Source organism: Squalius cephalus (genome assembly GCF_949319135.1).
Source record: "Squalius cephalus genome assembly, chromosome: 24".
NCBI classification, from domain to species: domain Eukaryota; kingdom Metazoa; phylum Chordata; class Actinopteri; order Cypriniformes; family Leuciscidae; genus Squalius; species Squalius cephalus.
In genome coordinates this window covers 20,944,475-21,232,832 of record NC_137145.1, presented here as the reverse complement: position 1 = coordinate 21,232,832, position 288,358 = coordinate 20,944,475, and the positions used below count along the sequence as shown (strand labels likewise).

General features: G+C 38.3%; 13 protein-coding genes and 1 long non-coding RNA gene across 25 annotated transcripts; 10 read left to right on the top strand and 4 right to left on the bottom strand.

Annotated features, from left to right (window-relative positions):
- Window positions 1–31,483: 31,483 nt before the first annotated feature.
- Window positions 31,484–33,913, bottom strand: LOC307153004 (fish-egg lectin-like). The gene is made up of 6 exons (XM_079862059.1): window positions 33,821–33,913; window positions 33,662–33,723; window positions 33,278–33,505; window positions 32,947–33,158; window positions 32,609–32,733; window positions 31,484–32,511 (listed from the first exon to the last, which is right to left on the bottom strand). Exons 2-6 carry the CDS (start codon window positions 33,717–33,719, stop codon window positions 32,367–32,369), a joined length of 768 nt encoding a protein of 255 aa, XP_079718185.1. The 5' UTR covers window positions 33,720–33,723; window positions 33,821–33,913; the 3' UTR covers window positions 31,484–32,366.
- Window positions 33,914–77,184: 43,271 nt separating this feature from the next.
- Window positions 77,185–79,729, bottom strand: LOC307153100. The gene is made up of 4 exons (XR_013820103.1): window positions 79,662–79,729; window positions 79,377–79,489; window positions 77,878–78,013; window positions 77,185–77,615 (listed from the first exon to the last, which is right to left on the bottom strand). It is a non-coding gene; the product is annotated as an uncharacterized lncRNA (long non-coding RNA).
- A 9,854-nt stretch (window positions 79,730–89,583) lies between these two features.
- Window positions 89,584–91,649, top strand: LOC307152799 (fish-egg lectin-like). The gene is made up of 6 exons (XM_079861728.1): window positions 89,584–89,706; window positions 90,068–90,153; window positions 90,291–90,518; window positions 90,707–90,918; window positions 91,138–91,262; window positions 91,377–91,649. The coding sequence occupies exons 2-6, from the start codon at window positions 90,096–90,098 to the stop codon at window positions 91,519–91,521; spliced, it is 768 nt and encodes a 255-aa protein (XP_079717854.1). The 5' UTR covers window positions 89,584–89,706; window positions 90,068–90,095; the 3' UTR covers window positions 91,522–91,649.
- A 2,064-nt stretch (window positions 91,650–93,713) lies between these two features.
- nfkbil1 (nuclear factor of kappa light polypeptide gene enhancer in B-cells inhibitor-like 1) lies at window positions 93,714–96,794 on the top strand. The gene is made up of 4 exons (XM_079861715.1): window positions 93,714–94,133; window positions 94,212–94,324; window positions 94,449–94,557; window positions 95,756–96,794. The coding sequence occupies exons 1-4, from the start codon at window positions 93,860–93,862 to the stop codon at window positions 96,343–96,345; spliced, it is 1,086 nt and encodes a 361-aa protein (XP_079717841.1). The 5' UTR covers window positions 93,714–93,859; the 3' UTR covers window positions 96,346–96,794.
- Window positions 96,795–98,308: 1,514 nt separating this feature from the next.
- atp6v0a2a (ATPase H+ transporting V0 subunit a2a) lies at window positions 98,309–116,843 on the top strand. Of its 2 annotated transcripts, none has more exons than XM_079862357.1 (20): window positions 98,309–98,999; window positions 101,132–101,210; window positions 101,621–101,718; window positions 103,199–103,336; window positions 104,503–104,600; window positions 104,730–104,856; window positions 105,086–105,168; window positions 107,973–108,066; window positions 108,256–108,468; window positions 108,604–108,754; window positions 110,717–110,856; window positions 110,988–111,145; window positions 111,487–111,577; window positions 111,715–111,833; window positions 112,987–113,197; window positions 113,309–113,428; window positions 113,816–113,914; window positions 115,366–115,483; window positions 115,606–115,777; window positions 115,973–116,843. In XM_079862357.1, exons 1-20 carry the CDS (start codon window positions 98,883–98,885, stop codon window positions 116,073–116,075), a joined length of 2,529 nt encoding a protein of 842 aa, XP_079718483.1. In that variant the 5' UTR covers window positions 98,309–98,882; the 3' UTR covers window positions 116,076–116,843. The 2 variants fall into 2 exon arrangements, with proteins under 2 accessions (XP_079718483.1, XP_079718482.1); XM_079862356.1 differs by having other exon boundaries at window positions 113,309–113,446; window positions 115,973–116,833.
- A 324-nt stretch (window positions 116,844–117,167) lies between these two features.
- On the top strand, window positions 117,168–125,655 carry ewsr1a (EWS RNA-binding protein 1a). Of its 3 annotated transcripts, none has more exons than XM_079862130.1 (16): window positions 117,168–117,227; window positions 118,065–118,101; window positions 118,612–118,666; window positions 118,746–118,884; window positions 118,988–119,201; window positions 119,286–119,596; window positions 119,672–119,864; window positions 122,902–122,939; window positions 123,578–123,589; window positions 123,677–123,792; window positions 123,933–124,062; window positions 124,155–124,274; window positions 124,351–124,489; window positions 124,574–124,671; window positions 124,779–125,016; window positions 125,101–125,655. In XM_079862130.1, the coding sequence occupies exons 1-16, from the start codon at window positions 117,212–117,214 to the stop codon at window positions 125,138–125,140; spliced, it is 1,896 nt and encodes a 631-aa protein (XP_079718256.1). In that variant the 5' UTR covers window positions 117,168–117,211; the 3' UTR covers window positions 125,141–125,655. The 3 variants fall into 3 exon arrangements, with proteins under 3 accessions (XP_079718256.1, XP_079718255.1, XP_079718254.1); XM_079862129.1 differs by having other exon boundaries at window positions 117,169–117,233; window positions 119,289–119,596; XM_079862128.1 differs by having other exon boundaries at window positions 117,169–117,233.
- A 509-nt stretch (window positions 125,656–126,164) lies between these two features.
- Window positions 126,165–148,182, top strand: osbp2a (oxysterol binding protein 2a). 2 transcript variants are annotated; one of them, XM_079861990.1, is made up of 14 exons: window positions 126,165–126,526; window positions 129,983–130,188; window positions 136,267–136,517; window positions 136,595–136,763; window positions 138,714–138,837; window positions 139,383–139,449; window positions 141,644–141,772; window positions 141,863–142,108; window positions 142,702–142,822; window positions 143,204–143,307; window positions 144,133–144,228; window positions 144,309–144,493; window positions 146,280–146,500; window positions 146,617–148,182. In XM_079861990.1, exons 1-14 carry the CDS (start codon window positions 126,369–126,371, stop codon window positions 146,757–146,759), a joined length of 2,220 nt encoding a protein of 739 aa, XP_079718116.1. In that variant the 5' UTR covers window positions 126,165–126,368; the 3' UTR covers window positions 146,760–148,182. The 2 variants fall into 2 exon arrangements, with proteins under 2 accessions (XP_079718116.1, XP_079718117.1); XM_079861991.1 differs by lacking the exon at window positions 126,165–126,526 and adding an exon at window positions 126,546–126,619.
- A 1,209-nt stretch (window positions 148,183–149,391) lies between these two features.
- Window positions 149,392–162,185, top strand: slc35e4 (solute carrier family 35 member E4). 3 transcript variants are annotated; one of them, XM_079861388.1, is made up of 4 exons: window positions 149,574–149,638; window positions 152,297–152,332; window positions 152,893–153,509; window positions 156,236–162,185. In XM_079861388.1, the coding sequence occupies exons 3-4, from the start codon at window positions 152,912–152,914 to the stop codon at window positions 156,784–156,786; spliced, it is 1,149 nt and encodes a 382-aa protein (XP_079717514.1). In that variant the 5' UTR covers window positions 149,574–149,638; window positions 152,297–152,332; window positions 152,893–152,911; the 3' UTR covers window positions 156,787–162,185. The 3 variants fall into 3 exon arrangements, with proteins under 3 accessions (XP_079717513.1, XP_079717514.1, XP_079717512.1); XM_079861387.1 differs by lacking the exon at window positions 152,297–152,332 and having other exon boundaries at window positions 149,392–149,582; XM_079861386.1 differs by lacking the exons at window positions 149,574–149,638; window positions 152,297–152,332 and adding an exon at window positions 152,530–152,789.
- Window positions 162,186–162,733: 548 nt separating this feature from the next.
- Window positions 162,734–174,314, top strand: smtna (smoothelin a). The gene is made up of 9 exons (XM_079861389.1): window positions 162,734–163,031; window positions 163,267–163,420; window positions 165,856–165,990; window positions 166,097–166,172; window positions 169,260–169,394; window positions 169,507–169,570; window positions 169,648–169,774; window positions 172,095–172,246; window positions 172,518–174,314. The coding sequence occupies exons 3-9, from the start codon at window positions 165,868–165,870 to the stop codon at window positions 172,666–172,668; spliced, it is 828 nt and encodes a 275-aa protein (XP_079717515.1). The 5' UTR covers window positions 162,734–163,031; window positions 163,267–163,420; window positions 165,856–165,867; the 3' UTR covers window positions 172,669–174,314.
- A 2,702-nt stretch (window positions 174,315–177,016) lies between these two features.
- inpp5ja (inositol polyphosphate-5-phosphatase Ja) lies at window positions 177,017–194,892 on the top strand. 4 transcript variants are annotated; one of them, XM_079861382.1, is made up of 14 exons: window positions 177,017–177,161; window positions 179,277–179,484; window positions 181,095–181,757; window positions 183,550–183,657; window positions 183,880–183,988; window positions 184,695–184,811; window positions 187,319–187,494; window positions 188,227–188,338; window positions 189,309–189,418; window positions 189,499–189,709; window positions 190,007–190,144; window positions 191,036–191,101; window positions 191,366–191,470; window positions 193,811–194,892. In XM_079861382.1, the coding sequence occupies exons 3-14, from the start codon at window positions 181,099–181,101 to the stop codon at window positions 194,285–194,287; spliced, it is 2,388 nt and encodes a 795-aa protein (XP_079717508.1). In that variant the 5' UTR covers window positions 177,017–177,161; window positions 179,277–179,484; window positions 181,095–181,098; the 3' UTR covers window positions 194,288–194,892. The 4 variants fall into 4 exon arrangements, with proteins under 4 accessions (XP_079717508.1, XP_079717509.1, XP_079717510.1 ...); XM_079861383.1 differs by having other exon boundaries at window positions 179,274–179,484; XM_079861384.1 differs by lacking the exon at window positions 179,277–179,484.
- A 7,819-nt stretch (window positions 194,893–202,711) lies between these two features.
- Window positions 202,712–213,011, top strand: mat2aa (methionine adenosyltransferase 2Aa; the record flags this gene model as incomplete). 2 transcript variants are annotated; one of them, XM_079860624.1, is made up of 9 exons in its annotated part: window positions 202,712–203,005; window positions 208,739–208,816; window positions 208,913–209,035; window positions 209,218–209,330; window positions 209,425–209,568; window positions 210,251–210,469; window positions 210,807–210,989; window positions 211,074–211,207; window positions 211,404–213,011. In XM_079860624.1, the coding sequence occupies exons 1-9, from the start codon at window positions 202,915–202,917 to the stop codon at window positions 211,504–211,506; spliced, it is 1,188 nt and encodes a 395-aa protein (XP_079716750.1). In that variant the 5' UTR covers window positions 202,712–202,914. The 2 variants fall into 2 exon arrangements, with proteins under 2 accessions (XP_079716750.1, XP_079716751.1); XM_079860625.1 differs by lacking the exon at window positions 211,404–213,011 and having other exon boundaries at window positions 202,717–203,005; window positions 211,074–211,211.
- A 7,335-nt stretch (window positions 213,012–220,346) lies between these two features.
- Window positions 220,347–229,234, bottom strand: sftpba (surfactant protein Ba). Of its 2 annotated transcripts, XM_079860526.1 has the most exons (11): window positions 229,012–229,234; window positions 228,572–228,636; window positions 227,927–228,001; window positions 224,912–225,034; window positions 224,634–224,747; window positions 224,475–224,555; window positions 222,540–222,720; window positions 222,067–222,209; window positions 221,877–221,957; window positions 220,675–220,782; window positions 220,347–220,545 (listed from the first exon to the last, which is right to left on the bottom strand). In XM_079860526.1, exons 1-11 carry the CDS (start codon window positions 229,061–229,063, stop codon window positions 220,510–220,512), a joined length of 1,059 nt encoding a protein of 352 aa, XP_079716652.1. In that variant the 5' UTR covers window positions 229,064–229,234; the 3' UTR covers window positions 220,347–220,509. The 2 variants fall into 2 exon arrangements, with proteins under 2 accessions (XP_079716652.1, XP_079716653.1); XM_079860527.1 differs by lacking the exon at window positions 224,475–224,555 and having other exon boundaries at window positions 220,348–220,545; window positions 229,012–229,140.
- Window positions 229,235–243,636: 14,402 nt separating this feature from the next.
- Window positions 243,637–275,795, bottom strand: LOC307152660 (myeloperoxidase-like; the record flags this gene model as incomplete). The annotated part of the gene is made up of 14 exons (XM_079861484.1): window positions 243,637–243,815; window positions 244,009–244,044; window positions 244,690–244,886; window positions 245,116–245,353; window positions 245,509–245,679; window positions 245,772–246,030; window positions 246,130–246,290; window positions 246,432–246,789; window positions 246,883–247,089; window positions 247,190–247,319; window positions 247,405–247,537; window positions 247,638–247,813; window positions 247,905–247,998; window positions 275,723–275,795. 14 exons carry the CDS (start codon window positions 275,793–275,795, stop codon window positions 243,637–243,639), a joined length of 2,412 nt encoding a protein of 803 aa, XP_079717610.1.
- A 2,397-nt stretch (window positions 275,796–278,192) lies between these two features.
- LOC307152653 (uncharacterized protein) lies at window positions 278,193–280,690 on the top strand. The gene is made up of 3 exons (XM_079861480.1): window positions 278,193–278,923; window positions 279,052–279,131; window positions 279,519–280,690. The coding sequence occupies exons 1-3, from the start codon at window positions 278,921–278,923 to the stop codon at window positions 280,381–280,383; spliced, it is 948 nt and encodes a 315-aa protein (XP_079717606.1). The 5' UTR covers window positions 278,193–278,920; the 3' UTR covers window positions 280,384–280,690.
- Window positions 280,691–288,358: the final 7,668 nt, after the last annotated feature.

Sequence of the window (288,358 nt, the reverse complement as noted above, 5' to 3'; positions counted from 1 at the left end):
TTCTACACAACACAGCCTAAAGCTAAGGAAAGTAGACTATTGAGTGAGATTGAACTCCACAGCTGAACGAGCCAATGGTCACTTAGAACGTAGTGGTGGTAACATGGAGAACATGAGTGCAGAAGTAGCCATGATGTTCATATGAAACTGCCCTGACCCAGAACTGTCCAGCATGTTTGAATGTAAGCCTACGAGCAAATGGTCAGTCGAAGAGATACAGGAGGCTATTGATGAACATCAGAGGGAAAGTCAGTCTTGCAGAGTTCCCAGTACAGTTATGCCTCGCACCTTTCAAGTATCTACAGCTACCGCAGTCCCTAGTGTTGAAGTCGTGGAAAGTGAAATCACTGCTATCAATGCCACAGCATGCACTCCAAGTAGCCATCCAAAGACAGGTGATGCAGTCAATCCTGATGCACTAGAATGTGTCCTCAGCATGTTAGAGTGAGTGCTTAAACAAACTAGTCGGCTGACACAAAGTCCTTCAAGGCCCTTCCAAACACAAGGGGCTCTCATTCTTTCTTGTCGCATCTGTGGGGACACAGCACACTCCACTCACTCACACTGCATGCGAGAAAAGTGGTGCCTTATCTGCATGAAGGTTGGACACCAGCGTAAAGACTGTCCTAGCGTTACAGAACCAGCTTCCCAGCCGAACATGGTGTCTCACACTCAGGAAAACGTCTCAGGTTACGACTGTAACCCTAGTTCCCTGAGTAGGGAACGAGACGATGCGTCAATGGCACTTTGGGAACGCCTCTGTGTGATTGCATCTGAAGCACGTATGTCAACTAGTCCAATGGCGATAGTGAGCGTCATGGGCGGATGACGTCACGACCAGGAAAGGATAAAAGCACATCCGGTCTTTAGCTTCGAAGTAGCCGAAGCAAGTCGATCACAGGGATGCAGGAATTATGGCAGGGCGACGCATCGTCTCGTTCCCTACTCAGAGAACTAGGGTTACAGTCATAACCTGAGACGTTCCCTTTCAAGGGAACTCGCGATGCGTCGATGAAGCTTTGGGAATGAGAATACCCAAAAAGCCATACTTACAATTGCCTGATAAAACTGTAAAACTGTCGGCAATCTAAGAAAGAAGCACCTGAGACCCTGGAGTAGCGTCCTGGTCCAGGCTATAAAACCTCACAAATGTGAGCGGCGAGGACCACCCCGCCGCATCACAAACCTCTTGAAGGGAAACCCCTGATAATAAGGCTTTAGAGGCTGCCATACTCCTAGTAGAATGAGCTCTGACCACCAAAGGGCATGGATGGCCAGAGGACTCATAGGCAAGAGAGACAGCCTCAACTATCCACTTGCTGATTGTCTGCTTGGAGGCTGGAAGACCCTTTTTAGGTGACCCAAAGCAGACAAACAACTGATCTGATTTTCTCCAATGGGCAGCTCTGTGGACATAAGTATCCAGTGCTCACACTGAACACAAGAGATTCAGTCTTTCCTGGTCCGAAGAAGTAAACGGAGGAGGACAGAAAGCCTGCAGCACAATAGGCCTCGGAATGTTGGTCGGCACCTTAGGGTTGTATCCCTGTTTGGGGTATAAGAATGCCTTGAACATCCCGGGTGCAAACTCAAGGCAGGTGGGAGAAACCGAAAGGGCCTGAAGGTCTCCGACTCTCTTGAGGGATGAAATAGCAAGAAGAAAAACGGTCTTAAAGGTCAGAAATTTTTCTGAGACAGAATCTAGGGGTTCAAACGTAGCCCCTGACAGCCCTTCCAAAACTATAGCAAGGTCCCAAGCCGGAACCCTAGTGCGAGTTGCAGGCCTCAGTCTCAAGGTGCTACGAAGGAAATGTATGATCAGGGGGTGACGACCCAAAGATGTACTACCCACAGGGGCGTGGAAAGCCGCAATGGCCGCCACGTAGACCTTTAACCCCCTGAGGTCGGCAATCACGCCGGCATGATCTGCTCGCTTTTTTCCTTATCAGTGCAAAAGAGACTCAAAATACTCTTTTGATTTTGATCTTACATACTTGTGTTATACATCAATCGATCCTGTTAGGTGTGTTTTTTTTGTGTGTGTATACTCACAATAAAAACAAAGTGTTTTTGCCAAAATAAAGAAAAATAAACACGAAGCGAGTTCTGCCTTCTCTCTGTCAGTTAATTCCATTCTGAAACGCGTCCGGAAATGAACTATAACTCAGTGAATACTCAGTCAAACAGGCATACAGACACACAGGCATGAAGCTTGAATTTTTTATAAAAAACCAATATTCTCAGTTTATGAAATATGTATGAAAAGAGAGAGATGTCAGTCATTCTCATCTCAGCTCATTATGTTTTAATGTGACCCCGCCCACGGAGAGCGTGCGCTATTCAAACGCAAATAATCCGAGGCGATCCATGCAAACGCCCACATCAGCTGGATAACACACACCTCGAGTTCACTTTCAGACTCATGTACTTTACGACACTGTGAGGAATAATACTATCTTGATAATAATCCTGGAAAATTTACCTCAGAAGTGCTGGAAGTTTCATTTCGAGGAGCAACAGATCCAGCTGAGGAATAGGTCAGTTCTATATTTGCTTTGTTCTAATCGCAAGTGTCTGTACACGCAAAAATACTGTTTAAATATGATTCACGTTTCTGTTTGTGAATGAATGAACAGCTTTTAGCAAACTCTATTGCTATACTGAGATGAGTAAACATCGACTACAAAAATCGGATAGATTATAAAGTTTTTACTGTAAAATACTGCCACATCAAATAAGCTTATGCCCATTTCTGCTCATATGTTATATATATATATATATATATATATATATCAGTGGGGATTTCTTTAAGACTGCAAGGGAAGCTCGGCTTCCCCTATAATGTCAAAAAAATTAATGGTCAAATATGTACTATTGTGTTAACATTTTATTGACTAAAAATGTGTTAGAAAACGTTAATCTCAAAGACGAGTTCGTTCAGAATCAGCTACATACAGCAGGTCGGCTGACTCGATCTCCTTCTCATACATTCCCGTAGCGTCACAGACAGTGCATTTCCCTGTTGAAGCCCAGCGTCCATTGACTTCAATGGGGCTGCTCTGAACAGTTTTTTTCAGCGCTTCGAAACTAGACGGTCATTGGATAAATGCTGCGATTATGTCCCGCCCACGGACGCTCAGCGTCTCTGGGGGTGAATGAGGAGTGGGCTGGCCCGGACTCCGGGCTTCCGCGTGATGATTGGAGGGGCTGCATCTCCTTTTGATTGACAGCGATTTCATACAATAAAAAGTCGCTGCCGCTGAAGCTATTCGAGCTCAGTTCCATCGCGGATTTTTCAAGTGATAGTCAAAAGATAAACTGCTGCTACCTCTTTCTTGGTATTTGCTTGTCGAAATTGCTAGCCATTTTTCATAATACATTTCACACAATTATACATTTATACCTTTATTATATTATTACTTATCCTATTATATTTTTTATAATATTATTAGTAATAATTAAAACAATAATTATTAAAATAATTAAAAATAGCCTATATATTATTAGTAGTATTATTATTATACTTTATTATATTGTTATTTATACCTTTATTATATTATTACATTTATACAATTATACCTAACTCTGCTGGCCATTGAGAGGACACACTGGTCAAGTCACTGGAAAAGACATCTAGTTGGAACGATATAGGGTCACAGAGCATTTTCTTGAAAAGGAACATTGGGCAGAATTTACGTATAAATAAATGGACAATTTTTATGATGTAGGCCGAAAATGAGCTTCCCCTCTTTGAAAGACCAGCAGCCGCCACTGATATATATATATATATATATATATATATTCAAACACACATAAACTAAATTTATTATACATTACTACGTTTTTACAGTGTTTACCACTCGTTTATTGCACAGTATCTGGTATGAAGGTTTTAGCCGTGATCAGGGACGGATTATGACTTGTAAAGGCCCTGGGGCCAGTTATCTCCAAAGGCCCCCCCAGCCCCCCCTCAGTTCGATAATAAAATAGTTTTTTGATAAATATAATGCACAATGTTGTTGGTGAAGACAGGGCTGCCAAATCGCACGCATCGTGTTGACACTGTTCTCCGTTTTTTCACGCAATGAAAAATCCCGAAGCAAAGAGGCCACTGACAGCAACAGACAAGACAAGGCAGGTTACTTTTGATCAGACGCTTTTGCGGGGGAAACCGGACAATAGCCTGCTATGTAAACCCCTGAAATCATAAGTTGTTATTTCATTGAGCTCAGGGCCAGATTAAGAATTTCCTGTGCCCTGGGCAACAAGACTCAAGGCCCCGGCGTAGTTAGGGGTGTTCGGGGGCATGCTCCCCCGAGAAAATTTGAATTTCTCTGATCTACATATGTGCAATTTATGACTTTTGAAGGCCAAAAAATTATAAGAAATAGGCTAGCTTTAAAACCTTGTCATTAGATTATTTGTCAATACCTACTCTCTCCTCATCTTCATACTGTATTTCTTTTTCTCTCAGTCTTCTTATCCTGGCCTATTTCTTCCCCTCCTGAAGCTGAAATTTTTAGTCTTTTCATTTTCGTCTGTGTCAGTGATGAAAGTAAACATAGGCTCAACTGATATTCATACGTTTTATGAATCATTTTCTTAGACAAGTTAATTCACTCAAGGCTACCAGGAAAGCTGTAGCCTAAGTCAGTATTGCCATTAGGAACCTTCTGCAAGCTTTGGAATTTGAAAACGTCTATTTTTAAATGTTAAAAGTAATTTTAAATAATACACATTATATAGACTACGTTTACAGCAGTTGGTGGAATTGGCAGACGTTCCCTTAAGCATCGTGCGCTGTGGAAACGCGTCAAAGCATTCTCGGGTATAATTATGCAGCATTAATGCACAAATGATTTTGAATGAATATTTTCATCATGTCTATATGCAATGGTCACATAATGTTAAAACTAATCTTGCTATTGATATCTTTGTTAGACTACCAATCTGACTCATTTAACTTGCAATAGAGAGAACAGGACTGGCACGAATCTCTTGCTGGAAACTTTGATTAACAGCTGATAGCAGATCTTATACACATTCTTAAATTTGTAACTCCACAGGGCCTTCATATTCACATAGGGCCCAACAGTAAGTTCCAGGGAGCCCTCATAGTCCAAGTGCCTTGTTTAAGAGGCCTTGTGTAGGCTATGGGACACATATATTCCAGAATTAATAAACATTTGTTTTCATTGTTAATGGGTTTTCTGAACCAAACTGGATTGCATGACCTTAAACCCCAGGGCCCCCCCGGGCTTCTGGTAGGCAAGGGCCCCTGGGCACTGGCCCCATAGGCCCGGTCAGTAATCCACCCCTGGCCGTGATGCTAACTACAGTACGTTGATATAATGAACAAATGGAAATTATTGACTTATTGTCTTAGATTGATTTAGTCATTCAATTCAACATATTCTGTACAACTGTGTCTTCAAATTGCTGATATAGCCTAACTAATTTATTTCGTCATTGGCGTTTGTTATGAATAACAAAAGCAGCTTAATATAGTTTGGTCTGTTTTTGTTTAGCCTAACTTTACTTACTTCAGGTACCCTCATTCTCTCAAATACCATTTTAAAGCCATTTACTGGTCAATAAATATTATGTTGTGAATAATCAGCTTTGTTCTTTTGTTTCCCCAGAACTACCAGTACATTTCTTGAACAATCTGAACATTTCAGTGGCAACATTGAATTACAGTAAGTTACCTGCACCACATGCAATTACTTTATTACAACTTTCTCTGTGTGAAATTGTATTGTTTGACTGTGTACTTGTGTTTTTTAATCAGTTATTCTCTGAAAATCTTCCCTCATGCTCTAAAATCTCATTCATGTTACTCAGAAAAATAATATCACAGGTTTGGCGCCAATAATGCTATGCATTTTTTCTTATATCTTTATCACTTGCATTTGAATATAAGACATTTTAACTCTGAATTATAACTTCAAGTTTAGTCTTTTTCGACAAAAAAAAAAGGAAAAAGCTATTATATGGCTTCAGAAGACTTACAACACAACCCATAACACATGAGTTGTGAACTCATTGATTATTTTTAGGATCTTTTCTGGGACATTTTTGGAGCTTAACCATTTTTACATAAATTGTTGCATTGAATTGAACTAGACAAGTGTACATAAGAATGGTTGGTAACACTTTATATTACGACCCGCAAACAACTGCGTAAGTAAACCGAAACTACGGTGTACGTTTCTGTAATTATAGTGTACTTCCGTGTAGGTATAAGGGAACAATATGTTACGTTTTGGATAATAAAGGGGTAACAACAGATATACAACCTGCAAAGAACTTCGTAAGTAAACCGAAATTACGGTGTACGTTTCTGTAATTATAGTGTACCTCCGTGTAGGTATAAGGGAACAATATGTTAAGTTTTGGGTAATAAAGGGGTACAACCAGATATACAAGCAAATTATTTATAATGTAATTATTTTAAAACTAACAGGTACCTATTCTGTATATATTCCAGGCAAAAATTGTACGTCTGTTGTATATAAAAGTTTTTATCACATTTCTGGAAAAATATGTTCTTGTATAATGTAGTTACAGGGTAGTTTTGACATCTGTGGGTTGTAAATTAAATATATATATATATATATATATATATATATATATATATATGGCTGTATGTAAGCACAGTATGATAAAAATTTAATCTGAAACAATTTTATAAACAGCTGATTTCGAAAAACATTGGCAATGCTATTTATTGGCTTTTCTTACTAAACTACTTAACGTTTAGCCCCAAAAAAATTTTTTTTCTGCTATGACTTTAATTTAGAACGTACCATGTAGTACTTATACATACCTTATCACATTGTATTGCAATGACACTTAAATGTCAGGGCAAATATACTGTGTAATTAAAAGTTTTTTTAATTTTGTTTTATAAGAGTACCTTTCTCTGTAATTACCGTGCAAATAGTGTTGTTTCGTATTGTTACATAGTAAGTAGTGTTTGTTACCCGTTTCAACTGTGAATTTACAGGGTAAGTGTAACTCCTGCGGGCTGTAAATTAAAGTGGCGCTTGTTACCCCCTTGTTCTGTGTTTTTACAGGGCAAGTGTAACTCCTGTGGGCTGTAAATTAAAGTGGCGCTTGTTACCCCCTTGTTCTGTGTAGTTACAGGGTAAGTGTAACTCTTGCGGGCTGTAAATTAAAGTGGCGCTTGTTACCCCCTTGTTCTGTGTAGTTACAAGGTAAGTGTAACTCCTGCGGGCTGTAAATTAAAGTGGCGCTTGTTACCCCCTTGTTCTGTGTAGTTACAGGGTAAGTGTAACACTTGCGGGCTGTAAATTAAAGTGGCGCTTGTTACCCCCTTGTTCTGTGTAGTTACAGGGTAAGTGTAACACTTGCGGGCTGTAAATTAAAGTGGTGCTTGTTACCCCCTTGTTCTGTGTAGTTACAGGGTAAGTGTAACTCCTGCGGGCTGTAAATTAAAGTGGCGCTTGTTACCCCCTTGTTCTGTGTAGTTACAGGGTAAGTGTAACTCGTGCGGGCTGTAAATTAAAGTGGCGCTTGTTACCCCCTTGTTCTGTGTAGTTACAGGGTAAGTGTAACTCCTGCGGGCTGTAAATTAAAGTGGCGCTTGTTACCCCCTTGTTCTGTGTAGTTACAGGGTAAGTGTAACTCGTGCGGGCTGTAAATTAAAGTGGCGCTTGTTACCCCCTTGTTCTGTGTAGTTACAGGGTAAGTGTAACTCGTGCGGGCTGTAAATTAAAGTGGCGCTTGTTACCCCCTTGTTCTGTGTAGTTACAGGGTAAGTGTAACTCCTGCGGGCTGTAAATTAAAGTGGCGCTTGTTACCCCCTTGTTCTGTGTAGTTACAGGGTAAGTGTAACTCGTGCGGGCTGTAAATTAAAGTGGCGCTTGTTACCCCCTTGTTCTGTGTAGTTACAGGGTAAGTGTAACTCGTGCGGGCTGTAAATTAAAGTGGCGCTTGTTACCCCCTTGTTCTGTGTAGTTACAGGGTAAGTGTAACTCCTGCGGGCTGTAAATTAAAGTGGCGCTTGTTACCCCCTTGTTCTGTGTAGTTACAGGGTAAGTGTAACTCCTGCGGGCTGTAAATTAAAGTGGCGCTTGTTACCCCCTTGTTCTGTGTAGTTACAGGGTAAGTGTAACTCTTGCGGGCTGTAAATTAAAGTGGCACTTGTTACCCCCTTGTTCTGTGTAGTTACAGGGTAAGTGTAACTCCTGCGGGCTGTAAATTAAAGTGGCGCTTGTTACCCCCTTGTTCTGTGTAGTTACAGGGTAAGTGTAACTCTTGCGGGCTGTAAATTAAAGTGGCGCTTGTTACCCCCTTGTTCTGTGTAGTTACAGGGTAAGTGTAACTCCTGCGGGCTGTAAATTAAAGTGGCGCTTGTTACCCCCTTATTCTGTGTAGTTACAGGGTAAGTGTAACTCCTGCGGGCTGTAAATTAAAGTGGCGCTTGTTACCCCCTTGTTCTGTGTTTTTACAGGGCAAGTGTAACTCCTGTGGGCTGTAAATTAAAGTGGCGCTTGTTACCCCCTTGTTCTGTGTAGTTACAGGGTAAGTGTAACTCGTGCGGGCTGTAAATTAAAGTGGCGCTTGTTACCCCCTTGTTCTGTGTAGTTACAGGGTAAGTGTAACTCCTGCGGGCTGTAAATTAAAGTGGCGCTTGTTACCCCCTTGTTCTGTGTAGTTACAGGGTAAGTGTAACTCTTGCGGGCTGTAAATTAAAGTGGCGCTTGTTACCCCCTTGTTCTGTGTAGTTACAGGGTAAGTGTAACTCCTGCGGGCTGTAAATTAAAGTGGCGCTTGTTACCCCCTTGTTCTGTGTAGTTACAGGGTAAGTGTAACTCTTGCGGGCTGTAAATTAAAGTGGCGCTTGTTACCCCCTTGTTCTGTGTAGTTACAGGGTAAGTGTAACTCCTGCGGGCTGTAAATTAAAGTGGCGCTTGTTACCCCCTTATTCTGTGTAGTTACAGGGTAAGTGTAACTCCTGCGGGCTGTAAATTAAAGTGGCGCTTGTTACCCCCTTGTTCTGTGTTTTTACAGGGCAAGTGTAACTCCTGTGGGCTGTAAATTAAAGTGGCGCTTGTTACCCCCTTGTTCTGTGTAGTTACAGGGTAAGTGTAACTCGTGCGGGCTGTAAATTAAAGTGGCGCTTGTTACCCCCTTGTTCTGTGTAGTTACAGGGTAAGTGTAACTCCTGCGGGCTGTAAATTAAAGTGGCGCTTGTTACCCCCTTGTTCTGTGTAGTTACAGGGTAAGTGTAACTCCTGCGGGCTGTAAATTAAAGTGGCGCTTGTTACCCCCTTGTTCTGTGTAGTTACAGGGTAAGTGAAACTCTTGCGGGCTGTAAATTAAAGTGGCGCTTGTTACCCCCTTGTTCTGTGTAGTTACAGGGTAAGTGCAGTAAATATACAATAAAGGATCCAATTTAATTTCTGACTTTTATTTTACAAAGACATTTCAAAACACTTTTTCATCTTAATAAAACATTATCTTTTCTACAGTATACTCAAACAACAAAGTAACACATTATACCCCCCCCCCCCCCCCCCTTTTTGCTTTTCTTGCTCTTCTTTTTCTTAACTTCCACTGGGGACTCTGAAGTTGAGGAGTTGATGGAGTCCCATTGGTCTTGCTGCACTGCAAAAATATGAATATATATACATGCTCTTAGCAAGCTACACCTTCAATTTTAAGTTGTCGAACAATCCTCCACTCTAAAACATTTTGTGCCACCTGATATTACTGTAGTAACTGTAATTTTGAAGAAAACACATTTTGGTGAAGTTTGAGGCAGATCATGGGGGGGTTGTGATATTTTATAGTGATAATGACTGTAGTGCAGCAGAAAATGTTTTTAAAAAAGGCATAGTTGTTCTGACAGCAACAACAACAAAAAAAATATATAATGTATAATGTATATAGTGTTACTTTGTTGTTTGAGTATACTGTAGAAAAGATAATGTTTTATTAAGATAATAAAGTGTTTTGACATTTTTTTGTAAAATAAAAGTCAGAAATTAAATTGGATCCTTTATTGTATATTTACTGCACTTACCCTGTAACTACACAGAACAAGGGGGTAACAAGCGCCACTTTAATTTACAGCCCGCAGGAGTTACACTTACCCTGTAACTACACAGTTGAAACGGGTAACAAACACTACTTACTATGTAACAATACGAAACAACACTATTTGCACAGTAATTACAGAGAAAGGTACTCTTATTAAAAAAACAAAACAAAAAAACTTTTAATTACACAGTATATTTGCCCTGACATTTAAGTGTCATTGCAATACAATGTGATAAGGTAAGTATAAGTACTACATGGTACGTTTTAAATTAAAATCATAGCAAAAACTTTTTTTTTTTTTGGCTTAACGTTAAGTAGTTTAGTAAGAAAAGCCAATAAATAGCATTGCCAAAAAGTTTAATTTACAACCCACAGATGTCAAAATTACCCTGTAACTACATTGCACAAGAACATATTTTGCCAGAAATGTGATAAAAACTTTTATATACAACAGACGTACAATTTTTGCCTGGAATATATACAGAATAGGTACCTGTTAGTTTTAAAATAATTACATTATAAATAATTTGCTTGTATATCTGGTTGTACCCCTTTATTACCCAAAACTTAACATATTGTTCCCTTATACCTACACGGAGGTACACTATAATTACAGAAATGTACACCGTAATTTCGGTTTACTTACGAAGTTCTTTGCAGGTTGTATATCTGTTGTTACCCCTTTATTACCCAAAACTTAACATATTGTTCCCTTATACCTACACGGAAGTACACTATAATTACAGAAATGTACACCGTAATTTCGGTTTACTTACGCAGTTGTTTGCGGGTCGTAATATAAAGTGTTACCGAATGGTTTAATGAATGATTTACACAATTTTTTTCTGCTTGTGTTTCATGCAGTGAAAGCGGACGGTGACTGGGGTTGCATTATGCCTGAGATCTGCTTTTGGGTTCCACAGACAGAAAGTCAAACAGGTTTGGAACGTCACAAGGCTGAGGATTATTTAAATTCCACAACTATCAACCTTACTAACAGTAAATTTTGTACTTTGCAGGGATCTCGGTAAGCTGAAATACAAGTTTGAACAAGAATAAAAATCCTCCTGTAGACCTGAAAATCACTGAAGTGCCTGGACCATCCACAAGAAAAGAGGAAAAACGAACAGAAAACGAATCTGCTGTACCTTTTCACTTTTCTAACTCGTTAAGTACCTCACATGTCCCTTGTGAAGATTTTATTATTGATTGCATTTTATGTTGCAGCGAGTAAAGGTGCGATCACATTTTTGAATTTTGTGAAATTACACAGGCAAAAAAGTCCATTGACCATTGTCAGCAGTGTAGTGATGTAATGTATGAAGCACAGCTCACACTGGAGTCACTTTCACACAGCTTTCTGTTGGTCAAATCCAGCGAATTCCAGTGACCAACTTGGTCCCATAGTGACATTTTTGACCACAAACGAAATTGTTGATCGTGTGGATTCTTATTGAAATGACTGTAATTGACCAGTGAACATTCACAGAACAACAGATCATTTTACTGCACATTAATACTGTTTCCGGGTCGAAGCCTCTACTTCCTCTATCTTGTTTCATGAGAATACTCAACAACCATTTATGAACACTGTTGATTCAAGTCACACATTTAAGCTTTTCAAAAGCCATAGTGTACATTACAGTCTCCAGTCTAACGGCATCCCAGACTTCAACATTTTATGATTCAAAATAGCTGAATAACTAACCATCAGAGATTTCAGTATAGAGATAAAGGTTAGGATCATAATTTTCAGGAATATTACAGCACAATGAGTGCATATTAGCACTGTTTGTTTGTTTTTGGCATCTGATAGAGCTTTTGGACTTGGAAACAGTGATGTCAGACTTACCATCGGACTGAAACACAAATGTTTTAAAGTTAAGTGAAGATGGACATTTTTAATTAGTCAATTTAATTTTTCTACATTGATTTATTTCGTGGAACATATGTGTTTCCATGCATTTTGTTGAGATGTCTTTTCTTGTGTAGCCTATTGTATATACATGTTTGATTATTCATGTTGCTTATGTATTATACTATTTTTGTGTGTATTCATTGATATTAATCTATAGTTAGCTTTTTTTTCCATGTGCAGGGAAGTGTATGTATAAAAATGAATATAAAATATGTAATAAACAATTCTTATTTTGTATTTGGTTCAATTTGTTTATTATAATAGAAGTCAAAGGTAACCATAGTAACAACATGAAATTAAATATTTAAAAAAAATGACATGTGGTTCCTGGAGGCACCAAAAGTGGTTCCACACAGTGCTTCATATAAGAGTTCCTCAGGAAACTTGTGTGGTTCTTCAGAGAACCGCCCCTTTTTAAAGGGTGCCTAGAGGATCTACAGACGGTTCCGCCGGTGTGGCAAAGTGAAGAACCCCAAAAGGTTCCTCCAGGCACCTTTTATTTTTACAGTGTACACCCCAAAAAGAGAGGTGGGCAAAGTACCCTTTTTACCATTGGCCACAGGAGACCCGAGCGCTTACATTAATTACAAATAACAGAAAGAAAAGAAAACTTTATAAATGAACAGTTGCTTGTTCTTCAGTAGACTTCCTCAATGGGAAGCACTGTCTACAAAATACAAATTATATAAACAAAGAAAGAAAATCAAAAAATCACACAGATTATAACAATTACTAATAAAAGAAAATACCACAAAACAAGAACATTAATGAAAATAAAACATTCAAAATGGAAACAAAACAGCAGCGTAATCCGGGGCCGTGCGTCTTGCCATTAAAGAGAAGCTTACACCGCTTAGAGCTGGAAGCAAGCCTGTTATGCACGTTCCTTCCGACTGCGTTCACAATGATTCTAACACGACTGTACAGGTTCTCACCGCACTCAAATTGTGTAGTGACTGATCAAACAATGAGCAGAATAAATGCCCTGAACCACACGACTCCACTAGGAACAGGCAACCAGGATGCAAAAAGTAACACATCCCCAGCCATATGAAGGATGCATTTTTATTTAGAGCGCAATCATGGTAATTAGTCACCAGCCGGTTACCTGACACCACTAACTCTACTGGGCAAATAATTCAGTTCTCCACCAGGGGGAGGAACGAAGGGAAATACCCAATCTGCTACACTATTATTACTGTAAAGCTGCTTTGTTGATAACAATCTATGTTGTTAATAGCACTATATAAATGAAGGTGACTATAAATGCGCTGTTTGGAATTATTATCTCTTACTGAATATAGAAGTGGCTCTTAAAAGAGCCTTTGTTTTCACATTGATGTTGGATGTATTGTGTCTTCAGATGGTAGATTGTGAATTAAGACATAGCTGCATGCTGCCAGGACACTTCACCAGCAGAGGAGGAGAAATAGGTAGCAAATTTCTCTCTCACAGCCAGTGCTTCTGTGGAGGCATTGTTGCTTCCAAACTGGGTGATATCCTGCATCCCAGTTGATGGCTCAGTGCACAAGGCTGTGGTGCTTGTGTCCTCTTCATCAGCAGAGTGCCAGCAAATGAAGTTGTGCAAAATGCATGTTGCCTTCACCACAACTTCAGCAACTTCAGGTGACACTCCAAGGACTCGTCTGTACAGTTGCCACTGTGAAGCCAGGGTACCGAATGCACACTCCACCATCCTCCGGGCTCGAAACAGGCGGTAATTAAAGACCCTCTGCTCGGGTGTCAAGTTGTGCCCAGGAAATGTCCTTATCATGTTCCTCCGCAGAGGAAATGTCTCATCTGCCACGAAAACAAAGGTCATGGCTCCTCAGCTCCTGGAAGAGGTGCATCTGGTGGGAGGTTGACGGCGTCATGACGGAGTGCATGACCAAAGGCCGATGAGGAAAGCGTACCTTCATCACTGCTCTTGCCATATGCTTCCACATCAATCATCCTGAAGCCATATCTGGCATCCACTATAGCCAGCAGGACAATGGAGAAGGAGTCTTTGTAATTGTGGAAATGAAAGCTTTAGCATAAGTTCTGCTGGGAAGACTCAATTACTACGTCACTTATTGCCTTCACTTCTATCCAATCATATTCTTATGCTCACTGTATAAAAGCACGGTACTTACACATGTTTGAGTTCGCAGATACTGAAGCGACGATTACCCCCATCCTCCCCACCACCACCAGGATGGTCCCGTCCATACCTCCCAGGGGGGGTCGGCTGCGCCCCTGCCTTCATCTTTAGGCAGGAATTGCAGATCCGATACTCTCGGATTATGCACTACGGACGGGGCCTACGCCAAATGACTTTGTAGTTTATCAGCTTGCTGAGCTGTCAATAAATGTATGGTTTATTGAAATAACTCTCCCGAGTCTTTCTGGTAGAACTGGGAGCCACTATTTGTTGGGGCTTGGATTGTGACATGTTTCCCATCAATTGCTTCAACACAATTTGGAAAATTCCACAATTTCTGGAAGTCCTTCCACACCTCCATTTCAGGAAATGGCTTGTATTCTCCGACCAGACATGACCAGATTGCCTCACACACATCTTTCACAATGCCAACCACAGTAGAGAATCCAACCCTATAGCTGAACGCAATTGTTGTGTACGAATCTCCAGTGGCTAGAAATCTGTAATATAAAAGGGAGTTATAGTTACAGTGGGTAGTGCAAGAGCCTAGACTTTATTTAAAAAATGTCCAGGTATATTCTCATACACAGCTCCAGCCCTGGGTAGAATAATTGCCCATTTGAGTTGCAGACTCAGTCATCTAGCCTTGACGTCTAGGTGAATGTGCATAATTTCAGACGTAAATATTGTGCTTTTTACTTTTCCTAAATTTGTCTAACACTTCTAACTAGTTACTTTACAGATTTTGAGCACCAGTGGCGGCTGCTGGTCTTTCAAAGAGGGGAAGCTCATTTTCGGCCTACATCATAAAAATTGTCCATTTATTTATACGTAAATTCTGCCCTACGTTCCTTTTCAAGAAAATGCTCTGTGACCCTGTCGTACCGTTGTACTAAGCATCTTTTCCAGTGACTTGACCAGTGTCCTCTCAATGGCCAGCAGAGTTAGGTATAATTGTATAAATGTAATAATATTATAAAGGTATAAATAATAATATAATAAAGTATAGTAATACTACTACAAATAATATTTTTTTTGTTATTTTAATAATTATTTTTTAATTATTACTAATAATAATATAAAACATATAAGTAATAATATAATAAAGTTATAAATGTATAATTGTGTGAAATGTATTATGAAAATTGGCTAGCAATTTCGACAAGCAAATACCAAGAAATAGGTTGCTGCAGTTTGTCTTTTCGACTACACTTGCAAAATCCACGATGGGACTGAGCTTGAATAGCGTCAGCGACTTTTTATTATATGAAATAGCTGTCAATCAAAAGGATATGCAGCCTTTGAACAGATCCTCCAATCATCACGCAGGAGCCCAGAGTCCAGGCCAGCCCATTCCTCCATTTACCCCCAGAGACACTGAGAGTCCGTGTGCGGGACATAATCGCAGCATTTATTCAATGACCGTCTAGTTTCGAAGCACTGAAAAAAACTGTTCAAAGCAGCCCCATTGAAGTCAATGGACGCTGGGCCTCAACAGGGAAATGCACTGTGACACTACGGGAATGTATGAGAAGGAAATCGAGTTAGCCAACCTGCTATATGTAACTGATTCTGAACGAACTCGTCTTTGAGATGAACGTGTTCTAACGCATTTTTAGTCAATAAAATGTTACTACAATAGTACATTTTTGACCATTACTTTTTTGACATTGTTGAGCTGAATCTCAGAAATGAATCTCAAAGAACTACACTTCCCAGAATGCACCAGCAGCAGCAAACCGGCTGCTTGTCACCTGATCAGTCATTGTCACTGATTTGGAGCACCTGTGAAGACATGGAGGTAGTGGTGGGCAGATCGAGGCTTCGTGAAACATTGAAACAGTTGAAGCAAATGTGCCATATTGTGTCGAGGCTTCGAAACAATCTGACATCTGTCTCAACGGTGACACCTAGTGGTCACTTGCAGGTGTTGATCTGAAACAACCTTGACAACGAGCCATTAAAAATTTGTTGTTTTTTTATTATTGCATTTTTCTAATATGTGAAGCTTGTAACATGTAGGCTCCTCACTGTGCATTATGTTATTTTGGACATGAAAAATGAATATTAATAAAAGAAATCAAGCCACAATGTCTCACTTTTTTGTAGATTTTTATTCAAAAATATTAATTTTTCTGCTGTGGAAGGACTTAGCCTACTTTTTTTTTTTTTTACAGATAATTTCTCCAGCCTTTGAAAAAATCCTCTCACAAGGGATACTTGTTGCTGGCATGCAAAGATATTTTTTAGTAAGGACATACAAATTATTATATTTCAAACAATGCATACCTTGTGTCATGAAATGCTCTGAGACACGAAGGTAGAGGATCCAAATGCAGTTTATTAAAAGGGTTATCCAGAATCGTAATCCAACACAAGCAGAGGGTCAAGCACAGGAAGGCAGTCCAAACAAACAAACAAACAAACCAGGGGTCAGAGGCACAAGAGTAATCCACGGAACAGGCAAGAAATCCAAAAAACCAAGAGACATGAAAACCAGGGAAAACGCTCAGAAGTGCAGTGCAACAACATACAAAAATTCACAGTGAGTGATGGGGTGAACCAGGCTATATGGGGTGAACTAACAAGATAATGAGATACAGGTGAATGTGATAATGAGTGCTGATGAGTCCAGACAGAGAATGATGGGAGATGTAGTCTGTGAGTGAACATGATAGTCTGGTGTGGAGTGTCCTCTGGTGGCTCTCAAGGGCACTCCAGCTAGTGACCGTTACATAGCCCCCCCTCAAAGGAGCGGCTTCCAGATGCTCTAAAATAGTCCAGGAGGGAGGTGGAGTGGAGGCGGACCCGGGGGCGGGATGGAGGGCCAGGCCCGTGGAGCGGAAGAGGACCTGGAGACTGCGGCAAGACGGGAGGCCAGGGTGGAGCAGGCAGTGCAGGCGACCAGGGCGGAGCAGGCAGTGCAGGTGACCAGGGCAGAGACGTCCCTTCAGGCGGCCAGGGAGGAGATGACCCTTCAGGCGGCCAGGGCGGAGACAACCCTTCAGGAGGCCAGGGAGGAGACGACCCTTCAGGCGGCCAGGGAGGAGACGACCCTTCAGGCGGCCAGGGCGGAGCAGACGGTTCAGGGGGACCTGACGGTTCAGGGGGACCAGACAGTTCAGGAGACCATGGCGACTCAGCCTACAGGGGCAGCAATGGGATTATGAGCAGGAACAGACACCGGCTCAGGAACAGACACCGTGGCGGCGGCCATCTCTGCTGAGGGCTCAGGTTCAGGCGTGTCGGCGGCCATCTTGTCCGGAGACACTGGCTCGGCGGCGGCCATCTTGTCCGGAGACACTGGCTCGGCGGTGGCCATCTTGTCTGGAGACACTGGCTCGGCGGCAGCCATCTTGTACCGAGACACTGGCTCGGCGGCAGACGTGGCATGAAGAGACTCAGACTTGGCAGGCATGACGTGAACAGTCTCTGGATCGGCAGACGTGACGTGAACAGCCTCTGGATCGGCAAATGTGACGTTAACAGTCTCTGGATCGGCAGACGTGACGTGAAGCGTCTCTGGATCGGCAGGACTGATGTGGAGCGCAGGCTCGGCAGGGCTGACATGAAGAAGCTCAGGCTTAGAGGATGCTGTGAGATTGTGGGACCCCTCATCCACAACGCCCACAGTAAAGAACACGCAACTTATCTGAAGGGCGATGTCAATATATTGGCTTAAGGTCCATTGAGGGGTGTTATCAGGCATGAGGTAATCAAGAATGTCGGTAAGCCCATAGCGGAACATGTCCTTTAAGACACCCTCATTAAAGTCCACCCCATGGCAGAGCTCACAAAATTCCTCCACATACTTCTCAATAGGGCGGTCACCTTGGCTGAGACGCATAAGTCTCACTGCTGGATCCATGTTGTCAAAGTTTTCTGTCATGAACTGCTCCGAGACACGAAGGTAGAGGATCCAAATGCAGTTTATTAAAAGGGTTATCCAGAATCGTAATGCAACACAAGCAGAGGGTCAAGCACAGGAAGGCAGTAGTGATGTTACGTATGACACTGAAGCTTCGATGTGCGTATCACACAAGCGACACAATTTCTAGTGAAGCCCCGTATCAGGGCGTGTATCGGTTTACTAGAGTCACGTGATCGATGACAAACGAAGCCTCACTTTCTGTCAAATCACGTGCGCGTTTCGCTTTGGGTGTCAGAAGGCTCGAACTCCAGATCTTATTTAACGAGTCACTGTTGCCTCAGTCTGGTTGATGTGTTTGTGAGGAGAGTGCTGTACTTTGAAAGTGAATCAATATATTACATTTAAATAAGCAACATTTATTTTTCACTACTTAGGCTATTATTTTTTGTTGTTTTTGTGTCTTTTTGTTTTTGTAAAATCTTTGCATTTTTTGGTGATTTTAGGTAATTTGGTGTTGGTATTTGGGTTTAAGGTGGGATTAGGGGGGAAGGGATAGGGTGTTGGTGTTTGGTGAAGGGTTTGTATTTAGAGCAATGGCAACAGCCAAAAATAATAAATATAATTAAAAACTTTATCACCTTTCTGTCATTCCTACAGTTAAGCACTATCAGTAACAAGTGTCATAAGCACATTTAATAACAGATGATCCAATCAGACAATGTCCTTATTCATTTTGTGTGTGTGTGTGTGTGTATGTGTGTGTGTGTGTGTGTGTGTGGAGAGAGAGAGAGAGAGAGAGAGAGAGAGAGAGAGAGAGAGAGAGAGAGAGAGAGAGAGTAGGCCTACATTAAATCTTGTTGAATCATATAAGCTTATATTATATTTTATTGTCACACTTTAATGGGAAAATGAATTTATTTAATGAAAAAATCAAACACAAACATATAAGGCGTTTATTTGTACACATAACATTGAAACTATGGAGTGTGTTGTGGTTGCTTTTATTTGTACAACATTGAAACTATGGAGTGTGTTGTGGTTGCTTCATCTGCCAGAGCTTCTAAAACAGGCTTCTGGCTGCTTTATTTTAAATAAGCACCAGATGGCGCTGTTCTCGACCAGTTCTCGACACTCTCGAAGCTTTGAATCTTTTCCCGGAACAGTCAGGGGAAAGCCTCAGTGATTCATGATGCTTAATTTCCCCATCCCTAGAAGGCAGTACAAACAAACAAACAAACAAAACAAAACAAAACAAAACAAAACAAAACAAAACAAAACAAAACAGGCAGGGGTCAGAGGCACAAGAGTAATCCACGGAACAGGCAAGAAATCCAAAAAACCAAGAGACATGAAAACCAGGGAAAACACTCAGAAGTGAAGAGTGATGGGGTGAACCAGGCTATATGGGGTGAACTAAACAAGATAATGAGATACAGGTGAATGCAGTGGTGGAAAGTAACTAATTACAAATACTTTCGTTACAGTAGCCTACTTGAGTAGATTTTTAGATTCTTTCTACCTTCTTGAGTATAATTAAATTGTGGTACTTTTACTTTTACTTGAGTAGAATTAAAATAAAGTATTCAACTTCGCTACATTTATTTTTCACCAAAAGTACAGAGTACTTTGACAAAGGTGCCGACAGAGCAACAGAGTGAGCTTACAAACACTTTTCAAACGACTGCATGCGGTGGAGGCTGAGCCCTCAGCCCTGCGCTAGCGCTTCAGCCAATAACAGACAGGTCTGACTCGGGTGCAAAACCAATCAAAACTTCCAGTTCAGCTGGGGGGCGGGGCGTTCAAACCGCGCTTTGACATTCAATCACTGGTGCTCGTGTTTAGAATCCGTATTGCTAACGTTTCAATATTTTATTGAATATAAGTGAGCTATGCTCATATTCTGATTTTAAAATGTAATTGTGGCAACTCCTGAAATGGGTCATCCCATTGATATTACCAGAGCATTGAGCAATTGAGGTAAATAAAAAACTCGGCTCATAACATGGACACCGTTATTGCTTGGACGGAGCAAGAACAATGTAAGTGTCTTGAAAACATTAACACAGTTCAACTGAAAGGTAAAGCTCGCCCTCTTTAACAATACAGTTAAACTAAATGTACGAAACAAACTTTGTACAAAGCTGAAAAACCCTCAACAACAGTGAGATCGCATGATTTGTCTGTCAATCAGATGCATGTAAAAGCAATAGTAGGCTCCCAGCACATTTTCGGTAGAACGAAAAAAGAGCATTTAATTTAACGTTAACCATACCCCACTTAATTTATTTTTATTTTTATTTTTTTTACTGGCACTTTTTTATTCATACTACATCTCTCTTTTTTATCGGACCTTTCACTTAAAGGAGAACTCGGCAACTCTAGCGAACTCTAGTCACTTCTTCGCTGATTTTCCCTTTTGTTGTCGCGTGTTTTCCCCACGAGCTCCCCCTACAGCTGTGGGGGGGGGGGGGGGGGGGGTATATTTCACAACACGGTCGTAAAAAACTCACTTGCGGCGGCCTCCTCCCCCTCTCTACCGCTGCTCATGTGCGTTTGTTTTGATCGGAGCAAGCCAACTGTATTGTGTGGAGCTATGTCTACCGAGGTGGGTAATACATCATACATGCGTGTGTGTTTATGTCGAATTGCCGTAAAGCAATTCGTGTTTCGCGCTCGTTCTCGTTCTCGTTCTCGCTTCTCACGAGACTTCCAATTTCTATCTTGCCGGGACGGTAGTCCCCAAGTTGCAAGGTTGGTTTTCCGCCTGGGAACGCTGGGGGGAGCGGGGAAAGTCACCAATATCACCAGAAAAGGTTGTTTAACCATTCAAATGAATTCTAGACAGTTTTATTTAGTTAAAAAAGTTACCAAGTTCTCCTTTAACCTTCTTTCAAATATGAAATTATTCAAATAAAAACATTCAAATGATCTTACCTGTACTTACTTTTAAAGATTAGTAATAAAACATTTTCTCTTGACAACAGGGAAAGCTAGTATGTTTGCTTAGCATACCGTCAAAAACTACAATTTATGAGTTTAATATCATGTTTTGCTTCAAAATCAAAATTACTTGAAATTACTTTTGTGGTTTCATGTGTGAGAATATATTATTTTATTAAATTCTATAATACAGGCTATGTTGATTAGCATTGCATTAATGGGTTTAGACATGTGCCGGTATTCGGTAATGCGATAAATCGCGGTAATGAATATGCACGATATTGTTATCGCGGGCACTTCAAAATACCGTGAAAAATAATAGATCAGAATTTATATTTATAGAACGCGCATTAGCTTATTTTCCATCAACGGCTTAAACAAACACTGCGTGTATGCTGCACGAAACACGTGCGCACTCTGATGTAAACAATCCCCACATACAGCACTGTGTGCATGCGGCGCAGTGCGCGCTCTAGTCTAATGTAAACAATCCTCACAAGGAGAAGAAACACGGCGGAAGGAGGAATGCTGCCGACGATTTATCCATAGACAGTAAAATAAAGGATTAATCCCCCGTCTAAAAGCAGGGCTGCCAACTCTACGCATTCAGCGTGAGACTCACGCAATTTACACTTTTCACACGCTCTCGCGCCACACATCCATTTTCTCACGCAGAGAAAAATCACGGAGCAAAGAGGACACTGACACCCGACAGACTAGACAGAGCAGGTTACTTTTGATATGAAACAAATTCTCAGCTATCAGGTTCTGTCCATTTTATTACGAAATTCAGACAATAAATACCGTTTTAGTGCTTGTAAATGTGATGTACGTGACCGATCGCTCAGTTCAAGTAAACCGATCATCTGTTACTTTTTATTTAAAGATACAGTATAACTTACCGAAAGGTATTTATGCCTCATAGCCTACATAATATCGATCAATCAGTGTTTTTCACCCACGAAAAGAGGTTAGTAAAACTGCAGATGAACAATTAGGCTATGTCACAGAACGTTAACATTTACCTCAGGAAAGCCATTTAATGACCAACATGTTAGTTGACTAGAAAAAAATAGCTATAGAGAGGAGTATTTTGCTAAATATGTGCACTATATTACATTTGTATTAGCCTATATTTTTACTTGTGTCATAATTGTTATTATAATGAAAACCAAATTATATTTAATTTAATTTGTTAATTTTTAACCTTTAATAATACCAGCTGACAGGGCTCTCTGTATGTTTACAGCATTATGTGAGAAAAATTAACATGTAGGCTTATCTACTGTAGCCTACCTAATATTTATCCAAAGAGTCAATATTGAATCAAGATTGAAATCAAATCCCAAGAATTGAATTGAAATCGTGAAAATTGTGTAAAATTCTGTTTAGTTACCAAATGTTTTGGCAATCACAATTACACCTATTGTGATGCAAGTTGTTTTTTTTTTCTACATCCCCTCCCAATCCATCCGTTTCTCTTGAGCAATTAAAATATCGTGATAATACCGTATACCGTGATAAAAGCTCAATCAATTAATCACAGCATGAAAATTTAATACCGGCACATGCCCAAATGGGTTAGTTCACCCAAAAATGAAAATTAGCCCATGATTTACTCACACATAATTAAATGTCCTGGCTCCTCCAAGTTTTATAATGGCAGTGAATGGCTGGAAAAAATTTAAAACCCAAAAAAGTGCATCCATTCATGATAAAAACAAAAATACTCCACATTGCTCCAGTGGGTTAATAAAGGCCTTCGGAAGCGAAGCCATGGGTTTTTGAAAAATACCCATATTTATAACTTTATAATCTAAAATAACTAGCTTCCGCCAGACGATCGTACGCATACTAAGCAAATTGACTTGCGCCACAAGAGTAACCTGTGACACATGCATGATGTAGAATGTAGAAGTATTGTAAGGTTAGACGCCTCTCGTGGTTTAAACAAATAGGGCTGTGCAACAAACTGAAGCTCCTCTTCTATAATATATACGTTGTGCGTATATAACATATATAATATAACATATAATATACGTATATAAGCTGAAGCTAGTTATTTTAGATTATAAAGTTATAAATATGGGTATTTTCCTTACACAAACACATGGCTTCACTTCAGAAGGCCTTTATTAACCCCCTGGAGTAAAAGTGGAGCACTTTTATCATGGATGGGTGCACTTTTTTGGGCTTCAAATTCAAGAAAGGCCCCATTTTCAAAATGGCGGCCGTCAGGACCCTTAAAATGACCATTACTCCTTTGTATTCCTCCTAGACCAGGAATACTGGTGCCAGATACATGTTTGGGCCATGTAATTTTCTAATTAACATATTTGCATAATAGATAAGTGATTACAGTACAATTATATATTAAAGCAATTGGTTACAAGCATATTTATGCAAAAAATAAGTAAAATTTCCCTTAAGGCGATACACTACAGGTGAATAGGGTAATTTTTTTAACTAGCAGATATCACCATGAAACTTTCCCAGTTGATTGTCTACATTAAGATGAGAAAAAAAATGTATTACAAGTTTTCTGTAATTTAATGTTTAAATATGCAAATTAGGCATTATCTAATTAAATATGCACTTATTTGCATATATATATATATATATATATATATATATATATATATATATATATATATATATAACGAAATCTGAGTATTGGATAAAGCCAGGTTCAAAATAATTTGTTCATTGTGTTCACATATTAGATGGGAAAAAAAATTACGGTGTATGTGATGACAGGGTGCTCCAGCAATCGCAGAGCAGCGGGATGATTTAGAACGCCAACTTTTGTTGAATTTATGAGAAATCTACAGACGCAAACAGACAAAGTGTAGTAAAATAAAGACCTAAATGTGTATTTCAGACTCTTTTTCGCCACAAGTCTGAAAGAAGACATGTTATTGAAGACAAATATCCCAAAATCTCAAAATTGACCAGTGAAAAAAAAAACGATGCTTATGCTTATTAAGTAATTGCATATTTCTCCTTTCTCATATCGTTTTGCCTAGTGTTTGTGGTTTCTGTGGTTTATAACCATTCTTTTGATTCCAATAAAGAATAAATTCATTAGAACTGTGTGGTACTGTCAAATTAGTCAAAACAGGGCTGCCACGTGAAGGCATGTGCTGATTGTCTGAACCCGTATAGAATCACACCAATTCATTGGCTGATGGCGCGGGCGCCTCCTCAGTGGCGCAACTTGAGAGCGGAATGACGTGGACAAAACTTTGGTGACATAACCAGGTCTAGGCCATAGAAACACCTTCACAAGACCTGGGGCAAACTCCATACAAGGCTCACTCACAGAAAGAGCCTGCAGATCCCCCACGCGTTTGAGAGAGGCCAACGCTAACAAAAGTGCCACCTTGAAAGTAAGAATCTGGTCTGGAGCTGACTCCAAGGGTTCAAAGGAAGGCTCTAATAGCCCCTCCAGAACAACTGATAAATCCCAGGTGGGGACACTAATAGGATGTGCAAGCCTCGAGTGTCTAACTCCACGCTTAAACGAGGAGACCAGACAGTGTTTTCCTAAGGGGACCTCATTAGTGTTGTATGTCTCGAGACCGGTCTTGGTCTCGAGACCACTTTTACGTGGTCTCGGTCTTGTCACGGCCTCGTCGGTCTTTGGTCTTGGTCTCGGATCTCTCGGTCTTGTCCCTGTTTACACGAGAACGCTCGCGGGTGAAAACGTAAAAATATTTTATCAGATGTGCCTTTCGTTTAGACGGCGACGGCGTTTTTGGGGCTTAAAAACGCAAAAAAAGTGAAACCACCCTCCAGAGTGGAAATCTTAAAAACGTTCCACCGCCGCGTTCCCGTCTAAAGAGTAAAAACGCAAAAGTCTGCTAGACAGTGAAGGCGCCGATCACCGGTCCATTGCCACCTAGCCGCCTGGAGTGCATACTACATCGAATTTCACACACTTTTGCGTCACCATATGCACACAGATTTCCTCACCATAATGCTCATCTAAACGCAGAATACAAAAGTGATAACGCACCGCCACTTTTCGTTTTCTCTTCAGATCGTTTCCATGTAAACATAGTCTCGCTCAACTGTGTCGGATACGGATACGGGTGTGGGCCGGACACGGGAGAAACACAGGTCTAAACACGGGTTTAAAACAATCACATGCGAACGTAAAAATATATGCATATTTTTAGGAACACATCTACAAAAATATGCCTGTATTTCAACTTGATAAAATAATTTAATATCCACATCTGTTCATTTGTGCCCACGCGCCACACCCTCCCAGGATCTATAACGTTACCAAGGCTACTTTAAGTTTTAAAAATTCATCATAACCGTGCGCGCGATCTGCTTGCAGTCGTCGAGATGGATGCTGAGGAGTTGAAGAAAAGAATAGCCAGTGGAGATTGTAAAGTTGTCAACAATACGTCATCAAAAATCAAGTCCAGTCTGTGGGAGAAATTTGGAGTTATCTGAAGAAAATATTGTGAAAGGCTTACTGGATGCATTTTCGTGTTGGATAACCGCAAATGTGGAACTTCATCGCTGAGGAAGCACGCAGATAACTGTGGTAACAAAGCAGTTCTATTGAACAGTATTTTTCAAATTTAACACTGTTAAGTATGTGTGGTGTGCAGGGCGTGTTTGAACCCAAAATTGTCAGATGTAGGCTAGACGAAATTGCTAGTTTATAACCCTATATGCTGCTGTTCTTGAATTCATACAAGTTATTGCGTAGTTTCAACACTAGTCTGTTTTTTTCCCCTCCGGTCTCGACTTGGTCTCGGTCTTGGTCTCGTCTTGGTCTTGGTCTTGACTTGGTCTGTCTTGGTCTTGGTCTTGGTCTTGGTCTTGTCTTGGTCTCGATACCCTCTGTCTTGGTAGTGTCTTGGTCTCGGTTTAGTCGGTCTTGACTACAAGTCTAGACCTCGTCTGACTCCCGATAGGCAGCGATAGCTGACATAAACTCTCAAGGTAGTTGCAGCCACTCCAGCCACAAATTTATCCAGCAGGAATTCCAGCACTGAACCGACCGGGCAGCTGACAGGGTCCACTGCATGAGCCGAACACCAAGACTCAAAAACCTTGCACTTAGAGAAATACAGCAGTCTAGTAGAAGGCGCACAAGCGTTATCAATGGTCTCCTAAACATCAGTGGGAAGACCAGACGCCACTGTCGCTAGCGATTGCCTCTTATCGCCCACAGCCTCCATATCTTGGGTCAAGGATGCCAATTCCTGCCCTGGAGCTGAGACAGCAGATCTCTCCTGATAGGAATCTGCCAAGCGGACTTCTCCACCAGGGAGCTCAGTTCCGAGAACCACGTCTGGGATGGCCAGAATAGGGCTACCAGAAGGAGGCGGATCCCACACTCCCTCATTCTGCAAAGGACTGCAGGGATTCACTTGACCGAAGGGAATACATACAGTCTCAACTCCAGCCACGGATGAGTGAGGGCATCTATCCACAGAGGTGTCGGATGAGCTGAGACAGGGAAAACCATAGGGGGCACTGTGTCGAGCTCTGCGACGTAAAGAGGTCCGCCTCGCCAAACATGCTCCAAATTAGAGCCACTGTTTAGCAGTGCAACATCCACTCCCCCGACTTGAGCTTCTGTCTCGACAGAAAGTCCGCTGCGATGTTCAGGTCCCCTTGAACGTGAACTGCTCTCAGCGAAATAAACCTGTCTTGAGACCAAAGGAGGAGGCGGTGCGCATGCCTGTCGAGGGTGCGCAACCACAAGCCCCCCTGGCGATTTACATGGGACACCACTGCCATGTAGTCCGTCCTTACAATGACATGAGTCCATCAGGGCCGGGAGAAATTGATCCAGGGCCAGAGAGACAGCTTGCAACTTGAGGAGGAGCCTCAAGGGGGCCAGAGCTGCATCCATGCACTTGGAGAATGTCCGCGGAGCCAAAGCTGAACCAAATGGAAGGACCCGATACTGATACGCCTTTCCCCCAAAGGCGTATCTAACCTGAGGTTTAGTATAATGCCACCTTTATACTCAAAAACATCTATATAGTCCAGTCTTTTTAAGCCAAAATGGGGGTCAACCTTGAACAAATTGCAATAGAAGCAAACTCAACTGATTTTGTATCCTCAATTGTCCCTTTTCCACCAAGGCAGAGCTGGTGCTGGTTCGGAGCCAGAGCCTAGTTTCAAATCGGTTCTTTGTTTTTCCACCGCCAAAGCACCAGCTCCGAACCAGTAAAACTGGTTCTTAAGTAGCACCAAATCATTGCAGGGTCTAGAATGGAGCCAAGAAAGAACCGCTTGCGTCAGGGGCTGGGGGCGGGGTTACCGTGACCAACAAGACGAATAGAAACTTGTGACCGCCATTTTTAAATAGCAGCTAGTCGAGCTAATAGCAGCTCGATTATAATATCCGTCTATGTAAGTTACGGCGAGCTGCACGAACGCGTTGGATTCCGATGTATTTTTGCAAACCCATGAGCATCCATAGTATTGCAACGTCCGTTATTGTTGATGGCTTGTTCGAGATGCATCGGAGCGGCGAGGACCGATCGGAGCTCCGGGAGTGTTTGGATAGCATGTACGACTCCTTGTGCTTTTAGATCGCTATCGCTGTGCTTTGATGTCATGCGGCGATCGATCTGCGAGAAGCCGATGCATCTCGAACAAGCCTGGCGTGTTTGTGTTTGGCGCTACCGCACTAGCGGTTGCTGGGCAACATGAGACGTATACAGTGACGTAAGATCTGGCTCTGTTGTGTCTCTTTCTAGCCGGTGGAAAGGCAAACCGGTTCTTAGTAAGCTCGTCAGTCCAACCAACTCTGAACCAGCTTTGGCTCTGGCTCTGAACCAGCACCCGGTTCTTGTTGGTGGAAAAGGGGTAAATATGTCCTGAGTAAGGGAAAAAAGTCCAGAAGAATCCCATTAGGGGAAATTTTCGAAATAGACCCAAATATAGCCTATTCATACGCCTATTCATTCTTTTTCTTATGTGAATAGGGTAAAAATTTTAACCTTTAGATATCACCATGAAAATTACTGAGTTGATTACTTGCATCAAGACAAACAAAAAATGTATTACAAGTTTTTTAAAATTGTTTGTTAACATGGACAAACAGTGCATCTTTGTCAAATAATGAAGGAGTTTGACATTTTAAGGGCTTCCTGCCCATCTTGGACGCCATCTTGAAAATTACACCTTTCTAGTGGTCAAACTTTTAGTATGTTATTAAGGACACCTAATACTACAAAAAACAGCTTCGAAACCTTTTGTTAGAATTTTTTTAGGGTTAGGTGTTAGTTTTTTTTTCCATATATGCAGCCACCTATAATCTATCTATGTATCTATATATGTATCTATCTATTAATCTATCGATCTATGTATCTATATATGTATCTATCTATGTAATCTATGTCTATATATATTTCTATCTATGCATCTATTAATGTGTCACTATATGTACAGGTATACTCTGTCTGTCTCTAGCCTACCCCCCCCCCCCCCCAAACTACTACAGTGGAGCCTACACCAAACACTGATCCCTAAACCTACCCGTCATTGTAACCTTAATACTTGTGTTTTTATTTTGTATATTCACTATTGTTTTATACGTTTTATTTATCAGCAATGATTCATTCACACATACATTATGGACGCTGCAGTGGAATCTGAAAATCAAATCCATGACAGATCTCTTCATGATCAAAATTGAACGACCATGGGTCGTTAACCCTCAATAATAAAAACGCATCCTGAAAAAACATTCACATCCTTGTCACACAAGCAGTTTGTCATAAACACACAACCATAAATACACCGAAATGTCACAAATCACCTGTTGGTCATAAAACCCCCATAAATGGTCATATCCTGTCATAAAACCATAAATAATTGTTGACACAAGCTCTCCTATATAGACTACTATAAATATAACGTTTGGCCATTAACTTTTCAATGCATCACTATTCATTTATATGAGGAGAGTTCTCTGCATGAAAGACCCGCGACTGCAGATCATTCAACGTGCTACTGTATTTCTCTCTGATATGGTAAATGAAGAAATAATGGAGGGTTTTATCTTTGACAAGAGGATTGACAGGCCAGTTTACTGTGACAGGATGCGTCAGAGAGCAACTCTAAAGATTTTAAAGACGCAATTGTATGACGTGATAGTACGTCCCAAAGCTTGTCTACTTTTCTGCTATACACTCAAATGTACTTTTTCTTCACAAAAAGAGTATATACTTTTAGGGCGTAGTAGTAGGCGAATTGAGAAGCAGCATCACTTTCAGCTGCTTCTTCTCCTGTGTTTTGATCCAGAGATTCTTTACTCTTTCAGAAGTTGTGTAATAGCGCTCCCTACCGTATAACAGTGAAAACACTGATAGACTGAAAATTCAGTCAGTGGTCGGGAAAGAGTAAAGTATTGTAGATTTGAAGTAAATCCAAATGCCTAACATTAAGAGTCTTTATGGAGTAAAGATTTTGTAAAAGGTTATCATATTAGATAACATTTGTAAAGGCTGTAAAAAATTGTTGAACGCATCACTAAATAAATGAATCAATTAAACTATTGGATTATTTGTTTTAATTTTTGTTTGATATTCATTTTAGGATAATTGAACTTAATAGTTTTGGACAAAATTAAGAATGTTAACCTGATTCTACTAAATGGCATTGAATTAATCTTATGTAATAAACTTAAGTTTACTGAAATAAACAATGTTAATTAAATGCGACATAACCCACTTACGTAGAACCTGTTGACATAAAAAGTTAAGCAAATCCAACATATATTTTGGATTTTCCAACAAAATTTTGATTAAACATTACAAGGTCAAAACATATGCACGGGTGAATTGTTCGCAAAGAACATGCATTTAGAAAGGATAGATAGGATGGAATTTCTTTTTGTGCAGACTTTAAGTTAACTCTTACCAAAGATTAAAATGTTAAAGTTCAGTCCCTGAAGCGTTTATTAGTGAAATTAAAACACAATGTACCGATTGTATATAACCCTACATGCAGTCTTTAAATAAATGCACAAATATAAAAAATCATTAAGCTGTCATTTATGTGTATTCATAAAGTCAAAGGGTGTTCTAATAATGTGTTCTTAAATGTTAGAAAAAGAAATCTGATCTTCAAAAGGCGTCAGAATTGAGGTGTAATTTTGGGGTGCCTATTTCTTTCACACTTTCTCCAAGAACAACAGGATGGGGACAGCTCCCCCAGGAAGGAAGGACGATTTAACTTATCATAACAATGAATGGATAAGAGTAGGCTATATAAAATGTAACTTGGCCATTTTGTTTTGACCCCTGACTTTTTCCTGAAGACACAGGTATAAACATCTAATTATATTGATCTTACAGCCTGGTCCATGTGAAGTGTCAAAATGGTCACATTTTGGGGTCTCCCTGCAAGACAGGAAGGCTTCAGATAGGAGATTTTATGATAGGAGACAGTCGTGGTCTTTGATTGTAAAACACCAGGTGACCGGCCTATCTTTTAATTGCTTGATGTTTCCTGAAACAAACTGCAAATGCTAATACATAGCAACTACACAGAGAGGAAGGGGAGGGCCTGTGCCCCTGCCATGATGAAAACAATCTTCATTCTCAATTTAGCAAACGGAGAGCAAACATCTCCTCTGCTCAGAAATTCAAGGATCCATGATTTTAACCAGAGACAAAAAGACCTCCTAATTTCACCGATGGTAAGTTCACTTCAACACATGTTTAAAACTACCTTTAAAATACTTGATAATTTAACGTCTTATCCCAAGCAATATGAACTATTATTCACTATTTATCTATGCAAGTCAGGATATTGTGGCATCCACATGAAGATCCTATATCACTGATGTATTAGATTAAAATGCTTCTACTTGATAATTTAACATCTTATTTTGTTTATTTTATATGTTTTATTTACCTGTGTAAGACCCGTGACTGTGTAATCTGAAAACAATTCACTCTGACATATTTCTCAGTTTGAGCTGTGGAGTTCACTTCGAGTCCGGTTTAAAAAACTTAAACTTAACTTTTAAATAATTAATAATTGTATTCTTATCTCATATATATTTTATATGTTTTTATTTTATTTAACAATAGCCCAGTGGATTTATTTCTTAAACTCATTGAGGAAAAAGTTCATTTCAACATGGTGTTTAAAAGATTAACTTTAGAAATGTCACAGTCATCGTCTGCACCATTCTGTCTTCGTCTTCACTACAGTTCCCAGAATCCTCCTTCATCACCTGCACCTGCTGTTCATCATCATTATCATCATCTCCTTCACCTGTGTTCCAGTTATTATCATCATCTGCATCACCTGTCTTGTTCATCTGTGTGTGTATTTAAGTTCCTGGTCTTCACTTGTCTTTTGCCGGTTATTGTTTGTGCACTTGCACACTGTTTCGTGTTTGTTCTAGTTTTTGCCTATGTAAATAAATATTGAGTATTTTGTATCTTCGCCTACCTTCATCTTCTTCATCAACCCGTTGACGATACAATAAATAGTTGTCCTTAAATAAATTTAATCTTCATTTTTTTTATGTGTTTTATTTGTCAATGCTATTTCTTAAACTCATTCCACTGTTTTTATTCTCTCCCACAGACATTATGGACGCTGCAGTGAAATCTAAAAATAAAATCCATGACAGATCTCTTCATGTTCATAATTTCATTGTTCTGAGGACATTATCCTGCTATAATAAAAACACCCCTGAAAAACATTCACATCATTGTCACACCAAGCAGATTGCAGTCATAAACACACATCCATAAACCCCACGGAACCACACAGGGTCAAATGTCACATGCCAAATGTCTTAAAACCCCCATATATGGCATATATCCTGTCATAAAACCATAAATCATTTTTTTGACACAAGCTACAACATATAGACTACTAATCGTTCATTCTGTGCCACTTCAGAATCAACTACAGAGCACCCGTGACAGTTTAAAAATTGGTGCTGGAATGACTGCATCAGAGTGATAATGTCTCTAATCTAATGTCTGATAATGCTACATTATTGTATATAGAAAATAATGTGACAGATATAGAAACAACATAAATGAAGTTAAACTGATGAATGCTTGCTCTGTTGAAGCTGCACAAACACAAGTTGCTAGTTTGAATCCTTATCCTTCACTAATAACTTCCTGCAACTTTTAAAAGTGTGACGACAACTATTAACAAAAACTAATCAGACATTAGAAATTAAACATAAAACTTTTTTTTTTTTTTTCCAGTTGGAGAACCACTGAACAAAATGATACACAAAAGAAAAAACAATGATAAGATGCTATCATAATGCTTTATTGATTCAACAGAAGAGAGGAGAAGAGAGATTAATCAAACTTTTAGATTTGTTAATAATGACTGATTACTTTGAGGTTTCTGTTAATGATTGAGCTCCTGTTACTGCAGTGAATCATAACAGACTATAAAGTACATTTACGGATGGAGCCGTCAACACAGACGACCCACAGAAATCCCAGGTCAAAGCTCACATGCTTGTGGCCATTGGGACAGGCAACCATCGAGATCCAGTCTGTGCCAGCGGGGTTGGATCGAGTGACACCAGTTCTGCAAAATCATCAATTCTTTAATGTAGCATTTATATCAGAAAATTAATAATCACTTTTGTTCATACAATGTCTAATATGATGAAGGTTCTGTTCACCTTTGGTATAAGTTCCCTTGAGAGTTGACACCAAAGACACTGCCATCAGTTGCTACTTCAATCATGGACAGAAGTCCAGGAATATTCACAAAGCCGGACCCGGAACAGGCATTACTAGACACATCCTGCAAGAGACCCAAAGAGACACAAACCAGTCAACCATAATAAAGTCACATAAAATAACTAAGTTTGCTGCTTTCACACCAGTTTCTTTATTTCTTTTGTTATGTCAGAAAATCAAACATGTGCATGTCTACTTTATGTCTACTTTATTTTTAAAAACCTGGTGTATCTAAACTTGAACTCATGCCCTTGTATTTAACATTATATTATATCACCTTCAAGATGTAGATTTGGTCAGCGCTGTTCACTCCCCAACAGCTGTACGGGCCACAGCTGAAATACTTCAGCTTTCCATTAATTGAAACCCAAGGAATAGTGCTGGATGGTGATTTGTTGTTAGCATCCATATTTAAGCAGTAGATGTTATCATTCACATTGACACCTGAAATGATCTGATCACCTCCAGCATCCACCTGTTTGAGAAGGCCTAACAGTACAATCAACAGGTTGGATGAAAGATTAATTTAAGAATAACAATAAGATAATGTCTTTAAAAAAATAATGACTGATTAAGCATGTATTGATTTTTGTAACTTCTCTTTTCACCTCCAATCTGCACAAAGCTGCCACCCTGCAACTTGAAGATCTTGTCAGCTGCATCCACCCCAAGCAGACCAGCAGGACCAACACTGAAGTGCTTTAGAGACGTGCAAATCTTTGTGAAGGCATTAATATTTAGGACAAACGCTTCATTTTGATCGTTCACTCCAACCACTGAACCAGATCCAGCGTCTATCTGCTTCAGGGAGCCACTCATCACTTCACAGTTTAAAGCTGCAAACACACGGTGCAAAATGAGTACAAATAGACACTTTCACAAAATACATTACATACTGTTATATATAAAAAACTAGCAAAAAATATTTATTTTAAAATGGATTTTTAATATAATGTATATATTTATGTTACCAAATCACATTAGTAGCTTACCCAGAGTGGGAAGGAACTGGCAGCTGAAGAGTAGCAGGACGCTCTGAAAAACCTTCATTGCTCTGTTCATAATCATAAATCATTTATATAAGTGAGTTCAATATGAGTAAGGATAAAACATAATGAATATTAAAATAACATTAATTAAATGAAGACAACCTTCTCTTGATAGATCAGAATTCAGCAGTCAGTGTGGATTCTTCTCTTCTGCGATACAGGTACTAGAAATTTGCATCCAATGTTGGCAAATGCTGTTGAGGGGTCATTTAAATAGCCGAAATATGTTTTGGGGTGGGGCTTCTACAAGGAAAACATCCAAACGAATTGTAGATACAGGCAAATACAGTCTTTATCTATACATCAAACATTTGTTTGGGTGTGATATTTTAGAGACGAGGAAAGTCAATATAGACATTTTAACCAGTCACGATAACTTGCTAATTTATTTTCCCGTGTCTACAAATCTTCATTCCATTGGATAATTTCCTGTTTAATAATTTCCTGGATAAATTTCCTCTATCGGGTCACGGGTGAAGGTGAAGTATGTAGCTTCTGTGACAGTAGTGGCACCTGCCTAAAAAATAAAAATAAAAAATGGAATAATTTTTTTTTAAAGCAACTGTCACGGTTGTGTTCTGTTGACTTTTATTTTGACATTCTGTTTTGTTTCCTATAGTTCCTGTTTCTCCGCTCTGTTTAGTTTTAGTTTCCTTGGTTACTGATTATGCCCTCAGTTGTTTCTATAGTTACATATTGCAGTCACCTGCACCTAGTTTATTTCCTTTGTTTGCCCAGTGTATTTATACCCCCAGCTTAGTTCAATCTCTTGTAGGTTCTAGTTTGGACATCATCCTTCACTTTCTGTGAGGGAGGCAGAAGAGGAAAAAGACATCTGCCCCGTGCCAGCCACGGACCCCAGGCCAGAGCACACTCCCGCTATGGAGTCAGAGCCAGCCACCATGTCCATCCCGGAGCCTGAGCCAGTCACCATTTCCGTCCCCTGGCTAGAGCCTACTGCCAGATCCATCCTGGAGTCAGTGCTTGTGGCCCAGTCCATCCCAGAGCCAGGAACGGATTACTGTCTGATTGATTTGTAGTCTGCAGATCCATAGCTCACTCTTTTCTTTACCCTCGAAATCTCTCCTTCTCTGCCGGTACTGTCCGACTATATGGACTATCCGGTTCCGCCCAGAGTCCTTCCTCCTCCAGTGGTTAAGCTCTCCAGCTCTCCGGCTCCACCTCAGGCTTCTCCACTAAGTCGTCAAGTCACCTTTATTTATATAGTGCTTTATACAATACAGACTGTTTCAAAGAAGCTTTACAGGGATAAACAGGAAAATAATGATTCAATGATGCAAACAGAGTTCAATTCTGCTGTAAATAAGCTCTAAAAAGAAAATATATCATTGTTCAACTGAGGTCAGCTCAGTGTTGATTCAGTTCTGTTCAATAACTGTGTAAACATAATTAAATATGAAATGAGTTATATTAAAGGGATACTTCAGCATTTAGCATTAAGCTTTGTATCAGCAGAAAACCTGTAGTATTTTCGAATTACCATGCTTCTCTCCCTCATATCCCCCTGAGACAAGAGATTTATGTATTTTTTGTCTGGAAAAAATCCTCCGACGACGCAAAAATCGTCATTTTGCGTCATTTGAGAATTTTTTGGCCAGAGGCTAGAGACTACAGCCAGTAGTAGGCGCTGTTCCGCATGTTTCGTCACGGAGACTCACGATAAAACGGCATCTTTTCAGTTTCAAGTCAACTAGTAGCTGCCCTCTGTAACCAGTAGGCGTGGCTTGGAAGTGGCCTCGTAGGGCAGCGAAGCAATTCTGGGAGTTGTTGTCTTTCATCCACATGAGCCAAAAATATTTTTTTTGGCTTTTCTCAGTCTAGAAGGCTCCAAATTCAAAAATAATTTCACATTTCTACTACATAAATGACCCAATTTAAATACACATTCATCTTTCAAGAGGTGAAGTATCCCTTTAAGCAGCTCTGGAGAACACAGTGATGGCATCGTCCAACTTCATTTCTAATCGGATAATGTCAGTACAATCAAATCCCCAACTAAGCCAGCCAGAGGTGACAGTAGCTAGGAACCTAAACTCCATCTGTGACAGAAATGGAGAAAAAAACCATGGGAAAAACCAGGCTCAGTTTGGAGGCCAGTTCTCCTCTGGCCAAACAAACCAACATGGTGTGGTTATGATCACAAGTCCGATTGTGGATTGGTCATTCAGAGTATTGACTTGTCTTTTTCTTGTGTTTTTTTGCTGAGGATATGTATTGCTAAGCAGCTGGACAGGGGAGCGGAGGCAAGCGGCGAATACAAGAGATTCGTCACTGTGAACAAGGAGGCGACCAGACTGTGCGTGCCTAAGATGGAGAAAGTCAGAACCTCCCTGCGATCAAAACACCCAGAGGTCATAGCAGCACGTGGGATGGTGGAGGAAACCCGCCTCAACTTTGAGCGGGAACCAACTGCGGAGAGGCGCAGCGAGCTGAACGAAGCCAAACAGTTTCTTTTCAGAACCTATGATGCCATCAAAGGGGAAGAACTGATGGAAAGAGTGCGGAGGGTGCAGGCGGCGCAAGGGGAACAGCAGTATGGGGAGGCCTGGAGGGTCATCAATGAAATGACGGGGCGGAAGAGGACCAAGGAGGGACAGGTGAAGGGACACAGCCCGGAGGAGAGGGTGATGACCTGGTCAAGCCACTTCAAAAGGCTGCTGGGAGAAACAGCAGATGCAGCTGAGGAAGAGGAAATACCATCAGACCTCCCAAACCTGAACGTCAACGATGGTCCCTTCACACTCGGTGAGCTCGTCAGGGCAAAAGCCACAGTAAGAGTGGGAAAAAGCGCTGGTCCGGATGGCATACCCCCAGAGGTGCTGAAGAACTGTGATTTTGATGACATCATTCTAGAGTTCTGCAACCTTGCTCTGCTGCACAATCGGCTGCCTGATATGTGGTCTCTATCAAACATCGTGCCAGTGCCCAAATCCGGAGACCTCTCGAAGCCGGACAACTACCGAGGCATCAGCCTGACCTGTAGTACTGCGAAAATCTACAACCGCATGATTCTAAACAGGGTCCGGCAAGCAATCGACCCTCACCTGAGAGTAAATCAGAACGGCTTTCGAGAAGGGCGAACTGCTACAGCCCAGATCTTGGCACTCAGGAGATTGATAGAGGAGGTGAGGAAGGACAACCTGACTGCAGTCCTATGTTTCATAGACTTCAAAAAGGCATTTGATTCGATTCACCGAGGCACGATGGTGAAGATCCTGAAGGCATACAGAATTCCTCCGAACCTACTCCGGGCAATAGAGTCCATGTACTCAGGAACAAGGGCCAGGGTGGTGACCCCAGATGGCAACAGCGAGGAGTTTGACATCCTGGCTGGAGTTATGCAAGGGGATACACTAGCCCCCTTCCTCTTCATCATAGTCCTTGATTATGCGCTCAAGAAGGCAATCAGTGGGCGAGAGCAGGAACTTGGCTTCACGCTGACACCAAGGAAGTCAAGTCGACACCCGACAGTAGTCTTGACAGACCTTGACTATGCGGATGACATCAGTCTGCTCTCCGACAACATGGAACAAGCACAGGAACTACTACACAGGGTAGAGCTAGAGTGCACCAAGGTTGGCCTTAGGGTAAATGCAAAGAAAACTGAGGTCATTACCTACAACGTTCCACCAGAACATCAACCTCTGATAACAGCAGGAGACACTGTGCTGAAAGAAGTTGAGGACTTCAAATACCTGGGCGCATGGGTCAACTCAACTGAGCAAGATCTAAAAGTGAGGAAGGCACTTGCATGGAGGGCCCTGAACGGCATGAACAGTGTATGGAACTCCAACCTTTCCCGCCAAATCAAACTTAGCTTCTTCTACGCGACGGTAGAGTCCGTTCTCCTCTATGGCAGTGAATGCTGGACCCTGAATCCAACTCTAGAGAAGTCCCTGGACGGGTGCTACACCAGGATGCTGCGTGCAGTGCTTAACATCAGCAAGAGTGCGCATGTAACCAACAAAATCCTGTATGAGGGAGTACCAAGAGTGAGCAACAAGATTGCTGTGAGGAGAATGAGACTTGCAGGACATTGCCGAAGGCATCGAGAGCTGCCAGCCAGCAAGCTGGTGCTATGGGAACCAACACATGGCCATCGGTCAAGAGGACGTCCCACGCTAACATACGTGGACATACTCAAGAGGGATGCAGGAGCCCAGAGCACCAACGAACTGGCCAGATGCATGGAGAATCGGGATGACTGGAGGCAACGATGGAAGGCTCGTCTGAGGAAGACCTAGAGAGATATGTGCTGCTGATAACTGTTGTGTTGGCGAGGTCTTCACAGGGGATCTGTCTCCATGACTCTGCTGACATTCAGGGCTGTTGTGGTCGTCTCTATGTGCAGGTTGTTGTGTTCATGCATGAATTATATTGTGACTTCTACTTTGAATTGATGTAAAGCATTATATGTGTGAGAACGGAAGTGATGGGTAAACAAGATGGATGAAGTTTGTCACTCCCGTCTTGTGTTTCTCTGCTTACTAACTGCTCTCCAGAAGCTTGCATTCTGCAAGTGAACAGTGCCTTGTAGTACCATCCCAAAGAGGCACAAAATCACTTTCATGGACCTTTACCTGAACTGTTTCCTGCTGGTGGAATGACCTGCCTAACTTAACCTGAGCTTCTGAGTATTTTCAAGAAACGGCTGAAGATGTCTATGAAGACATGTCTATGCATGACAAAGGACTCCAAGCAGTCTTACAAAGACTATAAACCACTGGCTTGCAGCTCAATAAAGATGAGTGCTGCTTCCGGCAAACCTCTGCAACTCTGAACATACATACAACAGCCATGTGCCGTTTAGCTAATAGCTAAGCTTACTTTACTTTCTGTCTTCTTTCTCTCATACCTTTACACACAAATACACATTTAATATTTAATAAAATGTTATAATAATGTTTAAAAATTTCAATAAATTCCAGGTCTTTAAAACAGATTACTATGATTTTAGTCCGAATAAAGTGTGCAAAAAGTAGAATAATTGCTTTTTGAATCTGATTGTAATCAATATTTTGATAATTGCTATCGTCATCATTTCAATATGGGGTAGATTCGCTAATGTTGATCCAGGACCATCATGATCATTTCAATATGGGGTAGATTCGCTAATGTTGATCCAGGACCATCATGATCATTTCAATATGGGGTAGATTCACTAATGTTGATCCAGGACCATCATGACCATTTCAATATGGGGTAGATTTGCTAATGTTGATCCAGGACAATCATTATTATTTCAATATTGGGTAGATTCACTAATGTTGATCCAGGACCATCATGACCATTTCAATATGGGGTAGATTCACTAATGTTGATCCAGGACCATCATGATCATTTCAATACAGGGTAGATTCACTAATGTTGATCCAGGACAATCATGATCATTTCAATATGGGGTAGATTCACTACTGTTGATCCAGGACCATCATGACCATTTCAATATGGGGTAGATTCGCTAATGTTGATCCAGGACAATCATGACCAATTCAATATGGGGTAGATTCGCTAATGTTGATCCAGGACCATCATGACCATTTCAATACGGGGTAGATTCACTAATGTTGATCCAGGACCATCATGATCATTTCAATATGGGGTAGATTCAGTAATGTTGATCCAGGACCATCATGACCATTTCAATATGGGGTAGATTCACTAATGTTGATCCAGGACCATCATGATCATTTCAATATGGGGTAGATTCACTAATGTTGATCCAGGACCATCAGGACCATCTCAATATGGGGTAGATTCACTAATGTTGATCCAGGACCATCATGACCATTTCAGTATGGGGTAGATTTGCTAATGTTGATCCAGGACCATCATGACCATTTCAATATGGGGTAGATTCGCTAATGTTGATCCAGGACCATCATGACCATTTCAATATGGGGTAGATTCACTAATGTTAATCCAGGACCATCATGGCCATTTCAGTATGGGGTAGATTTGCTAATGTTGATCCAGGACCATCATGACCATTTCAATATGGGGTAGATTCGCTAATGTTAATCCAGGACCATCATGACCATTTCAATATGGGGTAGATTTGCTAATGTTGATCCAGGACCATCATGACCATTTCAATACGGGGTAGATTTGCTAATGTTGATCCAGGACAATCATTATTATTTCAATATTGGGTAGATTCACTAATGTTGATCCAGGACCATCATGACCATTTCAATATGGGGTAGATTCACTAATGTTGATCCAGGACCATCATGACCATTTCAATATGGGGTAGATTCACTAATGTTGATCCAGGACCATCATGATCTTTTCAATACGGGGTAGATTCACTAATGTTGATCCAGGACCATCATGACCATTTCAATATGGGGTAGATTCACTACTGTTGATCCAGGACCATCATGACCATTTCAATATGGGGTAGATTCGCTAATGTTGATCCAGGACAATCATGATCATTTCAATATGGGGTAGATTCACTAATGTTGATCCAGGACCATCATGACCATTTCAATATGGGGTAGATTCGCTAATGTTGAACCAGGACAATCATGATCATTTCAATATGGGGTAGATTCACTAATGTTGATCCAGGACCATCATGACCATTTCAATAAGGGGTAGATTCACTAATGTTGATCCAGGACCATCATGACCATTTCAATACGGGGCAGATTCACTAATGTTGATCCAGGACAATCATGATCATTTCAATACGGGGTAGATTCAGTAATGTTGATCCAGGACCATCATGACCGTTTCAATATGGGGTAGATTCGCCAATGTTGATCCAGGACCATCATGATCATTTCAATATGGGGTAGACTCACTAATGTTGATCCAGGACCATCAGGACCTTTGCAACTACGTCAACTAACTCTCATTAGGGTATTAGTATACTGTAGTAGACTGTCAGTAGACTGTTATGTTATGGTTAGGTGTTAGGGTTCGGGTTAGTAGAATACATTGACTTGTAGTTGCCAAGTTACTTATAGTGAAGAAGAATTTCTTTTGGGGGACCATCAAAATAAAGTGTTAGCAGATATTAAGCATACAGTGTACTAATACTCTAATGACGGTTAGTTGACATGTAGTTGACATGTAGTTGCAAAGTTACTTATTGTTAGTAGAATGTCTAAAAGGTTAGAGAGAAACTAAAGCACCATGGTACAGCAGTGCTACGCATGTTATCAAGAGAGAAACCCGTAATTTAGAGCGTAAATGGAAACAAACTAATTTAGAGGTCTTTAGAATCGCGTGGAAAGACAGTGTGTCACGTTATAAAAAGGCACTAAAAGCAGCCAGGGCTGAGCATCTCCGCAAACTAATAGAAAATAACCCAAATAATCCAAGGTTTTTATTTAACACCGTGGCTAGACTAACAAATAAACAGACATCACCTGAGCAAAATATCCCGTTACAGTGTGGTAGTAATGATTTTATGAATTTCTTCACTGAGAAAATAGAAAGCATCAGAAACACAATTGTAATTGTACAATCTTTAATGGTGTCTTATGATTCAGCCTCAATTATCGCCCCTCAAGAACAACTACACCGCTTTACAACTATAGGACAGGAAGAGCTAAATAAACGTATTGCATCTAAACCAAAAACATGTTTATTAGATCCAATACCCACTAAACTACTGAAAGAAGTATTACCTGTAGTGGAAGAGCATCTTCTCAATATTATTAACTTGTCTTTATCTTTAGGTCATGTGCCAACTTGAATATTCTTGGAACTTATAAAATCTCTCATTAAGAAACCACAATTAGATCATAATAACCTAGCAAATTACAGACCCATTTCAAATCTTCCATTGACGTCTAAAATACTAGAAAAAGTTGTGTCCGCTCAATTGTGCTCTTTCTTGCAAGAAAATGATCTATGATCTATGAAAAATTTCAGTCTGGATTCAGGCCGCATCATAGCACAGAAACTGCGCTCGTTAAAATTACAAATGATTTACTTCTAGCTTCTGACCAAGGCTGTATCTCAATACTAGTTTTACTCGATCTTAGCGCTGTGTTCGACACTATAGTATTAGTATAGTATATTATTCACAAAATACTCTTAGATCGACTACAAAATTACACTGGTGGTCAGGGACAGGCATTAAACTGGTTTAGATTGTACCTATCAGACCGCTACCATTTTGTCTGTTTAAATGGGGAAAAATCGAAGATAACGTCAGTAACCTATGGAGTGCCGCAAGGATCTGTGTTAGGCCCTCTGCTATTCTCAATATATATGCTGCCACTTGGTAATATTATAAGAAAACATGGAATTAGTTTCCACTGTTATGCTGATGACACTCAATTATATATTTCTTCACGACCAGATGAAAACGCTAAATTATCTAAATTGACAAAGTGTGTTAAAGATATAAAATACTGGATGATGTGTAATTTTCTACTATTAAATTCAGATAAAACGGAGGTATTACTTATTGGTCCAAAAAACTGCCCACAAAACCTCTTGCAATACAACTTTAATTTAGAAGGATGTCCTGTTACTTTATCCACTACAGTAAAAGACCTGGGTGTTATACTAGACCGCAACTTGTCTTTCGAAAATCATATTTCACATGTTACAAGAACAGCCTTTTTCCACCTTAGAAATATTGCTAAGCTACGTAACATGCTATCTGTTTCTGATGCAGAAAAGTTAGTTCATGCATTCATGACCTCGAGACTAGATTACTGTAATGCTTTATTAGCTGGTTGTCCTGCATCCTCAATAAACAAGCTACAGTTAGTCCAAAATGCAGCTGCTAGAGTTCTTACTAGGTCAAGAAAATATGATCATATAACACCAATTCTATCATCTCTACACTGGTTACCTATTACGTTCCGTATCAATTACAAAGTATTGCTACTGACCTATAAAGCCCTAAATGGTTTAGCTCCTGGGTATTTAACGGATCTTCTATCGCCCTACAATCCATCGCTCTCTTTAAGATCACTAAATTTGAGGCTTCTGGTCCATTCCTAGGATATCTAAGTCCACTAAAGGAGGGAGGGCGTTTTCACATTTAGCTCCTAAACTCTGGAATAGTCTTCCTGATATTGTTCGAGGCTCAGACTCGCTGTCCCAGTTTAAAACTAGATTAAAGACACATCTCTTTAGCCAAGCATTCACATAATATTTACCTTTTATACTACAGTTGAATCAGATCGAATGCATTAATATTATGAACAGCAGCTATGCTAATTATTTCCCATCTGCTTTTCTGTTGTCATCTCGGGACGCTAGTCCTGAGGTAAATAGAGTTCGTCAGTTCCAGTTTGTATCCAGCCTCTCATGGAGACTTCAGATGCCCCAACACCCGTGAAGAGACGACTGTGAAGAGACGACTCGAAGCCTGTGAAGAGATGACACAATGCCAGCGATGTTATGCCCTAAATTAATACATGATTAACTAACTTTATTTTTCTATATACATTTCTGAAATGCACTTTCTGTAAAGCTGCTTTGAAACAATATGTATTGTGAAAAGCGCTATACAAATAAATTTGAATTGAATTTGAATTGAATTAAAGTGGACTATCAAAATAAAGTGTTACATAAAGGTAAAATAAGACCCTAGTGAATTTAAATTGATTTCTGCTTTACAGCCTTTAATATCATTCACTGTCGTTGCAACTTTTCCACATATAATTATGAACTTGTTTTGGCACTATAAATTGTTTTTCTTTTATTCAGGTTCTTCTATTGACTGAAATACCAATTCTTATCTGGGATAAGAAATCAGCGTTTGGATGTCTTGCTTGACGTCCTGCTTTGCAAGACAGAGACTTACTTTCAGGTGATAAAACACTTGCAATCAGCAGGAAGAATGGCAAACTGTGTTGCCATAAAGTTGGAGGAAACATTTAACAAAGCAACAAGAAACAAAAACACAAGTTCAGACTTCCAGAGACTAGAAGATGTTCTTGAAATTGTCAAAAGATCTCTATGTTAATGTGCAACAAGAAGACAGAAGTCTTTTGTCAAAAAGTCATTGTACCAATGACACTTCAAGGAAGATACAGCCACTCTTCCCATGCAATGCAAAAAAACAGAAAAAAGACTTCCAAGGTTTCCAAGAAAACCTGCATTTCTGACACAAATTCCGTAGAGACAACCCTAAAAAAGTAAGAAAATGAAAGAAAACGTGAATACAGGATTGGGTGCAGAATATCTTGTATGAAATTTTGGGATCAAATGAAGAGCTGATTTTAGTGTGGCCAAATGTTTTGTTTAACTTGATGTTAATTTCAAAATAATACTGTTTTCGGAAGAATCTGCAAAGCTGGGGCACGTTCAAGTTCAAAACGGTGCGCAACGTTTTGCTACGGTTTCCGGGTTGAACGTCATGTTTCCTGGAAACGGCATGCACCGGTGTGCAACGGGGTTTGAGATACGTTTTCTCTTGTTTGGTGGGTGTGTCAGAACTGCAGTCCAATCAGCAGCAACATGTATATAAAGCACGTGGTATTAAAGTGAACTCGCACAATTGGTTCAAGGAAAGTAATTTACAAATGTGTTCGATGCAGCTCGGTATACGCAACAACTGAGGATATTAGAAGACATGTTTGTCGTAAGTTTTATTGTAAAAATATAGGATATCAACATAATGATGTAGTTGTTTATATTTTTAGCTTCATTGCAAGTGTATGGCATTTGGTATAGAAATAAACAATGGTAATTAAGTACTTTTCCTAAAAAATGAGAAAGAAAATACAGGGTATTAAAACAGTATGAACTACAAATAAAGTCAGTATGTGAGGCTAAATAGATGTGTTTTAGTCTGAATTAGGTAAGATGTGTGCTTCCATTACAGTTTCCACAAATCCCTTCACTCGATTGGGATGTTCTCTTTTGTTCTGGGCGGCAAGTGCAGTAACTGTAACATCGGGCATATTTTGTAGTATTAAACACATATTTATACCGACTTCATCAGGCTCCGAAAATTCTTCACAAAGAACACAAAGAATGGCCTTCTCAGTTCTCTGCCATAGTTGCAACTCTTGCGTCATCAGAACAGTGTGTTCAACGCATCACTGTTTCTGTTTAAAAAACGTTGTGCAACGTTTTGTCGGGGCCTGTTTTCAATGTGATGTAATTTGTGTGCTGAAAAGAGATTTTGTCAATGTAAATTTGATATTTTAGATCTATTATTAATTATTACCGTTACAGTACCATTGCAATGTGGCTAGATAGATGGTATGTTTCTGCTTGTGTTCATAAGAAGGAATCATACGCCTACATCAAATAAAACATTTTTAATTATTCCACATATTAAAGATGTAAGAAACTTATTTTACACTGAGAATATTGATATTAAAAGAGAGGTATGCTTTACACCCGACAGCTCTGTGACTTCTTTCATATACATTTCCAGATCTTCTGCAATGAAAAATATAATATCCTCTTCTTTTATCTTTTAAACTGGAACAATTTGTGGTCCTGAATGATTTTGCGTGCTCTTTGTTAATTATTTCTGTGATAAAGTTCTCTTCTTTATCATCTGGTTTAAGAACATGCATCTTGAGTTTAATGTTTTTCTCTTATTTTTCTCCTTTCTTCATTTTCCACAGACTTTTTGATAAACTCCTCCATCATGGAACATTTCTGAAATGTATACACACAAAAATGATACTTAGTTAATTCATTTTCAATCAGCATCACCAAACACATTTACTAACTTTAAATGGGGAAACACTAACAAATAGCTGATAAGTTGAAAGATTACATTTTAAAACATTTTAAAGCTCTCCACATGAATGTAAAGGGATCGGTGATTCATTTATTCTGAATAAATGATGGTCCTGAATCAACATAAGTGCATCTAACGCATATTGAACTGATTGTGAATCTATCCCATACTGAAATGATCATGATGGTCCTGGATCAACATTAGCGAATCTACCCCATATTGAAATGATCATGATGGTCCTGGATCAACATTAGCGAATCTACCCCATATTGAAATAATAATGATTGTCCTGGATCAACATTAGCGAATCTACCCCATATTGAAATGGTCATGATGGTCCTGGATCAACATTAGTGAATCTACCCCATATTGAAATGGTCATGATGGTCCTGGATCAACATAAGTGAATCTACCCCATATTGAAATGGTCATGATTGTCTTGGATCAACATTAGCGAATCTACCCCATATTGAAATGGTCATGATGGTCCTGGATCAACATTAGTGAATCTACCCCATATTGAAATGGTCATGATGGCCCTGGATCAACATTAGTGAATCTACCCCATATTGAAATGGTCATGATGGTCCTGGATCAACATTAGTGAATCTACCCCATATTGAAATGGTCATGATGGTCCTGGATCAACATTAGCGAATCTACCCCATATTGAAATGATCATGATGGTCCTGGATCAACATTAGTGAATCTACCCCATATTGAAATGGTCATGATGGCCCTGGATCAACATTAGTGAATCTACCCTGTATTGAAATGATCATGATGGTCCTGGATCAACATTAGTGAATCTACCCCATATTGAAATGATCATGATGGTGTTACCGGCCTCAGACCTAGGGGAATCTGGGCAGGTACAAAACCACAGGCTGGATAGCACTGTGGGTTGGAAAGAAGTGGAGATACAAAAATTATGTCTTTCTCAAGCGCTGGATGTTTATTTCTGAGCGCTTGAGCTACCGTCTCCACGGCAACCCAACTGAAACAGTGTAACGGCTTTTTTTTTTAAAAAGTAACAAAACAGGAGAAGGTTTTTTTTTAAATTAAACTCATATATGTGGTCATTTTCTCTACCCATTACACTCTCCCCTACTTTAAGAGATGTCTCCCGACATCCAGTACTAAACTGAACTACTGGCTACAGTGGTACTCTCAAACTATCGGTCAGGACCTCAGGTAAGTATGGTCTTCAGGAGTCATCAGTCTGAACAGGAAGTAAGCCTGCAGTATGTCAATCACAGATAAGTAGTATGAAGGTAAGATTGTATGTCGATATCAATGTCTTTCATGTCCTGGTCCATGTCAGTTCTACTGTATGTCCATACAGCAGGGGGAGGATAGTAGCATCTCTCATGAAACACTGGGTAGGTCAGCATGGAAGAAGGGGTACAGTACATGGCATTAGTTCCCATTCTCCAGGGTTGGTAGGAAGGTTCTCCTGGCTGGTCATACATGAAGATGTTTCTGGATTTGACTGGTCGAGTGGACCTCCGCAGTTGCTGATCTACCTCTCTTACTGGCTGAGGAACAGGCACAGCATCTATCTCAGGATCCTGAGGGCTTTCACTCTCCATAGCATCATCCCTGTGTTGATCCGGTCCTTCCACAGCAGGGGACGGATCTACCCCTCTTGCTACCGGCATTGGCTCTGCTGTCACCAAAGGGTCAGCTGGTCCTGGCTGCCATACATTCTCAGACTCAGGTGCACGGCTCAACGGTTGATATTCGGGAGCCCCAGCCCTTAGCTCACTGTGTAGCTCGGGTTGATGTGGGTGGTATCTGACAGCCCTCCTCTCATACACAGGCAAGGGTCTAAGGTTGTAGGAGCACTCCCCCTCATCATCTGAGGTGCCAACATCAGACTTAGTTGCTTCTCTGGTTGGCATATGACGTCTCTGTCCTTGGGGCTTTCGCTCCACACCAGTGTCACGTTCCTCATGGTTGACTGGCAAGTCACTGACAGGCAAGAGGAGGTTGCGGTGGAGCACCCGGAGAGTCTGGTCACCTGTTTCAGCTTGGATTCGATATACAGGTCCATCTCCCAGCCTCTCTATGACACGGTGGATCTTCTTTTCCCAGTAAGATCGAAGTTTGCCTGGGCCACCTCTCTCCGACAGGTTCTTGACAAGCACACGATCACCTGGTTGCAGCAAGGCTCCTCTGGCACCTCGGTCGTAGTGCCTTTTCCCTTTCTCAGAAGACTTCTTGCTGTTCTCAGAGGCAATCCGGTATGCATCCTGCATCCGGGAAGCCCAGGTCTGTGCATACTCCTGCCGTGTCTGTACCAGCCGATCTGAGTCGAGATTGAATATAAGGTCAATGGGCAGCAGTGGATGTCTTCCAAAGAGGAGGAAGAATGGTGAGTAGCCTGTAGACTAATGCTTCGTGCAGTTGTAGGCATGTACTATGCTGGGGAGATGGTCTTTCCACTCTGCCTTCTTTTCCTCATGGAGTGTTCTGAGCATCTGGAGGAGTGTCCTGTTCAGGCGTTCAACAGGATTCCCCTGTGGATGGTAAGGAGTAGTTCGGGAGTGAGATATTCCTGCCAGCTGCTGAAGTCTCTGGAACAGGGTGTTCTCGAATTCCCGACCCTGGTCATGGTGGAGCTTTTGAGGGTACCCGAAGCGTGGAATGAAGTCGTAGAAGATCTTTTCGGCCGCTGTTTTGCCAGACTTGTTTCGAGTTGCATAGGCCTGAGCAAAACGGGTGAAGTGATCTACTACCACAAGGATGTACTCGTAGCCTCCTTTACTGGGATCAAGGTGAAGGTAATCAACAGAGAGCAGTTCAAAAGGTGCGCTAGTTGTGATTGAGCCCATTGGTGCTTTCTCATGGACAGCAGGTCGTTTTTGTTTGATGCATGGGCATTGACGGATGACATAGTCTTCGATGTCGCGCTGCATAAAAGGCCAGTAGAACCGTTGCCTTGCGAGGTGGGTGACTTTATCAGCGCCAACATGTCCCATGTCATCGTGCAGGTGTTTGAGCACGGTTGACTTGAGTACTTTGGGGAGGACCAGTTGTTGATTTTGTCCTGCATGCCTGTACAGAATACCATTATCCAGTTTGAGCCTGTTCCACTCATGTATAAGTCGTCGTGTTCCTGGTTGGATTGGACTCCAGTCTTTGTCTCTCGGATTCCATCCGCTCCCTTTCAACCGAATCACCTCGGAAATGGGCTCATCTCCTTTCTGGGCGGCTCTGATGTCTTCTGGGGTGAACATGGGCGCACTCATCGGGGGAGAGTCGTCATCAAAGGCAGAGATCTGAAGGGCGGCAGCCCAGGACACATCCTCATCTCTCTGAGCTTTATTCCCCTGCCAGATGGCAGATACAACCTCAGGTGGCATTGTCTCGGTGTACTCCTTCAGGTTGTCTTGGAGTTTCACTGGAAACCTGGACAGGGTATCTGCATCCACATTCACCTTGCCTGGCCTGTACTTGATGTTGAAGTGGAAGTCGGCTAATTCACCAACCCAGCGATGTCCAACAGCGTTCAACTTGGCTGTGCTCAGGACGTAGGTGAGGGGATTGTTATCTGTATATACAGTGAATGTTGTTGCGTAATACAGATAATCACGGAATTTATCGCATATGGCCCACTTCAGAGCGAGAAACTCAAGCTTACTGGAATGGAGGTGGTAATTCTTTTCAGCAGGCGTGAGTGACCTGGACCCATAAGCAATAACCCGGAGTTTGCTGTTCTGTTCCTGGTAGAGCACCGCCCCCAACCCTTCATTGGATGCATCAGTGTGTAGGATGAATGGCAAATCGAAGTCGGGGTAGGCCAAGATGGGGGGTTTGATCAGCATGTCCACAAGGCGGGACACAACAGCACTGTGTTCGGGGGACCACTGAACTGGTGTCCGGGATGGTAACTGACCACTGCTCTGGCCTTTTTGGGTGGACTTGGCTGCAACCGGGCTCTTGTTGGACAAGGCAGGATGTTCTTGAAGCTTAAACAGTGGCCGGGCTATTCTGGAAAAGTCCTGGATGAAAGAGCGATAGTAGCCCAGGAAACCAAGTAGAGCTCGGACCTCTCCAACGTTCTTTGGCTCTCTCTCCTTCATCTGCAACACAGCTTCTAGGTCTTTGGGATCTACCTGAACACCCTCACTTGTGACCAGGCGTCCAACATATCTCACTTGGCGTTTGAACAGCTCACATTTTTTCGGGCGCAGCTTCACACCATGTTCCCTTAAGCGACACAGAACTTGTCTTAAGTCCTCAACATGGCCCTGGAAAGTCTTGGAAAAGCAGAGCACATCATCCAGGTAAGGAGAACAGCATTCATCTCTTAGACCGGCCAGCACTCCCTCCATGCAGCGTTGGAATGCTGCCGGAGCGTTGGTGAGGCCAAATGGGAGGCGTATCCACTCGTAAAACCCCCAGGGTGTGCTAAAAGCTGTCAGGTGCCGGCAGCTCTCTTCAACAAAGCCTTGGTGGTAAGCACTGCCCTGGTCAAGTATGGAAAACCATGAGTTGCCTCCTAAATTGTCAAGCAGGTCCTGGATGCGTGGAAGGGGGTGGCGGTCCTGGATGGTTTTGCTGTTCAGCCCCCGGAAGTCAACACAGAGACGTAGGCTTTTGTCCTTTTTTCTCACACAGACCACAGGAGAAGAGTATGATGAGGTGGATTTTCTGATCCAACCACGGTCAAGCAAGTTCTGAACATAGTCTTTTACCTCTTTATACAAGGGCTTTGGGATGGAATTGTAAGACTTTTGGACAGGTGTTTCATCTGTAAGATTGACTCTAAGTTGGAGGTCAGGAATACAACCAATGTCAGCATCGTCTTTGGCAAACACCTCAGACTGCTCGAACAACATTTCCTTAACTAACCTCTGTTCATCCTCAGCTAGATGTGATACGTCAACAGGAGGGTGCCACTTGTCTTTAGCTTTAGACCTGATCTGTCTGTCCTGCTCGTTGTTCATGTAAGCCGTTGGATCTGTACTTAATTGAGCTGAAAAGGTTTGGACAACGTCATTCGGCATGTGCTCAAGACTCGGGACAGGTTTAACATCAGCCACTTCCTCAAGAGTGCCGAGAGTGATTCTTGGGGTCAAATAAATGGCATGTCGGGTTGCATTTTGTATAGGAATTTTAATGCATTTTGAGGGTCCACAAGGAATGTCAACTAATGCAGGAAACAGTTCAAGGCCCTCAGGGCAGGTGTTTTCTATAAGAGGCTGGAACAGTACTGTACAATTCCCTGGCAACCCCCTAACCCGGCACCTGACTTCATAGACTCTACCAGCAGGGATAGTGACACCTTTCTTGCCTGTGTGTACAGTACACAGGGCTGTCTCGACAGTGGTAGTTATCTGAAGGGCAGAGACCAAAGCCTCAACTGTGTTCTCAGGGACACTTAAAGCGTCGGTCAGAATAGCAGTCACATTCACAGTGTTGTCATGCTCTTTGATGATCTCAGCTATGACGTTACTCCCTAACAGGGGACACTGACAAGTCTGACTGACCAGTAGGGGCACTCCAATTGTCACTGACCCATGGCGCTCACTACAAATTTGCAGGTCAACCTCTGCCCATCCATCAAGGGGAACTTGTGTACCATTTGCTGCTGATACTTCAAGAGGCTGATCGGCAAAGAGGGATTGAAGTGGTTGGATTTTGACATGGGGTGCTGCTCTGTCTATCCAGGTTTTGCTGACCATCGTCACCTGAGCCCCTGAGTCTAAAAGCATTTCAATTGGCACACCATTGATGTTGCAAGAGACGGTACAACGTTTTCCTATGAGCTGGGCGATGCGTTTTTTTGGACCTGCTTGGCATGGTATGGGTAGCGGTTTGATCTTAACAGTGGGCTGAATGCTGTTCACAGTCACTGGCTGCCCTGCTCCAGCGACTTCCTCCCGTTTCCCGACGACTTCCTCTGTAAACAGCCAATAGCTCGGTGTCCTGCCTGGCCACAGACAAAACAATGGGGACAGCTCATGGTTCCTTACACTACGCAGTCGTGGCATCTACCCTTTTTGTCAGCTGACAGTGTCCGTGGAAGACTAACAGATGTGCTAGGGCAACCAGACTGTACACGTTCTGCAGACTTTTCAACAAGTGTCATGTGCCTTGTCAGTGAGGACACTTGGGCAGTCAGCTCTCTGATAGCGTCACGGTTAGCCTGTAACTCAGCGTCAACTGAACTCGGTTTGATTGCATCAGTCTGTCCGTCATGGTCATATCGGGCACTGCTTACAGTCACCGGTCTATACTTAGCTACAGCACCCAGGCGTTTTAACCTCCCCTCTTCCTCAGTCAGGGACTTGGTCATCTGTTCTAACAGAAAGTCATCGCTAGCCTGCATGTCAGAAAGGAAAGGTTTGATGTCATGTCTAACATAAGTGTTTCTCTCATTTAGACCTTGGTAGAGTGTGTGTAGAAAAGTACCCTGTACAAGCCTTCTGTCATAACTGAACTCTACGCCAGGTTGCTGTGACTCAAAAATGACTCTCTGCTTTAACCCCATAAGCCTGTAGAGAAACTGCTGTGGACTCTCTCTGTCATGCTGTCTAGCATTACTGAGCTCTTGAAAGAGCTCGGTTACACTTTTATCCCTGATGTGAGAGCGGAGAAACCTTTTTAACCCCTTCACTGTTAAATCATCATGGTTAGTGAGCATTTCCCTGAATGTACCTGGCTTAGTTATCTTAAGTACAGCTCTAATAGTTTCAGCCTCGCTAAACCCCTCTTGTAAAGCAGCATCAATCTGCTTACAAAGACCATTAAAGGATATGTCAGAACCCATGTCAGATACCTGACCACCGTGTATTTTACACTCTCTACGTGGAAGCAGAGCAGTAACATCAGACAGTCTTACTACCTGGTCTGTTACAGTTGAGGACAGGCTTGTCCTACCATGGTGGGCATCACGGGTGCCAGTGACGCTCGGCTGGGCTTGCCTCCCCGTAGTAACAGGTACATGAATGTCTCTGTCCATGAGTGACGTGTGTGTGTGCATGTCCATGGATGGTGTGTGGATATCTCTTGTGGAGGGAGGTAAGAGTTGATGTGTAGGCGTCAGTGTGCCGTCCATGTGAACATTGGAAACACAGACCTCACTAGACCCGGAGTCGGTCGATGTCAGTTCCTGCAGCAGATCCTGGAGGGAGAGGAGTTGAGCCATGCCTTCATCTTCCATCGCCTTCAACCTCTCGCTCCTGATGTAGTCGATGATGAAGTCATAGAGCTCTGGTTCACTGAGGCCCTCAGTGCTTTCACTGCCATCTTCAATTGACCTGGCAACCAACTGCAGTTGGCTTAAACTCATCGCTGGAAGCTGTTTGATGATCTGGAAGATCAACATTCGCCGTGGGGCTACTGTAGTCATCGTGACGTCTCACCGGTGACTGTTGCTCTGTGGATGACGCTCAACTTAGCAGCCTTCCCTGAAGCTTGAACCCCTGGTCTCACCGTTGCAATGACTGCTCACCTCGCTTTTAACTCAACGGATCCCGGACGAGCCCCCAATTGTTACCGGCCTCAGACCTAGGGGAATCTGGGCAGGTACAAAACCACAGGCTGGATAGCACTGTGGGTTGGAAAGAAGTGGAGATACAAAAATTATGTCTTTCTCAAGCGCTGGATGTTTATTTCTGAGCGCTTGAGCTACCGTCTCCACGGCAACCCAACTGAAACAGTGTAACGGCTTTTTTTTTTTAAAAGTAACAAAACAGGAGAAGGTTTTTTTTTTAATTAAACTCATATATGTGGTCATTTTTCTCTACCCATTACAATGGTCCTGGATCAACATTAGTGAATCTACCCCATATTGAAATGGTCATGATGGTCCTGGATCAACATTAGCGAATCTACCCCATATTGAAATGATCATGATGGTCCTGGATCAACATTAGTGAATCTACCCCATATTGAAATGGTCATGATTGTCCTGGATCAACATTAGCAAATCTACCCCATACTGAAATGGTCATGATTGTCCTGGATCAACATTAGCGAATCTACCCCATATTGAAATGGTCATGATGGTCCTGGATCAACATTAGTGAATCTACCCCATATTGAAATGGTCATGATTGTCCTGGATCAACATTAGCAAATCTACCCCATATTGAAATGGTCATGATGGTCCTGGATCAACATTTGTGAATCTACCCCATATTGAAATGGTCATGATGGTCCTGGATCAACATTAGTGAATCTACCCCATATTGAAATGGTCATGATTGTCCTGGATCAACATTAGTGAATCTACCCCAGGTCATGATGGTCCTGGATCAACATTAGTGAATCTACCCCATATTGAAATGGGCATGATGGTCCTGGATCAACATTAGTGAATCTACCCCATATTGAAATGGTCATGATTGTCCTGGATCAACATTAGTGAATCTACCCCATATTGAAATGGTCATGATGGTCCTGGATCAACATTAGTGAATCTACCCCATATTGAAATGGTCATGATTGTCCTGGATCAACATTAGTGAATCTACCCCATATTGAAATGGTCATGATTGTCCTGGATCAACATTAGTGAATCTACCCCAGGTCATGATGGTCCTGGATCAACATTAGTGAATCTACCCCATATTGAAATGGGCATGATGGTCCTGGATCAACATTAGTGAATCTACCCCATATTGAAATGATCATGATGGTCCTGGATCAACATTAGTGAATCTACCCCATATTGAAATGGTCATGATTGTCCTGGATCAACAATAGCGAATCTACCCCATGTTGAAATGGTCATGATGGTCCTGGATTAACATTAGCGAATCTACCCCATATTGAAATGATGACAATAGCAATTATCAAAATATTGATTACAATCAGATTCAAAAAGCAATTATTCTACTGTTTTTTTTAAATGTCATATATTTTCTGCACACTTTATTCGGACTAAAATCATAGTGATCTGTTTTAAAGACCTGAAATTTATTGAAATTTTTAAACATTATTATAACATAAAATATTAAATGTGTATTTGTGAGTAAAGGTATGAGAGAAAGAAGACTTTTAGGGTTATGGAGTAAAGTAAGCTTAGCTATTAGCTAAACGGCACATGGCTGTTGTATGTATGTTCAGAGTTGCATTACATTATGCAATTTAAGTGTTCTATTTCAGGATTTTTTAGTGAATAAATGCATTTACAAAGTCAGATTTTTAGTTGCAGAGAGGGTCAAAGAAAGAGGACAGACAAAATAACTTACCTTTTGTCAATCAGCCGAGGGAAGAGAGGAGGGAACGTTCAAAATGGACTGATATGATTTGGTCGGCACACACTGATGACATCAGAGGCTTGTGATTGGTTGATTAAATGTTGATCCAGGATCAACAAAATTTGTTGATCCAGGAACACATCTTACTTGGCAAAATCACGGTGACCTGCTGTTGCTCCAGCTCCTGTTGATGATGTTGATGAGGAGTTTATTGGTTTTCTATCTGCCTCCTGTAATATTCTGTCTGGTGCTGATGTTGATGCTGCATGTGTTTCTTGCCCTGCTCTAACCAAACTTTGCACACAGATTTCAAATGGTTAGCCTCCTTCACCCAAAGGACTGGACGTTATGTTGCTGCCATATAATAAAATGTGTCTAACTGTATGTTAAGGACAACTTCATCTTCTGAGGCTCACGGCTGACTGCACCTGCTGCTCGCCGATCTGTGCTGGTCTCTATATAGGCACAAAGGACATCAGGGAGAGGTGAGAACCAAACAACGACTTTGATTTCTATTGATATACTCCTACTCCTCTCCAGCCAGTGGTGCTGCCAGATAGACAATGGCAGAACGTGGCTGTGGACATAGTTGGGCCATTTGACACTTCTAAATCCGACTGCAGGTTTGCTATAACATTAACAGATTATTACAGCATATGGCCTGAGGTCTCCTTTACTCACACTGGCCCTCATTTATCATTCTTGCATAGAAACGTGCGTATATGTTGGCGTAAGATTATGCTTACACTCCTCTCACCGCCTGATTTATGAAGCTGTGCGTACCTTTGAAATCCAGGTGTACGCAATACCTGCCCTTGATAAATGCAGCGGCTGAAAACGATCGTCATTAGAATAACACGCCCCTATATATTCAAGTCTCCGCTTCCCCCACGCCCTCATTTTACGCCATGGACACACGGAAGACGGCAAAGAAGAGAAACTTCTCCGACGTGGAGATCGAGACCATCACCAGGGAAGTGGAAAGAAACTAAATTGATTTCTAGATTTTTATTATTAATGACGCTTATTGTTATTTAGAAGAATAATGTCGTTATTATTATTATTTGTATTATTATTATTATTATTATTATTATTTAACCCTCTGGGGTCTAAGGTGTTTTTGGGGCCCTTGGGATGTTTTGACATGCCCTGACATTTGTGCTTTTTTCAGTTATTTATAAACATGTTAATGGCAAAGGTGTAAATTCACTCTATATAGCACAAACAGGGCAACCATAATATGCGGGCAACATGTATGTAGATGTTTGTATTTTTAAGAGAATAATGTTTATGCGTGGTTATTGAAAAAAATAAAAATGAAAGTTGCTGAAATAAAACCACAAAACTCATACTAAATATGTGTCCACAAGACTTTTGACTAATGGATGTTGTCGCTTCGAGTTCTGACTTCAAAATTATGTGAAAATAGTCTTGCTTTATCATTCACGTAAAACAATACATTGATTTAAATGGTGTAAAACAGGTTTTGCTTGGAAAGCCAATATGCGAGGGGGGCGTGAAGGAGGAGTAGTTTACACCTGAGAATACAATGTCCCACCCATTATGCTTAATGACTCTGTATAATGAGCCATTCATTCAGGTGTGACACTGACTGAGCCAAGAATGAATGCAAGGACAAAAGATATATTTAGAAGAAGACTTATATTGACCATTTAAGATTTTGCTTACATCTATCTTGTAAATATGTTTTGCTATTTTATTAAAAAGGTTACAATTACAACAATAATTACAATTTCAACAGTATTTCAAGTGTACACGTTCTTTGTAAAAAAAAATGATTATAGGCCTACATTTTATCATATGTATTCATTAGTTTGAATATAGCCAACATTGGAACATCTAACATCTTAGTTTATGACTTTATTTTTGACAAAAATAGTATTATATATATATATATATATATATATATATATATATAGAGAGAGAGAGAGAGAGAGAGAACATATGAGCAGAAATTGCTAAACAAAAGCTTATTTGATGTGGCAGTATATTCTACAGTAAAAACTGTACCCAAATCTAGTCAACAAAATGTTGTCTTTCATATTTCGCCTGACTGTAACGTTGTTTTTATGAAATATTAGAGCATATAAATGTTAATTTGCAGTTTAATACGTTGCTTATACAAAGACATTTTATCTCAACATATTTTTTTTATTTTTTTATTATCCTTTATTTTTCCAGGAAGGTCCCATTGAGATTAAAGAAATCTCTTCCTCCAGGGAGTCCTGGCCAAGATGGCCATACTACAAGTCACACATTTACAACCATATGACACATATAAAACATTCTAGACAGTCAAAGTACAACATTCATCATAAATCAATAAATTAAGTAAAACAGCAGCATGATTCATTCATTTTAGACTGCAGTAAATTTTTAAATATATTCAAAGGAGGAATTGTTTCTAGTGGAACAATAGCTTGAAATTCATTCCACAGCCATGGGGCATAGTAAGCGAAAGATGATTTTCCATGCTCTGAATGTACCCTAGGTACTACTAATTTAATCCCATTAGATGATCTGGTGCTATAGTTCTTTCTACATAAACATAGAAGACTAGTGATGTAGTTTGGAAGCATACCCATCAATGTCTTTACAATAAATACTAACATATGTGATTTCCTCCTTTGAAATAAAGAGGACCAACCCAAACAGTTGTACAACAAACAATGATGAGTACGTGAACAAGAATTGGTTATAAAACGCAATGCAGCATGATAAACACCATCCAGTCTTTTCAATAAATATGTAGAAGCGTGCATATAAACAATATCACCATAATCTAAAATAGGTAACAAAGTACTCTGTATAATTCTCTTTCTAGCTGTAAAGGAAAAACATTTTTTTCCCGAAAAAGAAAACCCAATCTTGGTTTAAGCCTTTTCACCAAGTAATTAATATGAACATCAAAGGCTAACTTCTCATCAAGCCATATTCCTAAATATTTATAAGTTGGTACTCTTTCTATATGTAAGTCTTCAATAGTCAGAATAGGCGGGACAGTGGACATAGAACGGCTGCGTGTAAAAATAATATACTTTGTTTTATTTACATTTAAGACTAATTTCAATTTTAGCAAAGCAAGCTGAAAAGTATAAAAAGAATCCTTAAGAATTTCAATAGCCTGAGACACAGAGGATGCAGTGGAATAAATAATTGTATCGTCAGCATAAAAATGTAGCTTTGCCGATTGTATTCCCTGCCCCAATTCATTAATAAAAATAGAAAAAAGAAGTGGTGCCAGTAAAGAACTGGCATATTTCAGTCGATTTTTACTCATCTCAGTATAGCAAAGCATTTTAGTTGATTAAAGCGGTTTATTCTTTCACACACAGACACGCGATTCATATTTAGGCTAAACAGTCTTTACAAATATGTACTCTTCATTCATCTCACAGAAACGCGATTCATATTATAGAAACGCGATTCATCTTTTTGCGGTTTACATAGGCCTACACTAACGTTATTCCATAACGTTATTCTACATTAACACATGAGAAAAGATAACTTAGCCTACCTCACTCCTCAGCGGGATCTATTGCTCCTCATATCAGCACTGTTCTGAGGAAACTTTTCTCCAGGATTATTAGGTAGGCTATATTATGCCTCACTCGCGGCGCGCTGTTTACAGCTGATGTGGGTGTTTCACAGGTCTGAAATGGTTCTCAGAATTTGCGTTTGAATAGCGCGCTCTCCGGGGCGTGGTCACATTACATTTGAATGAGCTCTAATGAGCTTGACTGGAATCGCTCTCTTTTAATACAGATTTCACAAGATGAGAATATTTGTTTTTTATATAAATTACTTCATTTAAAAGAAGAGAATTCAAGCTTCATGCCTGTGCGTCTGTATGCCTGTTTGACTGAGTATTCGCTGAGTTACAGATCATTTTCGGACGCATTTCAGAATGGACTTAACTGACAGAGAGAAGGCAGAACTCACATCATGTTTATTTTTCTTTATTTGGCAAAAAGCACAACACTTTGTTTTTATTGTGAGTATACACAAAAATAATACACATTTAACAGAATTGATTGATGTATGAAACGTGTTTGTAATATCAAAGTCAACAGAGCAAAATTAATTTCTTTTGAACTGATAAGAAAAAAAGCGAGCTGGTATCGCCGACCCCAGGGGGTTAAAAGAAGAATGTCATTTTTATTATTTTGTCAGTCTGAATAATTTTTTGGTCATTGAAAGCCTTTCATTAGGCCGGTGACACACTGGCTGAGCGTGGCGTTTCTGTTGCGTGTCAACTGCGTGGCGTTTTCTATGTCTTTGCACTCCAGAAACGTGTCTACGCGGTGCTGCTGCTGCTGCTATAGGTGACAGCATGTCAAATATATGTCAAATATATCACCAATGAGGCTTATCATATATATGATAAGCCTCACTGGTGATATATTTGACATATGGGGAGAGAGTTGTGGAAGGCCTATACTTCATGTTAAACATAAATATATAGCAGCAAAGACAACGTCGGCAGTACTGACACAAAATAGGCTACAGAATATTTCGTTCTGTATTGACAGGTGCAATATTTGAAAATCGATATTATTTTTTTTAATTACATTTATATCTGCATTTATGTCAAAACCTAGAGACTTTCAAACATCAAAATGTTATTTATTAATATGTATTCGTGTCAAAATGACATATAAACATATTTTCCTATTCTATTTTGCCTGGAAACGCTACCAACACGCTTGCGTGTCGCGTGAAAAATAGGCGTCGGTTCTATTTCTAGCATGCACGCGTTTTCCGCACGGCTCAAGCAGGCAGTGTGCAAGCTTTTTTACAGTGGGTAATAATATATCATATCTTTTAGTTTGTCAGTGTGTTTTGTGGTGTTAGGAATGGTTTTTCTGCGCATTTCCGCACTAACTCAAAACGTGCATACATGTACACCACCTCCTGAGCTGGCGTAGGATTTGAGCGTGCCGTACGCCAACGTCCATATTGATAAATCTCAAAGTCACCGTGGTTTTGGGTGTACGCCAGGTGTTCGCTGGGAATTTGGTGTACGCACTTTTGATAAATGAGGGCCACTGTCACTACAGATTCTGTGGTTTCGTTTCTGTCATCAGTCTTCAGCCGCCATGGAAATCCATTGAGTATAGTAACTGATAATGGTGTTTCTTTTTTCTGCTCTCGCTGCTTTTCTAGATGTAAAGTGAAGTGACGTGAATACTACCCATACTCGGAATTTGTCCCCTGCATTTAACCCCATCCACCCACACATTGCAAATCGTGAACACACACCAGGAGCAGTGGGCAACCATTCACTGTGGCTCCGGGGGGAGCAATTGGGAGTTAAGTGCCTTGCTCAAGGGCACCTCAGTCGTTACCGTCATTGGGAATCGAACCTGCGACCTTCGGGTTATAAGTCTGACTCTCTAACCTTTAGGCCGAATATTCGTCACCATCGTTCTTCTCTCTACAACCCGGCAGCTAATGATGCTGTAGAGAGGTTCAACCATGTTCTCAAACACACTGTCCAAATGGCCATCCAGCGACATAAGCCATGGAAATCTGTGGTAACTGACTTCAAGCATGTGGACCAAGCCACTAATGCTGCAACTAAAAGCTCCTCTATGGCAGGCAAATGCACACAAAGCTGTCTATTTTGCCATCTGCTCCTGTGCACCCACCCACTGACATGATTGTTTGACAAAGGTTTTCGCGGCTGCAACACAAAATGAAAAAAGTACACTGATGCTAAGAGCACTCTAAAAAAAGATGGTTCTTTACACGTTGTATCAGTTCTATTTAGAACTCTATCGGCCTGATGAACCCTTTATATGCTGAAATGGTTCTTTGTGTTCGATTTTGTCAGGATTCCATCACCATCTCCTTCCACTCATTCCCTCACTCCGCCCACTCAGTCATTCACACGCTCATTGTCACCTGATCACTAATCACCGTCACCTGGACCTCCTCATCAGTTCACCCATATATACCTGCTACGAACATTCAGTCATTGTCTGATCTTGTCTAAACATGATCTAGACCCTCTGTTATACTTACCTTCGATCCCGATCTTCTCAGCCAGTCTTCATTCCGTCTGCTCAGGAGCTCCGTCATCGTCATCTGCAAAATAAAGAGAGAGAGAGACTTGGTTACACTTCAGTTAAGCTATCATCTGATATTCAACTTACTGTTTACTCACCTGTTACGCTGTACCGATCCATTCTGCAAATTAAAGCATTTAACTTACCTTCTGTCTGCTTCATCTATGCCAAACCTGACAGATTTTAGGGTTCTTTATTCCCGTCTTTTTGTTTTTCAAATCTGTAACTGTCAGTCACCTCATTACTGATGTTCTGGAGGTCGGGTACAACTACACAGACTGTTAACATACCGTACTCTCAACAAGTAAATTATTTCTTTCTTAAAATTCTCCATTCTCAAATATTTTGATAGAAATTTCACAAATATAAATATAGTCGATTTAACCATATTACTGGCACTCAGCTTCAAGAAATAGTAGAGCACCTTAGGCCTTCAGGCTCTTCTGCTGATGTTATTCCTCCATTTTTTCTTAAACAAGTATTTGATGATGTTCGTTCTTTTCTTCTGGTCATGTTAAATCGTTGTTTAGAAACTGGTATTATACCTGAACCACTAAAACATGCATCAGTCTACCCCTTACTTAAAAAACAGAACCTGGATTCCCACAGTGTTAGCCAATTTTAGACCAATCTCCAACTTTTCATTTATGACTAAAATTTTGGAGAAAATAGTCCTGCAACAATTACAAAGCTTCCTAAATGATAATGCGATTTTTGAAACTTTTCAGTCTGGGTTTGGAAAACATCATTCGACAGAGACTACATTGCTGAAGGTTTTTAATGATGTACTAATAACCTGTGACTCTGGCGACTATGCAGTTCTTGTACTTTTAGATCTAACTGCTGCATTTGATACAGTAGATCACTCTGTACTTATTGCCCGATTGGAACAGTGTGCAGGCATCACTGGCAGTGCACTGGACTGGTTTATATCTTATTTTACAAACAGAAGCTTCTCAGTGAAGATTGGAGAATATTCCTCTAGTAAGGCTTGTGTTATCGTGTGGGGTTCCTCAAGGGTCGATTTTGGCCCTCATTCTTTTTTTCTTTATACATGCTTCCACTAGGTTCTATTATTAGAAAACACGGGTTGTCATTCCATTTTTACGCGGATGACACTCAAATTTATCTGCCCTTAAAATGCTCATCAGATAATCTGGAAACTCTTATGGCCTGTTTGACCGAAGTAAAGACTTGGTTGTCTTCAAACTTTCTGAATTTTAATGAGAGCAAAACGGAAATTATTTTATTTAGACCTTCAGACTTCTCCACCATTCCTAAAGTAAATTTTGGTGGTCTGTCTTCTTGTGTGAAGCCGTGGGTGAGAAATTTGGGTGTAGTATTTGATGAAACTTTGAAATGATAATAACAAATAAATTTAGTTGTGAAATCCTGCTTTTTTCAGCTAAGACTATTATCAAAAGTAAAGACATTTCTTTCTTTTAAAAATTTCGAAAAAGTAATACATGTATTTATTTCTTCAAGGCTGGATTACTGCAATTCTCTCTATGTTGGGATTAGTCATTCAGCAATGTCGCGATTACAATTAGTACAAAATGCGGCAACTAGGCTTTTGATGGGTGCAAAAAAACCAGAATCATATCACGCCAATCTTACGTTCTTTACACTGGTTGCCATGTGCATTATAGAGTGGAGTTTAAACTTTCACTTTTTGTTACAAATCTTTATATGGTCTGGCTCCACCCTACTTGTCTGCTCTATTGACTGAGCATCATCCAAGTAGATCACTCCGGTCATCAAATCAGAGACTCCTGTCTATCCCGAAGTCAAAACTGAAGTGTAGGGGGGACCGTGCCTTCTCTGTAGTTGCCCCTATTATGGAATGACTTGCCCATTTCAATTCGAGTGGCCTCATCGTTATTTGTTTTCAAATACAAGTTAAAAACATTTTTGTTTGATAAGGCATTTTAACACATGCTGACGCACCATTCCATTGTATCTCATTATTATTTTAAATTGGTGAAGCACTTATTTTATGATATTCTATTCAAATCTATATTCGTACTGTTGTTTTATTGTTGTTAGTTTTTATGATTTTTATTAATACTGTAAAGCACATTGGACAATGTAAATTGTATTTAATTGTGCTATATAAATACATTGCCATTGCCATTGCCATAAAGTTTATTTTAAATAAATAATTGGTTGGTCAAATACTAAATTATTCTAGTGAAAACAACTTATATATAACTGTAAATTTTAGAGAAAATTAACTGTTGGATTTTTAGTAAATTATTTTGGTATGTTCAACTCAAACCATCAAGTAAATGATATTCAGAGATTTTATTAAGTTAGTAAAGTTAATTATTATTAATGACATTTACTAAGCAACTGAATAATTTTGAGGGGTCAACTCCATATTAAACCCTACGGTTTAAGAATAGGGTGTCATTAAAGTTCATGTGTGTAGCCGATCAATTCAGACATTTGAGTTTAATTTGATATATTTTTTATGTGTAAAGATAAATGTTGAATAAACTCAATTCAATGTTCTATTTTCAATGATTCCGATCGGGAGTTCCTATCAATTGTTGTATATGAGGCCTTAATTACTGGGACACCGAAGGAAAATATATTGCGTTCGCGCTCAGACGCATGGTGTATGCAGACGGGGAAGCAGAGGAATGAGAGAGTAGGCCTTCTGATGTCTATATACTAATCCTGCCTCACTATTCTGTTAAAGGTGAATAAATTTCACATGTCCCAACCCGCTGAACGCTGACGACCATCATTTCTGTGCAAGGTGACCCGACACTCGTCAGCGTTGCTGGAGAAGGCGAGGTGAGCGATACGCTGAGGTCAACATGGTCCCCAGGGTTAGCTTTGGTGGAGGAGGTGTAACAGTCTGAGCAGGCATCACCAGTCAGCGCAAAACTGATTTGGTTATTGTAAATGGCTCAGTCACTGCACGTTCTTACCTCAGAGACATCATAGAACCCATCATCATCATCATTTATGTTTGGACAGGCAAAGCTCATAATCTAAAAATCAAGGAAGAACAGAATAGAAAATAGGTGTGGTCAAGAGATTACATCTTTATTTAAAGCTTTATTTAGATAAAGGATCCTTCTTAGCCTTACCCCAGAATTCATTGCGCACCAGAGATGAAATTACCAGATTACACTTTTAAATGTAAGTATTGGGTTTTAATTTAATCAAGTAATCTAATGTATCTAATGATAAAAATGAAAAATACAATAAAGTTTCAAATGTTGACTTATATGTTACCAGTATGTGATTTTACATGTAGGCTAGCTTATACTCTTTAGACTTTATTATGCACATAACTTGACCATGGTGAACATTTGTAGGTTTTCAACCCCATATTGTTTTTAGGCAGTTATATATTATATAAAGTTATACAGTTATATATTAAAGTTTTATATATAAAATTCAGTACAAATGTTACTGCCACTCGTCACAATGGCTGTCACAGTTCCTAGACAAAACCAGACCATCCCATTGAACAAATCAAGGGACACAGCTAGCAACAATTTGTTAATGTGACAATACGTTTTGTTAGTTTCATTTTCCAAATAACCAGGGGTGGAATGTAACGACATACATTTACATAACATAACATAACATAAACATACATTACATAAATCTGATGTTATACTTTTTATGAAAACGTACTTGGTTACTTAAGTAACCTCGGTTCCCTTAGAGATTAGGGAATGAGTACTGCGTTGCAAACGCTGTGGGAAAACTCCTTTTCTCAAAAATTTTGAAGCATTTATTCTAAAACGCATTGCAGCTGCACAGCGAGAGCATTTTGGACGCGTCAGGAGAGTATAAATTCAGAGAAAACTAGCCATATGACAGGTCTATATCGACTGAAGCGAAACACCTGATATGAGCGAAATAGCACGGCAAGGCAACGCAGTACTCGTTCCCTTATCTCTAACAGAGTAGTCTGATTATCACAGACCAGAACTTCGAGTCTAATATGATATGCAAGTATGTAGTGAAGCACAAAGGTGTAGCGGATGGACAATCTCACAATGACTTGGAGCTTTTAACCCTTAAACTCATGAATTTAAATTACAGTCAAGTCGAGTCATTCAAGTTTATTTATACAGCGCTTTTCACAACATAGGTTGTATCAAAGCAGCTTCACAGTATTAAATTAAAACAATACATCAATGTTTGTTTCTAGTGGAATGTCCACGTTTGGTAATGCTGATCAATAGTATCGTTGATTGATTAATTAAATTAAATATCCCCAAATATCCCCAACTGAGCAAGCCAAAGGCAACATGGTCCCCAGGGCATGGCGCCATGAGCGCCATGAGTCTGGACTGAATTGATCTCTTTTGACACGTTTGTTACCGAGTGATGCTAAACAGAAACATCTCAAAACTCATGGAGATGGTTTCAAAGGGATTCTTATCTACTCGCACCTCTCTCTCTCCAAGCCAGAAACCCAGGTGGCCAGGAGACCTCCACACACACACACACACACACACGCACACGCGCGCGCACACACACACACACACACACACACACGCGCACGCACGCACACACACACACACACACACACACACACACACACACACACACACACACACAAACACTCCTCGCATTTAATTCCGAATATAAGTGGCTCAAAATCTGTATATGATGTATTAGAGTATGCATGTTTGATTAACCCTTTTAATCCTATAGTTATGATTTTCTAGTGTGTAGCTTTGAAGTGTATTTTTAAAGAATGTTTCCCCAATAGAATCATTGTCCTTGTTACGACCACAAGGAATTTGTAAAAAGCTGCAACAGCTTATCCAGTTTCTCTTTGAGGATTCTATCTAAACCATGTAATTCTATATATTCTATACCACTTGAGAAATATGTATGTATCTAATCTTCTAATTTTAATGGCTTACCTGCTATGTGATGTTGCCTGTGTATTCTTGTGAACTTTTGTAATAAGGTTAGACAAATCATGTGTGTACCGTGTTTAGACTCTATAAATCCAGTTTTCCTTCCCCATTTGTTAATGTACATCACAGTTTTGGTGACTTTATGACGAAGTTATGTTATTTGGCTTGTTAGTTGAACTTTTAAGCTTATTTTACCGAATAAGAATGTATCTCTTCCCAAACATATCAAATTTGGTATCCACGTATACCTCTCTGTGTGCTTCGGCTATATATATGCATTAGGATATGATAAAATGTATTCTACTGTGTTTACCATTGTTTAGAGTAGAATAGACCAAATCCTAACACTGCCATAAAACATGCAAATTAACCTGGGAACTAAGACAAAGGAAGTTTTTCCCGCTCGGAATGTCGCGTTCCAATTGGCCTAAAACTCCACAGAGGGAGTGTATTTGGAAACCCTTCAAAAAGCGGACACACACAGTGTTCTTCGCTTTTTGTCTTCGCTTTCTTGTTCCTGCTTTTAGCCTTGTCGTCCTCGTATTAGTCCCATCTCTTCGTTTTGTTTTACTTTCCTTTGTTTTTGTATTAGTCGTACCTCCGACTTCTTGTTTTAGTTAGTCTCGTGTTTATCCAGATTTTCTGTGAACGTGCCCGTCTCTTCAGCATCGAAGCATCATTTTCTTTTCCTTGGTTGTTTTGGACCTCCTAGCTCTGGTTGTTAACTGACGAATTGGAAGCTTGTTAGTAGATGCTCTCTCCGCCATCACGCTTCGTAGAATCCAACACACCTGCGAACTTCAGGCATGTGCTTGTGATATTGTAACGTGCGTGAGAGGGGAGGGGGATCTGTGGCGTGTGCACGAACTGTGATTGACAGTCGGATCTCACACAGCCCTGTGCTGATTGGACCAGAAGAACTGGGAGCGGTGGATTTTTGCAAAACAAATAACAGGCTCCAGGTGGAGGTAGAAGTGCAGGTTTTTTTCTAAAACCGGGTGATTTATGTTGTTCTGTCGGAGCATAGTGTCAGTTTCAGTGAATATGATAAAAAAAAGCTTTAAATTATCTAATTCAAAACAAAAACAAATATTCTCTGTTTATCTAATCTGTATGAAAAGATAGAGATGTCAGTCGTTCTCATATGGCAACTCATCTGCGCCTACAGAGAGCGCGCGCTATTGAAACGAGTCTCAGGTGCACGCCCCCCCGCTCAGTCCCGCCCTCTGTTCGTCCCCTCTATCTCTGCTGGGCTCTGCCCACTTTTCCAGCATTTTTCAAATATTGCCAGTGAGTGGAGTCAGGCTCTGACCAGGGGTTGAGTTACCCTTTAATATGTTTAAGATTTTTTAAATGAAAATGAAAAGAGGCAGAGTGGTGTTTTATAACATATTTCGTTTTATTGTTGCCTAAAATATACATAACGAGATAACCAGAGTAGCCAGAGCGAGCTGAGTGACACTATCAAGTACGCTGCTGTTCCATTTGCAGAATTACCGGACTTGCGTCCTCCCGTCCTCAGGAGTTCGTTCTCCTGAGTCGAACTTGGTACATCCGAAAGACCAAGGACGCAAGTCCGAAGCTTGCGGCCACAGTCATGTCACTGTCTTGTCATGTGATTCCCTGTTCTAGTCTTGTGATCCTGCCATGTGTCCTGTCTTGTCATTTAATTGTCTTGATCATGTTCACAGGTGTCCCTCGTCTTGTCATTTAGCCTCGTGCATTTAAACCCTCATGTTTGCCTGGTACCTTGTCAAGTATTGTTTCCTGTTCTCGTGTATTGTTAAGTATTGCTCTTGTGTATTGTTAAGTATTGCTCTTGTGTATTGTTAAGTATTACTCTCGTATATTGTTAAGTATTGCTCTCATGTATTGTTAAGTATTGCTCTCGTATTCTCGCATATTTTGAATAAAGCTGCACTTGGGTTCTCCAAGCTTGCCTCCAGTGGACGTGGATTACAATAACAAACAGGTACGATTAAAAAAGAGTTTCATCTCAAATCAATATCTCTTATCTCTATAATTATTTATGTGGTGAAATGCTGTGTAATAATTTGCATGACTGTACCATATCTCTTAAATGTCTGTCTAGTTTGAACTTGCCATGCTAGCAACTGCTCTCTCTGTGGAAGCTTTGTGTTTAAAGAGCTTATAAAATATTTCGAATCGGATAAATATTTTGTCGGGCCGCAAAGGATCCATCTGTTCCTTCATTTCAGGGGAAATGGAGGATGCATTTGAAGGAGCCTACGAATTGGGAATATGAGCCTTCGTCATGCCGCTGTGACGCAATCAGCCTTCGAATGCAGCCTTCGAAGGATGCCACCTCTGAATTGGGATGCAACTTCTGAATGGGTCATTGAATCATTAACTCAAATTATTTGTTTAAAAACAGATTCATATAAAGTGAATATAGAGCTCACTATTTGGAATTCTTATAGCTCTGTCATTATACTTCTAAAAAATATATTTTGAAGAATGTCAGTAACCAAACAGTTGATGTACCCCATTGACTTCCATTGTATTGTTTTCCTAATATGGTAGTCAGTGGGGTACATCAACTGTCTGGTTACTGACACTCTTCAAAATATCTTCCTTTGTGTTCAACAGAAGAAAGAAACTCAAACAGGTTTGAAACAACTTGAGGGTGAGTAAATGATGACATAATTTTCATTTTGAAGTGAACTATTCCTTTAAGTAAAACTAAAACCTATTATTTTAAGTTAAGTGAACACCATTGATTCTAGTTAGTTGTACGTTGGGTTTTACTTGTTTTAATCAAGTGGAATCACTGTCCATGATCAGCCAAAGAGCTATTTTTTAGAGTTTAAAGCACTTCAGTGTTGGTCCTGCTGGTTAGTTCCGGGTGAATACAATAAACATCATCTTCTAATTGCAGCTTTGTGCAGTTTCCAGGTGAAGAGATGGACTATAATAAAACATGTTTAATCTGTCATTATTGGACATGATTCTAGTCCTTGTTTAAGCCACATTCCCAAGACATCACCTTATGGTTTTCTTCCCATTAAACTAACTATCTTTTATCCAACCTGTTGATTGTACTGTTAGGGCTTCTCAAACAGGTGGATGCTGGAGGTGATCAGATCATTGCAGGTGTCAATATGAATGATGACATATTCCCTCGGTTTCACAGACAAGGCTTAAACTAGTCCCTGACTAAAATGCATGTGTGAGCTGTTTTAACTTAAAGCAACATGCTCTGACATCTTAAAATATGTCAGTGCCATGTTTTGTCTCAAGAGGGGTTTTTTTTCATTTTTTTTTTTTCATATAAAAGCTTTCTTAATTGAACTAAGGTCTAACCCTGGCTTAATCTAAGGCCTGTCTGTGAAACCAGGCTATAATATGGATGCTAATAACAAAACTGAACAGACTGAATCTCAATGGTTGTCTGTCTCATTGGCCACAAGCATGTGAGCTTTGACTTGGGGTTTCTGTGGGTCATCTGTGTTGACGGCTCCATCTGTAGATTAACTTTATAGTCTGTCATGAGTCACTGCAGCAACAGAGGCGCTAAACTCATTGTAAATAGAAATATAAACCTGTGACTGTACTTCCTCTTCTCTTGTTTGCTGAAGAATTACTAAAGCGTCAAGATGGCATCTATTTTCAGTAATTATTTGTTTAGTGGTTCTTAATGGGTTTTTTATTAATATTTGCTTCGTTTTTGTTTGAACACTCAGGACATGGTGCCATTTGCATTTGTCCTTAAGAGTAAGACATGCTGTCGAGAGAAGAGACCTGATGCACTTGCTCATATTAGTTATCTCTATAAAAGCTGACCAGATTATACAGGGGATACTGGCCATGAGATCTAATAATTATGTGTTTGAAAGGTACACTGTGTGTGGATATGTTTACTGATTAATGATTAATAAATTCTTTATTAATTTATATATTCATTCATGCTTTTATTTATTCTCACACACACACACGCACACACACACACACACACACACACACACACAGAGAGACTCTTAGGAGGAAGGCCAGTGTTTCTTTCACCTTCACCATCTGACCATCGACTGAGAGACAGTTTTGCTTTGCTGGATCTGGACTTCACTGAATTCAGAGAACACACTCAAGTCAAACTCTCAGACACACACAACACAAACAATTACGTTCAAGAGCTCAAAGATGAACTCAGGCAGCTGAAGAAAGACACCAACTCCTCCATCATTGAACTCACAAGAGCTCTCAGAGAACTGCAAGAACAAAACCAAACTATCCGCATACAGAAATGCAAACTAGAGGAGGACGAATAGAAAAAAGAAGAGAATTTCTCCAGACAGCTGCAAAAAATGAGAGAGCAGTTACAGAAAAACACAAAAGACAATACACTTCACTACAGTACAGCTCCTATTTTGGACTAATTAAACTATGCAAATACAGACACCTGCAGAAACACAGTCCTCGCCTGCCCACACTCCAGAACCTGATCCAGATATTCTCCTCCTCATGGACTCTAATGGAACGTTCTTGGACTCACAGAAACTCTAAAAAGTCACTGCAAAACGATGCAGCACAACGGGCCACCAGATAATTGTAAATTGTTTGCCATATGTTGCACGTTATTTTCTCCCTGTCTTACCTAATAACACTAATGTGTTCCTTTCATATGCTTTGTTGGAATATTCAGAGTGTTCATTCTTCGACATTTGGATCTTATAGCACAGACCCAGAATTTCTAAAATATTTCAAAAATGCTGATATTTTCATTCTCACTGAAACCTGGTGTCAAAAGGATGCGCTTTCCTACTGTCCCTCAGGCTGCTATGAAGAAATGAACATATTAAGCTCTCAGTTAAATACAGTCCATCGTGGATGAGACGGGAATAATTTTGGTGTGGTACAGGAATTGGCCAAACAAATTTCTATTATTACACTTGAAAAATGTCATTGCTGGTTAAAACTAAACAACAAAATTGGCATTTCAACTACATACACGTATCTCTGTGCCATCTACATACCCCCAGTGAAATCCCGGTGTGCTCACTTAAATTTGGTATGCTCACTGCTCATTCTGCGTCTCTCTTGCAGATCCGTGACAGAACTAGTTAACATTGGACCCAGCAGAATAAGCATAAGGGTAATTCCTCCTGCTACTGCCCAGGAGAGAAGGGATCTCCAGTGGGGGCTGGGATCTCTTTGCCAGCAGGGACGGGATGTCCGGTCCTTCATCCAGTTCTTTTGGACGATGGCCAAGGGCCTTGTGTATCATGATGCGGCCCTTAAAGACACGTTTAACCTCAGTTTGGATAACCCCCTGCCACAGTGGGAAATGGAGCAACCAAGAACTCTGGATTTCTGGAACTTCTCCAACTATCTGCACCACCGCAAGGTTTGGCAGATACTTGCACCACCAGAATCTGCCTGCAGTGACCACCTTACCCTCCCTTCCTCGTGGAGTAAAGTTCATGATCCTCTTCTGACTCCAACGTTAAAGCCTAGACTAAGAAGGAAGAGGGCGACCCAGACTGCTGTATCCGTCTCTGAGACTGCAGAGTCAGCTGCAGTCACTGTAGAGGCAGTCAAGCTAACCTCAGTCACTCCTGAGTCGGCCAAGACAGTTACCTCAGAGGTGGTTAAGGTTGAGGCAGTCATTGCAGAAGTTCCATAGTCTGTTCCTGTCATTTCAGAGTCAGTCAAGCCCACTCCAGTGATTTCAGAGTCAGTCAAGCCCGCTCCAGTCATTTCGAAGTTAACAGCAGTCACCCCTAAGGCGGTCACTTTAAATGTAGTCACTTCAGAGGCCGCCACATCCACTGGATTCAGTAGGGGTGTAACGATACGCGTATTCGTATCGAACCGTTCGGTACGAGGCTTTCGGTTTGGTTTTCGTTACGCATTACGTACCGAACGGTTCGTTGGACCATTTTTTCTGCCGACAAAAATTCCGTTATTTCAAATGAAGGCGCGTCGCCATTGGCAAGCGCGGCGCGACCACAACATCAACTGGCAAATGCAATGTAAGGAACGACACTGAGCTACTCTTATTGTGTTTGTGTGGACCGTTTATCAGTTTTGACCTGTGAAGTGGGACTCGCGAGCCCTATGCGCGAGCCTGATCAAGCAACACTACCAAACGGCGCTAAGAGATCCAGACCAGTAAAGAAAGCATTTGAATTTCAAATGCTTTTTGAATTCGCCACAGAAGTAATAACATCGCTGCGAGATCTAGTGAGAAACATGCACATTTCTCTGTTATTAACGGATCAAACAGCGCTGACGTGGAAACCAGGAAGAAACATCGTGCCATGAATGAACTGGCCGGTGTCCACAGATCAGCAATATTCACCGTGGAATGGATTTACTGTAGTAACACTAACTGCAAGGTATGGAAGTTTGTCAGGAATAGTGGGCTATAATGCTTTCAAGTAACATTACGTCGGTTTTATTTTGACATTATGAATACAATTATTGCTGCCCTCAAATGTTAATCTGAACTAAAATAAACCTTTGTTTATAACTAGCCTACTACTACAATATTACATTTCATTTTGTCCAAGGAGCTGTTTTGTTTTATATGCTCATAAGTAGAGTCAAGTATAGCTCCATTATTGTTCAGTAAAAAAAGTAACAAAAAAAATAAATAAAAAAAATCATACTTTATGATGTTAGTTTCATTAAATAAAATAATAATAATAAAAAAAAAAATTCAAGGAAATTTCTCTGGCATTTATTTATTTTTGCTGTATGGAAAACGTACCGAACCGAACCGTACCGAACCGTGACACAAGTGTATCGTATCGAACCGAACCGTGAATTTTGTGAACCGTTACACCCCTAGGATTCAGTCCAGAAATGGCCGATCGCACATTATTGTGCCCCCGGAAGCAGAAGCGAAGGAGAGCCCATGTCGTGCAATTCAATTTTAATTTTCAGGAGGCCCCAAGTCCATTGGTCCAGGAGGACCCAAATCAGGAGGTCCCAAGTCCGTTGCAGTCTCCTGACAATGCCCTTGAATAAGCTTTAATCAGCCATGTTCTCATAACAATTAAAGAGAATCTCAGCAGCAAAGAAGAATACAACGGTTTATATAGTGAAAGACACATAGCAAATTAAAAATAACATGACATATTACTCATTATTCAATTCAATTCAATTTATTAATGGATAGCCCCTTGAGATGCAACTTCTCATTTTCAAGAGAGTCTAAATACACATATTCATAATACAACAGAAAAAACAAAAACAAACAAACAAACAACCAAAAACAAATGCTCAAAACAATTGAGATTATCATCACATCATTCTTACGAAAAATGTTACAATTCTTAGCAACTCTTACGAAAAATAAGTTAATTCAAGTGCGCTATTAGTATACTTCTTTTAAACTAAAAATAAGAAAATATACTTTCAGTCTACTTTTAACTTCTTAGAAATATACTGAAAATTGCACTTAAGAAGGCTATACTTGACTTATAATGACAGAAAAGTCTAATTTGGCCTTAACATGTATTCAGTCTTTTGATCGAGATATAGTTAAAAGTATTATTAAGTATTCTAAGTATACTTGGCTTGTATTTAATCTTTTAATTGAGTAGCCTATTAAATACTTTTTTTCCACATAGTTTTACATACAGTCTTATAAACTCACACTGTTTGAAAATATTGATTTATAAAGAAAACAGATATGTTCCTATTCTGAGTATCTGATTTTTGTGTAGGCTAGTCCACTTGTAGTGTACATAGGATTTTACTTCAAATCTACAGTACTTAACTCTTTCCTGACCACTGACTGAATTTTAAGTCTATCAGTGTTTTACACAACTTATTACACTATATTACACAACTTCTGAAAGAGTACAGAATCTCTGGATCAAAACTCGGGAGAAGAAGAAGCTGAAAGTGATGCTGCTTCTCAATTCGCCCTTAAAAGTATACTCTTTTTGTGAAGAAAAAGTACATAGGTTTGAGTGTGTAGCAGAAGAGTAGACAGGCTTTTGGACATTCTATCACGTCATACAATTGCGTCTTTAATGGTTGCTCTCTGACGCATCCTGTCACAGTAAACTGGCCTGTCAATCCTCTTGTCAGAGATAAAACCCTCCATATTTCTTCATTTAATTTTCTACCGTATCAGAGAGAAATGCAGTAGCACATTGAATGATCTTGCAGTCGCGGGTCTTTCATGCAGAGAACTCTCCTCATATAAATGCATAATGATGCATTGAAAAGTTAATGGCCAAATGGATCTTTATAAAAGTCCACATTGCAGATGAAATAATACATGGATAACATTAAATAAATGTTTTTTTATATCAGGTTAAACTTTGACTAGTCACTCAAACCTTTATCTAAACCTCTCACTGTCGGTCGCACATATCCGTCATGTTTTGTAGTTTAACACTTTTTACTCATGTTTGTAGTCAACACAGTCTCACCCCCAAACGTCACATACTGACACGTCTTGACCAAACGGCAATATACGACGAAAAGGGTACCCCTAAAACGTCCGTATGTGACTATTCGGGTTATGGGTAGGTTTAGGTATGCGTTAGGGTACCGCTAAGAGGCGCTGCTGGTGCGCTTATGTCTTCGTCTCATATGGACGTTTTAGGGGTACCCTTTTCGTCGTATATTGCCGTTTGGTCAAGACGCGTCAGTATGTGACGTTTTGGGGTGAGACCGGGCTGTTGTAGTTCCTCCTGCAAAGAGCAATGGGTTGTGGACACTATTATCCTTTAGAGTGAGCATGGATACATACTTCAAAAATCCACCAGAAATAGTAGACCATCCGGGGCCTTCTGGCATACTCTTTTCAACAAACTATGCTTTTCGGTACACTTATTTTAACCTCACATACTGTTTAGGATGGATAGTATGGACATTGAGACTCAGGGATGATAGAAGATTCCTCATGCAAATGTAAAATAATGTGAATCATCAAACATTAAACGGCATGTAAATCAAAACTGCCTAACATTACTGAATGAAATGTAGACCCAGGACAAGCTACAGGACTGTGAAGTTTTGGTGGTGTTGATAGACTCGATCTACTCCATCTGAATCCCATCGGGACGAAGTCTTTGACAAAAATGAAATTTCCTAAGCTTTTTGTTTAAAATGTTGCCTTTTTTATGAAACTTACCCACATTCAAGTGTTGATAAAAAAGGATGCATGAAGATAGAATATATATTTTTTAATTAGTTAAAGTACAGCTAAAGGTATATTTCAAGTATATTAAAAAAATCCCTAAATAGGAACATAGTAGTATATACTGAAAGGGCAAAAATAATATATAAATAGTAAACTATAAGAATGATGTTATGTTCACTTAAAGAAAACTTACAAGTATACTTGCAGTATAAAACCACTAAACTAGTAGTTTACTGAGAGTACTACACTTCAAAGTGTATAAACTAAAAAATGTCAAATGTACTAAAAATGTACTACTAGTATTAAAATAGTAAACTACTAGTATACTAATAAGTTCACTTGTAGTACAGATGCAGTACAAATGAGAAAAATTGGTTGAACTATAGTACTGGCAACTAAAGTATTTTAGTAGTACTCATAGTACTGGCATATATTTAGAGGAACTAAGAAAATTTTTGAGGTAGGTCTCATTGACTTTTGTGGAGAGGTTATACCCAGTGCCCCTGTATCTCCTGTTTCTCCAGAATACCCGCCCAGTCTCCCTCTCCCACCTTTTCAATAAGACAGTTCCTCAGCCCGCCTCCGCTGAAGTCCTTCATCCCCTCTGCAGTTTCCATTGGCATTGAGAACCTGCCAAGTGTCTACAGGCCATCAGCTCTACCCAACACTGAGGATCCCGTCTCCGCCTCCGGGCCCATCGCTCCACCTCGGCCTGTCAACACTCTCGCGGCGCCGCCTTGGCTAAATAAATGAAAAAAATAAGTATAAGATGTATAATGAGGGATATTTTAAGTCAGACCAGACTCAGAAGTTCTTTTTCAAAAAACATTTCAATTATGTGGAGCCTGTGCAGGTGTATTTAGGCAGTGATGTATCAGGTAAAGAGCGCTATTGTCAGTAGATACCAGTGAAAGAAACTCTGAAGGCATTTCTGAAAAATGGATCTATTAAAGAGCAGTATGACAAGGCCAAGGGGCAAACATCACAAAATCCCCATATACTTCAGGATATAAGGGATGGGAGAAATTTTAAAGAAAACACATTCTTTTTAAAGAGTCTTCATCAGTTGTGTCTCTGATTTGATTTTATATCAAGATGCAATTGAGGTAGTTAATCCCGTTGGCTCTGGATAAAAAAAAAAAAAAAAAAAACACAAACTAGTTGCTGTGTACATGACACTTTCAGACATAGATAGATCATCTATTGATCCTATGCAATTGGTCATGCTTTGTAGAAAGGAAGATTTAAAAAATTTTGGCCAGCAACAAGTTTTCACACCTCTTTTGAGTGATCTCAAGGACATTTGGAATTGTAGAGAGACAGTGAGGGGAGCAGTGATTGCCATTGTTGGAGATAACTTGGGGTCACATAACATCTGAAAATTTCAGTAAGAGTAGACATTATTGTCTTATAAATAGATACATGTTTGAAAGCAAAGGCACAGAGTTAGGTCCAACAAGAACAAAACAGAATTACCAAAATAGTGTGGCAATGTCTGAAGGACAAGAAGTCTGTGATAGTGTCAAGTTTGACTGTGTTCAGTATTCTAAAACACTTCCATGTTTGGCACATGATTTTTTTTGAGGGATTTGTTTCAACAGATCTGGCTTTATACATAAAACAGCTTGTCACTGTAGGAAAACACTTCAGCTATGTTCAGATGAACAGAAACATACCTTCAAGTACTGAGGAAGTGACATGAATAATAAGCCATTTGAAATAAAACCAGATAGTGGAAAGTTGACAGGACATGCAGCTCAGAACTGGTGTCTGCTTTGATCGCTCCCAATAGCAATCGGGGATCGAATAAAAAAAGTCCACTTGATGATGAAATTTGGCCATTGTGCTTAAAGTTGAGGGAGCTTGTTTAAGTGATATGTGCACCGAAAATGATCAAGTAGCCTTCATGAAATGTCATTATTTACTTCACTACCCTGAACTCACACTTAAATTTGGACCACTGATTAGACTATGTAGCCTACTTAGTAAGTAACCACACATATTTTAAACAGTGTGAAAGAAAATCAAAAACCTATGGGAGCACAAAAGCTGAACGACATCAGCTATTGCAAGCCTATTTGAGTGCTGGCTCCATCTTTCCTCCAAATGTGCAAGTAGGTGAAGTTTCACAGTCACTCATATAACACCCGTATTCAAGAAGCTGTAAGGATGCAAGGCATTCATGACTCCTGACATGTAACACATTTGTTACATTAACTGCTACATACAAAGGAACCAGGTACCAGACATCAATGGTTGTTGTGGAAGATCACACTGATGCTCTATACACATTCAGGAAAAATTTAAATGATTCTGATTGTAATGATTCCACTGGTGGCAAGTTTGAAGAACCCAAGTGTAGTATTTATTTAAATACAAACATGAACAAACTCAAAATAAACAAAGCCTTGGCTTGACATGGAACTTTAACATTAACTCAACAAACAGTGGTTGCACCAACAATACTAGATAAGGACGAATGGCAAACACGAGGGCTTAAATACACAAGGACTAGTGTCTAAACATAACAGGTTCTTTTTCATTAATCAATGACAACATGACACAAGAGACTAGGGAAGCGCATGACAGGATCACATGAGTGCAAAGAATCACTTGACAAGACAGGAGACATGACTGTAACATGAAACCAAAACAAACTATACATTGCACTGATACACTTCTCAAAATTATTATTTGTTGTTGAAAAGTGTAAATTAGTCCAAGTTGTTGATCTGGGTCTACACTTTCTGCAACATGATTTTGAGGCGGATGAGGACGAAAAGGGCCATCATTGCAGCCTGTGCATATGCATCAGATACTGTGTGCGAGAGAGATCTCAGGACTGGTGGGAGCATATTCTGCTAGATAGTGTAAATGAGGCCTTATTCATCTCTTCAAGAGTAGAGATTAGTCATTCGTATATATGTGATATACAGTTGATAAAAAAACAGCTTATTTGGGTTTTAAGCCATATTCATGATCAATGAAGTAGAAATATGTACATTTGTCAAATGATTAATTTACTGTTATTAAATACTTTGTCACGTTTCTACAGTACATCTGTTAATTTAGATTTTTATGTTCAATATTTAATTTAGATAATAAAAATGTTGTAGTTACTCAGCCAAGCAACTGTCCCAACTCTTCAACATTCGCAGTATCATGGATCCAGTCCATTTACAAATCAAATCAAGAGTCCTACATCCATTCCAGTCCCAGTTCAAAGTGCAGCATGAGTGTCAGATTTTCAAAAACCCTGGGGTAAGATGACACCAAATGTAAGAACCTGTCTTGCACAAGGAAAGCAACCTGAAGCCTCAGATAGGAGACACATGGTTAGGGTGATTGTGGATTCCATTAAAGAGGTTAAATCCAACCAAGCGGCAATGTTCAGAAATTGCACAGTCAATCATCCAGAAGTATCTAAACAGATTTAGTGACAAAACAGAGGAAGGAGAGTTAATTGGATGTGGTCACTACTCTTTGTTGTGTCAGTTGAAGACAAGGGTGGAACATCTTAACCGGAACAAAACAATGGCTCGACATACAAAACCTAAACGAACAAGAGACAAAGTGGATGATTGCCAATCCTCAACATCTAAATCCGCTAAACTGGATAGATATGGTTGTGTGAATTGGAACATTACTGAACTTCCTGAAGGGGAAACATTTGAGACTTTATAGATAAAGAGAAAGGAGATGCTTAGTCTATTTCACAAAGAAGGACCTTATTGCTCAGCGTCATAGCATTAATGCCAGCCCTCCACCCAGTATCTCAGATCTTCAGGCAAGGTGGCCTTTTCTCTTCATTAAGAGATTCTTATGCACTCATTTTGATGAACTGACTGGGATTGATCCTGACATCAGATTAAAGGAATACCAAAGGAAAAAGTATTATCTACTTCTTCAAAAATCTAAATTCCAGGTGGAAAAAAAAAGTTAGAACAGTCCTCAAAGACATCGACAGAGAGGGCAGAGATGTTGACCCAGGCCTTGCAGCTGTCCTGTTGATAATGGCCCACTTGAAAGAAAAGGATGAATCACTGTTCCTTTTAGCCAATGTGAGGAGTTTTCATTTATATAATTGATAAATTGATGTAACTGACAGTTAGAAAAACTGTGTGTGTGTGTGTGTGTGTGTGTGTGTGTGTGTGTGTGTGTGTGTGTGTGTGTGTGTGTGTTGGTCACAACAACTTCGACAGATGCAAAGACCAGACTTTCACTTCCTTCTACTTCAAGGCTGATCATGCTTGATAAGATCCTTTAATGCAGTGGTTCTCAACCTGCGGCCCGTCGAAACTGCAAATGCGGCACACAATATGCTGACCACATTTAAAAAAGTTTCCAGTTTTACAATTTATTTATTTTTTAAATTAAATTAAAATGGTTTAAACAAATATAAGTTTGAACTGATTTTATTTATTTTTTTTGTCATATAAAATAATTTTGGTGATCACATATTATTTTCAGACATGCGCAGACCTACTATGTACTGACGCAACGCAGTTAACGAACACTTACAAGTGCACACTGGCAGAATTCCAATAGTATCAGTAGCCACTATTTTTGTTAATGGACAAATGTATTATTAGAGGAGAAAAGCGTAATGAGGAACATACCAATGAAGGAGCACATGCTAACAAGAAGAGTCGTAGCAGTAAAGGTAGGAGAGTACTGGAAGAATGGAAGAATCAGTTTGCTGTCAATGAGCGAGATGGGAAGCCTGTTTTCTCTGTAGTAAAGTGGCATATGCAAAACATACAATGTCAAACGACATGTGAATTTGATGTGTTTGTTTCATATAGTTGTGTCATAATCCTCAGTCAGCATGCATGTCACCCCTGCAGTACATTTCCCATCATCCTCTCTGGCTACCACCTGTTCACACTCAACAATCACCACACCTGTCTGCATCAGCCTCATCATTTCCTCCATAAAAGCCAGCACCAAACACATTTCTCTTCACTACCTGAAACAAGACTTTCATTCACATGCCAGTATCACCAGGACTATCTGCAATCAAGAGACTCACCTGCTAATCACGTGTGTCATTCAATAAACTAAAAAAAAAAAAAAACACAAACTAGTTGCTGTGTACATGACACTTTCAGACATAGATAGATCATCTATTGATCCTATGCAATTGGTCATGCTTTGTAGAAAGGAAGATTTAAAAAATTTTGGCCAGCAACAAGTTTTCACACCTCTTTTGAGTGATCTCAAGGACATTTGGAATTGTAGAGAGACAGTGAGGGGAGCAGTGATTGCCATTGTTGGAGATAACTTGGGGTCACATAACATCTGAAAATTTCAGTAAGAGTAGACATTATTGTCTTATAAATAGATACATGTTTGAAAGCAAAGGCACAGAGTTAGGTCCAACAAGAACAAAACAGAGTTACCAAAATAGTGTGGCAATGTCTGAAGGACAAGAAGTCTGTGATAGTGTCAAGTTTGACTGTGTTCAGTATTCTAAAACACTTCCATGTTTGGCACATGATTTTTTTTGAGGGATTTGTTTCAACAGATCTGGCTTTATACATAAAACAGCTTGTCACTGTAGGAAAACACTTCAGCTATGTTCAGATGAACAGAAACATACCTTCAAGTACTGAGGAAGTGACATGAATAATAAGCCATTTGAAATAAAACCAGATAGTGGAAAGTTGACAGGACATGCAGCTCAGAACTGGTGTCTGCTTTGATCGCTCCCAATAGCAATCGGGGATCGAATAAAAAAAGTCCACTTGATGATGAAATTTGGCCATTGTGCTTAAAGTTGAGGGAGCTTGTTTAAGTGATATGTGCACCGAAAATGATCAAGTAGCCTTCATGAAATGTCATTATTTACTTCACTACCCTGAACTCACACTTAAATTTGGACCACTGATTAGACTATGTAGCCTACTTAGTAAGTAACCACACATATTTTAAACAGTGTGAAAGAAAATCAAAAACCTATGGGAGCACAAAAGCTGAACGACATCAGCTATTGCAAGCCTATTTGAGTGCTGGCTCCATCTTTCCTCCAAATGTGCAAGTAGGTGAAGTTTCACAGTCACTCATATAACACCCGTATTCAAGAAGCTGTAAGGATGCAAGGCATTCATGACTCCTGACATGTAACACATTTGTTACATTAACTGCTACATACAAAGGAACCAGGTACCAGACATCAATGGTTGTTGTGGAAGATCACACTGATGCTCTATACACATTCAGGAAAAATTTAAATGATTCTGATTGTAATGATTCCACTGGTGGCAAGTTTGAAGAACCCAAGTGTAGTATTTATTTAAATACAAACATGAACAAACTCAAAATAAACAAAGCCTTGGCTTGACATGGAACTTTAACATTAACTCAACAAACAGTGGTTGCACCAACAATACTAGATAAGGACGAATGGCAAACACGAGGGCTTAAATACACAAGGACTAGTGTCTAAACATAACAGGTTCTTTTTCATTAATCAATGACAACATGACACAAGAGACTAGGGAAGCGCATGACAGGATCACATGAGTGAACTGCTAACGCAGTTAACGAACACTTACAAGTGCACACTGGCAGAATTCCAATAGTATCAGTAGCCACTATTTTTGTTAATGGACAAATGTATTATTAGAGGAGAAAAGCGTAATGAGGAACATACCAATGAAGGAGCACATGCTAACAAGAAGAGTCGTAGCAGTAAAGGTAGGAGAGTACTGGAAGAATGGAAGAATCAGTTTGCTGTCAATGAGCGAGATGGGAAGCCTGTTTTCTCTGTAGTAAAGTGGCATATGCAAAACATACAATGTCAAACGACATGTGAATTTGATGTGTTTGTTTCATATAGTTGTGTCATAATCCTCAGTCAGCATGCATGTCACCCCTGCAGTACATTTCCCATCATCCTCTCTGGCTACCACCTGTTCACACTCAACAATCACCACACCTGTCTGCATCAGCCTCATCATTTCCTCCATAAAAGCCAGCACCAAACACATTTCTCTTCACTACCTGAAACAAGACTTTCATTCACATGCCAGTATCACCAGGACTATCTGCAATCAAGAGACTCACCTGCTAATCACGTGTGTCATTCAATAAACTCCATTCATAGTTTACCTGTGTTTGCAATCTTCTGTTCCTTGACAACTTGTATTTTAATGGCCGCGGGAATGCGGCCAACTCTCGGCCGTGCTAGCAGATTCTGTGCGAGATTCAGAGATGGTCTTATATTAGGGAGATGAGAGGGCCTATACCTCTTACCATTGGAGAAAGCGTAATGGCTACTTGGATCACATGAGGCACCTCAGCCTATCATGTAATGGCAGTGACGTCAGTGGAAGCTGTTCAAATTTTTATGTAACCATTGAAACAATGTTGAGTCAGTGTTGATGCGTCAACGCTGATTACATTGAAATGACATTAGAAAGTGATGTTGCTTTACCATCACTCTTGCACCCTCGGTTAATATTGAAATAATGTTCAGATTTCAATCACAAATCAGTGGTGTTAATATTGCTTCAACATTACAAAGTGATGTTTCAATGTCACTTTTGCACCCTCAGTTAATATTGAAATAATGTTCAGATTTCAACCACAAATCAATAGTGTTAATATTGCTTCAACATTACAAAGTGATGTTGTTTCAACGTCACTTTTGCACCCTCGGTTAAAATTGAAATAATTTTCAGATTTCAATCACAAATCAGTGGTGTTAATATTGCTTCGACATTACAAAGTGATGTTGTTTTTGCATCACTCTTGCACCCTCAGTTAATGGTGAAGCAATGTTGAGATTTCAACCAAAAATCAACGGTAATAGTATTGATTCAACATTACAAAGTGATATTTTATCAACATCACTTTTGCACCCTCAGTTAATGTTGAAACTGATTACACTACATCACCGATGCTGAATCAATACTGAAATTAACCAAAATAATCAATGGTAGTATTGAATCAACGTTACACTAAGATGTTGAATCTACATCACTGCTGTTGAATCAACTCTGAAATTAACTAAAATAATCTTTGGTAATATGGTTTGATCAATGTTACAATGTGATGTTGATTCTAAATACATTTTGTTAAAACACTGAAAATACAACTGAAAAGGAATGTCAAACAATGTTGCCATCTGATGTAGCAAGTTAATGTTGAAACATTAATATTTCAACTACACTTCAATGGTACGTCAACAAATTCCTGACCATTTAAAAATTTGACAAAAACCTTTTAAAATATAAATGACACCTTTCCAGCAGTTGAGTCAATTTATTTTATTCAATCAATCAATGACAAAAATATATTAAAATATCATTCTTTAAAAAAGAAAGGGGGAGAAATAGGACAAAAGCATTTCAACCTTTAAAAATAAAATTGGCTTCAGAAGTCTGATGTCATAACTACAGGTGGTCCAACGGTTCAGGTTTTTAAAAATCTGTCTTACATCAGACTACTGCCTCTTTTCCTTTGGGTTCTCTGAAATCTGAAAAAGAAAGCATGATGTTACTCAAGAGCAAGTCAATTCAGTTGCCACATTCAAGAATGTTAATATACTAGTAAACACAATATGATTCACTTTTTAAAAAAGTTGCTAATATTCTTTACACATAATATTCTAACGATGCTTAAAGTATCGTTAAATTCTGTTAATTTAATTTATTTTTCTAAAATCTATTAATGCTTCAATATCAAAAGAAAGCACTATGGCAGGGGGGTCCGATTTTATCTCCAGCCCTAATTAAACACACCTGAGGCAGCTAATCAAGCTAATCAAGGTCATTAGGATCAATGAAAACTTCCAGGCAGGTGTTGGAGCTAAACTCTTTATGAAGAGGAACAAACACCTATGAGCTATAGCCATTAACTATATCTCAGTTCATTTTCTGTGAAACTACATAACATTCAAGAAACAAGTTTATTTTGTAGAATAAAAGAACTTAGGTTTTTTCAATGACAATTTCTTTAAAGGGATGGTTCAGCCCGAAATGAAAATTCTGTCATCACTTATTCACCCTCAAGTTGTTCCAAACCTGTATGAGTTTCTTTCTTCTGTTGAACACAAAAGAAGATATTTTAAAGAATGTTGGTAACCAGAAAGTTGACGGTGGCCATTGATTTCCAGTAGAAAATAAATACCATGGAAGTCAATGGCTACCATCAACTGTCTGGATGCCAACATTCTTCACTCTCTTCTTTTATGTGCAGTAGAAGAAAGAAATTCATACAGGTTTGGAACAACTTGAGGGTGAATAAATGATGACAGAATTTTCATTTCGGGCTGAACTATCCCTTTGAAGCTGCAGATTCACCTTATGTAGACCTTAATCTCTTTAAATATCACAAAATAGCCATGTCAGTCACTTTCTTAATAAACACAAGATGTTTTTTGTTATTGTGTTTCAGTGGAAACAAGCTAAACTGAATGGAAATCAGTTACATTTCTCAAATTTAATACAGATTCAGGAATATGAATGATTACCTGATTAAGCAGTGATAAGTCCCAGGTCAGGTGATTATGCTGTCGACAACAACTCAGTGTATAATCAATGTCAGCATTATCAGGAGGGTGCTTCTTTTTTTTTTTTATTGCCCATCTTCGTCGGCCTTCATTCCTAAAGGAGCAATGTGCTCTGCATGCAAGCACTGATGGATGCAAGACATGGGCTATGTTTGCAGTGTAAATTTCTTGCTCATGTTCATGTTTGTAATAAACTTTACTAAAGCAATGTGCATTTTTTAAGTGTGTAGATGCACCATTGTTTGAAACTGTGCTAGAGAAGTCATGTAAGTATGTCAGGTGCTTCAACAAACAAGACTTCTGTACAGGATGCACCTATGTTTTCTCTCTAATGAGGAAGCATAATGGTGCGTTCTATTATGTCAACGAACCGACTCGGACCTCGGATATGACGTCACTTCCATACTTCAAGCGTTCTGGTATGTTTTGCTCGTCCGAGTGGGAGAAAAACATGGACGCCACCCGGAAATCTGTTGCTATGGTAGCACTGGCCGAGTACCAGGCGCTCCAAAATAAGTATGTGCTTACTAGTTTACCTTCTGTTAGCAACGCTAGCCACGTTAGTAACACCCGTTTGAAACAAGGCTTCATTCAATATTGCACTCACAGCAAGACCGATTCCCATACCCACAGGCAGTGATACGGACGCAGTAAGGTATTGCAGTAATACGACGAGTGATTAAAATTTAAACAACGTCATTTAAACAACCAAAGCGGTACAAAAACAATGAAAACAAGTAACACAGGGCGCAGCCATCTTGGATTCCGTATCGGAATTCTTGCTCGGTGTCCTCATGGTTCTCCAAACTTCCGAGCAGCAAAATCCGAGGAAAGGGGGCGTGTTGGTGCGTGTTGCTAGGCAACGTCTGTCTTCCTAGTCAGAACTCCGACACGGATAAATAATAGAACGCAGCATCAGACTACTGAGAAGTGTGCATGCAAAACCAAAATGGGCGTTTACCAATCAGAGGCCAATTTCAAACTACAATAAATGTTTTTCAACCATTTTTCAATAGACTTGCTAAACCACCCCACCCCTAAAGACCTGATACACCACCCTAGACGGATTGATCGATCTGGCGATCCGAGTTGATGCTAGATTGCAATGTCGAGATCAACGAGTCTTGCAGAGCCCGATTGCTAATACTGAAGATCAATTGTCTGCCGCTTCCAGCGACACGGCCGGTCACGTTCGATCCTGAGCCCATGCAGGTGGGCAGAACACGTCTTTCCCAGGAGGAGAAAGAGAGATGCAGGACCCAGGGACTGTGTTTTGTAATAAATTGTAGTCTGCCTCGACCCAGATTCCACTCCAAAATATATTTGAGAATGAGCTCATCCCCAAAATTTCTCGGTTACCATAGAGATGAAGGAAGTCACCATTTGGGTTGATTACATCCTGAGAAAATGGTCCCCAATTGTAGAATGGGAATGGGTGTGGGACACAGAGAACCATCTCAGACAATGGGATTCTCAGCCTGAAGGTAGATTATACTAGCTTTCCGCGCCAGAAAGGGAGGCCTTGTAGAAAAATATTTCTGATTCTCTTGCAGCCAAACTCATCCGCCCTTCTTCCCTTGCAGGCGTGGGTTTCTTTTTTGTGGAAAAGATGGTTTCCTGCGTCCCTGTATTTACTGCTGAACAGCATCACGGTAAAGAATACTTATGCTTTGCCGCTGATGTCTTCAGCTTTCGAACGACTGCAGGGTGCTTTCTTTTTCACAAAGTTGTATCTCCGCAACGCCTATCCTTTGGTTCGTATAAGGGAGGGGGATGAGTGGAAGACCACTTTTAATACCCCCAGGGGGCATTTTGAATATCTTGTTATGTCGTTTGGGCTGTCCAACGCTCCCGTGGTCTTCCAGGCACTGGTCAATAAAGTGCTGAGAGACATGGTCGACCAGCTCATATATATCTACCTGGATGCCATATTGATTTTGGAACATGAACATGAACTCCAGGAACATGTTCAGCACGTCAGACGAGTGCTTCAAGAGGTTGCTAGAGAATGGGCTTTATGTCAAGGCGGAGAAATGTGTTTTTCATGCCCAGTCAGTTCCCTTTTTGGAATATATTGTGTCGTCTAAGAAGTGTGCATGGATCCCGAAAAGGTTCAGGCTGTGATTGAAAATTGGCCAACTCCAGATTCCGTAAGGCCCTGCAGAGGTTTCTGGGCTTTGACAATTTTTACAGACGTTTTATTCATAATTACAGCCAGCTAGTGGCCCTTTTGACTGCCTTGACCTCCACCAAAACGACATTCAGGTGGTCCAGCATGGTTGATGCTGCATTCTCCAAACTGAAAAGCTGCTTTGTTTCAGCTCCAATTCTTATTGCCCCTGATTCTTCTCGTCAGTTTGTGGTGGAGGCCAATGTGTCATAGGTTGGGGTTGGCACAGTTCTTTCCCAGTGCTCTTTCACAGACAGCAAGATGCATCCCTGCGCATATTTTTCTCATCCTTTATCACCCACCGAACGCAATTATGACATTGGTAATAAAGAGTTGCTGGCTGTCAAGCTCGTCTTGGAGGAATGGCGTCATATGTTGACAGGTTTTGGGGGTATCTTTTATCATCTGAAATGACCATAAGAACCTTGAGTATGTCAGATCTGCCAAAAGGTTGAACTCTAGGCAGGCTCGGTGGGCTTTATTTTTCGGTCATTTTGATTTGATTTGGCCGTAAGGATACCCACTAGGTTGTTTGTTTGTGTCTGAGTTTATGGTTCAACGTCATCCGTTGGGGTCATTGTTCCAAGGTGGCTTATCATCCGGGGGTTAGTTGTACTACGTTTCTCATCAAGCAACGGTTCTGGTGGCAATCGATGGCCTGTGACATATTACTTTTTATTTTGGCCTGCTCAGTCTGTGCCACTGCTAAGACTTCCAATTGACCTCCTGCTGGACTCCTTCAACCGCTGTCAGTTCATTTGAGACACTGGTTCACTAGATTTTGTTACGGGTCTCCAGCCCTCACAGGGTAACACAGTAGTTTTGACCGTGATGGACCGGTCCTCGAAGGCAACTCATTTATCCCTCTGCCCAAAATCATCCAGAGAAAACAGCGGTTGCTGTCACTGATCACGTTTTTCCGCATTCATGGCTTCCCGATGGACGTGGTCTCTGACAGGGGGCCTCAGTTTGTCTCCAAATTTTGGAAGGAATTTTGTCATTAGTTGGGGGCGAGTGTTAGTCTTTCTTCTGGGTTTCATCCTCAGAGTAATGGTCAAATGGAGAGGGCCAACCAAGATCTTGAACGTTTGTTGCAGTGTTTGGTGTCTCCGAACCCATCATCTTGGAGTCAGCATCTTTAATGGGTTGAGTACGCGCATAACTTATTACCAGTGTCGTCTACAGGCCTGTCTCTGTTTGAGTGTAGCTTAGGTTGCCAGCCAATTATTTTCCAGATTCTGGAATCCGAAGTCGTGGTCCAGAGGTGCCGCCGCACTTGGAGGAGAGCCAGACAGAATCTCCTCCAGGTGGGTTCACAAACCAAGGCCCAGGCTGATCACCTCCGGTCAAAGCCTCTAGTCTATGTTGTTGGTCAAAAAGTGTGGCTTTCATCCAAGAATATTCCTCCTCGCATCGTCTGTAATAAACTTACCCCTAAATTCATTGGCCCATTTCCTGTCACCAAGATTATTAGTCCAGTTGCATTCAGCCTCAAACTTCCTCCAGCGTACAGGAAAATTCATCCCGTCTTCCATGTTTCCAAATTAAAACCAGTTTCATTCCACCATTAATCCGCCTGCCCTGGTTCCCCCACCGCCGTGACTCATAGATGGGGAATATTTGCATATTTGGTAAACGTATTCTGGACTCTAGGCAAAGGGGACGTAGATTTCAGTACTTGGTGGACTGGGAAGGTTACGGCCTGGAGTAGAGGAGTTTGAGGAGTAGAGGAGACAAATTGGATCAGTCTCTTATCGATGATTACAATCGCCAGGTAAGCTCCCCTGAAAGCGCCAGGAAGTGCTCTTAGGGGAGGGATACTGTCACGGTTCATTGTTCTGTGTGTTCATCTCTGCATGTCTGTCTGTCGCTGTCGCTGGTGTGATTGCTTGTTAGCGTTGCCTAGCAACCTCTGTGCTGACGAGTTAATCACCTATATCTGCCTCACATTTTGCTATGTTTGTTGTCAGATCGTTGTTTGCTTATGTCCTGTCATTGTTCTCACCAGTGTATCTTTTGTTCTCTGTTCCTTGTGTCTGCATCCAGCCATTGTGTGGATTTACTTGCCTGGTGTGGATTACTTCAGCCCATTGCAGTCTCCGTGCTATTAGGGACTGCTTCAGCTGCATGACAACTTCTGAACATTTGTTTTGCTTTATTTTTCTACACTATAAATTAAACTTTTGTTGCACTCGCAATTCACCCTTCGCCAGGAGTATGATTGACAGGCCATTTGACCATCCGCCGAATCCGCCATTTTGTCCGACAAAGCAGTCAGGAGAGTAAGTAGATTAACGTCGGTGGACTTGAACTTGAAAAATAGTGTGTACTGACATCTTTCCGCAGTTGAAACAACATTCCTTCTGATGTTTATTTATGTTTATTTGATGCTATAAATTAACTAGAAGGAAAAGTTGATTGGTTCATGAGCAGCTTTAACTGAGGCTCAACAGCGATCTGTCACGACACATTAAAGAGCCACAAAGCGGTATTTATTGTTACAAAAAAAGAAAAGAAAATTTAAATAACAAAATTTTAAAGTTGAGATTTTAGTAACCTGGTCTGTCCTGTCTGTTGGCACGTTGTCAGCGTCCTCTTTGCTCCTCAATGTATTTTTCACTACGTGAGAACATGATGTGTGGCGTGAGAGCGCTATGGCTTGTCGGACGCAGCAACAGTAACTAAAGGGACAGGTCTTTGCGGATGGTTAACTGGACCTTGAGTTTCTTTTCTGACAATAAATGCAGTCCTGATGATCTGGTAATGAGGTGCAGGTGCGGTGATTAGAACTCTGGTGAGTGCGCACACTGTGTGAGGGTGTGTTAATATTTTCTTATTGCTTAGACTTCACTTTTGACTGTTCTTGTGTAAGACACTGTCTGTATGTAACTTCTTCTTTCAATAATGTTACGTGCACATCGACACATCTAGACAAAACAAGAACTAGACCTTGGACAAACTGGTAAACTCAAGACGCGCACATACATTTTCTCACACACATCTCTTGTTACTATAGCCTATTTCTTAATATGCCAAATATGGTGAGAATTTACTCACTGTGATTGGACACCCAGGACATCCTTGATCTTATTGCCTGATCGTGTGTGTATAAAACCGACCCATCTTCCTTAATAAAGTTGAGAATGTTATGGTATTACACTGGCTCTGTGTCTGCTTGATCATTCTCCAGAGATATCTTGTGCTGCTGCTGCCATACATCACAGGGGTTGTTGAGGTTTTCAGAAGGTCAACAGATCAGAAGGTACGGAGAATCTGGTGTAGCAGTGACAGTCCACATGTACTGCTGTCAGTATATCATATATCATGTAACGTTATGTCTGTGTTTAATTCGTTGAAAGGTATGGAAGCTTTTTTTCCGCCATGCAGGTAATTAAAAACTAAACAAGGTAATTGCGAGTTTATATCTCAGTTCAGAGAGGGAAAAAAGATCAAAATTGTGGGATATGAACTCGCAATTCTGACTCCCCCCATGGCGGAAATGAGCGTCCGAAAGGACTACTGATCAAATAGGGTATATGTTTATTGGTTTTGATATTGATCATGTTTTATCCTTGCTTATGGTCTGTTGAATTTACTTCTAAATGATTGCTGCTTATGAACAGGTCCAAGCAACAAACTTGTTGTGGAGCAATGAAGGTTTATCAGAGCATCCTGCTTCTCTTCAGCTGCCAGTTCCTTCACACTCTGGGTAAGCTACTAATGTGATTTGGGAACTTAAATGTATAGGCTATATATAGGCATATCCTTTTTCCCCAATTTCTGTTTTTTTAAATTCATACTAAAAGTATCTATATTTATCTCTTATTTTGCACCGTGTGTTCATAGCTTTAAACTGTGAAGTGATGAGTGGCACACTGAAGCAGATTGATGCTGGATCTGGTTCAGTGGTTGGAGTGAATGATCAAAATGAAGTGTTTGTCCTAAATAATAATGTCTTCACAAAGATTGGCATTTCTCTAAAGCACTTCAGTGTTGGCCCTGCTGGTCAGCTCGGGGTGAGTGCAACAAACAGGATCTTCAAGTTGCTGGGTGGCAGCTTTGTGCAGATTGGAGGTAAGAGACTGACTTTGTAGAGCGTAAAATTACAGAATTCAAAAGATATGTTTAATCTGTTATTAATGTTTGTGATTTTAGTTTGGAGTCATTGTTTTAAAACCACAGTCCCAATAACCTTATTGTTATTCTTCCAGTTAAACTAATCTTGACTAATCTTTCATCCAACCTGTTGATTGTACTGTTAGGCCTTCTCAAACAGGTGGATGCTGGAGGTGATCAGATCATTGCAGGTGTCAATATGAATGATAACATCTTCTGCTTAAATATGGATGCTAATAACAATTGGCAATCCAGCACTATTCCTTGGGTTTCAATTAATGGAAAGCTGAAGTATTTCAGCTGTGGCCCGTACAGCTGTTGGGGAGTGAACAGCGCTGACCAAATCTACATCTTGAAAGTAATGTCACAATGTTAAATACAAGGGCTTGAGTTCAAGTTCAAATAAACCAGGTTCTTAAAAGTAAAAACCAGTGTGAATAAAGTAGACTTCATGCTAAAGATTTTTCTTCTGACATAACTAAATAAATAAATAAACTGGTGTGGAAGCAGCAAATGCAGTTACTTGATGTAACTTTATTATGGTTGACTGGTTTGTGTCTCTTTGGGTCTGGTGCAGGATGTGTCTAGTAATGCCTGTTCCGGGTCCGGCTTTGTGAATATTCCTGGACTTCTGTCCATGATTGAAGTAGCAACTGATGGCAGTGTCTTTGGTGTCAACTATCAAGGGTCCTTATTCCAAAGGTGAGTTGACCCTTCATCATATTCAGTGTGGCATTAACAAAAGTGATTAACTTCAAGAATGATCTTCTGACGTAAATGAAACGCTGCTCAAGAAACCATTTTCGTCTGTTGCAGAACTGGTGTCACTCGAGCCAACCCCGCTGGCACAGACTGGATCTCAATGGTTGTCTGTCCTAATGGCCACAAGCATGTGAGCTTTGACCTGGGATTTCTGTGGGTCGTCTGTGTTGACGGCTCCATCCGTAGATGTACTTTATAGTCTGTCAGCAACAGAAGAACTTGTTAATGTTTTCAAAATAGAAATCTAAACGCTAATCTTAGTTGTACTGTCAACTGTACTTTCTCTTCTCCGGTTTGCTGTTGAATCAATAAAGCATTAATTATAGCATTCATTTTATCAGTAATTATTTGGTTTAGTGGTTCACAAAGTGAAGAGCGGGATATGTGCAGCGCTACCGTGGAAATTCACACCATTTAAAATTAAAATATCATTCAAGTTGTTTTATTTCTTAGGCCTGATAATTAATATGTTTATGCATCTTTTAAAATCTATCAAAAATGTAAAGCCGTGTGGGGAGGTACGGGGTGTTAATATCAGAGGTGTGAAATACTTTTACTGTAGCTTACTTAAGATTTTGGGGGATTTGAACTTCACTCAAGAACAATTTAAACTGACTACTTGAACTTTTACTTGAAGAAAAAAAACAGTACTTTTTACTTGAAAAGTACTAATAAATTTTTACATTTTTTTCTTCCATGTTATGCACTTTAATGGTAAACAGAAACTCAGACGTGTGCGCTTGACGTGCGAGAACCAATTATCATTATTTTTGTGCATCAAGCAAACATGTTTTAGCTTCAGTTATAACTTTTATCAGGGAAATATCTGGCTTCAGAGGTTCGCCATCAAATCTGAGGAAGCCTATTGAGGTAGCCAAGTTTGATATAGCTGTTAGCTGTCCATGTAGTATATTGGCTGAATGCTCAAGATTGAGTGCAAAGTAAATCATTGATGAGAATTTAAATTCAATTAATATTTTTGTTGAACATGATTGCTTTTTTTATATATATTAAATGTAGCAGGGAGTGGATAAGTAATATTATTATTATTTATTGAGTAACAATTAGGACTGTTAATGAATTATTTTTTAAATCAAAATAATTATATGATTTGCTAATTAATTAAGCTAATTAAGCTAATCGCAAATAATAACATATCAATATTTGCTGAGAAAATTGTAAATGCGGCAAATAAACAATTAAAATATTAATTATTGTTACAAACAGGGGTGTTGAATGAACAACACAAAAAGTGGTCAATAATAAGACAATATTATATGTCAGTCATCATTTATTCAACACAAGTTCATTTATTCTGTCTGCATGTTTCTGGCCTCTGCATCACATCTTGCTTTTTAAAGGAATACTCCACCCAAAAAGTAAAATTTCCTCATCTTTTACTCACCCTCATGCCGTCCCAGATGTAGGCTATATATGACTTTCCTTTTTCAGATGAACACAAAGAAAGATTTTTAGTTTTTTAGATTTTTACATTTTAGATTTTTTTAAAGTTGAAAAAGGAAAAAAGCACAGGACCCCTTTAAGTACAATTTAAAGTTGTACCCTTTATTTATTTATTTATTTTACATTTACTCAAGCATGTTTTTGGCCAGACACTTGAGTACAATTTTCACTGAGTATCAGTACTTTCACTTAAGTATAATTTTTACTTTAATAACTTTTCACACTCCTGGTTAATAATACCACATATGTTTAATACCCAATGCTGTGTTAGATCCAGCTGACAGGTGATGAATGTTTGCTCCAGTTCAGCTGATCTGTCAAGATCATGTCAAAACCAGTTCAAGTTTTGTCTGATATCCAAACAAGTAATGAACGGTAATGAAAATTAATTTGAGCATATATTCCTGATCCCGACCATTTAGCAGTGAAATATACTGGTGAAACTTGAAAAACTTTGAATATTGTGCAAAAGTTAATTTATTTCATTAATTCAACTTAAAAGATGAAACTAATATATTATATGGACTCATGCAAAGTGAGATATTTCAAGCCTTTATTTGTTATAATTTTGATGATTATGGCTTACAGTTTATGAAAACCCCATATTCAAACTTAGAATATTACATGAAATCAATAATAAAAAAAAGGATTTTAAATACAGAAATGTCGGCCCTCTGAAAAGTATAATCATGCATATATACTCAGTACTTGGTTTGGGTCTCTTTTGCATGAATTAATGCCTCAATGCGGCGTGGCATGGATGCTATCAGCAAAATATTCTAGTTTTTCGAGTTTCATCCTATTTTTTTCAGTCTATGGTTTCATCTGTATACTAAGATTTGTTGTGAAACAGCGACACCTGCTGGTCACCATGCAAACCTTCGTGTCCAACACGGAACTATTGGAACTGTTGGGTTCCTCCGGAATGATTTCGCAGACGTACTGCAGTGGTGTCGTGTAACGTTTGTTGATGTCCGTCAGACAGGACTTCTCATGATCAAATGTGGTATTACATATATACATAGTTCATAGTGATAATTTTATCCAGATTTTAATATCTGCATGTAGTCTCGATGTTGAAAAGAAAGCAGAGAAGAGTTTTGCGCTATGTGGAAGAGGGGAGTTTGATGAAGTTAAAGTCATTCCTTCGTAAACACAAAGATCTGGAGCTGAACTTCATCCAGGGAAAGAAGCACAGAGGTCCTTTACACATTGTCTGTTCTCACGGGGATGATGCAATTCTCAGACTGCTGCTGAAACATGGAGCAGATCCCCTGCAAACCGACCGGAATGGAGAAACACCGCTACATCTGGCCGCAAAAAGAGCCCTCAAACATGGCAAAAGAGGTATGAGACTGTGCTCTGTAATATCAAGAACCTCTTTTTCTTATCTGTGTTTAATGCTGTTCACATTATCAATGGCAGCTTATGATGATCTGGTGGTGCCATTACGAAAAAACTGCCCAGAAGCCATGGATACTCCCAATAAAGCAGGAGTGACTCCTCAGGACCTGCTCCAGTGGATGAAGCCCGAGCAGGTGCTGTGAAAATATAGACTCTCGAAACTAATGAACGAATGGTTTAGGAATATTTAGAATAGATTGTGCTGTCATGTTGAGTTGCAAGTGCATAATATGTTCCATATTCATTTAACTGAAACAGGAGAATGTCAAAAATGAATCCTCAAATGTTGATCCAGAGCAACAATGGAGAGAGAAGCTGTTAGGCGAATGCCAGGAAGAGTTTTTTGAGACATATGGACAGTATGACGGTAAGCTGTTTGTTCTTGTACACCCTGCACTAATACATTATATTGTTTGAAGTGGCTGGTTATCCTACATATCACAGTTATTTATAAAATAATACATAGATGTGTCACTTAAAGAAAATGAAAAGTGTTATACAAATTTATTTTCAGACATGAGTCAATTCATGTTGGTTGAAAATGGTTTTGAATTTTTATTTTTTTTTTAAGAAAATTTTCAATTAAATGACTAAAAATGTAATTTGGTATTACCATCAATCTATAAAATAATAACACATTCTCCTTATACCTTCAATACATGTATAATTGTTAGTGTACACATCGTAATCATTAGATACAATACATTAGTTTTAGGATATAATAAAAGTATTTAGAAAAGTGCTATTTAACAAATAATATAATTTGTTATTATTATTAATTCATAAATATTTCTGTGGAGTCGCACAGCTTGACACTTCGCAGCCTGCTGAAATGATCTGATCTGAACTTATTGATCTTGACACACAGTCATGAAGGTCTACAGGTGTTTTCTCTATGACACCATTTCCTATTTTTAGACAGTTTGTGTGCACCACATGACTTTCATTTTGTGGACATATTTTAAAATATTAATAAGCAGTTGTTTTTTCTAAGAAATGGTTCTTAACAATTATGCCAAACTACTTAACATTTTCTTGTTAATAATTTTTTTCTATTAGTGAGACTTTTTTTTCTTCATTATGCCTCTTCACTTTGATATTTTTACCTTTACGCCCCCCCCCCCCCAAAAAAATACATACAAGTCAATACATGAATGCATTGCATATTTAATGTACTTTTGAATAAAATTAGCAATAATGTTAATTAATAAATATTTGTTAATTACTTTAATTTAATAAAAAATGAGCAACATCAATTGATTCTCATATGCTAGATGTAAAGTTTTGTGAAGGAGGGCCACTGGTATGGAGGCTTTGAGCTGTGTTTATGATCACTATGATATAGTGGTTTCCATTTGCATAACTGACTGTAAAATTTGAGATTTTGGAATATGGTAATTGGGCTCCTTTTGATTGGCCATTAGGCTAGTTTTGTTATGCAAACCTGGCAACTCTGCCTTACAGTAAGTAGTCTCATGTACATGAAGTGAGCAATATGAATCAGACAGTCAGTGAACGGATTGGGCTGATGAAATATTGTATGAATATCTCCCTGTTCCCTCCAGGTGATTTCTTATGGGATGACAAAGAGGATGAAGACTTCGGGGGCTGGGCGGATCGGATCAGGCGAGAGTATTTTACTAAGCAACGGGCCAGAGAACAGAGAGAAGCGGCTTCCGTAGGACACAAGAGCAAGAGGTCAAAGGGGCGTAAGGAGACGGAGGAAGATGAGAAGAGCCGTAAGGATCTGCAAGCCCGTCTGGAGCGCGAGCACGAGGAGTACCTGCAGCGGGCCGCTCGCAAGGAGGAGGAGACGCGGCAGGGGAGGAAGAGGCGCTATGAGGAGCGCTGTGCCGCCACGTTCAACAGCTCCTCCAGCAAGGCACCCGAGGGACTGCTGGGATATGAGGACATCCCGTGGCCCGCTCCTCGCGGGTCGCTGGAGGACATGGTGGGCGTTATGTTGCACGGTGCTGACCGGTCCGATTTATCCACTTTCCGGAAGGTGCTCCGTCGGCAGCAGGCCCTCTGGCACCCGGATAAGTTTTTCCAGCGCTGTGGAAGCCGTCTGGTGGACTCTGATAGGAAAAAGATCCTGGACACAGTCACTGGCCTCTCACAGGAGCTCAACAGACTCGCACAAAACCTCAGATGACGTCGATTCACCGCTTCCAATCAGTTTCATTTTCGAGCGTGCATGTGATTAAGACACCTTTTGAACCAATGAAAAATAAATTCAGTTCTGTACTAGTTGCTTTATTGAAGTAAGAGTGGCTGAGCGAGGAGGGATGTTTTCTACTGTAATTCATTACTTGAAAAATAATATTTCAAACAGATATTGTGAGAATATCATGCAAGATCGGTAAACTAAATTCATCATGGTTTAAAATCTCACCAAAAAATCTTGAAATTTCAATATTAAACCTATTCATTTTCATAATTTTAGTTTTTTTATAAAGCAAATACAATGGAAATTTTTCTAAATATTTACTGATCATGATTCGTCTCGAGATTGGTATAAATTAAAAATAAATTTAATAATTTAAAAACCTTTGTTAATTGAAATAAAGCCAAAATATAAATAAATAAATATGTATAAATATGGATATGTTTGTTTTTTCTAAGAAATGGTTCCTAACAATTATGCCAAACTACTTAACATTTTCTTGTTAATAATTTTATTCTATTAGTGAGACTTTTTTTTCTTCATTATGCCTCTTCACTTTGAGATTTTTACCTTTACCCCCCCCCCCCCCCCCCCCAAATAAAATAAAATGTATTTTATATATATTAAATATGTATTAAATTTAATAGAAAAATTAAATTACAAAAACATATAATGGAATTATTAAAAATTAAGCTACAATTAACAGAGCTAAGAATATTAATCTATTAATCTACACTTGAGAGGTTCTTTACCTGGTTTGTAATATGAACCGGTTTGACCTAAATAGATGCTGATACTTTATGCTCTTTTGTAAAATATAATTTCTATAGTTTTTTTCTTATATTTATTATATGATAGAAAGTAATGAGGGTTGCACCATATTTCAAACTAATAATGTCAGTAGGCTACAAGTTGCATGTATTATGAAACTATTATTACTGTATGCTAACTATCAGCTAATACCACTTCTAGCATTTTCCTGTGATAAATATTAGAACAATTAGTGGAACATAAGAGAGTAAGTAAATTTGTGGTGTAGGCTACTACATGGTGCAAGTATTTACTATGAGGTGGAGTCGGGTGGAGTACAGTGGACTGAATGACGTTACTGTCACGTCAGGACCTTTACAATCTCAACGCATCTTTAACTTGTTCATCATAGGGTTTATTACTTGAGAACTTTAAACAAGGGTTTGTTTTGCCCTATAAATCTTCTCATTTTCAGGCATTTAAACAAAGGACTGGCAGATGGCGTGCCTTTGGTCAAGAATACGCCACAGAATATATTAAATGATAATGTGGTTGCCAGATTGCAGAAAAACCCTAACCTGCTTGCCAAACAATAAATATATTAGAAGATATGAAGTGCACAATTTAGGATATATTATTAATAGATCTGTCACATACATTTTTTTTTTTTTAAATAATAATAAATAAAAAAAACAGCCAGTGCAACACACAAAAAATTACTGAGTGGCCCTTTAAACAGATAAAATCAAGCCATGGGATCACTGGGAGAATAAATTGAACAACTGTTCACGTTTTTAAATATTCAATAGCCTACAGTGTCATTTCATAATTAAGTCATTATAATTTTATTAAATATAGTTACACTTGATGAAAGCTAGACACATCATGGAATGTTGCAATAATTAAAGTACAATTAAATTAGCATTAATAAGGTGTGAAATACAGGTATTTTAATATATATATTCATTGAATTTATATTAATTAATTTAATTCAGTCCGTTAAATCACACCATAGTATTCTTATCTATACCGTACATTTTAAAGACCGGTTTTTGAAAGAGAACAGTTTTCTAAATAATATAGTAATATATAACTATATATTTATGCTATGTTTCTATTTTTCAAAACAAGAAATAATTCGTTTTCCAAGTTTAAAATGTTTTCGTAAATCGAAGGAGGGGGATTTGCTAACGAAGTATCTGGCAACCCATGGGCGCAATCTGTAACACCGGCAGGGTTTGTGCTTTACCGGAGTGATCTTTTTATAATGCGATTTATTTCAACATCAAGGCTTCCTTGCATTCGTACATTTTAAATCTAGATAGTGTTTAGTTGTTTGTATGTCGACACTCCTTCATTAGCCTTAAATCTCTCACGCTATTTCTGTCGTTTCAATGGCAAGACGACAATTAAAGGTACAGACGCCTATCGATTATTATTGTCCAGCCAGCTAGGTAAGACACTTTGTGAATATTATTTACGTCTGCGGTTTAATTTGTAGTGTATGCACACTTTTCATGAGAATGCCGAGAATCTTCACTAGGTTGCTAAAAAATAGTATTTATAGGTTAATCATTTTAGGTACAATTTAATCCCATCCCGGCTCGGTCAGACATAAAATCTTCAGTTATTCAGAATGCGTGCTTAGCAAGTCAATTTAGTCAGATTTATTGGGATTGAATGCGATTTGAGTTGAACAGTTGACGGTCGTAAAGTGAATCGCAAAGGCCAGAGGCGGATTGAGTGCTCAAGGTGGCCGAGAGAGGAGAGAGAAGATGGGCTCGGGCTTTCGCAGTGAGGAGATGTGCTTGGCGCAGCTGTTCCTGCAGTCCGGCTCGGCGTACGACTGCATCAGCGAACTGGGAGAAATGGGACTGGTCGAATTTCGAGATGTAAGTTTGGACTCAGCACCTGTGTGTCAAAACCTAGTGAGCTGGATTCCAAAAATGCTGTCTAGGTAGGCTCTGTGAGCCACAACCTTTATTCTCAGAGCAGACAGATTTGAGTGAATGGTCAGACAGAGGCCGATGTGTGTCAGCCAGGTTAAATGGTTAGTTCACCCCAAATGTCATCATTTACTCACCCTCATGTTGTCCCAAACCTGTTTGAATTTCTTCTGCTGAACACAAAAGAAGATATTTTGAAGAGCGTCTGTAACCAAACAGGTAGGCCTAGCCATTGAGTTTTTTCTTCATACTATGTAAGTCAATGGCTACTGTCAACTGTCTGGTTACCAACATTCTTCAAAATATCTTCTTTTGTGTTCAACAGAGGAAAGAAACTCATACAGGTTTGGAACAACATGAGGGTGAGTAAATGATGACAGGATTTTCATTTTTGGGTGAACTATCCCTTTAATGTCCTGGTTACAGCTGATGAGCTGGATCAATTACTTGCTAAAAAACAGAGCAAGTCTGGTTATAAAAGCCTGTGTTTTCTATTCAGCCCGAGGGTGTTTGACACTCATTAACAACTTCATGTAGGCTGTGTTTTGGTCATGTATGTGTGTGACCTACTGTTTTGTTGGCAACAGTCAGGGTAGTCCACATAAAATAATTTTAAGATTTTTTTGCTCTATTTTGTTTTAAATAAAATTGTGGTAATTCTTTAATTATGCGTTCAGCTTATATATTTGTTACATTTAAAATTAAGTGTGTTGTTGCTGTTAACTAAAACTATTAAAAATAATTTTCAATAATTTAAATAAAGCTAAAATAAAATATAAATATTAGTCGAAAAATACATAATAGAAATATTGCCTTGGCACCTATAACTGAAATAAGATAACTTGAAGTACTAAATTTGCCTAAACTAAAATTGAAATATAGTTAGGAATATTAAAGGCACATAACAATAATTGGAGTTACTTCCCCCTAAAATGAAAAATCTGTCATCATCACTCACTCAAGTTGTTCCAAAGCCATAAGGCCTTCGTTCATCTTCGGATCACAAATGAGAGATTTCTGTCCCTCCATTGACAGCTACACAACTACCACTTTGACGCTTCAAAAAGTTCATAAAGAGATCGTAAAACTAATCCATATGAATTGAGAGGCTTAGTCCAAATTTTCTGAAGAGACTCGATCTCTTTATATGATGAACAGGCTTTTACTAAACTTAAACAATAATTAAAATGAAAATATAAAAATGAAACCTAATTAAAATGATTAATAAATATTATAATATTATATAAATAATACTAAAATATCACTAGTTCCGAGACATTCTTGTATGCAGTTGTATGAATTTTAATCTAAAATGTGGATGTTGATAGTCCAAGAACTTATGAAATTAGTTGTTTTTAGTGTTTTCATCCTTAAACGTAATTTTTTACTCATCATCTTTATGTTGTTCCAAAATCATATGAGTTATTTTCTTCTGTAATACAAAAAATTTGTATTATTTTTTAATCATTTTTCAATAAAAATGAGAGAGGATGGGGGCTGTAAAGCGCCAAAATGACAATAAATAAATAAATGAATCATTCAAAAGTACACATTCTTTTCCAAGTCTTCTGATAGCTTTCTGTGAGGAACAAACCATGTAAGATATAATTTTATCTAATATCAGCTAATATGTGAATGAATCAATTCCTTTGAATCAGAACTACTCAGTGAATCGATCGATCCAACTCATAACCGATCTGATTGATTCATTCACAAATCTCACTGATTCAGTGGATCTGGTTGGTTACCAGCTCACTAGAGTGTAACACAAAACAATCATATGTCTTCAGAAGACTTGAAATATAGTTCATGAGTTGTATAAACCACATTCATGATGATTTTATGTTGATTTTCTGTCCTTTCTGAAAATCTCCAATCCTCAATCCATCGCAATGAAGCTGTCAGTCAATTTAACTCCTGTTAATCTGCATATGGGACCTGATTATCACCCAATGCTGCAATCTCTAAATGACCAAATATCATTTGATTAATGTAATGCTCACAGCCTTGTCTTGTTGCCTCTAGATTGTAATATTTTGTAATGTCAAACACATAAATTATAATCTGACCTGTTCCAGCTCAACCCCAGCGTCAGCTCCTTCCAGCGCCGCTTCGTCAGTGAGATCAAGAGATGTGAGGAGATGGAGAGGATTCTGGGTAAGGGATCTTTATTGAGTACATTTTAGATCAAGCCTCAACCTCTCATGCAGAGGATCTTTGAACTTCAAAATATATCTGTTAGAGTGCTAACAAATAGGCTACAATTACTTTCCTTTATTTTGCGATACATTTCCTTCCATCTTAGCCTTAATAGTGTGTTGCTCAAACCCATAAAGTTACCCAAAAATAGTGTAATTACACTGCAGTTCTGCTGGAGTAAGACAAGAAACAGACACAGAACAGACTATTTTTGTACATTAGAACAGACTTTGTTCTGAATTTAGCTTTTTTGATCTGAATTGTGCTCCTATAAAAATGGTAAATGTTTTGGTGTGCTTTTTTGTTGTTGTTGTAACAGAATGCGATGTGTGTTTAAAACACCATTTCTTTGTTTCCGTCGCCTATAGGATATCTGCTGAGAGAAATTAGGAAGGCTAATATTGCAGTGCCAGAGGCTGAAGTCCCTCCTGTTGCTCCTGCACCCAAAAATGTCTTGGAGATCATGGTAGGTGCTGAGATATACAGATATTGACTGTTTTAGTAGACAAGGTGAATGTGCCAAACAGGCCTTTTCTATTTCATAAATATTATCTTGGGTCTGAGTTCAGTTAATACCGTTAAGTTGAATTTTCACTGGCGAAATCCAGGAATTTCGCATGAGGACGAAAGGTTTCCCCATGCAGATTTTGCAACGGCCAGATTTCGTCACGTTCACCAACAGAAAGCTGTTTGGTTTGAAAGTGACTTCTGTGTGAGCAGTGCTTCATACATCAATACACTACTGACAGTAGACAGTTGGCGTTTTTTAAGAGTTGATAAAAGATTGTGATCTCCATTCAAACATCAACATGATCTTATTCCTAAATGACAACAATTCTATTAAACCTTTGAAAATAATCACACCGGAACATTCAAATCTGTGTTGGTGCTGTGTTGGTATCATTCATGTAGGTATGAAACAGCTTCACAAGTCTTTTCAACCACTCAGTATCATTATTTCTGTGTTACAAATATTCATATTATCACAGAAGAACTGGGATAAAAGTTTATAGTTCAGATATAAGCATTGATATTTACGGTAGCTATTAAAATAGACTAGAGCAAATCACCTTTTGAAAGTAACTTGGTGCATCTAATAATGATTGTATCGATTATATCATTACACCAGTAGGTGGCGACAAGTGACTATTAAAAAATGTATTTGTCATTGAATCGTTCATTCAAGAGATTAATTCAAAAACAGATTCGTCCAGTGATGAAACAAGTGGGCTGTGTCTGAAATCGCCCCCGAAATTTCAGTCATTTGAAATGGTGTCCAAAACCATAGTGGACGTTGTTGAGTGCACTCATTCAATCCCATAATGAAACGCAATAACGAGTATACAACTGATGTACACTCAACGGCTAGAGAATACCCATAATGCACTTTGATGGTCGCGCCGAATGAATTCCAGCGTCTGACGTGAGTGTAAATTTCGCTATTGTGATGCTGCTTGAAAAATCATATAAATATTGCATCATATATCACAATGTTTAAGGCATTTAAGGTTATAGACCCCTAAAAAGGAAGGACATTTTTTTCCATACAGTTTTGTTGAATTATAGAGCGTATCATTTTGGTTAAATGGCCATGTGGTCAGTGGTTTGTAGTAATTGATTGTATATGAGAGCATCAAGACCCAGTGCTGGTAATTGACCGTGTCAAGTTGCCAAGAGTGATTGATTGTGTGCGATGTGTTGAGAGAAAGCTTCCGGTGAATGGAGGGAATTGATTATGCATGGCAGATTCATCAGTGTTTATTTATAGTAATATACCCATGACTTTTTATAATGGCCTGTTTAGTGCGCTAAGTATTGTTTTGGGTAGTATTATGTGCTGAGTTTTATTGATTTCTGTCTTGTTTTTCGGAGACCTTTATAAATATTGATTGTGCAAGCATGATGTGTTTTAACATGACTGATGGAGAGTCATTGGCTGTTGTTAGGAGCAACTGCAGCGGCTGGAGGTGGAGCTCAGCGAGGTGGCCAAGAATAAAGAGAAGCTCCAGAGGAACCTGCTGGAGCTGACGGAGTACACACACATGCTGAGGATCACACACACGTTCATGCACAGCCGCTCCAGGGTGCGTCCCGTTCACTCGTTTAACACTCACTAATGTGGCCTATTCGACATGTTCAGTGACTTAAAGTCCTGTTGTTGTGAGTATACGGTGAGCAGACACAGCCTGAGAGTCACGTGATGTTTGGATATGTTGGAAAAACATATTACAAGCCCATATATACAGGTGTATATATATATATATATATATATACACATTGATAGCAAATGAGGTGCTTAAAAATATATTTTTTACACAGTTTTAATTGGTATAATACAATTAAATTAATTAATACGCTGCTGAAATTGAAAAATATATTTTTATTATTATTTTAATAACATTATTTTACACAATATGTTTTATATTTTGCAGAATTCTCTAAAATGTGATATAATAATTTAAAAACAAATAAGTTTCTATTATTTTCATATTATTTTACAAAATATTTTCTTTTGTAGTTTACAGAATTCATTAAAATGTGATATGATACAATTGAAAAGCTAATAAGTTGAAAAAATTGCTGAACATTTGAAAATAAAATATAAATACTTTTTTTTTAAAATAAATACTTTCATTATTTTAATGTAGAATACAGTTTATTAAAAGCAAATGAGATTACTTGATGCATTTTAATAAGCAATTAAAAATGACTTGTTTTACAATATTTTCTGTAATATTTTAAAGAAATAAAATAAAATATGATATAATATAATTAAAGTACAACTTAAAAGCATGAGTTATTTGAGATATTTTAATTTATATATGTATAAATTAGTGGTCAAATTGATTAATCACATCTAACATAACAGTTTGTAAATATATATATATATATATATACAAACTGTTATGTTAGATGTGATTAATCAATTTATATATAGGTTTTTACAAACTTTGATTAATAGATTTGACAGCACTAGTATAAATAAATATAAACATTTAAAATCATTTGCATGGCTGTACATTTTGAGATAAAACACAATCCTGTTAATAAGTCAAGTGGACACATTTATCAAGCAATACTAATAATTTTTTAATGGCCATATTTTGGCTGATTAATTGGTTTAACTAATATATATTGGTCGATCACAATTTAAATAATATTACAATAAACCTTTTATTTGAGAAAGATGATGATTATCTGTAGCTGTCAGATTTGAATTGAATGTGTGAATGTGCATGTGTGTGTTTAGCATGAAGCCCTGGGCCCGCAGTATGAAGAGTTCCCGTCTCTGGACACTGAATCAGTGACAGGCTGCACCGGTATGCAGAGACTGGGCGCCAAACTCGGGTGAGTCACAAAAAGCGTCTCACTCGTCATAGTACACACTCTTAAATCTTTGAAAAAGATCATTGTGTCTCCGTTTAGATCCACACAGCTGCCTGTGTTTTACGTGTGTGTGATGTTTGTGTGCTGCAGGTTTATCTCAGGACTGATTCAGCGGGTGAAGGTGGAGGCGTTTGAGCGCATGCTCTGGCGGGTCTGCAAAGGTTACACCATCCTCAGCTACGCAGAGGTGGACGAGAGCCTGGTTGATCTTGACACGGTATGCAAACTTAGAACGCTGAGGTCCACCAACAAAGTGCATCTGAATGGCTGTAGTTATATCCAAATGATTTGATTTAACAGAATATGCTGCATGGTGCAAACGTGCCTCTGTGTTTGTTTCACAGTTTTAGATCATACCCGTCTGCCACAGCCAAAGCGTGCTAATGTATTCAGAGTGATGAAGCAGTTTGTTTACGGAGGCTCTGTCTGGTGTTTACATGTTTCAGGGGGAGATCAATAAGAATGTAGTGTTCCTCATCTCCTTTTGGGGCGACCAGATTGGGCAGAAGGTTCAAAAAATTTGCGACTGGTAAGTGAAGGCCCAGATGGAGACTTCTTATTTCATTCACACAAGGCACGTTCTTGCATATCATCTGCACTATCTGTTAGTTGTTGGTCTTTGGACACATACGTCAGACAGTATGTAAGTTTGAATGCAACGAATGCACTTTTTGCGACTTTTTAGGTCTTTTTATTATTCACCCTTTATATTTAATTTATTATTAATGTTAGGGCTGTCAATTAAACAATTAACTTTAATTTATTTTAAGTAATTTAAGTAATTATTTCAACAAAAAAAATTAAAATTAAAGCATTGTCTCCTGAACTCTTTTTCTAAACTCTAAAATTAAACTCATACATTAAAATTAAACTCATACAAAAAAAAAAAAAAAATTAAACTCATACAAAATTAAACTCATACAAAAAATTTAAATTAAACTCATACAAAAATTAAACTCATACAAAATTAAACTCATACAAACTCATACAAAATTAAACTCAAACTCATCTGTCATGTTTTAATTTCTGAATTAAAATTCATTTTGATTTTTTTTTTTTTTTTTTTTTTTTGTGGCATAAAGCCTCACATTTCAGGGTGATACAACCATTCTGAAATTATAATGCCTCATTAAAAGGATGAAATTTTTAAAGAAAACCTTAAGTAGTTTGGCATCATCTTTTATGATTATTTCTTTGTAAGAAATATTTTACCAAATGTGCTTTGTTTATTTATATTTGAAAAAAATTTGTCTGCCAAATCATCGTCATGTGGTGCGACTAACATCCTGAAAAAAATAAGTCAATAAGTCGCTTAAAATATAAGATCATTTTTATGACAAGGCAAGATTAGTTCAGGTTATAAAATATCCTTTCACGCCCAAAAAACTTTAATTGTAATTATTAGTAATAAAAAAATCATGATATTTGTTAAAAAAAAAAAAAAAAGGGGAAGAAAAAGGTTTTACCTGGATAAATTGGGTAAAAATTATGTTTGAATGAATGATTCAATGACTCACTCATAAAGATTTCACTTGTTTTGTTACTGGATGAATCAGTGTTTTTGAAGAAATATCTTGAGTGATTCAAGGACAAATACATTTTTTAACACACTTGTCGCCACCTACTGGTGTAACAATGTAATGATACAATCTTGTCAAGTTATGTTCAAAAGGTGATTTGCTCTATTTTGATCACGACCATAGGCATCAGTGTTTATATTTGAACTATAACGTTTTATCCCAGTACGTGTGTGGTAATATGAATTACTGTAACAAAAATAAGTTTGTGAAGCTGTTTCATACATAACTGCTTTTAGTGGCAGCGGCGACGCAGATTTGAATGTTGTGATCGTACCTTTCAAAGGTTTAATAGACAGAGCCGAATTGTTGTCATTTAGGAATAAGATTGCATAATTGTTTGAATCAAGATTAAGATCGTTTATATATTTATATATATACAGTACCAGTCAAAAGTTTGGAAACACTACTATTTTTAATGCTTTTGAAAGAAGTCTCTTATGCTCATCAAGCCTGCAGTTAAAAAAAACAAAACAAAAAAAACCCGTAATATTATGAAATATTATTACAATTTAAAATAATGGTTCTCTTTTTTAATATACTTTAAAATGTAATTTATTTTTGTGATGCAAAGCTGAATTTTCATCAGCAAGTACTCCAGTCTTTGGTGTCTTATGATCCTTCAGAAATCATTCTAATATGCTGATTTATGATCAATGTTGGAAACAGTTGTGCTGCTTAATATTTTTTTATAACCTGAGATACTTTTTTCAGGATTATTTGATGAATAAAAAGTTAAAAAGAACTGTATTTATTTAGAATAGAAATCTTTTGTAACAATATACACTACCGTTCAAAAGTTTGGGAACAATAACTATTTTTTTTTAAAGAAATTAGTACTTTAATTCAACAAGAATGCGTTAAATTGATAAAAGGTGATGGTAACGATTTATATTGTTAGAAATGTTTTTATTTTGAATAAATGCTGTTTTTATGAATAAATGCTGTTAACGTTTTACTCATCAATGAATCCTGAAAAAAGTATTCCAAAAAAATATATTAAGCAGCACAACTGTTTCCATCATTGATAATAACTGAGTATCAAATTATCATATTAGAATGATTTCTGAAGGATCATAAGACACCAAAGACTGGAGTACTTGCTGATGAAAATTCAGCTTTGCATCACAAAAATAAATTACATTTTAAAGTATATTAAAAAAGAGAACCATTATTTTAAATTGTAATAATATTTCATAATATTACTGTTTTTTTTTGTTTTTTTGTTTTTTTTAACTGCAGGCTTGATGAGCATAAGAGACTTCTTGCAAAAGCATTAAAAATAGTAGTGTTTCCAAACTTTTGACTGGTACTGTATATATATATGGAAATATGTACTTTTTATTTTACATTTTTAGGGTTATTTTTCAGTCATTTTCTTCATGGGAAAAAAAACATAAAACGATCATAAATACAATTAGTACATTTCCAAGAACTTGGCACATGTGTTTTTAGATTTTTCAAAGATTTATTCAAGATCTTTTCTGCGTCATGAACACTGACCCAATTTGTCACTGACCTAAAAATGGAACTGTTTTTAACTTGACCTACCATCCTTAAACGTGGCGCTTGTGGTGCGAAACCCTGAAAACAGTGAGACACTACACAATAGTTAAAGACATCCATTTGAAGTGTGTCTGACCATTAGTGAAAAAATGAAAGTATTTTTGCAGATGGTATAATAGCGCATGTTGTGCTCTTAAGCCTGCCACCGTCCTGTTGGATTTTACTGTATGATTTTGCTTGTGTACACCAGTTACCACTGCCATCTCTACCCCCACCCTGAAACGGACGAGGAAAGAGCCGATGTGATGGACAGCTTGAGGACACGCATCCAAGACTTACAAAACGTACGTCTTCTGCATTACCAAGTACCTTCAGTGTCTCCTTGGGGGGAGGGTTGATTATTGCATGCTGTTATTGGTTTGTCCTCTGCAAAATAATGCTGACGTTATCTGTTCCACCAGAGGATTAGCGTAATTATATTTAACCTGGGATTTCATAAATGAAAATTTAATGAAGCGATCTTTGCTCATTAGGTTTTGCACCGCACCGAGGATTACTTGAAGCAGGTCTTGCATAAGGCGTCTGAGTCAGCGCACTCATGGGTGCTGCAAGTGAAGAAGATGAAAGCAATCTATCACATCCTCAACCTCTGCAGCTTTGACGTCACCAACAAGTGTCTCATCGCTGAGGTGTGGTGTCCGGTCAGTGACCTGGCGAACCTGAGGCGGGCGCTGGAAGAGGGCTCAGTGAGTACAATTGTTCTCATGTGACGGTAGTCTGATTCTATCCAACCTATTGATGTACGAGAAGTGTTAATGTCGCTTCTAGACAATTCTACTGATAAGTGCTGTAACTGCAGCCTCTGTTAACTTTCTTAATAGAGAAAAGGTGACGCCACTGTCCCATCTTTCGTGAACCGTATCCCAAGCAGCGACACTCCGCCGACACTTTTGAGGAGCAACAAGTTTACCTCGGGATTCCAGAGTATAGTGGAAGCTTATGGAGTGGGCGACTACAGGGAGGCAAGCCCGGGTAAGTGCAGACCATCTACTGTTATTCATCAGCTTGATTGAGAAGGCTTACACTAGGAATTAAAGCAATACTTCACCCTAAAATAAAAATGTATTTACTCACCCTCATGTTGAAGATATTTTTTTTAAGAATGTTCATGAAAGCATGTAGTGACAAGTGGCTGTCAGGATCCATAAAAATGGTCCATATTGTTTGTCATTAGCCATACTACCAGTAATATTTTTGAAATATTTTAAAACGTAATTTATTCCTTTGATCAAAGCTGAATTTTCAGCATCATCACTCCAGTCTTCAGTGTCTCATGATCCTTCAGAAATCATTATAATATGCTGATTTGATGCTCAAGAATATTGTGAATATTATCAATGTTGAAAACAATTGTGCTGTGCAATATCTTTGTGGAAACTGTGATACATTTTTTCAGGATTAGGCCTATTTGATGAATAGAAAGTTCAAAAGAACATTTATTTGAGATAGAAATCTTTTGTAACATTATAAAAGTCTTTACTGTCCATTTAATCAATTTACAGGGGACTTATTATGCAAAATTCACTTTTATAAGGTGTTTGAACACAGATGTGTGTCCGCAGTGTGTGTAAACAACCAGCCTATAATGGTAAAAATCCACCCACTTTTTTTTTATAATCCCATAAATCATAAACAGTCTCTCCAAACGAGCGGTTCCAGATTTCCCCCTAATCTTACATAAGAGTATGTGGAAGCCCCGCCCCTGACTGGTGACGATCTGCCCTTTTAGCATAGATCCCGCCCTGAGTGAGCTACAGCAGTCGCTGTATCAGCTAGAGATTCACAATGTCTGTGGCACAAAAAAAAAAAAAAAAAAAACTCATTACAAATGTTCTGTTATTGGATGTACCAACAAACATAAGAGTCTCCATAGACTCCTGCCATCTGAGCCACTGAGGACACCCTGGTTGAATTTCATTTATGAAAGAAATGTGCCGAAGAAAGTTGTTAACGTGTTATATATTTGCGCAAATCATTTTACGCCAGACTGCTTCACCTACGAGGGTCAGTTCAACACTGGATTTGCACAAAACAAAATTCTGAAATATTTTTAGATTAACATGATGGTACATGCTAGTCGATTAGTTGAATCAACTTAACTCCACAACAACTACATAAATGTATCCAATAACCATTCAGAAACGTCCATTTGCATTCTAAAAGTTGTAACTTCTTCCTGAGTCTCTCCGTCAGTGTCTGACTCTGGTTCTAACATGCACAGCTACTGACAATTTCTGATATTTTGGCTGCGTGACATTCTCCAGATTTGCTGTTGCGGAGTATCTGAAGCACGAGCTGTAAATGCTCTGTCCTCTTCTAGAAAGGGGGCTTGGAGCAGCCGCTCATTTGCATTTTAAGGGACATACACAAAAACGGCGTGTTTTTGCTCACACCCAAATAGGGGCAAATTTGACAAGCTATAATAAAAGATCTGTGGGTATTTTGAGCTGAAAGTTCACAGACACATTCCAGAGACATCAGAGACTTTTAAAGCTTGTGAAAAGGGGCATAATAGGTCCCCTTTAATGCATCCTTGCTGAATAAGTGTTAAATTCTCAAAAAAAAAAATGTAAAAAAAGAAACTGGTAGTGTGCATTGTCTTTGTGTCCGGAACAGACCAACATTTTTCATACACTCTTAAAAATAAATGTTCCAAAAGGGGGGTTTCGCAGTGATGTAATAGAAGAACAATTTTGGGTTTCCCAAAGAACCTTTCAATGAGCAGTTTTTAAAATAACCACTTTTTTCTTAGCGTGAAGAATATTTTAATATTCTGAAAACCCTTTTTCCAATATAAAGAAACGTCTGTGTAATGGAAAGGTTCTATGGGTGTTAAAGGTCCTTCATGGAACCATCAATGCCAATTAAGAACCTTTATTTTTAAGAGTCTAGTGTTATAGTTCAGTTTTTTTATTTCTTCTCTTTTCTTCACAGCTCCTTATACCATTATCACCTTTCCTTTTCTGTTTGCGGTGATGTTTGGAGATGTTGGTCATGGTGCAGTCATGACACTTTGTGCTTTGTGGATGGTGTTGACTGAGAAGGACCACACACGGAGACGACCAGGAAATGAGGTCAGAGTTGTAACTAAATTTAATTAAACTAATTGCAATTAGCCTTGGTGTAGCTCAACATGCATTGAGCTGTTGTGATTATGCATTGGCAGTACAAATGTGTTTTTGAATACATTTTTGTCTTTATTCAGATCTGGATGACTTTTTTTGATGGGCGGTACATCATACTGATGATGGGATTATTCTCCTTATACACTGGACTCATTTATAATGACTGTTTCTCCAAATCCCTCAACATCTTTGGCTCAGCCTGGAGCGTCAAGGCCATGTTCACGGAACAGGAGTGGTCGTAAGACACAAAATACACAAATCTTATAAGAAACCGTTTTGTTTGTTTGCAAAGCATGACTTTAATGTAATTCTGCTGACTTTTTAGGATCCAAGCACTGAAAGTCATAGCGTCAACAGGAAGTGTGGCAATTACAACAGACTTTGGAATAATCCTCTTATATTTACTTGCTTAAATGCATGTGCATAGTTTTCCTAGAGCCTCCATGTGCAGTGACACCATAGTGCTTGGGCCTGTCATTGCTGCTTGCAGATAAATTTGCATTTCTATTTTATTTAGGTTCCAAAATAATCATATATATCATTGGATGCTATTGTTTTCCTCCTTTTACTCTGGAATAGAAATGAAACTCTACAAATGAATACTTTACTCACCTTGAATCCCAACGTTTCCGGTGTTTTCTCTGGGCCATATCCACTGGGCATTGATCCAGTGAGTACACACTCTCTGATTTATGAAGCACTCTTCTGTGGGTGGCAGCCACATCCTGAAATAGTACATTATAGCTCAGAGTAATTCGCTGATATTGTTTGCAGAGCTCTGATTTATCATGTTCTATTGACCTGTAGATTTGGAACATGGCCGTGAATCGCCTGTCCTTCCTCAACTCCTACAAGATGAAGATGTCTGTGATCATTGGAGTCATCCACATGAGCTTTGGGGTGGTGCTCAGTGTCTTTAACCACTTGTGAGTGAGCAATTTATTTTATAAATGTGTTTGTGTTTGTAATGGTAAAGGTTCTGTAACTAATTATTATACGAATAAGTCATTTAGCGCAGGGGTTTACAAGCTGGGGTCTGGGGAATCCAAGGCAGTGTTTTATTATCATTAAGATACTCTCATTGTTTGTTAAGTACTTCACTGCAAGTATTTCAATAAAAAAAAAATTAAAAAAGTGTGCAAGTACCTGACATTAATAAGTGTGCGAGTACTTGACTTTAATAAGTGTGCGAATACTTGACTTTAATAAGTGTGCGAATACTTGACTTTAAAAACTGTATTTCACTTTAAAAAGTGAACGAGTACTTGACTAAAAAGTGTGCGAGTACTTCACTTCAAAAAATGTGTGAGTATTTGACTTTAAAAATGTTCTAGTACTTCTTCAAAAAGTATGTGAGTACTTGACTTCAAAAAGTGTGCAAGTACTTGACTTTAAAAACTGTGAGTACTTCATTTTAAAAGTGCGAGTACTTGACTTCAAAAAGTGTGCGAGAACTTGATTTCGAAAAGTGTGCGAGTTCTTGACTTCAAAACGTGTCCGAGTACTTGATTTAAAAAAAAAATTATGTGAGTGCTTTAAAAAGTATGTGAGTACTTGACTTCAAAAAGTGTGCAAGTACTTCACTTTAAAAACTGCGAGTTCTTGACTTCAAAAAGTGAGCGAGTACTTTAAAACGTGTGTGAGTACTTCATGCAGATTTCATCTGCAAGTTTTGAAAGTGACTTCTGTGTGATCTGTGCTTTATACATTGCTACACTATTGACAATAGACAATGAACCTTTTTTTGTTTTTTCAGGTAATTGTTTTTAAATAATTTGCTTTGGCTTCAGTACAGCATGAAAATGTATTCATTTTGCCAAGTATTTCATGTTGGAAACAATTTTATGATTTCATATTTATATTTTTCTTCCACAATATAAATGTATACATGAAAATATATAGTTGCTTACATATTTTCGGAAAAGGTCCTAATCAAAAGGTTCTGTGAGACATCATATAAAAAATGATGAGAAGCACATACAACATCAGTTGTTAATCTATTTTTTTCTGCATTAACTCTCTATGCTCTTATACTCTATAAATTCTGTCTTTGCTCTTTTCCTCTCTGTGTATTCACAGGCACTTCCGACAGAAGTTTAAGATCTATCTTGTCTTTCTTCCTGAGCTGCTCTTTCTACTTTGTCTCTTTGGGTATTTGGTCTTCATGATCTTTTACAAATGGCTGGCATTCTCAGTGCAAGACTCACGGCTGGCTCCAAGCATTCTCATCCACTTTATCGACATGTTCCTAATGCAGGGGAATGCCTCTACACCGCTTTATCCCGGGCAGGTGTGTGTGTGTGTGTGTGTGTGTGTGTGTGTGTGTGTGTGTGTGTGTGTGTGTGTGGAGGACTAGTCAGTCTGCTTGATATCTGCATTTGTGTTAATCCTCTTGTAACAGATGGGACTGCAGGTGTTTCTAGTCGTGGTTGCTCTGCTGTCTGTGCCAGTGTTGCTGCTCGGGAAACCTCTTTACCTCTACTGGCTGCATCATGGCGGGAAGAGACTGGGGGTCCACAGGGTTTGTCTGTGTTCTTGTGTATGTATGTGTTCGTATCTGATGTCAAGATATCACATGGTACATTCATAAATTATTTGGGCTGTGGATCGCTCTAAAAAACCTAATTAATCTCACAACTTTACGTGAATATAGAAAATCACAATGAAAAATATAACTTAATCCTGAAATAGGCTTTATTTTCTTTATTCATTTTTTTGTTGTTGTTATTATTATTATTATTATCATGTGAAATGTCACCCACATTTTTGTGAGATTTGACCCAAATGTGGTCTTCAAATGTATGTTCTTATGTGTGTAATAGAATTTGTATCCTGATATTGATGTATATTGATATATATATATTGATGCATGATGACCTGGTTAAAGAGGCTATTGCTTTGTGTGTAGGGCTACGAGAGAGTTCGGCGTGTGAGTGAAGAAGATCTGTCACCATCTGTAGTCCATGATGAAGAGGATGGACTAAGTGACTCAGGAAAGCCTCAGGAGGTTAAAGTTGACCTATCTCACCTAAAATCACCATTAAAACACAGTGGGTCTCATCGACTAATAATTGCGTGGATTTTGTATTTGTACACACAGTAGAGCTTCTTACAAAAAATGTCACTTAATTCACAACATTGAGTGACTACGTGCCTGAGGTTAGTCGTTTGCATAAAACAGTCCCAAACCATCTCCATATAAGGGCTTTCCGCACAAGCTTTTGTCACTCTTAGAATACATGACGCAAAAAATCGCGCATCCTCAAAGATCCTCGAGTTATAAAAAGTGTGCCATCCTCAAAACCAGTTCAAACACTTTTAATACAAACTCAGCTTTAGCTACATACAAATATTTGTGTTTTTATGCAGCGGAACCTCGCAACTCAAGCTTTTCTTACTCTTTTATATTTATTTATATACAGTGTATACAATACACAGTACCGGTCAAACGTTTGAAATCATTAAGGTTTTTTAATGTTTTTGAAAGTATACAGTCTCTTAATCTCACCAAGGCTGCATTTATTTGATCAAAAATACAGTAAAAAAAACTTTGAAATATTCTTACAATTTAACTGGTTTCTGTTCAGCATCATTACTCCAGTCTTCAGTGTCACATGATCCTTCAGAAATCATTCTAATATGCTGATTTGATGCTCAAGAAACATTTCTTCTTATTATTAATGTTAGACACAGTTGTGCTGCTTAATATTTTTGTGGATTCTTTGATGAATAGAAAGTTCAAAAGAACAAATGTCTTTGCTCTTTTTTTCCCCTTCAATTTATTGTGCCTTTGCTAAATAAAAGTATTAATTAATTTTTTCTCTCTCTTTAGAGAGAAAAAAAAACTTACCCCAAACTTTTGAATGGCAGCGTATCATGATTTAGACAATGGTTCAACATTGATAATAATTAGAAATGATCTTAGAATGATTTCTGAAAGATCATGTGACACTGAAGACTGGACTACTGATGCTGAAAATTCAGCTTTGATCACAGGAATAAATTACATTTTAAAATGTATTAGAACAGAAACCAATTCATTTTAATTGTAATAATATTTCAAAGTATTACTGTTTTTACTGTATTTTTGATCAAATAAATGCAGCCTTGGTGAGATTAAGAGATGACTTACAAAAATTAAAAAACCTTAATGTTTCCAAACTTTTGACCAGTACTGCGTATGTATATAAATGTTTAAAAAAAATATCTTAACACTAATTTAAGGCCACCCAGAGCCTGATTTTTGTGTATGTACGTGTGGCTTCGGATTAGGGTTTACATATTTTGTAAATTTAGAATACATTTTAATATGAAACTTGCTTGTGAAAAATGGTCACACACAGATTTCATGCACAAAAATGTGTTCATACGCACACTCAGAATCAGACTGAATCAGATCCAATGATTTTGCGTATTCATTGTATAAATGTCGCTAACAGCTTTTTTGTTTACTGGCAGTTTGATTTCGGAGATGTATTCCTGCATCAAGCAATTCACACCATAGAGTACTGTTTGGGCTGCATTTCCAACACAGCCTCCTACTTGCGTCTCTGGGCCCTGAGTCTCGCCCACGCCCGTGAGTGTCTGGTTGTTCATTCAGAAAACACACTGAAAAACCTGCATGTTTCATTGCATCATGGGCATATGAATATCTTTTCTAGACTGTTTGTGCATATATTGCATTTGTCTATATATTAGAGCTGTCAGAGGTACTGTGGGCGATGGTGATGCGTCTGGGTCTGAGGATGAGCTCCAGACTGGGCGTGCTTTTCCTTGTGCCTGTGTTCAGTGTCTTCGCTCTGCTCACTGTCTCCATTCTCCTGATCATGGAGGGTCTGTCCGCTTTCCTCCATGCTCTGCGTCTTCACTGGTGAGTGCACGGCCTCAGATATGGGCAGGTTTAATTATCAGAAATGGTTTGTGGGATTAAAAAATCTTCTAGGGTTTTCCATAATTTTTTCAATCCATAATTCTTTTTAATATTAAATATTTTGTTACATTTAAAAGTCAAACTAAATATTTGAAAATATTACATTATAATTTCTTTCTTTTTTTTTTTTTGCAGGGTGGAATTTCAGAACAAATTCTACAGTGGAACAGGAGTCAAATTTGCCCCCTTTGACTTCTCTCTGTTACCTTCTGCTTTTGAGCAAGATGGGTTACTCTGACTGTAACCTACTACGACTCTTTGAACAGGACACTGTAGCTTATCATGACCTACTGAACTTGGGGCACCGGATAGCGATCCAGCAGTTGTAAAAGAAAAAACATGCTTTCTTGCTAAACGTGGTCACGGTCAGATCAGCAGGCTAACCTGACAGCCCTGTTTGCACCAGTTGATATCAGATGTTTCTGGTGCGGGATGATCAGCTTTGGTTCTGTCATGTACTGTCATTCAAAGAGTGTCAACAAAGTCCTGTTATTATATTTATCTTAAGAGATATGACTTGTATTTGGTATTGCACCCTCATAAGCATTTGCTGTCATATCGCTTTTCAAAGTGCCATAACTATTTTTCAATGTACAGTTTTGTATGCTACACTAAATTGTACTTTTGCTTGCAAATAGCTAGGTCTTTACACATAGAAAAAACTTTGCAGGTAAATCATGGTGTAGGTAATGCTATGCTGTGCAATGAACAATGCCAAATAACAGTTATAATTTCCAATGTGATATTAAAACATAATTTACAGCATTTGGTGTGTAAAGCAGTTTTCCAAAGTAGCATTTTGGGTTAAAAATTAATGATAAGACAATGCTTTATTCATATATTTCAAATGAAATATTTTTAACATGTGTTTATGGTTTAGGAACTGACAAACCAACAGCTGTACATGGGAATACAGTTTTGTTTGCAATGTTTTTCATCAGCATTCCTGTAAATATACATTTGTGTTTCAGTCACTTATAAACGAACTTTTATTATACGAATAGTGCAGAGTTGTGCTTATAGTGATGCAGTTTAAGAACATTTCATACATTGATACATCATACATGACGTCCCCGTTATGCAGGATTTATTGAGATGAAATCTTTTAAGTAGGTCATTCCGTAGACCCTTAGAACGAATCCATTGACAGCAACATTTAATTTCGCTATATTTAGCTTCTTTCCTTCATGATGTGCTTAAACAAACAAACTGCATCAAAATAACGTTAAGACATATTAATATAGCATTTAATACCAACTAATCGCGAAATTATAACGTTTGTAATAAATGTCCACCCCCGCTTGATTAATTGGTAGCGCCTGAAGAGTGTCATCCACGCATGCGCAGTTCGCGTCGCGACAGAAGACACACGAAATGGCGTCTGCTGCAGGTAAGGGTAATGTGAAACCTTTTGTACTCTTTCATAGAATAGAGATTTTAGAAAATACCAGTGTGGATATGTCTTTTTGTCTGGAGTTATCGTTAAGCATGGCATGTGTTTCATAAAACGCCTTGAATCCATAAAATATTCATTGTATCATGTTTGCCGGTGTGGTTCGAGCCGGTTTGCTCTGTCTGCGTTGGAAATGGGGGAGGGGATGGGAAAACTGCGGCATTTTACTTTTTGTTTTGCTTCAAACACATACAAATAATTTCTTTAACTGATGCCACACAATTTTACCTTGGTTATATTATATGCAGCTTATTTTTTAGCCCCAATTTACACGTGTCGGTCTGTTGCTTGGCAACGCTTGAGCTGAGAAGCGGGCTAATTGTTATTAGCTCGTATGTCTGTGTTAAGTGGTGCTCAGGTGTGTCTTATCTAAATAATCCACTGCTATTCTAAATCCTTTAAATATTAATCACAAAATGCATCCGTTTCAACATCTGTTACACAATGTGAATGAAGAGAACCATTCATTTATTATTTTTCTCGTGTTCATTTGAACGTGGTGGTGAAACCTAGGCTAACGTTAACGTTACCCCCCATTCTCTGAAATATCTAACGTTACTGGATAAACCTTTTTTTCTTTTTTTTTGGACGATTTTTAAATACCCATTTAACCGTTTTGTCCCTTAGATTATTAATCTGTGTTATTAATGAATCACTATAAGCAAAGTGTATATGACCTTACCTTTCTTTGAATATGTGACCCATTTCCACAGCTTTGTTCTTGCTTTGATATATTTGATATTCTAAATGAGTGTTCATTTTGTTTTCTCGCAGATTACAACAGTTACGGACAGGCTGGAGGCCAACAGGGGTATGTGTTTAGTATACTTTTTTCTAGTTATACTGTGCAGTCTCTATAACGTTTGTTTTATCTTAAAGGGATAGTTCACCCAATAATTAAAGTTCAGCCGTCATTTACTCACCCTCATGTTGTTTTAAACCAGTATGAATTTCTTTCTAGTGCTGAACACATAAGATGATATTTTGAAGCATGTCAGTAACCAAAGAGTTGATGGACCCCTTTGACTTCCATAGTATTGTTTTCCGCCATACTGTTGTTGATGGGGTCCATCAACTGTTTGGCTACCCATATTCTTCAAAATATCATATTTTGTGTTCAGCAGAAGAAAGTCATACAAGTTCGGGATAACTTGAGGGTGAGTAAATGACAGAAATTTTGGCTGAACTGTCCCTTTAATTTGCTAATCATGAACAACTGAAAATCTATGTATAATCATGGAAGTGTGTACACATTCCTGTATAATAAATTTTGTCATTCATCAGTAATAAAATGAGGAAATAATTCATCTTCTGTTATCAGGTACAGCTCCTATGCGGCCCAGCCCTCACAACAGGGTTATGCTCAGGGCACTCAGGTAAACCGTCACTTTAAATTCTTTTCTGCATGCTTTTTTTCTGGATAAGTGACTTACTGTATGTGCTCTTTTCGTCTAGCAATCCTATGGTCAACAGCAAGGCTACAGTTCATACAGCCAACCGGCTGACTCGACCTACTCTCAGACCAGTGGATCCTCCAGCAGTTACAGTCAGCAGCCGTATGGATCATCCTACGGACAGCAACCACCAGCCAGCGGTGTGTTATTTTTGTGTTTATTCGAACAGCACTGAATTTTTCCAATATCTGCAAGCGATGTGTGTTTATTCAATTTTTTTTTTTTTTTTTATACCTTTTGTAGCTGGTTATAATGCTGCTACAGCTGCTCCGCAGGGCTACAGTCAGCCTGTGCAGGGTTATGGAAGCAGCAGCTACGATTCCTCCACTGCTGCTGTCGCCGCCGCTGCTTCAACCACCAGCAGTAACCAGACCTCTTATGCTGGGCAGACCAGCTACGGTGCCCAGTCTACATATCCGGGATATGGGCAACAGCCTGCTTCTGCTGCACCACCAAGGTATTGGGTTTATTCTGCATAGTCCCCAAAGTTTGTCAATGTGTTTGTGATGGTCACTGATTGCAAATTTAAAATTTTCTTCAGCAGTTACAGTTCTAGCAGCCAGCAGCCCTCTGCATATGAGCAGAGCTCGTATTCCCAGCAGCCTCAGCAAAGTTCCTATTCAGGGCAGCAGGGAGGATACCAGGGCCAACAAGGAGGCTACGGACAGCAGAGCTCCTATAGTCAACAGGGAGGATATCAACAAACTCCTGCCCAGCAGCAACAAGCTCCGCCTTCCAGCTACACCGCAGCTTCTGGGTCCTATGGACAGCCCCCTGCTAGTCAGTACGGACAGCAGGGCAGTACTGGAGGAAGCTATGGCCAGTCCGACTACAAACCACCCAACCAGTATGGTAAGTCTTCTGGTAGTAGCTTGGTAGAGACTGTCACTGGAGTTTTTCCTGTTGATTAACAGTTTTCCTTCACAGGCAATTACAGACAAGACCATCAGAACGGCATGGGCGGAGGTGGCTACTCGGGCCCTGAATCCGGAGGATATGGGGGCCCTGGAGAGGGCCGAGGCATGGGAGGGGGGGAGAGCCGCGGGCGTGGCCGGGGTGGGTTTGACCGGGGCATGATGCGAGGAGGTGGTGGCATGCGAGGGGGCCGTGGAGGCATGGGGTAAGTGTGCGTTTGTGCAGTCTCACCTCACCACTTATCTTTCCCTCAGACAGGAGCTGAAAGAGGCAATACAGGGCTGAGAGCCGTGCTAGATTCAGAAATTGGCAGAAATGTAACTGTTTTTTGGAGCCAAATCTTGAATTATATGCTGTAATTTTTTTTAAGTTAATTTGATAGTCACACAGTTGTTTTGACAAGATGCAAAAATGGTTTCAGTGCTGCTGCTCTCAGCTCTGCCTCACTAGGGTAGGGTTGTAACGGTATGAGATTTTCACGGTATGATAACATCACAGAAAATGTCACGGTATACAGTATTAATCAATTATAATTATCACTAGTTACAGTGACCCTTAAATGACAAATGTGAAACCATTTGTTAGTTTTATTTAATCAAAAGCACATAAAATCAAGTAAATTTGATTAGATTAACAACTTATTTATCATGTATTACAATTAAGTAGGCTGTAATAGTCCAATGAAATGTATGCTATTCAGAAATTCTGGTTTGTCTTAATTTTTGTGGATTCTGTGTTTTATATTTGAATACAAATAGATTATCAAAAGGGGTGATAATCAGATGAATGCATAAACTTTTAAAGCTTTAACTTAATGTTTTAAATAATTATTATTTTTGCTGAAATTATTATAATTGAAGTACATCTATTATATACAGGAGTTCTGTGATCATTTCAAGTTAACCCAAACTTTTATTTTGATGGGTTGTAGTGAAGACCTTTGAGGTTCAGTGTATATTTGACAATGGGTTTTCTCAAATAAAATGTTGAAAGGTTCATTAAGCTTTCTCTCAGAGCAGTTCCAGTGGTATTCGTGTCCTAAAATATCATGACGTCCGGCGTACTTGTCTATGTAGTAGACGAAGCAATCAAGACGATTATATATTTAAATAGCTGTTTTTTTTTAATATTGAATATTCAGACACTAGGCCTTTTCACGATTTGATTTATTGTACATCTGCGTGAGACTGTAAATTCCATTTTCATGACTGGATGCCGGGATTCATTCTGCATCACGGAAATCATACGCCTTAAGTTATAAACGGGGCATACCTTTATCTGCACGGAGGGTTGCGTCCACTTTTTTTTTTTTTTTTTTTGCAAATTGGATATCTATTCTCGGACAACCCCGAGGTACCATCCCCCCCCCCCCCCCCCCCCCCCCAAAAAATGCGCATGATTTGATAATCCTTTGCATTCATACCGTGATATTCCGTCATACCGGTATACACTACAACCCTACATTATGGCCTAAGCAGGTAAGATGATAGAGAATGTGCTTTGGGAAAAAATATAATAATTTCAGTCTCATTAACTATTATTAAATACATTTTGTGGGATCTTAATTTACTAGAAGAACTTAATATGTTAGAAAAGGGAACAAGATGATTAAACATCAAGAAAGCACAATACAAAAGATTTCAAAAGATCTGTGCTCCAAGTGGTCGTCAATGCAGAGTGTGATCCTTTAGGATAAATAAGGTGTATTAGTTACTCTAAATGGTATTCTGTAGATCTACCTGCAAATCACAGGCTTGCAGGTACATAAGTTTCAAACTAATTTAAATTAAATAAACTTTATTTAATCTTACTCTCAACTTACTCTTCACGGTAAGTGAAATTTAGGGGTATTTTTGGAAAGACGAAGGTGTTTAAATGGGTGATATTTACTAGCATCCAGGATCAAATTCCAGTTTACTCTGCAGAGTTTGAAAATGATTTTAAATAGGTCTGGTTTTCATAAAATGAACAGTGTTTTATAATTAAGAATATTGGTTCCCAAAGACTTCTTAGACTGCTGCCAAAAGCAAGAAGCTAGCGCAAAAGAAATATGAAAGTGAATGCAGTGATGCTCAAAACAAAACTGTTACTACAGAATGTCTTTGTCCCTTCTTCATTATCCTTGAGCGTGTCCCCTGCTAGGTGTTTTTAAAAAATATATATTTGATCCATTCATAGATTTATTTTACAGTGAGCTTGTTCAATACTACTTTTAAAGTAAGCTATATTTTGGTTATGAAGGTGAAAATACACTGCATTCATTTTCCTTCTTAAAAGGTATGTTTTCTTTATCTGTCACACATTTGGATTGCAATTGTCTTGTGCATTATGAAAAGTTTTCTTTAACATGCTTTGTCGCATTTATACGCTACAGGTAACAAAGTGAGAGCCATGTAAACACATCAATACTTTTACAGTACCACTACTCAGTTCTGAGTCTGGGCCGGCAGCCTTTTGAAATGGGGACTTAAAGTTGGTGGTGTCGAGAGGTGTTCCAAATGTGTATTTCCAACAGGAATGAGAGAATCATGTTTTGCAACCAAAGAATTTTCTTAATAATTATCTGAACATACAAGTTTACTTTTTTTTTTTTTACAACTTTTTTGTGTTGTGTAATATTAGAAACTTTTATGTAAAGATGAAAAATGGTGTTATGGTTTATCTGCTTTTTCTTTTTTCTTTGACTAAAATGCATGTACCAGCTTTATGTAAGCAGATTGTTTCAAATGCAGCCACAAACGGGCTACTCCCGCATTTTGGTGCACTTGCACCAAGCTTTAGCTCCTTCGTGAGGATCAATTGTCGTATAATATTTTCAAGAGTTGATTTGGGTGTTTTAAATATTGCATGACCTCATTAATTTTCACTTAAAGTTCGTAGCAAGGCTGCATCTGAAACAATTACATCCCAATTTCAGTGTACAAATTTCTGGGTTTTTCCACTTATAATAGTAATAAAGATCAACCCTTACTTCTGCTTAATACAACCCCAATACTGTTCAGCCACTAATGTCATTAAACTGTAAATCGAGCAAGTCAGACTAAGGGCAGGGACATTGTAATGCTACAGCACCCTAACTGAGTGTTCCCCTCAGAAATACTGTGTTTTTATAAGGGGGGCTTAAGAGTTTTTATGAGAGTTTAGAGTCATAACTGTGCAAATACCCCCATTACCCCTTTTGTGGTACCGAAGTGGCTGTTTTAAGGGATATCGCCTTCATATCTTCGCTTATTCCCCCCCAGCATCGCTGGAGACAGAGGTGGCTTCATTAAGCCTGGTGGTAAGTTTAATGAGAATCACAAGACCATACACTAGAATTCTCCACCTTTTATGGGTGTTTTTCAGAAGGGAAATAATTAATGCCTTGCAAAACTATACTGCCGGCTAAAATTAAGAGCTCAGCTTTTGCCATTGGTCATATAGGAATGGTTCAGTCCTATTTTTATTGGTTAAAAATCCTGAGTGTGGACTCCAACGAAAGGTTATTTTTGCTCTCATATTTAGGAGTTAATGGTAAATGGCCGACCCAGCCATGTAGAGTATCACCATTTCAGCGTTTACTACTTTTTCAATTTTATATATCAGGTATGGAGTCCAATTTGGGTCCTTGGTTTTTCAAGGGTTTTGCAAATATACATTCTTTTTTTTATTTAAGGCACACTGGAGTAAAAACTAGGTAGCTCTTGACTAGTTTCCTCTTAATACTTTTTTGACAATAATCAGACCTTTCTTGGGTCAGCAGCACCATGGTATTTTGTCTTTTTATGTCTTTGAATGGTCAGAGCAAGTGTGCCGGGGCAGTCTTGACCAGAAAATGGTAGCATAATGTTATCAGGTGCTTGAAGCTCAGCTTGTTAACTAACTTGTTTCTCGCTGTCTTTTTCTCTTGGTGTCCTGCTTAATGAACCTCCGGAACAGATGGTGACATGGGTAGGTTTGGATTTGGGGTTTTTATTGGTCCTTTTCTGTCCATTTTTATCAATTTCTTCTGCTTTTAACACCCTGTGTGTTCTGCAGGACGGCCAGAGGAGCAAGATGACTCTGAAAACAGCACTATCTATATCACTGGGCTGACTGAGAACGCTACATTGGATGAAGTTGCTGACTTTTTCAAGCACAGTGGAATCATTAGGGTACTTGATACTCTTTTTCAATACGATGAAATGGCTTGAGAAAGATGGAAGGCTTTTTTTTTTCATGCATAATTTTTACATGTGTTTTATTGGATTTCTTGAAGCTTATGATTAAATATTGTTTCATTCATCTTTCTAAGATAAACAAACGGACGGGCCTGCCTGCTGTCAACATATACACAGATAAAGACAGCGGGAAGCCTAAAGGCGATGCCACCTTATCCTACGAGGAGCCTCCATCTGCTAAAGCAGCTGTTGAGTGGTTTGATGGTATGTTGATCTTTACTGAAATCAGTCCTGAATGTCTTTCCATGCAACATGAGTCCTCTAGATAAACTGAAATTATTGTTTTTCCTCATTAGGAAAAGATTTCCAGGGGAAGAAGCTGAAGGTGTCCATGGCCCGACGCAAGCCCATGATGGGAATGATGCGTGGAGGCATGCCAATGAGAGGAGACCGAGGTGGCATGATGGGACGAGGAGGTACGTCGTTTAATTGCTGTTTTAGAAGCAATTGAAACCTGCATTTTAAGTTGAAATTGGATTTTTTTTCCGGTAGGAATGATGGGTCGTGGAATGGGCAGAGGTGGGGATCGAGGAGGGTTCATGCCACGTGGGGGTCCTAGAGGAATGGGCCGTGGAGGACCTACTGGAGGAAACATGCAGCAGAGGGCAGGAGACTGGCAGTGTCCAAACGCGTACGTATTTCAGTAGTGGTGCAGTGATGCTCAGTGATCCATGTATTCCATTCAGCCTCTGATTTTGAGTCTTTGATTTTCTAGGGGATGTGGAAACCAAAACTTTGCCTGGAGAATGGAGTGTAACCAGTGCAAGGCACCCAAACCTGAAGGCTTTGGCCCTCCTCCCTTCCCTCCTCCAGGTTACTGTCTTTCATATTCACGTCTTGTGTTAGCTTTCAGAACCGCTAACATTGTGGCTTCAGATGTTTGCATTGTTAATATTCACTAGGTGTCTTTTGGGTTTCAGGTGGTGACCGGGGTCGTGGTGGACCAGGTGGGATGCGTGGTGGCCGTGGAATGGACCGTGGAGGGCCAGGGGGACCTGGCGGCTTCCGTGGGGGCAGAGGTGTGGACCGTGGAGGCTTCAGAGGAGGGCGTGGTATGGACAGAGGCGGTTTTGGAGGAAGAGGTCGTGGTGGGCCCCCTATGGATGACATGGGAAGAAGGGGGCGAGGAATGGGACCACCTGGCAAAATGGATATGAAGTGAGTATGAAGAAACTTGTCTCTGTGGACCTGTGAAGGTTTTGTAGTCACAAAACAGAACAGTAATGTTGTTGTTTTTTGCAGGGGAGACCATCGCCAGGACCGGAGAGAGAGACCATATTGAGAGACCATACCTCGCTGGTCAACATCAACCCTGTTCGTTTTCAAATGATTTTAAAGTTGCATTTCCATATTTATAAATGGTTAGTATGGAATTTATTACTGCATTGCTGTTAGTCCTCAGTGAATGTTTTATTTTTTTTTAAACTTTCTTTTGTGTTTTGTGCTCGCTTTTCTGGTTAAGATCTGTCATTGAAACCAGATGCACATGTAAATGCAGGGTGTTCAGTGTGCCATTTGGATATGTCAGAAATGTATTTGTGGTACTTTGAGGTTTTTTTTTTGTTTTTTTTATTCCCAATACCCCACATTTTTTGCTCTCCATGTGTGGAAATGTTGAATAAAAAACATTTAAACCATTTTTTTAAATGCATGGCTAAAAAAAACCTAGGCCATGTACTTCACCTGAACAGTGTGGCATCTTCTGTGTAACTGAATAATGTAAATAACTGATGCTTTTCAGCCCCCATGTAATTTCAAACAGTGTTTAAGAGTTCACCTCAAAAAAATAAAATTCTGAAAAAAAAAAAGATATTGCCTTTTTTCTTAAACCATATATGATGTTATTTTTTCCCTTGCGTTTAACAAAATCCAAAATTATAGTTATACGAAAAAGAGCCGCGTGAAGATCCTTGATTCGCTTTTTGTGCTCCAGGAAAAAAAAAAGTTTTGGAACATGAATGCGAGTAAATATTAAAGACACTGTAAGAGGTAAAGTATTCATTGTAGCGCCACCTTGCGGATATATAGAGAACTGCGTCCAAGATCAATTCAGTAAGGCAATATTAAACAGGAAAAACACCGCATGACTTTGCAACACCAAATGCCTTAATGCAAGGATCAAGAATCTAATCGATATCGGATGCAGCCCTGCATTGTCAAGCTTATCCCGGGATGCATAGCCTATGCTTGAGCTTTTAAAAGCCTGTGCATCCTCGCATCCGCTCTCCTCACTAATGTCTTTACGTCATATGGCAGATTCTGAGCGGTCTGTGCGTCCGCGAGGCATCTACGTCATCCACTGTGTTGGTTCCCCCAGTAGCATCAGTTTTCCATCATCATATCTCAGAAGCGCCGCCTCTCCTCGCAGTGACCGCAAATTTGACTCCTCGCTCATGCCCTAAACGTGTTGCATACATGCGAAGGCAGGTGAGGTGTCTGGCGCGCGATCCGCAGCGGTGAGAGAGAGACAGCAGCAGCGCGCGCGCGTATCCCCGCGGACAACGCTCAATATGACCGAACTGGTGGTGCGGACCCTTCCGTCTCCTTCAGGTGTGCAGGGTCCCGGCCCGGACACTTATAAAGGATGGCTTTTTAAATGGACCAACTACCTGAAGGGCTACCAGCGCCGGTGGTTCGTCCTGAGTAACGGCCTCCTGTCTTATTACAGGTACGTGCACTGCGTTTCAGTTGATGCGCACGAGGAGCGCTCGAGACTCTCGGCGCGCGTGACTTTGCTGTGTCACCCCTTTCACCGGCCACGGTACGTACATTATCTGACTTTTAACTGAGGTAGAGTTGCGCAGAAGTTTGAATTAAAAGGCCTCTTACCTGTGGGCACCGCAGGGTACAGCCACAGCACAAGCCATTTCTTAGCTGTCCATCCATGCTGCAACAATGCCTCTCCTGTTTATAATTAGTAATGGGGACATCTGAAGCAACTAGCCTAGATCAAGTTTCCACGCTTCTGCAAGGGCCTAACAGAAAAACACTATTTAATACACATTATACAGTGTATTTATATGCAGTGGGGTCTTAGAACACTAGTGATAATACCTCTGTTTTCTCATTTACAAAATTGTGCTTTAAAAATATTATCAGTGTATCCATTTAAGTAAAAGAAAAAGGGTTATGAATTTCAGAATAGCTTTGTATTTGGTGTCTCTTTTAAGAGGCATGAACTCCTCAAGTTTGTGTAGAACCCGATTATCATGTGCTCCAGCATGATATGAGAATGTTTCAAAGAACAAATTGTGCTTCATTGGGACATCTGTCCATCTCTACAGCAGTGAAATGCTCAATTCAAGTACATTTGCCTTAAAGCTGCAGTCCGTAACTTTTTTGGGTTAATACATTTTTGAGCAAGTACATAACCAGCCAGTGTTCAAAACTATCTGCTTGCCTTAGCCAGAAAACGGTAAGCTTGTAATAATGTTTTTAACTCCAGTTGTACTATTTCAGCAGGAAATTCGAGCATGTCTTTGTGTCATTACGTCACATCTGTACACATAAAGAAGGAGTCTCGACTAGTAGGCTATATTGCATTTGAGGATGTTGGAGGTGGAGATTTTTAGCCTTTTCTCACAGCACTTGATATAATTAAACTTATCAATTTGATGGCAGATTCAAAAAGGTTCAAAACACAATCACCAGTGACAACTGGAGATTCACCCGTTGTAAAACGCAAAAGACTTTCGGAGTGGCTACAAAAAAAGAGACTGCAACCGGGCCCATGCGAAAACACGGATAATATCGGAAGGGCATTAAATGTAGTCATGCAATGCTAATGTTGTTAACATTAACAATTTGAGAACAAAGTATAATTTCCACGGTTTGACGTGATATGATAAGCGATCGTTAGATCGTTTTTTCCCCTTAGTTGGTCAGAACAAAAGTGGATGTTACTTGTTCAGACGACATTTTCCAGTGAAAATCCTTATGTTGGTCATACCTCCAAAAAGTAGAATCTGTGATTCCCAATGCCAGGATCCTCACCGGCAAGGCAACGGACAGACCCACATTCTCCTCAAAACATTAATTAATCCGCGCTGTGCCGTGCCGTGCCGTGCCGAGGCACAACCCACGTAAAGTTGATCATTCCGCGAGTAACTGCAATTGCAGATTTCGAACAGAGATGGCGACAAAGAGGAAAAACTACGGACTGCAGCTTTAATTTCATTACAGACCTTTGGGACATTCTGTTATCCTGAATTAAAAATGTGTGGTGTTTTGCATATTGTATTTTTAACGCTATTAACATTATTATCCTCATTATGATAATTGCTTTTGTACCCTTCAGCTTGTACTCAAGTGTGACTGTAAATGCAGCAGTAAATGATGTCTTGCTACTGCAGTGCATTTGAAGAGTTCAGATGCAAAAGCATCTAAGTGCCATCTGAAATTTTCTTCTAGAATTATAATTTTTATCAAGCTCGTATATTTAAGTTCAGTAATTTCACTTAAAAATGGCAATGAAAATTACCTATTAACTGACATTTAAGTGAAATTACTGAACTTAAATATACGAGCTTGATAAAAATGATAATTCTAGAAGAAAATTTCAGATGGCACTTAGAGGCTTTTGCATCTGAACTCTTCTGGATTTGATATTATCGAGGCTCTGATTCTGCATTTATGGACTCAGAAATCCTGCAGTTATTTATTGCAGCCAGCATGTAATATCTGTCTGTCAGTCTGGAACTTTCAGTGTCTAACGGCAATGCTGATGTGATGTGAATACAAAATACAATGTAATAGCAAATGAGATAAAAAAAAAAATACTGCAATACAATACCTAATACAAATAAGAAATACAATACAATAAGTAAATAAAGTAAAATACAATTTTGTATGATTTTACACAATAATAATATATTCACTCATAATAACAAAATAATAAATCTACATTATTGTTTTTTACACAATAATTACCCACAATAATAAATTCCCCTATAATAAAAGTAAATGTTTATGTTTGCACAATAATTACTCACAATAATAAATTCACCAATAATAATAAAATAATAACAAATAAATAATTGTTTTACTCAGTAATTACTCACAATATTAAATTCACTAATTATAATAAAATGATTAAAAAATATATTATTTTACTCAAAAATTACTCAAAATAATAAATTCACCAATAATAATAAAATAATAAAAATAAATTGTTTTTCAACATAATTACTCACAATAATAAATTCACTCATAATAATAAAATCATAAAAATAAATAATTGTTTTACTCAGTAATTACTCACAATAATAAATTCACTAATTATAATAAAATTATTAAAAAATATATTATTTTACTCAAAAATTACTCAAAATAATAAATTCACCAATAATAATAAAATAATAAAATAAATAGTTTTTCAACATAATTAATCATAATAATAAATTCACTTATAATAATAAAATAATAAAACTAAGTTATTATTTTTTACATAATAATTACCCACAATAATAAATTCCCCAATAATAATAAAAGTAAATGATAATGTTTACACAATAATTACTCACAATAATAAATTCACTCATAATAATGAAATAATAAAACTAAATTATGTTTTACAGCATATGCACTCACAATAATACATTCACTTATAATAATAATAAAATAAATAAAAATAAATTATTTTTACACAATAATTACCCTCAAAAATAATTTCTCCAATAATAAAAGTAAATGATTATTTTTATCGCATAATTATCCACAATAATAAATTCCCCAATAAAAGTCAATTATGTTTTACTACAGCATAATTACTCAAAATAATAAGTTCACTCATAATAATACAATAATAAAAGTCAATTCTTATTTTTACACAATAATTACTTACAATAATAAATTCTCCCAAAATAATACAATTAAAAAAATATATTTTACACAATAATTACTCAAGTATAAATGAATTCATAATTATTTGCATAGAAATGCACATGAACGATTGACAAGGCTGCTGGTAGATGTTGGAACTGACACTGTTATGTTAGTTAATCAGTCTGGCTGATATATCAGTCTATCACTAGTATATGGGTGTGTTTGTGATGGTGTGACTCTGTCAAATTACTTTCAGCTAGTTGCTCCTTTAACCCATGTCATTGTGTGAATTTGTCTTTAGGACTCAAGCAGAAATGGCACACACCTGCCGAGGCACGATTACCTTGGCGACGGTGCACATAGAGATGGGCGACACCTATCACTTCGTGTTGACAAGTGGAGGGCGGAGCTACCACCTGAAGGCCTATACAGAGGGGGAGTGTCAGCGCTGGGTTTCTGCTCTGCAACAGGCCAAAGCAAACGCCACTCAAATGATGCCCCACTCAGGTGAGTCCTGTCACAGTGCCAATGAAAAGCATCCCAGGATGCACTTCATAAGGCCAATTCACACTGACCGACGCCGTCAGTCACCAGATTACTGCACATCACTTCTCAGACACTCCAAGAACAATATTCAATCATGTTCAGTCGACGGAAAAGAGAGCCGGCAGACGGCGACTGGTAACACACAGATCCGCCGAATTAGCTTATAAAGGCCCATTCACACCAAGGACGATAACTAACGTTAACGATAAAGATGTAGTTCTAAAAATCTTTCTTTATATAAAAGAAAGCAGTTCACACCACACCTATAACAATAACGGTACAAAGAAACAATGTCACTGGAATCACTTTCAGAACTCTTTTTTCCAGCTGATGATAAAAACATTGAGAGCCAATCAGAATCCATCCTGCTTTAAAGAGCTCGAGCATTTAAAGGGATAGTTCACCCAAAAATTTAGATTATCCCATAATATACTCATCCTCAAGCCGTCCTAGGTGTATATGACTCTCTTCTTTCAGCCAAACACTATCAGAGTTATATTAAAAAATATCCTGGCTCTTCCATGCTTTATGATATGAGTGAATGGTCACTTGAGATTTTGAAGCCCAAAAAAGTGCATCCATCCATCATAAAAGTAATCCGTACGGCTCCAGGGGGTTAATAAAGGAATCCCCTGAAACGAAGCGATGCGATTTTTTAAGACAAATATCCATATTTATAACTTTATAAGCTAAAACCACTGGCTTCAGCCGTACACAAGTCTAGTTCCGGTGGAAGAGTGACCTCTGAGCCGACGCATGACGTAGGATGTAGGAGTAGCGTAAGCTTGGGTGGGAAACAAACTCAAGCTCCTCCAACATTTCTCTTTAAAAATTCTAATTTTAGACTTCTAATTCATGACGGGTGTTTTGTTTTGCTCTGTCCTCTGCGCTTCCACTTTCATCACTACGTCATGCGTCAGGTCAGGGGTCACTCTTTCCAACAGAACTACACTCGTGTACGGCGGTTACCGGAAGCCCGTGAATACAGTTTATAAAGTTATAAATATGGCTATTTTTCTTACATATTTGTCTTACATTTCTTATATTAAAAAAATTGTAAAATAGTCATAATAAAGAATGAGGAGTGTGCACATATTCGATTGTTATTGTTTCAATACTCTTTCTTGTTGTTCAAGCTTTAAATAATACATCAATCTCAGCCATATACATTATTTTTAAACAGGACTGCATTCTTATCTTCTCATAACCTTTAAGGCCCGTTCAGTTATAACGATAACAATAATGATATAGTTAAATGACCATAAAGGCACAGAGAAACGATGTCCTTGTAATCACTTTCAGAAAGATTGTTTCCAGCTGATGAACGATAAAAACATTGACAGCCAATCATAATCCATCCTGCTTTAAAGAGCTCGAGCAGATGGCAGAACTGCTTATGATAAACAGAATATTGTTGTCCGCTGGTGTCGTATATATTAGAACTAAACATGAATTTCATTTTTCATTTTAACAGTGCAAGTTCTGTAGAAATGATTTATTGCAGATCTCACATGTAAAGGCTGTGAACATGAATGCACAGTCAAATTATTTCCTACAGAAAACATTCTCATTTAAATTATCTCCTCTCCTATATCCCCAAAAAAAAAAAAAAAAAAAATCTTGTATAATAAACACCTTGTTTATCCCCTTTACCATTTAAGGCAAAACTTTTCTATTATTTATTTATTTTATATCTTTTTTAGCCAAATGCCACTAGGGGGTAGCATTGTTCATGATTTTTTAAGTTTGTTTTTCCTTTCATATTTAAAGTAATTATTATTCTGTTTTAAATGTGTTTTTATGTGTGTGTTACATTTAATTGACAGGTTTCATTTGAAATTAAATAATGCAGTGCACATCTTACTTTTTTTTATGTCTATCCTCAGAATTCAGTTTTTTTTTTTTCTCAACAAAACTTAATACTCACAGCCTGAGAAAAGTAAATGTCTTAGATATTTTAAATGCACAGATCATTTTGACTGTTTTCGACTCCTGCATTATTGCTTTTACACGAGCCTCTTTTATCCCCAAATGTGATTAATATGCATGCTGCAACACCTTCCCGTTTGGACCATCTCATCTGCTACTGAATGAAGTGAGGAGCATGTTAGCTCCGCCCACTGTGCAGGATGGAGAATGTGAGGGGAAAGAGGGAGGGCGAGAAGGAAAACAGGAGCGCGAGGGATGGGAGGGAAGCTTGGAAGGTGACCGAGAGGGAACGCTGCTTCACGCTTCCATTCAAAAACATTTGATCATCTTCACTGCATAAGCATTTGCTCCTTATTTATCAGCGATTCCATCCAGTCGAGAAAAGGTAGGACAAATTATGAATACATATGCTTGAATGGCATTAATGCAAAAACATGTCTTTTGTTTAGTGGAAAATAAATCCCGAGTTCATAGATGTTTTTTAGCCAGTGTTTTATTCGAGTACTACTTAAAATTTGATGGAATGGTCTGTTTTACATCTTTATTCAGCCTTGATTTTTTTAAAGTTAAAAATGCAGTAGCTTTTTATGATCAGTTACGGGAATGAGTCTATTTTTATAGATGCTCTGAAGCACATTGTGGCTACTGTATCAGTCAATTCCTATCAGTCAACTTGATGTTCGCATGTGTTCGCTTGCTCTTTCGTGGGCCAAATACATTTAGCGCTTACAGCTAAATCTCAGGATTTGCATTGGGAACCAATTGAGCCAATGTTTGACTTCACAACAGCATGATATGTGGTATAGCCTGCATTTACAACTACATTTTTACATTTTCTGAATAAAATGTGCAGTGTTGTGTTTGTCAGGGCGTTGCTAGCATGTTCTTGGTGTCAAAACTCCTAAGTTACTTTAAGTCTGGTTTGTCAGCTCCTCATTACTGTACACTACTGTGAGAAACTTACAACACAACTGTGCAAATCAGATTATCTGTGATGCAAAGTATGCAGGCTGATGGGCCAAACTGGATAGTCAGACAACCAGTGAACTTTTCGAAGATCGTTCTAGGCTTTCCTTTGCTGCGCCTCCATTGATGTTGGTCCACACTTTGAATCTTCCCTGTTAGGTGTGGTTAGTCAGGGATGAGTCACTCGTCTCTCTCCAGCAGGCCACGGGAAGGTGATCTTTGTTTTATTCTCCAGCGCTGGTGCTTTTCCTCTTACGCCCACCGAGGCTGAGCGAGCCTCTCTCACTCGCTCTATTTTAATTCCCCCGAATCCCTCCTTCAGGTCTCGCTCTGATGGCAGGCAGGAGTCATCATCTGTATGTGTCTCAACAGACTGGAGGAGTTCTTGCTCTCTCCTCTTTCATTCTGCTCTCTAGACATCCACACTAATCCACTTTTCCCCATTGTTTTCTTGGCAAGCATAAAATTGCAATATTTTGCTTGGATTGGGTTTAAGATGCTTTGGCTTAGATGCAGTTTGGATGGAAAGATTGAATCACATAATCTTTGCAGCTGCGATTCGGCACTGTAAAAAAAATCCAACTTGCAAAAAGTTCTAACAAATGTAAAAAAAAAAAAAAAAAAAGTTGCATGAACAAAGAACAAAGAGAGTCAGCTTATTATTTAGTGTGAACTCAACAAGAATACTAATAAATAAAAGTATTTGTAACAAAAGTTGCTTTGCTTTGTTGACCTCTATTTGTTCAAAACAGGAGTATAGGAATAGTAATATAGTTTTTGAAATTGGAAATAAAACAAAGTTTATTGGAGTATGTTTTACAAGAAAATACAATTTCAGCCTTCCTACTTAAAAATTACGTTTAATTCAATACTTGCCATTTCTTCGTTACTATTTGTGAAATTTACTGAAAAGTGAAAAGTGTTTTAAAGTAAATCCTACACCAGTTTTTTATTGTATGTTGCAAGGACATGCATTAATATATTGTTATTTTATAATTTTTTTTATAGATTTTTTTTTTTTCAAAGATAAGGCCGATACAGATTGTTTTCAGTACCTAGTAATTATCGTTTTATTTTAATTTCTTGCTTTTATATAAAACTAATTAATCATAGATAATACTAATACTATATAATAATACTACAATGAAAAACAAAAACAAAACATTGATATTCATGATTATTACTATTTTTATTATTGCAATAATATTAAAAGTTGCTATGTAAATGGTTGGAAATTTATTTTTTGTGTTTATTTTAGAGCTGTTAAGCTTACAAATAGATTATTATTAATATGTTATTAATTATACAATATTTGTATGCTTTTTTAAAATGTTTTCCAAGGCTGCATTTATTTGAATTTAGTTTTCTATTTGAATTATGTTAAAACATAATTTATTCCTGTGATCAAAGCTGAACTTCAGAAATCCTTCTGATATGATGATTTGATGCTCAAGAAACATTTCTGATTATTATCAGTGTTGAAACAGTTGTGCTGCTTAATATTTTTGTGGAAACTGTGATAAAAAAATAAATAAAAAAACCCTCTGGATTCTTTGGTGAATAGAAAGGTCACAAGAACAGCATTTATTTGAAATAAAAAATTAAAAAAACATTATAAATGTCTTTACTGTCAGTTTTGTTTTAATGTGTCACACTTCTACCCAACTGATCTCCATTCACTGATGTACAGATTCAGTGAACAGTGTGCCGGCATGTAATTGCTCATCTCTGTGTATCTGCCTCAGGCTCCTACAAGCAAGTACTTCCAAAAATGTCTTGCGTCACACAAGACAAGAGGTGATTTACAGCCTGCCCTCGTCTGTTTGCCAGTGAGTGATGGCCATGTTGTGCGAGAGAGTAGGCAAAGCGAGACGCATTAGCCCCTTTGGGTTTTTCATTCTCTTTATAGCTTCTAAAAATAGCCGTCACCTAGTTTCCATGGTAACCATGTTCATTCACAGAAATCTGGTGTTTGAATGGGTTGTTGGTAATTATGACGCCTCTCTTTCACACTCGCTCATTCCATCACCAACTGCCCACATTCAATTGTGATATCCTTCAACTCTCCAATGACATCTAAATCTGGATATTTCTCCCTCTGATTGCATCTTTGTTGCTTTCTTTCTGTTTGAACATGTTGTCTTTCTCTCTTTCTTGCTGTCTCCGACGGCCATCTCCTCGGTCCATCTCTGTGGTCATTTCTCAGCATCCATTTAAAGCTTAGCTGAAAAATACGCTTGTAATTGAAAAGACCTCCACAAAAGGACTGTGTAAATTCTCAGCTGTCACATCAGACCCCTCCAGCGCCACGTCTGTGCTATTTATAAACTTATTTTAGTTCAGCCTGTAGTACTGCAGTAAATTTGATCATCTCTGTTGGCTGCAGAACACCATAACACACAATAACTTCACTTATTTAAAGGAATGTCTCATACTTTCGATTACCACAAGAAGACATTTTGAATCATCCCTTAATTTGCAAAAAAAGAATATAGAAAAGTGGATGCAGAAATTCACTTACAATGGAAATCCAGAGGTTTGTTGAATGCCAAGGACCCCCAAATATGATGATCCCATGACAAGGAACCCATTTCTAAAATTTAAAAGCTGCAATATATTTTAAGACTCATTTTTACTCTGTGAGGAAAATAGTATAAGACTATGTTTTTTATACATACTTTATACAATATATGTAGTATTTCTTATTTCTAGAGCTTAACGTTTTTCAGGTAGGTCTATATCAATTTAATTCATTTATCACTGTTTACTTGTCTTTAGTAATCTTGAAAGTTATTTTTTATACTTGGGCTGGTAGTTTTTTTGCGATATTGAAATTGGTCACAAGAATCATGGTTTTTCAATGGTATAAAAAATGTAGATGTCATAAAAACCTAATTTAAAGCTAAAATAACTATATTGCGATATATATTGTTATCCTGAAATAAAATTACTCATGATATATAGATTTTGTTCATATCGGCCACCCCTTTTAGGCATGCCTGCACATCCTCTGCTGTCAATGGACATCCGCCTGCAAATTGTAAATTGACGCAAATGAAAATGAGGCTGCGAATAGCTTTACTTCACTTATAACATCTTCTCATTCATTTTCCGTCTATCTCTCCATTTATCTCTTTTCTGCAGATGACTCTGGTGACGAGGGTCCACTAGCCCAGCCGGATCGGGCTCTGATCCAGGGGGCGCTCAAGACTCTGGCCAGCAAGCTTGAAGACCTCAGCACCTGCAATGAGCTCATAGGGAAGCACGGTGCCGCCCTCCAGCGCTCCCTCAGCGAACTAGAGGACCTGCGAACCCCCACCGACGGCGCCGATAAACTGAAGACCGTGAACGAGCGAGCCACTCTCTTCCGCATCACTTCCAATGCTATGATCAATGTGAGTCTTACAGTTGACTCTGCATACTAAACGAAATTAAATGAATGATGAATCTAAATGATTGGTTTTTGGATCAGGCCTGCCAAGACTTTGTGGATCTAGCGGAGACTCACAGCCGGCGGTGGCAGCGTGCGCTGCAGTATGAAAGGGAACAGCGCCACCACCTGGAGGAGACCATCGAGCAGCTAGCCAAACAACACAACAATCTGGAGAGAGCCTGGAGGGAAGCGCCCAGTACACACAATAGTGAGACTTTTTGACTTTTTTCTTCCATCGAGCACAAAAGGAGTTGTTTTGCAGAATGTCCAAGCTACCTTTTCTCTATAATGAATGGCCGCCATGCTCCAAAAAGTACAAATAGTGGTGGTCAGAATTGATGGCACCCCTGATAAATATGATAAAATTGGCTGTAAAAAAATAAATCTGCATTGTTTATCCTTTTGATCTTTCATTCAAAAAATTCACAAAAATCTAACCTTTCATTGAAGTAAAAGAACTGAAAGTGGGGGTAAATCACATTATAAAATAAATGTTTTTCTCCAAAACACGCTGGCCATAATTGTTGGCACCCTGTTATTAAATACTTTTTGCAACCTCCTTTTTTTCAAGATAACAGATCTGAGTTTTCTTCTATAATGCCTGATGAGTTTGGAGAACACCTGACAAGAGATCAGAGACCATTCCTCCATGCAGAATCTCTCCAGATCCTTCAGATTCACAAGTTCATGTTGGTGCTTCTCCTCTTCAGTTCAGCCCACTCATTTTCTATATGGTTCAGTTTAGGGGACTGGGACGGTCATGGCTGAAGCTTCATTTTCATTTTGTGCTCAGTTACCCATTTTTGTGTTGATTTTGATGTTTGTTTTGGACCGTTGTCCTGATGGAAGATCCAACCACGGCCCATTATAAGATTTCTAGCAGAGGCCGTCAGGTTTTGATTTTTTGTCTGTTGATATTTGCTAGAATCCATAATATGTATCTGAACAAGATGTCCAGGACCTCCAGCAAATAAATAGACCCACAACATATAAGATCCAGCAGTGTATTTAAACGTAGGCATGGGGTACTTTTTATCCCTGTTTGCACCAAACACATCTGCTGGGTTTGCTGCCAAAAAGCCCTTTTTTTTGTTTCATCTGACCACAGAATCCGGTCCCTTTTGAAGATCCAGCCGTGTCTGACAACTGAATATGCTGGAGTTTGTTCTTGGAGGAGCGAGGAGCATTCTTCTTGAAACCCTCCTAAACAACATGTGGGGATGTAGGGGTTGTTTGATGATTTTTTTTTTAGGTTTTCTGACCCCCAAGACTCAACTAATCCCTGCAATTCTCCATCTGTGATCCTTGGAGATTCTTTGGCCACTCAAACTATCCTCCTCACCATCCATTAAGACAATATAGACACACGTCCTCTTCCAGGCAGATTCATAACATCTTTAGTTGATTATAACTTCTTAATTATTTCCCTGATGGTCAAAATGGGGATTTTCAATTCTTTAGCTATTGTCTTACAGCCACTTTCTATTTTGTGATGCTCAACAATCTTTTGCTGCACATCAGAACTATATTCTTTGGTTTTACTCATTGTGATGGATGATTTTGGCCTTTGTGTTTCCTCATATTTAAACTCCTGTGAAAAAAGAAGTCATAGGCATAGCTGGACAATTTCATGTTCCTAGTCACCCTGGTGTGCTAAAAAAGGTAAATATTAATGAGAATATACTTCAGAGATATTTTTCTCATAAAAAATTCTAGGGGTGCCAATAATTGTGGCCGACGTGTTTTGGAGAAAAACATTTATTTTATAATGTGATTTACCCCCCAATTTCAATTCTTTTACTTCAATGAAAGGTTAGATTTTTGCGATTTTTTTGAATGAAAGATCAAAAGGATAAACAATGCAGGTTTATTTTTTACAGCCATTTTTGTTCATATTTATCAGGGGTGCCATCAATTCTGACCACCACTGTAGAAAACAGTTATTTTAAATTGCAATAATATTTCACAATACTACTGTTTTTACTGTATTTTTGCTCAAATAACTGCAGTCTTGGTGAACGTTTTTCCAAAACATTAAAAATCTTAATGACCCAAACTTTTGAATGGTAGTGTAAATATTTCTATCTTTATTATAAAACTACATTTGTAATAATGCTGACCTAGCACTAAGTGAGATTGTCCATGTGTTGCTCTTCAGAAGGGGCGGAGCGAACACCGGAGGGGGAATCCAGTGAAGAGAATGAAGACATAGAGTTCTTTGATGCCATGGAAGATTCTCCAGCCTTCATCACAGTGCCTGCAGAGGATCACTCACAGCACAGGTTCATATGTAGATCATATAGTTGATGGCTTTTACTCACTGAACCAGACACACACCCACAATCAAATCACTGACCATCTGATGCATATAAAAGGAAAAGAGCTTGATAAAATAACAAGATCAGATTTGATTGGCTGACTGTTTGCAATTTCTGGAAGTCAGAGTGCCCAGGTTTTACTAGCTCACTTAGAATAATCTTCACAATTTACAGAATTGTTTTAGCTTTTTCAGATAATTATCATTTGTGCACTGAAACTGCTGCACTATTATTTGAATATTTTTTAGGTGTCATCAATTTCAGATGTAGATGCCCCTAAGTGGCGTGTAAAAACAAAATGAATTGTGGTTTTTCATGTCAGTTAGATGGCCTTTCCCTGTATAAATGGGCAGTTCTTTGCCAAAATAAATGAATGCTATTTGGTATAATAATGCTATTAAGAAGCAAATTGTTTTTCAGCATTTATGTGTTATCTATTCAGCACTAATGTGCCTGAATAATGATCTTCTGTTTCATCCTTCTCTTGTGTTTCTCTGTGTGTCTCTCAGACACTTGAGCAGTAACCAGAGCGTGACAAGTGGAAGCTTATCCAGTAATTGGAGCCAGGGCGACAATGTAGGTTTGGGCTTTTGTTTAATCATAACATATCCAAACTAAACCATACATGCCAAATAATGTTAAATATCTTAATTAAAGGGTTAGTTTACCCAAAATGAAAATTCGGTTATCGTTTACTTACCCTCATGTCATTCCAAACCCATAAGCCTTTTGTTCATCTTCGAATCGAAACACAAAAGAAGACATTTTTAATGAAATCAGATATCTTTCTGTCCCTCCATTGACAGTGTACACAACTACCACTTTGATGCTCTAAAAACTTCATAGAGAATAAAAGCCTAAATTCAATCTGCTCATCATATAAAGCGATTGTCTCTTCAGAAAATTTGGACTAAACTGCTCAATTCATATGGATTTTTTAAATGATCTCTTTATGAACGGTTTGAAGTGTCAAAGTGGGTGAATAGGTTTTCAGTGGAAGGACAGTTCATAAGATTATATTGAATATAATAATATTAATAATAATACTTTATACATAAGAAATTAATACTTTTATTGCATTTATCAAAAGCAACAGTAAAGATATTTACAGTTGTAATCAAACAAATGTTTGTAGTTGTTTGTAATGAACAAATCAAACAAAAGTAATTGAAATAGCTCAACACAACAAATGTTTCAACTGGTTTCCCCAAATTCAGCTGAAAATGCAACTTTTATTGACTTCTGCAGTCTCAAAATTATTCAACCCCCTGAATTGAATCCCTCACAACAGCACAAATCTGCAAAACAGGTGTTGTCTCAAGCACATCTGATGCAACTAATCAAGGGCTTCTTTAGTTTCACCAGGTGTGCTTGAGCTAGAACACATGAAATATCTGAACTGGCTAGGCTTGTTGAGTATCACGTTTGACTGCATGTTAGAAATATGGTCAAAAATAAGTCAAAAGAATGGTCCAAAAAGTTAGAAGATATCATCGCCCTTCACAAACAAGGAATAGGATACAAAAAGATAGCGAAGGCACTAAATGTACTAAACGCATGCCAGAACTCCAAGACATACACCACTACTGACCCAAAAGCACAAGAAAAGTTTGCTCAAAATGACGTAAATAAGCCACAGAAGTTTGGGGATTCTGTTCTGTGGAGCGTTAAAGCAAAACTAGAATTTTTCAGCCCTATGGATCAGTGGTATGTCTGGAGGAAGAATGAAGCATATGCCGAAAACACATTCTGTCTTCCGGAAGGCAAGATGGATTCATTAAAGTATTAGAAAATCCTAGGAGAAAACGTCATGCCGTCAGTGAGGAAGCTGAAGCTTGGAGGACGTCATTGGACCTTCCAACAGGACAATGATCCCAAGCATTCCTCAAATTCCACCAAGGCTTGGTTGCAGAAGAATCCTGGAAGATTCTACAGTGGCCATCACAGTCACCTGACTTGAACCCCATAGAACATCTCTGGTGGGATTTGAAGAAGGCGGTTGCAACACACAAACCCAATAATATTACTGAACTGGAGGCCATTGCTCATGAGGAATGGGCTAAGATTCCTCAGAAGCGCTGCCAGAAGCTGGTCTGGTTATACATCTCGTTTGCAGCAGGTCATGACAGTCAAAGGGTGTTCTACCAAGTACTAAAGATGCTTGCCAAGAAGGGGTTGAATAATTTTGAGACTGCAGAAGTCAACAAAAGTTGCATTTTCAGCTGAATTTGGGGAAAGCACTTGAAACATTTGTTGTGTTAAACTATTTCAATTACTTTTGTTTGATTTGTTCATTGCAAACAGCTGAAAGTCTGTACATTTTGCCAATAAACCTGATTTGCTGTGGGGGTTGAATAATTTTGATTACAACTGTATAATGTCACAAAATATTTTTATTTCATCGAAGAATCCTGAAAAAATTGAAAAAATTAATATTGGTTTCCACAAAAATATGAAGCAGTACAACTGTTTTCAACATTGATAATTCAAAGAAATGTTTTTTGAGCATCAAATCTCTGCATATTAGAATGATTTCTGAAGGATCATGTGACACTGGATTTATATCTCAATTTCTTGGTGAAGATGATTTCAACGGAGAGACAGATATCTCAGATTTAATTAAAAAATATCTTCATTTGTGTTCTTAAGAAAGAAAGCCTTATGAGTTTGGAACGGCAAAAACGATGATGATGTAAATGATGACAGAATTTTCATTTTTGGGTGAACTGTCCCTTGTGTTTGCTCACTAGAGTGTTTTCTCTGTTTACAGGACAGTTCTGGTAGCTACTTGCGCAGGGGTAGACGTTGTCGCATCCCAGATAAGCCCAACTACTCCCTGAACCTGTGGAGCATCATGAAGAACTGCATTGGCAAGGAGCTCTCCAAGATCCCCATGCCTGTAAGAGGAGTCTCAGATCTGGTGTGTTGTGTAGCTGTTGATATCTGAATCTTCACAGGGATTTGCGTGCGTCTGAATCCTCACTTCCAGGTGAACTTCAACGAGCCGCTGTCGATGCTGCAGCGTTTGACGGAGGATCTTGAATACAGCGAGCTCCTGGACCGGGCGGCACGCTGCGACTCCTCTCTGGAGCAGATGTGTCTGGTTTCCGCCTTCTCCGTCTCGTCCTATTCAACCACCATCCACCGCACAGGGAAACCCTTCAACCCTCTGCTGGGAGAGACCTATGAGCTGGACCGCGTGGAGGAGTACGGATACCGCTCCATTTGTGAACAGGTCCGAAACCACACTTATAATGCACAAATGTTCATTTGATTATTAACTGAATAAATCAGAAATGAGGATAATAATAATATTATTGATAATACTTTGTAAACAAATCCTTATTATGCACCTTAGTTCAGTAGATAAGTAGGCTTTTTTTTTTTTTTTTATTAATACTTTTATTCAGCAAGGATACATTAAATTGATAACTGAACGTGACAGTAAAGACATTTATAATTTTACAAAAGATTTCTATTTCAAATAAACGCTGTTCTTTTGAACTTTCTATTTGATCAAAGTTTCCACAAAAATATTAAGCAGCACAACTGTTTTCAACATTAATTGTAAATGTTTCTTGAGCATTTCTGAAGCAATGATTTCTGAAGGATCATGTGACACTGAAGACTGGAGTAATGATGCTGAAAATTCAGCTTTGATCACAGGAATAAATTACATTTTAAAATATATTACAATATAAAACAGTTATTTTAAATTGTAATATTTCCCAGTATTGTCAGTGATTCCACACAGACTGATTCTCTCTCTCTCTCTCTCTCTCTCTCTCTCTCTCTCTCTCTCTCTCTCTCTCTCTCTCTCTCTCTCAGATAAGTCATCACCCACCGGCGGCTGCCCATCATGTGATATCGCAGCGAGGCTGGACCTTGTGGCAGGAGATCACCATTGACAGCAAATTTCGTGGCAAATACATCTCCATCATGCCGCTAGGTGATCCATCATGAGCTATGTGTCGCCTCTCAAGGACATTCACATCATCACACAACCCTGATTACCTTGAGGGAATATAAAGCAGAACAAAACAGTAATAACATGTAAACTCTATAAACGTTTTAAAAGTGATCACATTACATTTTTTTATTAAAATACTTGTTACCTAGATTCACTTTGTGCACATGCAAATGTATATATAGATGTGCTGCTTCCCGGTAAACGTTACTTCAAAGGATAATTTGATTTGTGGAATGGTTTCTATTTTTACTGCTCCGAACTGTTTTTAGAGCGAATCGACCTTGTTGACTTTTATTTCCAGGTACATTTCTCCTTCTCATGCTATAATTTGCTCATAATGCCTCTGTTTGCTCTCTGCAGGCAACATTCACCTTAAGTTCCACGCCAGTGGGAATCACTATGTGTGGAGCAAGGTGACCTCCACTGTGCACAACATCATCGTGGGCAAACTATGGATTGACCAAGTACGTGATCGGTGTTCTCTTATTTTTTCAGAATTTGTTATGTGTACGTATTACTCTTCTGTGTTACTCCTGAATGTATTACGCTCACTTTAATGTAGTTCCAAATCCAAAATCACCATGAAAGTATCATTAAAGTAATCCATATACTGTATATGTATCAGTATTATTAATATGCAATTACAGTACTTCTTTTTATTATATTTATATATATTTTTTTACTTCAAGTTTCAGTATTTTATTGTGCTTTTGTCATTTTTGTTTATATATATATATATATATATATATATATATATATATATAATATGTATGTGTTAATTTAGCTTTATTTCAATTAATGAAAAGACATTTCAGTAGTCTTAGTTAACAATATCAATGCCATATTCCAAGTCTTCTGAAGCTGTGCAATGAATTTATTTCAGAATCAGATTTAAATTCAATAAAAATCTTTTTTGTTGCTCTCAAATCCAACATGGCACCATTTTATGTTATATCAGGTTTAATGGAAGAAAGAGGTAATTGGTTTGCAGCAACATAAGGGTGATTCAATTATGATTTTTCATTTTTGAGTAATATTTATGGTTTGAGTCCTCCCACGTGGTGTGGCATTACTCATCTTCGACACTATCTGTTGGAGAAAAGTCACCATTGACACTGTTCTCCTCCATCTGTCTTCCACCCCATCATTCCCACTCCAGAGGAAACAGGAAGCTATTACATATATATATATATATATATATATATATATATATATTCTAATGCAAACAACTGCTCTCATCACTGCAGCTCTGTCATTATTATTAATGTATACTCTTTGTCCCGATGCAGTCTGGGGACATTATAATAGTGAACCACAAGAGCAAGGACACGTGCCACCTCAAATTCTCCCCTTACAGCTATTTTTCCAGGGATGTTCCCCGCAAGGTCAGTGTGTGCATCCTCTGTTCAGTCTGTGTGCTACTGCCCTCTGCAGGGTATTGAGTGTGTCTGTGTCCTGTCACCAGGTAACAGGCGTTGTGACGGATGGTGAAGGCAGCGCACACTACATTCTCTCTGGAACGTGGGATGATAAAATGGAAAGTGCAAAGATCATAGAGAGCAGCCACGGCTGGGGAGGATCTGAGGGAAAGCAGAAAACTGTCTATCAGACTCGACCACCACAACTATTGTGGAAAAAATACTCTCTCCCGTAAGAATCAAACTATAACTGTCTGTCTGTCTATCTATTTGTCTGTCTGTAATATATCTGGCTATCTTTTTAGATTTTTATTACTTATAATGTGTAAATTATATACTTCTTTTAAATATTTTGTTTAGTAAACGTATCTTTATATACTCTCGTTTTGTCTGCTGTAATTCCAGCGAGATCTATCTCTGTCTGTCTGTCTGTCTGTTTTTCTTGCTATCTGTTTTTCTGTCTATCTATCTATCTATCTATCTATCTATCTATCTATCTATCTATCTATCTATCTATCTATCTATCTATCTATCTATCTATCTATCTATCTATCTATCTACAGCGGGGGAAATAAGTATTGAACATGTCACCATTTTTCTCAGTAAATATATTTCCAAAGGTGCTATTGACATGAAATTTTCACCAGATGTTGATAACAACCCAAGGAATCAGTACATACAAAGATAGAAACCAAAACAAATAAGCTCAGAAATTAAGTTATGTGTAATAATGTGAAATAACACAGGGAAAAAGTATTGAACACATGAAGAAAGGGAGGTGCAAAAAGGCATGGAAAGCCAAGACAACTGCTGAAAACTTACAGTAATTAAAAAGCAATCCAGCCCCCTGTCAGTGGAAATTAATAACAGCTGGTTCAGTCCCAAATGATGGCCTACAAAAAGGTCTCATTGCCAAGGTGTCACACAAGACACATCTCATGATGCAAAGAGCTGTCTCAAGACCTTCACAACCTAATAGTTCCAACACATAATGATGGCATTGGACAACTCTTCTGATTATTCTTTTCACTCCTCTATCAGAAATCTTGCGAGGAGCACTGGTCGAGGCAAATTTATGGTGAAATGATTGTCTTTCCACTTCCGTATTATGGCCCCAACAGTGCTCACTGGACCATTCAGAAGCTTAGAATGGCGCCTATAACCAATGCCATCATTATGTTTTGGAACAATTAGGTTGCGAAGGTCTTAGACAGCTCTTTGCTTTTACCCATCATGAGATGTGTCTTGTGTGACACCTTGGCAATGAGACCTTTTTGTAGGCCATCATTTGGGACTGAACCAGCTGTTATTAATTTCCACTGACAGGGGGCTGGATTGCTTTTCAATTACTGTAAGTTTTCAGCAGTTGTCTTGGCTTTCCATGCCTTTTTGCACCTCCCTTTCTTCATGTGTTCAATACTTTTCCCCTGTGTCATTTCACATTATTACACATAACTTAATTTCTGAGCTTATTTGTTATGGTTTCTTTGTATGTACTGATTCCTTGGGTTGTTATCAACATCTGGTGAAAATTTCATGTCAATAGCACCTTTGGAAATATATTTAATGAGAAAAATGGTGACGTGTTCAATACTTATTTCCCCCGCTCTATCTATCTATCTATCTATCTATCTATCTATCTATCTATCTATCTATCTGTCTATCTGTCTGTCTGTCTGTCTGTCTGTTTTTCTTGCTATCTGTTTTTCTTTCTATCTATCTATTTATCTATCTGGATATCTGTTTTTCTATCTATCTATCTATCTGGATATCTGTTTTTCTGTCTATCTATATATCTATCTTTTTTCTTTATATCTATCATCTGTTTTTCTATCTCTGTTTTTTTTTCTATCTATCTATCTATCTATCTATCTATCTATCTATTTGTCTGTCTGTATATATCTGGCTATATTTTTATATTTTTATTATTTATAATGTGTAAATTATATATTTCTTTTAAATATTTTGTTTAGTAAACGTATCTTTGTATACTCTCGTTTCGTCTGCTGTAATTCCAGCGAGAATGCCGAGAACATGCATTTCTTCTCTTCTCTGGCCTTGACTCTGAATGAGCCTGAGGATGGAGTGGCTCCTACAGACAGCCGTCTACGGCCCGACCAGCGGCTGATGGAGGCGGGTTTGTGGGACGAAGCTAACGCTGAGAAACAGCGTCTGGAGGAGCGTCAGAGACTGGAGAGGAGGAAGAGAGAGGCGCAGGCCAACCTCGCACTAGAAGAAGGCAAGACAGAACCACAAACACTCATATCGTTTCAATATACAGTACATACAGTGCAGTAAAGCTGTAGGCTAGTATACTATTATCTCAATAAAGATGTTTTGTCCTGGATTTGACAGGTAAAGAAGCGGAGAGGTACCAGCCAATGTGGTTTGAGAAAAGGACTGACACAGAGACAGGTGAGAGCAGCTACGTGTACAGAGGAGGCTACTGGGAAGCCAAAGACAGACAAGACTGGAATCAGTGCTCTGCCATCTTTTGAGGCCTCTCTTCCACCAGGACCAGCCTGCCATTCCGAATCATCTTTCCCATTCCAAGGAGTTTCAAAGATGTGGAATATACTGATTCTGTTCAGTCTCTACATGTATATAAATGTATATCTTAATTTGGAGTGTATTCATGGGGGCATTGGGACACCTGTATCGTAGCAGGGAAAATTCACATAGCATGGGGGAAAAAAACAAAACATTTTAAGCACAAGAGATGGAGGCACTTTATAAATGTCACAGTGAAAGACACTAATAACATTAATGATCTGGGGAATGTAACACTTCACCAGGGATAAGATTCTTCCTCAGAGCTTTTGCTGATCGCTTCAGGTTAACTGTATGATAGCCATGATGAATTATCCACCGGTGTGTGATAAAAGACATTCAGAGCACATGCTACTCTTGAAGTATGGAGACCGAATGCCCTCAAGACTGTGTTCCTCCATTGAGCTGTAGAATAGATTAAGTGCTGTGTGGTTTCAACAGTGCAAACATGCTCCATTAGCAACCTAGATACAATCCAGATCAGTGCATTGATGTTGCTTTTACAAAATAACAATTATCAAAGCTAATTTATTAGATGCGAGAATTTCTTTTTAGCTGCCTGTTTGGTTATTTAGCACAAGCGTAATGTAAATGTCATTGTGTAGGTGATGAATTACGGCTTGATTGAGATTCTCCATTTAGAGTCATGGTTAGATGTGTGCAAACATGCTAAAACATCCAGCTACAATTCAACTGCGCATTGATTTAGTTAAGTAGATGAATTAATAATACATTGCACATCGTGAAGTATTACTCATCTGCATGCAGTGCAGATTTTTGGAAATAATTATGCAAAATTAAGCATGCACTTCAGATTGCACAGATTTCTTCACATATTTGTCTAACACAGTATCAGATCACATTTTAGGGTGTTTGCAAACTTTTGGCCTTGACTATATATTGTCAATAACTAACATTTTGTGGTGGCAATACTTTCTAGTTTTCAGTATTAGCAGCTGAAGCACACTAACACTAAATACACCCTTCTTGCTGCAAGGAAAAGTGGTCTGGAATACTGACCGTAAACTGTAACCAAAACGAAGATGAAGGAAACTCATATTTAGGCATTAAAAACTTTCAGAATATGAGCAGAGCAGTGTTGTATGTACTTTTCAAATGAGAGTATACCATGTCAGGAACTGTGTTTAGTACATTGTGAAAAAATGTAAAGGACTGATTGAATATTTACTGTCTGTGTTTGAGTTTTTCAACCAAAAGCAAGTGTCTTCAAAGAATTCCTTGAGATCATCAGCACCATAACGACTGCAAAAACTACACTTTCCATGTACGCAGTATTTTCCAGATATATAAATAACCTTAAGCTGATTATTATAACTATATAAATTGATTAAAAATGATGCTGGTATGGTGATGTTGAATGTGTTGGACATTCCAAGGACTCTTATTGAAGTTCATCTCTCTAAAATGTGCACTGTAGATAATAATCTGAATATATAAGTAGGCTAATAGATTCAAACGAATGCTAAGAAAAATAATTATCTGATTAATATTTCAAAGGTTATCAATGGTTTGTTTTCAGTTTTCATCACGGCCAGTAGTTGGCGCCAACGTACTTGGAATAGCGCTGGAGCATAATTTGGTAAAATTATGCAACACAATATTGTTTTAATCTTCTAGAAGCAATTTAGCCTCCTGGCAACAATATATCCTGAAATCTACAGGGTGAATATAAATGAATTTATCTCATGAACAGGCAAGACCGAATTTTCTGCTGTAGATGCATTGAACATTGATAAAATGTCTGAATGTGTTATTCCACATTGATACTGTGAAGTGAATATGATGGGTGGCAACATTGCTCAGTTAATCACCTTTATATTGTAGCACATCACTGACTCACGTTAATGGAAGATCCTGATCCACTGGTTCAGAACGGCAACATACTGATTTACTCATCATTTACTCACCCTCAGGTTGTACCAAACCTGTATTTCTTTCTTCTGCTGAACAGATGTGAAGATAATATTTTGAAGAATGTTGGTAACCAAACTGTTGACTTCCAAAATATGGGAGAAAAAATCCTATGGAAGTCAATGGTGCCCAAAACCTTTTGATTACAAACTTTCTTAAAAATAATTTCTTTTGTGTTCAACAGAAGACAGAAACTCGTACAGGGTTGGAACAAGTTGAGGGTGAGAAAATGATGACAAGAGTTTTCATTTTTAGGTGAACTATCCCTTTAACCACGTTAAACCTGCCATCTAAAATAACCATTATCTAATCAGTCAAGCGTATCTTGCATACTGTATGTGTATAACATTGTAAAATGTAGCCTATAGTGATGCGAGTGACATTTTTAACATTGTCATGAAAATCTAAAGGCTTTACTGGAAGTATTGTTAAACTTTTTTCAATTTGAGGTAAAGCAATAGCCTACATAACGTGATTATAAAATAAAATGATGTGTAAATAAAAGGGACATGTTAAAAATAACCAAAAATATAGCCTATAAATAGAAAGCGATAAAATTGTCAATCAAAATGTCTGTTAACGAAATGAATGAATGAATAAATACACAAACACGCATTTGTTGAGATGCTCGAGGCTCTTCTTCTCCTGAAGCGGGCTGTCCTCGGCACGCGACGGGTCGGTCACCTCTCAGCAGCGGGCGCAGCGAATCAATAGACGGGTGACGTATAGCACAGCTGATCTGGCAACAACTGGAGCTGAGCTCACAGAAAGAGCAGAATGTGTGTGTGTCCGCGCAGGACATTATTAAACACATCTAGCTTCAGCAGTGCGGGGGAACGGTAAGTGACGACGCATTTGATCATACTGGACACGGTGCTGCGGATGAGTTGTGATGGTATTATACGCTACTCTGTTGATGCGGACCGGTTAGCTGTTTATTTCCTCTGTGAGGGTCTTGCTAGTGTCATTTATCAAACGTTTTGCTTCCACGCTTCACTGGACGTGACAATTAGCGTACGATGTGGCGATCAAGACAAGTGCATCCTTGATATAATCCGACAGTCGCATTACCAAGCGAATATATTAATATAACAAGGAATATATGACACGTTTAGGCTTGAACAACCTCCATGGAAACTATAAGGGACATAACATATACCGATGCTGCGGTGAATATAACGTTACCGACCAGCGTCATTTGTACACATGTACGGCCTTGTTGTTTTGTTATGCAGCGCATTGAACGTCTCATGTTATTGTTTAAACTCATAACTAAGTAATTGTTGGTATATGTGGCTAGGCTGTATACGTTAGTCGTCGCAGTTTCAGGCACCCCATCACGGGATCCCGGATGAAATAAGCCTCTGGACCACACGGTGCGACCATTTGCTGCGCTGTCAATCTAAAAGCCACCGACAGCAGTGAAGTCAGCGACAAACACATTCAGCGACTCACTATCCCGACTGTTTAATTACCATAGCCACTAATTTGTTTAGGATTTGGTTATACTGAACCATTTTCATAGAGTATTTTGAATAAACAGGGCCCTCCAATCCAAAACAGGCAGCGCAACACGAGCCGATTTCTGATTGGTAGACTCGATGGTTTAATTTCCCTGCGCGCCCCCGGTGTCGTGAGAAAACTGGTCCTCCCTGTCTCTATATGTACACACTAGTAACAACATCAAAATATGTTTATAACTGCGTACTAAATAGAGCACAAGAAAACCAATCAGACATAATGTAGGCTAATATATTTCACTTGATAAACTTAATAAATAATAGCCTAATAATAATAAACATACAATTGAACATTATTATCATTCTTTTAGTAACTGAAATATTTGGATGTTTTACATGATAATTAGCCTACATTAAAGATTGTTGTGATACACGTAGGGGTAAATGCAAATGCAAGATAAGCAATCAGGCTAATCAGGTTTGTATGCTATGCTAGACTAGTACATTCATAACAGACATTAATGGTCATTATAACATAACAACAAACAATATCATAATGTTATTTTGTGGGAATTGTAATCAGGCGCTAAAAATAGAAACTATTACAAGTTCTTTGAGCCAATGGAATCGCTTGGTGACCCGATTTGACACTGGCCTGCGGAGTATCTGAAATTTGAATCTGAACTTACTTCAGACAGTTACAAAAGTATGTTCTTTGTAGTATGAGTGTGTAGAATGAATTCATGTAATCCGGATGTACTAGATCTGCCATGTTGTCATTATCATGTGACCTACCAGTGCGTCGCTTCACTGTCATTCATAAATCGTCTCCCGTGGCCTCATGGGATAGTAAAGTGTTCATCGTATGCACACTTCAGATTCTCTCCGGAAGTAGTAGGTCATCCGGCTACTTTTGGCCCTGTCCCAAATGGCACACTCCGGACTTGTGGACTTCCTCAGAGTCCACACTTTGGTGACGTCATGTAGTGCACACCTATAGGGCCCTTGGCGCGAGTCCACGAGGGCGCATTGAGAGGTATTTTTGGGACAGACTCGATCGTCACGCCGGAAATAACGGTCTGGTTGTTGTTGGACATATCTCCATGTCAACTACACATCCTAATTTTACAGTTCTATATTTTGATATTGTGCATGCCACCTGGGCATTAGACAATAGATATATCATGCTTATTTAAATTATGTATACAGCTGTACATAATAACACATAATGTTCCATTTGAACTAAGATTACAATTTTAACACATAATGAAAATGTGCATGAGTTTCAGATGAATTTACAGGTGTCAATATTCATTCTATGTTTATATATGACTCAGTAAACCCTGACATTCGGTTCTATTTATTTAATGAATCATAATGTGATCGTATTATCCAACGCACTATTATTATGTTTGAGACATCAACCACTGGTCGATGACCATAATGTTTGTATAAACTGTAGGTAACAACTGGTAAAATGTACATCTAGGTCATAAAAAACGTAATATTTTCTTCTCAGCCATGTCAACAATTATCAGTGAGCGAAATCTCCTCCCATCCGTTGTCTGATTGGCCTTTCGCAAGGATTCCTGGGTAGTTAAAGTGTGTGGTGTCTGCATCTATGCGGGCTTCGCGGAAGACGGCTTCAAGGGTACAAAGGGGGCGCTGCTGAGCACACTTCAGAGCGTTAAAAAGCTGAATGGGACGGCCTACGGACTCGTAGACTCGGCGAGCACGCGCAATTTAAGTCCACGAGACCGAAAGTCCACATGAAGTGCGCCATTTGGGACAGGGCCTTTGCATACAGTTTTTCAAATATGTATTCGGACTTCTCTATTGGCATACAGTTTTTCGCATTATATTGGGATGTAGGGATTTTGGACCCAGCACTGATCATTACAGTAACTCGAATCATTCGCCGATTCATTAGGTGAGCCTTTGGCTAAATTCCGTAAAGCATAGGCCTATTACTCTTTCCATTCTTGCAATATAAAGATTGAAATATTGTTAGAAATAATGTTATTGTTTTTTCCCCCATACTGGAAAACTGTTTGGTTACCCATATTCTCCAAAATATCTTATTTTGTGTTCAGCAGAAGAAACTCATACAGTTTTGGAACAACTTGAGGGTGAGTAAATGACAGAATTTTCATTTTTGGGTGAACTATCCCTTTAAGAGGGCACATGAATAATTATGTGCATGGTTAAATCTTTTATAATAAATGCTACAATATTCCATAAAAAAAAAAAAAAGGATTGTCAATTTTGATCTTACGGTGACTTTAAGTAGGCAAGTGATGAAGTGAAAAGACCGCAAGTGTAGGTATTATTGGAACAGGCCCTAGGAGTAGTATGCTATTTCGAGTCATAAGAGTCGGGAATCGGGATTCATTCAAAAGAACCGTTTGGTTCCCGAATGAAACAAATGCCTGAAACAAACGCCCGTGCCTTACGTCACCAACCAGACCCACGTAACACGTGTAGACATGACGGGATGTTGTTTCTGTCTGCTTCCAAAACACACGGTTGCTATAGCGGGTTAACACACACACACACACACACACGGCTTCAGTCCTTCAACAGAGAGTGAATACAACTGACTCATTGCTACTACCTGCTTTTTTTATTTGACGAGACGAATTATTCATTTACGTTGCAATCTTAGTAACGTTATGTGTTTCCCCTGCAGGTGCGAAGATGAAACGAACATGATCAGTACCGATGGCCCCTCCACCACCAAGCGCGCGGAGACCCGGGACACCGGGAAGAGAGAGAGGACACCGCCAGAAATGCTGCACCTCATGTTCGCGGTCTCCGTGTGGCTGGTGACGGGCACCACCATATCCAGCCTCAACAAATGGATATTCACCGTGTACAATTTCAGATACCCGCTGCTCCTGTCAGCCCTCCACATGCTGACGGCGATAGTGGTGGACTACGGGCTGATCAAATGCAGGGTTATCCGGCACAGGGGCATCGGCGAGCAGGATTTAACCGCCAACGCCAAATTCAAAGTGTTCCTGCTGAGTTTGACATTCTGCTCCAGTATCGCGTTTGGAAACGTGGGACTGAATTATGTGCAGCTTTCGTTCGCACAGATGATCTACACAACAACGCCGCTGTTTACTCTGGCGATTTCCACGCTGATTCTCGGAAAGCAGCACCACATCCTGAAGTACACCGCGATGATGCCCATCTGTCTCGGGGCGTCGTTCAGCATCATGGGCGAGGTCCAGTTCGACCAGATCGGCTGCCTGTTTGTGTTCGCCGCCACCATGTTAAGAGGCGTAAAAACCATTCAACAAAGTAAGTAATAATGTGTGTAGTGTTGGGGATTCGATTCTTTTAAGTGGACCGATTCATTCGATTCATTTTAGGAAACTGATATCACTCAAATCTGTGTAACCATAAGTTACATTTTTGCAGTCTACATATATGATTGTTTTAGATTTAGTTGTACAGATTCAGGGTTTTCAATGTCATTTAAAACCTGGAAGTATTAGGGAATTTTAACAGCCTCATTGATAGATTTATTAAAGATTTTATTAAAGATTTTTAACGTCTTCTTCGCTACAGCGACATGTCTTATGTTAGTTCGACCAAAAATGAAAATTATTCCATAATTTACTAACCCTCAAATGCCTCAAGCCATCCTTTTCATGGATGGATGTTTTTTTGGGCTTCAAAATCTAAGGTACGTTACCATTCACTCCCATTATAAAGCTTGGAAGAGCCAGCATATTTTTTAATATAACTCCGATTGTGTTTAGCTGAAAGAAGAAAGTCATATACACCTAGGATGGCTTGAGAGTGAGTGAGTCAACTGGGATAAATATTATTATTATTATTTTTTTTTATTTTTTTTTTTGGTGAACTATCCCTTTAAGCTTTAAGATACTTCATTTTATAAACAAGTTTTTGTAAGGGCAATGCCTAGGCCTATATGGTGTTTTTTTTTTTAAATCCATACTGATCTGTAAAAGTCAAAGTAGAGTCAGAGAAATTAATAGGTCAAGTTAAGGAAAGTAGATTTTGCGTTATTCCTAGACAAGTTAAATGGTTCATAACGCCTTTCGAATCGTTTCGATCGAATCATTAAAAAGAATCGGCTCACAAGAACGATTCGTTTGCGAGTCGGATGACTAGTGATCTTTCTCATAACCCTCTTCTGAACTGCAGAGCTTTTTCTTGTTCAGTTTGACAATATAACGTGTTCAAATTTTTAGAAAGGTATTTGATGCTGTATTTAAATTCAATGTCACAATTTAAAAGGTCACTGGCTATTTTATTGACATGGAAATATTCTTAACCAAATGTTCCTGACAGCAGAGCCTATTTTTGTCTCAATAAGGCTAGTTCTTGGTCATTATGTTCCACACTTCTGTAATTTCCTAGTGTTTGAGTCAGAGCAGGACGTCCTGTCCCAGAGTCCTACGAGCGACTACATGCTGCTGTTGTTCTAACCCAATCTCCCAAGTAGCAAATGAACTCACAGTAACAGATGGGGATTATCTACTTGACTGTTTTTGATTACTTAAAATGAGTGTCAGTTGATCTCCATTACACTAAGTGACCTCCTCCCTAGAATAACTATGTAGGCGTCAGGCTCTGAGAACATCAAGGAGTGAGAGCGGACTGAGGGCAAGAGTCTGCGCTTTAGTTTACTGGGAGAACCGGTTTTGGTTTTAGTCTTTTTATGACTTTCTAACTTTTCACAAACAGCTGCAACCATACATGCTGATGATATTCAATGCAAAGTATGTCAAAGAAAATGTTTTAGTTATTGTACTGTTGCATAACATAACCTACAGCTTCCATACAAGCTAAATGGGCAGTGCCTTGTTTTTAACAAATTGAACTTTGCTTGTAGTGTATACAAGAAAAACTATGATGTGTAAATATTAGGAAACCAAGAATTAACAGAGGCTAAGTATTTCCCTAATTGAAAAATCTGGTTCTTCTTCTTCTTATTATTATTATTATTATTATTAACATTATTAATAATCAATATATTGTAATGATTAACATCTCATAGAAAACTGGGAAATAGGGAATTAAATGTTTTTTCATAAGTTGTAATTGAATCAGCTACTTTGCTTTCTTGGTTCCAGAGGAGATACTCCATGTAGACTTATCTTGCTCCTCTGTTGGTGTTATGTTTCAGTGCACTATTTTAGTTTTATGACAGAGGTTAAAGTTGTTTACTATATGGATTACACCATAGCTCAACATGCGCTTTCGTAAATGACAATCCAGATGGCCAAAAAATATGTGTCAGTAAGTATAGAGTGCAACAGCTGGGTTACGGAAGTAAAAATCCATTCAATTTCCCTATAGGGAACCCTATAGTATAACCCTATACTTATAAACCTTTGAAGACAGTCTTACTGTGAACAACAACATTACCCATGATGCTGTACAAAAAAAGCCACTAGTCCTATGTTCTCTAAAATACTTAAATATTTGACTATATATATATGTGTATATTCATATATATTAGGGGTTTAACGGTACACAAACATGACGGTTCGGTATTGAAGTCACGGTTCAGTACGGGTTCGGTACAGCAGGAACACACAACTTTTTTTAAATTAAACCTTTTTTTAACAAATGTGTTTATGTGTTTAAATAGATTCTATCATAATTAAAAACTATCTTAGCTAATGCTTTAAACAATATATGGGGAGCCCTTAATTACACATTACTATAATATTAAAGGTTATAATTAACAAGAGAGCCCAAATGATTAAATTCAGTTGCTATTTATTTTTAGATCTAATAATCAACACAAGTACAAAACATGTACTGTAAATTGCACATAAGGCAGGTTTTGCATTAACTTCTAAATCTAATTATAAAGTTAATTTTCTACTCCAATTCATTTTTGAAATATAATAATTTACACAGTGGCTGTCATCACTTGTTTTCATGGAATGGAAAAAATACTTCCAGAACCAAAGCTGCTGAAAAACTGTTGCACTCGATAATGGCTAAATTGCACCGCTTTGTCTTTGCATATTTGTAATTGTCAGGCATCTTGCTCCAGGAGGAGAAGATCAACTCTATCTTCCTGCTGTATCTGATGTCCATCCCCAGCTTCTGCATCCTGGCCATAGCCGCTCTGGTTCTGGAGAACTGGGCAGCGATGCAGTCCCCTCTCCAGTATGACCGTCACCTCTGGGGTTTCATCTTGCTCAGCTGTCTGGGTTCAGTGCTCTACAACCTGGCCAGCTGCTGTGTCATCACCCTGACCTCCGCTGTCACGCTGCACATCCTGGGAAACCTGAATGTGGTGGGGAACCTGCTGCTCTCCCAGCTGCTGTTTGGCCACCAGCTGACGGCCCTCAGCTGTGCTGGAGCGGCCCTCACCCTCTCGGGCATGATCATCTACCAGAACTCGGAGATCATTGTAGCTTTCTTCGACGCTCGTAAGGCCAGGACACCAACCAGTGACAGTGGAGAGGAGGATGACTCCACTGCAGAACCAGCTCCACAACCTCCAGAAGAAGAAGAATCCTCTCCGGAACCGGCTCAAGAACCTAGCGAGAGGACAGAGGATCCGATTCATGAGAAAACTGACTGAAGAGACTCAACAACGGCTGTGTTCCAAAACCTAGCGAGTTGCAGTGCTGTCTGTCGTCAAACTCATAGAGCACAAAAGGAGTATAATAAAAGGTGACCACAGATTTCTCTGGTTCCCAACCACTTTCATTAGATGGAAAAGAGCAGCTTGGACCAGAGTTAGAATAGGTAACTAAAGCAGAAACTAAAACTAAAATCATTGAAAAAAAGTCATCGTTATTTCTGGCGTTAAAAAAGAAAGAAAAAAAAAACGTTAACTGGAATAAAATACAAATGTTTAAAAAACCTAAACTTTTTTTTTTTATTTCTCATTTTAATTTTATTTGATGTGCTGAAATAAAATGAATAAAAACTACATAGACACTTTAAATATATATATATATATAGATATTTTTTACACAAACAACAAAATTAAAACCTTATCTAAACTTTAACATTTAACTAAAACTTTTAATACAATTAAAGTGCCCCAATTATGCTTTTTTTTGGGATATTACCTTTCATGCAGTGTGTAATATAGCTGTTATTGAAAGTAAAAGTTCTGCAAAGTTTTAAATATCAAAGTGCACGAAAAATTTGTTATTGTCCCCTAAAAGAAAGAATCTATTCTGAGCAATCGTCAGCAATTCCAGTCTCACTTCCTGTTACATACCTATGTAACATTGGCACAAAATTACATAATGTCAGCCCTCAAACACTGTAGTTGTAGCTGAGGCCTGGAAGGATTGGGTTCGGGTTGTTGACATGTTTTCTGATGTTACAATAACCCTGGTTTGGATGTTCTGTTAAATATCTCTTAAGATTGTCACACAGGTTTCTCACCTCATAAGGGTGAGAAAATAATGAAAGTAGTTCATTTTGTGTGAACTATTCTTTTAACGGAAATTGGCCCTCATAAGTGACCAATTTGGAACTCTTTACGAAGACAAAACCTTTGCGTGTCATACAGATATTGCTCCTCACTCACAGGAAACTCACCTCACAAGTGATTTTAAATTATACTTCAGTTTTGACGTGAGCGCTAGTGTACGCGTATAGCCAAACGCATGGCCCTACAAATTATACTTTTGTTTGATACTGTGCGCCAACAGAGGCGCTCAACACGCACACTAGAAAGTGTACTGTACGTATAACCTAGCATACACATAAAAACCGAAGTATACTTTGGGTTTAGAAAGAATTTGATGTTAGCATGTTGCTAAGCTAACACAGCGATTCTCTAATGAGCATAAAAATACACACAAATATCGGATAAAATAGTCTATTATAATGAGACTGAACTATTTTATTGATACTTTTCACTACTGAATGAATTAGGAGTATTTTTCTAAAAAAAATTTGTTTGAATATCGACAATTCACTAGGTTTTGGAACTGAAGACTGAGCGTTATCTGGTTGAATATGGAGTCTGATAAGATACGAGGTATCCTGGTCGGCGATGATGAAGATGAAGATGATTTTGGAGGTGTAGTTTTCCCCAGTACCTCCTCACTGTGCCAATACTTTTATTTCAGTCATTCTTCCAATGGAGACAGACATGTCTTTTTGATGTCGACCGCAACCATTTGTTTGGATTTTATTACCTCTGCTCTGCCAACACGTTCACACATTCGTAAAAACTTCTGCATGAGCATCAGGAAGATCTCCAAAATCCTGCCATATTCATTCTGTGACTGTGTCTATCTAATGCACTGTGAAAAACAACTGCTCGATTTGCTCTGACCCTCTTTATTGGTCAGCATAGCTGTTTTTGGACTTGTTTGCACTTTTTAAATATTAGAGATGGGCACAAAAAAATACATAGGAATAATGTATTTTTAGATACTGTAACTCCGCCGTCTTGATTCTGGTGAAATGGACGGTACATTTAAGGCAGCTTTCTGTAGGATGCCATGTTTGAACGAGTATCCTATGTTCATCTAGGTTACGTTTACATAATGGAGACGAGCGAGACTACCGGATCCTCATTTGGGTTCACTTTTATTTAGCCTGGTGCACTTTTCTTTTCAGAAAACTGGTTGGTTACACTTTATTTTAAGGTGATGTAGTTATATTGTACTAAAATAAGTACTGAGTAATATTAACTACATGTACTTACTAAAGAGTTTGGGTTTGGTTTAGTTACTTGTAATTATGCTTAATTTACTGTTATTACTATAATAAGTACATGTAGTAACGAGTAACTACGTCACCTTAATATAAAGTATTACCAATTGGTTTTATACCTCTCTGTGTTATGGAACAGATCTAGTAGAAATAAGCTCACAAGTAAGATTCCTAAGTCATATTTCACCACAAAATCATTTGCAGAATTTTTTTTTTTTATTGCGTTATCTCACTACCGCAATTCATCTGAATGTTTTTCTTTTGAGTTTTATAATTGCCATTATTCTCATAGAGGCTTCTCACTACTGTAATATACAACAAATATTATTATTATTATAATACTGTACAATTTTAATAATATATCATTTATTGCATTACGGAAATGATTTTCACACTGCATTAATGAGAATTAGGGGAATAGGTGAATTTTTTTTTTAATCCAAAATAACTTTTAATTCATGCAAAAAACTATAAATATATTTACTTTTTTGCACCAACGAACATGAAGCATTTTTGGACCAATTTTTCAGTCCACAATACTGTACAGAAAAGCATCCTGGACAAAATTATTATTTCAAATTAATTATTTAATTATTTATTATAATTTTATTGAAAGCAGCATAAATGAAAGACCTACTATGATGTGTATGCATTGATCATAATTAATGACATTGAGAATTATAAAGGAACTTCAGCATTACGCTAATAAGAATTTTACTAAGAAGAGAGGAAATGTGCTTAATTGTCATGAAAATAATGTCACAAATCAAAACATAAGCATATGCTTCATTTTATTTATGTAAAATATAATGTCAGAAGGTTTTCTTTTGCTTTTGGAGTGATGCACGACCTGGACGTGTTCCTGACAGGCTTGGGTGAGATTCACCCGAAGTATCCGTTGAGAAAATTGGCTTTTTTTTTTTTATGTAATAATATAAATGTGACTGTGTCCCATCATAGACAGGCAGGTATAAACTGGTGCCTGTTATGTAATTCCCAGTGCAGATAATTATTAATAGGTCTCTCTAAGGAGTCTCATTCATCTTTAGCACACTATGATCTCTCAGGAGAAATCAAAATGATATGTTCACCCTCGTTGTCCTCCACATAAGGTTTCCTTGCTCTTGCTCGTCTCCTCTTGAGTAGGTGCTCATCTTTTTTCACTAGTTTCTTTGATTTGTTTTATTGTTTTTGTGACACCTGCTGGACAGTATTATTTCCCCTCCTATTTGAATTGTGTGTTTTGAAGCTGTCATAAGAAATTGACACTAACAGATGTTATAGACCAGGGTACATAGCAAGGTCATTCCCTCAAAGAGGTTTTGTTGCCATCTGCTGGATAGAAAGCGGATTAGCATTTATTATTATTACTTTATTTTTTATAACTGAATTGAAGTGCATTAAATGCAAATATCACGGGAATTCATAGTTGGGGTTTAATATATTCTCATAAAAACTGACTCAACCCATTTGGGGTTCTTAGAATTGGGTAACTGGAAATGTACAAGGATGTGAATGTTGAGGTGTAGGCAGTCTCATGGAGATGATCAAATCCATGATAAAACCTACACTAACTCAAGTGTGCCTACCTGAGGGCTGTTTTCATAAGGAAACACCAGCCTTTCAAGCTTTATTTATTAAGGTCTCCACTGTCCATCCATTCTTCATTACTTTATTTCTAGTGAACAGCATCATAGGATAAGCATGGTACTACTAAGAGACTCAAAGAGTGTCTAATATATATCGGCATTCGTTTTGACACATTTTAAACGTTTTTCTTAGGCTGTTATATGTTACTAAGGGTGGCACAAGGGGGCGCTAACACTATTATTCGGCTATGCTTGCACGGTTTTCGGTTACCTATGCCGTTCATTTCAAAATGGCCCATTAAACGGTCTAGCTCTAGCTGATACATCAGTCTATAGTTGCCATCACATTTACTGTTCTGCAGAATTTTGCGATTTTGCAATTGCAATTGCAATTGGGAATTTCGTGCAAGTGTGAAAGATTTTCATGCTAATTTACTGTGTTGACCAACAGAAAGCTGCTTTGTTTTGAAAAATTGACTTCTATGTGAGCGATGCTTCATATATCGCTACACTATTGATAATTGGCAATGGACCTTCTTTGTCTGCAAAATTTCGCAGAAATTTCACTAATATGACCGCGCCTTATTAGTGAAAGCGACAGCGTATTCACGTAATGTTCATCCAGTCTCTGTACCACAAGCACAGTGGTTAACTTACCACAATTAGTCTAAGTTTCTGATACATTTTACTCTTCACCGTGAGGTGAAGGTTGTCAGATAAATACCTCAGATGTTTTTGTTTGTTCCTGTGATGACGTTCTACTGGGTCACTAGTGTACTGGATGATGTTTTCAATGCTGAGATCTCTAACATAGAGTGGTACTGACGGTTTTGATGTGTCTTTTATTGGTTTCAATGCAAAATTGCGCTGACGATTTGCATAACTCTGTGGCTCCTGTGTATATATGGTTTCTGATGTCAGCAAAATATCTGATGCAAATGCTTATTTTATTATATTTATGTATTTTACAATCATGGAAAGCTGGACAAATACACCGGTTCAAAAACACACTGTCTGATGTCTCTTTTTCTTATGTCTAATGCTATCTTACATTTTAGTATGTAAACATTTTTTTGTTAGCTATTATTATTGTTCATATCAATATCTACTTGTTAAAACTAGCAGTGTTTTAAAACATAAAAAATATGCAAGCAGCATGCTAACAACAGTTAATACATGCTAATTGTCTTAAAACCGCTTAAAGCATGCTAACAACCTGTTAATACATGCTAATTGTCTTAAAACATGCTAGCAGCATGCTAACAACCTGTTTAATACATGCTAATTGTCTTAAAACATGCTCTGAGATTTGTTTTCTGTCTTCATCTGACGTTCTGTTTATCTGACAATAAAACATTAAAGTCTCAAGCTTTTAAAGCTATTTCATGCTTTCAGGCCAGGCTTTGTCAAGTCAACATCATCAAACTTTAACTTTCATTTGTTCCTTTCAAAATCAACGTTACTGTGAAAAACTTACAATGGAAGTGAATGGGGGCGATTTGGAAACATTAAAATCCTCACTATTTGTTTCAATAATATAGCCACAAGATGTAAACAATATGCATGTTACCATGATTTGGTGTGTAAAAAAACCCTTCTCTGTGTAAAGTTCTTTCTAAATGTACAGCTTTGTTGATGTGACAGACAACATAACACTGTAAACCCCCAAAAACACCCGTTTTAACCGAAGAATTAATAAAAGTGCTTTTATAAAATAAATAAGCTTGACATGTCTCTATTTAAATTGTCTCTATTTACTTACCATTGTAAGTGCCTCAACCCAACCTTCATTTTCGTATTTTTAAAGAAAAGAAGCGATGAGTCTTTTGAGGTAAAATTAACAATGCCACAAATGCTGGCGATTGAGCTTAACTTGTATTGTACCTTGTTTTTTCACATAGATGATGATAAAACAGTTCAAATGTCTTAGATGTATGTTGAAGGAGGACGTCTAAAAGACCAAAATATCTAAGATTTGAGTTCGTAAACAACCACAGAATACCTTAGAAATCACAAAGCAACATGCTAACTACCATTCAGGTCACCATTACAAACGCATAAGAATGACCTGGTGACCACAGCACCCTTCCAACATGTTTCTCATTAGTGAATGACTCACTGGACATCCAGTCTAAGCCAAGGTTTCCTTCGCCCTCACTGTTTCCATATGTCATGCTAGCTCACTTCTGCCAGCAAAAGATTACGATAACCATCGGCCACCACTAGGTGGAGCCAAACACTCCTTCATTAAACACACAGAACGCCTCTATCAAAGTCATACTAATGGTGTGAGTGTGAAAATGTTTATGTGCCAGTGACATTTCTGGCCTCAGCTTTTGCAGATCAGCACTGCGACAAGCATGTTTACGTCTGCAGAGGAGAGAAACGGATGTGTCCGACCTGTGTAAACATGGAGCCGATTCGAGGCAACATCATTCTTGTTATGCCTTAATAAGGCAGTGTTCTCCGTCTGTCCAGTCATTCACGGTTTAGCTCTGCGTAGAGCCAGGCCACATGCTTATGCAATCACTGTCATCACAAAGCATGCTGGGTGAGCACCATTTATCTCAACGTCTCCTTTCCTCTGGTTTTTAAATATATAAAAACCCTGATAGCACTTTTTAAGTGACAGTGTTTAGATAAAATAATGACGCATTGTTATCTCCTAAGTAGTAGATACGGCAAAGCTGACAGTAGAGAGAGATCAGAACAAGCAGTGCCAAAATATAGTCACTAATACTTAATGTCTCGTTCTACTGATTCCACGTTTTTCCTGGTCCCTTCAGGAGAGGGTGATGAGGGTCGGGGTGGGAGTGGCTCACGGTGGCTCTGAAAAACTCACTCACTCACTCCAGCATCAGAGTTGAGTTGAGTTGAGTGAATGTGACCTTTCTAGATCAGACCGCAAGACATTTCCTCTGGACAGCCGCAGTGAGATTGGTGAGCTTCATCTTTATATGCTTCTTATTTTGCCAGATTTTAGGAGAATTTAGTTGTTTTTCTGATGAATTTCCATTTATGATGATTGTGTGATTGCATAACAGCTATTACACCAGTGTAAGAGCAAATTGTTATTGAGCGGTTATATAAATTCCACCAACATTACTATGTGTTATTAGGGTAAAACTGTATTATGGCATCCACAAACAATATTACCCATTCTGCTAGCTTCAGCCCACACATTATTCCCAACACATGCTGACATACAGCAGCAAAGAGCATCTGGACACTTGAGGCTCATTGACTTTGTCTGGTCAACACAGGTGTCCTGTTAGAGTAACTATTTAGTTTATAACATTGACTGTGAAGATGATCCTCTAACATTTGACAACTATGGAGCCCCTTAAGGGACATGGTGATGGGGGGGAAATATGAGATTATATTCCAATGCCTTTGAGTTTGCTCGTAAAACTTTTGGGTAACACTTAATTTTAATGGTCCGCTTTAGATATCCTACTGACTACAAGTAACTTTGCAACTACATGTCAGCTAACAGTCATTTGAGTATTAGTTGACTGTCTGCTTATTATATGCTAACGCTTTATTTTGATGCTCCATCAACAGACATTCTACTGACTACAAGTAACTTTGCAACTACATGGCAACTTCTTCTACTTGAACACCTAACCCTAACCTAACAGTCTACTACAGTCTACTTATACTCTAATGGCAGTTAGTTGACAAGTTACTTATTAGTAAAATGTCTAAAGTGGACCATCAAAGTTTAATCAGCTTTTGTGTTCCCCCAAGAAACTTTGCATTCGCTCACAAAAGAATGCAAAAATGGATAATAGATGTTATATAAGGTGGAATGAAAAACTTTAGTTCAGTGCTTTTGCTAGTGAACATAGAATTTTTGTGGCCGCATGCAAAGTATCTCAGGGAAACTTAAAACTTTTGTGACCAAAAACAAAACTGCTGCTGGAAATAATATGAGGTTGGTATATTTGTAATGCTTTTGTGAGTAAATACAAAGTTTCTTGGTGCAACTCAATAATTTTAGAGAATAACTAGTGGGAACGCATGCAGAGTTTGAAAAGCATTGAAATAATGTTCCTCCCTTCTCATATTTTCCGTAGACCCAAATACTTCATTTTAAACAGTATATGTATTGTTTTATCATTAAAACCAAAGAATTTCTCTTTTTTGCTTAAAAAGTGCACTTGTACTATCTTTCTTTAAAATAAATGCCACTTGGTTTGATATTTTCTATCTAATCTCAGTCTTAAAGATGGGGATGCACCAATATGAAAATTCTGGCCGATACCGATAATTCTTTATATTTGAAAGCCGATAGCCGATATTTTTTTCTGATAAATCTAAAACCCAAATATTTATATCATTTTTGAGACTCTGTTTACAAAAACGAAAGTCTCACCATTAAAAGCCATGTCCCAAACACACAATTATAATGTTCTCATTTTAATCTTATGTAGCCTATATGACGTATGTATGCCTTACGTGTAACTTCTTTTTGGCCCGATAACGTTAACATTAAAAGCGAACATATATCAGCCGATACTGATATGGTGGCGATCATGCATCCCTACTTAAAGAGATAGTTCAGGCAAAAATGAAGATTCTGTCATCATTTGCTCATCCTCAGGTTGTTCCTAACCTGTATGACTGACTTTCTTCTGTAGAACACACGCACATACAAAAAGATATTTTAAAAAGGTCTTTCTTTTGTTTGTTTGTTTGTTTGTTTTTTCATTCAGTGAAAGTCAAATGGTGTTTTTTTGGACCACATGAAATGGATAAGAAATAGTTTTCATTCTTCAAAATATGTTATTTCCACAGAAGAAAAGTCATACAAGTTTGGAACGACATGAAAATTATGACAGAATGTTCATCCCTGTAAATAGTCTCCACTCATAAATCTCTTTGTTTGTGTTTGGATCTCAGTTGGTTTACAGGATGACAGGAAGAAGGTGTGACAGATATCCTAAGCTTCTGCATGGTTAATGTCAGCGCCAACCAACATGGTTTTTGTTTATGTTGAGATGAATGTTTGGATTTTTGCTGTTTAAATGTCCTTTTCCATTTATATTGATGCACACAGTCATCATTATGTGTGGCTGGAAGCAGCGTGACATTTAATCTGTGAGAAAACAATCACGCTAAATATTTTTTATAATGAAACCTGTTTGTTCAGAAGCCGCTCAAACCCTTTGGCTGTGACTAGTTATATCAGCGTTTAGTAGCTACAGACTATCTTGCTATCCCCGTAGAAGTTCTCACACAAAGCTTTCAGAACATCTCTCCTTCATTTTTCCTTTCCGTATACGTACTCCCTCATTCCCACGCACACATGGAGATTTACACATCTCGTAACGTGGCTGCATCAACACCTCCTGTTCCTCCTTCTGTCCCAGCTGTCACTAAAGATGGAGGGTGAGAAGGGAACATTAAAGGCAGGTATCAAAGAGCAACCTGAACCTGATATGACGGGTCCACTGACAGTCGAACAGCTGGCAGCTATAGAGGATGAAGAGATCCTCAATAATATGGTAAGAGGCAACAATAGGCGCTACAAGTGGAGCGGGCTTTTTATCGTGGTTTGTCTTGACCATATTTAGGAAAGTGTGTTTCCCTTTTGTTTATTGCATGTAATAGCTAGATAAGGCTGTGGATTTCGAGGAGAGGAAAATGATCCGGGCAGCCATGAGAGAACTGCTCAAGAGAAAGAGGGGTGAGGAGTGGGTCATGTCCCTAATGCCACATATTCAATATATATAATTCAAACATTTTGTTAAGTCTAACTTGATTCCCGACATGCTTTTTGGTGAATTTTAAAACCTGTCAAGAATCTGGATCAATATCAAAAGGAAAAAAAAAAAGTGTTGCATAAAGAATATTTTGCATTTTTTTGTATGACATTAATGTTAGCATAATTCATGGTTTGTGCTGCTGTCTTTAGTATTTATGGTAATTATAAGTGGGGAAAAGCATCTGGACAGGGTTATTATCATTGCATCATTGCAATTTTTTTGCATTGTAATAATGACAATTTTGGGTGAAAATGTGATAAAATGTCATGAAAATAAAAAAAAAAGTTGGGGTTTAAAGGATTATATTGTTGTATTATACAATATTCTCATATCGTAATAAATCTAGACAGTTCTCATTATTCTCAGTGTTATTTCCCCATTGGAGTCTCATTATCTTAAAGGCACACTATGCAAGATTTGTACCTTAAAGGGATAGTTCACTTTGAAATAAAATTTTGGTATGTTTTAGCTTACCTCAAGGGCATCCAAGATGTAGGTGTCTTTTTTCCGCAGTAGTTTCAATTTTGATATTTTTAGGTCAAACCGTTCTTGTCTGTCAGTCATTTCATGCAGGTCTATGGATACTGTCTCAAAGAGCATGCACAAAGTCCAAATTAAAACAATTCCCCATCGTCCAAATTAAACAATTCCCCATCGTAAGTACACATTGATGGCCTAAGACACGAAACGAGCGGTTTGTGTGAAAAAACGAACAGTATTTATATCGTTTTTAGCTCTTATAACACAGCCGCGTCCAAATGATCTGAGGGCTCGGGCGGGTATAGATATATACACTAGATGTCGCCTTGGCTACGGTTTCGTTCCAATGAACTGCAGTAGCGAAGGCGACATCTAGTGTATCTATACCTGCCCGCGGGCGGGTATAGATATATACACTAGATGTCGCTTGGCTACGGTTTCGTTCCAATGAACTGCAGTAGCCAAGGCGACATCTAGTGTATATATCTATACCCGCCCGAGCCCTCAGATCATTTGGACGTACTGTCTTTGAGACAGTATCCATAGACCTGCATGAAATGACTGACAGACAAGAACGGTTTGACCTAAAAATATCAAAATTGAAACTACTGCGGAAAAAAAGACACCTACATCTTGGATGCCCTTGAGGTAAGCTAAAACATACCAAAATTTTATTTCAAAGTGAACTATCCCTTTAATATAACAGCTTCGAAATCATTTCGATGGTAAACGAACTCGTAGTAGGGCGAATCATTCCAACAGCAGGGGACGCCGCTGGCAAAACCAGCAATGCAGGTTTGAGAGGTGGCGCCCTGCTAAATCTCGCGAGAATCATGACTTGCTTTACAGCACGGCATCACATACATCAACAACATATGAAGCAGCCTCTATGGAAGACACTAGCACGCATTTCAGACGTGAATCATGGCAGAGTCGGCGAAGAAGACGAAGAAAGCGCAGTCGGACGAGTGCAGAGACAGCTCTGCGTAAGTGGTTTTACGACAGTAACGTTAAATACAAGTACTCCACAGCGACTCTAGGGGTCACTGTTTGAGAAACTGCATTGTGTGCCTTTAATCTCATCATCAATATCATATTCATTATTATCAGCATTATGATACTGTTAAAAATGACTAATAAAAAAAATGTACAATTAAAATCAGCATTAAGAAACATGTTAAAGTCAGTAACAAATATGTAAAATAAAAAACTATTTTAATAATATATGATGATACATAAAATAAGATTTTTTTTTCTGTACAGTTATAAAAATTATATTTTTTATTACAGTAATTTCAAAAGTGGACAGAGGTCAAATGCCACGAAAATAATGCAACAATGCAAAACATCTATTCAAGTCCGTAAATTATTTTTAAGATTTTTGAAAGAAGTCTCTTATGTTCACCAAGGCTGCATTTATTTGATTAAATATACAGTAAAAAATGTAATATTGTGAAATATTATTAAAACCGTTAAAAAATTAAAATAACTGTTTCTATTTTAATATATTTTAAAATGTAATTTATTCCTGTGATCAAAGCTGTATTTTCAGCATCATTACTCCAGTCTTCAGTGTCACATGATACATCAGAATTCATTATAATATGCTGATTTGATGTGCAAGAAACATTAGGGATGCACCGATATGAAAATTGTGGCCAATATTACCGATAACCGATAATTCTTTATATTCGAAAGCTGATGACCGATATATTGGCCGATAAATCTAAATCCAAATTTTTATAAAAACTTTGAGAGCCTGGTTACAAAAACAAAAATCTCACCATTAAAAGCTATGTCCCAAGCACACAATTATAACGTTCTCATTATAATTTTATGTAGCTTATATGACAGACTTGCGCTGCACATGTTGCACTTAACTGTATTTTCCTTTTTTGAAATGATTTCAATCATATTTCAAGCAATTCAAAACCATCATGACGAACAGTGCACATTTGAAGTGTCTCAGCTGAAGGAAATAATCCATTATTTATCGGCTTTAAGATATCGGCCTAATTTTCTTATTGGGCCGATAACATTATAAATTATCATATCGTGCATCCCTAAGAAACATTCATTATTATCAATGTTGGAAACAGTTGTGCTGCTTTATATTTTTGTGGAAACGTGATAAAAAAAAAAAAAAAATCAGGATTCTTTGATGAATAGAAAGTTTAAAAAAGGATTTATTTGTATTAGAAATCTTTTATAACATTATAAATGTCACTTTTGATTAATGCATCCATGCTCAATAAAAGTAATTTCTTTAAAAATAAAACATTTACTGACCTCAAACTTTTTGAACAGTATTGTGATAAATATAACCCAGACATGTTCTTGACAGGTTTCATGAGATTCCACCTTTAAGAGTCATTACTATTACACAAACAACCACAGGAAGTAAACTCAACAGAATAAACCACTACTAGTATTTGTTTAACTTTTCTATACAGAATGAAAAACACGATAGTTTGTTTATTCTTTTTTGTGAGTGAAAAATGTCCTCCTCTCGTCTCTATCTCTCTCAGAAAGGCGTGATAGGGAGCGGGCGGCCCGGATGGAGAACCTGCGTCAGCAGGGTAGCGGAGGCAAGACAGCTGCTGGACTGAATAAGGACCAGAAAGCAGCTAATAACCCGAGCGGCGCTCAGTTCAACACACACAGTGAGTAACCAATACTCTTGAGGATCTGAACACTATGTACGTTTACTGCAGTTCTTCTAACTGCAAGGCTTTGATAACCTCCCCTTTCTCTTTTTACTTCAATTCGGTACAGAGACGGCTCAGGCAAAAACATTTTCAACACCAACCTCTACTGTCTCTTCAAAAACTGTGAGCAGGTGAGTCATTCCTAGAGGCCTGGCAGGATGACAGGGATGAATCCCATCGTCTGATTGTTTTATTTTTTCTCCTAAAGCCCTGCTCAATCCCATGTGGCCAGGGATAAAAAAGTGCCGGGCGGCTCGGCAGTCGGGGGGCCAAACACTAAAGATGTCAAACAGATGCTGCTGGACTGGTGTCGTGTCAAGACTGAACCATATGAGGTGGGCCTGAAGAGAGCAAATAAGATCAAATCAAACAGTTTCTGTTTTGCTATACATTTCTCTGGCTCTGCAACCCTCCCTGCGTGAATCTCATGGAAACATGTCCAGATCACATTTCACCCCAAAATATAAAAGAAGAAAAGAAAATCAAACCTATTGTAAGGATTTCTTTTGCATTTTGATATTTTTATGACAATTAAGCTCGTTTTCCAATCTCATTCTCATTACTGTAATGCTTACTATTTTTTTTAATACCATATTTGTAAGACCGTTTTTTCCCTTTTTTACTTTATTACTGCAAAAAATAATGTAATGTTTTTTTTAATCAAATCTAACTCAGCATAATTGTTTTACAACAAATGCTTTAATACTTTATATCTTTTTTATTTGCTTTATTACAATGCAAATTAGGAGGCTGGTGGGAAAACCCCAAAATAACCTTAAAGGTCCTGATATACTTCAAGCGTAATCGAAGAACAAACTGGTGTGATGTCATTTTGAACAAAGTTGGGCCAAAACTAAGTTCGTTTGGAATTCATTACAGGAGTTAACAGCTTGCCAAAGCAAACTTTCCAGAAAGACTTCGATCTGGCTGGTAAACACCTTTGAACAACCATTGGTCTGTGGTGATTACGTAATAGGAGAGCTGATTTATAGTAGAAACTGAAGTTGTAATTCTAATCAAAACATTTCAGACACTGACACAGTTTTTTCGCTGCTTTCTTTAAAGTTCCCCTGTAGTTAATAATTGTATCCCTTAAAACTCATCTCTGATCACCAAAATGACAAAATGTTTTTCCTGTGAAAAAAAATCGTCATGCCTTAAAATACCTTGAATGTGAATATACACCCTTGTTTAATTTAATCTACGCAGAGCCATGTATATGCTAATTAGCCCCGCCTCCACTCACTCACACCAGCTCACAGATTCACTAGGCCAACTTTACTGTAGTAAACCTATTTTTTACAGTCTCTGTAGTAAACGCTGCACAATGGTATCTCTCTTTACAACGTCATAATGGTAATTTATACGATAAGCCTTTTGCTTGACTATGTTATCAAACAGCTAATAATGTGTTGATAATGTTATACAAACTATGTTACCGTTCACCATCTCAGTCTGCCTTCTAACACCGTGTCCTAACTACACGCGCCGCGACGCCGCGACACGCGATAAAAGGTCTCTTTTCCATGTTAATCAGAGTTTTTATCCTAACCAGCCGCGACGGCGACACACAATGCTTCTATTTTAGAAACAGTTTCTATTTTGTGTGGCAATGATAATCTCAGGTACTGTTTATGTGCTTTATTTAATGTTAAAAGTGTGTAATGTGACTTTGAATATCATTTAGTGCTCCAGCTTTGTAGCTGTAAAAGCAACAATGGATAATCCACCTCAGATCTTGAAATGAAACAAATGGAAACAAGAACGTTCAAACTGTGAACAAACAAGTGTATTATTTGACAAAGATTGTTTTAGTAACTCAGTAACCAATGTATTTTTAATAATGTTTAAATGGTGTAATATTTGTGAATTTGATTATGCAGCCTAGGCTACTTACCCATTTTCTTGCGAGTGCTGTCAATACTCTCTGGTGCCGTGCACTCGCAGCGAGACTCCGCCCACACACTGTTCTGATTGGCTGTGGGTTTTGATTGATTTCGACCCTATGATTTCGACGCATCTCGCAGTCGCGTTGTGTCTAGTGTGGACAGACAAATTATTTGTCGCTGGAATCTTTTCGCATCGAGTCTGGTTAGGACACGGTGTAACAATCATCAGAAACGCTTGCAACTTCTTGACTTATGAATTTGCACATGTATGGTTTGTCTTACAGCACATTAAAAACACCACATAGAGATATAAACAGCATTAAAAGCTTGATTTTCACCACGGGGACTTCTATTAAAGCAATCTATTGTATAAAGTGTTATATAAAAAAATGTGGTGACATGACTTGAGAACTGAATTGCAGAGCTCAGACAAACATCCACATCACTATGATCAGATGCTTTCTTAACTGTTGTTTTCTCACCACTGTCATTTTAGTTGTGTGTTTACTTTGTTATAGAGAGAAAAGCGTGCAACACTTACATAATCATTTATCTAAATGTGGGCGCCGTCAGGATGTTCAATAACAGTATACCACCTGTCACGTATTTCAAGCTTCGTTTTTCCCCAACATGTAGAATGAAAAAGAACTTTGCTCTGAGTATGTCAGGGCCTTAATGGTCTTAAAAATAAGCTTCATTTTCTTGAAACAAAATATGATTTAACAAAAAAAAAAAAAAGTGTTCTTATACTTGTTTCTATGTTTAGGGTGTGAAAATCCAAAATTTCTCCTCTAGCTGGGCAGACGGTCTGGCGTTTTGTGCCCTGGTGCACAGGTTTTTCCCTGAGGGCTTTGAATATTGCACTCTCGACCCCTATGATCGCAGGGCCAACTTTGAGAAGGCGTTCAAGACTGCAGAGTAAGACATGACACTAATATTGCATCCTCATCTGCATCACATGAAGAAATGTCTGAGTTATATATCGCCCGAAAAATAACGAAATTGTAATCATATAAAATAATATAATACAAAATAAATATTATAATAATTACATAATTTATAACAATTTCCTAATATTAATAATAGTAATATATTTCATTATTTAATATCATTCATTTTATAATTATACTTAATAATTATATTATACTTAAATTATAATGTATTTAACAACTTTTTAAATTACTTTTAGGAGACTAGCTGACTGTCCTCCCCTGCTGGACGTTGACGACTTGATGCGGATGCGAGAGCCCGACTGGAAGTGTGTGTACACGTATATCCAGGAGTTCTACCGCTGCCTAGTAGAGAAAGGCCTCGTCAAGACTAAAAAGAAGATGCCATAGAAACTTTTTTGAGCGTTTTCACTGTAAATGACCAATGGGCCACAACAGGTACACAACATAGCGCACATGTGACCTGACCTGCAGCTTTTACCTAAGATCAGACAGATAGTCTATTATACTCATGCTCTTCTCTGTTTCATAAAAGCACATGCAGTGGACGAGGATTATAACCTGCGTGTTTAGCACTAGGGTACAGCTGGGGCTCTGAAACAGCGCATTCCAGTGAGATTACACATGCATTAATCTCAGTCTATGCTTAGAGATTGTGTGAAAGTGTGTGTGTGTGTGTGTGTGTGTGTGTGTGTGTGTGTGTGGTTGATACGCAGAAGGCTTTTTATGGTACTGCTACTCCCTGTTTTGAATGCACTCCAGCACAGAGACATCAGGCTTATAAGGGCATGAGATCTAATGCACAATTATTCTTAACTCAGATTAATCGTTTGTTTAAAAATATAGACAGGGAACTTTTGCTATTATATAAACGCGTTCAGAAAGGACAACAAAGTCTAAAGCCTCAGAAATGTCTCTTTCGTCTCCTTCAGAATAGAAGTGTCACCTGATTTTGCTTATAGGGTGAAATATGACAGCTTGAATGGTTTTCAGTTACTCTCATCTTGTTCAGGATCAAAAGTGCATTGTACTGAACCCTTGCTTGGTACTAGAAAATGACCCTAGAACTGCAGAGATTAGGTCCAATAAAACCTCTCACTCAGGGAGAGACAGGCACTCGAGGCCTGTAACATGCCTGTAAGTCTTGTTTGTGGCCAATGGTAATTTGTAAGTGCTTTTAAAATGTCCTTGACAGTTTATTCGCTGCATGGCTAATGACTTAAGTGCACCATAAAAATATGACTTTCAAATATAATAAAAAATTATTTAAGTAGGCTATTATTAGTATCTTTAGTCATACAAGTACAGTTGCTGTCAATCTGTATCACTGTTCTGGTTTGATTAAATTATGGGTGTTATTTTCCTCCCACAGTGCTTCACCAACTGTTTGCCAAGTATTATTAAATGTGACATTCTTCCCTGTGCTTTTTTTTTTTCACTTTACTAACACGTACACACACACACACACACACACACACACACACACACACACACACACACACACACAATTTAATGTATTATTGGATTTTAGTGATAAACCAAATAATACCAAAGAACAGCACAAAATTCATCAAATCACTAGCTAATACATTGAGGACACAGTCAAATAAAACTATAAATTGATTACTAATTAAAACACTATTCTCAGGAAAATGTGTTCTGTTTACATAAAATATTTTCAGTTTTTTGAGTTGCGAATTCAGCGCAGCACCCAATGACATGACAAAAATGTCAATATCCACTCAAATAAAAGCCATGAAATTACTTCAGAAAATAATACTGTTGTGGTAAAAGAAAACTAATCCCTGGTGGAAAAAAAAATAAAAAGTATACTTGCAGCCAGACTAATTTAGTAGCCTATACTTCAAGTGTGTTAAAGGAACACTCCACTGTTTTTTTAAATAGGGCTTATTCACCGTCTTTCCTACATTTAGATAGGTGGGCAAACGCATTTTTGTCTCAGTGCATGCATTGTTTTAGTTTGGCAGCGCCGCCGATAGCTTAGCTTAGCATAATGAATGGAATCCTTTGTTGCCAGCTAGCATGTCATGAGTAAAAGTGATAAAAAAAAAAACCAAAAAAACCCCCGAATTACTTCTTGTGGCCTGCGTATTCACAACGAGTACAAATAGCGATGCAGATTAAGACTAGGCAATTTCCTAGGCAGAAATTGACTTGGGACTATATTGGGGTGAAGCACAGGCGAAGCACTGCTACTTTGGCGCAGAAATATCACACAACACCTGAAATCCCACGACTTCCGTCAACATACCAGCGTGAATAGTAGCCGGCTATTTTTCCTACAGTAGACATAGTGAATGGCGATGAACATGGCGGATTTTGTGAGAGATGAGGAGGGTGACTTCTCAGACAGTTGAGAGCCAGAACCATACCTCTATGAACCAGAGTTTTCAGAAGAGGAGCTGTGTGCTTTGGAAATAGAACGACAGGAGGAGGAGGTTGCGATCGCTCAACAGCCTGAGGACGTGAGGATGAGAGTCAACACGAACTGGTGGTGAGTGTGATATCTCTGCGCCCAAGTAGCAGTGCTTCGCCTGTGCTTCACCCCAATATAGTCCCAAGTCAATATCTGCCTAGGAAATCGCCTAGTCTTAATCTGCATCGCTATTTGTACTCGTTGTGAATACGCAGGCCACAAGAAGTAATGCGTTTTTTTAATTTTTTTATTTTTATCACTTTTACTCATGACATGCTAGCTGGCAACAAAGGATTCCATTCATTATGCTAAGCTAAGCTATCGGCGGCGCTGCCAAACTAAAACAATGCATGCACTGAGACAAAAATGCGTTTGCCCACCAATCTAAATGTAGGAAAGACGGTGAATAAGCCCTATTTAAAAAAAACGGTGGAGTGTTCCTTTAATGATTAGTTAACTTGAAGAGTGCTATTTTGAAACAACTAATTTTGTGCTAAGTATATTGTGGCGAGCAGGACGAGGCCGAGGGCCGTGAGAGAGCGGCATGAGGCCGGTGGCGTGATTACTCTGATGAGCGACACCTGCGAGACGCACCGGTCTCGAATCTCTCACGGAGGAGCGGAAGCATAAAGGAGGAGCGACGACAGTGAAGAGAGAGAGAGGACAGGCCTGAATTTATGTTGTGTTTTGTTTCTGTTTTATTGTGACAGCAGTCGTCCGTGAGGGGCTGCTGTCTTTTACTTTCGTTTTGTATTTGTTTTATTTTGTTATTAAAATCTTTGAATGTTCGCCGGTTCCCGCCTCCTTCTTCCCATAACAACATACCTCGTTACATATATTTTAGTTGTAATTAAATTGTAGTAAAGCATAACTTTAAGTGTATTTAGTGTACTTTTGTGTACTAAATTGGAACAACTTCAAGTATGTAGGGACTAATTACATGCTTGATTAGTGATATTAAAGTGTACTTTATTTGTGTTACAAGTACATTACAAATTCATCACGAGTGTCTTTGAAACATACAAGCAATATACCATAAGTGTGTATATATATATAGAGAGAGAGAGAGAGGGAAACGGGATCACGAGCTGGTACTCGAACTCGAGTCTCCCGAAGCACGTCAACGCACTTTCACACAATGCTATCTGCGCCAACCACAAGGGTATAGATATATATATAACAAATATAACAAATGCACATTAATAGACAAATAATACTTAGCTATACTTTGTACAAAATACTATTGTATTTTCAAAATAAATTATAATATACAAATTGTATACTGTAATGTATTTTGAAAGTATACTTCCAATGCACTGTTACAATGATCATTTCCAGCACAGTTAAAATATACCTAATGTAAAATATACATTAAAATGTTCAATTCAAGTAAATTTTTCAAAAATATATTTTTAGAAAATATACTAGGCTAAAGTACAATTATTTTACAGTGTGTTCAAAGTTTTATAGTGAAAATAGCTAAAAGCATGATGCTAATATACTTTGAATATATTTAAAGATAGTAACATTTTTGTTAGTATATTTGCAATGTAGCCTAGGCTACTATTGAAAAAGGGAATATATTTCAAATACAATAAAGTACACTTTTTTTCACAAGGATTAGCCTAATATGAAACGGAAGTTGAAGTCTGTTCTTCGCTTTATTGTGTAAATGTATTGTGAAATTTGTGATACAAGTAGCCTATATCCACGTGAAATGGCTTCTCGGACAAGCGAAATTTAGGGCGGGACTTGATTTTGTCCACGGGGATTGATTTAATGGTTGGATAGTGGTTTGCTATTGTTGGTCGATATTATGTGATATTGATCGATATTGATACTTATGTGAGTGACAGGTTGCCCAGCCTGCACATTGATAAACAATTTATAATAATTACGGCAATATTCCATAAAAAAAACAAGAAAAAAATTCCATTTTGATTTCGTGGTGACATTTATCTCTGAGTTAATACTTTATCCGATATTATATTATATATTAGGGCCCTAAAAGTAGGCCTAGTATGTAGTAGAAATTGCCCGACCTTCAACATCACAATCATCATTGATTGCAGTGTGAGGGAAGTTCTGTGAGTTGTGTGGATGATAGATCCAGTCCTGACTCCTGACCCCACGTGTGAGAGCCCGCGCGTGCCAGCTGGACATTTCTATTCCGCGCACGACGATGCGGCTGATTTTACGTCGCCTTACGTCATTTTAGGTCCAATGTTAGCTTTACTGTCTATGAATGTTAGTCACTACTAGTCAAGTGTCTGCTGTTTCACTTACAGTTTTCGCTACCTTTCCTCGTGTCCTCTTGGTACTGACGTATCCGCTCCCCATCATTCATTATCACACCAGTGGAAGTGTGTGTGTGTGTGTGTGCGCGTGTGATGTGAGCGTCTCTACAGGACACAAACATTTGCGCCGGTGCAGAGAAACAGGACAGGTAAGATTTCTTTCGATATGATATCAAAAACAGACAACTTAATTGTGATTAAATATTATTGTAGATAGTGTCTTACCGTGACGCTCATCTGTTTAAAGCGCGAGAGATGCGCGTGACATCCTTCACCTCGAGACACTGCAGCGTAAAAACAAGTGTCGTCAGACAAACAACTTTGAAAATATCTAACCAGCTCGTCTGTCAAATAGACTCGCGTTCATTTCTCGTCATTTCCATAACATAAAATGTCCATCCCATCAGCGTGTCAAACGGTGAATTATCTCATACGCAGCGCGTGCTGCTGACTCTTAATTGTCACGAGAGGACATATGACCTTGTTCATAATATCGGTTCATTAGGCGCGTGGCTGGTGGAAATTACGATTATTAATATTATAGCCTACTCGAGATTTTATTTGATGTCCAGCGTTCTCTATGATATTTATAAATATTAAGCGACTAACGAGTAGCCTACTCACTGGTTCTTGTGACAAAACCAAATTTAAAAAAGTTTAGATATAATTAGCATATAATAATTATTTTGTGTCTGTTCAGTAGGCTATATTCATTTGGGTTAAATTTCCTGCTTTTTCTTTTTTCCATTTTTTATTGCCTATCATTGAATATCAGTCACAATGATCTGATACAAAAATAATGAGAACACTTTTATAATGAAAAATACTGGACATTCACTAAAATTAATGAATGGAAAATAGGCCTACAGGGTGGTTTCAAACTAAATTGTCTCTACCATCAGACAAACATATTTAATGTGTTGACAAATGACCAACTAATTTTGCATATAAGTTCTTTATAGGACGTACTTAAAATGAGGGACACTATTTAAAACTCTATTTAAAATTGTATTTGAACTTTGGGGTTCAAATACAAATACTAAAATTATATATAAACAGAAGTATATTTATAGATCTTTAAAACCCACCAGAGCACATTACCTTGTTTAGCTCATAAGGTGAAAAATGGCCAGGTGTGACATTTTTTATAAGCTTTTTAATGACCTTTTGTGACCCCAAAAGCAGAGCATGTTGTCACATAGGCTTTTCTGAAAAATACAAATAATAAGGAAGCACAAAACAACATACAAACATACCACCAACCAACAGAATTTGTAATGAAAAAAATTTAACATGAGTGACAACTAGCCCCGGCCTCCTTTATAAAATGAGCTGACACCTTGAGTGTCATACTTGGAAAATTTGTGTCGTGTTGTTGCTTCCTATGGTTAAATTTTTGTGAATCATCTTTCCACTGAAGTCCGATGAGCCAATGCTATTATTGTCATCAATATAATTTTTTTATGATGACCTATTTTCTTAATGCCATCCTATTATTGTGCACTATACTGTGACCAGGTTAGCTTTTATATTATTACCTTACTGCACTGAACTGTGGGATTTTTTTTATTTATTAATAACCGATACTAGTACTATATATAACACTTGATTGTTGTAGAGTACATTAATGCGCATTTGAATACTTACCATGAAAATACATAATATAAATATAATTAATTTCCTTATCCATATGTGACATTTCACACGTCACATTTGTGTTGCATAGCATTGTGTTGCATTCCAAACATTAGAATTATGATTTGCATAGAATAAATCAGCCATAAACATTACAGCTCCAAAGCTTTGCCCAGTTTGTAATTTTGATATGAATTGTTCTGTGTTTTTATTGTATATCTGCATTTTTAGACTGGGACATCTTTGCTAAACTATACATAGCATTTTCTTAGATGTAAATCGTACTTGAGACAGCGTTCTGTCTTTTTCAACAAAGATCTGTCCCAAGACACCAATGTGTAAAAGCTCTAAGCTATTAGTCTGCAACAGACGGAGACAGATGCATCACTGCTAATGCTATGTGATGGTGATTATCCCCAGCACTTTCTTCAAACATTGCCTTATCGATCAGAATCCTGTTTATTGAAGGAAATATACTGGAATGTTAAAAGGACAGAATGGAAATGTGTTGGGACAGAAAGTTGTTGCCAAGCAACAGGAAAGTAGATCAGGACAGCGGGGAGGGTATATAGTTGTCATTTGAGGAAAAGGATTGATCTTAGCTGATTGTAGTTCATTGATGTCAGCAGGGACGTCCCAGGAAAAACAGAGAGCGAGAGGGGACAGGTAGTGGGGACGTTCAGCCCTGGCTACTGTCCAAAGCTCTTCACACACTCATCCATCCACTGCAGACAGCAGCGGTCTCTGTCTTTGACCATGGGAGAAAGCAGAGGAGTGTGAAGGACACACAAACCCAGGACTCTCATCTTACTCTGCATTCACAGCATCTATTTTCTGGTTTGGTCACCCTTACCGTTATTAAAGGCATGTTCCGGGTTCAGTAGAAGTTCAGCTCTTTGAACAGCATTTGTGGTTTGAGTCGGTGGTTAATTTTGTCCAAATCTATTAATTTAAAAGTCAAAGTGATACAGTCTTGATAACAAAGAAAAGAAAAAAGATGAAATTCTTAAAAAGCAACCCTCGTTACTGTGTGGCAAGGTCAATAAGTCACTTAAAATATCAGATAAGGTATTTCAGGTGGTAAAATGTCATGTGGTGCAATTCTCCAAAAATGCACTGATATTAAAGGGGTCATGAATTAGATGAGATCATTGTACTATTAAAACATCCTGTAAGTTTCATAGCTCAAAACGTCCTTGTTAGTTCAAAAACAGCTTTTATATAAACCAAGCTCATAAAATGACTAGTTTCAGATTTTGTCACATAATGACGTAAAACCGACGAAAGAACGCCTCTGCAGAATCAGATCAACGCCTACTTATACACGTCTTTGGCCCCGCCCACTGGCGTGTTAGTGAGACGATAAGGAGAGAAGAGCGATACAGGATTAAAAATAGGACTGGTCTAAAAATAACATTACCTTCCAAAGGATCCTAATGCTAGGAATGTGGTTATTTATTTTCAACTATGTGAATGACTCAGAAATCAGTCGCAATTTCGGTGCAGACTTTGCAAACAGACTTTTACTGTAAGATGTGGACCCGACAGTAATGCCACAATATGTTACCTGGTTAATTTTAATGCCTAATCTGTGATCAGTGATTTCTGATATATAGTGATTCATGTACAGTCAGACGTTCTTTGTCGCAATATTATTTTCTTATTGCTGTTTTTGTGTCACTAAATTAAGCCAGTGACTAAACAGTCAACTTCACTTTGTTTCTCTTAGTAGCATAAACCTAACCTGTTATTAAAATTGTGATTAAATTGTGAGTTTATACGTTACGAGTGGACTCTGGACTTCTGGACTCTCGCTAAAACTTCTGTGATGATCAGTGATGCTGTCTACACTATGAATCTACACCATGAATCTCTTATTTACATGTGTTGGAACTGTTAGTTATGACAAAAGTATTTGTATAAATCTAGTTGCAATGACGAGATCACTGCATTCATGTCTGTCATCGGCTACAATGCTCATCGCTGCAACCTTTAATACGATCTAAATATATCTAAATATTTTTAGATCTAAATATAATGCTATAATCAACACTTTTCACGATTAGTTAATCTCGACAGCTGTAATAGTAAAAATGTAGTAAAAGTTTTCGAGAGAGTTCCACATGTAATACTTATTTCATTTGAAAGATGTCAGCCAATCACAGCAGTAGGCATTTACACTTAAGTCACAGCAGACACGCCCTTAAAACAGAGCTTTATGTAAAAATCATACTAACATTATAAGTGAACCTCAGGAAACATTACAAAATAATAAAAACAAAATGCAGTTCATGACCCCTTTAATGAATTAAGAATAGAATATATATAATAATTTAATTGTATAGTATAAATGTTAATCTGTTTAATGTTGATTAACAGCTGAAGACTTGCATTGAACCTGAAAAGTGCATTTAAAACCTCAATGGCTCTCTGTATCGTCTCTCCAGGTAAATGGATCCAATGCAGCCCATTCATAGCTGCCCTATGCCAGAAGGACCTACTGGAGTTTTAGGACTCCACAAACCACCAGTCCCAGCCCTGCTTGGAAACCCCTGCAAACTGCCTGCATCCTCACACTGCCAGATGGTCATGACTGGAAACCCACCAGTGTTGGGACAGACCCCGGCACTGCAGACAAATCCAGCCATTCAGGAGAGAGTCAGACTAGACTCTACCGCACAATCCACAAATTGTATCAGCATCAGTCGACCCAGGCCTACTGCACTGGGGACCAAGGCAACAATCAAAGTCTCCAAACCCACAGAGCCTTCTTTGCAGGTTAAAGCTAAGGGAACGCCCAACTTCTTGTCGCACAGCCCAACTGAATCACCATTGCCTTATTGCAACCCCCCAAACCCACTGAGTCCCTCTTCTCAACTCGGCTTCAACCCCCCATCCATTCCCCCAACACTTCCAAGCCCTCCATCACAACCCATCCGTGCAAACACACACAATAATCTAATCGCCAGACCAGTCCCCAACCCAAACCACAATCCCCTATCTAACCACATTCCTCAACCAATCCTGAGTCCAGAAACACATGTACCCAATGCAGGAGACACTACTGACAAGAAGTTGAGCAAGACCATCAGCGAAGAGGGGGATTTCAGGTGAGACGTTACATACCTTGTCCATGTTTATACAACAGTTAGTTATTGTTCCTTGAATCTGATTGGTCAAGCAGCATTCCATGAGTGATGCAACAGTTCAACAGCAGTGAGCATTTTCACTACTCGTCTGTAATTAAACAAATGACTGTCGCTGAAATCTGCCTTTCTATAACAAAATAATAAGAGTGCTAGTACGTGCATGGTTCCGAATTCAGCATGAATCATTCATTCAACAGATTTGTTCAAAAACACTTGCTGAATTTGGAACAGCATACTACTCTTACTATTTCTGCCATATAACGATTTGGTAAAAAAAAGTAAGACTAGTATGCTAGTACATGGTTCCAAATTCAGTAACTGAATCATTCAGAATGTAACAAGTTTCTATCTTTATTAGTCACTGAATTGTTCATTCAGAAACAGAATAAGTGGCTGTCTTTATGAGTGCGTCATTGAATTATTAATTCCACTGATTCGTTGAAAAATGTTGATTCATTCAGGAACTAAACAATTGTCAGTCTTTATGAGAGAGTAATTAAATTATTCATTACATTTATTCATTTAAAAATGTTGATTAATTCAGAAACGAAAAAAGTGGCAGTCTTTGAAGTCTTTGAGTCATTGAATCATTTATTCAGTAAGTTTGTTTAAAAACATTGATTCATGCGCCGTTGAATCCTTCATTGAACCAATTTGCTCTAAAACACTGATCATTCAAGAATAAAATCTTTATGAGTGAGCCATTGAATCTTTCTTTCAACTAATTTGTTCAGAAATGCTGATTTATTAATTTATTCACTCTTGCAAGTGTGATATTGCTTTAATATCTCTCAGATCTGGTGTTATGATTTGATTGGGTTTCTTCTGTGTTTGCTTATATCCTCTGGCCTGAGGGGAGAGAATCTGGCTGTTTAAGGCTCTGTTTGCTGAGGGAAATGTCTAGATCAGAATGTCTTCAGCTCATGGAGAAGCTCATTGGTCACTGGCAATCCCATGAAAGTCCACCCCATTAACAGCCTCAGATTTCCAACTTCCTACATGTCATGTGGTCAGAGAGAGGGGTCATTAACCATTAACTTAAATGCTGAGAAATCGGCTAATGGAATGGCAGCATAATGTACCTAAAGAACGCATGCTAGCAGAGCTACGATTTTCTCATCTCTTAAATCAGCATAATATTTCTCTCAGAGCCTGGTGACAGAATGGACACAGGAGTGTTGAGCTGGCAGCATTCCTAGATGCACAAATGTGTTCCTGGATGGATCCTTTAGCCTGTCATCTTTGACAATACACACAGATCCCTTATAATGCGAAATGCTGTTTACTCATCGTGCATGTGCTCTAATTAGTTAAAAGCATTCAGCATGTTTTGGAAGCTATTAAATACAGCAGGTGACATTTATCACAGGCTTTTTGATTTGAGTAATTATGATGACTCATAATACCATGATGTAATGTAAAGGAGAATATGACCATTGATTAGAAATTATAGCTCCAATCCAATATAGCTCCAAGTGTGTGTGTGTGTGTGTGTGTGTGTGTGTGTGTGTGTGTGTGTGTGTGTGTGTGTGTGTGTGTGTGTGTGTGTGTGTGTGTGTGTGTGTGTGTGTGTGTGTGTGTGATTGCTGCCTATGAAGAGCATTTCAAATCATTTATGAGATTCCATTCCATTTCAGTTGTGCTGAAAGCTTCCTTAGAAGATAGCAGCCAATGTAGGAAGTTTACAGCAGGTAATTAATATCATTTATTTTAAAATGTGCATTAAAGGTACAGTATGGTTTATTCCCTTTAGAGTGCATATTGTCACGTGGAATGTTGGCTCCAGTATACCACCTGATGACATCACATCTCTGTTTGGGCCCGGCGTTGAAAATGGGAGCACTGACATGTTTGTTGTTGGGTGAGAATGTCTGAAGTGCTGTATAGTGCTGTTTTCTTACATACCATCCATTGTTGTTGATGAATTAATTAACCTTCCTCTGCATTCTTTGTGGGTTTTCTCATTTCCATGTCCATTTTGTCATCTCGCCCTGTTTGTCCTTGTTTTAAAGGTATTCTTCTACCTGTCTTATTCTCCTCTGTCTTTCTTTCTCTCTGCTTCTATCCTTTTCTCTCTCTTTAGACTACAGGAAGTAAACTCCATGATAAACAAGCGGCTTAAAGACGCTCTCTTCACAGACCAGTGGAGTGACCTCTGCATGGACACACTCAGTCGTTTTGGATATGTGTTGGTCAGTATGAAATCAAATATCTAGTTCAGTCATGAAACTCTTACATGCAATTTGCAAGGTATCTCAGCATTACCACATGGCACAAGCTGATTGGCCTTTGCTGATTCCGCAGTCAATGAGATTGCTTGCTCAACACTTAAAGAGTCTGGTTCAGTGTTTGCAGTAGTCTAGTCCTGCAGTTCCTCTGAAACCCTCTACCTCCCCAGTTCCACCTGCCTAAATCTGCACCAGGATTTATGAATGCTTAATCATGCAGAAGCAGCGTATCTTTCATGCTCACAGCAGCATGTCTGTGTATCTAATGGCTATAGCAAGTCCATACAGTAGTAGCAGCAGAAGCATGGATGAGATGGAATAACAACAACAAACTACAACAACAGGCACTCGCATTGACGAGCACTTGGGTGAGGTGTTAAAAGATAAACGCAACTCTGGTTTAAACAAGCAAGTTATCAGTGATAACTTCTGGAGAGAAATAGAGGAGACAATGGACATAGATGAAACTGTTTGTGCTGACATTCATAGTAATATAAGTGCACCATCTTGATATATCTAAAGTCTTTGACTGTAGGCATACCTAAGAGCATGCATAAAAACTGACGTATACTTTGGGCTTTAGAGGTTTGTTCAAAGTGAAATAGTGATGTTTGCCGTAGTAAACACCACAATGAGAGGTTTAACTTGAAATATCTTTACATTCCTCTAGGTGGCGTCTCAGAGGATGCAGGGGGTTTTCTTACTGGTGTTTTCCAAATTCTGCCACCTTCCCTTCCTCAGGGGAGTACAAACCCAAAGCACACGCACTGGCCTGGGCGGCTACTGGGTGAGTCAAGTGAACAAAGACCTCTGGGAAATAATTTATAAACGTGTATGTGATCAGTGATTGTTGTGATGCATTAGTACTTTAATGTCGAACATCAAACATCTGTATAATGTCGCGACCCCCAGCCGTGCGATGTCTTTGATGATTGCAGGAAAAGCAGAGTCAAAGATAGACCGTGGAAATGAAGCTGCGAGTGTGTTTTTGTGTATGTGGCAGTGAGTGTGTGTGTGTGTGTGACCCTGCTGTGTGTTGTTGTCAGCATGGCTTCAGGCTCATTCTGCAGTCTCCCTTGAGTAGGGCACAGTAGGACACGCAGCAGCTCTGTTTCTGATATGTCTTGCAGTGCACAAACACACACATCAGGTTCATCTCTGCTTGATCAAATACAGACTGAACACACACACAGCAGCTCTCAGTTCTCCCCAGGGCATTACCCAGAAAGAGAGAGCACGACCCATGGGAACTGCAGCACCAGCGCTGATAATAAACTGCATGTCTCTGCACAGCCCATTTCACCCTTGACTGACCAACACACCTGCCCTTCTCAGGACAGTGTTTAAGAGATAGTTCACTCACAAATGAATATTTGCTCATTTACTCATCCTCATGTTGTTCCAACAACAGCTCTGAGTGATCATGTCTGTCAAGCTCCGAAACAGACAAACAGGCAGATAAAAATGCAGTGGTGGGGATTTTGATTCATTTTAGTGACTTGAATCTTTTGAATCTGTTCACCAAAAAGATTTGCTCAGCTATTCGTTCAGTAACTCCTTGCAGCAGGTTCAATTGTTACCCAGTAGATGGCAACAAGCGAGTGTTATGAATGAGTCGTTGAATCATTTACTCTACAATTAAGTAACAGAATCTTTCACGAATGAAAGACTGAAAAAGATGAAAGTCAGAGTAATAACTATAATACCTCTATCTCTTCGGTCATCTAGTCAGTTTCTCCTCTCAGTCTCTCGTTCACAGTTTAAAACTAAAGGCGACCAGGCTTTTGCTGTGGTTGGTCCTAGACTCTGGAACAGTCTTCCCCTCCATACAAGATCTTACCCTTCTATTTCTATGTTTAAATCCTCTTTGGGGACCCATTTTTATTCTTTATGTTTTAATTCTGGTTGACGGTGAAACATTTTTCATGTGTCCTTTTGGTTTTCTCAATTTTGAATGTTTTAAGTTTGTTTTATATTTGCTGTACATTACTTTGGTTTCAACAAACTGTTGTTTTTAAATGTGCTTTATAAACTAAACTAAACTAAACTAAATGCACATGTCTACAAATCTACTAAAAGGCCCCAGAAAGTGTGTTTGAGCATCATCAGCATTTTCCAAGTTACAACAGATACAACAAAGCTGATCTATACGTTTTGCTCTATTTTGCAAACTGCATGGCATTACTTTTTATCAAGTGAAACTAGAAAAAATATGTAGCGCTCCAAACAGGAAAAAAGTTCCTTGTACTGCAGGTCCTTGTACTACAGGTGCGTAGAGCCAATGGTATATTGAAGAATGAACAAAAAGGGTGGCTGACCGCACACTGAACCACTCAAGACTGGAAAAGTCTACAAAAACATTTTTTTATTTTATAAATTGCATCGTGCAAAAAGTGCAAAGTGCATGTGAGTTAAAAACAAATAGACACCAGCAAGCAAACGTTTCAGCACATTGCTATCTTCAGTACAGGAGTACAGGAGTACTGAAGATAGCAATGTGCTGAAACGTTTGCTTGCTGGTGTCTATTTGTTTTTAAAATGTTTTTGTAGACTTTTCCAGTCTTGAGTCATCACCCTTTTTGTTCATTACTTTTTATCAAGCCATAAAAAGACAACAATAATATCTAAATAAAAACATTAAGGATTCAAAAAATAAAGTCTTTAATTTTTTTCAAATGTGAGACTGAATCATGCCAAATGGTTTTCAGTTGAGTTTTAGTAATTTCGTTATGTGCGTTTGTCATTTTTTTTATTTATTTCTGGATAGTTTTAATATTTATTTCTGTTTTAGCTTTAGTAATTTTAGTACATTTCTACATTTTTTTCTGTTTGTTTTTCATCTAATATCAATACTTTAATTTATTTTAGCAAATTAATTACCAAATTTACCAAAATGACCGAAAACATTATTTTAAAGTTTAAGTTAACAAACAAGATTAATCCCAGTATGTTCACGAATGAGACTTCAGAAGCCATACAATACTTCTTGTGATAAACCAGCTAAAATTTGATGGTGTTTGTTCTATATTACAGTTTGACAGCAGTTCACTATGAAGTCTAATTGTTAGAGCTTAAAAGAGCTGGGTGAAGATAAAAAATGTTTTTTTTTCCTTTTGGGTTCCATGGAAAAAAATAACAACAGCATAATAGTTTGGATCAACATGACTGTAAATCATTTCTGTAATAATGTTGTTTTTTCTTTTACAATTAGGACAGACACTTTACCATGGAGTGCAGAGCTACTGTATTATTAATGTCTTCCCATTATCCTCCACCTCTATGTGTTTGTCTCAGGGGAATAAAGGGGGCGTGAGTGCACGCATGATGGTTTTCGGACATCCTGTTTGCTTTCTCAACTGCCACCTGCCGGCTCACATGCGAAACCTCGAGCAGCGGATGGAGGACTTTGAAAGCATCCTTCAGCAGCAGCAGTTTGAGGGCGGCACAGCCGTGGGTGTGCTGGATCACGAGTGGGTACCTGGGAAAAAAGCAGATGCTTGATGCCTAGCCTTACTTATGTACTTTTAAAGCTACACTATGTAACTTTTTTGGCCCTGTCTTGCTGAAGAACATTGTTTTGGTTGTGCTTTAACTCTGAATATGGTTTGAAGCACTAGTGTACACATGGATATGGACAAATTACATAATAATAATTTCAAAAACAGTGATTCAAGAGGTTTGCTATTTTGAATTATCCATGTTAGATTTTTCTTGTTTGGGGCTACTTTTCCCTGTGTACATATGCAAATTATGCATGTGTACAGTTTCTCTGCGAAATCTGTCCCGACAACTCTAAAATGTAAATCTATATTATAAAAGTGTATTTGAGTAAAGATATGGTTTGGAGGATGCCTTTTTGCACTCTCTCATTAATAGCATTTTTTAATCAAAAAAGTTACATAGTATTGCTTTGAATAATCTTTCATAATGTGCATTTTGCCAGTTATCATCACAAAATCATCACTGAAACACTGCCACAAAGCTAATTACCATATAAATAAATAATTGGATATGAAATAATAATTAATCATTATTTTATTATGTGATACCTTTTTATTAAAACATTGCATAACTTTTGCACATTTTGTTGGTTTTTTACAAACTGGAATTTTTAATCTTTATTCGAGCATTAATCTGATTGGCTTTATACAGATGAACTTTGACCTGTTGGGTTCACTGGAAATTCTTGCATTCTTTCACAGTGTGGTGTTCTGGTTTGGTGATCTGAACTTCCGAATCGAAGGTTATGATATTCACGTGGTGAAAAGTGCAATTGAGAATGACAAATTGCCTTTACTGTGGGAAAAAGATCAGGTAAGAGAGCAAAAACTGTCAAAACGAAATGTGTTTAATTGTATTGAATGCACACTTGTAGTTAAGTAGACAATAGACAATTGAAGTAGTTGTGAAATTACATATAAAGCTGATAAGTCCTATTTAAGTGGGTCAAAAAAGCACTCTAAAGTTCAGCTAATTGTATTAAATGTAATTGTAAACTATAATTAAATTTTCATTTAATTGTAAATAACATGCAAAAAATGTTGGAAAACATTACATTCAGTTTACACTTAAGTATATTATTTAAAAGTATAATATTTTCATAGTAAGTACTGACTTTCTTCTTGGTGAACATGATTTTACCAAGTACATAATGTTCCTGGATCAACATCTTTGACAACAACATTCAAATCAACCAATCAGATTTGAGGGAGTTTACTGCTTATATCAGTTTGGGCTCAACATCAGGGTTAGGTGCTTCTACATCAGTGTTATTCACCCTCATCATTTCCCTCTGGTTTTAGGGATATGGGTAGGGTTAGGTTTGGGATAGGGTTAGGACTCAATTTTCGGACAGGAATGTTGAACATGTATTACTTGGCAAAATCACGGTGACCCTTTTGGATAGTAAGCTAAAGTGTACTTTTTTTTAACAATGGAGGCCCTGTCTCAAATGCACCCATGCATAGTACTCATGAACACCCTTTTGAATCATAAAATGAATGTAGAAGTCCACCTCAAGGAAAATTGTCCTTATCAGTGACAAAACACCAGGTGTCTCTATACAGATCTTGGCAATACTGATTTTTCAAACTGTTACCACTAGAGGTCAGTGTACTATATCTATAAACAAAGCGGCTTGATTCAACTCTTCAGAAAGCGCATGAGCACTGAGACACAACACAAAAATACTGGATTGCGTTGTGTGTGTTGTCTGCTAGACTGGGTTGTTGTTAAAAAAGATTAAGTGAAAGAACATTTTGTCTTTTTGTTTTGTCTGTCACAGCTCAACATGGCGAAAAAAAGCGAGTCCGTTCTGGAGGGATTTATAGAAGGCCCCCTTAAATTCCCGCCAACTTACAAGTTTGATGTGGGAACACACACTTATGACACAAGGTGTGGGACTGAATTATGCTTTTCTTCATGAGTCTTTCTGTTTCCCTGGCCTCTCGTTCAAACCTGGCTTTCTTTCCTAGTGCAAAAAAGAGGAAACCTGCATGGACAGATCGCATCCTGTGGCGTCTGCGCAGGACGGGCTCCCCCGTGCCGTCCCATTATTCTGCCCTGCAGAGGGGTCTGACCTCATGGCTGGGCGGCGCCACCAGAGTTTCTCAGCACGTCTATCGCAGTCACATGGGCTTCACTATTAGCGATCACAAGCCAGTGTCCTCCCTCTTTACTTTGCATGTAAGTCTAAAATTGGCGGGAAAGAAACTGGATAGTCTGTGAGCAGCCCTGCCTGTATTTTAGGCGTACAGTGTCATGCGAGATATTTATTATCCTGACACTTCGACATTTATGAGTTAAAAAAAGTTGCTTATGGCCACAGACACACTGCAAATAAATTTAAATAGATTTTCTCACAGTTTTTTTGTTTTTGTTTACTGAAGGCCTCTGTAAAGAGAGAAAAGGTTGTATTATAGTAGTGATACCTACAATTTTTTCTAAGATTTGTTTGACACAAGTACACTTCTGTCCCATCAGTTTCCCTTTAAGTTGAACCAACCATTAGTGACACTGGAAGTGGAGAAAGAATGGACCAAGTTCTCTGATGCTACAGCAAAACTCACAATGGCACACGGCTTTCAGAGGAGTTCATGGGACTGGGTGGGACTATACAAGGTAATACATGAATAGAATTTTCACATAAAACAACGTTTAATCCATTTTTTTTTTTTTTTACTTGGAACAATTACACACATTATGTTATTATCACATTGTTATCACAGTGGTGTTCTAATAGGTGTCGTTAACTCTGTTAACCACATTTAAATCAAAGTGTGTCATTTATGCTCCACTATCACCAAAAATAATTGCTAAAATAATGACTGGTTCTCAGAAATCTTTCCCAAGCATTCTCCCTGCCCACTATTGGTCAATAAATTGAGAGACCTTCCCCCAAACTCACGCCATTGGTTGAGCCAGTGTTGCTATGTTGGGCAAGTCAGGAAAATCAAACAAACAGAGCTTTCCAGTCTTTCAACTTTTCAAGGAAATGAACCTATGAATTGCTTAGTTATTTTTGCATACTTTTATTATAGAAAAACACATACACATTTAACAGCAAAAAACATTAACAAAATAAATGACAAATTATTTTGATAAAAGTTTTCTAGCCTAATTGGCTTATTCAGTCTCATTTTAATAATAATAATACGTTTATTTTTTATAGCGCATTTCAAGAACCCAAGATCTCTTCACAAAATAATACAAACAGTTGACAGACAAAGAGACAAGCAATCTTCTTATTATAACAATCAAACAAGCAGAAAAGCAGATGGAGACAACCAATAACTACAAATAATTATTGGTCATTAAATGAAAAAATGAAAAAGTGGAAGACAGAGATAGAGAGGATTTAATTATCAATTATAAAAAAATTACTAAATCTTACTTAATTATTTTAAATATTGATGACAAAAAAAAAAAAAAAGATGCACACGCCCATCCCCCCTCTATATTAAATAAATTGTTTATATACTTATGTACTTACTTTTCTATTGCCTTTTTTAGGTGGGATTTAAGCACCACAAGGATTACGCTGCTTACGTTTGGGCCAAATCTGAGCATTCGACGCAGGTAGGACATGAAAATTGTTAGTCGTGTGTGTAAGATGTTTTCTGGAGATCTGAAAGATCTGATCAACCTGACCCTGATCGTAAAGTTACGTCTTTCGCTGTTGACAGGACAATGCCTTAATCCCAAAATCAAATCATTCCTGGATAATCTTGGATTGAAAGCTTTAAGATCACTGACCAGTATTAATACTAACAAAGTAGATTGGTAGTGTAGCTAGTGCTGACTATCATTATCTGTAACTTGTTGTTTTTTCATGACCTTCAGGTGACATTTTCTGAGGAAGATTTGCCTAGAGACCCGGGGGAATATATTCTGGGATATTACAGTAACAACACGAACAGCATCGTGGGAGTGACAGAACCATTTCAGGTCCACACTTCTCTCACACAGCTACACTCTGATTCCACACAAATGCAAATATTAGTTTGGTTTAAACGAGTGTGTTATTCCAAGGGCATGATGACAAGGTCATTGCGCTCTGACATCGCATCATTGTCAACACTGAATCTGATTGCAGCCTTGATTTGTATTTGAGGCTGGATATTCACAAATAACAAGCACAGACTCAGTTGTGTCATTTGAATTTCCAACTACATGTGAGAAACCACATAATGAAAGCACACACAATGGAAATAAGACACAATGTACCACAGTGTCAGTGTGAAACACAATTTTCCACGGTTTCAAAGAGGTTCTATCAGTAAAATTGGTATTAGTAGGAACGAAACTAAAACCACTGTGGTAAAAAATATTTTTACACAAACAGTCACAATGTAAGATATGTCTTTCAAAGCTTCTTCTGGTAAAAAAAGCCCACTTAGACTGACATATAAAGTGACTGATCACAATTTGTTTTGTTTTACATGCTGATTAAGGGCAGTTAAATCTGAAATCAAAGATACTACAAGAATAGACTGGCTGAATAGAAATGAACTGAAATATGTGTAGACTTTCCAAAAGTAGTAAGCATTCATTATTTCACAGACAGGAAACCCAAGACAAGAGTTTACTTGCTACTAAGTGCCTCAAACAAAAGTCTGAATATCCCAGATTTGATGACATAATCCTCCCAAATTTCTTTCTTCCATGGAACTCCAGGGAAGTTTTGAAGATGGTGCTGATTTCGTCATTTATTTGAATGAATACAGACTGAGGCTTTCAAGGAGACAAAAGCACTTTAAATGTTCATGTGCCCGTCTTTTTTTTTCAAGTCTTCTGAAGTCATATGAACCAGTGTTGTAGTCGAGACCAGCACATACGAGTCTGAGTCAAGACTGAGAACAGAACACAGTCAAGTCCAAGTCTGGACTGAAATCAGAAGAGGGCTGAGTAAGAGTCAAATCCGAGACCAGAAGAGGGTCGAGCCTGAATCAAGACTGAGAGAAGAATTAGGTTGAGTCTGAGTCAAGACTGAGACCAGAAGAAAGTCAAGTCAGAGTCTAGACCGAGACCAGAGAAGGGCTGAATAAGAGTTAAAACCATGACAAGGATAGGCTTGAGTCTGAGTCAAGACTGAGACCAAAAGAAAGTCAAGATATAGTCAAGACCCAGACCAGAAGGCGGCTAAGTATGAGTCAAGACTGAGACCAGAACACTGTTGTGTCCAAATCTAGACCAACACCAGGAAAGGGTTGAGCAGACAGCCTCAAGACTGAGACTGAGACCAAAAGAGGCTTAAGTACGAGTCAAGACTGAGACCAGAAGAAGGTTGAGTTCGAGTCAAGACCCAGAGCAAAACCAAGATCATGAAAATATGGTCTTGGTTTTGTCATGTGGACTCTGACTTGAATAAGCTGGTCTCAATTACAATACTGATGTGAACTCTTTATGTGAGAAACAGGCCAAAAGTAAAGCAAAACCACTACGACTGAATCATCCAGTAAAACAAAACCACGTGAGTAGGTTAGTTGAACTTGAACTAAACCAGATCAGTGCAATGAACCGTGAATGAACCATTCACATCAGTTTTGTAAACTGATTGATCAAGTGATTAGATGAAAAGATTCTCTTGTTCACTTGTTTCGTTCTCTCATGTACTCTCGTGAACACATCAAGCTAGGGCAGATGTCGATACTTTTACTGAATAACAACATAAATTTGGGTCTTTTCATTGTAATTGCATTAAAAGGAGCATGAAAACAGTCTTCGAAAAGTCTCCTCTTGTGTTCTGTCGAAGAAAGAAGGTCATGTGGGTTTAAAAATGTGAAAGAGATTTTAACTCTTTTAACTTCTATGAAACTTAAATCATATATATATATATTAGGGCTGTCAAAAGATTAATCGCGATTAATCGCATCCAAAATAGAAGTTTGTGTTTACATAATATATGTGTGTGTACTGTGTATAATTATTTTGTATATATAAATACACACACATGCATGTATATATTTAAGAAATATTTGCATACATATACTGTATATATATTTATATAGTTTATATTATATATAAATATAATTTTTTTTATATATATAAATAACACATTTTTCTTAAATATATACATGCATGTGTGTGTATTTATATATACAAATTTAATTATACACAGTACACACATATATTATTAAAAACAAACTTTTATTTTGGATGCGATTAATCGCGATTAATCTTTTGACAGCCCTAATATATATATATATATATATATATATATATATATATATATATATATTCATTGTAAATATATATTTTCATTCTCTGTGTATATTTTCCTCACAGGTGCAGCTCCCCATGTCGACACCACCTGCACCAGGGTGTCGTTCGCGCTCTGACAGTTCAGATGTCAGCTCTGAAGACGACAGTACGCTGGTCCTGTTGGCTCCCATCTCTCGTAGTCCCAGCCCTGGAAACCACAGCGGCAAACGGCATCACCACCACCAGAAGCGGCAGCGCAGCCGCAGCCCCGCCGTACCTGCGCTCTCCTCATCGCCCCTTCCCTCCCTGCAGTCTCTCAGCCTGTGCCCACGGCCCCGCGACGGCCCCGCACGGAGCTCCTCCCCGCACCCTTCTGCCAATGCCAAGAAAGAGCGTCTGGTTTCTCCAGACACGTTAACCTCGCCCTCCCTCAGTCCTCTTAGTCCACGGAGCCCTGGGTCTCCTAGGAACGGAGTCAGCGCTCCGGAGGCTCTGATAGCGGCCATTTTAGGAGAGCCCAGGCCCGCTCAGATAGAAAAAGCAGGGGATGTGATTCTCTGACCAAATCCCCCCGCCCCTTCCTTTCGATTCGTTTCTAGACTTTAGCAGATATCGTAATGCAACTTTCGAGAAATGGCCTGTTTCAGGTCGTCCTCTGCCGCTTTTCAGACCTGCAGCTGTTTGTGATCTCATGCCTTGTCGTGCTTAATTGTTTCACAAATTCTTACTCAGTTCTCAGTGGCTTTGCCAATAGAGATTCAACTGGTCATGCATTATTTATTAATGATAGATTGTAAATGGCGACAGTGCAACAGTGCACATCCTTCTTATAGTGCAGGATAACCTGACCCAAGGTAAAACTGTGCTGTTACTGTAGAATCAAAGCAAACAGTGATGTCAGCTTTCATCTCAGCCTTTACTCTAGTAGTTGGTCGGGTTTTAATGCCCAATGTCTAGAGATTGTTGAAAATGAACAGAACTGTCTTTTGTTAAAATATTTTAGTTTGATTGACATCAACAAGAAAAGTATGGCATGTCTTTTATCTTCCCCTTTTGAAGTATAATCCTATTTATTGTATTGTTTTAACTAGTTTGCAAGCCACCAGTTGAGAAGCACTGATCTAGAGTCAATATAATGTCAATATAGAGTCCAAAATCTGTGTGTGTGCGTGTGCGTGTGTGTGTGTGTGTGTGGGGTGTGTGGGGGGTGGGGGGGGGGGGGGTGTTTGTGTTTGTGTGTGCGTCCGTTTAGATAACTTTAAAAGTTTGGGGTCAGTAATATTTTTTCAAAAATAAATACTACATATTCAGCAAGGGTGCATTAAAGTGATCAAAAGTGACAGTAAAGACATTTCTAATGTAAAAAAAAAATCAATTTCAAAGAAATGCTGTTATTTTTAACTTTCTGTTAAGAATCCTGAAAAAAACGTATCACAGTTTCCACAAAAATATTAACTAGCATTGATAATAATAAGAAATGCGCATCGAATCATCATATTAGAATGATTTCTGAAGGATCATGTGACACTGAAGACTGGAGGAATGATGCTGAAAATTCAGCTTTGCATCACATAAATAAATTACATTTGAAACTATTTTCAAATAGAAAACAGTTATTTTAAATTGTAATAATATTTCACAATATTAACATTTTTATTGTATTTTTGATCAAATAAATGCAGCCTTGGTGAGCATAAGAGACTTATTTCAAAAACATTAAAAAATATTACTGACCACAAACTTTTTCATGATAGTGTGTATACATATATAAAAATGGACAAGAACTGACATTTAGTGAAAAGGCCATCTCTGTTAATTGGCCAGTCGACACAATTTGCACAAGTAATTCAGAACAGGCAATCTTAAAAAGGTCAAATGTCGTCCAAGTAGTTACCAATGTATCAGTCTATTAATACCAATTTCATAATAAATAAGCCCAGTAGTATGAGTACACATGTCAGAGGTTTTGCAAATGCTAAGACCCCCTTCCCTGACTTTAGAATAAGTTACTCATTAACACCCATCATGCTTTGCCGAGGTATCTTTCAAGCCAACAACCTTTCTTGAAACAGAGCAAACCTTTGACATGAGCGGCTGATTAAACACGACCAATCACGTCAGCTCTGCTCATCTATAACATGTTGTGGCTTTATTTGATCAGTTTGAGCTGAGTGACATGTGTGTGGTGTGTGCGTGAACGCATACTGACGGTGCAAAAATACACACCTCAAGGACATGTAGCAAAAGTGGAACTTATGAATTTTATGATTGATTACCCTTTATATATCAGGAGACAATAAAGGCTGACAGTATGAAGATTTTATCAGCACTCCATTGCAAATATAACAAATCGAAAAATGTATATTCACTCATCATGCCGTCAATTGTACAGATCAGTTGTAAATGGGCAGAAATGTCAAATTTACTTTTATCAAAAAAAGTCTGTTTTTGTCTCATATTTTTGACCATTTAGCTAAAAAGCAAAGGACACTGAAATTGTATAATATTAATTATACATATTATCTATGTATTTTATTTATTTATTTATTTTTAAATCAATTTAAAGTCAAATGTTGTCCTGTGGTGTTTGTCCTCATAATGAACTGAAATACAGAAGCGTGTACAACAATAAGGACACGATATTACCCTAAAAATTCAAGAAAAAACTATGCAGCTTTGTCAACAATTATTGAGTCCTGTGGAGTGACTTACGAAGTCAGTTTTTAATGGCCAGTCTCTTGAGGACCCTTGAAAATGTTGCTAATGAAAATTTCATTATAATCATGATAATATAGGATAATGATTATTATCATGCTTGTAGGTTAAAGCATGATGCCTTAAAGGGGTCATATAATGCCATTTTTGTACAAGCTAATATGATTCTTTAGGGTCTAAATTAAAAGTTTGTAATATACTTTAATTAAAAATTCTCATTAGTATTGTAAGAAAACACTCATTTTACCTGGTCAAAAACAGCTCTGTTTTCAGCACGCCGTTTAAGTGCATGTGTCTTTAAATGATAATGAGCTTTGCTCACCCCGCCCCTCTGTTCTGTGCGTACACCGTTTGTAACACAATAACCATAACGCGTTGTTCATTATAAACGTGGGATTATGAATTATATTGAGAACGTCGTACATAGAAAACACGCCGTAATGTACCTGAGTGTAAATAGCCGCATTCATCGTGAAGCGTGCAGCAAGCGATTTGCAAAGATTAATATAAATATTAATATAAAGGTTAATAAACCATTACACTCACTTCAGTTCTTCTGGAGGTGAAGCAGGAACACGAATAGTTGGTACCGATCCTTTTTTCAGGAGCAGCTTCTTAGCAAAACCAGCTTTATAAAGTTACTGACCCTCGTTTGTAAAGCAGTCTGGTGTGTGAAATGATTCGCACAAACATGAAAGCATTGACGTTGATCGTGGGGAATATTCCCTTCGAAAACAAAACTCAGCCACTGCGTCTTCAGCGTTCGGATTTAGGAACATCAAAATGATGCTGTGTTCCTTATTACACCCAAGAACAGAACACCACAATCGCTTAGACGCCATTCTGCTCATAGACAGTGCTCCAGCGTATCAACAATGACCACGCCGGTCCACGCGGACTATGATTGACAGCTCGCTCACGAGCGAGGGCGGGTCTGTGTTGAAACGCTGCTGTCAATCAACAATCGTGGGAGGGGCGTCGATTTTGTGACGTCACAATATCGAACAGCTTGATTTGAGAGGGGAAAACATATAATAAGATTAAAAAAAAAACACTGGATGGATTTTTATCATTTTATGATGGTTGTGTACAGGCACTGCCAACACACATTTCAGTACAATTAACTTGTAAAAGTGCATGTACCATTATATGACCCCTTTAAAGGACTTTTCAGTTTCATTTTTTTCTTAACACTCCTAGTCTTGACTTTTAGTCTGTTATGAGCTCCAAGCTTTTAGTCTTAGTTTGGAATGATACTTTGGAAACTGTTCCAGACCTGGAGGCGATTAGACAAATTATGAAAGCAATGTGATCGTTATGAAAGTTAAAAAAACAGAGCCAGTGAGCAAAAAAGTCTGGGAATGTTTTGCAAGGTGTTTGACTCATTCATAATTCACAGCAAACGTTGCGCAATTGAAGTTCGTTTCGAAAGCATCTCCCTCAAGCAAAAACCATCACCTGGCTGCAACGTGATCATACATAAGAGTTATTTCCCCCTACAACCCCAAACCTTGCCAGGTGCAATACACACACACACAGTGTAATGGATTCAAACATCCTGCATTCATTTAAAGAAAGATAAAATACCATGTTTTGTCTGACAGCATTTCTAACATTCCTGCAGAACTTTACACTTACAGTAACACAAACAACCTTTGTGCCAGACCTGCACAAAACTACTTCATCTGGATTTAATTAAAAAGTTATATAGTATTGCAATCCAGTAAAAGCACAGAGGATAATGGGAATTGCAGTAAATAACAATAAAACCTCAACAGTAAAAAGCTAATAAAATAAAAATAAAATGTACAAATAAACCACATAAAACTGCTTTCAGGGCATGTCTTTACACCAGTCATGAGATTAGGCTAATAAAACAGACTGTGATATTATACGCTTACAAGAGAGGCCAGTGTTTAGAAAAGTAGCATTGATGGCTGATTTAAATACCATCGCTGGTTTTGTTCACAAACACTTGCAGATGAATGCTCATATCAAGGAACGTTGTTCACTCTTTACATCATAACGAGCCAGTTTACAACACAAAGAGCAATAACAACAAGGTGTTGTAAGCTCTACTTCCTGATATCAAATACCAAAGACCAAATGGGCTTGTATTTCATGTTGCTACAAGACATTTCTCACTAGCAAAGTAATAACAGCCCTGTTCTTGGAGCAGATGAACTTACAGTTTCGCTAGTAGCGACGCACAGTGTTAAGATGACACGGTGACTCCTATTTTGTTACAGTCTATGGGTGACTCAGGTAATTCATAGTATACACGCTTGATACATCTCTCTCTCTCTCTCTCTCTCTCTCTCTCTCTCTCTCTCTCTCTCTCTCTCTCTCTCTCTCTCTCTCTCTCTCTCTCTCTCTCTCTCTCTCTCTCTCTCTCTCTCTCTCTCTCTCTCTCTCTCTCTCTCTCTCTCTCTCTCTCTCTCTCTCTCTCTCTCTCTCTCATAACTGCATTATGGCATTATCTGTGGTTCAAACCTCCATTACTAGCTCTGACATTTTAGAATTACGGAGGCTTGGGATGATATGCATAAGAAATTAGTCCCACACAAAAGAGCGTTTTAAGGACAAAAACCTGACAAATGTCTTGAAATACATCATATGAACAGTGTTTTGAGGTGTGGTAACTGTAGTATAGGCGGAATAATTGACTTCGGGCCGTTGAATTATTGAAAAAATAATACACAACAGGATGCGACCACATATAGGGGGGTTAGTTAGCATTACTTTTTTAATAATTCAACGATCCATCATCAATTATTCCTTACAGAATGATATATAATTATAATTAGTTGGGAGGAAGACTAAAAAAAATCTGAGGTCACACTGAAAATCTGGCTTTTTTATTTAGCTCATTTAAACCTGCAAGTTAAAAAACCAAAAACAATGAGGGTAAAATAAATAAGAACTATTTACATTTAATTTTTTAATTAATATTTACATTTGAACTTTTTTATTTTGTGACGTTGATCATGTGAAATCTTTTGACCACAATGTCAGATGTTCTTGATCATGGCAACATAATCCATGGCAGATTGTAACTATTTTACGTTTTGACAAATTGGTGGCTAATTCGTATGAATTCGTATTGTGAATTCGTGGTTATGGCCCAGTGGCAGGTTTGGGGGTGGGGTCAGAACCTTGATGCTATTTTTTTTTCTTCTAAATATAGGCCTATTTCGTACCATTCACATCTTATGAATTGTTACGAAAACGCCACCTCATAAAATAGTTAGCCTAAGTTTTCCTCTATGATCAGGAGGTTTTGTTCACACAGCTTGAGCTCTCATTAAATCAAACCGGGTCAAAAGACATTCCAAAATTAAAGTTTTTTTTTTTTTTTTTTTAATTCAGCCTTTCACTCCAGTTCTCAAAATTAAAAGTAAAAAAAAGTAGAAAAATGCAAAGAGGAGCATCTTGCAAGTTGTCTTAAACTTTTGGACCCCATGAGCACATCTGAGGTTAGATATGGATCGACGAACTCAATGACCTCTGAGTTACAGTCTAAAGCCCACGGCCCCTGAACCTCCTGGCCCTCGAAGAAATTACTGCCAGATTAGATGGGATAAATGAGGCCCCATGTGAGTTCACAGTGATAATCTGTGATAGTGCAATTGAACATGAATTGAAGCTTTCATGCTTGCAATCACACTGAACGGTTATGCTCAGAATATATATATATGGGTTGAAACAACACAGCATTTTTTTATATATTTGTTCCTTTATACTGGTACCTAGCAACTTCACAACACCCCCCCCCCCCACACACACACACACACACACAGTAATTAGCAGAGTGGTAAAACAGGCTTAGCAACTCTGCCTAAGCTTTCATTTACTCACATTTAATAGCTTATGTTGCACTACAATAATTAATGCTTTGCTCAACAAGTCCAAAGTGCACCTCTCAATACCGACAAGCAATCCTAATGTAGGTTATACAAAGGACATTCTCACCTGCAAAACTGTATTACAAAATCATCTTACACAATTACACTTCACAATGCAATACAATTTCACAATAGACACAATCACATGATGCATTGTGAAAATGTAGCCTAAAACTTAAACTAGGAGCAGTCAGAGTGAAAATATCCTATAAAACATATTTGAAGGAAACTATAAAGAATACGTCTATATAAAATCTGTTTAAAGAAAAACTTAACCTGAGTTCACTGGTAAAAATTGTGACATCTATCTATCTATCTATCTATCTATCTATCTATCTATCTATCTATCTATCTATCTATCTATCTATCTATCTATCTATCTATCTATCTATCTATCTATCTATCTATCTATCTATCTATCTATCTATCTGTCTATCTATCTATCTATCTATCTGTCTGTCTGTCTGTCTGTCTGTCTGTCTATCTATCTATCTATCTATCTATCTATCTATCTATCTACCCATCTATCTATTCTGTGCATAAAAATTCATGATTTATAACATTGGCTCAAATACAGTATAGAGTGCTGAATCCAGATTACATGTAAATTACATGTTTTTTACATTTACATGTTCCTTTCTAAAAAACCCTATTGTGTGTCAAACTGTAATAAAAGTGTTTGGGAGTAACATGTAACAGCGTTACGTAATTTACTGTAATCCGTTACTGTTCCTGAGAAAATAATTTGTTACTTATGAAAATGTTAACGATTACAAAAGGGGTTATATCTGAATATTTTCTGTAAAAGCTAGGTTATGTTGAATATTAAAATGTTGTTGCTTTGCCTGTTTTTGATGTGCACGATGCCTCCTGCCATTTAAAGGCCGTTTAGTAAAGCGATGCTATTCTGAAGCCTTTGATTGGTTCTCTTGTTTCAATTTGCAGCGCACCACGTCTGCCAATTACATCAATCCACATTTTCGCCAAAAGCTTTAGGCTACAATGTGTCTCAGAGTTGCCACCATGGCGAGTGAGTGCATTCCAGTGCTGGACATTTAAAAATCATTTCATTCAGAAATCTGTATTTAACCTCAGAATGATCTCAAAGTCAAAAGAGGTGCTGAAGTCTGACAAAAGCACCTCTCAGTTACACCATGTTAGAGAAGAATAATGGTGCAAGTTAGTAAACACTGCTGATATATAGCTTTGGAACACTATGTCTTCATCATATGTGACTTTACATGGTAACAGATTACATGTAATCTGGATTATAAAAATGTAGTACTTATAATTAGATTAGATTACATTTTAAAATGCTCATAATCAGATTACAGTTACTTTTTATGGATTACATGATTACATATGATTACATACCTCTTGGTCGTGTATGAGAAGAATAATCATGCAAGTTAGTAAGCACTGATATATAGCTTTGGAACTCTCTTCATCATATACAGTGGCCTTCACTATTGATCTGGACAAAAGTCCGGACAAATATATTTCAAACCCGGAAAACTTTGAATGTGCAATGTCATTGCTGTTTTCATGTTAATTTTTGTTCATGTAATACAGCGATTCCCGAACATTTTTGTTGGAAAAACAAATATTTACTTGACCTCTGAGATGTTAAGTTAATGTTCACAGTTCTCTGATGTCAGATAATGGACACACTGACATGCAGGTAAACAAATAAAATATTAATATTTTTAGTGTTCAATTCAATTCACATTTATTTGTATAGCGCTTTTCATAATACACATAGTTTTAAAGCAGCTTTACAGAAAATGCCTGAGTCCTCATTACAATTTAAAGTGATCTGTTATCAGAGGTAACTGTCTAAGTTATGTATTTCAGAAATGTACATATACAAATCACATTTAGCTAAAAATGTATTAATTTAAACAGTTTAATAATTTAAGGCAGAAACAATGAGCTTATTGAAGTAATGAGTCTGTTAACAAATGATTATGACATGGAGAATTGTAGCATTGGTGCTGTTTTTTTATTTTTTATTCTCAAATAATTTATTCATTTTAATTGTATATTATGATTTAATTATTAATCATTGGCTTTTCATCAACTCACAATCCCCCTGCAGTTCTTTCATTAATCCCATTTTGAGAAACTCAGACGTGTTGTTGATGACAAAGAATGGCACTATGTTCTTTCTCTTTGTTTTTTATATGTCAATATGGTACACAATAATAATAATCCCATTTAGTATGCTATCTATTTCTGTAAAATGTTGTATACAAAGCAGGGCCTTCTTTTGTCTGCTCACCGTTTTAGGGCCTTACGTCGTTTCTGATTGGCTGACAGCCAGACGGACGGGGGCGCGCCCGAGTGACGCTTGCGTTTGGAGAGAAGTGGGAGGGATATAAACTTGAAGACCGGGTAGCTCTCGTGATCATTTGAGGTCAAGTCTACACAGCGTGTCCACGGCAGAACATCACCAGAAACATCCCTTTAAGACCGACGTTTGAAAAGCAGAGAGAATCTGAATCTAACACGCTAAAGCCAGCGCGAGAAACATACACCGATTTAGAAAAGCGCAACAGTACATCCAACATGAACGGGCAAATGAACGGTTTTCATAACTCCCTGATTGATGAAGACTGCTTTTTGTTCACGTCGGAATCTGTCGGTGAAGGACACCCTGGTATGTATCACAACGTCCTTGTGTTTTCAATAGGATTTTAGTCTCATAAGGTCGTGTAGAAGGTAAACACGATCTAGCGCGATACCACACAGCTAGCACGTGCTAATAGCGTCTGCTAAATAATTTGCATTTCTATACCTGAAACATTTGCCATCATGACTATTTTATCATACTCTCATTATGTGACCAGTAAAAGACGTTATTCATTAATGTGCGCTGATTTCGTTAATGTGGGATGTATTTGTCTCCTTGGCCACGCGCGGCGGAGTCACCAGATTGTCGGCCCAAGGCTAATCTTGCGAATATAGGCCATGAGCGCTTTAAACTGCTTATTCGTCGTTTTATTCTCGGTTTTATATAGAAAATGAATAAACAATAGCATGCTCTATATATTGGTTTGTAACAATTATGTTTCCGTGTGAAGGCTGCGCGCGCGTGGTGGCCATGTTATCGGCGGGCTCGCGGAACACGCGTTCATGAGCAATGCGGACTGCGCGTGTTGTTGTTCTGCCGGTTTTTCCCGTTGCGTATTTCAGTCGTCAAGACCTTGAACTTATTCCATTACAATAATTATGGATCGTTTTCCGCTTAATACATCTCTTGATAATCTTTACTCAATGGCCTATGAGATAAGCGACTAGTACCCGCTAAGCGCGTCGTTAAATGAAATCGTCGTTAAATGTTTATTGTCGATGTGTTTTGTTCGCCTTCTATAAGCCTCTGTTTGTATGATATTTTTGGCGTCCTTGGTCTTTGACACCCCTGCACGTGGTGTAAAGTTTCCTCTCTCTCAACTGCCCCTACTATTGCGTCAGCGCACCTTTTTAGGCCCGAAACATCTGAAGGCAATCGCGTCTCGCTGCGCAAAGCGTCGCTGCGTTCATAAAGTTTGTCGTTCACACAGCACGCGGGCTTTTTCGCGGTTTGCATGTTACTATTGTGTTTTGTTATTTTACATATATGCTTGACGGACGTCTTCCATCGCTACGGCGCGCCTTTTGCGCTGCATTAAACGCAGTACGTCAAATGAGTACGCAGTATTCATAAAACCGTGTGCGAACATTATCCACACGGGAACCTAAGCGGATGCAGTAGGTCCTATTGATGCCTTTCATTTCCGGAAGACCACCGTTCTAACACACACCTTCTGGTGCTACTTGGACACGTCATCAGTGATGAACCCGGGGTCAACAGGTGTTTCGGGTCTTTAATCAACAGACACCCTCGCCCAGTCCCTGGCCTGTGTCCAAGTGGCGTGCTACTTCATTTCCATAAAATTAGTTTCTGAATGATTATGATAAAGAGCTGTGAGGTAGGCAGTAGTTTTCATGTGTGAGTGCTATAGGTATCACGAATGACGAGAACCCCTTGTAAGTGGGATTAAACTATACTTGTTTAACAACACCCGAGTCAATAGCTATTACATCACAGTTCAAAGACCAAACTGGTCATTGCACACATGTTGTGTTTTTCCAGGAATACGTTTATGCTGCACACCTCCTTCGGCTACAGTCTGATCCTGTATGTGTTCTGCAAGTGTGTGATTTCAGATGCAGCACAATTGTCTTTCCTGAACATCATATGTTGCGTTCACATGCTGTCAGAATTACCATAATAGAGGGAAACAGTGCCCGTCCACTTTTACAGAAGTGTTTTCCCCCATAGGTATCTTTAAAAAGTATTTGTTAAAGGCTTATAAGACATGAACCAAACCAACCAACTACAAGGTGAATCACAATATTGCAGACTTTTGATTTGAAGCAAAATATTTGAAAATCAGACAAAAAGAAAAAAAAGTGCAAGACTAAGTTTAATGAGGGGAAAGAACTATGAAGCATTGCAAATGATGTAATGGAAATAAATCAATGATTGTATATGTATATACAGTTTATATTATATCAGTATAAATAAGAAATGGTTATTGCAAGCCTTGCGTATGCACAAATAAGTAGTTTGAGAGTGTAGGGAGATTATTTTCTCTGGAGATTATAATTTTGTCTTTAATGGTTTATTAGTTGATCCATTCCCCTTTGGAGAAAATGAATGAGTTTTTACTTCTGTAATCTGACTGTTACACTTGCACACTACAGGATGACAACCCGATGCAGAATAGGCCATTCCAGGATGACAAGTTTTTAATACAAGATCATCCACCAAAATGTTCTTTCCGTCTCAACTTTTTATCACTGAGGCATGATTTACTAGATTGTTCTGGTTTCAACCCTGTGAGAAACCTTTTTATTCAGTTAACTCTTGAAGTTTTTGACAGTTAACCCACATAGTTTTAGAGTTTTTAGCAAACATACATTTTAAACGCCTGATAGTTTTACCTTAATTTTTTCTCGGCATGAAAATGGCCACAGAAGCTGGCATGGCGTTAAAAACAAACAATTACAGGATGACTATCCATCGTGCTTCTGTTCTTGAGTGGTTCTCACGTCCTTGTTGAGTTCATAGTCAAGTCTGATGCTTGTAATTACGATTATCTGTATTATTGTAAAAGGATTTTTGATTGGCTTTTTTTTTTAACTGCCAGTGGGTTTCTGAGCTGCCTGCATGTGGTGTTAGGGGGAGGGGCAATCTTGTTCTCTTATTTAATTGGACAGATCTGTTAGTGCAGGTTGTCATATTTACATTTAGCATTACATTAACATATTGATAGTCTCAAAGCTAACGTAAATGAACCAAAAGCAGCGTTTCATCGGGTCTGTAAAACACATGGCTAGTGATCTCTATCAAGTCAACTACTGTCTTGAAGTGACTGTCGAAGGAGTCTTGTCAAGCAAGTACTAGTTCAATGACACTTAATGTTTGGGTAACTGACGGTTGTTACCGCCACAGCAAAGAAAGAGTTTACTTTGTTCATGATCACATACTTGGCCACACATTTGTGTACTCTCGTAAAGTGTACTTGTGGGCAGGTCATGTTTTGCCTGCTGTATCATTGACTGACACCTGTACACGTGGTGTGAACTTTCCCCCTCGCTCCACTGCCCCTGGCTACTGCGTCACAGTGCTTTCTAATGAGATCAGCGCAGGTCTAAGGTCAGTACTGATGCTGTGGGGGAGGGCTGATTAGCTTGGCTTACCTCTGCCCTAAATATAGATCGTTACTCCAGGGGCTGCAGTGGAGTGGCAGCGAGGCCATTCCTGCCAGTGCCTCGACTAGAGAGGCTGTACTGCAGTAAACTGATGTGCTCCACTTGTTGGATGACTGCGGCAATAGCAACTTCCTTTTCTGTATCCTTGTTAAATGATCACATGAGGAGACTGGTAAGCCAATCATGTATTGGCAATGATTTCAGCTTTAAATAATTATGCTCATGGACTTATGGACTTATTTTGAGGGGGGAAGGGGGCTTTTTTTATTTACCTTTTATATCAGCTAAATGCATGCTCAAATGTATTTGTGTTTTTACAACTGGGTAATTTTGTTGCTCATGAGTTTAACACCTCACAAGGAAAGCTGGATTTAAACCTTGAATTGAATTTACTGAATAAAGAACTAATAAGAAGCACAAATAAATGCAATAAAATAAAAATGCAAATGAAGTGAAGAATGCTTTAAGGTTTTCAGGTACAGGAATACTACAGAAATTGAATGCATTTAATGCAGATTAATAGATTTATTGATGCTGTTTGATTAACATGAATGACACAGACAGCAGCAGGTTTATTAGGCTGCTGTCACTTTAAGAGCACAGATCCAAATTACTGATACACATGCATTTTCTTTCTCAACTGTTTACGTTCACTTAAGACACCACCGCTTGTTTGCAAATAATATGCAATGTAAATAGCCCTGATGCTAACGCCGTTAAAAACTTAAACTTAAAATTTCAATGACTGTGTTTGTGAATACTCGCCAAGACGGGTATTTTGACAATTGTGTGTTTCTGACCATTTAAGCACAATAAGCCTGCGAAAAAGCACACCCAGAAACCCGTCTCTCAGAGCGCGCGAGTACTACTGAATGCAACACTAGCCCGAAAGTCTTGTATCGCAGTGTGGAGCTTGCTTGTACAGGTGATGTGAAGCGCGTTTTGAAAGAGAGAGAGAGAAGACTAGCGCTGAATCACTTTCGCTGCTTGTGACATTTTCTCAAAGTTTTGCTGATTTGATCTGATAATCTGTATGAATTAACTTGCTCATTCAACCAACAAGCTAATGGAATAAATGTCTGCAGGAATTTCCCGCCTTGTGAGCATGAAACCTGCGGAAACAAGTAAAATTATGCGCTACACCGCACCGAAATTCGATCCCTGATGCATTTAATTTACTTCCTGTCACATTCTTGTCACTCAAATTCCAAGCATGCTATTTTGCAATAAATCAATCCAGGAATCCAGTTATGCCCATCACTGAAGGCGATTGTGGTTAACCTTGAGCGTAGGGGTGGGCCATATGGCAAAAATGTCATATCATGATTTTTTTCAGGAATATCATGATTTTATCAAGATTCTTTTTCATGTTGGTTTTATTATTTTTGCAAGTGACTGAGCATTACAGCCAAACTCATTTCCCCATTTTAAAAACAGCCTAACAAGGAAACAAAATATAAAATAAACAATGGCAAAGATAAACATGTCGTTTTCTTTGTGGTTAAAATATACAAACAAAGATACACTACATAATATGCAAATACAGTGCTTTATTTTTTCAGCTACATTAGGTTTTTAACAGTAGCATTCAAGAAAGTAATTAAATTAACATGTATAAATATAAAACACCATATAGATTTCATTGTATAAGTTATGCCTTGATTCTTATTAAAGCTACTATTAAAGTTCTCAGTCAACAGCAGTGAGTGATTTGCTCTGTTTTGTTTTATTAACATTTAAAGGGATAGTTCCCCCCACACTTTTTTTTCTTCTTCAAAAAACCTGAATAAGTTTCTTTATTCTGTTGAAAATGCGTTTGAAGAATGTGGGTAATGATGCTCCCCATTGTCTTCCATAGTAGGAAAAAATATACTATGGAAGTCAATGGGGACCAGCAACTGTTTGGTCAGCCGCATTCTTCAAAATACCATCTTTTGTGTTCAGCACAAGAAAGAAATGAATACAGGTTTGAAACAACTTCAGAGTGAGTAAATGACTGAATTTATTTTTTGGGTGAACTATCCCTTTAAGGATAAGCGGCAGCATGTTTACTATTAGGCTACTGTTACATTAATACCGGCATGCATCTAATATACACTCGTATAAATTCAAATATTTACTTTCACTTTAGACATAACCAACTGTGTTTATGTAAACAATGTGTGTATTTGACAGTATTAGCACAATAAGACTCAAAAGATAACTTGGTCCAGTAACCAGGCGCTGTTTGACAAGTTTTTAGTGCCTGTGCACTTCGGGTGTGTGTGTGCTCAAAGTGCATATCAGGAGAGGGCATCAGCATGTGAATGAAATGGTTAATCAGCAAGGCTTTAAAGCGCATGCAAATAATGAACTTTTGTGAATTGCAGTGTCCCGTGAGTGTAACTCTACCTCTGCGTTAGCATGTGATGTGAATGTTGTATAGTATGTTGAGACGTAGGCGCCAGAACTGCAACTGCTAGAATGCACTGAAGCACAATACTATATTTCTTCAAAAGCAGATCGTGGAGACGTTTTAATCGTCCATGGTCAAAAATCGTGATATCGCACAAGCCTAATTGAGTCTCGTTTACCCTGAATTTTACACTCTAAATTGCTGATTTAAATTTGAGCACTTGTTCCTCTTTTCCAGATAAGATTTGTGACCAGATCAGTGACGCTGTGTTGGACGCCCACCTCAAACAAGATCCTGATGCCAAAGTAGCATGTGGTGAGTGTTGAATTACGCTTTCCTGCACACTTTTCCTCATGCTTGCTACTGGAGTCTTTACTGTGAGTCCTAACCCCTATCAATCTGTCCTTGCAGAGACTGTCGCCAAGACTGGGATGATCTTGTTGGCCGGTGAGATCACCTCTCATGCTGTAGTGGACTATCAGAAGGTTGTCAGGGACACCATCAGGCACATTGGCTACGATGACTCTTCCAAAGGTATAGCGGCACTAAATGTCAAGGGAAATTGTGCTACCTTGCTACTCTCGGTGCCGTTTCCTGTGTGTATAATACTTGCATAACCTACTACAGTGCATAATGTACTGGTTTACTATTTTGTATGAACTGTCAGTTAGATCTGGGGTAGAATAATTCAATCAGCATTTTATTGTACTTTTTAGGGTTTGACTACAAGACCTGCAATGTGCTTGTGGCTCTTGAGCAGCAGTCACCTGATATTGCTCAAGGGGTTCACCTTGACCGCAGTGAGGAGGATGTAGGAGCTGGAGACCAGGTAAGAGCTGGATGACCACTTTTTCAAGACCACCTCGCATCTTTGCATATGAACAGAGAAACAAACTCTTTACTGGATTGACTTTGCTTCTTAGGGCCTGATGTTTGGTTATGCCACTGATGAGACTGAGGAGTGTATGCCTCTCACCATTGTCCTGGCCCACAAACTGAATGCCAAAATGGCCGAGCTACGCCGCAATGGCACCCTGCCTTGGCTGCGACCTGATTCCAAGACCCAGGTGAGACGAGACACAATTTGGGGGTGAAAATACACAACAGTTCAAAAGTTTGTGGTCAGTAGGAGTTTTTTTTTTTTTAAGAAATAAGTACTTTCCAGCAAGAATGCAATAAATTGAAAGAGATTGTTAAATATATTTTATGATGTTACAAAATTCAGTTTTTAAAATAACCTTTTTTACACTTTCCATTCACATTTATCAATTACATTATTTCGCCACTAGGTGGCGACAAGTGACTTAATGTTATTTAAATAATTTATTCAAGAGAATGTAGTGTTGTATGATGCTTCTGAAATGAAACCCAAAGATGTGATGAATTGTTTTTGTAAATGACTCATCTTATACATGTACAGTCTGAATAAGTGTATGACTTAGCTTTTCCCCATTGTCGAGTTAAACAAAAAAAAATCGCAATACATTGCAATATTGAATCGCAATATTGTTAGAATTACAATTCTTAATTCACAACTTATACTCTTTTATTTATCAAACAAAATATTATCAAATAAATGCAGCTTTGGTGAGTGAGGCTTTTTTCCAGAAACATGAAAAAAATCTTATGCTATTGACTACAAACTTCTGAACCGTAGTGTATTACTACTGTAGGACTGATGCTGTGCTCCTGCATCTTAAATAGATCTCAACCTTTCAGCTCATCTTTTGATGTTACGTTTTGCTCTAGGTGACCGTCCAGTACAGGCAGGACCGTGGTGCTATGCTTCCTGTGCGTGTGCACACCATTGTAGTGTCTGTTCAGCACGATGAAGTAGTGTGTCTGGATGAGATGCGTGATGCTCTGAAGGAGAAGGTGGTGAAAGCTGTGGTGCCCAGTGTCTACCTGGACGATGACACCATCTATCACCTGCAGCCCAGCGGACGCTTTGTCATCGGAGGCCCACAGGTTGAAACCACAACTAATCATGCAGTTCTCTCAAACGGGGTTCCCATGGTCATGGAAATGAAAAGCTGGATTTTATTATTTATTTATGCTAATTTAGCAGTGTTCTTTTGTCACTTTATTAGTTTTTGTTTTTTTATATTACTATTTGGATTTTATTTTTAGGTCAGTTTTAGTTTTCCATTCGTCCAGTTTTTCTTCAGTTTAACAATCCAGTCATAGTCATTTGTTTGGCAAAAGATGTGGGAACCCTGGGAGTATCTCGAAGTGTATGTTTATTACCACGTTTTATTTCCCCAGTTGTGGTTGTTTAAACATTTATATGCTTCATGCTTTACAGGGAGATGCTGGTTTGACTGGCCGTAAGATCATTGTGGACACTTACGGAGGCTGGGGTGCTCATGGAGGCGGAGCTTTCTCTGGGAAGGATTACACTAAAGTTGACCGTTCAGCTGCCTATGCGGCCCGCTGGGTGGCCAAGTCTCTAGTCAAGGCTGATCTGTGCAAGCGTGTTCTGGTCCAGGTGATTATTTGCTAGTCTTCCGTTTATGTATTAGTTTAATAGTGAAGGAATAAGACCGTCTTAGTCATTTATCTGTTTCCTCAGGTGTCTTATGCCATTGGAGTGGCTCACCCCTTGTCCATCTCCATCTTCCACTATGGAACCTCCCAGAGGAGCGAGAAGGAGCTGCTGGAGATCGTGAAGAAGAACTTCGACCTCCGCCCGGGTGTCATAGTCAGGTAAAGCGTGCTCCTCAGGGGCGGCCCAACCGCTGCCTCTCGGTTTGACGGTTCCCCAGTCAACTTTGTGGTATTTGCTCCCGTGTTTCCAGAGTTTGGTCTTGCACAGTTAACGTTAGAGAAGTTAATTGAGTTTGACTGAACGTCCTTCTTTCTGCGTGGCAATTGTCTCACTCTGTCTCCTGTACAATTCCAGAGAGCTGGACCTGAAGAAGCCCATCTACCAGCGCACCGCCGCCTATGGCCACTTTGGCCGTGAGTCCTTCCCCTGGGAAGTTCCCAAAAAGCTTAAATACTAAATCTGTAACCCCCCCTCCTTTCCTTGGGCGGTAGGTGTACATTACAGAGAAACCTACTTAACCCACCGGAGGGGGGAGATGTACCAAAACCCCTCACTCCTAACCTCACACCCATTCCCAAAGGTAACTCCCTTCCCCGTACGACTCTACCTTCAACCCTGTTCTTTGCTGTGTTGTTTTCGAAAGATCTGTGGTGGCTGTTAGGTTTTTGTTCTGTTTGACTTATGCGCCCTCTTCTCCACCCATCTCTCTTCGGCCCTTCCTTCCTTTACCTACTTGCTTAAAAGATCAAGTGATGGCACAAATGGGGGTCAAAGGTTGTTCTGTGATGCTATGCATTGCTGGCTGAAGCACTAACCCCTCAATTTTTTGTTTTACCAACTAAGAGAACCAATGCTTACCATTTTCCAGGTCCACCACTTTGTGTACCATTACAAATGGGATCAAAACATCTTTGGTCAGAATCAACACGAATGTGTTTAAGTTACATAGTGCAGGGATTGGATTGAGAAATTTTAAGAGACTTTTTACATGAACATATGTGTACTGTCACGATGGTTTCTTCCTGGTCGCCGCAGGCCGTGTTGTTTTATTTCTGACGTGTTACAGAGAAGTCAGAAGCTGCTACCAACCCCTGTGCGTCTGCGGGACTGGCGACGCAACCGTTCCCCCAAAACCCCTTCTCCGTGGTCTCAATGGTGATTCCAGATTAATCTTCCTGGTAGCTGTTATGTGATATTCTACTAGACCACGGCGGAGGCAAAGCACTCCCTCTCTGTGATGGGCGACAGCGGGCGTAGCTACAGAGAAGCCCTGCTCCCTCGCCGTCCCAGAGAGGCTGCCTCCGCCTCTTGAATCGCTCCATACTTGAAAAATCAACCTAATATTTGCTCGGTGATCCTCTTGAGCCTTGGCATCGGTACAGAAAAGCCCAGGATCTCAAGGTGTGATTTGCCTTTATTACGTTTTGTACATGAAAGGAATCGTTTTTAAAGACAATGAATACTTTTTTTTTTCATTTGCTTGAACACCATAGTCATGGTGTATGTCCCATGTGCCGGCCCTGTGGTCTTCCCTTGGTGTCCTACAGAAAGCTTTGGGCTCTTGCCACAGGCTGGCACTGGTAGCTGTGACCATTGTTACTTTTTTTTCTTTTTTTTTTTACGAGAGTAAAGGCAGATAGATGAAGACTGTCCATACGCACTCACGCACACGTTTTACGTTCAGGACTCCCGGTGCTCCCACAGACAGAAGCGAGTCTGGCCGGTGTTGTACAGAGAAACCGGCTTCGTTTACATGCTCTCTCTGTTGGGTGCGCTTGGGTTGCAGTCTTTTTTATATATAGCTCATCTTCTGTTTTTATTTCGCACTATATATTTTTGTTTTAATTCCAGAGATTGGTGCATCAGACTGGTTACTGAAAGAGTAGAAGTGCCTTTTTCTATTGTTTCTTTTCCTTTGTCACTCCCCTTCCCTTTTCCCCTTTGTTCTCCTGCTCTCTTTCCCCTCGATTCTCCTCTCGTGATAAGTGTGTATCCACAGCAAACTCCTGAATTTCCATCCTTTCAATGCTCCATGATGGTTCTGTCCCTTATATCAGTGAACTGAATAAAAATTCTGACCCTTAAGACTGTTGTTTTTATGATATTTCACATTTCTGACAGATTCATTTGGTGGGTTTTCCACTTGTTCCCTCATTTTAAACACTTAGTTGCAGCTCTTTTCAGGGTTGGGGTACAATATAGGACCTGAAAATCTTAACCGTGTGGGGTACATGATTTAAAATGTCTCCAACAATAATGGGGAAAAGGCCACCACATGGCTGTACCATGTTTTTAAATCTTTTGAATCGAGCGTTTAGTTTCTTGATTGTCTATACTCTTGGAACTCCTACAAACTAAAATTGAGTGAATGTGTTTTACAATATTGTAAGAACATAAGAAAATGACTGAACTTTCTGACTGCTGTTTGAATTAGTGACTCTTCTGACGTCTCCATAAAACAATGTTTATTTTTGTGTGAAAGGATATAAATAGTTGGATCAAATTTGTCATGGTAATTTCAATATAAATCTTATTGATTCCATGAGTGCAATACCTTTTCAACTTTTGGGTCATTAAGATTTTAATGTTTTTGAAAAGTCTCCAAGGCTGCATTTATTTGATAAAAGGTAGTAAACTCATTGTAAAATATTACAATTTATAATAACATTTCTATTCCGAGCTGAATTTTCAGCATCATTATTCCAGTTTTCAGTGTCACATGATCCTTCCGATATCATTCTAATATGCTGGTTTGATGCTCAAACATTATGATTTTATTCAGGATTATTTGATGAATGAAGTTTAGAAGATCAGCATTTAATTGAAATAGAAATCTTTTGTAACATTACTGTCACCTGATCAATTTTAATACATCCTTGCGGCATAAAAGTCTAATAGAATTTTAATAACCTTAATGACCCCAAACTTTGAAACAAAAACAATGCAGAAGAAACACTGAAAATTGTGGAGCACATCAGCAGGGGTCCTCTTAAGTCTGCAAGTGTTGTCTTGAAGGGGAACTCATGTCACATGGCTTAAATATAGCATGTTATTGGATTCTTAAAGTGTGGCTTATTTCCATCAATGATCTGAAATTTTTGTTTTGTTTTTTAAGGTAAGAAAGTAAAAATAGGTTTGTGACTTCATGTGACGCTGTGCAGACCGATCAGCGTCTGGCTCAAAGCAGTACATGCCAGTTAGAAACTGTCCGAACTGAGACGGCGCAGGCGCCACGTCACTGTGACGTATGGCATCAAAGCACAGCGAGAGTGACTTCTCGAGAGCGGCTGCACAAGCTCTGATGACGACATGGCTGTTCCATAATTGGCCGAATTCACTGATGGCAATGATGTGTATTGTTTATTCCGCTAATACTCAGAAAATCAGTGTTTTTATAACCGTAAAAACATATGTAACCATAATGTTATATTGTCATGTTTATCAAAATAACTTTAAAAAAAAAAATATATATATATATATACCTACTTTATTGGTATTTAAATAGTATAGGCTGTTGAACTTCCATCTTGTAAAGATGGTGCTGTATTAAGCAGTACATGAAGTTTCATTTTCTTTATGAAAAGTCTGTATTTGACAATTGCATCTAATCCACTGTGGATTACGCAAACAGCGTGAGCGTCACTATGGGAAGCTGATAGTGTCCGACTTGACAGCTCAGTTTTCAACTCCTGACTGCAAGTGGAAACTCTCGCTGGTCGGTCTGCACAGCGCTGTATGAAGTCAAACACACCTAATATATTGCCATGTGGTCACTACCATACGTAACCTTTTGAGGTTACATAAAAGTTTGAGATGCTAGAACAAAATTATTTATTTTTTACCTTTAACTAAGGGTACGTTTACACAAGGATGCACTAAAGACTGAAAAGTGTTTCAGAAAACAAACCCTGTTCACGTAAAGCGCTGTATTCATGCCAGGCCAGTAGATGGCGATGTCACTTTGTAAAGAAACATTATGCACCTATAGACTGAACATGTAATACGCATGCTCATGACAACACCTTTTTTCACAAAGTCATGTTTTTGTAGTTTACTCAGAGATGATAACGATAGTTTTCAAAAACGTGCACTTTAAACCTGTTTTCAGGCCCCCAAAACGCTGTTGTCAAGTAAATGAACAGCCAAAACACATACGTTTTCCATTTTTATTTGAAAATGTTGTGTAAACGTCCCCCCCAAAACAGGTTTAAATGAATGTGGATAGGCTACTTGAAATGTGGGGAAGAATGCCTTGCAATGTTCGTTTCAGTACAAAGTAATAAATGAGGGATTGCAGTAACACTGAGCTTTCTGTGGCAGAAATGAAAAAAAAAAAATCTTATAACTTCAAACAGGTATCATCAAATGAGTGGATTGATGTTGCAACCTAAACCTTAGGCAAATGTGTAATTCATAGTTGCAGTGTAAAACCGCAAAGCTAAAATCATTCTCAGACATCACATATCAAGGAGTCGCAAACATTTGAAAAACTGTGATGGTATCTTGAGAGGGAAAACATTTGATATGACTTTTTACCTCAGAAATGCCTCGGTTATTTTCAGCGGCTGCCATTAGTTATCCCATCATTCTATTCACTGTTGCTTTAGACAGAAAGGTTCTGGTGAAAGGGGGAAATACCACAGGTTAGAAGTCAATAAACAGGTTGCCTGTACACCCTACGACTATTCACGATTGGAGGCTGTTTGTTTATTAACTAAAAAATATGAATGTGTAACATATGAAATAATAAAAGAGGGAAGTATGTGCTGACACAACAAGACTATTTAATCAACAGATATTTTTACATAAAAGATGTGAAAAGCCATTTTAAAAGGGAAAAGTAAAACATTGTAATCTACAACAGGTTATTTTGTATCTACAGTAGCCTAATGTGAAAAAGAAAGTACACCCTGATTAAATTCTGGTTTTTTTTTAGTATCAGAACATTAAAAAAAAATCATCTGGTCCTTAGCAGGTCCTAAAATTAGATCAATTCAACCTCAGATGAACAACACATGGCATATTACACTGTCATTATTTATGTAACAAAAATAAAGCCATGTGTGGAAAAAACTAAGTGCATCCCATTATTCAATTGCTTGCAGAACAATACCTTTAGCAGCAATAACTTGAGGTGATAATTTCTTTATGATTTTTACAGTCTCTCGCATCGTTGTGGAGGAATTTTGGCCCGCTCTTCTTTACAATGTGCTTCTTTTCATTGAGGTTTGTGGGCATTACCCATTTAGGTGTAGATTTGCTGGTGCGCTTGGGATCATTGTCCTGTTGCATGACCCATTTCAGCCAAGCTTTATCTGTATTTGGCTCTAGAATACTTTGGGCTACTGAGGTTGGTTTTCACCAAACGTGGCGCTGTGCATTATTGCCAAACATCTACACTTTGGTCTCATCTGTCCAAAGGACATTGTTCCATAAGCTTTGAGGTTTGTTCAGATGCAACTTTGCAAACCAAAGCTATACTGACATGTTCTTTTTAACCCTTTAACTGCCCCACCAAAAAAAAAAGGCATTTGAATTTCGAATTTTTGCATTTCTTACTCCTTATGTCGCTAGTAACCACAATCAATGTCCTTTTTTTCAACACATGCCATAATTTAATTTTTTTTAATAATACGCTCCCCTTGCATGTCGCAACTCGCCCGCCATCTCCTCCTATGGAGTCAGAAGCATCTGAGGTCGCTTCGTGCCACTTATATCCCCAGCCGGCTCAATCGTGCCGCCGACGAGCTCGGGAGAGTGACTCTAGAGACTCTGGTCCAGCTGATCTGGGACCACTTCGGGGCCGCACAGATAGATCTGTGTGCCTCTCCGGACTCGTTCCTTTGCCAGTTGTTTTACTCCCTGACCGAGGGCAACCTTGGCACGGATGCACTGGCACACAGCGGGCCCCGGGGCCTCCGCAAGTATGCGTTTCCCCTAGTGAACCTTCTTGCACAAAGTCAGGGAGGAAGAGGAGCAGGTCTTGCTAGTTACCCCTTATTGGCCCAACCGGACCTGGTTCCCAGAACTGATCGACTACGTCTCCGTTCCCTCCTTCAGGGAGGGACGTTTTCTGGTACAAGGGCCTGAAGAGTGCGCATTCTTGTACCATAGAAACTGTTGACTTCCTTAGTAATTGTAAAAAAAATAAAAAATTCAATCTCTTACAATTTAAGTAATGTTAGTAAACCAGCATTTGTCATTTAATAAGTAATTGCCTCTGATAATTATGATTTTCACACATTAATTCTATGAATTTATTATATTTACTTAAAAAAATATCCAAAAGTGGCAAAAAAAAAATACATACTTCTCAGTAATGTCAGTAATAATCTCATGAAGAAACAACAATAGCTGTGTCACATTCATAGCTATGAATGATCAGAAGTTTATATTTATCAGCAAATAGTCCATTCTGACTGGAGAAATGGATGATCTGAAAACATTAGCTTAGCTTTTCTACTTTTACCATAAAGAGCCAAATCAACCGTTGTTGAGCATATATTTTTTTAAATTATTAAAAACATACTAAAGTTTTTTCATGGCACCATGTAACAATTTTGTAAAGTTAGGGCTCTTACAGTGTAATATGTCCAAAAAAAAGAGGCACGTGAATGCTTCACTTTGCGTGTCGGAATGTTTGAACCCAGACCACTAGGTAGACCCAGACTTGTAAGTTTAAGTCCATTTACTAACATTTTTTTAATATATATAAATATAATAAAAATATATAAAGCCTATAGCCTGTTACATGATCATATATTCTGACACATAAACAGCATAGAAACCATAAACCAACAAAATTAGACCAACGTTTACTTGCATCAAGCAACTCTGTTGGTATTTTTATAATTAGTATTAATATAATTGTTACATTTAATTTATTGCCACACTTTAATATGTGAATTACATTATCAGAAAACTGAATATTTAGCATTGTCAGGCTTTTATTTGTGCGTAATGGATAAAACAGCAGCGCTGCACACTCAGCTGCTCATCAACATGGCTGCTATAAATTTGACCTGCCACAAGATGGCGCTGTTTTCGACACTCTTGATGCTTCCTCAAACATTCAGGGGAAATCCTCAGTGCTTCATGAGGCTTCATTTGCCCATCCCTATTGCACAGTCTGATCTTATGGTGAACTTGCTGGGATGTCCATTTCTGGAAAGATTGGCAGCTGTCTTGAATATTTTCCACTTATGAGTAATCTTCCTCACTGTTTAATGATGGATTCAAATGGTTTGGAAATGGCATTGTAACCCTTCCCAGATTGATGGGCAGCAGTAATTGCTTCTCTAAGATCATCGCTGATGTTTTCCTCCTTTGCTTTGTGTTAACAAACACCTGAATGCTCTAGACCAGCAAAATGCTAAAACCTCTGTTTTTATAGAGTTGGTCACACTTAATCAAGGGCATTTAATTATCAGCACCTGACTGCTACTTACCCTCTTAATTCCTATGGAAGCAGGGTGTACGAAGGGTGCGTCTCAATCAGCTCCCTAGCTCCCTAGGTCATGATGAATCATCATGCACATGAATTTGGGAACTGATAAGGACATTAGGAACCCTGGCTCACTACACATTGGGACACTTAGACACTATATCCGGCGACACAACAATGTCCTCATTGTACAACATCGTGCAGCATTTCAGCCGTAAATAAATGATAACTGTTAGCCAGATTATGTTCATTACCTGTCTAGCGATGTATGTTCATGCTGAAGTATAATTCAGTAATGGTTTGTATTTTAAAAATATATTGTGTAGTGAGTCGGCTCACATGATTTATGTTTCGTGCTTCAGAACTTCCATTAAGGGAACAGTGAGCATCAATGCTCCCTGGTTTACATTGTGTATTGTGGGTCTTTTTAGGGAGCAAATGTTTCAATGCACTGGCAGGATTTTGCAATCGAGACAACACTTAAAATGGTCGAGTCCCTGATCAGTGCCCTGACTACTGAACTATAGGGAGCTGATTGAGATGCACCCTTAGTTTTTTCACAGGTGGCTTCTCCATTTTGGTTATTTTGTTAAATAAATAATGACACGGTGTAATATGTCATGTGTTGTTGTTCGCCTGAGGTTGTACTTACCTAATGTTAAGACCTGCCAAGGACCAGATGATTTTTATTATGTTCTGATATGTAAAACCATAGACTACAAAGAGGGCGTCCTGTCTTTTTCAATTTTCATTCAATTTTGAATTTTCATATGTGCTGCCACCATTATAAAAATGTTATGCCCTGATGTAAATCTTTAAAAGTATTTCTGCTGTCTTTACTGTTGACTTTAATATACATTAAGGGTCAAGAAATAAATAGGAAATATAAATATAGAGCTAGCCATTTACTGTAGCTATTCCCCATTTTGGACAGTGTCATTCAACATTTAATATTACTTGCAATAATTTACCATGGTAATAGTTTCAGCTAAAATACTATAGTACCATACTAAAGTATTTTGATGTTTTTATGACAGTGGTTTCTAATTCCAAGTGTAGGACCAATAAGGTTAATTCAGGATAAATTATCATTTTTCCCTCCAGTTATCTCAAGGCAAAATGTGTTCATAGTCACTATGATATTTTAACAGAAACGATGGTTACAATGGAAAATATTTCCATAATATATAGTAAACATCATCTGATAAAAATGTGAGCAGTTTTAGTTAAAAAAGTACATTATCACTGATCAAATGTTTATACACTCCTAAATTAATCATATCTAAGATAATATTGTTAATGTCCTTTGAATTGACCTCTCTGAAGGCTTGTGCAATCACTGAAAAGATTGATAAAGTATTGTAAGATTAACGATGTTGCTCAAGCAACAGTATCCCTTTTTGTTAAAATAACAACTGCCCCTTAAAACATGTTTTTATCAAGTCTGTTGTGTTTTATCTTGTTTGCTGAAGATATCATCCAATCCTATGACTCTGTGACCCTCGTTTTCAACTTAAAAAGCAAATAGAACCATGAAGATCCAGGAAAGGATGAAGAATAATGAGGCATTGGCCCAGTCGGTCCATCAGCATTTCATATAGGCTACATTGTTGATGCACATATGCTGAGATTTTGTTAAAACTCACACAAATGCTGGAAAACCCTCACCTTTGATTAGAAGAAAACATACACAACATACTTTCAACACTCAAAAATCAATCAATAAAACATACTGGGTTTTTGTGTTCAAATGTTAATATTGACCCCTAAAGTCCACTTAGGCTATATTTGATATGATGAGGAACACCAAACATATGAGTTATGATTATGAAAGAGGCCCCAGTCTGTGTGGATAAGGTTAGTAAAACTTTAATAAACTGGGTGTAATGCAAAGGAACAGCAAGATATCCAATGGATCTTGTTCAGTACAAAGATTTATCAGTTTATTAAGCATTGATTGTCATTTGGCAAACTATATGTTAACATTTACCAAGAGCAAGGGCAGCTGAATCAGATTTATCCCCAAACGTTCTTCTGACAGAAGGACACTGCCTGTAGAAGTTATATGAATGTGTTTAAAACAAAAATTGAACTTGCAGAACATGAGATAAAGATGATTAGAAAGCTAGAACATGCACATTGGCAGATTTATTCATTTAAAAGGCTTTTCAGTGCACTTACCCCACAGTCAACAGCGGTCTGGAGGTCTCTGCAGATGTAGTCCAGTCCAAGACTACAGGGGTCGGCAGCAATCGCAGGTTCCTCACCAGAAACACACAAATTTGCCCTCTAAAGAGTCCAGAAAACAGACAAATACCTCATTTAAACATTTCAAACTATTTATTAAGCTCTTTTTACAAAAACTATTTTTAGAAAATCAACTGACATAATATTGCGTTTTAATTAAAAAGGTGCATTTAATAGTTTGGTGACAAAAAAAAAAAAGATTTATGCTAGCATTATTATAAAGTGTTTTTGTGAAGAGTCAAAATTTTCATGAGATGAAGAATTTTAAAAGTTATACACTCATAATAGTTTTCTATAAAAGTGTTTTAATTATACATGCTGCGAGTCTACTTCGGCATACAGCCTATGACGTGACTCGTGATGTTTCAGTAATCCCACTATCATTCGCTGTCTCCTAGATTTGCTAGTAGTGTTGTTTGGTGATGAGAAGAGCAAAAATTGGACAATAAAAACACTTTATAGTGCTTTACCAGCGGAGACATCTGTACATCAATTTCAAGATGCAAGATTTGAAACTACGGAGTTGTGATGCCCATATTTTGTTGAACAGGTAAGATAATTAGACTAACTATTGTGTAGACTGCTCTCTAAAACAAAATAGTCATTTAAATAAAACTCAAGAGACGATCATGCAGATCCACGTCGTCAATACATGACTAAGCAGCATCTAACACCATTGATGGAGCATGTGCGTGTCGAACACGCAATGCGCATGTGCACGTCGTCCGTGTTTTCGCGGGTTTGTGCAGAGATAATGGATAATCGTTTGCACCTTCGAAGTTCGAACAAGTGCATCAGGGAGTGCGTTCTCGAGACACCAGGCACTGTTCTGTGTGGATGGGCGGCCGGAGCGCTTTAAGGGTTTTTCTGTTAGAATGGTGTTGTGTTAGCGGCCCCTAAGTTAATAACTAAGTTTCCCCACACAGATTTCACATCGGATTCAAGTTGGTCAAGCAAGTTCACCCACAGAAAGAATCGGTTGACCAACAGGAAAGCCTGAAAACCTGCCTGGTTTGACTTCTGTGTGAGTTATGCTTCATACATTACTACACTATTGACAAGGTGCGATTTTAAGGGAGCTCAAAGGTCTGCAGTTGTCCAATTTATTTTTTCAGAAAGTAAAAAAATCTGGTTACCTTACAAATATCCAGCGGCCCCTGTGGTTTGCTCAGAAGCACACGTAGCTGGTTCCCATGATGCTGCACGTACGCATCACACTAGACGAGATATAGATTTATAGATTTAGATATAGATTTATATCATTTTTAAATATTACAAATTCAGGGCACTCAAAAGTCAGTAATTCAGAGCAGCTTTATGTCTAACCTTCGGCATGGCACCGGGGTGCAGCTGGCAGACGCTGTCGAGGAATGAAGCAGCCTGGCGCTCGGTGGCATTGGAGCCCAGACGCATTCGAGTCAGAACCACCAACGTCAGACAAGAATCACAATCAGAAAGTGCCGAAGGCGCTGTTTAAAAGAGAGAGAGGGATGAAGAAACAGAATGAGAGGCAGAGAAATGTATCTAAACCAGGGGTGTCCAAACCTGTTCCTGGAGGGCCACTGTCCTACAGAGTTTATCTCCAACCCCAATTAAACACACCTCCACCAGCTAACCAAGGTCTTCAGACTCACTAAACGAGCTGGTTGGAGCAAAACTGTGCAGGACGTTGGCCCACCAGGAACAGGATTGGAGTCCCCTGGTCTATAATTAGCATTTTTGTGAATTATTCCTTTATTGATGTTCAGAAGTGTTAAAGACAAAAATCAGCTCAAGCCAATCAATGTCTGAACACTAACCGTTGATGGGACGCTCCCGAATTTCACAAAGACGAAGGAGAGTGCATATGAAGTTTGGAGAGGTGTTGTCCAGTAGTGTGTCAACCAAGAGTTGGACGTATTTTTCAACCAACTTATTGCACTGTGACTGAATCAGAGGAAACTCGCTGCACAAATTCTCAAGCAGGGTAGTTATGATGCTCTGTATAAGAGGAAAAACACAAAACATGGGTTCAGGGTTTTTGCTTTCTTTTCCATTGTGAAAAAAAATTAATTACAGCTGCATTTTTTACGCATCTACAGCATTCCAAATTATTATGTGTCATAACAGTCCAATAAACTTTCAGAATTTAGTTTTTCAAAGGTGTTTGTTTTATTTCTCCATATCTTTTTAGATAACTGGTATCAATCTCAGACAGGTTTGTTAATTCGTTTGCCAGGTCTACCTAAATGGAAACCCTACTTAAAGAGGTTGACCCACATTATTAAGCAAGACACAGTTTTCATATATGGGAAGGAAGAAAGATCTTTCCCAGACAGCAACATGTCGGCCCAGATCTGACCCACATCTGAAATCCACATGAACCAGATGTGGCCCGGATCTGGGCCGACTCTATGTTATGCAAAAGGCATGAAAACAACTAATATTTTGTTAAAACTGAATGGAGATTATGATTTGCACAAGAGAACACGAGCACAAGAGAACTCGGTCAGAAAAAGGCTTAAGGAAAGTTTCTGTCAAAAAAAGAAACTTGCTGGAGTCTCAAGAACTTGTGTGCAAAGTTGCATTTCATTTGTGTTGCATTTCAAGCTCACAAAGAGAAACGTTTGATATTGAGATTGATAACCGTTATCTAAAAAGATATGGAGAAATAAAACAAACAAACACTTTCTTTTAAAAAACTAAAATCTGAATGTTTATTGTACTGAAAAATCCCACTAATGTCACTTGCATAATAATTTGGAACACTGTGTATTTTGACTCATTGTTTGATCAGAGAAAACATAAGATTTTGAAGATGATTAGATCAGCAATGCAGCATATTACATTTTAGAACATTTATTAAAACGTTCGCTTATTAGGTAAAATAAATCCCTGGTGAAAAAGAAGTACACTTTAGCATACTTTTAAAAAGAGTACTTATTGCTGAGATAATATGCTATAAATACAAACGGAATGTAATGTTTCGAACACTTAAACGATTAAAGGAAATTTATTAGTTTAAACTTAAATTAAATGCAGTTATCTGAACTTTAAAGTGTTTTTTGTTTGTCCCACTCAGGTAGGACTTAAGTACATCTTTATATGTAATTTCAGAATTACTCCTGTTATCTTTAAAATATGGTTTAAGTACTGCTGAATGTACTCACAAGCATTTATGGTGAACTAAAATACACTTTTAATGTCATTTCTGTTGAAACATATCCCAGACAGCGACATAGTGTCGGCCCAGATCCGGCCCACATCTGGCACACGTGGATTCCTCACTTACCAGATGTGGGCCGGATCTGAACCGACACTATGTTGCTGTCTGTGATGTATGTCATGTACAGTATTTTAATATATTTGTAATTACAAGTTTCAATTTAGTACATTTAAAATATATAAACTTTGAATGTAATTTGAATAACACACTACAGTTAAAATTATAATCAAGTAGGCTGTTTTACTTGTGCTTTATAAGTGTAGTTCTTTAAAGCATGACAAAATATTATTAAAACAATGATTTAAAATGTACTTTAAAGTAAAACTAAAGTGTACTCTCTTAAAATACACTTGGCTTTTTATTTGATTAAGATTATATTATAAATTATAGTTAAAGAAAAAAAGATTTGAACTACAAGTGCACATTCAACAATTAAGTGCATTAAGAGTGTAAACCGCACACAGATCAGTAGGAAATATGCCATTATTCTGAATCTGAACTCCATGTGTAATGTGATTGTGAATTTCACCTCAGTCCTCTCTCTGGGAAACAGATACCCAAGTGCGCTCACAACGTATGAGCAAACAGAGCACTGAATGGATCCCTCCATCTGTGTTAGAGAGCAGAGGAACTTAAGTCAGCTATGCAGAACATGCAAAAAAACAACAACAAAAACTTCCTCTGTTACCTTCATAGTTTCCAATGGCACAGTTTTTAACATGTGATTAAGCAACAGATCTTTCATCCTCCCACTGTCACTGCCTCCACACAGTCCAAGAAAAGTACAGATGTCACTTGGATTCTACAGAGAGAGATTGAAAGACTTGTGATTTTGACTGTTGCATCTTTTTGTTATATGTACGTTTTCAAACCCATGTGCATTCATTTTACCACTGAATATGCACAATACAATATCCCATCGTTCAAACGCAGTCTAATCTAACTATAAAGCTGTGAGCTACTCACCATTATTCCGCTTATGAAGGCGATGACCAGAGGAAGCATCTTTTCCACCTCAGTGTGGCAGAGTTTAGTGACTTTGGGAGGCAACTTATCACACACTTGCTCAAGAGTGGCAATTAATTTGGCCTAAAAATTAAGATCAATTATTGCATTGAAGTTACATAAGAAAAGAGAAAAAAAAAAAATTGCTTGGACTAAGGATATTATTTACACTACCTCTCCTTGCGTAACTCTCCTAAAAACTATTATTTTTTCCTCTCTTTTTTTTGTCCAGAAATGTTATATCTGTCTATTATGATAAAATAATAATCTTTAAATGAATGCAGGTTTTTTTTAATGATTTTTATTTTATTTACCTTTAAATTCTTGAATTGTATTATTTTAATTGAAAATAAGCATATTTTTACATTATTTTACACAGAAAAAAAAAGACCAGAAAAAAGACCTAGTTCCAGTCCAATTTCACTGAGCCTCTCTGCTGACCACTAGTGGAAAAAAAAGACATTAATCTGCATTTTATGATTATTGCCACTAGTTTATCTATGGAGATTCTATTTAGAGCAAATAAAATGGAATATGGGAACAAAACTTAATATAAATTCAAAACATAAATGCATTTTATTAATTATCTATTTCAATGTGTGAGAGGTGTACGTGTTCTGCAATGGGGATATTCTATAGTCTCATCCAGTCATTTGCACATGTAAGAGGTTTTTTTTTTTGTTGTTTGTTTGTTTGTTTGTTTGTTTTGACAAATACCCCCCATTTTCCCCATTTCCCATTCATTCCTTATGGGGATCAAATTGACCTGCAAGTGAAGGATTTGTTACTATTTTTATTACAACTAAAAAACACCTTGAATCCAGACAAATGTTTTTTGTGTGTGTATTCCCATTTCAAGTGTAAAAGTTTGAAGCAGACCACTCAGATGAACACCTGATTTTTTAAAATGTAAAAAATTAAATAATTTCAGGTCAAAATGACCCAAGGAGAGGAGTAGGGTTAAAACTCTATGAATGCCATTGCATTAGATACATATATCAAACCAAGTGGCATTTATTTTAAATAAAGACAGTACAAGAAGACTTTTCAAATAAAACATTTCACCAAAACCATAAAACAAAAATATTTGGACATATTCTAGTAGTTGAACATTAGCGGATCATGTTCATATTTAAAGTGATGTACTGCACCTGTACAAGCAGGTGAAAGTTTTTTGAAAGTCAATCCTACATTGGTTAGACCTCAGAAAAGCTTGTGCAGAATTTGTTTACAGATGCCAGTTGGTTTGATACTTTTCAGTCTAATGTAATGCCTGTGGTGTCTTAAAGGAATATTCCAGGTTCAGTACAAGTCAAGCTCAATCAACAGTATTTGCAATATGATGTTGTTTACAACAATTTTTTCCCCCCTCCTTTTCTTTAAAAAAAAAAAAAGAAGCAAATATCTTGGTTACAGTGAGTAGGTACAATGGAATTGAATGAGGAAAATTCATAGCCTAAACCTTTTTAAAAGTACAACTACAAGACGTAAATGATCATGATGTCAACACGATTTAGTGTGAAGAAAAATCCAGCACACTTTCATGGCAATTGATAACTATTTTTACAATTTGGCGAAATGGCAGCGAATTTGGATTTTTTTTCTTTTTCATTTTGGTACGATCTGTTTACGGCCCACTGACGGTTAGGTTTAGGGTAAAAAAAAAAAAAAAAAAAAACCTTGTCAACATTTGTCAATTTTTTCATGAGATCAAAAAAATTTGCTTATAAACATTTTTCTGTGTAAAGTTATTTATAATTTTACAACTTCAAGTCATAACACAACAACCATAAAAATGCTGAGAACAACTTTACAGTTTAAGAAACACAATTTAACAGAATAATTAATGGAAGGCTTTTATAAAATTGTAAGTGTGACTTTTCTGCTATAGAAAAGTCCAAAATATGGCCCCATTTACTTTAATTAGACGTGCCTCATTGTGAACCTCCACTTTTTACAAAAGAAAACAAGGGATAAATAAAAATGTGTTGTGATAATCTCCAATATTTAACAAGTGTGCTCCATTGAGCCTAAAACAGAATATTCCTATAAATGAATTAAGAGGACAAAATATCATGTCATTGTATATTGTATGTAAGGCTCAATGTAAATCGGATGTGTTAGTACAGATATAATACAGGGTCTTTGAAGGACCATATCTGACCGATAAGTGGACAGGTGAGAAACACCAAATTCACCAGATTTGTGAGTGAGAAGTTCAAAAAGTGACACCATGAATAGAACCGAAGCAATTCACTTCTGCTTTTCAATACAACTTCCTTATTTATTAGAAATACTATTTAAAACATGCTGAAAATCATGCAAATTTGAGATAAATTAAGCTGCAGTCATGTTAAGACTTTCTCAAAAGCTTTGAGACATTGATTGTAAATTCATGATTTTCAGTTTTAAACAGCAGCACTCTCACCTCAATCTGTGTCTCCTAGATAAAAGTAAAACACTGTATCTCAGACATCAGCCAAGAGACCATGAATATTTTCTATTCACTATTACATCTGTCTGGATGTGCATGTGTGAGTGCGTGTGCATGCGTGAGCGTGCATGTCTGTGTTCACCTGGTAAACCCTACGTTGTGCGGCCAAAATGTCCCCACAAGGACAGTAATACCAGTCATTTTGTATCTTGTGTAGACATTTTTGGTCCACTTGGGGAAACAACTTATAAATCATACTAAGTGATGGGTTTTTTTAAATGTAAAAATGCTGAAAGTTTTCTGTGATTGGTAGGATTAGGGCGTAGAATATACAGTTTGTATGGTATAAATATCATTATGTTTATGGAATGTCCACATTAAACATGAAAACCCAATATATATGTGTGTGTGTGAGTGTGTGCGTGCGTGCATGAGTGTGTGTGTGTGTGTGTGGGTGTGTGTGCATGCGTGTGTGTGGGTGTGTGTGCATGCGTGTGTGTGTGTGTGTGCGTGCATGTGTGTGTGTGTGTGCTTGATCATACCTGAAAGTCTTGATTGGAAACGAGGTCCTTCACGAGCTCAAAAATTTGAGTGCAGTCCTGACATGTGTCGCCCATCTACAGAATATAGTATATAAGAGAATGTTCAAAGGCCTAGTGCCCATTGCTTTATGTGTAATTTTTATCTTATCAAATGTTTAATCTTTAGGGTGTAGAAATAAAAGAGAAGTGAGAGCTCTGGTACTCTTAAAAGTTTGTGGTTTGTGTATTTCAGGTACTGTGTGAAAGAGTTTGAGGATATGAAAATTACAACTTCTATTTTCTCTAATCTGTCAATTTCGTCTTAGAAACTAAACTATGGATTTAATATGAAAAAAAAAAATATTTTTTATTATTTTTTTATTTTTTTATAAAATTATAATTTTATAATCACAATAATTCTGGATTTGCAATATGTTTTAATGACATTTTAGCATTTTATAATTTTACTCTGCCTTATATTGGTTTTGTTTCTTTAAAAAAAAAAAAAAAAAAAGACTTCCGGGCTAAGGAAATAATATCAGTCCAACCAGTGTTTGAAATGCAGACTGACAGGGTCGAGTCAACTTTTGTTTAAGAAGTCAGTACCTATGTAACAAAAAAATGAGAGAAAAAAAAAGCGAAGCATTTAAAATTCCTAAAACTCACCACAGTGTCATCCGCACCCATCGAAACTTTATCCATGCCTGTTGTATTAACAGATCTTGTTTTGACTGTTAAAAACAAAATCACTTTTTAATGAACCTCCACTGAACTGAAGATGAAAACGAATTGCATGCATTTGGAAAATAAATAACAGTATGAGAATATCACTAAGAAATTTGTATAGATTTAAAATTCAAATAAATGTACACAAGTTTTGGGTAGATATTTGGAGAGAAAAAAATTGATTGAAATAAGGCAAACTTTTTAATATATTAAACAATAATATCTGATTATATTTCTTGTCACACTATATTATTCCATATTTTTAATTCAGTATCATAACATTACATAACATTAAAGTAACATTAAAAAAGCACTACAGATGTATATAGACATTCACACAGAACATATCAATATTACCGTCATCATAGCAGTTCATTTACCTGAACCCAGCAGGGCAGTGAAAAAGAAGAGCTCCAGTTTAAAGGCAGTCATGTCTTCAGTCACCTCGGCTAGAAGAACTAATGTAAAATTCTCAAATTTGCCCCTGTATATAGCGATGGGAAGATTCAGCTCAAAGAGGAACTACCCTTTATATGTGACGCCCCAAAAGCACAACCCAGACGTGATAACATAGACCCTTCACTGTGCAAACGAGAAAGCTGTGCGTCGACAAATAATGTTGCTTGATCACACTATTTGACAGCCAGGAAAGCCAATATTTGTCATGTTTCTAGACCATTAGTTATTAGTGATTCTTGCTAAGTCAAGCAGTGCTATGGCAGGTTAGAGATTCATTCTAAAAGATCAAGTAGTCTTACAGTGATGGAGGGTCCCGACTTGTTTCAGATCTATGAGGAAGACAGAGAAGCCACATAGTTTAAGACTAGGAAGACCTACAGAACTGAAGGATAGATTTATTGTTCTTATTAATATTACATTTTCAAAAGTTTATTTTTTTTTTTAATTAAAATTCTATTCATTTCTACAGAATGTTTAGAAATGCATTAATACGTCTATTCAGTTAATAAGTTGACCAGGAAAGATTTTGTCTTGTATACGCATGTATTCTATCATTTGGGGTCATTCATTTATTACTTTGTCATTGTTTAGTTATCTTTATAAATTGTGTTAATGGACTCCAAACCTGTCATACTGTCCTAGTGTAGCTGTTCTAGTGTTGCTGGCACAGCGTTATGTAACCACATTGTTGCACTGCTGTAACAGACCGCACAATACTCTCAGCTTGGCATCAGTGCAGTTCCTCCAGATCACAGCTGTACTGAAACTGAGCAGAGCACAAACCCAGAACAATGGTACGTTTAAGTGAATTTTAAGAATAGGATAAATGATTATTGCTTTCCTAACCCTCGAGGGACACAAACAGTAGGTTTTAAATGCAACTCATCTGCTATTTAATAGACCAAGACTATGTGTCGAATTAGTGAGGTGGGCCTTCAGAAACAGGTCTGGAAAACATTGGATCATCCTAAAGTGACCATTGGTATTCCTAGGGAGTCCGACCAGGTCTTGTCAGTGGGATGATGTTTCTATCCGCACAACCTATCTGAGTTAACACAGATAAGTCAGATAGAATGGTATGTGTATCTGGCGTGCTGTCCGAGGAGAGGGCTCTGAGCTCGGTATTTTGGCCCGAACCCAGTGTGCGTATAGATACATAGGCCTTCACCTATGCTAACTGGGTAGACATGTTGATAACTGATTGTTTACTGCTGGTTGGAATGACAATAATTGGATAGATCATTTGAATGTGTTCCTCCCAAACTTTGTTAATAAAACATCATTTAAAATCCTTCAGAAATCTTTTTTCTTTTGCATTGTTCTGTGTACCTTCATATCCCATATGTGCTTTAAAAAAAATAAAAAATCCAAAAGATTATAATATTATAATACTATAATATTTTAGACAAAATACACATTTTAGTCTGAACTAAACTGGGGAAAAAACTGGGAAAATTCCGCAAGACACATTTTCAACAGGATATTGCATCATCAGGATCTTCTGAAGGCCAAAAGGTCTTATTTTCTTTTCAGTGTATTTGATGATATTCTAATAATGACTGGGAAGGTCAATCTTTACTGTAGGTGTTACCTAAATAATTTCTTAGACGTTGTGTTTATTTAAAACATTTTTAGTAAATCACTAGAATTTTCTCAATCTCCTCATGCTAGCATGTACAGCACGTGGCTATATTATATGTATTTGCTAATTCTGTCCTAAAAATTTTTGGCTCTTTAGTTGGTGTTCAACAGGTTTCACTATATTAGTGAGGACATTAACACCTCACAAGTGTAGTCAAACCTGTAAACACATATGGACAAACATTCCTGTGGCAACATTTCTGCAAATCACAAAATGTGTACCACTATATACATATCACTGCAGTTTACAACAGAAATTAACACAAGAGGCAGTAAAACGTACTCTTTTACCTTGGTTCTCTTTTTATACGGTTCACTCGTGCTCACCAGACGCAATAGAAAAAATAAATTTTCTCTGATTACTGAAGCTTATAGAATAACACAGTGAAACTGCACAAGCCTATGGTAGTACAGCGGAGATGAGCGAACCAATGGCTGAGCAGTGAAGCTGCACAATGGGTGAGAAAGCCAGTCAGATATCCCTTTATATAAGCAGACATTCTGCCATAGGGAATCAGGTTAATTCGACGGAAGCAACAAACACCAAGTCGTGCAGCATGATAGGTGACACAGTATTCGTTCCTGTAATCACAGGGAACCAAGGTTACGTTTGTAACCAAGTACGTTCTCTTTCGATACGGTTCACTCGTACTGCGTTGCTAGACACAATGGGAACTCAGGACACATACAAAAAGGCCTAAGGGTACAAAGGCTAAGGTAGGACGATAAACGGCCCAAAACCGTTGTTTCCTAATGATATTATCTGGCGAATGTGGACGGCAAAGACGAGCCGGCCTCCACACAAATATCGCCAATGTACACTCCGCTGGACTATGCCCAGGAAGAGGCCATGCCTCTGGTAGATGTGCTTTAACCCCGATGGGGCACTGTAGGCCCATCGAAGCATAAGTCAACGCAATCGCATCCACTATCCAATGGGACAGTCTTTGCTTCATGATCGGAAGTGCCCTGTCCCTCGAAAAGGTCGACCTCTGCCTTCCTGAAGATATTCCAATCATGTGAACTGTTGCCCCGGAACAGTATGTCTGCCCCTTGGTTCAGTCTGGTCGGCACATGTGCCGTTCTCAGTGAGCGCAGGTTGGGTTGTGCCCATAAGAGGAAGCATCTCATCAGTTTTTACAGAGGTCTCGATCCAAGTCCACCTTGGTGGTTTATGTAGGACACACTGCCGTCTTTTCCAATCGGACTAAGACATGGTGCCCCCTCAGATCTGGCAGGAAGGTTTTGAGGGCCAGAAAGACTGCTAGTTGAAACCATTTGCTGTGCTCAACCAGGAGGCAGAAGTCGGCCTGCTCTCGCACAGAGCTCCCAATCCATGTTGGAGGCGTCTGTCCTTCCTTCTGGAGACCACTCCCAGGTCCACGCCAGATTGAAACCAACTCGGATCCTTCCAAGGGGTCAGGGCCATAATGCCACCGAGATCCACCTTGATGCGGAGGCGTCCGAGAAGCCAAGCATGGGCTGAAATGTTGTGTAATATGGCACATGCAACAATAATATCACAGGTGCAACCCTCAGCCTTTTCAGACACTGAAATCTTCCCTTTAGTGGGCCAAAGGCCATTTCAATGCGTGCAATTTTCAATTTCTAGAGCTGCATTGTAACGGGTCTGGGGTTTGGGTCAGGGGATGGGGTCATAAAATACTGCCTGCAGGCATAGCCCCTGTCTCCAGGTTCTTTCATAATCACCTGTATAATGGAAAAATGCAGTTCTGTTAGGATCAGCAAGTGTATGTAATACAGTGAGCTTGATGTTTATATTTTCCCTCACCACGTTCAAATAATGTGCATAAATGTGACTCTCTGAAAATTCTTGAGTCATGCACATGCAGATCCTGGCCATTTTGCTTCCACATTTGTGATATAGAACATAGTCACGCACCATCTAAGAGATTTTAGCCAGTCCACTTAATTCTTTTTTGATTCTATTCCTTTTTTAAAATTTGTATATAATATTACTAATCTGGAATATTAAGAATCAACTTAAGTAACTTGCCTGCGCATTTAGATTGTGAACCCCCTTTCAGTTAACAAAATCCCCTTCATTGAGGCCACTATGGCACCAATCAGGTTAGGGAAGCCTGAGGGACACATACTGTAAGTCATACTTATTGGCATGACCATGAGTGCATGATCTTCAATAAAAAATATAATATACCTGTGTTGGCAAAAAAATAAAAAATAAAAATCTGCTTTACAACCTTGGGTCTTAAGTTGCTTGGACAATCCAAGATCATACTAACTCAATTAGCAACGTACGAAGAACAGACCCCGGGAAACAAACTTTAATTCAGTGACTCACTGAACAAGCAGGAAAAAATCATGGAAACAGATAACACACCTCAACATAAACAGAGACAGGACAAGGAACTGATCAGAACACAGGACTTAAATACACGGACTAATGAGTAAATTAACAATATAACAGGTGAACGGGACAACTAATCAGACACACTGGGAAACTGAGTCACAGAGAAACAGGGAAAAAACAATAAAATATAGGAAGCCTGACGTACGCTTCTCTCTAGCCAGTTGTTGGTCCAGAGACCAGCCCGGACGAGACCCCAGGACGGAGTTGAGGGAGGAAGGAGCCATGGTGGAGATTTGACACCCTGGGTACAACCGATGGAGACGCTACTGGAGATGGAGACCCAGGTGGAGCTTACAGGCCGAAGAGCCCATGCTACGGAATTAGGAAACCTGAAGACTGAGGCGAGCCAGTGGGACTGAGGATGAAGGCAGAGCCGGGGGGAAGACGGAGCCAGACAGAGTCGAATGTGCATGCAGGGCAATGTCTGACCAATGTGGAGCCGGTGGGACGAGGGAGCCCGGTGAAGCCATTGGGATGATGAGGGAGGAGCCAATGGGGAGATGGTGAGTCGACAGGCCACGGTGGAGTGATGGGTTCTGACACTGCAGGTAGAGCCGGGGGATTGTCCTTTCTGGTCAGAGGTGATGACTTGAGTCTCTGAGGCAGATCCTCACATGATGGTGTTGGAGATGCAGAGGGGTTGAATGGAACCAGTGGAGGTGGGGCTGAGGGACCGGCTGTTAGAGGAGGTGGGAGAGGGAGGCTGGGAAGGGATCACAGGAGATTCAGGGCTGGGCAGAACCTGTGGGGAAACAGTAAAGTCACTGCTGGGCGGAAAAAGCAGAAACCAGTGTTGGGGAAGCTACTCTGAAACTGTAGTTTGACAAGCTACTCGTAAGTTAAAGTAGTTAAACTACAGTCAAGCTGTACCCTTTTGGAAAAGTAGTGAGCTACACTACAAGTTTCTATCAAAAAGTTGCTAGCTACATTGAAACTACTTTTAATTTTTGATTTTTTTAACAACGTATATTATAAATAACTGAGTAAGTGTCTGAGGAATGTTTAAAACAATGCAATACAATTATGATTTCAAAGAGTATTGTTTTATTACACACAATACTCAAATATCTCAGACTGTTTGTCAAAGTCAAAGTGCAAAATTGCCACAAATGTAACATTGCAAGAACAAAATACATCCAACTTAAATTGCATACACAGAACATTTTCCCAAAAATACAGATTGAGAGATGGTTGCACTTTGGCAAGAAAATACATTGAACTATGAACAACCGCTCACATGTGGCACTGGCAGGGAAAGCACTAACTGGTGTAGTTGTAGTAGACTGAAACCTGTCTACTTCATCCAAAACATTGACCTCCAAAGGGTCAAAATGTTATAATTTATGTTACAAAAGCCTAAAAACTGAAGAGTGAGTTCGCTTGGAAAAATGTTAAGTATTTTAGTTGAACTGGCATAGTTAGAGTCACTGTTATACCGCTCAAGCAAAACAGGAATGGTTTCACACCATCAGTCCAGGATTGAGGTGCAGTGTCCTTCTAATGAGAGCAGGCAAGTACAAAATGTAAGCAGCTCAATTTGTTCTCTTAACTAAACTGAAGCAGAAGTGCCTGACCTGTTAATTCAACACGAGAAGTTTTTCAAAATGACTGTCGGAAAGACAGTTGCATTTTGGAAGGAACATGTCTTTTCCAATACTAAACAACCACTCACATGCGGCACTGGCAGGGACACCAGTATTGCACTTAATGAAGACTGTCTTCATTTTTGATAGATGCTGGAAAGCACTATCATGTGTGTTTGCTGTAGACTGTAGATAAATGTTCAATTCATCCAAAACATTCTCCTGGTTTCTGGAGAAGTAGTCTGTGATCTCATCACTTTAATTTTCTGGCTTCCTTGAAACAATTGTCTCTGCAACATGTTGACTGTGTGCTGCTGAAAGCTCCTGTTTTGGTCTTAAGATGATGTCATCTTTTTGCTCATTTGGTATGTAAGACATACGAAACATAGGATGTGAAGCCGTTACCATGACATATATTTTACCGGAAAGGTAACTGAACCTTCTGTTTACACCACTGATGATGGCATTAGCTAATGGCCCACAATATTGGAGGTCTTCTTACTCGAGTGCCTGCAACTTCTCAACAAGAATGTTGATTGTGGGGACCAAGACTCTGAAGTATGCCATTTTGTCTGACTGGGGAACATCTAGGGCCTTGGACAATGGTGCCATGACCTGCGAAATTACACATAAAACATGGCTGTATGCATGAGGGCAAAAATACATGATGAAAATCACAGGATGCATTAGTCATATTTGCATAAGTCACAACGATTATTATATTCTTAAGAGTTATTTATAGGTACTTAACTTTAAAATAATTTATTAAAGAATTACTAAAGTTATTTAGTTTTAATAAAAATAATATAGAACATACAGTATATAGGCCTACCAAAAATAGTTTTATGATAAAAATATGGGATTCTATGAAACACTAAAAATATTTACATAAAATGATTGATTCAATACATCTGAGCCAGTTCAAACTCACCATGACATATTCTTTGATGAATGTAATCTCTGATGGCTTCAGTCATGGAAAGTCCATTTTCTCACAAACATCATGGAGCTCTTGAGGTTTCTCTTCAGTTTAAGTTATCATACGATCCATTGCATTATATATAGAATTCCAACGAGTTACATTAGGCACAACAGCATGCATCCAAGTCTGTCTTTAATGTTGTCAGAAGCTTGGGTGCTTCTACTCTGCTTATTCCAAAGGCTTTGACATTTGGTGAAAGCTGCCCTTGAAATCTTTTTAAATGAAGAGTCTTCCACAGCTGCCTCAGCATCGTTGGGTGCAACCAAGTGGAGAGAATGGCAGGCACAGCGTTGAATGACTGGAACATCAGTGAACTCAACATCTGCCACTTTATCATTTTCTTCATCATCTTCAGTCACTTTTTTTTTTTTAATTTTTCACAAAATTTGAAACATTGTCTGTAGTGGTTAACACAACTTTGTTTTGAATGCTGAATTCCATGTGGACACTTTGGTCACCGTGATTTTGCCAAGTAAGACATGTTCCTGGATCAACATATTTTGTTGATCCTGGAATAACATTCCTGCCCCAAAATTTAGTCCTTACCCTAACCCTACCCCTAAATCTAACCCTACCCATAACTTTTCCCTAAAATCAGAGGGAAATGATAGGTGAATAACACTGATGTCCAAGCAAGCACCTCACCCTGGTTCTAAGCCTAAACTTGACATAAACTGTAAACTTGTCCCTCAAATCTGATTGGTTGATTGGAAAGTTGTTCCAGGATCAACAAATATGTTCATCCAGGAACATGTGGTACTTGGTGAAATCACGTTCACCTGGACACTTTCAAGCATCTCTGCCAGAGTGTCATAACTTAAGTGTGCCTTCCCTTGATCCTTCGGCAAGCTAAAGCCCCTGAAGAGATGGTAAGTGTGTCTGAGTCTATCGAATGGACAGTGACTCCCAGATAGCTCTTGTGATTTGTAGACTATGCATCTGTGGTTGTTGCTACAAATTTCTGCTTAGACAAAACTTTATACATATCTGCCTTCATGGAAATGTATTGAGTGTATCTAGCATTTTGACTAATGTCTTTCTAGACATCACATGCCTTGAAGGCAGTACCTGCTTGAATAATTCTTTAAATTCTGCCCTTTCAACAATACTGAGGGGATGAAGTCCCTGAATAACAACATTCAGAACCAGCTTGTTGAATTTTGCCTTGGAAACTGGTGCCACATCCCTCATGAAATACTGGATTGGACTTGATGAGCTTGAGGAACTCTGTTCTTGAATGGAGGGTGTCGTTATCTTCTTACTGAATTGCTGCTGCATTCTCTGTAACTTATTCAGTTTAGATGGATGCAGTCTCTGATAGGCATAGGATAAAGGGGTAAAAGCAAACATCAGAAAGAAAAAAACATTTGAAATGACATACTTTTAAATTATTTTGCAAGACAGAAATATACAAGCCTACTATTATAATACAACTGCGATACAACACAAAGGAATGTTTCAGAGTATATTAATTTTCACTTTACACTAAAGTAGTTAAATGAAAATACTTGTCTTCATTTCTTCACTTGGAAGGATTAAACACTTTTATTTTGGTGGTAAACTATGACGAGACCTTTACGTTTCTATGATGCTTTAATATTACAATGGGACAACTAATCAGACACACTGGAAAACTGTGTGACAGGGAAACATGGAAAAAAACACAATGAAAAATGGGAACCCTGACAGTTACTTTCCTGTACGCTAGATTTATTTTGCAAATCAAGCACATTTTTTGCCTACAGCTTCAGTGGCTACTGCAATTTTAAAAGCAGTCTCAAATGACAGATTTGTTTCTGAAAGCAAATTTTTCTGAATCTGATAATCTATGCCACAAACCAGTCAATCCCTCAGCACAGCATTTGGTCTAAAGTTGATCCAAAATTGCAGTCTTGCGCTAAGCAATGCAACTCTGCTACATACTCTGTCGTTCATATTTCATTCTCTTCATTCTCAAATCAAATTTAAATCTCTGTACAATCTCACTTACCTGAGGATTGAACGTATTTTTGAGCATTGTTACCAGTTGCTGATAAGCCCTTTCACTTGGTTTTGAAGGGCTGAGAAGATTTCATATCACCCTGTAAATTTGTGGTCCCACAACACTTATGAGAATAGCTCTTTACTTACTCTCATCTTCGATTCCATTAGCCACGAAAAATTGCTCCTGTATTTAAGAATATTCTTCCCATGTTTGAGCTTTTGCATCAAATGCTGCTTGTGAGCAAATCGTTCCTGTAGCCATAGTTCCTCTTCTTCTCTCTATCCTTTAGATTATGTATTGCGTTGAACTTGACACTTAACTTTCTGTTTGCAGCCACTTTGGGCATCTTCAACTACCTTTACAGGTAAGAGAAGACAACACTTGTAATACAAAAACGACACCTAGTGGTTAATCCAGGATACTACAAAAAAACTTTGCAGGATTTACAATGCTGATGATCTTTAAAAGGCGTCATCACAGTCTGTGAGAGAAGCCATCTTTTCCATCACAGCATGAGTTTATCAGTGGCTGAATTCTGGACTCTCACCAAAACTCCCATTATAATCAATGATTATGTCTACTCTGCACAATGAATCTCCTAATTAAATCATGTTTGCATTCTTAGTTATGATGATATCCAATGGCAATGACGAGATCACCACATTCATGTCTGTCATCAGCTTGCTCATTGCTGCAATCTCTCATGGGAAGGGAGATCTTAATATGATGCTAAAATCAACACTTCACACGATTATTCTCGAGAGCTGTAATAGTAAAAACATAGTCAATGTTTTCGAAAGAGTTCCATGTGTAATACTTATTTCATATGCAAAGATGTTAGCCAATCATAGCAGTGGCCGATTATACTGAAGTCTCACAACCAGGGTTCGTACGGGTGCTTGAAATCCTTGAAAGTGCTTGAATTTTGATGTTGTGTTTTCAAGGTTTGAAAAGTGCTTTAATTTTGGATAAAATGCTTGAAAATGCTTAAATTTGTAACTGTATTTCTTTCACAAGAAATATCTTTCTGACGAAATAGTTCTTTATTAAATGGAGAAAAAAAATGTAGCCCTTCAGAATCAGATACAGATTGATTTGCGTTACGCTGAGCAAAAGTAGGCGGAGTTTTCATTTTGATTTCCGCGGTTGTTTGGATGCACCGTTTTTATTGGCCACGCAGCGGCAACAGTTGAACTATTTTAAACTTTGACCGCGGCGTGCGCGCGAGCTCGCTGAGCTCCGCTTTGGTCCGAGTCGCGCGGCGCAAGCCATTGAAATATATCGGTTTCATTTCATAGCGCAGCCTATGAGCGCAGCGCGGTCCGCGTCCTATCTGAAAGGGCCATTAGTGACTGAGAGTGCTTGGTGTGATCATGTAATGTAAGTATTGCATGTCCGTTATGTCACGTTCATTTGTGGAATATGCAGTGAACATTGCCAAAATTACAGAACTGTAACGTGCAAACGTTAGCCCATTGCATAACAACAGTCGTTGATTGCTGAACTGAAATCAGTCAGTGTCATAAGTAGTATACTGTTACTGTAAGGTTTAGGATGGCCCTATGCAATATTTACACTGCTCTATTCCAGTAAATGTATTAGCTAACGTTATGTCTTGGCCCAAGACATCTTGGCAATGAAATACATTTATCAGGCAGGTGCCTGTGTATGGGGTGAGATTTCGGTCACAATTCTGCGCGCGCAAGATCACATTTTGAGCGCGCAAAAGGGCATTTCGCACACGCGTGAACTGAGTTTTGCGGAGAAATGTTCGTCTCGCAGATAAGAAAATATTGCGAGCGAACGAAAATCAATTTTGCATTTAAAATAAGTATTTGGATGTGCGCGGACGTTCTCTTTCGCGTGTGCAAAGTTTCACTTTCTTGCTCCTTTCATACCAGCCGTGAGCGCTCTCTAAGCGCAGACGGCTCGCTTGCTCAACACAACCCAGCGTTACAATATGCCATAATTCCAGCCAATCAGAGATAAGACTGCTAAATTCTGATTGGCTGGCTTGAAAACCAATCACAAGACTCCCTGCATCACCGACTGCGGAAGAGAACTAGTGCAGTTGAGTTTATTATTTATGAAAAATATTCAAAAACTTCACTGTAATTCAATGTATTGTTGGCAAATTCAGTTCACACATCACTGCTGTCCTGATGGTTATACTACAAGACTTATTTTGTATAAATATCGTTTTGCGTATTTTTTACGATTATTATTTATGAAAAATATTCAAAAACTTCACTGTAATTCACTGGCAAATTCAGTTCACACATCACTGCTGTCCTGAAGGTTATACAACAACACTTATTTTGATAAAATATATATTTTAAATTGTATATTGTACTCTAAATGTATAATTTTTATGATTTTATGAAAAATATTCAATAACTTTACTGTAATTCACTGTATTGTTGCCAAATTCAGTTCACACATCACTGATGTCCTGATGGTTATACTACAACACTTATTTTGAAAAAAAAAAAAAAATTAAGTTGTAAATACAATTGTAAATTTATGATTTTTTTTAATGATTTTTATGAAAATATTCAATAACTTTGGACATCAGTGATGTGTGAACTTAATTTGGCAACAATACAGTGAATTACAGTTATGTTATTGAATATTTTTCATAAAAATCATAATTATACATTTACAATTGTATATACAAATTAAAATATATATTTTTCCCTAAAATAAGTGTTGTAGTATAACCATCAGGACAGCAGCGATGTGTGAACTGAATTTGGCAACAATACAGCGAATTACAGTTAAGTTATTGAATATGTTTCATAAAAATCATAAAAATTCTACATTTACAATTGTATATACAATTTAGAATATATATTTTGCCTATAAGTGTTGTAGTATAACCATCAGGACAGCAGTGATATGTGAACAGAATTTGGCAACAATACAGTAAATTAGAATATTTTTCATAAAAATCATAAAAAATCATAAATGTACAATTGTATATACAACTTAAAATATATTTTCCCCAAAATAAGTCTTGTAGTATAACTATCAGGACAGCAGTGATGTGTGAACTGAATTTGGCAACAATACAGTGAATTACAGTTATGTTATTGAATATTTTTCATAAAAATCATAATAATTATACATTTACAATTGTATATATAATTTAAAATATATATTTTTCCCAAAATAAGTGTTGTAGTATAACCATCAGGACATCAGTGATGTGTCAACTGAATTTGCCAACAATACAGCGAATTACATTGACGTTTTTTAAATATTTTTCATAAATAATAATCATAAAAAATACGCAAAACAATATTTATACAAAATAAGTCTTGTAGTATAACCATCAGGACAGCGGTGATGTGTGAACTGAAATTGCCAACAATACAGTGAATTACAGTGAAGTTTTTGAATATTTTTCATAAATAATAAACTCAACTGCACTAGTTCTCTTCCACAGTCGGTGATGCAGGGAGTCTTGTGATTGGTTTTCAAGCAAGCCAATCAGAATTTAGCAGTCTTATCTCTGATTGGCTGGAATTATGGCATATTGTAACGCTGGGTTGTGTTGAGCAAGCGAGCTGTCTGCGCTTAGAGAGCGCTCACGGCTGGTATGAAAGGAGCAAGAAAGTGAAACTTTGCACACGCGAAAGAGAACGTCCGTGCACATCCAAATACTTATTTTAAATGCAAAATTGATTTTCGTTCGCTCGCAATATTTTCTTATCTGCGAGACGAACATTTCTCCGCAAAACTCAGTTCACGCGCGTGCGAAATGCCCTTTTGCGCGCTCAAAATGTGATCTTGCGCGCGCAGAATTGTGACCGAAATCTCACCCCATACCTGTGCACTCAGATATTGTTCAAACCTTGTCTATATCAAGAATGTGTCCCAAAACGGGAAGGCCTGTCAAATATTTATGTTCAAATCCTAAGTCTTCATATTTGAAATTAATTCAGTTTTACAGCCTATAAATCACATTATCTGGTAAGCAATATTTGGACATTAATATAATGAAAGGTATATTATTCATATGCTTTAGGCTATTAGTGATACATTTTGAAGAATAAAACTTGTGATTGGCTTAAATATTAGGGCTGCACAATATATCGAAATATTGCAAATGTATATATTACAATATGCATAATTGCATATCGCAACGGCTTGCAATAACTGGGGTCATGAACAAAAGACAAAGAAAATCACTCACTGCTTTTGGCTGAATAACTTTTGTAGCTTTAATAAGAATCAGTATATTTAATTCATGCAGTGAAAACTAAGCAGTGTTTATTTTTACATTTAATTAATCAGTTTTTGTTGTAAAATAAACCTAATGTAGGATAACCTGAACCCCTAAACCCCAGTGATGTTAAAATAACACTTCTTATGCTACAGAACACTGATGTTCACTGTCTTGAAGTAGGGATATTTTCTTATCACAAAAAGAATGTGAAACACGCTTAAGTGTAGGTTATATCATTTTAAAGATATTTTAAAGATAATTTAAGTTAATTTGACACACTTTAAGCATTATCATATCGCATATTGAATATCGCATTCGCATTATTTAATGAGTTATCGCATATCTCATTTTTCTTCAATATCGTGCAGCCCTCTGCTATTATGAAACATTTGGCTGTTTATCTCTTTTGATGTGATAAAAACACTAAATAATAATTTTAACTATGTATTTTTATGTAATTTACGGTAGTGTAAGGTGCTGGAAAAAGCTTTAAAATGGACCTGGAAAGTGCTTGAAAAGTGCTTGAATTTGACCTTGGAAAAAGTGTACGAACCCTGCACAACAGACACATCCCTTCCAACAGAGCGTTTAAATCAGAGAGCTAAAATCAGGGCAGAAAATGGCCTTTTATTTCTAAATTATAACCCTTTATAATTGTACATTTAAATAGTTTATTAATCATTTACTTACACCTTCTAAGTGATCTTATGAACCACTGACAGTGACAACTCCTAAATAACTGGTTTGTAAATTATGCAATACTTCATTTAGAAATGATAAATTGATCATTAATAAAGTATGAAAATACAATTATTAAACACATTATAGATATGCTTACAAATCAAGAATAAAGCATTTATAGCTGTATTTATAAACGGCTTATTAATGTCTATTAATGCTTTGTAAATTATGAATTAACTGTTTACTAATGCTTAACTAACAATTAATAGCGTGCAGTTATTATAAAGTGTTACCATTTTTTATTTAAAGTCATACTAACATTATAAGTGCACTTCATTATTAAATAATAAAGACATTGGAAAAGTAGCAGATTTACAACTTGCATTTCATTTACTTTTTTTCTGGCTGTTCTTATCCGCAGGATATGTGCATTTGTACACAACTGCATTTAAAATGAATAAATAAATAAATAAAACATTTACATAAAAGGAAAATAGTAATGAATTAAGTCAAGGCAAGTATCCTCTTCCCTTCAGCTAATGATAGCGTAATTAAGGTTGATTATTTCAGCAGTTAGATGTACATTATAGTTTTTCTTTAAGGTCACAGTGCCCAAAGTCTGAGTTCCTATGCATGAGAACTGGAATTCACCAGGAATGCTGGCAGAAGAACAACCCTGATGTTTGGTTATTTGGTCAATTTATATTTATTTAATTAAAAAAAAGAGACAATGTACATTAATCAACATTCATGAATGTAAATGTACTCAAATTAGCCCAAAGGCTTGTTTTCATTGGTAATCCATTTGTCAGATCTTATTAGGCCTAACATTTTTTATAAACAATTCTGTAAAACGCAGTTAAACAAGTTATACAAAAAGACAAAATAAAAAAAGACAAAGTAAATAATAATAATAATAATAATAATATTTATAATAAAGTGAGAAACATCAATGTTTACATTTTTGATTATGAAGAAGCCATTTCTTAAAATTATATTTAAATTAGTTAAATGATGTACATTCTTTAATTGATTGTGGAATAGAATTCCACCTATGCGATGCTCTGAATGAAAAAACAAATGACCCAACTGAACACAGTCACTATAGCAGAGACCGAAAGGGTGGCGCCAACAGAAGAATTGGTAGAATTATTTCCTGGTGTATTAATGAGGGGTCCTGGGGGTCCTGGAGGTCCTGCAGGTCCAGGCGGGCCTGCTACACCTTGTGGACCTGGAAAAATTAAATATTAGTGAAAACTAAAATATTTGATATTGATAACATACAGAATATCATATTTGTAATCTTGGCTCTGTTGGTCAGTTATGGTATCTGGCTTAAATAATTAAAAAGAAAGTGAGGTTGGCGGCTTTATGTTGAAGGAATATTTAAAGGCCATGTTTGATGTACAGTATGACTGGCTTACCAGGTTGTCCTCGAGGTCCTATCAAGGAATCGGTGTCTGAAAGATAATGCATATATGTTACATGTTTGTACTATAAGCCTAACTGTTGACATTAAAGGGGAAAAAACTATTTTAAACGTGAAAGAGGCCCCTAAGCCAAGCAAAACCCAAAGAAGCAAGCAAAAGGCAGAAATGACTAAACAGCTTACAAAGGCTTGGTGCAGTTCATGAAACAGTGCTTGACAGTTGTGATATCCAAATGTATTAATATATGTCACTGCACCAGTACAGTGAACAGCAAAAAAGAAATTACTCAAGCAGTGTCAGGTTTAGATATTTTACAGTGAATTAATTGCCATTTAAGGTAAATAGGTCATGTGCACAACAACATTACTCATCTTTTTCCTTGCAATTAAGAGAAAACAAACACTTGTCTAACCTCTTTTCCAATCGTTGTAATGTTGATGCCACCAACACCTGGAAGGCCAAATACCAAATCACAGGTGAACCAAACCATGGTGACCATGCAAACAGATTATAAAATGTCTTCAATACCTGTTTGCCTATACTATCATAAATCAACCTCTACAAGTACATAAAAAGGCAGTAAGAAGCTTAGAAATTTGCAGTCAGAGGAAGAAGATTTATGTATGACCACATAGCACATAAGCATTTAAGAGCTCTAATACTGTGGTGCCTTACCAGTTTCAATCCAAGGGTTGAGGTCGAAGGCGGGGATATCCACACAGTTAACGAAATCAGCTGAACTTGTGAAGCGGAAAGGATCTCTGGGAACTCTGCTGATTCCTGTGTTGTCACAGATGATGCGGGCCAGCGACACAGAGGCCAGTGATGCTTTTTGTTGGGTGGTAAACACTCCTTTGTTCTCCCACCATAACCTGAACACAACGTGCAACTTGGTATTAACACCACTCAAACACATGCTGTTCTCTTAGACTAAATCAGGGATGTCCAATCTTGCTCCTGGAGGGCCAATGTCCTGCAGAGTTTAGCTCCAACCTGCCACAGTGCATTTACCTGGAGATTTCCTGAAGACCTTGATTAGCAGGTTCTCTCTTCCAGGAGAGGGATTGGACACCCCTGGACTAAATACACAGAAATCTTTACCTGTCACCCTCGCGAATGTGCTGGAACTGTGTAGAGATAAGGCAGGCAAAAAGAGAACCAACACGACCACCAGGAACAAAAGGCTCAGCAACACCTCCCAACCAAATGTCAATGTTCTCAGGGGTGCCATAAAGCTCAATCAGCCTGCGAGCCAATTCAGTGTTGTTCATCACCACAGCCAATTCTTGCTCATTCTGAGGTGCCGACAGTCCACAGAACCGACGCCATGCATTATAGCCTTATGAGGAACAACAGATGGATACCCATTAAGTCTTCTAAAAAAAACTCATGGAGTGATAATTCAGCATGAAGCTGAGTTGGCTTCACATGGTTCAGATTAAAGGGTTCCAAGAGTTATTTTTTGCATGGTGTGTATGAGTCCAGAATATTTACCTGGTATAGCGTGGTCACGGCTTCTTTGCATGTTGAGGGATGCCAAGTCCAAAGCAATGTGGGCTGTAAAGGCAAACAGTCTCTCTCTAAGAGCATTCACCATCATGTGGTCTTGCGTGTTCAATTTTGCCGGCCGACCAATCAGTCCACGCAGCAGAGGATCGATGCCCCCTACGCAAAAAGCAAAGCAGAAATAAAGTGAGCTTGAAAGAAGACAGATTTAGGACTCTGTAGGTATGCTGTAACAAGCCTCACAAACTCACCCTCGAATATCACCCTCCACGGCGAGAGGAAGGCCTCAAAGAGGGGCACACTTGGAAATTGAGAATGGTTCTGGTAATTTTCATCAAGACGAAATATGATAGGTTGGATGGCCAGGTGGGCAAAACGGAAAGCTGCAGTGGCAAAGACGTTTGCAATGGTAGGGTCCACATTTTCATTGTAACCTGGATATTGTCCAAGGCGTCTATTATAAGCATCAGGACCCACAATTATCGGCAAGTAGTCCTTAATCACCAAGATCTAAAAGAGAAAGGAGAGGTTGAATATATGAATATATGTTGTACTCCTCATGTAACTGTTTGTGCTTGTGTTAATGCACTTTTCATCGAGTGTCTTTACCTGGTTGTAGGCACCCACAATTTTTCTTGCCTCTTGATAGAGGGTTTCACTACTCCAGGTAGGATTTTGCACATGGAGGGCACGAGCCAATCTATTGTGCTCTCTCAAGAAAAGTGCATGTACTGAGGTAAGAGCAATGTTCTCAACAACACGAACATCCCCTGCACACATCAAGAGTTTATTAGCAATTGCAAATAGTAGGCATATACCACACATTTTAGATGCTGCATTTACCAATGACGACTAGGAAAATGCCTGATACTTGCATATGAAGATTTTCTAAGAATGAAAAAGTTACTGACCTGCAATGAAGCAAGGCACCTCTGTTAGGGTGGTGTCATTGAGGGTTTTCCTACGCGTGGCACACATGTTACTTTTTACACTAGTAAAGGGCAGGTGATCTCGTCCATTATCCTTGAACTGATCGTTGACACGCAGAAGACCACCATCATTGGTCAGGTCTCGTAGTTCCTTTGCTAGCCCATCCTCATTCCCGTAAACCTGTCCAGCATCTAGGAAAGCTGTTAGAGCGTTGATCTGTTCCCGAACTTTGGGGACCCCACCAAAGAAATAGGCAGTGTTCCCAGAACCACAGGCCGGTGACGAACGGAAGAAAGGGAGACAGGAGTCAGGAAGCAGGCGCTGATCTCCTGGAGGAGCCTGTGTTTTGAAATTAAATGTATCATGAAGGATCGTTATTATACAACAACAATAGTGGGATAATATCTGACAGAAGAACAATCTTTGACTGACCGGAATTGGGAAGCAGGGTTCAGAGCGCTCACAGCTCTCGTCACAGTTGAGGCCACTGCTGAAGGACCTAATGCTTGGTGAGGTGGGCGTAAAAGTCAGATCGTGGTCAACCCATTGCCCAAAGATGGTAAGCATGAAGGTAAAGTCATGATCACTTTCTATGTCAGCATCTGCAGTGCTTAGAATACGATTGGAAACCAGTCTGACCTGTAATCATTGAGGTAGACAGAATTCAGACATTGTTAACTGATTGGTGGCCTAGTTGATTGTCAAGTAGACTTCATTAAACTATTCATTATCATCATACCAGGGGCAGCGCTGCACCATTAAGCAATTTGTTGGGATCCCATCCTTTGGCCTGGGAGATGCCATCCTCATAGATAGCAGGCAACCATCGGGCAAAAGGGGTGTTGGATGCACCAAGAAGTGGGTTATTCCTGGGAATTATAAATTTAGTAGTTTAGCAAGGCAAACACTGAGTCTTTGATTAAGACTCCTCTGAATAAGAAGGGCAAGACAGACCTGTTGTTGCAGACATTGTTGGCAGTTCGATACTTGTTTATGTGTGGTGTGGTCCTACAAGAAGGGGGCCGGACTTGAGCAGCACAGCCGGTCAGACGTGTAATCGTGTTAAGCTCGTCTTGAGTGAGCAGATCTAGGGGACAAACACATAACGACAGTTTATAACAAGGAACATCAGTCAGTGATGGATCTTTTCTGAGCTTTGCAAGTTTTGCAACATGTTTTTCTCATACCTGTAGCATTGATGGACCTCTTGTGTACATGATGGGCTTTCTCACTGATCAGTCTGAGCGTTTGCCCCATGTAGTCTGCGGCTCTCACAGCGTCTCGTGTCTTTCGAGCTGGCTGTTTCAGCAGACGTAGCTTGTCGGAAGGCTTGATGACATCTCTGCGCACCCTTGCTAAGCTCCTGGAAGAGGGGAGATTTATAAAAATAAAATAGATCAATGACTGATGATGGCACAGGAATATTGAGCAACATTCTTACAAACTTTACTCACTCATCACGAGAATACTTGTAAGCAGCATCTACTATTTGCTTCGCTTCCTCGATTGAATCTAGAATGAAACGTCTCCTGGCACTCTCTTCTTCTGCTAAAAAAAAGAAAAGGGTATTAAATCATCAAATCATTGCCCCAGAAATACTAATAATGACTAATTTTAGTGTACCTGTATTTTTTATATTGCTAATCATTAGCTGGTTAATTTTTGAAAGGCCCCCAATATATTTCAAGTGAAATTGAAAAATGGAAAAGGACGTTTAGTACAAGATCAGGCCAAGATGAAGTTCATTTTGGCAGTTCGAAACAGCTTTGCAAAGCTAACTTTACAGAAAAGTTCGCTCCAGCTGGTAAACACCTTCGTACTACCATTGGTGATTACGTAATAGGTTGGTGTGCGCAGAGGCTCTGTTTTTTTTGATAAGGAAATCTCTGGTTCATTTCTTCTGTTCAGTCTGTCGGACGTCCGCAAGAAAAACATGAACACACTGGAGAGACGCTTTATAGTAGAGAATTAAGTTGTACTTTGGATAACATGAGACACTGACACCGTTTTTCATGTTTAATACGGTAAAGCTGCTTGATTTTAAGAAATCTATTGTATAAACTAAGTGATATATGAAGACTTTAGATGCAAAAGCCTCTAAGTCCGTCTAATGTTTTTCTTTAATATTACATTTTTTATCAGGCTTCTATGTATAGGTTTCTACCTAAGTACTGATATTTCTGAATGGGATGAGGCTGGGATTTTGTGAGTTTGAAGTGAAAGGATTTGATGAACGTATAGGCTACTATGTGCGGAGAGCATACACTCAATATTATTATCTCACTTTTTAATAGGTGGCTTTTAGAGGCTTTTGCATCGGAGGTCTTCATATATATAAACTTGGCGTGACTTTACTGGAGTGCCGATTTGCTGAGCTCGTGCAAACATATCCAAGTTGTTATGATCAGATGTTTTCTTATGTTTTCTTTAAAAAAGCTTGCTGTTTTCTAATTTTTGTTGTATGTTTATTTTGTTATTGAGAGGAAAGCGTGCAGCACATATTTACATATTCATCTAAAACATTGCGATTTTCGCTAACAGTATATCGCTGGTCACGTATTTACGAAGCGAAGAACGAAAAAGAACTTAGAGTCCTTGAGTATATCAGGGCCTTAACTGATAAACTTACCACCCATTGAAAGGGCACAACAGCACCCGACCACAAAAAGCAACGTGCAATTCATCTCTGAAACACAAAGTGTGAACATATGAAAAACATTGTTTATGAAAATTGCACTTTTTGTTTTATGCATTTCCTCAGTTTTGGAAGATAAATTCCTCTACATTTAAGTAAAAAAAAAAGTATTAAAATAAATAAATTTAACTTTTTTTTAAAACGAAGTAAGATTAAAATGTTATTTTATACTAGTCATTTGGAGTATAACATATGATAGCAGTTTTTAAACAAAATAAACATGTTTCAATATTGTGCATATTTTACATTTTAAGAGACACAGGAAAAATAATACAGATTTATTGTGGAAGAATCTGAAAAATTTGACAATTAAAAAAAACATTCTGAGAAGTGTCTATACAATGTAACAAATAATTAGACTTAAAAATACATTTGCATTTATACTTTGCATTTGCAATCAGCATCACAGAATTTCACAACAACTAGTAAAAAGTGCAATTAAATTTATTTACAACAACAACAAAAAAAGCCATCTAACGATAAGTTTTAGATTTGTTGCATTTCTCACCAAGTGACAGGTCTCAGGCTCTCTGGTTCCGGACTCAAGGCTCTGAGAGTGTGTTGGACTGACTGGATGGAGCAGCCGTGCTTTATATAGCTGTCCCTCATCCTCACTCTGTTAAGCATCGCTGAGGGAGTCCTAGGCGGGGCAACTGGTTTACTTCCTTCTTCCTTTTCACATTTACCATGTGTGGTGTTTCTTTAATTGTTTTGAGGTGACACTTCTTTGTATGCATTAAGGAATGCAAAAACAATTAGCTACGTATTTCTGTACGTAATACTGTCTTAATACTGACACAAGGTGTAGTTCATCAAAAATGTTAAATTCTGTCATCATTTATTCACTCATTAAACTGAAGTAAGGAAATTATGTAGTTACCAAAATTCCAAAAACTATCTTACATAGTGGTCAAAGTCAAAGTAACCACTCTCTTAGATCTCAGAAATACTACAACACAGGAGTTTGATGGGCACTTGTTGGCTGCTTTTCTTTCATTGTCTGCTCCAGTTCATCCATTAAATAATAATAATAACAATGCATACAATAATATATATATATATATATATATATATATATATATATATATATATATATATATATATATATATATATATAAAAGAAAAACGGTCACACTTTAGATTAGGGTCCAATTCTCACTAGCTAACTATTAATTTTGACTCACTATAATTTTCCTCAGTAAACTCCAAATCACTGCTTATTAATAGTTAGTAAGGTAGTTGTTAAGTTTAGGTATTGGGTAGGATTAAGGGATGTAGAATATGGTCATGCAGAAAAGGGTGTGCTTTATTAGTACTAACAAACTGACAATATCCTTGTAATATTCATGCTAATTAAAGCAACTAGTTAATAGTGTGAATTGGACACTAAACTAAAAAATCATATTCATACATTAACACAATTTATATTATCCACACATTTGAAGAATTCAAGCACAAGACTTTAAGAGAAAACGTTTTAAGGTCAACATTTGAAACATTTGACTGGTAGACAGTGTATATTACTGTCACCATGTTTTTGTTTGTTTGTTTTTTAAACTTTTACAACATTTAGGAAATTTAAAAAAATCTAAAATAAGTTGAAAACTAAAATAGTTTAAATTGTTTAACAGCCTATTGACCAATAATCTATCACTAAGATCAGGAAGTTTTTTGTTCACTCCACTTACCATAGAATTTATGACATCAAACCCCATGTGATGAATCAGAGCCTGATTATGAAGTTATGATTTGCTTTGCTTTCCTGGTCACAGAATTATTTCATGGAAAACATGCTGGAACACACAAGGGCTCTACCAGTAAAAAATATATTTAATACTCGCCTTAAACCTATCATTTTCAAAATATTTTCAATCAATTATCAGATCATTTGTTTTTTTGTCCAATTCACTACTTTTTACTGGGCACAATGTCTGTCTGTTTTTAATTTCTTTTAATTTCTGTTTTTCAAAAATCCTCATTCCATAAGACTCTTTCATAATTGAGGTCATATCAAGTTTAATTTCATAATTTTAATTGCAATTTCACTACTAAAAGTAAACGCCTGCAGACTTGAAAAACAACTGATTCATTTTTCTGGCCTTGCAGAATTTTTCAGATATGTTGAAAGTATTTACTTGAACTTTCTTAACTTTGTTGGCAAAGAGAAGGCAAACCTCAAGACAAATGTTTCAATAGAGTCATTAATATTAGATGAACTACAAACTGTCATGTATTAATATACAGATCTGAGACTCTCAAGTGTTGTGATTGAACTTATTGTCATGGTATATTAGTCAATCCAAACTTAGTTTAATTTAACATTTAAACAAATCTTCTGACATTATTAAAGTTGTACAAAAGATGAGACTGTCACGAAGATTAAGACGAAGGTACACAGGATCCAATACGAAGTGATTTTAATCGATCAAGAGTAGTGTGAGTGGCAGGAAACAAAGACAAAGAAATATGTGACTGAAGAAAACAAACTGAAAGTTCATGGAAGTGTAACTAAAGATGAACAAAACTGAGTGTGTGTGACAGAGACATGTCTTTCGTTAATCTGATGTGATTTGAGATCCATTTTATGACTCATTGGAAAAAAAAAGTACCTGTGGCAACATTTTGTATCACTACAGTTTCCAACAGGCAGTAAAACAGCAAGCACTTTTAATCGTTTTCATACACAATTATGATTACAGGAGCAGATTATAGATTAGGCTAATAAAGACTTGTTCCACGTGGCTCCTTGCAAAATTATGTCATGACCTCAAAAACACTTTTTACCATAGTAAACGAATATATTTTGGAGTTTGCATCACTTAAGCTCCATATGTTGGTTTTACTGACGTACTAAGCTTGCTCAGTAGCTCATCTGGTACAGATTGTACTTGTGATGCGGAGAGCTCGGGTATGAATACCGTAAAAGACGAGACACGATTAAAGAGCTCAGAGGCAAGAGTTCAAAAACAAGTTGCTAAAGTGTTATGGTTACGATTGCGTTTTTTGGTCACATTTGCTTTAGTTAACACTATCGGGTAGGTTTAGGGTTAGTGTAGGTGTACGTTAGCCGTTTGCATGTAAACTGAGAAAAACTGAGTTTTAGCATAGACAGTAAAAGAAATGGACACAGCGACCCCATTGGATTCAAGGGAGAAAAGTGAAGTCAATTAAAAGCACTCACTTCCTGATGGCTGAGCGCACTGCGCAGACTCAAACTGAGCTTGACGACGTAGATGTGACGTGAGCAACCCGTCTGTCTTCTAGTAGCTGTGCCAAGAGAAATCTGAATCATTCCCTTGTGAAACTTGCAGAGACGGAGAGTGTGAGTAGGAGGTGTCCATGAGCTAGGAGCAGGAGAAACTTTTGCTAAGTATTCTGATTAATTACTTTGTCATTTTGCCTCCACGTCCCCCCGATTGCCCGCGAGCTTCTCCTCCTGTCCATACGGTAATTTCTCTACTGTGCGACAGAGATTCGCGTGGTTATGACACAATCGTTAGCCTATTTTTACAAAAACTGCTTCTACGGGGCCATAACGTAAGATACAAGGTAATGGAGCCTTTTATACATTTTAGTGTTTCTTTAGAAATAAATAATGGACAAATGGAGTCTTTAAACGCCTCGGATGTAAAGTTATTCGCTGTCAAAGTGACGCCAAAATGAATGGGAGTCAATGGAATGGTAACAGCAGGTGATGGTCTGCTAATCAATGGCTGCGCCCGGGGAAGCTTCAGTGTTTTCTGAAACATTGGCCCCCTGAGTTTTAGGTAGCAAACGTCACAGTATGCGACTGAACTTGCACTGCGTCAAAGGTGCTACCTATACTTTCGGGATTCTGATTGGCTAACATGGGCTTGAGCTTCTCGTTACACTGCCACCTACAGGTTTGGCATGCTCTTGACGGCATATACACGGGTTTGTGTAAACGAACACTTTTCTGAAAACGGAGAGGGTGAAATGTCCGTTTATGAAAATTCTGATTCTAGTCAGAAAATGAGTCTGATACTGCTCCATTGGGCTGTGATTAAGAAGCGTGTTTCAACCGAACCAGGAAAGAAAATGCCTCTGCACTAAATTGGATAGACCTACAACCAATCAGAGCAACGGAGTAAGTGACGTATGTTCTTCATTCATCTTTCTGATCGACAAATGCCTTGATCGTGGTTCTCTGTTCCTCTTTTAAAATTAATGCGCTGTCAATATCTTCTGTAACAGACGCGATTGCGGAATCTACACATCTCAATTCTCCAGCGGCAGTCATCTTTGTTGTAAACGAATTCAACCCAAGCGCTCTTTGGTGACGTAGATGATTACGTTACTGTTGATCATCTTTCCATCATCGTATAACCTAAAGCCCGCCCGCATAGTTGCTCCACAACGGATCAAGTCCAGACCGAACTTCCTGACCTCAAATGTTGTGAGCGGGGCTAAGTTCGGTTGGCATCCAGGCTAGGTGTAAATTATTTTAATACGGCATTGAGCTTTTATAGCCACTCACCAGACATTTAAATTCAGAACTGGTTGATAGCCAACGTACAAACTCCAACATAATAAAATGTTGCCATATTTATGATCATCTGTTACAGAAAAAAAAGAAAAGAAAAAAACTTAACATGCTTTTAGCACCACTTACTGAACATTTCACTTTGAAACTGTCGCAAAATGAGCACGACACAACGTGTTCTGCAAAACTGTTGCCACAGGTACGTTTTTCTAGGAGCCTCATGACATGCAGAGAAAAAATTGTAGGCTAAATCGTGCGCACGATTTACTAATTTGTACCCAAGATTTATAAATTGTGTGCACGATTTACTATAGACCTTATGTATGGAGCCAAATCAATCTCATTAATAATTCATGCAAAAAACATGATTCATACATGCATAGACAATTTCACATGCATGAAACCTAATTCACATACCCCCCCCAAAAAATTTCACGTGCGTGAAAAAAATATATATTCACAAAAAGCAATTCACATGCGCAAAATAAAATTATATATTCGTAAAATATATTTCACAAATGCAAAACACAATTCGTAGATCTACAACTGTGCTCAAAAACCTTTGAATGTTTAAAATGTACGAGTTTATCCTTGAATGTGAATGTGCAAATCGTCATTCACGTGTGTGAATCGCCTTGGATGTGTTTGTGTGTTTTTGAGACTTTCCTGGCAGCACAATCTTCCTACACAGAGCAGTCGTACTCTTTAGCCAATCAGATTTAAGCTTATCAATCGACCAATCAGTATCACGTGAGGGCGGGCCTACCTGCATGTTACGTCATCAGCTTTCGACCAGTTCATGGCTAAGCACATAGATATATACACTAGATGTCGCCTTGGCTATGGCAGTTCATTGGAACGAATGCGTCAATAGAGCCGCCATCTTGGAACAGGGGAGCCCCTCCTCTTTAATGCATCAGCGTATATATATGTAAAAGGGCAAAACTTGGCCACTATATATTTAAGATTCAATTATTTTAATGAACACAATTAAAGTTTTAATTTTATTAAATTGAACAAGAGCAACATTCAGCATTCAATCAAATATTCTAAAAGATGTATTATTAATAATAATGTTATTTCAACATAATATCTCGTTATTTCGATATAATATGTGTGCGTGCAACAAGCAAGATGTGCATTTGAAAATCCGGTGACACGTGCATTGATTTTTATTAATAAACTAGTGTTTTCTGACAATGTCGACTCGGCTGCAAAGATGAAGTTGACGATCGCCATATTCGTAGTGAACGCGCCTATAGAGAGAAATGTACATAATGGATTACATAATCAGAGAGTAGCCTTTTTCTTTTCGTTTTGAATTATTTCGTTTAAAGACATTTCAAGCTTTGTGTATTTGATGTAATTATCATGTCTGTGTGAGGCATACACTGAGTTTCGTTAAGTTAGGATGAGATGCGCTCCAGTTAACGTCCAATGCAAGTGACCGCGCGGGCGCCTCCATGATTATATTGTCTGTTATATTTGCTTCTTATTTAAATCCAGGCAATTGGTTGATGAAAAATTGATTAAAATTAAGATACAATTTATACAAAACGAAATTCACTTTAAAGAAAGGCTTTAAACAGTTGACATTTTCACAAATTCCAGTGTCCTTCCACACCTTCCACACCTTCATCCCCAGATTGCAAGGAAGAAACAAGCCCTTGAGCCCACTGTATCCTTGTGCAAAACGCACACATACATAAGATTTGTGGAATTCTATGTATAATAATCATGGATGTACTGTTTGAAGATTGACAGGGAGAGGACAAGCATTACTATTAGGACTGTACTTACAGGTTACAAGCGTCACACTGTTTTTTTTTTTCCATTAAAAGGTTTGAGTACAATCGGTAAAAAATCAAAAGTTAGGAACAACACAGCCAAAAGTGGGTATTGAGGATCAACTCCTGCATATTGTACATTTTAAACACAGGGGTTATTTCAAATAATATCTAAAGAGTACAGCACATTCACAGTTCATTTTCTGTGCGAGAATCACAGTTCATTTTCTTCCTCCAAGCAGAGAAATGTACACTTAACTTATAAAAAAAACAACTTGACTACTACCATCCACAGAGTAAATGTAATCCCTTGCTGTCTGGTTTAGATTTCGTTCGTGTGAACATCCATACACAGCACTAAAGTCCGGCATCATCCATGAATTCGAAGTACAGACGGAAGATAACAGCGTTACCTAGCTACTTCCTATGACAAGACCCCTGTTCCAAGATGGCAGCGGTTTTGATGCATGCTTAGAGCCCCAAGGCGACATCTAGTGTATATATCTATGGGCTAAGCAGAGGTATGTGCAGTTGATCGTTCATTTCTGTGTTAACTGAAGTTAGAGATCAGTTGACGCAATAGTTTATGAACTATTTACTGATATAAGCAAGTGTTGTGGTAATCAGATGTCCCATATCGTATCAGAAATGAAGAAGAATGACGCTTGTTCTGTTGTATTTTATCTGCAGGTACAGACAGCTCTCACAGTGCAAAACAATCATCTGTGGCCAATACCCATCCTAGCTCTCTTAGCACTGGCCTCATCGAGATTGTTCTTTAAATAGTATATAGACCTATTTTAATGAGCACCCAGTGTTAATTTGCCATTTGTGTATGTTGTTAAATTATGAAACACTTGTTGTTTCCCTGCATTTTTCAGGATTACTCACCTTTGGCATGACATCTGGATAGCAGTCACAAACATCTTAATTCATGTTGTTTCTTCATTCTCTTTTATACTTAATTTTTTTGTATTAATGTCTTGGTAACACTTTACAATAACGTTTAATTAGTTAACATTAGTTAACATGAAGAAATAATGAACTGCATGTATACATTATTATTTTTTGTTAATGTTAATTTCAATACTTCAATTTACTAATTTACTAATACTTCATTAACATCTTGTTAACATTAGTTAATGCACTGTGAACTAACAATGAGCAGCTGTATTTTTAACCAACGTTAACAAAGATTAACAAACACAGCAGCAAATGTATTGCTCACGGTTAGTTAATACATTAACTAATGTTAACTAATGTTAACTAATGACCTATTGTAAAGTGTTACCAATATATTCAGCATTCATTTCCTTGTTTTGTGCTGTATAATTGTCATCTCAAGATTTTTAGTGTCACAGGACAATGTTGTTAAGCATAAATTTTTACTTTGCCTAGTAAAATAGGCGAATCTGATTTTATGCTGATCAGACAAAGGTATACTTATCATAGAGGGCAATTAAGATTATTCAGTAAAATAGAGATTACTCAGTAAACTCTATTCAAATACCATTACTTAATCTCCCACGTCCTCTGTCTGCACCTCTTATAGGTTTTTACTATTTTAAATATCAGACCAATATCTTATATGTCCTAACAGAGAGGTCTAGTGATGACTGGATTGAACACAATTCATTTGTTAACTTTTCACTTGATGTATTGCACTTATATTTATATACTTTAAAAACAAAGAAGACTCTGACTGGATCTCACAACTCTGGAAGAGATATATATTTCTCTGTACTGAATGTTGTGCTTCATACTTAAGATTGTCAGTTCATGATCTTCATATGTAACAGGAACATTAATCATGATCAGGTCATTTTAAGTATATTTTATTCCCAAAGGTTTCGGAAACGTTCAAATTAATAAAATGTGTACATCAAATGTAACTATGTCTTTGAATCTTTTAATTCTGACAAGAACATTTAATAATGCATGAATAGCAGTGCTTTATTCCTAGAGCGTGTACATATAGTCCGCAGGAGACAAATGAATACAGTAACAATGCATCACTTTCAACCTCTTGTTGAAACAACTGTCAGAATGGATGGCTTGCAACATGACTGTTTTGAACGAATTACAGAGTGGTAAGATCACAGTACTGGTTGTCTTTATCTTCATACATCATCTGTCTCGGAAATCTGAAACAATAAAACTACATAATATATGCAGCTTAAAACAAAACATGTCTCCTATGCACATCATTACATACATTAATGTGTGGTGGACAGCACAGGACATGAAAATCCATCAATACTAACAATAGGCCTAAATGTTTATGTTCACATGTGGACTAAACAGTAGTTCATAAACTATTGCGTCAACTGATCTCTAACTTAAGTTAACACAGAAATGAACAATCAACTGCACATACCTCTGCTTAGCCATGAACTGGTCGAAAGCTGATGACGCAACATGCATCTGATTAAATCTTAAATCTGATTGGCTAAAGAGTACTACTGCTCTGTGTAGGAAGATTGTGCTGCCAGGAAAGTCTCAAAAACACACACACACATCCAAGGCGATTCACACCTATGATTCACACACGTGAATGACGATTTGCACATTCACATTCAAGTATAAACTCGTACATTTTAAACATTCAAAGGTTTTTGTGCACAGTTGTATATCTACGAATTGTGTTTTGCATTTGTGAAATATATTTTACGAATATATCATTTTATTTTGCGCATGTGAATTGCTGTTTGTGAATATATATATTTTTTTACGCACTGAATTTTTTTGGGGGGTACGTGAATTAGGTTTCATGCATGTGAAATTGTCTAGGCATGTATGAATCATGTTTTTTACGTGAATTATTAATGAGATTGATTTGGGCCATACTTATGTAGCCCCGCCCCTTTTCAGCGCTGCGCTCCTTGTCTTTTGGTCTGTATTTTCACAGTGTTCTTGCCTATTTATGAATGAACGGCTTGTTTTAAAATCTTCCCAGTCTATTGACATTTGTTAAGACATCTGCTCTAAACATTAGAATCCGCATGAGAACTTTTGTTAACTTTACAATAAGTAAATCCACTTCACCATTTAATTAGGCTACTCCTTGACAGCGATATATACAAAGCGACCGCAAAAACGGAAGATCAAAGACAATATTCTAAAACAGATAGTTCCAGTCCTTGATTCTGAATGGTTAAGCCGCATTCGAAGCCGTTGTAAATGACTCAACAAACATACACCAGTGACCGCATTACATTAGCAGTACTGCACTGCTGTTTGTGATTCTTTGTTGCTGCATGTGTTGCTTAGCAACCTCTTTGGAACTACATTGCTTGGCGGAGGAATACTTGTGCTACGTTATATTTTTTGTTGCTGGTGTTTATTTTATGAATAAAATAAATATTAAAATTAATATTTTTATGGAGTAACTGTTTTATAAAAGCATTATAAATGCTATTAATGCTATAAATGCTATATAAATGCTTTTATAATGCCGCTCCGCGTCGTGCCTAACAACGCCCCTTAGCTGTTTAAATCCACTGTAAAACACGGCTTCAAGGGGCTTATTGAAGCCATCTCACTAAAGATGGGACTACATTTCGGGAAGGCGCTGTCATATTGGAAGGATGCGCTATCCATTGCCATGGTTACTTCGACAGTGAGACCGAGAGAAATAGAGAAAGAGAGAGAGAGAGAGAGAGAGAGTAGCTTGATATTTGTTTGCATTTTAGCAATACGCTAGCCTGGATGCCAGCCGAACTTAGCCCCGCCCACAAAATTTTTAGGTCGGGAAGTTCGGTCTGGACTCGATCCGTTGAGGACAGGGGGGCAGGGTTTGAAATTTTATTGAAGGTTCCCCGGGCGCCGCCATTGATTAGCGGACCCCCATCTGCTGTTAGCATTCCATTGACTCCCATTCATTTTGGCGTCACTTTGACAGCGAATAACTTTACATCTGAGGCATTTAAAGACTCCATTTGTCCATTTTTTATTTCTAAAGAAACACGAAAATGTATAAAAGGCTCCATTACCTTGTAGCTTACGTTATGGCCCCGTAGAAGCAGTTTTTGTAAAAATAGGCTAACGATTGCGTCATAACCCGCGACTCTCTGTCACACATTAGAGAAATTACCGTATGGACAGGAGGAGAAGCTCACTGGCAAATCGGGGGGACGTGGAGGCAAAATGACAAAGTAATTAATCAGAATACTTAGCAAAAGTTGCTCCTGCTCCTAGCTCATGGACAGCCCCTACTCACACTCTCCGTCTCTGCAAGTTTCGGAAAGGAATGATTCAGATTTCTCTTGGCACAGCTTCTAGAAGACAGACGGGTTGCTCACGTCACATCTACGTCGTCAAGCTCAGTTTGAGTCTGCGCAGTACGCTCAGCCATCAGGAAGTCAGTGCTTCTAATTGACTTCACTTGTCTCCGTTGAAACCTATGGGCTCGCTGTGTCCATTTCTTTTACTGTCTATGGTTGAGGAGCTATTATGCCCGAACAAAAATTGTTCGGACCAATCAAATTGTCAGGGGCGGGCTTTATACGATGATGGACAGATGAGCAACGGTAACGTAATCATCCACGTCATCAACGAGCGCTTGGGTTGAATACAAATGACTGCCGCTGGAGAATTGAGATTTCACGAGTTCATGCTTACAAATAAGTCAGATAGAATAAATCCATATTTGGCGTGCTGTCTGAGGAGAGGGCTCGGGCTCGGTATTCGGCCCGAACCCAAAGTAGGCTACTCCCCCCGTATTCCTGGCTGTGGAAGGACAAGCTAAGAGTGAGTGGAGGGATGCTGAAAACTGTCAAGGAATGTTAGGTGAGTTGACAGAGTGAATAATATGCTTCCTCTCATGCTGATAGTGTAGACATTGTGTTTGATGACAAGTTGATTGGATTGATTATGTGAACGTGCTCCTGCCGAACTTTGTTTATGAAACATCATGTGTAAATTCCGCCATCGCGTCTGTTATAGAAGATATCGACAGCGCATTAATTTTAAAAGATGAACAGAGAACCGCCATCAAGTCATTTGTCGATCGGAAACATGAATGAAAACTTACTCCGTTGCTCTGATTGGTTGTAGGTCTATCCAATTGAGTGCAGAGGCATTTTCTTTCCTGGTTCGGTTGAAACCACTGATCTATATAATGATAGTCATTCTATATAGATCAGTGGTTGAAACACGCCCCATAATCAAAGTTCAATGGACCAGTATCAGACTCACATTCTGACTAGAATCTGAGTATGCCGACGTCAGGCTAGCAGTTTCTTGGGAATAAATAAAGAGAAGAGGAAGCGAAAGGAAAGGGACTCTATCAGGAGAGACTAAATAACAACAATAGGTAGTGACAGTGTTATTTAGAAAAACTGCTTGACATCAACAACATGGACCCGTACGACCTGCTACAGAATGGACGAAAGACCCAGAAGCACTACCACCTTTCACATTCCCTGACAACGTCAATTACCTGGATTATGGTATCAGTGCCTATACACAATGCACGAGTTCAGAAGCTTAAAGTCATAGCTATGAACAATTCTTTTGCGGCTGGGTGCAAGACTTACAAACCCACACACGTGTAAACTGCGAGAGCTCAGTCATACTTGAGGTTTCAGGCCTCATTCATATGTGGAAATAAATCTGATATGAAGCTGATACGCGTTTGCACCTGCCGTGTAAGCGGACAGATATTCCCCCGTCAATGCGAGTCGTACGTCATTGAAGAAAGTGACTTTTTGAAACATTTTGCGGTACAGATATATCTATAACAAATTAAACAACTCTAGTTGACTAGCAGACTATTAATTTTGTTCGATTGTGTGAAATAAGAGGCGATCTGGTGCTGAAATGTGTTGCTTTTGAAATCACGAGTTTAGTGTGTCAACCAGTTTTTCTAAATAACGCTGCCTGGCGTTGTTATTTAGTCTCTCCAGAGCCCCTTTCCTTTCACATCCTCCTTCTCCATTTATTCCCAAGAAACTACGGCATATTGCAAAATGTAAACAAATATCAAGCTACTCTCTCTCTCTGTCGCTATAGGTCTCACTTATTGAAGTATCCATGGCAACGTATAGTGTATCCTTCCAATATGACGGCGGCTTCCCGAAATGCAACGCGGAGTGAAAACATTGTGACGTAACTCTTCACTCTCTATTTTGTTCCCTCGATTTATAAATCATGAACACGATTTACTATTTAGTTCCCTTGATTTGCTATAACGTGCACACGAGTTATAAAACGAGGGAACAAGTTCAGGCGGGCATACACTGTGCAATTTCAGCAAGGTTACCAACTCACACTATATGAGTAGATCGCATGCGATGTAAAGCCAAAGCTCACGATTTATGTGCTCACACTATATGGTCCAATCACTGAGCTGCGACTTGACTGCTCACACTATACGTGTGAGATATGCGCGATAAACCCCCTATTTGCGCAAATAGATCATGATATTGTTTATCCAAAGATATTGTTAAAAGGATCAGCTATCGATATCAAGAGGAATTAGCATTTCCAATTTATCTAATAAATTAGGCTATTATTATTATTAGGTTAGGCCAATTAAATTGATATTACAATTTATTCGCCCTGCAATAATTTCATAGCACATCACCGCATTACTCACTGCGAGGATAAAAGATTAGATAGATTAGCTTACTCCTCATTTAAAATGATTTAAAAGCATTTAGGCCGATAATACAATTATTGACCTATAATTAAAATTATTAATAGTCTATAATATGTCCGAACACTGCAATAATAAGTAATCAATGAAAATTAAGAGCCGCCTTATTTCAGAAACAACTTATTTAACACGAAATACTTCTATTCTCATTTTTTCACTACGTACTGTATCCTATAGGCTATATGGGCCACAAGAGAATTAAGGAAAAAAATGAAGACAGTTAGGCTAGCCTATAGCCATTATCACCACTGAAGCTTTAACTCTTGTCTCTGAGAGAATTTGTGCCGAAAGAACGTCAGTTTTTACTTTCACTTTCTGTATAGTGAATATTGACCGGGTTTGAGACTTCTTCTCCGGCATAACTCTCGTGCAATATTTGCACATTGCTTGTGTGATAACCAATGCGACGTGATCATTTTTCTTTATCATCAATTGCCAAATGATGGACAACGGTTCACATTTCCCATGATAAAAAATTAAGTAAATATTAAATAAATGAGTAAACAAAGTGAATGTGAAAAGTGAAACAAGAAAAATAATGATCAAGTAGGCCTGCTAAATTAATAAAAGAGGCGCCGGTGTATATGTGCACAGGTGGCTTATCCATTTTGAACTGGAGGTTAGCAACAGTTTGTTAAATTGCAGCTAGTAGAACTTAAAGATCTATTCTTTTTATTTCTTGCTGCATTACAGATGAAATGGTATGGTGTAACTTCTGTTTTCGCGCAGGCGCAGTGAGGGGAAAAAACACTGAGTTTATGGCAATCGGTCTGTAGCTCTGCTTCAACTCTGTGATATCTGTGATGTCCACAGACCATTGGCTGAACGTCTGATGCATATGGCACACTTTTCTGCAAACACTTCAGAAGTTTCGAAGTCGCGATCTGATTGGTTGAATTCTACAGGGTTTCCGGGAGACGTGTGTGTGTCGCGTTCTTTATCGGTCCGCCTGGAGACAAAGGCTGTGATGCCAAAACCCCTCGTGGAAGAAGAAAGCTGCTGTGTTTACAACTGTGACAATGAGCGCTTACCAGGATCTAAACGCTGGATTTTCAAAAGTATGTGAAGTTTGCAGCTCCATTGATGCAGTAAACTTGCACAATGTTCTTGAATGAATAATTTGTTAGATGTACGCCGTTCTGTTATTGTAGGGGACATCGACATCATATTGTCACGCCCCTAAACATGATGTGGAACAAAACAAACTGTGATTGGTTGCGTTACATGTCAGTCAAACGTCCTCTTGGGCGGTCCTTGGCCAAGAAAAGCTGCGATAGAGGCTACGCATGACTATCTTCATGAGTCAAGTCACCTTCATTTATACAGCGCTTTTAAAAATATAGATTGTTTCAAAGCAGCTTTACAGTGATAATGGGAAATTAAAGTAACAGAGATTGTTTTGGCTTTACAGCAGCTCTAGAATAAAGTTATTGTCCAGCTAAAGTTAGTTTTGATTGATTCACTTCCGTCACAACGAACATTAGTTATTAACTTAGGGGCCGCTAACATGCGACTACACTCTATTGACTTTTTACTTTTTGTAGTGTCACAGATAGGGTACAGTAAACTTTTCTCAATATGTGCTCAAAGAAAGTAGCCTATATAAAAGATTATTAAAGCTTGAGGATCATATTTTACTGAAGCAAATTTGTTTACTAATAATTTCATACTGTTGTATCAAAAAAATGCAAGCGGTGAATAAACAGACTTGAAACTGACTGACTGAAATTGTCCTGTCAGCAATGCTGAAAGATGGTTTCATCTAAAACATTTATGGTATTTCATGTTTATAATAATTTATTTTACATTACTTCCTTTGTATGATGCGACAAAACTTTTAAGTCACTCGAGAAATGTTACTGTTCGTCAGAATGATTCTTGGAAGTAAGGCTATTTTGGCAGTATGTGGCTTTTATACCGTCCCTCATCCTCTCTGTTGATCATCACTGGGCGAATCTCAGAAGGTTTACTTCCTTCTTCCTTTTCACATTTACCAGGTGTGGTACTTTTTGAGAGGTCAGTGTGACCTCATTACTATGCATACAGGAATGCAAAAAGTTACATATTTCTGTACTCAGCTTCTTAACCCTTTAACTTTTACCCCTAGAAGCAACCAATGGAAAAAAAAAAAAAATATATATATATATATATTTTTTAAATGCTTATTATTGGATATGGACATATAAAAAAATTACCTCAAGCTGTTTTTTTGTTTTTTTTGGCCAAATGTATCTAAAAGATGAAAAATAAACATATCTAGAACAATGTTAGTCTTAGATATACCTTCCATAATTATCAGGGTCTACATTAAATTATATTTATTTAAAAAGGGTGTTTAGAAATAAATAATACATATAATATTATATTGTGGTATTGTGGTGGCCATTTTCAGTGATTGTAATTCATAACAGTTTCGATAAATTCAGCAATTAAAAGCATTTTACACAAAAGGGGGAAAAAATTCACATCAGAATACTGCAATCTTTGTAACATTTCTTAGTCCACTTACAGTATCGTCCATGAATTATTTTTTTTAGTCATTTTACTTGAGATATTGGATGTTCAAGCCATAGTTATTTATTTATTTATTTATTTTACTTTTTTGGTACTGCTGACAGGTGTAAGGCCCGGTGTATTTACTCGTTTATTTCATCTGACTCCATAAATGAAAAGGTTTTAATGATATCTGTGGATCATTAATCATGAGTGAATGTTTGACTATTCCATTTAACTCTACAATGAAAATAATATCAAAGTCAGTTAGAATAATCAAATGTAACAATTTATTATGTCAGGTAAATGTATCATGCCAATTTCATAATCAATTCAAAGATAATCGATACAAAACATCAAATGCTCTGGAATAGAGAGAACCCAACTTTAAGAAATACGTGAGGCTGAGAGATCTCACTCCCAGCCTCACGGGCCGATCTGAAGTGCAGAAAAGGCCCCGAACTCCCTGCTGAATCTCATTAAATAGCCAGACCTCTTTCACATGGAAACATGTGCTAACAAAAGAAATTTGCATTCAGAGGTAGCACCTCTGGGTATAGGGAGACCATTTGTTTGAGAGACCATCTTCCTTTGTGTGTCAGTTATCCATAAACTCTTAGAACCTTATTGCCTTGTGTTTTAGTTATTCTGAAATGAGACATTTGTACCAGTCGCACTGTGACATTTTAAACGATACCAAACATGAAAATACTCTGTGATAATCATTCACATTAAACTATACATTTTCTTGGGTGAAATCAGGTGATCATCTGAGCATAAGAGAGAGGGGGTGAAGGGAGAGGGAACGAGATGTAGATTCGGATGACTCGGAGGTGAGACTTTCGTCTCAATGGTGCATGAGGGCCAGTTCAAATGGTAATCTCCAGAGAGGTCCTTTTGTCCTCTAAGGGTCTGGTCAGTGGTCACCCCCCGAAACAGACTGTCTGGAATTTCCTAATCTATCAATTCTTACACAGGTACAACCAACCTTTTCAAAGTGCTTTTATACATGTTTTACTAAGCACTCTCTTAGACTGAAATCATACACTATGTATGTGTTTAAATGCAAATACCGGCTACACTTGCTTGATTTCATACATTGTAAAATCAGTTACCAATATTTGCAAAATAGACACTATTACTGTTGCAATAATAGTCTTCTTCTATGTCAGTTTTCTCTTACTACTTCGCATACAGAGTACTACATTTCAAAGAGAACTTAGTTCATGACCAATAAAAAAATTATATGTTCTATATGAATGTAATCCAGACATGCTACATCTGCCATTTTGGCATTGCAATATAAATTGTGTTGCTTACACACACTTTACAAATCCTCTTCCAAAGCCTCAATTAAAGTGTCCTTTGTTTGCGTACTTCAAAATATTGCAAAATATAATAGTAGTGGGTCATCCAGGTAGTTTTCGTCTACTTTTTATGAATTCTGTGCATTTAGACTCTCCTAATATAGCCTATTGTTTTTTTTTTTTTTTGCCTGATAAATAGTGGGGAGAAATGAGAGAATGAGAGAAACCTGAGGCACAGAACTGAAACATAATTCAAAACCCATCCAAACATAACACAAAATCAGATTATCCCTATGACAATATCTTGTTTGATTAATTTGATGACCGACCAGAAACTTCATTCTTTTGTGTGACAGACTGAAGTGTGCAAACTGATGCTATCACCTGACAGCTGAAAAGTCCCAAAAACTCCATGCCGAAATCAGACATGGTGGTGGGGCAGTACAGCTGTTGAAGATTTTTGTCTCATTCTTTTGAATGACATGCCTCTCCTTCTAAAGAAGATGTTTAAAGAAATGTCTCATTGTTTTTTGCGGGCAACTGGTTTACTTCCTTCTTCCTTTTCACATTTACCATGTGTTTTTTTTTTTTTGTTTGTTTTGAGGTGACACATTAGTATGCATTACAGGAATGCAAAAACAAGAACTATGGATTTCTGTACGTATAGCTTCTTATACTGACTAGGGGTGTGACGAGACACTAAGCTCACGAGAACGAGACGAGATTTGTGCTCAGTATTTTTAAGAAATCCCCAATGACAAAAATTCATGACTGGAGAAATAGTCTGCAGGTGTATTTTGATATGTTTTAACTGATCATTTATTCACCCTCATGTCGTCCCAAACCTGTATGCCTTTCCTTATATCTAGAAGATATTTTGAGAAATGTCTCATTGTTTTTGTCCATACATGAAGGTCTTTATCTTCTATCAAAATATCTTATTTTGTGCTCAGCAGAAGAAAGAAAGGCATGCAGGTTTGGAATGACATGCGGGTGAGTAAATTATGACAGAATTGTCATGCACTGCGTATACTACAATATGCCATTTTATAAGCTATATAAATATATATAATTTTTTAAATAAATGTTATTCAATGAAAAATTAAAGCATTATTATGTTGGTTGATGGTTTATATGAATATATACATGATATTCAAGTTCACAAGATTCATCACAAGGTAAAATGTTTCAGAATGTAAGTGGTCTGTGTTTTGATGTCATTTATTTCAGTGTCCTTGCAGATCTAGTCTAAAAGTGTGGACTATTTATTATTATTATGACTATTTTCCACGTTTTAGAATAATGATTGGTTATTAAAATATAATAATATAATATAAATATGGCTATTTTTGCAGTATGTGGGTGTATGTGTGCTGTTTGTCAATCATTGAACTAATTAATCAGACATCAGGTGAGACAACCTGTAATGTGTATAGTCAGTTTTGTGCCTATATGGTTTGCTATTTCAAGCACTTCTCTTTCCGTGCCTGTGTTTTGCAGCAGGGGAGAGTGGGGTAAGATGAGCCAGTGGGTGTCAAAGCAAATTTTTACCAGAAACTACCCAGGGATCCCTAACATTACATTACTGCACACCTTTAAAGACAATAACAATTCAGATTTTTTTTTTGTGACCTGGTTTCAGCATTGAAGCACAAGGAAGGAGGAACATTTTATATTATCCAACTTTCCGTTTTGTTTTGTTTCCCTTTGTGTATCTTTGTTTTTTTAGCATATCTAAAAACACCTTATGTTTACTGTAAGAGTGGGTGTGGCCATTTGTTGCGAAATAAGGTGGATGGATTCACCACTATGACAATACATCTGCCCATTCTATTTCCAACTTCATTTTCAACTCAAATAGGGGTGGTGAATGGTGATGGTTTCGGAAGGAGGAACATTTCATATTATCCAACTTTCCGTTTTGTTTTGTTTCCCTTTGTGTACGTGATTAAGTGCAAACTGTTTTTCCTTGCCTTGATTTACTGCATGCTATGAATCATCAGTTAAGCATTAGTAAATAGTTAATTTATCATTTATAAAGCAAAGTCCCTACATTAATAGACATTTGTAAGCAGTTATACATCTATAAATGCTTTATTCTTCATGTATAAGCATATCTAAAATGTGTTTAATAGTTGTAATTTAATACTTTATTAATAATCAATTTTAATTTCTAAATTAATTATTACATTATTTACAAATTAGGCGTTGTCAGTGCTTCATAAGATCATTTATAAAGTGTAAGTAAATGATTAATAAACTATTTAAATATACATTTATACATATTCATACAAATAGTAATAGTTACTCAATGTGTCAATAAATGCTTTTTTTAACACATATTCCTACTGAAATTCATAATTAATTCAGGTAGTTATAAAGCATTTAGTAGTTGTCAACTCTTTTTGTGAGCTCATCTTGATGACTATTTATGCCTCTTAAAGCTTTTAAAAAGGAGATTTAAAGGCTCAGTTATCTTCTAAACAGAAAAAGGAAACAAATACAACACAAGGAAACAGAACATGGAAATATTTATTTCAAGATACAAAAATGTAAACTGTACTGCTGTACACTTGACATAAAATGAAAAATAAACCTGTGCAATGCCATATAAAATATAAAAAGAAACAAAATAAGCAATTAAATGAACAAAAAACAACAAAATAAGCAAAAATATAAATAAAAGAATATTTACTTTATATATATAAAGTATTAAATATATATTTAATATACGTCCAAAAAAAAAAAAAAACTAACAAAAAGCAACAACATTAGGAAAATAGGCTAAGCAAAATATTTAGGTCAAGTAAGAAGGTTTCTTGTTTCAGTTTCATGGCTGAGAGAAAATTCAGTGCAAACAGTAAGTCACAAAAAAGTTCCAAAATTTCACATAAAATCTTCATATATAAAATTCTATATATAAATCAAAACTGCCTAATGTTACCCAGGACGAGCTATAGGACTGTGCGAGCATTAGGGGTGTTGATGGACTCTGTCTACTCCATCTTTATTTTAATCATCTGGATGTAGTCTTTGACAAAAACTCGATTTTCTCAGCTTTTTGCTCAAAATGTTGCTTTTTTATGCAACTTACCCACAATCAAGTGTTGATAAAAAAACTATGCGTTTTTTGATTGTTTCAAAAAAGCAGAGGGTCTGTTCTTTCTTTTGACATATGTTCAGATATTCAATATTCTGAGGGCCATGAAACTTTTGTGAACATGATGAAAAATGCTGACAGTAGCTGGCAACTGTTTAAAAAACGGACGGGGAAAGAGTTAAAGTGCAACAAATTATTATCCATCACATATCATCACATTTACATTTTAAATTGTACCTTAAATAGATGAATACATGAAATTATAGATTTAATTATGAATTAATTACTTAAAAACAAACGCACAGAATATTTACACAAAAGCACTTACATGCCTGCTAAATTTAATCCAAACATTAATAAAAATATCACCTCGGCCTATATCAAAAATAAATGTCATTGAGTTTACTTGAAAAGTGCAGCACGGTCATAACTAAACTCAGGAGGAATGTGGCTATCCAGGTCCAGGAATGTGGAATCCATGCTTTACTGACGTGCTGACACATGTTTTACACAGAAGGAGAATGATGCATACATTACAAACAACAAAAGTTATTAATGATGTGTCCACCTTATGTTTACTGTAAGAGTGGGTGTGGCCATTTGTTACTTAAATGTGCGAGGCTTGTGATGTCATCCTGAAGTCTCGCATATTAAACAAAATCACTTACTTTCGTGTTGCGAAATAAGGTGGATGGATTCACCACTATGACAATACATCTGCCCATTCTATTTCCAACTTCATTTTCAACTCAAATAGGGGTGGTGAATGGTGATAGGAAGAAATTCATATGATATTCTTAAACATTTTAGCTAATAACATATACCGAGAATAATGAAATAATTGAAACAAATGACTAAAAAACAATTATCCTTGTGGCAAAAACCATTAGAAGACCTTTCACAATCATTCAATTTAAATTTGAAATTTAATCAGTCATGTAGGCTACAATAAAAAAAGACTTCACATTTTTCTTCAAAATACTGTTTTATGATATATATGCTGTGTTGCTGTTCTGTGCTGTTGTTGCAATAACACCATTCAATAATGACAGCAGGGTTTAGTGGAGGGTCTTAACCACACAACCAGTCAATGCTTCTGCTGATGTAAGTTTCATGAATTTATATGATTTGTTTAAAGCGGGACAGTGCTGAAAGTAACAATAATTTGCAGTTTTATAAGTTACTCTGATATCAGCATCTGATTCGATTAGTTTATTCAGAAAACTTATTAATCAGACTGATTATTTTTCTTTCTTTTTACTAACAAATGGAGAAAGAGAAAATAAGATATGTTAAAACAATTCTGGGGGACAGAAACTTCTGACTGCATGGTTTGCAAGCTCACTGCAATTAGAACTAATCAATAAGACAAACATCACGGCTGAAGAGTTGGCTGCTTTTCTTCAACCATAAAAAAAAAAAAAAAAAAAAAAAAAAAAAAAATATATATATATATATATATATATATATATATATATATATATATATATATATATATATATATATATATATATAATTTTTTTTTTTTTTTTTTTTTTTTTTTTTTTTGCAGGGAACCAGACACTAAAAGGGTAAATCTCCTAACATGTTAGTGAACTGTGGTCCTATATGCCAATCACACTGCCACTGGTAAGTGCTGGTTAGAGGCTTTAAAATGGCTTTGCAGATATTCATCAAGATTCATCAGATTACATCAGATACCTTTTTACCTCAGACTCCATCAGATTCATCAAGTCAGCAGGCCCTATTAAATAAGAAAGCTGCATCTCACAGTTTTAACATTGGTGAACGGGTGCTGGCATTGATTCTGGTTGTGACGGCCCCTTTCAGTTTCAAATTTTGCAGGCCCATATAAGGCATTTCACACCCCTCAAATTAGAAATATTTATTTGAGACAAGTTTGCATATTAACCTATTAAAGCCTTATCTTTCCTCTGTATCCTCCATTGATGACAACCATTTTTCTTTATTTTACCAGTGATGAGGTTGCTGGGGGACATCTGAAAAATTCTGAGGTACTTGCTGATTTGCCCAGAATTTCTATCTTATTTTTCTGCTGAAGAAAGATGACATATTGAGCTTGTTCAGTGTTTTCTTTCCTTATTCCTTGATGTTGGACAACTATTATTTTGAAACACAACAAAGATGTAGGTTAGGCTCAGCCTATTTAGCAATATGCCTACAGAGTTAACCCTGTAAGCATGGGTACTTCCCAGTTCCGATCAAATGCGTATGCGGGAATTTCGGATCCAATTTGAGCTTCTGATGCGTTTACATTTTTAAACTTCTGCGGCTAGACCGTATGCGACCGGCTGACAGGATGTGATGTATTCTAATCAAAACTATCAGCACAAAGTTAGAATTACCAATATTTTAACACTTTAACATCATTCTGTAAACACTATTTCTGTAAAAAGGCGGTTATTAATAATTATGGTCGATTTAATTGTTTTATAATTATAAAATCAATATTTATGTTGATTAGATCTATAAAATCTACTATGCTTTTATTTTAGATGTATTGAGGGTTATTTGTTTTGTTTCTCGTAGTCACATATAGGCCATAAGGCCTTCAAAGCACACCTAGCTTTTTCCACAATTGTTTTCTATAGGATAAATAAAATATTTCACCAGTAGCTGCTGACCTGAACACTATTGAAAACTGAGGTTGCAAAATATATTTCTCTGTATTAGAGAAAAACATTTCATAATCAGTTGTTTTACTTCAATGAAAGGTTAGGTTTTTGTAAATATTTTTGTTAATTGTTTTGTTCATATTTGCCAAGGGTGCCAATAATTCTGAGAACGACTATATGTATCCAAGTAATACAAGTGTCTTCTTTGAAACACAGCATTAATCTGAAGCCTCCTGTTGAGGAGTGGCTTCTTTCTTGCAACCCTCCCATACAAGCCACATTTGTGGAGAATTTGTGATATTGTTGTCACATGCACACAATGACCACTCTTTGTCATGAATTCCTGCCACTGCTTCAGAGTTGCTGTAGGTCTCTTGGTAGCCTCTCTGACCAGTTTCCTCCTGGCTCTTTCATCCAGTTTGGAGCGACGTCCTGACCCAGGGAGGGTCTGTGTTGTACCAAATACCTTCCACTTCTTAATAATAAACTTCACTGTGCTTCTAGGCACTAATAAAGCCTTTGAAATTTTTAAAAATAAAAAAATAAAAAAACATAATCACTGAGTTGGAAAAAGGATCACCCCTTGTTTCAGTATTTTTGTTGAACCAACTTTTGCTTTAATTACAGCCTTTAGTCTGTTGGGATATGTCTCTACTAACTTTGCACATCTAGACGTTGCAATATTTGACCACTCTTCTTTGCAGAACTGCTCATGTTCAGTTAAATTTGATGGTGACAGTTTGTGGACTGCTGTCTTCAAGTCACTCCACAGATTTTCAATGGGGTTTAAGTCTGGGCTGCAAGGACATTCACCTTTTTCTCCTCCAACCACTGTGTGGTCAGTTTTGCTGTGTGCTTTGGGTCATTGTCATGTTGGAAGGTAAATCTTCTTCCCATTGACAACTTTCTTGCAGAGAGCAGCAGATTTTCCTCAAGAATTTGACAGTATTTTGCCCCATCCATTTTTCCTTCTATCCTGACAAGTGCTCCAGTCCCTGCTGCAGAGAAACAACCCCATAACATGATCTTACCACCTCCATGCTTTACTGTAGGAATGGTGTTATTTGGATGGTGAGCTATATTGGATTTTCACCAGACATATCGTTTGGCGTTGAGGCCAAATAATTCAATTATAGTCTCATCTGACCATAACACCTTTTTCCACGTGGCCTTAGAATCTTCAAGGTGTGTTTTGGCAAAGCTCCTTTCTAGGCCACAACTGCTCAAAGGCGTGTTGTTTCGGTGTGTAAAGGTCCAACTTGCAGAATGAGATCAGTAGTGATGTACAGTACATGGCCGGTCCCCAGGGGGCGTCCATCTAGCGCCGCCACTGCCAAAGTAGAGTCGCAAGGAATTAGTGGTATGCTGTTGGACTAAATTTTCATTAAAGGGGGGGTGAAATGCTCATTTTCACTCAATCTCCTGTTAATCTTGAGTACCTAAAGTAGTATTGCATCCTTCATATCTCCAAAAAGTCTTTAGTTTTATTATATTTATAAAAGAAAGATAGGCTGTACCGAGTCTTTCCGGAAAAAACCGAGCGTCTGGAGGCGGGCCGTGTGGGCGAAGCCAGAGCCATAGAGAGAATCCGTCGATCTGGGCTTTGTTTATAAAACATTCATCGTCGAAATGCAGGGAACAAACAGTCTACACAACTCGTTTTTGCCCCGGAAAAACAATCTGCATCCACTGTTCCTAACGCTGGGTTCTTTGGTAAGCTTTCCCTCACATCCAAAAACACACTTTGGAGACACTATGCAGCGCTGCCGATGATTTCCTGTTGAAGCGCGTTGATGTGCGCGGTCTCGCTCTCCTCTGGTCGACGTGTGCGCGGCCGCGCTTTTCCGGGAGAAATGCTCATATAAGGAGTTCCACTCTGGTCTACGTCATTAGATCCACGGTCGAAAAAAAAACAGCCGAAACTTGTACCAACCCGGAAGTAAGATTTTCGGCACAGAAATTCTCCGTTATTCGTCCAAAATATTTTTAAAAAACTTTAGCCATGTTCAGCATGAGAATCCATCTCTTTAACACTGTAAACAACTCTGAATACATGAAACACCATTGTACCCCCCCTTTAATAAAGTTGCCTGCGACCCTCAAATCTAACAAGGCCATAGTGGTGATGGTATCTGACTGAAATGTTAATTTTACGGGCACTTGAATACAGGCAGTGGTTTGAATAGCGGAAATCAACAAACTCACCCTGCTGTTGTGGGTTTGAGGGGATTGTGTCAGGCAGTCAGCTCTCAAATGTCCCACTTGACCACAATATAGATTGTACCTGATGCAGCGTTCATGCTCCTCTGAGTAGAGAAGAGTAAGATCGACTTGCATAGGCTCAGCATCATCACTTGATTGATTCGTTTGACTGAGAGGGCTGGTAAATCGGTTAGATCTCCTGGAGCGAAGGGGATTGCCAATAGCGAGGTCAATGAATTGATCCAGGGCTCTGACCCCGTCACGGCAGGCCAGCTCTGATTGCATGTCTGTGTTCAATCCTTGACAAAACAGCAGTTTTAATGTGTCCTCCACCCGTCTGCACAACGAGAGTGCGAAAAGACCAAATTCAGTGGTGGTATTTTCTTCTCTGGCGAAGTGCAAGCTGTTGTTCCCCAGCACTCCTTCCTCCCTCAGAATGTTCGAATACTTCACTTAGTCATTGAATAAAGTCATTTAAAGTGGTGCAGTTCAATCCTTGATTGGCTCATTCCAACGACTTTCCCATGAGGAATGAACACACAAGAGAGATCTTACTGTCATCAGTTGGGTATAACGAGGGCTGTTGAGACAGGAACATAGAGCATTGCATAAGAAAGCCTTTACACCAGCGTTCGTGACAGATGAGCAGTTTGTGGTTCTCTTTATACAGTTGGTCTGTTTTTTTCAACATGATTCAATTAAAATCACAGCGCTACATGCATGCTGCGGAACTTTTACCATATGACTACAGCCAGATATTATTTAATAATCTAATTTCATATTTAATAACTAATTTAAAAAGCTGTGAGATAATCACCATAATGCTGGTAATGAAGATGATGGCCAGAGGAAGCATCTTTTCCACCTCAGTGTTAGATTTGAGTGACTTTGAAGTTAAGAAAAGAAAATACCCTTGAAAAAATTTTACATCAAGTTTTTGATGAAAAATAAAAATTGTTTAGACACAAGATTCTTGTTACCTCCCCAGGGAGCAACTGGGGTGTCAAAATGACCCGAAGCCAAAAAATAACACCAGAATAACATTTCTGTTTTTTTCCACCAGAAATCGTCGGTAGTAATCTTAATAGCCTAAGCCATAACTAAATATAAGCTTTTTAAATATATTTACTTAAATTTTCGAGTGTCTTGGCTTGATGTGTTTTGAACATGAGTTGAACTATCCCTACACCAAAAGAGCACCAGGATAGGGATTCTACATCCCATGGAGCACTCCTTGCTCCTTTTGCACTCCTTGCTTTATGATAAAATATTATCTTTAAATTCATGCAGGTTTTTTATTTTATTTTACTCTAAAATCTTGAATAGTTATTTTAAGCATTTTGTGTTTTTGTTTTACATTATTTCACAAAAAAAAAAGACCTCAAAAAAAGACATAAATAATGCACTCAGTCATTGAATGTGTCTGCTGCCCTCTAGTGGAAAAAAAATACATTAATCTGCATTTTATGATTATTGCCACTAGAGGGGCTTATAGTTTCTCAATGGAAATTCTATTCATAGATGTCACCTACATCACTACCAAATAGAATGCTGCCATATTTACGACCGATCTCGCCCGGTATGGCCGCCCAAACTTCCCATTTGAATGAGAGAGAGAGAGAGAGAGAGACAGAGACAGAGACAGAGATACCTGGAGAAAATTTAAATTTTAGGCTCCGATCCTTATTTGTTAACCCCAGTTTTCTTTTGTCCATTATTAGCTGCCCCAGACTTGCCCCAATTGGCCTTCCATGATATATACAGAATAGAAATACTTAAGTCATAGAGCTCATGGCGCGCGTTCATGAGAGTCGGGGCGATGTCATGAATGAATCTATGAATCTGCTGCTGTTCGGCATTAATGAATCTATCTAATCCGAACAGCAGCACTGGCAGAGTCCAGCTGAGACACCAGCATCAGCACAGCCAGAGACATCAGCCGAAGATCATATAAGACTGCCATATCTGTCCGAAAGAACAGATGTTCAATTATAGAGAAGGTTTAATACACACAAATATCGAAATGAATGAATCTTTCGAGTCGAATCTTTTTGAATGATTCACTCACGATTCGGCTGCGACTAAAAGCTATCAAGAGGTAAAGCTCATCAGTGATTATAATATAACGACTTAAATTGCAGTTTGTTCGTCACATAAAGCTATCATATGAATAAATAACTATATTAATATAACGGACGAGTCTTTTATTATTATTTTTTTGCGTGACAGCCCCCAGTAGGAGAGGTTACTCATTCACTTTCATTACATCGACAAGAGTCTCCATTACTATTCAAAAATGTCCCTTTGTCTTCCACGGAAAGTAACATAACGTTACTTACACAAAATAACATCTAAATCGCATGTGACAAAGACAATATCTTTATGAACTTCAGAAAACTATTTATTAGATTTAGGTAGGTATTAACTAACAGACAGACAGACAGTTATATTCAAAACAACCCCAAATCTTACTAACTTACTAACCATGATAAAGTGCTTTAACATTTAAACAGATCCAACAAATAAAATGAAGAAAAAACATTATCTGTCGATATCTGTCTGTATAATGTTGGGCATTGAGAGCCCATGCCCTGATTGCATGTATAATCGGCCCGAGCTCGGCTGCCCCGAAGCGCCTGCGGCTCAGACTCGGCGTATGTTAACCGGGCCGATTGTGGCCCGCAGCTCGCTCTGGCAGAGCCACAATCGGCCCGGTTAACATACGCCGAGTCTGAGCCGCGGGGCAGCCGAGCTCGGGCCGATTATACATGCTATCTGGGAGTAGGCTATAATGGAAATATAATTAACCACAAACCAACATGAGACTTCAAGTCTTTTAAATAGATGATTCTCTCTTCTATCCTTTTCTTTTGGTATAGAATAAAATACAAGTTCGGGGTTCCTCTTTCGGCTGTTGTGCAGCCAACTGCACAACATATTGCAGGCATTACTGAGACTGTGGTTGTAAAGATGGCAGCGCAAAGCTACAGTGACATCATGTGACCTGAACGAATAGAGCAAAATGAATTGGAACAAAACTCCAATTTGAAACGTAAATTCACTCTTTATGCATTCATTCAGATAGATATTTAGATTAAAAACCCCCCATCAATTAAAAAAAAAAAAAAGTATAAATATATATTTATTATTATTATTATTATTATTATATATTTTTATCCCCATTTCCCAATCATTTCTTATGGGGGGTCAAATAATTTTTTATTATTCATTTATTTGGATGGGACAATGCATATTGATGAACGTACAATATGAATTGACATAAATATGCCAGATTTAGCCCAATGCTAATTTCCATCTGTAGTCCCAGAAAAACAGCACTGTAATGTGCTGATCTACTCAGCTGGACATAAGTTGGTATACATTTGCTGCATGTCTCATAAAATGTTCAATGTAAACATCTGGGAGAAAGAGAAGAGCAGACACTTGGATACATCTGAACAAGTGTGATGACGTGAAAGAGAGCTAAATCTATAGTCTTTTGCTCAATTCAGTCCGATTTTCAATGTACACAGAAAACCGCCGCCCGCTCGTCAGTGCACGTATTTCCGTACTTGACCTGAAAAATACACACAAAACTGTCAAAATTTCCTTTTCGGCGAGTATAGACTATGTGCACGTTAGCATATGCTACTTCCGACTGCGAAACCGATAGGGGGTGTCTAGTTTCCGGTAGCCTGATGGACGACGTAGAGGATGTATATTTCTCCAGATGTCTTGGACATTTGCCAAATATTACAGTCGATGATGTTCATCGACTGGTTAGTGATTTTTCTCCAGCTCCCCAGAGCAAGAGAGAGAAGGGGTTTAAATATTACATCTCTCAGTATTTGCATAATTTTGAAGGCAAGTCACAACAACATCCATGCTACGTGCTCAAGCTATGCTATCTGGTAACTGTTATGTTGTCTCTCTATACATTATAAAAGTCGAAAATCATGCGTTAGATTTTCCCGAACAGTTTGTGTTAGCCATTGTTTTGTTTATGATGTTCGGAGGCTATGTTTTTGACAACCACTCCTACACATCATACAGGGAGTAAAGGTATCCGACGTTGGTTCGTTCGTTATCAAGTTAGGCTGTTTTCACACATATTTCTAGACAGGTCTCCCTTGCAAAATAGGTTCTAACCCCAAGGGCTTCTCCTGGTTAAAGGGTATAATATAATAATAATAATAATAATAATAAATAATTAGTAGCCTAAAAACTTCCATCTAGTTGTCATGGATACGCAACGCTCCACTCTGTAAAGCGACTGCTTGGGTGCGGTGACAAAAAGCAGATGTGAAACATTGTTTACTTTTCACAATGCAGCAGCGCCTGGCTCCACCCAAATATGTGTGAAAACTGTGTTGATTGACTTGACTATGAACAAACGAACATAGTTTTAGATAAATGGATTTAGATAGCTTAAGCTTTAGATAGCTTGACAACAATATGTTCCTATTACAGTTGCTAATTATTATATTTACCAACTAACTTGCATGTTATTCTATTACTAACTTGCTAATATTGTTATTTTTCTGCAGTGTCTGAGAAAGATCAGGGCTCAGGAGAGGTGGTTGTCAGGGCAGAGTGCTTCAGGTCCATGAGGAAAGCTGAGAAACCTCACAAGCTCAGAGTATGGTTACAGTCAGCAGCAGTGTGAAATTGTGTTCAGTGTACAAATCCTAGTAGGCCTAATGTTGGGTAGGGTATTGTTAGGCTGTAGGGTATTGATGGACGTAGGGTATTGTTATTTTTTCTAGGATCATGTCAGGCTGTCATCATGTCAAGGGGGTGTTCAGACAGGCTTTTTTTTTTTTTTAAGAAATGAGTAATACTGTCAAGGGATATGCATTGATTACATTAAATACATTGATATGTTTTACTTAATAGGTTGTCCTAAAAGATTTGCAGCCTGTGCAACTTCTGCACTTCTGCTGCACCTGCAAGGCTGGGAAAGCTTTATGCAACCATTGTGTAGCTCTTCTGTTTCAATCTGCACACTATTCGCAATTGAAACTCCAAGTTGTTCCCCCAATATTAAGCTGCACTGAAGGTGAACAACAGTGGCATAAGCCTAGAGTTATGGTGAGTTCAATCAATCAAACTTTATTTATAAAGCGCTTTTCATAAATACATTGTACCTGCTTTACAGTGGATTAAAAACAATCCTACTTGCCTACATTCTCTATTTATTTTTCACTATATTGACATAGGGGATAAAGCCGGGCCCTGTTGACAAGATGGCTGGGATCTCAGCCAAACCGAAAACAAGAAAGACCACAGAGGGAGTGCGGTAAGTGCTCCATTTATGGGATTTCAGAAAACAACATTCCATTGGACAATAGCATTTAAAACCAGTGGGGGGAAACTGAAATTATTATTGTTACAAGGTAGGTTCTATGTATTTTACATCTAGTGAGTTATAGGTCCAACCGATTTCATAAATGAATGATGCCACTTAAAATGTGTCAAAACCTTCTGCAGGTGTCTTTCAAGTTGGCCAAAGCAGGCACACCTTAAATCATGAAATTCAATTTTATTATTAATTCTGATGACCTGTCACTGTACTGGTTATTGTATTCTATTTCCAGAATGCTCTTCCCCTCAAGCAAAATGTATTACTCTGTTGCAATTTTTAGCGTGTGTGTGTGTGTGTGTGTGTGTGTTTTCTAACATACAGGAGTAAACTGTACAAAGGCCTTCATGGGGAACTTCCTGACCTCTCAGTTCTTCGGTTGTCTGAGGTGTACAAAGATTTTGCTGATGCTGACCGCCCTATGATCTGCAGCATGGGAATAAGTGAGGATATCCCACTTGTGGACTCACTGTTCGGCAAGGTGCAACATGGAAGTCCCCTTTCTTATCAGCAACCTGCCAAAGAGAAAGCAAAGACTCTCCATGATGCTCCACCTCCTCCATCATTGCCACTGCAAGGCTACAGACTTGAACCATCAGAGTGCATGTTTGTCTGTTCCAGGAAGCAACAGCTGCACATGAAAAGTCTCGAGGTTACCCTGGAATTGGCCCAGAAGATTGAATGTGCTACGCGAGAGCAGAGTTTGTGTGCCGATTGGTACAATGTACGGAAACCACGGGTGACTGCATCTCGTTTTAGAGAGATCTGCCATGTGGGCAAGGCCTCTGAAGAGGGACTTGCTGAATGCATTCTAAAAGGTACTCATCAGACAGAGCCTATGAAGAGGGGTTTGGAGTTGGAGGCAGATGCGATCTGGGAATATTGCCAGATAAAACGTGTGAACCACTACAAATGTGGGTTTGTGGTACAACCGGATGCACCATGGATTGGTGCCTCACCAGATGGGGTTGTTTTTGACCCCTTGGAGCAGCCTCAGTTTGGCCTTGTGGAAATAAAATGTCCAAATATTCCAAATTATGTAGACGTACCTTATCTCAAGGTCATCAATGGGTCATTGCAGCTCAAACCAACTCATGCCTATTATTGGCAAGTTCAGGGCCAACTACTTGTCACCGGTTTGAGTTGGTGCGATTATGTCGTCTCCGCTCAAGATGATGTTTTCATATAAAGAATACAGAGGGATGAGAGTGTGATGGAAAAAATGAAGCGTGGGATAGATAAGTTCTACTTTCAAGTGTACATGGACAAATACCTGGCAGTGGCGTAAATTGGTTGCTTGTCATTCCTGAGTTTTGGGCACATTTTTACAGAAGACTCCTTTAAATCTGTTATTATCTTGCATAATTACCTTGATCATTTCTCATATTATAAATGTTCATTTGTGCCTTTGTATGCATTGTTATTGAAGGGCAGTGACACTTTCATGTTAACCATTTATGAAATTGAAGTTTGTCAAATACAGTTCACTTGAAATCTATTATGTGTTTTTGCTTTCTGAAGAACAGAGAAATGGTCTTTGCATTTTTACAAAATCTATCAAATCAAATCAAATCAAAATTTATTTATATAGCACCTTACAACAATGCTCAGGTTGACCAAAGTGCTTTACAACTGTGAAACCCACAAAAACAGATAATACAGAACAATACAGAGCAAGAATCACATATATATATATATATATATGTGTGTATAGATAAAAAACACGTCAAAACCATATAATAACTAAATTATTAAAATATAAAACACCTTAAGATAAAATATGAAAGTGCTAAAAAAATCAAAAAGCCAGTTTAAATAAATGGGTCTTCTAAAAAAATCTATCACAGTCAACAGGAAGCACACAGAACAAAGCTGTAGACAACACTGTAAAAGTAAAGCAGTTTTATTTGCAGAGTAACAGCAAATCATTTCCAAAACAGTATGGAGTATTGTTAAACATCCTGTGATGTGTTATTGACCTTTATTTTGCCAGGAGAGTGTGGTGTCAAAGTTCATTATAGAATGGATTAGGAAATCCGGCCAAGAAAATCAGACCATCCATTTCTTGACCAGGGGTCCGGACTGATAATTAGTGAGGAGACATGCAACAGTAAAAAGTTGGTTTATATTCCCACAAATGGAGAGAGGGATGACCGTGTCAAAAAGTTTGTTCTCTTTGACCCTCCTAATGAGCCTCTCGACGTGGACTCTCAGACGTGCAATGGCCTGGGTTTTAAGGACGTCCACCTCTGACATTTGATCCTGTTTGGACATAAAAGCTGGGCGATGCACTTTCCCGGAAACTAGCTCATCTATCAGAAACCCCTTGTCTACCATAACTTCCATGTCGGATGTTAGGAGGGAGGTGATGCCGGAGTGACGAAAAATCTCCTTGTCACTGATGGAGCCTTCAAAAAGTGCCGACACAAATGTCAATGCTCCATGGGGGGAGATGCCAATAAGCGCTTTGAATGTACAGTGCGACTTGTATGTGGAAAATACCTCACTTTGGAGCAGAAGGGAGGTAGGGGTTTGGCACCTCATTTCTGTGCAGTCAAGGATGACCTGGGTGTTTTTATAAGTCCCATGGAAATCTGTGGGGCAGTTTGCTCTCACTGATCCGCTTGTCATCCATATCGAGAGAGATCCAAGTAAAGTATATAGAAAGTTGGACCACGTCACAACTATTCGACTCACTGTAGCTCTGTGGATGTTGAACTTGTGAGCAAGGTCCCTTTGTGTACAGCCGGTTGATAGATAGTTAAGGAAGAGGAAGAGCTCGTCAATTGGCAGCAATTTCTGGGGAAAATAGTTACTGTATTATTAATAGATAGAAACACTATACAACAAAGATAAAACACACAAACTAAGGTGATTAAAATATGCAGTGCATGTGGGGGTGTATGTAATCTAAAAATTGGAAACTTTCATCAATGATTTAACTGGTGGTAAAGAGTAAGCTGCCTATAGCAGGCCAGCGTGGAGCTGAGCAGCCAAAGGAGCAGAGCAACAAAAGCAGGTAGTCGCTTGCACAGACAACAAGAGTGCCAGAGCAAGCAAAAAACAAAACACAGCTAACAGTGCAAAATGTGTAATTCACATGGACTAAGCTGGTAGTATATGTTTATTGTAGAACTTACTGTTGATCTGTTCATAGGGCTCTCAGTGGATGTACTGGTGGAAATGTTCTTCTGACCACTGGTGACTCTCACCATTCTGCTCGTTGCCTCTTGGATTAGATTCCAAAAGGCCATGAAATGCTCATATGATGGAAATCTGCATACAAACAGCACATATCATATAGTTTTTCTATTGATGGCATTCAGATTATATCAAAACATTCTCAAGTTGTGAACATGGAATCTAGCATTGTTTTCTCTAGATCTGTTAATTATATTTCCTTCATTATATTTTATTCTTCTTTACTGAAACACACAAAGTCACAATCCACACACATCAGACACTCACCACAAACGCATTGTATGGAACCGCAAAAATCCATACTAGCCAAACTATTATACAGCTATCGTGAAACTTTAAAGCTAATCACATCACCGGCTGCTGATGATAAGTTTTTTATTGCCTCGTCAGCAGAGATGAGGCTGACTTTGTTGGAAGGGATAGATCTGTCCCGTGACATGTATGTATATATTCATAAAATATGTATTATTTACAGAACAAAGAAAAGAAAATACACCAAATGTGATGGTGTGAAATCTCTGATTTCTTACCTGGTATTGATACTTTGCACGTGACGTCAGTTGTACTGGCTGGCGGGCAAGAACGTCATTCTCTAGCAACGAAAACCAGTAAACTAATCAAGGATCTTGCCAGGACGTTGCCAGTTTTAATCATAGACTGTAAAAAAAGATGGACGATGCCCCTTCGCTCTCTTCCATTGATGAGAACTGAAGCCGCCAGTGTCCCGATATGGCGCTGACATATTGGAACTTGAGTCTGCGCAGTAGCGATCTCGGGACCAGACCTGCGCAGTAGTGAGCAGGAAGTAAAGCCGCGAAATCAACGCTCCGCCCTCACTCTCGTCGGGAGAGTGCATTCTGCACACTTTTTTGAAAATTGATTTCAGTACGACAAGAGGCTTGTTAAAATAAAGTAAATACAATCTCCTCAGTCCTCCGAAGATCCCGAAAAAAATGTCCGTTGGTGCTTCAGTGACTACTTCCCTCGGAGAACCTGTCAATCACAGCTGTCAATCATGACGTTACACCACCGCATCACGTAACTAACTAAAAACCAACTTATTTTTGAAACAGACACTTGAACTTACATCAGCGTGATAAAAACGACAGCAAATGAAAGAAACCACCTTTGGAAAAAAGATATTTGAAGTGTATTTACTGTAATTGTTTAGTTGGTCTCACGTCCCGTTGAATAACACGGGAGGCGGGCCTTATGACCTATACTAGGACCAGTCACCGGGGGGCGATCGAGACGTTTTGGCTTCACTTTTCAGGGCTTGTGCGGCACGCTTGGTTTTAATATACAAAAGTTGGTGTTTTCAGGTGTACACGACATGATGCCAGATAGTTGTTGTGCGATTGGATGCACTAACCGCGTTTGTTGCCCACCAGATATCACGTGACTGCAAAGTATCAGTAGTACCGAAAGTCATCAGGTGATGTGGCAAACCGCTGCAACCCAAATCTCTCCAAATGATGTGACTCGAGCTGCCTTGTGAGCTCCTCGATCTGCCTTGACGTTCTCAAATTTCATCCGGTCGACCACGATGAAAGAGCTGGCTGTGTAATCGTGGTCTTTCATCAGGGGTGTCGGAACCAACTCAGCACAACCAGAGACAGGTGTGTTTTCATCCACCTTAGTCACCATGTCCACGGTGGAGTCATCCTCTGGAGCGCGGTCCAAAGCCTGGATTGCTCGAGGGCGGCGCTCCCAAACTCAGGGTTGCTGGGGTTTTTTAGTGTAATTATTCCAACCGAACAAGGATGGAACTGCCTTAGGTCGAAGACACCGCTTTCCAGAAGAAGATATTACTATCTCTTCTTGCTCAAAGTGCCGACTGCACACTCTGGAGTTGGTGGTGGGGGTGAAACCTTCCCTTCTGATTTTAACAAGCCACTGGGCGCGTAAATTAAGTTCCTTTGGGAAACTATGGAAGCTCAAGGTTGTGTTGAATCTCCCCCCGGCGGTACATAGTGGCACGCAGCAATGGTGGTTATTACCACCGACTGCCCTTTGAAAAGTGAATCGGGTTTTTTTATGTTTTAGGTCCATTGCGAACGATTAAACTAACTTAACGCCGGTCCACTGATGTAAACAAGGTGGCAACCGGAAACGAAGTACCCAATTTCCGCCCTCAAACCGGAAGTTAGCATTTTTCTCGTGCACAGGGTCAATTCACATGAATACAGTCGGTTATGTTTTGACTTAAAGGTGCACTGTGTAATTTTTTAGCGGCATCTAGTGGTGAGGTTGCGAATTGCAACCAGCAGAAGTTCACTCAATGTTCTTGTGTTATGGAATGTGGACTACTACAGATTTGGTCGACTAAAATCTTATGATATTTAGTCGACTAAAACTAGACTAAAACTAAAACAATTCAGATGACTAAAATATGACTAAAACTAAATGGCATTTTAGACAAAAGACTGACGAAATCACTAAATCAAAATTTGCTGTCAAAATTAACATTGAATTAGAGAGCTCTCTGATCATAATTGTTACTAGTAAGAAATTACTAGTAATAAAAACGGGTGAATCCCAACATAACACAGACTGTGACATTGCAGTCGGGATCATTAATATTTACGCCCTAAAAATTTGCAGATACCAGCCCATGTTCTAGCGTGGACCTGCACAGCCGAATCATCAGAAGTTCTGCAGGTATTGTGAAGAAGCAAGCAAGGACAATAGCGAAAAGGGCAGATCATGGATATAAATGTTATGTTCCAGGGGATGTGAGCACTTTTCATACCCTTCCCACAGAACAGAACTGTCAACAGGCATGGTTGATGTTTATCTATAACAGGATACTGCACCATTTTAATTCAAAGTTGTTAGTTTGCTCTGCCCATTTCACCACTGACAGTTTTTCTAACCTGGAACAATATCAAGCAGGCTTCGCTCAGTGTTTGAAACTAAAGAAGGGGGCGATTCCAACTATATTTCCATTACAACCCCTACTGCAAGCAGTGAGTAACGTTAGTGATTTTATCCACTTCTTGATTGTTGAAGCCATTTCTGTTTAAAACGCCATTTCTGTTTCTTAGTGAGCTAACAACATTAATGATAATTTACCCTTAGTTGTCGAGATCGAACGCAAGATGCTAGTACAGTAACGTTAACCTTAGCTAACTAGCAAGCTCCAAGTAACAAGCATAGATAACTAAATAGTATGACGACCTATTTACACTGAAATTAATATTATTTCCGGCCTGTGTTGTCATATAAATGAATGAGGCATTTATATAGCGCTTTCATATGTACTACTGTACACCCAAAGCACTTTACAATCATATCAGGGGATCTCTCATCAACCACCACCAGTGTGCAGCATCCACTTGGATGATGGGACGGCAGCCACAGTACAACGGCACCAGTGTGCTCAACACACACCAGCTACAGGTGGAGAGGAGAGAGAGTGATAGAGCCAATTCAGTGGATGGGGATTATTAGGATGCCATGATTGGCAAGGGCCTACTCTTACACCCCTACTCTTTACGAGAAGTGCCATGGGATTTTTAATGACCACAGAGAGTCAGGACCTCGGTTTTACGTCTCCGAAGGACGAGTTTTATAAGAATTATGTTGTTAATTTAAACTTTTAAAAATATATAGAGCGATCGTGTCTCTTTAGAGGACCTGGAGGAAACCACGCGATTCATATGGATTAGGTTATGTTTTTTGTGATTAACTTTTTGAAACATGAACAGATTTGGTGAATCGTTTATCGGAGGGATGTAAATCTCTCAGGTTTCATTAAAATATGTCAGTTTTTCTTTCGAAGATGAATGAAAGTCAAGTCAAGTCAAGTCAAGTCAAGTCATCTTCATTTATATAGCGCTTTTAACAATGTAGATTGTATCAAAGCAGCTTTACAGAGATAAACTTATAATTTAAGGTAACAGAGATTTTTTGGGCTTTATAGCGGTTCTTTAATAAAGTTATTTTCCAGCTAAAGTTAGTTTTGATTGATTCGCTTCCGTCACAACGATCATTTGTTATTAAATTAGGGGCCGCTAAGACGACACCATTCTCTCTACACAGACTTTAAACGCGAACCTGTGAGAAACGCTGATGGCGTTCACATGCGCATTAAGAATTGGTTCTATAGTTATATGCTTTTGAATATATGTGCGCAGGTTTGGAATTCCCTACAGACCAAGCCTAAACAAAGTACTGGTCTTTCCTTATAAATTTTGATACAGAATTTTATTTTATTTTAGCACTTCGGGGTAGGTACGCGAAACGAAATTCCCGAAAATGCTTTATCTGGAGTGGTAAAGGGATCCTCCATAGGGAGAGACTAGTTGGCACTTCAGCACTGCGTTGTCATCGGTCCAGGCGAAGGTCCCTCGTCAGATCTGGATACGGCCTGGATCAGGCAGGCTGCGGGAAAACCTCGGGATAAACAAAGACACTAAAATTAGCGTAGATGCCATTCTTCTTATGATGTAACGAGTACATCAGGATTTATGGGAAGTGTTCCCGGTTCCAGCTGACCTAATCTATGCAGCCTAACATTGAATTATAGAAGTCTATATTGTGTTATGTGTATGCTTGTCACGGTGTGGGTTTTGTGTCTTGTTCCTTGTTCTTGTCTGTCATGTAATTCCCTGCTTGTCATGTGATCCTGCCATGTGTCTTGTCCCATGTTCAGCTGTTCCCCGTTATGTTGATTAGTCTTCCCAGGTGTTTCAGTTTAACCACGCCCCCTTGTTATCTTGTTTAGCTTGTGTTCCTTTGTATTTAAGCCAGTGGCGTGGCGTGGGGAAAATTTCTGAGGAAGCCAATTAAGACACAACCTCTAAGCTGTGTGTTTTAAGGGGTGGGTGCAGAAAATCATACGTTACCATTTATATGTTGCTATTTGGATGAACTATTAGAGCGCCCAGCATCATCTTACCGGGACTTACGCTTGTTACACTCGAGCATGGACTCTCTCTCTCTCTCTCTCTCTCTCTCTCTCACACACACACACACACACACAGACAGACAGACAGACAGACAGACAGACACACACACACAGACAGTCAGTCCGTCCTCTTAAACATCTTTCATGGTGTTTTTTATTAAAACATTCGCAGATAGGAAACGCCAACGGTAAGCAACAAGAAGATAACCTTTTTCATTTAATACACCCTTAAATCGGTGTGACGCTTTATCAAATACTCCAAATCTCCACCCTCCATAATTACAATTAATAATTTTAGCTAATAGCTAAACAAGATGTCAACACAAATCCACAAATCTTCCGCTATTTCATTCATTCATTCATTGACGATGATAACGTGATGTGATTGGCCTGATGCCAACAAGTTCATGGCTTCCCTTGACACTGTCCTGACCAATCACAGGGGAGCAGTGTCGTGACAATAGCGTCACCTGATTGGTTAATCATTCTTTTTTTTTTCTATCAAGGGATGCCAACTCAGCCTGGCCTCCTCACAGACACAGGGTGCAGTACCATGTTTTCAACGCTCTTTCACCATGTCACTTTTATAGGGGCGCTGTTTTACACATCATAAAACGCTCAGTAATGAATGAAGAGAGATGATGAGGAGATGACAGAAGGATTACGTAAACTGTGAGAACAAAAGTGTTTATTAAATGACGATTATATTCTGAAAAAGTGAGGAAGCCTGGCTTCCCTTGGCCTCCGCAAGAAAACGCCACTGATTTAAGCCCTGTGTTTTAGTTCAGTCCTTGTGAGTTCTTGATGTTGTAACGTTTGCTGTTGTTTCCTTGTTCCCGTCCTGAGTTCCCGGTTCCTGTTCTGAGTGTTCTGTCGTGTACCCTGGATTACCTGTTTGTTTGTTTATTAAAGTGCTTGTGATTGGATTCACTCTCCGCTTCATTCCTGCCTGCAACGTTACAATGCTATTGGTCAAAGAGATGTGTCTTTAATCTAGCTTTGAACTGCCAGAATGTGTCTGCTTCCTGGACTATGGTAGGAAGACTGTTCC

Bases quoted from the DNA above. Each gene is read 5' to 3' on its own strand.
- inpp5ja (XM_079861384.1), top strand. From the start codon at position 181,099: ATGGATCCAATGCAGCCCATTCATAGCTGCCCTATGCCAGAAGGACCT. The intron at 187,495-188,226 runs GTGGGTACCTGG...ATTCTTTCACAG, and splicing joins GTGGGTGTGCTGGATCACGA to TGTGGTGTTCTGGTTTGGTG. The intron at 189,419-189,498 runs GTGTGGGACTGA...TTTCTTTCCTAG, and splicing joins ACACACACTTATGACACAAG to TGCAAAAAAGAGGAAACCTG.
- smtna (XM_079861389.1), top strand. From the start codon at position 165,868: ATGGAGGGTGAGAAGGGAACATTAAAGGCAGGTATCAAAGAGCAACCT. The intron at 165,991-166,096 runs GTAAGAGGCAAC...TGCATGTAATAG, and splicing joins AAGAGATCCTCAATAATATG to CTAGATAAGGCTGTGGATTT. The intron at 169,571-169,647 runs GTGAGTCATTCC...TTTCTCCTAAAG, and splicing joins TCTTCAAAAACTGTGAGCAG to CCCTGCTCAATCCCATGTGG.
- osbp2a (XM_079861990.1), top strand. From the start codon at position 126,369: ATGACCGAACTGGTGGTGCGGACCCTTCCGTCTCCTTCAGGTGTGCAG. The intron at 136,518-136,594 runs GTGAGTCTTACA...TTTTTGGATCAG, and splicing joins CTTCCAATGCTATGATCAAT to GCCTGCCAAGACTTTGTGGA. The intron at 141,773-141,862 runs GTAAGAGGAGTC...CCTCACTTCCAG, and splicing joins TCTCCAAGATCCCCATGCCT to GTGAACTTCAACGAGCCGCT.
- sftpba (XM_079860526.1), bottom strand. From the start codon at position 229,063: ATGACTGCCTTTAAACTGGAGCTCTTCTTTTTCACTGCCCTGCTGGGT. The intron at 228,637-229,011 runs GTAAATGAACTG...TGTTTTTAACAG, and splicing joins CACTGCCCTGCTGGGTTCAG to TCAAAACAAGATCTGTTAAT. The intron at 224,556-224,633 runs GTAACAGAGGAA...TCTCTAACACAG, and splicing joins TGCCATTGGAAACTATGAAG to ATGGAGGGATCCATTCAGTG.
- slc35e4 (XM_079861386.1), top strand. From the start codon at position 152,620: ATGAAACAAATGCCTGAAACAAACGCCCGTGCCTTACGTCACCAACCA. The intron at 152,790-152,892 runs GTGAATACAACT...TTTCCCCTGCAG, and splicing joins CTTCAGTCCTTCAACAGAGA to GTGCGAAGATGAAACGAACA. The intron at 153,510-156,235 runs GTAAGTAATAAT...TGTAATTGTCAG, and splicing joins CGTAAAAACCATTCAACAAA to GCATCTTGCTCCAGGAGGAG.
- atp6v0a2a (XM_079862356.1), top strand. From the start codon at position 98,883: ATGGGCTCGGGCTTTCGCAGTGAGGAGATGTGCTTGGCGCAGCTGTTC. The intron at 101,211-101,620 runs GTAAGGGATCTT...CGTCGCCTATAG, and splicing joins GGAGATGGAGAGGATTCTGG to GATATCTGCTGAGAGAAATT. The intron at 113,915-115,365 runs GTTAAAGTTGAC...GTTTACTGGCAG, and splicing joins ACTCAGGAAAGCCTCAGGAG to TTTGATTTCGGAGATGTATT.
- LOC307152799 (XM_079861728.1), top strand. From the start codon at position 90,096: ATGAAGGTTTATCAGAGCATCCTGCTTCTCTTCAGCTGCCAGTTCCTT. The intron at 90,919-91,137 runs GTAATGTCACAA...GGTCTGGTGCAG, and splicing joins ACCAAATCTACATCTTGAAA to GATGTGTCTAGTAATGCCTG. The intron at 91,263-91,376 runs GTGAGTTGACCC...CGTCTGTTGCAG, and splicing joins CAAGGGTCCTTATTCCAAAG to AACTGGTGTCACTCGAGCCA.
- nfkbil1 (XM_079861715.1), top strand. From the start codon at position 93,860: ATGTTGAAAAGAAAGCAGAGAAGAGTTTTGCGCTATGTGGAAGAGGGG. The intron at 94,134-94,211 runs GTATGAGACTGT...TATCAATGGCAG, and splicing joins CCTCAAACATGGCAAAAGAG to CTTATGATGATCTGGTGGTG. The intron at 94,558-95,755 runs GTAAGCTGTTTG...TGTTCCCTCCAG, and splicing joins GACATATGGACAGTATGACG to GTGATTTCTTATGGGATGAC.
- LOC307152653 (XM_079861480.1), top strand. The intron at 279,132-279,518 runs GTAAGTGCTCCA...TCTAACATACAG, and splicing joins AAGACCACAGAGGGAGTGCG to GAGTAAACTGTACAAAGGCC.
- LOC307153004 (XM_079862059.1), bottom strand. From the start codon at position 33,719: ATGAAGGTTTTTCAGAGCGTCCTGCTACTCTTCAGCTGCCAGTTCCTT. The intron at 33,159-33,277 runs GTGAAAAGAGAA...TTGTACTGTTAG, and splicing joins CAGCTTTGTGCAGATTGGAG to GCCTTCTCAAACAGGTGGAT. The intron at 32,512-32,608 runs GTGAACAGAACC...ATGATTTTGCAG, and splicing joins CAAGGGAACTTATACCAAAG to AACTGGTGTCACTCGATCCA.
- ewsr1a (XM_079862128.1), top strand. From the start codon at position 117,212: ATGGCGTCTGCTGCAGGTAAGG. The intron at 119,865-122,901 runs GTAAGTGTGCGT...ATTCCCCCCCAG, and splicing joins GGGGGCCGTGGAGGCATGGG to CATCGCTGGAGACAGAGGTG. The intron at 124,063-124,154 runs GTATGTTGATCT...TTTCCTCATTAG, and splicing joins AGCTGTTGAGTGGTTTGATG to GAAAAGATTTCCAGGGGAAG.